This window comes from Pipistrellus hanaki (genome assembly GCF_964339955.1).
Source record: "Pipistrellus hanaki genome assembly, chromosome: 17".
Lineage (NCBI taxonomy): Eukaryota > Metazoa > Chordata > Mammalia > Chiroptera > Vespertilionidae > Pipistrellus > Pipistrellus hanaki.
In genome coordinates, this window is record NC_140519.1 from 9,834,795 (window position 1) to 10,060,148 (window position 225,354).

Sequence of the window (225,354 nt, forward strand, 5' to 3'; positions counted from 1 at the left end):
ACACCCAGCCTTGACTTTGAGCGTTGGGCCTCAGGGGTCACCCGAGGTGCTGTATTTCTGGGGAACTAAATGACACTGGCCAGTCCCCCGAGAGCTGGCGCAGAGAGGGCATGGCAGGTTAAAGTCTGCTGTCTCCTGTGTGAGGCAGCTTGAGGCCACGCCAGGAATCTGAGGCGCTGGGGGTCAGCCATGCCGCCGCGAGCCATTCGGCCACCCTTCTGTGACAGCGGAGCCCCGCTCTGCGAGGGGAAGGACAAACCAAAGCACAAGACCCGTTCCTCGTCCTTCAGAGCGGGGCCACCACACACAGCAGGGCAGGGTGGGAACAGCCCAGGGCCGTTTGGCCCACAGCGTGGGGACGGCAGTCCAGGCTGCCCTGTGGGCACAGGGGCCGGGCCCTCTGTGGGATAAAGGTGCCATGTACTAACTGGCACAAAGGTGCTCTGTAGCCTAGTGGTACCTCTCTTGAGAAGGTCATGTCTACTGACACAGAGACATAAATAAAAACCGCATTTCTAACATGAAAACAAGTCATTCCATTTTCTCATTTCAAGAGAGGTTGAGTCCAGCCAGTGTGGCTCTTTGGCTGAGCCCAGCCAGTGTGGCTCAGTGGTTGAGCATCAACCCAGGAAGCTGGAGGTCATGGTTCGATTCTCAGTCAGGACACGTGCCCGGGTTGCAGGCTCCGTCCCCAGTGGAGGTCTTGCAGGGGACAGCGGATTGATGATCACCCTAGTGCCATGGCCAGCAAACCGCGGCTCTCGAGCCACATGCGGCTCTTTGGCCCCTTGAGTGTGGCTCTTCCACAAAATACCATGGCCTGGGCGAGTCTATTTTGAAGAAGTGGCATTAGAAGACGTTTAAGTTTAAAAAAAAAAATGTGGCTCTCAAAAGAAATGTCAATCGTCGTACTGTTGATATTTGGCTCTGTGGACGAATGAGTTTGCCGACTGCTGCTCTAGTGTTGAGTTGCAAACTAGCTGTGTGCCCTTAGAGAAGTCACTTGACTGCTCTGGGCTTCATTTTGCCTGTGTGCAGGATGAATCAGTGTCGCGGGTCATTGGGACGCGTGTGGTCAGCAGGTCTAGTGAGTAAACTTCCACTCGCTCCTTCCAGGCCCAGCCTTCGCTGAGCCTGCGACCCACCATACTACCGCCGGCAGAGGATCGCCGAGCCAAAGGTGACAGGGCGGCCAGGGTGCAAGGACATGGTCCCTAACCTGAGTACAGTGACCTTACGGAGGGACTCAGCAGCAGTGGCTTTGTGCCCCTGTCCCCAAGCCTAACTGGCTGACCCCGGACATCCACCAGTTACACACACACAAGCTCACAGGCCGTTCGGCCTGGGCTGACGCTGTCCTTTGTCCTGCCTGAAAACTGGGACCAACTGGCCCTAACTGGTTTCCCCTGGGTCATGTCATTAATGTCCAAGCAAGGAAGCCCCTGGCCAGCCTGGGAATTCTCAGTCACCAGGGACAGAGCCCATAGGGTAACTGGAAGCAACGGAGAAAACAGCGTACAGAGGGCAGCAGGCTCCCTGCCTCCGCTAGCACCGTGTCTCACAGGAAGCAGAACACTTTTACAGCTGCCCACGTACATTCCCCTCTCCTGTTCCAGCCAAAGCTCCCGCCTCCCTGTCTGCAGGTTTGTCGGAAAGCCCAGTGTGGTCAACAGTGGTTGAAACAGGAACCGCAGAGGCTGGCTGGCTTGGTCTGCGACTATCAGATCTCAACCATAATGTCACTCTGGGCCCAGGCAGGGTTTCTTTGCCCTAGATTCATGATTATTTGTAAAACAAACCTTGGGGTTCTCTGATGCCACCTCTTCCGGCGGCGGGGCTGGGGGAAGGAAGGGCGCCCACCCCTCCTCCTCCGGAGTGGGATGGGCATGGGTGGAAGTGAATTGGAGCTAATGTTGAGTCAACACCTACTATGTGCTCCACTCAACAGCACATAGGAGGGACTCTTGCCCTGGATTCCCAACTGAAAAAACGAGCACCTTGGCAGATTTGTCTGAGTTGCCAAACTCACACCCCCAGTGATAAAAAGAGCCGTCACACTAACGGCCGGTGTTGCTGAGCTTGTCCCCTGACTTAGGTCTGGGTTAAGCGCTGTTACAGATGTTATTTCATTTACTAGAGGCCCGATGCACGAAATTTGTGCAAGAGCAGGCCTTCGCAGCCCCAGCTTCGTCTGGAAGGTCATCCGATGGTTGTTCTGCTGTTCCACCATTCAGTCGATTTGCATATTATGCTTTTATTATTATAGATTTGTTGTTGTTGTTAACTCTACTAGGTGGGTAATGCTGCTCTTATCCCCATGCTGCACATGAGGAAACAGGTTTATACAGATTAAGTAACTTGTCCAGGATCCTACAGCCAATGGGTTTGGAAGAGAAATTCAAACTTCAGTCATGAAAGAACAATTCAGGAGATTCTAGACTCTTTTGGCAAGCTGGCCCTGAAACACTTTGTCCTTGCTTTGTGGGGAAACACATTTAATTGTATTTTTAAAAAACCACACACACACACACACACACACACACACAGGAGTAACAACACAATAAAACACCCCTGCTGAAGGAAAGCAATCAATATACTCAGTGAATACACTTCTGCCTCATTTCAGGTCTAGTTCACAGGCAATTATTGCAGATAGGCCAGGTGGGTTACACATCAAACACTTCCTCCTCACAGACAACTGGCTCCCATGACTGGCCCAGCGGTCAGCCATGCGTTTGATTCAGAAGAGAACCCTTTGGTGTCATGAAGATCAGTGCGAGCATATTCTTTCTGGAATTCTGAATAAAAGAAAGTCAAATTATACCGCCAAGAAGAAAAAATAGAGAGAAGGCGCCTGTTTGTAAGTTATATGTTTCCCTTCGTTTGCTTCCAGTTGCCTTAATGAGCTTGTTTTTTCTAGGTTGCTGGCCCTGCTGTTAAATGGCAGTAGGCACTGACTATGGGGCTATAATGAGGAAAAGAAAAGATGCTGAATGTGGCCTCTGCCCTACTTTTCTAGTAAAGAATATAGATTTTAGACAAGCAACTCTAACAGAAGTGACACAATCGCTAACATATCAGCCAGCAAATCCTGAAAGGGCCGGAAGAAGGGATGCTGATAGGGCATGGAGAGAAGGTGGCACTAAACAGGAACAGTCGACACTGAATACTATTTTCTTGTTTTAAGGTGAGTAGTGAGCAGGCTTCCCAGTACCCATGTCCCTTCCCCAATGGGTAGCAGCTCTGAGCCTGCACGACGCTAATCCACCCCCCGGGGTCCAGCTTCAGGTCTGGGGTCAGCCCCGGGAGATCCCCCAAACCCCTCGGTCTAAGGCTGAGCACGTGCTCTGAGCTGGTCTAACCACGGTATAGCTCAGAACTTCTGTTTGCTGGTTTCCAGCTAACTCCCTTCCTCTTTCTTTCCTGGTGACACATACCCATGAGGCCTGAAACCACCGCCACGTTTTGCACCAGGGGAGCCGCCTAAAGGCAAAGCCGACAGCAGGAGGACAGCGGGGCTGAGGGAGCTGCAGGGAAATGGAGCTGGAGCCCAGGTCTAAAGCCTGCATACTCGGGGCATTTCAAGAATGAGCCATTTAGAGCTGGGCTTTCTGTCGTTTGTCACCCAAAGCATGCCATGGATACTCATAAAGCTTTGTACTCTTAGTAGAGTCAGGATCAAAGATCAGTTGGGGAAGGGGGTTTCTGGTTTCAAGGACAGAAAACTAGCCCAATCCCGCAAGCAAAGACAGAATCCATTAGCTCGGGAGCACAAACAGTTAGTGACTCAGTTGGGCCTCGGGCTTAGCTGAATACAGAATTCAGCCACAATCACAGAACCCAGTTCCTCCCCATCTGGCTGCTCAGTTCTGCCTCGGTCATCTCCTCAGACACAACCTCCCTTCCCAGCTGCGGTTTGAGCTTAGGGCCTCTCACGTTCAAGTCCAGTGGGGAATGGAAGTCCGTCTTCAGGGCTGTCCTAGCAGACCCCTGGGGCTTTCTGGCTGCGCCCGGCTCGACGCCTGTTACCCTCCTGGCATAGGCTCCGCGGCCAGGAGACTGGACTTCCCAGATGGCGTGGGCCTTGCTCCCACGATTCACCGCCAGAACCAACACAAAGGTCAGCAGAGCACGCGGCTGAAAGTGGGGGTGGGTGTTTCCCCCAAAACTCAGTCAGGCCGTGCGGAAATGGGCCCAAAACAGCAGGCGTCCTACAGCTCACTTGAAAATGCCTCGCAGTCAGCATTGCTCACGTAACACAGAGTTGCGACCAGTGGGCTTAACAGAACACGGTGTAAGTCACTGCTAAGAAGTCCTCTCCTGCGTTTGACATCTTAAAACCAGGAGTAGTTTCTGTGACATGTTTGTTTTTCTCCCATGACATGTAGTCATTCTTCCAACTAATATTTTCTTTCTTCTTTTACCCAAGACAAATCTTTTTCAACTAATATTTTCTGAGCACTAATGACAATAATGGTGGTGGCTGTCACACTTATTACTTGCAGATATGGTATAGACATGATCTCGCCCAATCCCCATGGGTTTCCAGACAGGGGTGCTTTGCCTCCTCGGGGGACCTTTGGCAATGACTGGGGTCAGTTTTGGTTGTCACCGTCCAGGGGTGCTGCTGGCATTCAGAGCGTAGAGGTCATGGACGCTGCTAAAAACCCTTCGGTGCATGGGACAGTCCCTCATAGCAAAGAATCACCCAGCCCAACATGCCAACAGCATCGCGGCTGAGGACCCTGAACTGTACCGGCTCACGATGCCATTTCCGTTGTTACAAATGAAGAAGAATAAAGCTTAGGAAAGCGGAACAGTTTGTCCAGGCTCACACAGGGCAGGAAGTGGTGGGGCAGGGGCTGTCATCCAGAGACCTTGCCTTCATCTAGTGATTGCCAAACGTGGAACTGGAACTCGGTGTCCCTCCACCCCACCCTCGCCCATTTTACCTCCTGGTTCAGTGGGCCACGGCCCCCCGGAGTAGGTAACACAGAACCACAGGGGATGCAAAGGTGAGCCACTACGTGGCGAGCTTTGGGAGGTCCCTGCCAGACACAGGCCTGGGTGCACTGAGGCAGTGCACCGCGCAGGGCACAGGAGAGGCAGAAATGCATGGTCTCTGGAGAAAACAGACCCATGGGCAACGGGGATGCAGAGTGTGATGGATGCATCTCACTCCTCCAATCTCTGCACATCTTTCCCCTCCGCTTGGTAGTCCTTTCCCTCTCTCTTTTCAAGCTTCTCATCCATAAAACGCATCCAGAAAGCCTGCCTGACCTCCATCTCTACACTCCGTTTCAGATGGTCTGCCTCTGGGGTCCCAAAGAGCCCTGAACAGAACTCTGCTCTTCCACTCATCACACTGTGTGCTAATGAGTCACTGGCTTGGCTGTCTCCCTCACTAGACTATAAGCTGCCTGAGGACAGAGCCCACATCTGTGTACCCAGTGTCTGACTGTAGCTATTTGTCCACAAGCTACTATTTGCTATTTGTCTATTTCAGGACTCAACAACATTTTTCTGTAAAGGATCAGGTAGTAAATATTTTAGGCTTTGCAGGCCATATTGCATCACAACTACTATTTATAGCACAAAAGCAGCCATGGAAAATGTGTAAATAAGTTTGGCTGGGTTCCGATGAAACTTCATTTACAAAACCAAGGGGTGGGCCAGATCTGGCTGCAGACCATAGTTTGCTGATCCCTACGTCCCCTAGTCCACCACACTATCCTTACTCCCATAGTAAATCTTCGTTTTTAGCTGTGCATGTTGCTCCTCGGCAATCCTCAAAGTACATCTGGACTTCCCAGCCACCCCTGTGGCCAGATGTGGGCACGGGAGTGGATTCTAGCCAATGAGAAGGGGGTGGAAGAATTATTTGGGATTTCTTGGGAGGCTGTTCAAAAGGAGCTGATGTGTTTGAGAAGGAACCCTCTGCTCTTCCTTCTCCTTCCATCCCGTGGAGGGCCCCACAGCCGGCTCCTACCAGGAGGTGGTTTTGAGGGAGAGGCCACCAGCCGGGAGGAAAGAGCAGAGAGAGAGGGGCCTGAGTCCCCGAAGACACCAAGGGCCGCCATGCTTGTCCTGCCGGGCCAACAGGCAGACTTTTCCATGAGGAAGAAGTAAGCTTCTGCCTTATTGAAGCCACAGAGTGTGTTTGCCTTGTGATGTGCAGCAGAACCTAATCTTAGCTCTACGCCAGCGCGTGGAAACGTCACAAATATTTGACTGGTGAGAGGAATGCCCGGCTGTCGGGGAGGAAATTAATTTCGCCGCAGGTGGGTGGGGAGCCATGGAAACAAACAAACACCGGGGCCTCCTCGGGCCTTTCTGCCACTTGGCACCCAGGGTGACTCAGGCCTGTCTTCCCCCGACGGGGGACTTTCCCCTTAGCGGGGTCCCCGTGCACCGCAAAGATTCCCTGTCGTGGAGACGTCAGTGTCCTGCACGAGGACATCCTGCCCCCGGTTGTTTGAACGGGGTTACCACTAGACAGCAAAGGGACGCGGCCAGGAGAACCCCGAGATAGCAGAACGTGGGTGGTGCAGGGGTGGCAGGTGGGGGCCCAGAGGGAAAGCCTGGCTTTGGCAGCAGGCAGCCTTGACTGTGAAGGGAGACCCCGGCCAAGTGATGCCACTCCCCTGAGTGTCCCCGTCTACAAAACAAGTCACCAGGAATGTTCTCCCTGCACACGTGTGAGAGGAACTAGTGAAAGGGCCTGGCCCTGAGGAGGAACTGAAATGACAGGTTGGAGACTCCTGGCTGCCTGCTCTAGGGCCTCAGGGCTGGGCGTGGCGGTGATCACTGAGGGTTTGGGCGGGCTGGCTGTGAAAGGGCAAAGTCTTCCAGCCTTCCAGCGGACACTTCCTTCCTCTCCTTTCTGAGCCTGTCCCCACACAATCGCACTTCCTTTTTTATCCCCCCACCCTGCTTTAAAGCGATAGCAGAACAATTCTCAGAATCAGTAAAAACAAAACAAGATACACCTTCCCTCCCGGCCCGCCAGCCTCCCCCCACCCCCCCCCCCCACATTATTTCAGCCACACCGGGGTCCTGTGTGATCATCCAGTGCCACAAGGCCGTTGCCAATGTCACACTCACTGGACAAGTGTCTTCACTTCTCTGTGAACGTGGCCTTGATACGTCTCCAGCTGAGTAAGTGGCCACAGGACACTTCGAATCTGGAGGCTCTCTGCAGAAAGGTGGCTCACGAATGCAAAATAGTCCAGGTCCCCGGAGATGTCTGAAAAAGCTATTAGCGCCAGGCCTGGGAAATGAGCAACCCAGAAAAAGCTGCCCGCAGCGAACGGGACCTCCAGGCAGGCATTTGGCGTGAGCGAATTGGGTTCACGGAGCCGCTGCAAACTCCACCCGCCTCCCTGTAAATGGTGTCAAGGAGACGTGCGTGAACTGAAGAGAGAGGGGAGGGCGGGGAGCCACAGGCCAGGGCTCTTTGGAAGCATTCACAACGGAGCCACTTACTGGGGAATAAAAAAACACCCTGCAGGGGAAAGATGCCCATTGTGGATAGAGATCTGGGTGGGAAAGAAGGAAAAGGTCTCTTTCCTAGCACCTGTTGAAACAAATGGTCCTTGTCGTCTGACAGGGAGTCCAACTGTAATAAAAGGCACGCTGCAGAGAGAGGGGAGGGATAGATGATCTGGAGTCAATGCCAACAAAAGTCCGACTGAGGCAGGTAAACAATGCCTCGTCGGGTATAGTGAGGCCTTTCTCTTTGTTAACAATAACCAGAGAGAAAATGGGATAAACTCAACCAGGAGCCCTGATCCCGGGGGTAAGGGATGCTGTGTCAGGCTCTGTGCAGATTAGATAGAGCCGCTCACTCATTCATGAAAGTGCCTAACAAGCATGTACTTTGCACGAAGCATGGAGGTAGGTGCTGGGAATTTAGTGAAAAAACTAGCAGCCGAGGCCCCTGCCCTCACACAGCTGGCATGGCAGAGGGCGGAACTGGAGCCGTGAGCAATCCAGGTGCAGGAGTCAAACTGCCTGTATGGAGTCCTGGTTCCATCACACCGGCTTCATGATCTTGGGCAAGTTACTCAATGTTCCATGCCTCAGTTTCCCCACTTGCAAAAAAGCGACGCGACTAGCATCTTCCTTGTACCGTCTGGCGAGGCTTAAATGAGACAATACAGAACACAGCCTGCCATTCAATGGCAACAGTTTTACTGCTGTTGTCATTCCTGCAGGCCAGAGGGGCGGAGGCCGGCCTGGAGCAAGGAATGACAAACGCTCTGAAAATTGGGAAGGAGAAAGCAAAGCTGCAAGTGCTGGAAGCGTTCAGCACGAGGAATTGGCCTAAGAGCTAGGTGGCAGTTGGTGGCAGCGGCTGGCCTGGGACACAACCTTCCTTTCTAGTGCCTTCCCTCTGCCCGATGGAAATTTACTGAAACACAACTACCCCGGGACTCTAGTCCTCAACCTGAGATAGAAAAGCCAGTGAGCCAACGTGAGTGTCCCCTGCAGCTCAGCCAGGCAGAGCCCGGCTTTCCAGACTCTAACAGCGGCCAGAAAAAGCCAAGCTCTCGGGTCTGGACTGGGCTTGCGCCCTGTCCACAGGTTCACTAGTGCCGTGAACTTGAGCAATCTACTCGATTTCTCCTAACCTCGGTTCCTTGCCCTCCGGGAGGTTAATGCTAGAACCCACGTTGTAGGGTTATTGCTAGGACTGAATGTTCAAACCATAGAAGCCTTCATGATTGTTGCTGTTATTGTTTCATCTCGCGCCCAATTTACTGGGAGCACTCGTTAATCCTTCGGCTCTTTATTGTATGTCTTCAGATGGGGGTCATCCTGTACATGCTGCTCCACATAGCTTGCCCAAGATCATGAAACCGTAGTATATATTCTGTGAAAGCTTGCTTTCACACTTAGCATTTTCCAAGCTAGTACCTACACAGGTGCTTTCCTCTCTTTAGTGCAGCAGCATTTCAGAGCCATGATAGACACTGCGCATTCCAAATGGATTTGTGTTTTGTACATCACAACCGCAGCTACACATGTTTGAAGAGGGTGATATGTGTCTGAATGAGCCGGGTTACAGCTCTGCTTTATACTGTAGGGATAAAGGAAGACCCAGCAAATGAGAAAGGCACAAGCTATAGCAAGGGAGACGGCACCCAAGGCCTGAGGTTTGGCAGAGACTCAAAAGTCAGGCAGAGGAGTGGGAAAGCTTTAGAATGGAAGGAAAGGAGGGCTTCTTGGGCCCTGATTGGAGGCTGTTGCTGTAAGGAAGCTGGAGGAGGGCTAACTTGAAGCAGGACATCCTATTGGCTAGGGGTACATGCTTGACTTTCTCTGATTGGTCCTTCGTGTTAGAACAGGGACAAAAATTAGGGAAGCTGTTAGTTATTAATCAGTTATTAATCCTGGCCATTTGGGGCCAGTTTTTACTGAATTATTGTGTCGCTTCCTGGATTGTCCCTAAAGATAGCAAGCTGGCTTCCTGCAAGTGTGACTGACAGCAGGCTGGCTACCTGGGTTTACTGTAGATAAGGGGTTCATTTCCTGGGCGGGTTGCAGGTCAAAGTTCTGTGGTTTAGTGTTTTGTGGGGGTTTTTTGTGTTGTTTTTTTTTTTTTTTTAACTTTTTATATGATCTGGCCATTGTCTGTTTGTATATTACTCTCTCAATACACAAGGTTTGCTGGTTCTTAATGGTGACCCTTTGCAATAAATTGCATGAAGGTCTCTCTCATCGCAGCCACAGAAAAGAACCCATGGCTTTAAAAGAGAAAATAATGCTGGCATGTATCCTGGGACTTGGACGCTTTTGGGGGATAGCATTCTTGCTTGGACATCTGTACCCCCAAAGCCCAGTTACCGCCAGGCATGGAGCAGAGTACTGAGTTCCCCTAGGTCAGAGGAACTCCACAAGGTGGTCGTAGCCATGATGCTCTGGTCAGTGTGGTGTGCTGTTGAGATCTGTTTGTAACTATATTTTTTATTGTTGATAGTATTACAGATATCTCCATCCCATCCCCCCCCCCCCCCCCCCCCCCCGTCTTCACTGCCCTATTGCCCGTGTCCATGGGCTCTGCATAAGTATATAAGTTCTTTGGTTTATCTCTTCTTGTCCCCCACCTTCCCACCCCAGGCCCCACATCGAGGTGTGTCAGTCTGTTCCATGCCTCCCTGCTTCGGGTCTTATCCTGTTGGCCAATTCATTTTGTCCGTTAGATCCCACAGATAAGTGAGATCCTGTGACATTTGTCTCTCTCAGTTTGGCTAAGAGATTCTGAATGAGCAGTCCTGGGCTCTGGTGCCACCCCCTCCGCCGCTTCCGAGCCAGTGCCCTTGGGAAGTCCGGGAGCTCCAGGCCTCTTCTGCTTCCGGGGCGCAGGCCAGCTGAGCCCTGTCGTCCACCCCTCTGGGTCCATGTGAGAGCCCTGATAACATTTGTGGAAATGCTTCATAAACTGTGGGGAGTTATGCAAATGCAAATGAGTATCCTCAGGATTACAGAAATGTTACTGCCTGCAACCACGCCTCCGGCATTCCGGAAGCCATTGATGGGAGGCGCTCAAAAACAGCTCTCCCCTCTGGCGTGGTTCTCGGCCAGGATGCCGCACCGACTCCTACTTGATCAGCTATTAGGCCACACAATTTTCAAGTGAGTTATTCAATTAATCATTTCTGTCATAACTGCATTGTCCCTTCGAATTATCTGCTTCTGGAAAGCCAGCGCAGCTGGTGGAGCAGCCTAACTCCCTGCCCACAGATCAAATGGCCTGGCGGGAGACGGGGAGGGAGGAGGGAGGAGGCCGATCAATGGCCAAATGAATTAGTAGGGAGTTGGAAAGAGAGAGAGCCAAGTGGTTCCCAACATCCAGTTTACCTTCCCTTGCACAAGGAGGGGGTCCAGTAACGCAGCTAAATGGGATTGCCGCAGATTGAATCAAAACACGGGAGATTGCTATTTAAGGGCGCCCTGGGGGGAATTACTGGGTAAAGGATCATTCCATTTCCATGAATGAGTCCCCTGGTGACATTGCTTTTACTAAATTTGAATTTTTATAATCTAGTTTTCGAGTTATTATATGTAGTATAATACATATTAGATGATAAACATAAATTACATTAATCAAATGGAATATGTACATACATGTAGGATATATAGAACATCATTTCCATAGTAATCATAAGTTACTGAGCCCCAGTGGCTGAAAAGGACGCGACTTGTGCGGTGGGTTAGATTTCTCCTCTGAAAGATGATGCTTAAGGAAACCCGGTGCTTTGACTATAAATCCTTAAGAAAATTCCCTTCGCCAAGGGGAAAAGATCTCCGCGCGGGCTAAAGAAAGTGTTTTAGGTAAATCGTTATGAACAGCAGGAAATGGGTCGCCATTTGAAGTGGTAAGCTCCCTGGCGGGAAAATTTAGATTGTGGGAAACCACTCTGTGGAACTCTGTTTTCGTTTCATGATTGGGCTTGAATTTTTCTACAAAATATGTCTGTAAGGATGTGAGATGGATAGGCCTCTTACTTCAACATGGTTAGATTAAGATAGCTTCAGAGTAAAATAAATATAAACAAGTTTTGGGGAAATGAAGTATCCAAGGTACAGTTGGGACACAAATAATGGGTAGTGTTTGCCTGGTTCTATCTAGTGATGGTGTGTGTGTGGGGAGGAGGGGGTGTCTGCTGTCTGTATTTATATGTCCTGTTGACCTTAGAACAACATGAGTTTAAACTGCGAAGCTCCACTTACACGCTGATTTTTTTTAAAACTTATGGTATCGATAAATATAGTACTTATGATTTTCTTTTTAAAAGAATATATTTTATTAATTTTTTACAGAGAGAAAGGGAGAGGGATAGAGAGTTGGAAACATCAATGAGAGAGAAACATCAACCAGCTGCCTCCTGCACACTCCCTACTGCGTATGTGCCCGCAACCAAGGTACATGCCCTTGACCAGAATCAAACCTGGGACCCTTGAGTCCTCAGGCTGACGCTCTATCCACTGAGCCAAACCGGTTAGGGCTCTTATGATAGTCTTAATAGCATTTTATTTTCTCTAACTTACCTTATTCAAAGAGAACAGAATATATCATACATATAACATACAAAATTTGTATTAATGGACTGTTTATGTAATCTGTAAGGATAGGTACTTAAGGTTTGGGGACATCAAAAGTTATACATGGATTTCTGACTGCAGGGTCAGCGCCCCTAACCCAGGGTTGTTCCATTCACTGTGTGTGCCTCCGCGAGTCACTGCCTGGTGCAAAGAACACCATTCCTTCCCTCATCTCTTTTTCCAGAAGTTTCCAACACATCACCACGCACACATGGGCAGGGGCAGATGCATGCCTCTACATACCTAAAGCCGACAGAGAATCCAGGGAGAGCCCAAAAGCAGGCCTGGGAGTCAGCCAGAGTCGCATGGAAGGAAGCCTTACCTTCACCATCACCTGGAAGGGACCAACCTCTCATGTTACAAATGAGGGCAGTGAGTGAGTCCTGGGAGGACCCGGGGCTCCCCGGGGACCCGCACAGCCACTTAAGTTCAGTGGGCAAGTCCTATTTCTTTCTTCCATCTCCCCACAGGCATCACTTAGGGAGATTACCAGGCAGCCTGGCTCCTGCGCTGGGCACCGGGAGCCGGGGGCTGAGCTCATTAGGTGGGTGGTGCGTCCCATCGCCTTGGCAGGGCGGGCAGGGCTGCAGTAAATATCATTAGTGTCCGCACAGGGCTCCCCTGCACAAAACCTGTTTTCACTTGTCGCCCGCGGCTGGTTGCCGGCCACTTGTGGCTGTAAACATCGCTACGGAGCCAGCCGCTCACACACAGCATTTGCTCACAAGCTTCCGAAAGCAGGAGGGCTGGATCTGGTTCTTCTTATTAAAGGCAAACAACCCCATTATTAAAAGTAAACAAGGCAGAACTGCTTTGAAATAATTGATTAAATGTCTCCTGGCTCAGAGGCCTACACTCACCCCCAAACAGAGCCTCCCTGACTGAAATCTCAAGAGGGCGCACCTTAAAAAGAGCCTTCGGAAGAACAGCCCCCTTCCTGGGTCAGGTCGGGCTTGGCAACCACATACCCTCTATTCCTCAGGATTTATAAGTGGGCTCTATGGTTCGCATTTTACCAGTGGTGGCACGGACAGGGCCGCTTCTGGCTTGTGGACACAGATGGAATATGGAAACACTAGGATTTGAACTTGAATCCTATGACTGCCAAGACCCACACCCATCCCACCCTAGCGCATAGCCTCCAGTACAGACAGATCTCCCCACGCCCTTGCTTTTGCTGTTGATTTCAAAGAGAAACCCAAGATCTGGGAGGAAGAAGCCCGCATCTGCTCTGGAAAAACCTGAAATTGCAGGCATTGCTTGTGGGGTTGCCGGGAAGAGGAAGCCCATTAACAAGCTAAGTCACTTAAATGTGCCAAGTAGGCAAAGACTATAGATGCTACATTTCAGTGCTCAGCATCTTGCCCCAGTGCCTGCCTGATTCGTGTGCCATACATACTCAGCTTTCCAAACAAACCAGAACGTAGCTTTGCAGGTCCAGAATCTCAGCCTTGCCAGTGAATCTAGGGCTAACTGACCCTGGGTGACAGACTCCTATTGGCCAAACATATGAGACAGATGTATAGACAGTATGTTACTTGGCCACGGTAGAATTTTGTTTTCCTGGGAGTCTTAGTGCTAGAAACAGCTAAACAATGGGATTGTTCTAAAATGAGATTTTTAAATGTCTAAAATCATGCTATTGCTAGAATCCGTAAGCAATTTGCTATGGCAGCTATGCTAGGTAACAGAAATTGACTACATGCTACACCACCAATGACTAGTTGGGGATGACAAAGCAACCAAAACTCTTATTTCTTTAAAAAATATTTTTTATTGATTTCAGAGCAGAAGGAAGTGGGGGAAAGAGAGAGATAGAAACATCAATCACTAGAGACAATCATTGATCGGTTGCCTCCTGCACACCCCACCCTGGGGATCGAGCCCGCAACCTGGGCACATGCCCTGACCAGGAATCTAACCGTGACCTCCTGGTTCATACTAGGTCAACGCTCAACCACTGAGCCATGCCAACCGGGCCAGCCACAACTCTGGATGTGGAAGGAGGGTGCCACTGTGATGAATAGATCGACAAAGACTTTGTTGGAGCTACTTCATGTTGTGACAAACCTTATGCATTATATGGAATTAAAGTAAAAACATTTACTGGAACCAGTCTGACTGTTCGTTCCTCAGGTTACAAATGGATTTCCCATATGACCCAGCAATTCCACTAAAGGGAGAATGACAACATCTGACCTTACAAAAGCTCATACACAAACGTTCACAGCACCTCTGTTTACAGCAGCCAAAGAGTGGCATCAGCTCCCATGCCCGTCAATGGATGAGTGGATAAACAAAAAAGGGGTGTATTTACACAATGAACAATTAGCCAGAGGGGAAATGATGTACAGATACGCGCTACAATACGGATGAACTTTGAAAACGTTATACTAAGAGAAAGAAGGCAGGCACCAAAGGCCACATGGTGTAGGAATCTATTTATAGAAAATGTCCAGGGTAGGCAAATCTATAGAGACGGAAAGTAAGTTAGTGGTTGCCTCGGTCTGGGGATGGCAAAGTTGGAGGAGAAATGGGAGTGCCTGCCGGTGGGCACAGAGTGGCTTTGAGGGCTGGTGTTCTAACAAGAAAACGCTCTGAAATTAGTTGTGGTGATTGTTTCACTGCTCCGTGAATTTACGAACCATCACTGAATGGCAAACTTTAAAAGGGTGCCTCTACGGTATGTGAATTACATCTCAATAAAACCGCTTTAAGAAAACCCAAAACCTCCACAGGTGTTTGTCCTGAGTAGTTTCCGTTACTCTTCCCACTCCTAATCCATTCTCCGTTCTGTGCTTTGTTCCCCAGGAAGCGATCCTATGGACTGTTTACCCACAGGCTCCCCCGTGCAAGTGATCAAGTAATTTATTGTCCAAACTGGGACACTTTCGTGAATGAACAATGGAGGTAAACAAACTGTACTGGGCAAATTAGGATCCTGGTTCTGTTGGGGTTTGGTCCCTAACCTTTGTTCTAAGGAGGGCTACAGCTCCTCTGAGGCAGACCTGTCCATGCAGCTCCACCTCCTGTCCTCGCCCTTCAGGCCAGGAGTGTGGGCGGAGAGTAGGGGTGGGGAGTGTGTGGGGGGGGGTAGGAAGGGTGGTGGTGGAGGGGGCTGATAGCTTTCCGCCTTGGCCCCCGGAACTGCACTGCCCCCTGGCTTCCCTAGACCCTGCCCTCATCCCTGTAAAGAGTTTGTGTCTTAAGTTTACTCTATTTTTGGTTGCAATGGGCCATCTATTTCCTGCCAGCACCCTCCTGACACAGAACTCCAGATAAACAGCCTGAAAGAGAAACTTGAAAAGAAAAAGTGTGGTCAGCACAGTGACTCTGCTGGAAGGATGGGGACCCTCCTTCAGTTTCGGTAGATATGTTAGTCCTGTTAGCAACGGTACTGCATGCCCCACCCATCAACACGGATGTTCCAGAAAATACAATTTTAAAAAATTATTGCAAGAGCTTTTTTTTTTTTTTTGCCAGTTTGAAGGAAATGGGTGTATAGTACAAATTATAATTTTCATTCATAACCACTAACCTAATACAGAATTTAGAATATCTGCCTAAATGTACATAGCTTTCCTGTGATTCTCCACTTCAGTGGAGCTTATCTTACCTTCAGAGTTAGCCAACATGATGTTTTATGTTCATTTATTTTATGATGGCCAGAGGTATCAAACCAATAAAATTTAAAAAACATACTTTTCATTAGGAGGATGCAGCAGGCAAACATATGTCCATTGGGCTAATCTTGCTCAGAATGTGCTGTGCTACCTCAGATCAGAGGATTTATGCATTTCATCAACTCTGGAAAATTCTCTGCCAAAATCTCTAGGAATATCTCTCCCTCCTCTCCCCCACCCCCGCCCCCAAAACCCTTTCCCGCTTTAACTATGTCCTTGTTTCATAGCCTTTTTTTTTTCTTTCTATTTTCTACTTTATTTCTATGCACTTTCTTCAGATCTTTCTTATAAAAAAAATTCTCTTTTCAGCTCTACATCTATTCATCTCCCCATATACCTGTCCATTTATAGTTCAAATATATATATATGGTACTTTCAGTGACTATATTTTTCATTGCTAGTCAGTGTATTTAATTCCCCCCCCCCCCCAGTGTTTTCCGTCCTTTCATAGTGTCTTGTGTTTTTTGTATCCTTCTTTGATATTTAAACCAGTTAAAACATATTTATCTACTAGACTGTTGGATCATCTTTAGCTCTTATGGGTTAAATCCTGATGCCAGTTGTGTCTGCTGACTCTGGAACATGATCAGTAGACTGTTCCTTGTACAATTTATAATTTTGAATTATGAGCTCATTTCAGGAGCCTTTATCTGGGGGAAGCTCATGAGGACTTGACTGAGGGTCTGTCCCCTCAGGGTCATTTCTCATTAGCTTCTGCCAGGCTACGCAGGATTATTTTAGGCCAGTGCCCAGTTTTCACATCAGTTTTCATCTTGGGCATTCGGGATCCTTCAAAGGAAGGCAAATTCAAGCTCCAAACAAAGCCGTGGCATAGGCCTCTGGTTACACATTCTCAGGGGACACGTTAGGCCCACCCAGAGCCCAGCTTCCTGTCCTGTGGGCACACTGCTTCCTGCTCCACTGCCCTCGAAGCTGGCAATCGCGGGGTCCTGATTCTGCAGGGGGCTCTCAGTTGCTCTTCCCTACTTACATGGACCCAGGCCTCTTTGTCGCGCCCCCCCCCCCCCCCCCCCGCCCGCTCCCGCTTTGGGGTTAAACACCCAGGCCCCTGAAACCAAGGGGCAGTCAAGGCATCAGCTTTCATGCATTCTCCTCTGGTTTTCAGCTTCCTCTTTGTTTCTGGCCCTTCTTTCTTGCTGGTTCTGCCATTGATTTCAAAGGATTCTGATTCCATTTACCTGGCGTGTCTCCTGTCTGTGTCTCCTGTCTCCGTGGCTGTCCCAGGAGGGGGTCTCAGGGGATAGCATCTGCCTCTTCATAAAAAACGAACAGTCCCCTTTTCATTGTGTTCACATCACCAAATGTTGGGGTTAGTGTCGTATTTTCCATTTCTAGGCAAACTCGGGCGCCTCTGATGGATTGGGAATAACTATTGATAGATGTTTTTCAACTGCTTTGCATGGCACGGGAGAGGTTTTCTAGAATTACATGCTTTTCATGCTCTTTTATTGCTACTCTAACCAGAACTCACATCTCACTTACCACATGTTCCTTTTTCCCCTTGTGCTTGTATGGAACAGAAGGAGACACGTTCCAGAAGAGGGAGAGAGTGGGTCCTGGACTGTCTTATTCTATAATGGGCGGCCGGATATCTGCTCCCCTCAGAATGCCACTCTCAATACCAAGGTCACTCAGAAGCTAAGTTGGGGTCAGCAGACAGCTGGGGAGAATACAGACAAGGAAGGAGAAATGGTCCTGGAGAACAGGATGGCTTGGCACAGAGTAGGTGCTCAAGAAACATCTCAGGAACTGAACTGAACTGTCCCTCCCCCACTACAGAGCAGACCATGTTCCTGGCGATCGAGATCCATCAGCTGGGGTCCCAGAGAAACATGCATTCTTCCAGCTTCTTTCTCCCTCTCACATCTTCCCCATGAACCAGACCCCGTACTAGACTCCCATGACCACAGGCTGTGTGCAGATTGCAGAGGAGTTTTTTAAAATTTAGAAATTAAAACGCATTTTGGTTTTGGGGAAAACTTCACAAACAGATTCAAAAGTTTCAGTCCCTCTGGAAGGATTGGGACCTGGGGCAATGAAGGGCCGACATTCCCACTTGGCCTTGGGCTAGGGAGCAGCTGGAGAACTTGCTCTCAGGTCACTACAGCTGCCCCATCTCCTGTAAACTTGGACCTGGCACTCAGGTGTGCTGTCCGATCCCCATAGGCACAGGCTGTGACCCTGCTGTTGCAGCATCACTTTAGCCTTTCTACCAATCTGTTCTAATAAAAGGGTAAAATGCTAATTAGACCGAACAACTTCCAGACAACTTTTCAGGCGTCCTTTCAGATGAAGCCATGATGATGGGTTCAAGGCAAAGACAGTTAGGCCAGTAGGGGAGAGCAGTTAGGGAGATCAGGTGCCAGGCAGATGAGCAGTTAGGAGCCAGCAGTGTCCCAGATTGCAAGAGGGATGTCCAACTGTCTAAACCAGCAGTTGGACATCCCCTAAGGGGTCCCCAATTAGAGAGGGTGCAGGCTGGGCTGAGGGGGGAACCCCACCCCAATGCACAAATTTCATGCACCGGGCCATTAGTCAGTTAATAAGGAAACACCTTATTTCATGAGTTTCCTGACCAAGGTCACATTCACACTCTGAGGCTACAGCTGGGTGTTTCCTTGGCCACCATCCACAAACACATCTAACATCTCTGACAGTGAGTCACTGTGCAGATGGTGTTTCTTGACTCTTGCTAGTTTCATGCTCAGAGGGGGATTCTGTTTCTAAACTTGTGATGCTTTATATACTGACAACTCCTCAGACTTTCTAAGAGATTGAGTGGCTCTAGGCTCATAAAGAATTTTACTTATAGAGCAAGCTTAAAGCAATTTTTTTCATAGATGAGCCATGATAATGATCAATACATATTAATAGCTATGCTTTATTGAATCCTACTGTATAATAGTAATCCCATTCAGACCTTATGTTACCACTTCTACTGTGGAGTTAGCACTTCTATAGCGCATGGAAAGATGTCTTATCTTTCCATGTGCTAGGTCTTATTTTCGGGGAAACACGGTATTATCCACTTTATGGATGAAGAAACGGAGGCACAGAAGGTTTGGAAGTGAAGAAGCCAGAAATCAAACCTAGGTAGCCTGACCCTAAGCCTACCCTCTTAAAAAAAAAACCAAAAAAACATATATATATATATATATATATATATATATATATATATATATATATATATTGGTTTTTTATATATATATTGATTTCAGGGATGAAGGGAGAGGGAGAGAGAGAAAAACATCAATGATGAGAGAGAATCATTGATCAGCTGCCCCCTGCACGCCCCACACTGGGACATGTGCCCTAAATGGGAATCGAGCGTGACTTCCTGGTTCATAGGTCAAAGCTCAACCACTGAGCCACACCGGCTGGACAGAGCCTACCCCCTTAACCACCTCCCACAGCTGCCTCCCATGCAAAGCCCCTCACTAGGCTCAGGAGTGTCACAAACAGCATCTAAGTCTCATAGCAACCCTGGGGCCTCACATTAAAGACAGCTGTGGAGTTTTAAAAGCATCCCCAAGCATGAAGCAAATATCCTAATGGGTTAACATTTGGGAGACCTAATGAAGGGTACCTGAGAAACCTCTGCCCTACTCCTGCAGTGTTTCTATACATCATGGTTGCGTCAAAATTTAAAAATTAAAAGAAGAAAAAGAATGTGTTAGGATAATATTAATGGACCTGGAGGGATTTTTTACAGAAACCATTGATAGCAAGACGTGTTAACAGGAAGTGTTAATAGCAAGATTCAAAACGTATGTGTATGTGATCCCATTTTTGTAAAACAAATAATAACAACACACACACACACACACACACACACACACACATCCTCCATCCCTCTAAGATGAGGATGGAATAAAATATATATGGTCCATTTAAAAAGTCTGGTGCCCGGTCCTCAGAGATTCCACTCTAATTGTATGTGGGTCGGATTGGTAAATTTGCTGCCTATTGGAATCATCTGGAAAGCTTTGGAAAGTCTCGATGCCCAGGGCACAGCCCAGACACCTGAATCGTCTCCCTGGGAGTGGAGCCCTGGTGGGAGTGATTTAAAATCCCCACAGGGGATTCCAATTGCTGCCACGTCTGGGGACCAGGCAGAGCCCTCGGCCAGCCTGGGCTGAGAATCACTTCTGGGAAGGAGGGGGATCATGAGGGCAGCATCGCGTAGACATGCATCTGACATCCATTTCAACCCTGGGAGCAGCCCATCAGTAGGAACCCCACAGAAACAGAAGCTGGCCGGGAGCTCAGACAGCCTGCTGGAGGTCACAGCTGGAGGAGATGGCAGGGGCGGGAGAGGGAGAGCATCCTGACCCCCTTCCCCGGGGGAGGAGGGTGAGGGGCGCTGCTTTGGGAAGGTATCATTGCCTCCCGATCTCTCCTTCCCAGGATCACTGGGGCTGAAATTCATTCTGGTAGAGATCCCTTCCTTTGGGCTCCTCCTTCTAGGATCCATTAAAAACAAAAAGCAAAAGTTTCTGGGAGGAATGATGCATTAATTGGGTCTTGAAGTCTGCACAGTGAATGCTGGGTGTTCCAAAGCCAGGAGAAAATTAGGGGGAGGCTCAACTACAGGGGAAGAAGGTAACATAGGGGTGCAAATCTGACCTTGTCAGTTTTTTGCTCAAAATCCCTCCGTTCACCAGCCTGGCCACAGACTTATTAAAAATGCCTGGTGGTGTCCCAGCTGCTAGCCTTTGCTGCCTGGTGGACCGTCCTCAGGCTCCCCCTCAAGGAGAGCCTTTCTCTTGAAAGACAGGGGCCTGCTTCTCAGTCCCGAGGCCAGTGGAGGCCTGTAGGAAAGGAGACAAGAGGGGTGTGCTAGCCTTAGCCGGTTTGGCTCAGTGGATGGTGTCAGCCTGTGGACCGAAGAGTCCCAGGTTCAATTCTGGTCAAGCACCTCATTTGCAGGCTCCTCCCTTATTAGATACTGCAGGAGGCAACAATGTGCTTCTTTCACATCATGTTTCTCTCTGTCTTTCCTTCTCTCTTCCACTCTCTCTAAAAAAATCAATGGAAAAATATCCTCTGGTGAGGATTAAAAATAGAGAGGTGTGCTTTTGAAACACTACTAAGGTTCTGTGTTGAGGGCGTTTGAATTCGGGTATGTGGCTAGAAAGACGAACTCGGTGTCCTGTGTGTGGGCTGAGCCGGAGGCTGGGTGGAAGTGAGCCCTCAGGCCTGGCATCAGAAAGCCGAGGCTGAAGTCCTGCCGGCCACTTTCCAATAGTAACATGGAGGCTAGTAGGACAGCCTCCCTAAGGCTGTGGTGAGGGTGAGATATAACTCACATACAACCCTACAACGTACACAGAAGGCCACAGCAAAGTCAGAGGAACAGCACACCAACCGTTTAGGCTTCCCAGGTGCCCTCTGGGGCCAGGGCTGGAATGAGCCTTGACTTGGTCCCTCCTCCCTTCCTTCTTCTTTTAAAACATTTATTGGATTGTGGGAAGAGCACAACATGAGATCTGCCCTCTTAACACATCTCAAAGGATGTAATACAGACTGGTTAAGTGTAAGTATGTGTTGTACAGTAGACCTCTAGAACTTGTCCTTCATAATTGAGACTTCATGCCCATGGATTAGCACCCGCTCCACCCGGCTGGCAGCCACCTCTCTTCTCTCTGATTCTCTGAGTTTGCCTATTTTATTAGATACTTCATAGAAGTGGGATCACGCAGGACTTGCCCTGTGACTGGCTTATTCCTCTTAGCACAGTGCCCCCAGGGTCCATCCGTGCTGTTGCAGACTGCAGAGTTTCCTTCCGTTTGAAGGCTAATAATAACCCATTGTATGTACACACCACACTTCATCCATTCATCCGCCATGAACATTTATGTTGTTTCCACATCTTGGCCATTGCGAATCTCTTTCTGTTGATGAAATTTATTAAGTGTGTGTTTACTATGTGCCAGGAACTGCTTTAAAAGCTTTACAGGTCCAGGTGAAACTCAGGACAGCCCTGTGACATAGATGCCATCTTCATCCCCATTTACAGATGAGGAAACTGAGGCCCCGTTAGTATGGCCCAAGCCCATTCCTTTAGATCGAACCCAGGCAACCTGGCTCTAAAATTGGTGATCTTGATCACTACAATATTTATAGTAGTAAAGTCATAATAACGATAATGATTATGAACAAACTATGTGTCAGCGCTGCTAATGGCAAGGTGAAGATGAGACCTACGCATCCAAACGAGAGCAGTTCATTCCAGAAGGGACCCTCCTTCCTATGATTTTGGGGAGAGAGGTGGACAGAGAGGGCTGTGGTTAAGAGCTGGGCAGAGTGGCCCAGGGGAGAATGATCTTCTGAGCTGTGATAGGCAGATCTATGCTTCTCTTGGACTCACCCAGTTTTTCAAAGCTAGAACTTTTCCTATCACCGTGTCTGAAATAGACCATGACATGTTGCATATGGTTTCTTTTGTAATTTCCTTTTGTGTGTTTGGTGCTGCCACTGGTCAAGGGAACAGCCCAGAGTTTGGTGCTTTTGTTTCAAGGTCTTTTAAAAGCTACCTCCTTGACCTTCCTTCCTTCCTCCTTTTCTATGTGATGCGGATCTAAATGAGATCTCTGCAGCTAGGCGGGGGAGCTGCGAAAATGAACCACCAGCTCCCCAGTCAAGTTGGGCACTTTCGCTCTCTTTCCAGGTGAAACAGGGCTCTCTGCAGATATACCCACACCATGGACCTCAGTTGGGCCCGACAAACTGTCCACACCACGGGCGGTCAGCAATAATGCTCTATTGCCACCCATTTAGCAATAGCAAATCAATCCACTTTCCCAGCCTCCAGCAACTTTATCGAACTCCGCATCCCGCTGCTGCAGGACACGCCCCGAACTCTCCTTAAATGGCATATTCGGCTGTTTGCAGTCGTGACTTGCATTGCAGTCCTGATAGCACAGACCGCGCCTATTCTGAGAAGCCCGCAGTAGTAGTAGCAGCAGCAGCAGCCGCCGCCGCAGCAGCAGAAAAAGCAGTTTTCTCGCCCTACTGAGTGCACTCCCTATTTGCTGGACACCGCGCTAAAGCTGGCCACCGTGAGTCCCCGGGGAGGGGCGGGTGCACCCTGCGTTCCGGGCGCCCGCGGCCATTGTGGGGTGGGCGTTCCCCTCGCCTCGTGCGGACACGCCCTCTCCGCGCTGCGGCCGGCGGCGGCCGGGGGAGACGAAGGTGCCCGGTGCGTGCTCGGAGCAGGAGGAGGAGGAGGCTCCCGCCGGGCTCGGATCCTCGCTGCACCGCCTGCCGGCGCCTCGCCGCCGCCCGCGCCCCCACGCGCCTCCCGGGCACGCGCGCTCCCGGCCCCGCCTGCGCGCGCACGCGCCCTGCCGTCCCCCCGCGGCGGACGCACGGCCGCGAGCGCGCGTGCGCGTGCGCGCGCCCCTCAGGACGTCCGCGGGCGCCGCGCCAGCGCGAGCGCGGGGCCGGGCGCGCGGGAGTGAAAAGGAGGCGGCGGCTGCGGCTGCGAGCAACAGATCCGGGCGCTGCGAGCTCGCCCGCTCTGCTGTTGTGCTGTTGTTGTTATTATTATTATTCTTTTTGCAAATTTCCCCCAAACCTTTTTCATTTAGAAAACCTTGCATTTTTTTTTTTTTTTAAATGGCGCTGGCCCTGGGTCAGCGGGCGGTTTTCTCTGCCTCAAGATGGGCTTTGCCGTTCCCGTCGTGGGCACCCGTGGCGGTCTGACGGTCAGCCTTCCCCGCGCGTTTTTAAGGCCGGGAGCCGGGCGCTGCTTGTAGGCACATCCCCCTTCCCGCCCCCTGCGGAGCGATTTGGCTTTTTGAAATTATTGTTGTTTATTTTTTGGGCGGAGAACAGGCGACCCCGGGCGCTTCGTCCGTCCTCTTTGCAGGAGAGGCTGCGAGGGTGAGAGTCCTCCCGCGGCGAGCCAGCCCGGCCCCGCGCCCAGCCCAGCCCAGGCGGCCCAGCGAGCGCGTCCCGGGAAGATGGAGGCTGTGATCGAGAAGGAATGCAGCGCGCTCGGAGGCCTCTTCCAGACCATCATCAGCGACATGAAGGTAGGTCGCCGGGGGCGCGGCGGCGGCGGCGCTGACCTGGCCGCGGCGCTGCGCCTGCGCCCCGGGCCGGCCGCCCGGTCGGTCCCGGTCTGTGTGCGCGGCGGCCGGCGGCCACCACCTGCGGGAGCGCCCGGCCCGGGTCACCTGCTCCGCCCGGCGCCGCTTCGGGCTCTGCTGGGCCACCGGGCGGGCGGCTTCCCCGGGGATGTTGGATGCGCCCTCCCCTCTCCTTGCTCATTGTCCCAGGGGGGCGGCCTCAATTCGTTTTCCTGGGGGGCTCAGGGCCCCCCGGCTCCAAGTTCCCCATTGTCTGTGGCTGGCCGGACGGGGCGCCTGCGACCCGCAGAGGCTGGGTGCTGGGCGGACACCTGGTTCCCCCGGGCACCTCGGGGAGGGGGCGCCTGGCGCGGGATTGGGGGCGCTGCCGCCTGAGCCTGGAGGGGAAGCCACCCTTTCCCTCCTCCTGGAGGAGGAATCTGAACAAATTAGGGATTAATTAGGCTGTTTCAGAGCCGGTGAGGGTGTGCGTGCCCTTCCCTCGGGCCCTCCCTGGGACGCGGAGCAGAAGTTCCCAGAGCAGCCCTGCAGGGGCCCCTCCTTTCCCTGGCAGAGGCTCCCCGCCTGAAGGCAAGCTGGGGCCCCACAAACAGTTGTAACTTACCCCCCCCCCCCCACACACACACACGTACCCACCACACAGACTCCGGGTTTTCTCCAGGAGGGACTGTGTGAAAATTGTGTGTGCGCGCGTGCGCGGGCACACGCGTGTGTTGGGGTGGAGAACAACACCCTGGCTTTTCCCTGCAAAGGGTGGGACTGGGGATAACCTGATCCTGGGGACGTGGGTTTTCTGTGCATGGAGATAGGCCAGGGGCCTCCGTTACTCCTCCAAAGGAAACACAATCAGCCTTTGGAGCTGGCTGGCTGGCTGGAGGTGGGCAGTGGGGGCGGTGGGGGGATCTTTCCCCCCCATGTGTATTCAGGGAGCTTCTCTTTGGCTCCAGCCCATCCTCAATTTGCCTCAACAGATCCGGGGAGGTGGTTTAATGAAAAGCTCGGCTTCCAAAAAGGAGTGGGCAGGTTTGGAAGCTGTGCGGCGAGTGGGTGTGGGCACAGCCCCCCTTCAGCCGCTGCCTGGGCCCGCCGAGGAGCTTTTGTCTGATGGAGTGTACGGTCTGGGCAGGGCTTGGCCGTGGAGATGGGCTTTGGGGAGGAATGTCCAGCTGTCACGGGCTGCGTCCCCCGTTTAGAACCAACTGGCACCTTGCAGCAGGGCGAACTTCCCCAAGGTGCCTCTGTCCCCGTCCTGTCTATTTTGGAATCCTCCTGCGGAGCCTGAGCCTTTTGTCAGAAATCGACATCCGTGCAGCATTATCTTCAAAGCTGTCCCGTGTGCCCCGGAATGCCTCTAATCCAGCCCCTCGGAATTAGATTATTCCCTGTTCAAAGACAGCCCCTTGCATTCCTTTGCCCACAGTTCGCGATTGAAGTGCTCTTTGGAGACAAAGATTGGTGCCGCCATGGGCTCCCGGAGCATTTCTGGTTAACTTAATTGTGCAGGCCTTTTCATCAAACGCGATATGGTTTGAGGCACACACCTATTCTGATCACTAGGGGAAGAGTTTGAGATGGGTTGGTAAGGCTGCTTGTGTGTTTTTTTTTTTTGTTTGTTTGTTTTTTTAAGGGAGAGAAATGGGTGTTTCCAGCCCCCCAGTAGTAGTAACAAGAGCCCAGGGACCTCATAGGCCTGCCCACTACAGTTCCAGAGTGTTCACACCTAGAGTTTTCCCTCCCTCTTTGTTCTTGAATCCAGAATCTAGCCTTGGTTCTTCCCGTTTACCGGTCTGAGCCCAAAGCCCCTGGGTAGGTAACCCTCCCCAGGGTGGGCCCTCTGCCTCCACCTGCCGCCCTCTGGCCGCCCCGCAGCCCTGTGGCTTTGTGGGTGCTACGTTGGCATGTCTTTTCCGCCAGGAGAATCCAGTTAAAAATAAAGACTCGTTTAATGCCCCTTGGGTGCAGGGTCTGTAGTTTGTGGTTCCTGAGCTCTTTCCCTTTGAATGTAGTAGCATTTGTTCAACATCCTGTGGGAAGGTATTTATTTTAAGGGTTTTTGTTGGTTTGTGTTTTAGCAGCAAAGATTTTTAAAAGCAACAACTACAACATGCCTTGGGGTCTGCAGAATTTCAGACTTTTGGGGAGTAGAGAGATAAGGAAAAAGAGGGGGGGGGGTTGGTGTTCTGATTTCCAAGCTTGTTTATTTGTAAGATAGCTGCTGAATATTTTCATGGAGTTATCTTCTTAGAAGATTTCTTCAGGAATTAGTTGACTGTGGAATTTTAGAAGGGACTTTTGAAATTTGGGCATATAGGATAAGCAATGTAGAGTATGCATATGCATGAAACTGCCAGCAGTAAGAGTCCGTTTTCATTACTGAAATCAGCTGGCTTTCTAATGCCCTGCTCATCTGCTTTTCCCCCTCTTTGAACTCCATGACGGGTTTATAATGCCTCTGGTCCCCGTTCTGTTTACTCTGAAGGACAGGCATACATGTTGGACACCCGTTCGGAATGCCACCTTGAGAAAAAATTTAGGTCATTTTCTAAGAAGTGATGTTGGACTTCTTAGTGAGGAAGGATAAGAAAAATGGCTTTTTTAGTGGCATTTGATTCTCCAAAATGAACGACAGCAGCACAGGAAGGGAGTCGATTTCCTCTTCGGAGGAAAGAAACAACACAACAACACAAACGGAGTCATGTCAAGGCCTCGCGCATCTATCTTCCAAAGCCAAGGCACCCAAGGATTCTTTCTGCTTCCTTCTGACGACCCTCCGTCTGGTTAAGTCCTCGGCTCTCAGGGGTGCGTGGCATCCTTTCCAGGGGGAGGGGTGCAGGAGAAGCCCCATCGGGATGCAGCTGTTAAATAACTTATCGATTCCTCGTGGGGAGGAAACCTTGTGTTTTTCCCCTTTCTCCCACCCTGCCGCGGCGGTGGTCAGGAATGAATGGTGGTGTGCAAAATCGCTTAGTGGCTGCCTTTCCGCCCGTCCCCATAAATCAAGTCGTCTGCTGCGAGCCGGTCCCGGAGGAAAAGGGGAAGCAGGAGACTCATGTGGCTGGGGGCACAGCCCATGGCCTGCGTGTCTCGGGGAGCAGCAGCTTGGAAGTGACTGTGTGTGTGTGGAAAGTCACTTGACTGGCTTCTGATGTTTAGCTAATGTTGACTGCATGAAGGAGGTCCTGGAATCTTTTCCGAGTTCCTATCCAAGTCCTTGGAAAATGCAGGATAACTGTTGCAAACATCATATTTGTTTAAATTGAGATATAATTAACGCAGAACGCTATATTACTTTCAGGTGTGTTCACCATACTGATTTGATAATTGTATTTCTTTATTGGTTATTTTTTTTTTTTTTTTAAACGTAAGTAATTGAACCCACATAAAATATGGTGATGTTTGGGAGCTATTAGGACAGGAGACTCTGGCCAAACTTGAGGGCAGCTCACCCTGTGGCTGTCTTTCTTCTTTTTTAATAATTAACTTAGCTCAAAAACAGTTGGATGCTAACATCAAATACTTTTCTCGGCCTTGTTGCCCAAGAATCAGCGGGTCAGGAGCTGAACGGGGCCTGATGCAGGGAGAACTTTGGACCAGGTCGGAGAGTGTGTTTGGGGTTATGTAATGGGACCGGGAGAGAAAAAAACACCCAACCACACCTTGCATTCCCCACCCAGGTCTCACTCAGACGAGGTGTCCTGTTACGGGCACCTGTGCCGGGCAGAATAGGGGCCTTGTTCAGTGCCCTGCACCGCCCCCACCGCCGTTTGCTACCAGTATCCCCTCTCCGAGCGCCGCCCGAAACGAGAACTGCCACAGGGACTTCTTGAGTTCCATGGAAACCTTTTGTGGCTCACAGGCCCGTCACGATATTTTCCCTCACTTATCACAAGACCAGGAATGTGGGTAGTGGGCCCAGCCCTGGGTGGGGATTTTAGAGTGGCCGTGGTTTCTCCCTCCTGCCTTGTTGGCTTTGGGGTTCCAGCCAGCAGAGAGGTTTACTTCCTCCCTGTTTATCGGGGGGCCTGCTCCGTAGAAGGCCTTTCACTGGGCCCCCAGGAGCCACCATCCCCGAGGCAGGCCTTGGAGAGCTGCTTATCCTGTGGCCTTTCGTAGCTGACGGCCAGTACGGTGCCGTGGCCATCCAGGGGGCGTGTGGAGTCCCTGCAGGACGCCCCCTGACTGCTGTGAGGAAGATGTCCACCCCCCAGCCAAGGCCTCTGCCAGCGGCCGCTCTGCAAATGGCGACGCACAAACTGGGGACACAAACGCAGGACAAGCAAAGGCCTTGTGAAGGGCAGATGGGCCCCTGCTGGCTTTTCTCTTCGCAAATGGCTGTGTTTGCTCAGGGTTTCACAGCTTCCTCAGCGAGGGCCTCTGGGAGAAGTTGAAGTAAAGATGTCATAAAATTGGCAGCAGGGAGCTGCCCGGGATGGGTCCTGTTCTACATAGATCTGTCTTTTTTCCCTTTTTTTCTTTTTCCCCGGTGCAAATCTTAACAGTCCAGGTTTGGAAAGAAATCTTTTTTTTTTTTTTTTTTTTTTTTTAATCTGGCTTGAGCGTTTTTGTGGGAAAATCCTGGTATATCACATTTAACCAAATAGTTTAGAACTACCCTGTTTCCCCGAAAATAAGACATCCTCCGAAAATAAGACCTAGCGCAACGTTGGGAGAAAAAAATTAATATAAGACACTGTCTTATTTTCGGGGAAAGAGGGTAGTTGCTGGATGTTCTGAGATTCAGCCTCAGATGCAGCGAGAAGGCCAGTCTTGGATTGTGGTTTGCATGGAAGGTCACCTGAGTTTGAATTGCACCTGGTTCGGTTCTTATCTGAGTAACATGTACCCCCAATTCTATAGTATTTACTAAGCATCAGCAGGGTTGCAGGAGCCAAGTTCCATGCTATGATTTCAGCTGGTAAAGACACAGAATTCCCAGGTACATTTGAATTTCAAGTGAGCACTGGACAGTTTTAGTATGTCTCCTCGGCTGCTGACCTCTTGGCTTCTGAACTCGTTATTTTGCACCTTGGGGGTAGATAAAAGGGAAAAAGCTAAAACCATACCTGTCAATTGGATCGCTTCTGTGAGGTTGTTAAAATGCTTGGAGGGTGGAAAGGTTGAAACTATTGATCTATTAGACGCTTTATCTATAATTTTCATCTGGGCTTTTTCCATCTTCCCAGAGATGGGTGAGACCTGGCAAGATTCCATCTGTAGCGAGACCTTTAGATGTTCAAAACCGGTTATGGAAAAATGAGATCATTTCAAGTTCACCATTATTTCTCGGAACTGCCTTCAGGACACTTTCCCCTAAAACCCACACCTCCACGGAAACAAAGAGATACCTTTCCCCAAACCCAAGAAAAGCCAGAGGACAGAGCTGGCTGCCCAGGACATCAGAAAGAGGCATTTGGGGCTCCTTACAGGGAACTGATGCCTGAAGCAGTTTAACTCAGATTTGCAGATTGCACTGCTGATATGGCCTTATTAAGTAGCAAAGCAGAGAGACAAATGGAGTAAATTAATTGGCCGAGCATTGAGGAAACCTATTGTATTTGATTGCCAAGGTTCTCCCCGGAATTAGCTAGAGTCTGCAGAAGGTTTCATCCGGGGTTGTGCCACACGTACACACACAAGATCCCCCAAAAGCAAAACCCAAACCCACCCAGTGTAGATTCCAGAGCAGCCCACCCATTATCAATGCTTCCCACCCCTTAGCCTAGGGGAGGACTTGGCAAGGGCTGTGCCATCTCTGTCGCTTCCCGATGTAAGATGCTCTGGCGTGCCACCTGTACAGAGCAAGTGGATGCTCCGTATTCACTGCACATGGTGAACGGGGCAGAAAGGAGCCTACTGTATGCCAGGCATTGTGCTAAGTGCTTGGCATGCATGGATTCAAGTCATTCTCACGTCAACCCCACTTTACAGATGAGAAAACTGAGGCTTGGAGAGTCAGTACCTTGTCTGATGCCGTGGTGGGGTGGACTGCTGTTTGGACCTTGACCTGTTTGATCCTAGGGCTGGAGTTCTTTAGATTCACAGCGGTCGCCAACCTTTCCGACCTCACGGACCACCAGTGGTCTGCGGACCACCGGTTGGCAGCCGCTGCTTTAGACCATACCTACGGTAGAGAGCAGGGCATGGATTTATTTCTAGACGCTGGCATTTCACTTGCCTGAGTCCCACGAGAGGCCCAGGGAAGCCTGGAGGTGTGGGCTTGAGCTGAGGGAGCTGCTGTGAGGATGGCTGTTGGGGTGGGCGGCTCCCATCCGGCTGTCACTTTTGTGGAAATGGTTTAATTCGTGACACATCAACATAGTGTGGCTTCCTTCCTTCTCCCGCTCACCAGCCTTTCCTAACAGACAGCCTGGCGTTCCCCTTTCCTCTTGTTTCCCCGGGTGTGTGGAGGGGGAAGAATTCTCTGGGCCAGGCTTCCGCGGTCACCCTTGGCTCCCGGCCTCCTCCCCAGAGCGCCTCCATGACGGGCCAGAGGGCCGCGTTTATACGTGGGTCCCCGAGGCAGGATGACTGTGCAGGCCCGACAGCTCCTCCTAATTATAGGAACGGAGCAAGTTCACCCAAAGTTCAAACGGCTCCTCAAAGAGCACGCCTTACCTCGGACTCGGTTCGCGTCCAGCCCTGGAACTCCCTCGTAAAGGAGCGTTCTGGGTTTAATTACGCCCCGCGGCCCTCCGGTCGGTCGGGGCTGAGCTGTGTTTGGAGGAGTTGATGGGATCACCAGAAATCTCCTTCCTGTGCTGCCTCCTGGCACATGTGGCCTTGGTCATGGTTCTAAGTGGTTTTTCTTTTCCTGTCTAGTTTAAGTGGGTGAAAAAAAATCAATTGAGTGCCTTTTGAGTTATGTGTCTTTTTATTTGCTTTCTTTCGCTCAAAGAATTTGGCCGGCGGTAAGCGTATCAGTGTGCGCAGTATCAGCAGCCTCCCCGGGGGCAGGCGGCGGGTTTGGCCTGGGACTCCCTCTCCTGCCCCCGCCCACACGCCGGGGTCTTCGGGGGGCTGGCAGAGTGGGTCTGGCCGGAGGAGCTGGCTCTGGGCAGGTGTGCCCCTTTCGGCAGAAAGGGCGTGGTTACAGGGACAGCAGGTGTGTTGGATTCTGGGAGCCATAAGACACGGAAGCCTGGACCCTGTTCCTGGGGTGCATCCTGAGGACTAGGCGCAGGGGTCTTCAAACTACGGCCCGCGGGCCACATGCGGCCCGCAGAGGAGTCTGATCCGGCCCGCCAGGTTTTTTGGGCAGTGAGCGCAGCCGAAGTGTTACAGTAGGAATTAGTAGTTCATATAGTCCGGCCCTCCAGCTCTCTGAGGGACCGTGATCTGGCCCCCACTTTAAAAAGTTTGAGGACCCCTGGTAGGGTTATAAGAAGCACCCCCAGGTCATTCTGATGTGCAGCCAGGCTTGAGGAACATGGAGCTGTACACAGTTTCAGCACCTTCAAAGGGTTTTCTCAACCTTACCAAAACCTGAGTAAGGTGCTGACTCTCCAAGCCTTTGGATGGTTGTACAACGATGTGGATGTGCTTAACCCTGCACGCTTAACAGTGCAGGATGGCGCATTTTATATGTGAATGCATTACGCACGCCGAGTCCGCTCCGTCTCCTGGCTACCCCAGGCCTGAGTGATGTCCTGTCCTCCCAGCATGCTCAGCTCCTGCAGACTCCTCCCGAGGGCTTCTGTCGTGGAGCCAGTCCAGCTCCTACTTGGTCCTCCTCTTTTGCTGCTGCCTTCGGTTTGCCCAGCATGACTCTTTTCCAAAGGCCCTCCCCCCTCCCTTCTCAGGGTGTGCCCAGAGCGGGACCCTTCGATTTGTCACTATTGCTTCCGGCGATGTCTCAGGGTTCATTTGCTCTAGGTCCCACTTGTTCCTCTTTCTGGCGATTCAGGGTATGTGTATTTTATCACAGATTAAACTAACAATAAATTCACTGTGAAATAGGCTGCTATTAGTTTATATGTAATAGCCCTGTCAAATACAATTTTTTTGCAAGAATGGGAATTGCCAGATATGGTAGCCTCTAGCCACATGTAACTATTGAGCACTTGAAGTGCGAGCAACGAACTGATTTTTAAATTTTTTTTCACTTTTAATTTGTTTAAATTTAACTAGCTATATGTGGCTAGCGGCCACCATATTGGGCAGTGCAGACCTTTAACACCACCTAAGTAAAAATATTGTGCTTGCTTTCTACTTCCTTCTGGCCACATTATTGCTCTTCAACTCCTCCTATAGAAATTCTAGAACTGCTGCTGACCATGGAGTCAAAGATGTGGTTTAAATGCCATGGGCAAGTTACTGAGTCTCTCTGAGCCTCATTTTCCCATTCTGCAAAATGGGTCCGGTAAAGTACCCATCTTCTAGGTTTGTTGCAAGGATTCTGAAATGGGACCATGCTTGGGAAAGGGTTCATACGGTGCCCAGCGTACAGGCACCCAAATGTTCGCCGCCCGTTTTATTCTGTTTTGTAGAACAAGGAGTGAAGAATTCTGACTTCTCAAAATCAGTGTAGTAATTATCTCCACCACTTCTTAGAGCAAACACTACCCCACCCCTCACCCAGCTGTGTTTAGAGCTTGTAATGAAGTTGCAGGAAATGGAGAAGTTGCGTTTTTTGTTTTTTTTTCTTGCTAAGTAAATTACTCCCCTGTTCATTATAACCTCATCTGGCTCAGCCAGGCTTCCTATTTGATTCTCCCGTATTTGCAACCCCAGTGTCAGTATATAAAGCACATGTGTCAAACACCAGGCCCGCGGGCCAAATCCAGCCCGCCAGGCCTTGCAATGTGGCCCGCACCGCGCTGTCATCACTGCACTCCGCTGTCAGTTTATGACATTGTCAGTTTATGACTGTTCAGTAAACCATTCGGCCCGCGATTTAGGCTGGATTTTAGATTTTGGCCCCTTCTCTGATTGAGTTTGACACCCCTAAATAAAGGGAGGGAGAGGAGGACTGGGCGCCTGGCTGAGGTCCCCAGGGTGTTTAATGGTAAAAAAGAGATGTTTACACCAGGATAAGGAGAGAGAGAGGGAGGGAGGGAGGAGTTGCTTATAAAGACCAGCGTTTTCTGTCTCCATTATTTGAATCTTCCTTTTCTGGAGTGACCACCAGGAACAGGGGCCTTGTTTGTCCCTAGTCTGCCCTGTAGCAGCAGCTTCCTCCTGAAGCTTCTGCCTTCCCAAGAGTTGGCCACATTTGGGTTCTTCCCAACTGCCAGCCGGCCTGCCTCCTGTGGCCCCTGCCTTGGCCTGGCATTTGGGGAGCCCTGGGATTCCGCCCCAGCTGAATGCCCCGTGCTCTCCAGCCTGGGTTCTCTGGCTTCCTTGATCACATCCCCTTTGCCCCAACAGAGCATGGAGCACCCTCTCTGCCCTTGTTACCCAGTGAAATCTTCCTTTCAAAGCCTCACCAGAAAGTTGCATAATTTCTGGTCCCTCTTCTTTCCACCAAGTCAGATAAGATACCCTCAGGGACTTTTCGTGTTCTATGGTGATTCTACCGTGTTTTCATGGCATTCCATGAAAAGTGGTTGCCCTTGGCCTTTGATGTCTGGATCTGCCACTTCTGTGACTCTGGGCAAGTTACTCAGCCTTGATTTTCCTATCTGTGAAATGTGGGGATAATAACGTCCCTCTTAAAGTTGTTGAGAAATAAATGAGAAAGTCTGTGTAAAGGGCTTCGCATGGAATAATTGCTAACTCCTCCGCTCCGTGTGTCTGAGCTGCCCTGGTCATTTCCAGCGGGGTACCCTGCTGGAAGCCGCACTCAGGTGTTTCCGCGGATACACGAAACCTGTGTCTCCCCTTCACAATGCAGTGGAGACTGGAGTGAAATGTTTTTTTAAGCAAATAAATCATTGGAGGGAACACATTACATGTATTCAACAAATTGATGACGTGCCTGCTGTGTGCCAGGCACCGCTGGGTGGTGTGGGTGGTGGAGGTGCAACTTTGGACAAGACAGCCATCCTTACCCTAACGTTGTTAGTCTAGGAGGGGAGCACACAAGGAATTAGCAATCGGTGTGATCAGCACCAGGGCAGATGTCAGTGTGGAGTCCTGGGGCAGGGCTCTGATTCTCTCTCTCTCTCTCTCTTTTTTTTTTTTTTTTTTGCATTTTACTTTCTTTATTGATTAAGGTATTACATATTTGTCCTCATCCCCCCTTTACCTTCCCAATTTACACCCCCCCCGCCCCTACTCATGCCTTCACCCCCCTGTTTCTGTGTCCACTGGTTAGGCTTATATGCATGCATACAGGTACTTCGGTTGATCTCTTTCTCTTACCCTCACCCAAACCTCTGAGGTTTGACAGTCAAATCTGATTCTCATTTGGATCAGGGGACAGAGTCAGAGGAGGCTTTTGGTGCAGGTGACACCCAAGCTGAGAGCTGGGTTTCATCTCCCATATCCCCAAAACATTTACATGGCACAACCAGGAGTATTCTGGTGCTTTACGAGTAAAAAACTAATCCAACAACCCAGCGAGGTAGTTACTGCTTGCTTACCATTTCACAGGTGAGGAAACAGAGGCACAGAGAGGTTAGGCCATTTGCTCACTTTATCAAACTACTAGTAAGAGGCGCAGCTGGGATTTGAACCTAGGAAGCCCGACTCCAGTCTGCGCACATATCCTCCAGGCTGCCCTGTCTCTTACAGCATCGTAGTTCAGATGCTTCTGAAATTTTCAGCTTCTGTAATGGGTGTCTTTCATGGACCTTTTGATGACCTTTCTGTCTGTACTGTTGGGAGTCAGGATGAGCCAGATAAAGCATGAAAATCTAGGCTCTTCTCTGAGCTGCTTCCAGAAGCTCCGGGGGCCTCGCTCTGCTGGAAGAGTTTGATCCAGCCAAGGACATGACATTGTTGGTCAATCGACTCACCTGGCCAGTCTCTCACCTGTCCGCAGAGGGAAGTCTGGGGGGTGGGGGGCGAGTATGAGACGTGAGGGCTTGGCTGTCCACGGTGACAACCACATGACATGTATTTGTTTTGCAGGAGAAACCCCCTCCCATCGGGGTCACCCCAGTAACGGGCTGTGCACACACACGGCTGAGTGCTCAACAGGAAGGGGGGTGTTTGCAGTGGGAGGCTGACCGGCCTTGAGATTAGTTCCCAAGGAGACATACCTCACTCAGCTGCACAAGAGAGGCCTGGCTCGCTTGAGCCTGGCTCCTGCCACCGAGCAGCGGCCACTAAGGAAGTCTTTGAGTTTGGTTTAATGGCCGCTCTTTGTTTGGAAGTGATTGTTTACGGAACCTTCAAAGCCAGCTCTCGAGCAGGATGTGATCTGCGCCTGAATAATTGGATGAGGCACCCCAATAGGAAGCAAGTAGCGGGGAGCAGAGCCAGGAGTCGCTAGCCGATGGGCCTAGCTTTTGGCATCGGAGACGGGGCCGTGCCCGGAGGGACGGAAGCCATCTTGCAGCTAGAAGTAGACCTGGGCAGGGGTCCCCTGGAACCTGTCCTCTTTGATGCCGGCCTGGCCTTAATTAGGGACACCCTAATTAAGTCACCCGGGAGGAAGCTTCTTCCTAAAAATAAATTAGCAAATGTTTTGAGAGCATTTCATGAGGGATCACTTCTCAAAGATTATGCAAGATATATAATAAAGTTAATGGAAGACAAACTGAGAAACTTCAGTGAAAAACCAGAGTCACCAGGGGCCACTGGGTCGCAAAGTGGGTTATGTGCACACATTTTAAAGGAAGGCTGGAGCGGCCTCTGCTTCACCTGAAGTTTCTCTCTTTTCTCCTAACTTCTCACTATCCCGCCTTTCTGTACGTGTCACCATGAGCCGCGGCAGTGCTGGTGGCTGCGTGGCCTTGCATTGTTGGGTGGGTCTGTAGTCCATTCATTTAGTCGACATGATTTGAGGGCCCACTGTGTGTCAGGCTTTCTGTTAAGCGCTAGGGATACCGCAATACATAAAATGGACAGAAAGCCCTGCCCTCCTGGAACTTACATTCTAGTGGAGTGGGGTCAGACACACTGAGTGAATCAGTCACTCCTCATAGACGGGGAGGATTGTGTGCAGTGGGGGGAAAATAAAGCAGGGGCAGTGTGGTTGTTTCTAAATGTGGGTGGTCAGGGAAGGCCTCACAGAGGAGGTGGCCTGTGAGCAGAGTATGTAGATATCAGAGGAAGAATGCTCCAGGCTGGGGAGGAGCATGTGCCAAGGTCCTGAGGGGGGAGCCAGTTCCATGCTGGTTTGTGTCGAGGCTGTGCCCAGGTTTCGATGAGTTATAAGCAGCTTCCATTAACTTTATATATCTGCAATGGATGTATCCTTGTTGCTACACATGGCTAGGATTTTGCTCTCCTCAATGAGCACCTCTATTTATTTTTAAGTTGTAAACTCGCCTAAGTCAGGGCAGTGTAACCAACTTGTCAGATCTACCCTGGAGAGCAGTGGCCTGAGAGCACTGGGCACAGTTGGTGTGCTCCGCCGTATTTCACTGAGCAGGCCTTCCCCTACACTCCCATAACCCAGAGAATGACACCAACAACGGCAATGACTATGTCACGCTGGCCTCAGGTAATGGCTGCAGTCAGGTATGGACGTTGCGAGGCGTCTGGAACCCACTGCCAAATGCCTTTCAGAGAGTGGGTATCAGTTCACATTCCCATGTGTGAGAGCTCGTCACCAGGGATTACACCTCAAGGAGCATTAGGACAGAGATCGCTAAGGCCACAGCTTCCTGGCCTCGAAGGACATGCATCGCACCCAGTGGGAAGACTCTCAGTCCTTGCTGTTTGTGCTGTTAGTGAGCGGAGCGCGAATGTCCCCCGGGGGACTGTGTAAAATGCAGATCCCCGGGCCCATTCCCGCAGGTTTGACCGTGTAGATTAGGGGTGTCGAACTCAATCAGAGAAGGGGCCAAAATCTAAAATCCAGCCTAAATCGCGGGCCGAATGGTTTACTGAACAGTCATAAACTGACAATGTCATAAACTGACAGCGGAGTGCAGTGATGACAGCGCGGTGCGGGCCACATTGCAAGGCCTGGTGGGCTGGATTTGGCCCGAAGGCCTTGTGTTTGACACATGTGGTGTAGATCGTGGAGCTCAGCTGTCTGTAGGTCTAGCAGGCATTCCCTGGTGAGTGTCTGGTACGTTGTGCTGAGGTTTTACCATGAGAAGGTGGTAGTGGGGTGGCTCTTGGGCCACTTGAGCCGCCAAGAGCCTCCTCTGCAGCTCATGAATTGAGTAGGAGGGATGGTCTCACTCCCCCTAGCAATAGGAGGGACCCTCTCACTCCCCCTCCAGCCCCCACACTACACCTGCCTGGAATGTGTTTCAGGTGAAAAAGTGACTAAATGTTGCGTCACCTTCTCTACTTCCTTTTCTTTGCTAATTGTGTTTCTTTTGCAGGAATGCTTCCTCCCTTCCTTCTTCCTTCCTTTTTGCCAGGAAAATTCCTTTATCCTTTGAGACCTAGGGGAGGCATCACTCCTCCCCTCTGAAACTGGCTAAGACCAGCCACACCTTCCATTACTTTATACTCGGGGCTTGGTGCCCTCTGAAGGCTTGGGGATGGGCGGCTTACACGTTCGTGTTCCCTTATCTCTGTATGTATGGCCTTCACCCTGTCGGACGCCTGAACATAGTAGGTGCTCATTAAATGTCCTTGACAGGGTGGCTGGCACAGTTGACTGATTCATTCAAACAGCCATTGCCAGCGTTTGTTGAGTGCTAGTTACTCTTCTAAGCACTTGCGTTACTTCACTTACTCTCGCTGCCATCCTTTGAGGCGGGGACTACCCTGGATCATTTACAGATTCATGAAGACGGGGCGGCACGGCAGACGAGGTGACCCCGGTCCCCCAGGGGGTAGATCTGAGGCTGGGCAGTCAGACGCCAGAGCCACGCGTTTAAGCCCCGAAGACTCTGGGACGTGACTGCCCCTTCGGCCCCTCTCTCCAGGCGAGAAGGACACCGGTGGGAAGACCAGCGCGGGGCAGCGGCGGAGACGGGACACACGCACCTGGGCGGCGTTCCCGCGGCCCCGGGGGGTTCGGGTGCGGAGGCGGCTCTGTGTGGTGGGAGGCGGCAGAGCACACCGATGTGTGCACAGGGTGGGACCGCCACTGCTCCCCAGGGTGGGACCGCCACTGCTCCCCAGGGTGGGTTTGACAAGTCCCTCTCACCACCGCTGCCTTGGCAGAGCTTCCCCTTTCAACGTGCGCAGAGGAGGGACACAGGTGCTCCCTGGGGAGAACAGAACCCCAGGCACATGCAGGCCTCCTTCAGGGTCCTGGGTGCTCTGCTTGTATATCTGCTCAGGGGGCTGGAGAGATCACCCCCAGGAAGAACCGCCCGGCCGGCGTGGCCCAGTGGTGGAGCATCGACCTATGAACCAGGAGGTCAGGGTTTGATTCCGTCAGGGCACATGCCTGGGTTGCAGTCTCGGTCCCCAGTGGGGGGCATGCAGGAGGCAGCCCATTAGTGGTTCTCTCTCATCATTGATGTTTCTCTTTTTCCCTCTCCCTTTCCCTTCCTCTCCGAAGTCAATTAAAAAAAATCAATCTATTATCTATCTACCTACCTATTTATTTTTTATTTTTTATTTTTTATTTTTTTTTTAAAGAACTGATTCCTACAAGGCAGAAGCAGTTGTGGAGATGGGTGGGGGCCAGCCAGAGCGGGTGCTTCTAGGGAGAAGGGGGTGAGTGCAGGCGTGTGAACATCGAGTGGTAATAACAACACTTGACATTTTTATGGGGCTTGCACGTCACCAAGTATTTTGCTTGGGCTCATTATCTCCGTAGACATGTATAAACAGGAATAAACAACTGAAGCAGAGGCTTTGGGCTCTGTACAGTGGGACAAAGGTTGTGGGGGGAGGGGTGGATAGGTGTTTTTTACCAGGAGGAGGCCGAATTGGACACAAACGCCCTTATGGGCTCTTGGGTAAGAGCAGCCAGCCCCCAGACTAGGGGCTTAGATTTCGAGCCCCAGGTTTCTAGCTGCGGAGGAGCACTGAGTTTTGGGGGAATCTGGGGGACAGTTTTGTATTCAGAAGAACTGGGCAGACTTAGGGAGCAGTTCATGAAGCAAATGAGGTGTGAGGGCGAACCCTTCCCTGCCCTCCGGGAAGTATGTAAGCTGCCCGGCCTTTGCTCTCCGGGGAAGAGGGGCGCGTTGAGTGCCTGCTCTGCCGCCTGCCTGCCCAGGGTGCAGGGACCGCCGTGGGCCCCGCAGGTCCGTGTAGAGTGAGACGGTGTGCTGGACCATGAAACATGTGGGACTCCTCGGTGCTCCGGACGACTGTCTGAAATAACAGAGGACATACCATGGCGGGAAACATGGAGGTAGGGGCGGGTGGGGGAAGAGGAATTCGGAGAATGGACAAGGAGAGGGATTCCATTTTTTAAGAAATGTCAACCAAGCCGAGACCGGTTTGGCTCAGTGGTAGAATATTGGCCTGCGGACTAAAGGGTCCCGGGTTCAATTCCGGTCAAGGGCATGCACGGTGGTTGCGGGCACATCCCCAGTAGGGGGTATGCAGGAGGCAGCTGATCGATGTTTCTCTCTCATCGATGTTTCTAACTCTCTATCCCTCTCCCTTCCTCTCTGCAAAAAATCAATAAAATAGCCGAAACCGGTTTGGCTCAGTGGATAGAGCGTCGGCCTGTGGACTGAGGGGTCCAGGACATGTACCTGGGTTGCGGGCACATCCCCATTGGGGTGTGTGCAAGAGGCAGCTGATCGATGTTTCTAACTCTCTGTCCCTCTCTCTTCCTCTCTGTAAAAAAATCAATAAAATATATTTTTTTAAAATAAATGAAATATATGTATTTAAAAAAAAAAAGAAATGTCGGCCGTGGCACACACCCCAGTTTTGCAAAAGTTGAAAGGTAGAACCAGAAACCTTGTTGGTGCCCCGGCGACTTTGCCGTATCAGGGCTGGCGCTGCCGACGAATGCTTCTCCGCGAGGGTGAGGATGTTCTCTATCTGCTCCCTCCAGGAGGCTGAGACACTGGCCACGTGTGGCCACTGAGCACTTGCGTGAGGTACTGAATGTTTAGTTTTGTTTCGATGTCATTAATTCCAGTTTAGATAAGTCCATGTGGCCAGCGGCTCTTTTATTGGAAGAGTAGGGGTAGACAAAGGGATTGATCCTTGGCAGAAAACTTAAAAAAAAAAAAAAAAAAACCCAAAAAACAACTACTACTTTGAAGATGCGGTTGACATAGTAGTTGCTCTTTTTTATTTTATTTGTATTGCAAGTGAAGACTACCCCTGGGGATTCTGGGCATGGGGCCTCCTAACGCAGAAGGAAGGACGTCCTTGGCTTTATGAGGGGGTGATGGTTACAAATGGGGCAGTTGGGAGGGTGGCTGGGTGGAGGGAGCACCTTTTGTGGTTCCGTCTTCTTTTCCACGGGCATGTGGCTGCTGGGCACTCGGGCCAGTGGGGAGGGTGGGCGTGCAGGGAAGCACCCATTGATTATCTCCAGGGCTGTCATCCGCTTGACGGACAGGGATGATTAGTGGATCAGGCAAGCTCCGATCAGGGGCGGTTTCTGTGATGGATGGGCTTACCCCGTGCCTTTCATCTGAGGGTCCCGGGAGTCCTTCCTCTCGCAGGGTGGGGTGGGAGAGGGTGGTTTTGGAGTGTGCACGGCCGTCCTTCATCCTGCACCCCCACTCTGGAGCCGGTGCTCCTGCCTTGCACTTAGAGCAGCGAGGGGTCCAGAGGCCCTGCTGTTTAGGTCGGAAGCTTCCTCTGGAAGCTGAGCTCTTCGTTTCCCGGAAGTCTGAGCCCACCCAGGGGTGTGCCCAGAGGAAGGAGGGGAGGGATGCTGTGGGCTGCGCTCCTCACGCTCGCCCCATGAGGTTCCCGAAGATCCACCGAGGGGCCTGGGGGCCGCAGCAGCCCATGGAGATGCTCAGACACGCTGCCCCTTCTCCTGGTGGAAGCAGGTTGGGTCCAGTGTCCACAGGAAACCCGAGGGAGTGATAAAATGACCCTTAGTCATCGCCCTGAGGACAGCAACTGTGAGCATTTCTAGTGAGTTCCTGTAAGACCTTTTTCTGCAAAGCACTTTGTTGTTGTTTTCTTTTCCACTTGGTTGAGGGTCCTAACCATTTCTAGGGTGACACTGTAGATCCTCCCTCAGGGCATTGCCACTGTAACTGGGGGTGTGTGTTTAGGGACCCCCCTACCCCTCCCCACTCACACACGCACACTCGACCCTGTCTAGGCTCCAACAGGCCTGCAGTGGGAAGCAGGGCCCGGCCTGCCTGCTGACTGGTTTCTGTGGCCCTGAGGCTGCACCCCGAGGCTGGGGCTGTTCCTCTCGCTGCCTGCGTTTCCCAGAATCGGGGTAGCACTTGGCCCACAACGTTGGTCAGATCTGCGATCAAATTTCAGATTAGACCTCTCTGGTCCTCCGTTTCCTTGGCTGTGAAATAATAGAAGTCCTTGCCTCGTGGAGCAGTCAGCCTGTAAGAAGAGTATCTGTCCGGCCGTGCGTCTCAGAGTGTGGTCTGGGGACCACAGCCTCACTCCGATTACACACGCAGCATCCGGGCCCCACCGCAGCCCCAGGAAGGAGAACCTGCGTCTTTGCAAGGTCCCCAGGTTTGAGGAGTGTCTCTGACACCTAGCAACCGTTCAGAAAATGGTGCTGCGCGGTGGTGATGGTGACGGGGATGTTTGCCAAGGGGGAGGGAGGATATTGAGAGGTGACCTGTCCAGTCGCATACCCATGACGTGAATTCTTGTCAGCCACAACTACTGGGGAGCCAGCCTTTGCCCGAACCTGTGGACGGCACAGAGGTTTTTGAGCTGGAACCCGATTCTCTATAGCCTGTGCCTGCTTATAGGCGGTGCCCGCTGGCCCCTATTTTATTCTCGGCGAGTCCCAGTCCTCCTCCTTCCTGAGAGTCTCCTCCAACTCTGACGCCTCTGAAACCGCCCCTTCTCCATCACACTCCCGGCCGTCCACGGTCCCCGTGTGGCTGTGTGGTGTCCGATTCCCTCAGCTGTCCTCGGAAGTCCCGCTATCACCGCGGGCCGGGCCGGGCTGGGAGAGGCAGTCCATGCATTATTGATGGCCCATGTTAACCAGCCCTGCCGATGAGCTAACACAGCTTATTCTTCTGCTCCGCGTGTGGGAGGCCATCCTGGGCTTCTGTGTGATACAGAACAAAGCAAAACAGAGCCCACGCCAGAACGGCCACTGGCTGCGCCCTGCGCCCTGCGCCCTGTGCCCTGCAGAAGGCCAGGGGCCTGCTCAGCCTGCAGGCGCGACAGGAGAGAGACGCAGGGCTGAGCCACAGCTCACCCTTGAGGGTGGGGAGAGGAAGCCACATCACATATTTATTTAGGTGGCCGCCACGCTCTTGGGGAGTTGAAAGTTAGCTAGGCCTTTCTCCTCTGAAGTAGAACAATGACTTCCTTCTCCCCACTGCCCAAGGCACCAGGTTGCTGTCAGGTGTGGGACCCCTCAGTCAGCTCCTCTTGTCACCAGGCTGGTTTGGGAGTTTGTCATTGGCCATTTGAATGAAGGCCCCCGCCTCGCCTTCCTCTGCGTCCAATGGGTGGTAAGCTCTGGGCCTTGCCCTTGAAGGCCGCCCCTGGTCCCCTTGTCCACCCGCCCATCTCCTGCTTCTCCCCAGCGCAGCTGCTCCACTGCAGTGTCCTTCCTGCCTCCCCGTCTCCCCTCTTCCCGGATCCTCTCTCGACTTTATTGGACCCTCTTGCTCAGGCCCTCCCTGCCTCCCTGCCGTCCATCTTACTGGAAATGCTTCCCCCCCCTCCCTGTCTCAGTCCCCGAGGCCACAGTTCGGGGGGGGGGGGGGAGACTCAGGCTCATAGATGGACGCCCGTGTGATGTGGGAGAAGCAGGTGCGTCTGAGCGCGCCCGGAAGAGGGGACATTTGAGCTGGGTGGTGACAGCTGAGCAGCAGCTCCCAGGACAGTTGAATCCCCGTGGAGGTTAGGAGACAGCACAGCCTCCGGGGGTGGTGGACGTGGCGAGGGAAGCACAGTGCCCTCCATGGCTGCAGGGTTGGGAGTTAGGGAAGCCTAACTCTGTAGGGAAGCCCACCTCTCGTTCCTTGTGGGACATGGGGCAGTGATGCAGCTCATTAAGTGAGTCCCCTCCATGCTTGTAAACAAGCCCGCCTGCTCTTCCTGTTTCTGGTGTCTGGAGGGAGGGAGAGTCTGATTGGTGTGCTTTTCCTTTCTCGCACAACCACGTGTGATCTGAGTTCTGTGTCCAGCAAACCTGCCTACTAGCCTCTGCAAAGCAACGCAGTGGTCCCCGGCAGGAGAGCCTTTCTTCCCTTTGTCTGTGACTTTGGACTTGGCAGAAGCCGGGTGCTCAGTGGGAGTCTCATTTTTTTATTATTATTATTATTATTATTATTATTATTATTATTATTTTATTTGGGTCTGTCTGGAAAGTTAGGAAACCTTTATTTTATATGTTAAATATATACAGTGTATTTTTAAAAATATATATTTCAAACAAATATGTTTATTGAAATTATTACATATGCCCCTCTCTTTCCCCACTGACCTTTCAGCCTACCCTGTTCCCCACCGCAAGCTTCACCACCCTGTTGTCTGTGTCCATCCATGGGGTATGCCTATATACACACAAGGTCTTTGGTTGATCATCATCTACCCACACACCCCCTTCCCTCTGGGATTCCGCACTCTGTTCCAGGCTTCCATGTCTGTGGATCCGCTCCGTTCATCAGTTTATTTTATTAATTAGATTCCACATATGAGTGAGATCTTGTGATACTCGTCTTTCTCTGACTGGCTTGTTTCACTTCACGTGACACTCTCAGGCCCCTCCACGCTGTCTGAAAAGTGTGGAACCTTGGTGTGTTCTGTAGTGAGCCCCGAGGTGGGGCCTGTGTCGAGGCTGCCACAGCTCGGGGACAGCCTTCCTGGAGAGCTCCTCAGACGCCATCCCAGGCAGAAACATGGCCTCGGGAGAGGACTTGCAGGATTCCTGGCGGGTGGGGTGCAGGTGGGAAGGGGCAGGACTGTCTGGGACTTGCCTCCTAAAAGGGTCCTCAGGGCATGCAGTGTCTCTACCCGCACATTCCCTCTGAAATGTGAGGGTGCTTTCTTTCCTGAGTCTGGGAGTCTAGAACAACTCCTGGCTTTGCCCTGGGACCCTTCCTCCAAGTCCCTACTCCCTCCTCTCCTCTCCCTTCCTCCACACTTCTGGGTGTTTGTAGCAGAACTACTTTCAGGTGGTAGAAACTTTGGAAGAAACTTGAAAAAACTATACGGAGCAACCCAAATCACCTTGCCTTTAAGAGTTAATCACATTTACACACTTAAAAATTTTTTTTTCTTACACAAGGAGGTTTTTGTCTTGCGTTCTTAGAAATCCATTTATTTTAGAACCCATTAAATTACAGGCTGCTTGAAAGAGGTGGGCCTGACACTTTGAGAGACTTCAAAGATCATGAAGACGGGAGAGAGCCGCTCCTGGCAGGCTTCGCGGGCTGCGTGGGTGTGCATGGGCGCGGGCGGCGGGCTGCTCCCCTCCACGAGAGGGGGGACCCTCCTTTGGTTGCTAATTCGGTGAAGACTGAAATGAGGCTCCGAGGGGGGAGCAGGTAAGGAGCTTTTGAAGTGGAGGGAGCAGTCATTTTCAGGAGCGTTCCTCTCTCACTGGAGTACTCCACCCTCCATGCACTCGGGAGGGGTAGAGCCTCTGTCTGACACTGTGCTGTGACTGTGGTGAACTCGGGGTGCCATGCAGTGTGCCCGCATACCGTTAGTTCCGTACTGAGGACGGAGCACGAGGGATTCCCGCCCGGATGGACCGTCTGACTTAGAGAGTCTATGACTTCTCTCCCGACAGCCTGAGCAATGCTTGGATCAGTCCTCTCAACTGTGCATGGAACACTCACTGAGCAGGTTAATGTCTGACCTCCATTCCTCACCCCAGCCCTGGGAAGTAGTGACCGTCCCCATGCAGGGCTCCAGCGACTGACTTGCCAAGGGTCACATTGCAAACGGAGAGTGCAGATTCAGATTGAACTCCTGCATTGGGTTCTTGATTCCTTCCCTACATTCTTCTAGTGTTCAGTGATGTCAGTGTTCAGTGATGGTGATGGAATTGTTTTTTGTTACTATTTATCATTAGAAGGAACAGGCCCTGAGAGGGTGAAGTGACTTCATCCAGTCATTTAAAAAATATATATATTTTATTGACTTTTTTACAGAGAGGAAGGTAGAGGGATAGTTAGAAACATTGATGAGAGAGAAACATCAATCAGCTGCCTCCTACATACCTGCTTCTGGGGATGTGCCCACAACCAAGGTATATGCCCTTGATCGGAATAGAACCTGGGACCTCATAGGCTGACACTCTATCCACTGAGCCACACCGGTTAGGGCCATCCAGTCATTTAATGGCAGGATCCTGGCTAGAACTCAGGGCTCGATGCTCCCTGCTCAGGCTTCTTGCCCCTGGTTCATCTCCGTGACCTTTGTCAGGGGCTCCCTGGATGGGAGTGGTTCACACAGGGGAGAGGAAGAGGTGGCTCTCATGTCCTTCTTGTGTAGATGAGAGGTGATGGTAACTTTGCTAGAAGTTGGTGGTCAGTGGGCCTAAACATGGGCTTTTCAAACAGCTTCCTATACTGCCTTGTGGGTCAGAAAGAGAGCGAATGGCTGTAATTGGTTGTTGAACTCTTGCAATCTTAGGGATGCTCACTGATGCCTGTCTGGACAGAGGTCTCTACTGGCCAGCCAGTGGAGTCTGATCTTGGCCCTCCACTCTTTCTTTATGTGGATGTAGGTGTAGAAGGGGTGTTCCTACCTGGACTGGATCAGAAAATAGTAAATATGTTAAGTGGGTCATTGGATTTTCCCACAAAGTCTGATGGACCTAGAATGGTGGTAAGCCTGAGCTCTTGCAACGTAAGCTAAAATAAAGTGATGGTCTTGGGTTGAAGAACCGGAGCACAAAGGTGGCTGCACGGTGTGGTGACAAGACCTATGCATGGGTGTTGGTGTCAGTAGCTCAGGTGTCGCTGCCTCAGGGCCTCTGCCAGGAACCAGGCGGACAGGACCCCTGACCTGGTGCAGCTTAGCATCCCATGGGAGCACATGGCAGCCTGGAGGTGCAACCCAGAGAGAGGCCTGCGGTGAGGCCACGCAGGTCTCAGATGCACCGATGCAGAATGGATGGGCGCGGTCTAGCAGCTGTGTGTGTGCAAGGGACTTCAGGATCTGCACGGGCAGGACATTCACGGTGCTGCTGTTCCAAAACCTCTAATTTGATCTTAAGCTGTTGTTTTTTTTATGTAAATGACTTTTACTATTTTCATAAAAATGATACATGAGCTTATTAACAACAACAACTAGGGACAGAGAGGAAAGTACAGACAGGAAAGCATTCCATTGGTCCAAATTTTCACTTCCAGAAACAGTCCGTTTTACTGTTTGGTGGGTAATTTTCCAGACGTGAGCCTGTACGTGTTCAGACAGACTTGATTGCTAGAGAAAGGTATATGTGGCACTTTTATAACAAGGTGCTCCATGCCCTGCATATTTTCAAAATAAAAATATATTTTACTTTTATTTAACAGAAAAATTGAAACTGAAGTAATACCAAAGAAATTGCTAACCTTCAGAGAATTGTTTCCGCACCGAAAAAAATAAGTTTCTCAAATATTATTCTTCACCAGGGATGATTTTGCCCCTAAGAGGACATCTGGCATTGTCTGGACACATTTTGGTTGGCACAGCCAGCGATATCTGTGAATGTTACTGGCATCTCGTGAGTACAGGTCCAGGATGCTGCTGCACATCCTATGATGCACAGGACAGCCCCTTAAAAAAAGAATGATTGGGCCCAAAATGTCATTAGTGGCATGGTTGAGAAACTGCTATAAGGGTAAGAAAAAGAGTATTGAAACCATTAGGAAGGTGAAATTATTAAGTTTTAGCTAAATTGCAGCTTCAGACTATTTTGATTGGGCCTTTGTATTGAAAGATGAGATGATTTACTTCATTGTATAGTTTCTCCCTCCTGCCCCTTGACAACAAAATCAAGAGGTGGCCTGTGTTGTTTTTAACATAGCATTTATATTCCATCCTGCAACCAACACCCCCAGGTGTTCAGTGTTAGTTCTATATTTAAATGATTCAATGCCAAACAACACTTCTGTAACCATGGTTTCCGCTTCTCTGGGTTTGTTTGCATCGCCTGTTGGTTTGTTTTGCATCACCTATTGGTTGGTTGGCTACTGATCTGAATGTAAATGTCATGTGCAGGTGCAGGGAGGTGTCAGACCCGCACTGGTTTCACCCTGGCAGAATTGTACCTGCAGGCTTGAGTTCATGTCTGAGTACCTTGCTTAGAAAAAGAGGAGGGAGCCCTGGCTGGTGTGGCTCACTTGGTTGGGCATCGTTCCTTGCACCAACAGGTTGCCAGTTGGATTCCTGGTCAGGACACATGCTGGGGTTCCCGGCTTGATTCCCAGTAGGAGACATGCAGGAGGCAGCTGATGGATGTTTCACTTTCACATCAATGCTTCTCTTTCTTTCCCTCTCTCTTCCTCTCTCTCTGAAGAGCAATACAAAAAAAAAAAAAAAAAAAAAAAAAAGAATAGAAGGGTGACATGATGTTTTCCCAGAATGCTGTGGGGATATGAAGCAGGTAGAGATAGAATTGAATTAGATGGGGGGTATAGGGGGTGCTGAAAGAAGGAAAGCTGTGGGTGAATGTGCTGGTTATCCTCATTCCTTTAGAAAGACTTCCATGTGGAAGCTTGTGAACAAGAGGCTTTAGGGTTTGGATGGATTGTAAATTCATGGTGCTGTCCTTGCCAGAAGCTCTAATTTGATCTTACTTTTTTTTTTATGTAATGACTTCTATTGTCTTTGTAAAAATGATACATGGCCTTATTAAAAAACGAAACAAATGAAATCCAAACTATAGCCAGAGAGGAAAGTATGACCAAGAAAGCAACTCCCTGTCTGAATCTTAGCTCCCGGAAATAGTCCATTTTAATATTGGGTAGACAAATATTAAACGTAACTGTGAAGTTGCCCAGAAGGATAGACTTAGGGCTGCGTGGATGTATGAGCCAGGGTGGGAGATACAGGCTGCCATGGGAGGGTGATGGTTGAAGTGTTCGGGGGGGAAGGGGTGTGGGGGCACCTGTTGTACTTAGATGCTAGCTTCAAGCCATCCTCAGAGCAGCTATACTGTATGTGTGTAACTTCCCAACCTTGAGATTCTGACAGTGCTTCCCAATGGGCACCTGCCCCAGGAGGAGCCCAGTCCCTCTGGTTCCCTCCTCCCTACTGTTTGGAATAAGAGGGAGAACAGCCAGGGCCAAGATCAGGTGGAGAGAAAAGGAGGCTTTCTCAGGAAGTGCATTCCCAGGATATGCAGAATATTTAAGGCAGAGCCTTGACTATCCTGCACATCTTAAAACGTGGACCCGCCATCTATCGACTCAAAGAGGGATGCATCGCCGTACGTATTAGATTCTGCCCAGCTTGTTCCGGCTGGTGTCTGCGGTGTTGACTCGATTGCAGGACTGAGTACATTCTAACCCCATTCCGGGCCAATACGTTTGTCTGTCACCTGGGTAATAGGCCAGACTGCCCAGGAAGACAGCATACACGGGAAGAGATTGTTCCTGTGGAGTCGGGATTGGGTGTTTGTGTTACTGTCTGGGTCACATGTCTGTCACGGCGTGACGTACTGATGGATGGCTTTGTTCTGTTGCAGGGGAGCTACCCGGTTTGGGAAGACTTCATAAACAAAGCAGGGAAATTGCAGTCCCAGCTTCGGTAAGTAGAAGCAGGTCTTCCTTCCCCAGGAAAATGGCAACTCCTTACACAAAGGATGGGATGGGATGGCCCCAACATGCACACATAACATCGGCTCTGCCTCCTCCACAGGAACTTTGAGAGTTGAATGGGGTTATTATACGTAAAGTAATAATGGGCAGCCTTTATAGAGCACTCACTATGTGCCGAGCATATGTTAACTTAAGTAAATCTTAAAACCCCAAGAGCTAGGCGCAGCTGTTACCCCCGTTATACTGATGAGGAAACTGAGTCATGGATAAGCTGAATGAATAACTTATCCAAAGTCACACAGCTAGTAAATGACAGGGATTTGAATTTACAGAGTTCGGCTCCAGAGTCCATTCTGCTTACTGCCTATTCGTATAAAGAGTTCAAAACTCGGTCTTGCCCATTATAGAATCCCATTTACATGAAATGTCTAGAAAAAGCAAATGTGTAGACACAGATGTAGATTGGTGGTTGCCTGGGGCCAGGAATGAAAAAGAAGACTGATGACAAATGGACATGAGGGATTTTTTTGGGGGGGGGTGATGAAAATGTTCCTAAAATTGGATTGCTTTTGGTTGTTTCATAACTCTAAATTTACTAAAAAATTATTGAGTCGTGTAGCTAAAAGGGGTGAGATATATGGTATACAAATTATGCCTCAGTAAAGCTGCTTCAAAAAAACCGTAAGATTTAGTGCTGATAATACCCCAAGGGGCTGTTCTTATTGCTCCATCCTGTGCTTGTTCATGTATCATCTGATAAGAAATAGGAAATATATCAACATCTTCTTGCTAAAACTGTATGCCCATCCACCCGTGGGAAAGGGTTATTTTTGCACTTTGCTGGTGCTCCATGAGGGGTGGGACCTTCAGAAAGCAATCAGTTTCATGGCCCTTGTTCATGGCATACGGGGATGACAGAGTTGATTTGGATGTATGAGGATGGCATGATGCTCGTGGCCTTTGCCTGTGGTCCCAGAGCTTTGGCCTCAGGGCAGGACATGGCATGGCCCCCTGGAGATCAGGAGAGAGGAACTCGGGAGAGGTGGATCTTTTCCCCCTTCATCGCTGCACCTTCCTGCCTGTGGTTTCCACCCATGAGCTTGGGGTTTCCAGAGCCGGGAGTGGACCTCCAGGCGGACATTGGGCCTGGCTTACCACTCCTTCTCTAGTTGTCAAGTGCTTTCACATTTCTTTGCTTAAGAACTTCGTTACTTTCTGCTCCTCTGCTCAGAATGCAGGGCCCTTCTAGCTGTGCATTAGTTACATCTGCAGCCCAACCCCCTCCTCAGCCACTGCTATCATTTATTTCAAATAGGTTAGCCTCCCTCCTGGAGGTGTTGTGTAGTAAAACAATAAAGCACTTATGTTAACCTCTCCCCTGCCCCCCACCCCCTATCACACGCATACTTTTTCTTATCTGGCCTCATTTAACTGTCTGGCAAGCTTTCAAGATGGACCTTGGAAAAGTTTCCCTTTCTTTTTACCGATGAGGAAGCAGAAGCTTCAAGTAATTAACTGATTCAACATATACCAAGTAAGACTTAGGAGCAATCTTATCTTACCGCCACTGGTACAAAGTACATTTTGTAGTTTTTGACAACAGTTAGGCCTCCTGAGAGTGGGGACCATTTCATGACAGGGGCCTCACGCACATGGTGCTGTTGTCTGTATTTGAGAAAGGATGAAGAGAAGGCTAGAAGAGGCAAGTAGGCCTGGAGCACTGAAACCCACAAATCACTCCTTCCTGCTGCCCGGGGCGGCATGTTTGTCCTGTCCGATCGGAGATACCGAGCTATGATTCACCGGGAGCCGTGGTTAAAGCTCTGAAAGCGTCACCCTTGACCACTTCGTTTTCCATGGAGCCCTGATGATGGGTGATGCGCCAGGCACCCGACAGCGGGCTCATTAAATTTGGATGATCGGCATGGACTTGAATGAGAATAAATCCAGCCACCGTGTCAGATATTAATTGTGTGTCAGAATGAGCTATTTATAAATCCCAGGATGTTTGAGAAAGCTAACTTTTCCAGGGTTTGCATTGAATGTCAGATCTTTTAAAAATGTGCTTCCAAGTGGGATTTTTGACATTTTGGTTTTGTTCTTGTATGTCATTAAAAAAACAAAACAAAACTTGAGCAGAGCCTCGTTGGCATGGCTCAGTGGTTGAGTATCAACCTATGAACCAGGAGGTCACAATTTGATCCCTGGTCAGGACACATGTCTGGATTGCGGGCTTGGTCTCCAATGTGGGGTGTGCTGGAGGCAGCCCTGATCAATAATTCTCTCTCATCATTGATGTTTCTAATCTTTCTCACCCTCTCCCTTTCCTCTTTTAAGTCAATGATATAAAAGTGGAGCAGAATGGAAAATATCAGGCCTGATTTTGAAGCTAGGCACTCAGGGACTGGTGCCCGGTGTTCAGAGACCACGCCGAGCACCAGGAACCTTTGTTTCAGAGCCACTGTTTCATAGCTTATATTTAAAGGCCCTTTCTTCTCTGTTTCTCCGTTTTGAACTCTTTCCTTTTTCATCTTTATTTTTATCTTCCTTCAGAACCATTGCATTCATTCACATTGCTAAGTCAAGACTGTTTTCGTGTGTAAAACACTTAGAACTACATCAGGCTAGAGCTGGATTGGAAAGTACACATCTTGGGGCTGGCGTGCTTGTTTGGGGGGGTCCCCCATCTGCTCTTCCCTGAATGACGTCTCGGATCCCAGCTCCGGGAAGCGGAAGACCGCAGAGCGCTCAGCGCATCTTGTAGTGCTCAAGGGCATGTGGCGAATAAAAAATTATTTCTAGGCCAGCAGATGAGTGTAGTGGCTTCTCCCTATTCTCAGCTGTTAGGACTTTAGAAGATGCAGTTAGGTAGCCTACGGTTGGAAAAAGATCTGTTTCACTGTGATGACGATTTAGGGGGAAGGTCACACAGCCAGGATCTTGATGTGTAGTGGGACCGGCCACCAGCCCCAGCTCTGGTCTGCACGTAGCTGGAAAGCCACCTTGTAGATGTGTTCCCCGTTTTCCCTTCTCTAGCACGAGCTACTTCCACTAGATGATCTCTGGCTAAGATTCCTACTCTAAAGTTAATTTCCACTGGAACCCTTGGCAGTTTTTAACCATGTTTCTCTTTTCGGTAGAAACACCTGTCCTTCCCTCCTTTGTGAAATGTTACCAGGTAATAATTGTATAGGACCAGGCAGGACGGGATGGGAGGAATGGCCGGCGTTTATTGACTGGCACCGGAGCAGCTGGGTGTTATTGGGGCGGAGTTGGGAATAACAGGAGGAGGAGGAGGAATGCCCCCTAAGAAAAAGGTGGGACCACCAAGCAGAAGGTCGTCCTTGGCCCTCTGGCTGGGTTGTCCTGAGGGTCACGTGCAGCCCTCCGCGGAGGCTTTCGCCCTTGAGCGGTAATGACATTCCTCATGCCTGTGTCATCTGTTTGTGTTTTAGGACGACAGTAGTAGCAGCAGCTGCCTTCTTGGACGCCTTTCAGAAAGTGGCCGACATGGCTACCAACACACGTGGTAAGCAGATGGAGGGTGGCTCCCGCCGGCGCTGCCTCCGGCTCCCAGGCTCTTTCCCTGGGGTGGCTTCCGGGAGGAGCCATCGGCGCGGACTTGGACTTAAAATGTTGTTAACGCTGTGGGGTTCCACATAGTACATGTTTCAGACACAAGAGAAGAAGGGAGAGTGGAGGGAAGGAGCCACTTTTCCTTTAAAAGAGGCCGGAGGTGTCTGGACCTGTGTCCCGTTCGCTTTACCGAAGGGCTGGATGCAGAGCCCTGAGCTGTGCATTTGGGTGTAGTTCGCTTTTCCCTTTTCCCAAGGGTTGTCCTGAGGTTTTCCTCCTTCCCTCTGGGAACAGGAAGCGGGAAGCATGAAGGGCAGACCGTTTACCTGGGTTCTATACAACAGGGAACTCTTGTGTAAGTGGTGTCCTATTGTTTTGTATTTGGGTCTCCCACATATGACTCCTTCATGTCCAAACCCGCCAAAACATAGTGCCCAGAACATGGTGTTTACAGTATGTATATTCAATCAAGGGAAAAAAGCCTTTGGAAATAGTTGAATGGTTTCAGTGACCACTGAGTCATACAGAAGACACATGAGAACATGTGAAAGTCACAAAGAAGAGAACGAATACTCCTGTATCCACCACCATTGTTAGAAACACGCCATCAGCTCCTCAGCCCACCAGAGAAACCCTGTTCAAAGTGGCTTGCCTTCTCCTTCCTCCCAGGCAGACAAGCACGCGTGTCTTTCCCGGTCTGCTCGTGCCCTGGCAGCTAACGCTTGTTCTTGACGTTGGAAAATGTGGGTGTTGCTCCCAGTTACACGAGAGTTTGGCTTCTCTAATGCACTGGGAGGTACCTCCGAAGGGATTCACCGTTTACCGTAAGGAGCTCAGTGAAATATTCGGGCGAATGTGCAGCAAGCACACTTCTCATTCATTCCAGAAACCTGGAAACGGATCCCATGTCAGACCTTGTCATGGGGCCACACACATAAATGCATTGCTTTCCTGGTCCCGGAGGAGCTTGGGATTGAAAGGGGGATATGCAGTACATGAATGGAGAATTTCAGCGTAGAAATACGTTTGCTGGAATAACAGTGGCAGAATAGCAGGTGGGAGTAGGTGGTGGGGGGAGATATGAAAAAGAGAGTAATTGCCTCAGCTCAGGGAGATGAGGGCAGTCTCCAGGGGAGGGAATATTTCTCTTCGTTTCCAAGATGTTTCAGAAGATTCCCTAGGAGAATGTGATGGCGCCCTCGGAGCAGAGGCGCCTTTGTCTGGTTTGCCGGCTCGATATGGGTCTTAACCACTGTGTTTATTAAGCCCTTTAAAAAAATGATTACATAGTTCACAGGTGTCCACGGTAGGAGCTAGAAAATGTAAATATGAAGAAGAAGAGAACATCGAAGCCAGTCTTCACCATTGTAAGTGCTGTTGGGTCTGTTTTATAGCACTTCCTTCTATCTCACTGGGATGGGAACTGGACTTGTCAGTTGTGTTGATGTCTTTCTAGAACAGCCACCAGAATGTATCTCTCTTTTTTTTTTTTTTTTAAGTTGCTTTAATGCTTTAAGAACTTAGATATATGGCATTGCATTTTCAAGGCTCTGTGATTCTTAAGTTTTTATATTTTAATATTTAATTATGGGATGGACCCTAAAGGATGAATAAGAGAGACATCCCCTGACTGCCTCTCATTTCCTGCAGTGGGAACCTGGCTGCCCCCCGGGGGGTTCTCAGTGGGAAATGGGAGGTCCTGTAAGTTCTCATGGTTGAAGGGAAAAGCAGAGCAATTATTTGTGGGAAAAGAAACCAGAATAAGCTCTCTGCAGGTGCGATGGAGGGGGAGTAGGAACTTAGAGGTGATGTATTGGACAAAAACCAAATAATGTCACAGAAAACAGACTCTGCTTTGATATCTTTTTAAAGTCTTTGATTTCTGGTCATTTTTAGCGATTCCAGAATACTCCCCATCTGGCCATGTGCACCTGGGGTGGGGGGTAATAACCTTCTGTGGTATGAGGGAAGGTGAAGACTCTCGTGTGACCTAAAAAGTATCTGGTTCAGAGAAATATATTTCATGGAGATGACAAGAGAGAAACTTGAACACAGTGCACTTCTTGTATGTTCAGTAAGCATCAGAAGTGATTTCTATGAAGTTGAAGTTTACTTAAAATTGAGAAATATAGAACATGCTCTTGAGTTAAAAAAAAAAATTATGTAACAAAATATAGACAATTAAACCCGCCCTCCCAGTACCCTTTGCTGGGACTGGGTTTAGTGTTATGTACTGACCTTTTTGCATATGTAAACACATCTGGGAGGGGAAAAAGCTAGTTGCAGGGTAATATGTAGAATGATATATAAAATAAAGTATGGCTGTATGATCTTTTTCAAAGGTAGCCCATAAGAAACATCATCCCTGTGCTTTTCCACCCCAGTCTAGGGTTGTGATCTTTTGAGTCATCAGCTGTAGTTGACCATGTTCTGGTCAGATGGAATTTCACTGTCCAGATGTAGCACAGTATAATCACTCTTCTATCGAGGGATATTTAGATTATCTCCATGTATTTGTTATTACAGGCTATGCTGCAATTAATGCCCATGTCTGCATCCTTTTGGAGATCTGTGCGTGATCTATTTTTAATGACGTATGCATCACCAAGGAAACGATGAATCTGTAGAAATGCTTCAAGCTGTTTTGGTCAGCAGTAAATACATATTTGGGCTCAAGGTCATGACAGGCTGTAACTCTACAGTTGGCAGTTTGATATCTACCCTCTACAGAAAGTCCAGTGTTTTGCTTAGAGCCTGGAACTGTCTTTTTCTCTTTATCCTCACCAAGAATATTTTTTCCATTGATTTTTTGAGAGAGAATGGAGGGGAGGGTGGAGGGGAGAGAGAGAGAGAGAGAGAGAGAGAGAGAGAGAGAGAGAACAGTGTGACAGAGACACATCGATTGGTTGCCTCTGCACCGTTCCCGACAACCAAGGTAACATGCCCTTGACTGGGAATCCAACCCATTACCCTTCGTTGTGAGTGGGCCTATGCTCTAACCACTGAGAAAACTGTCCAGGGCCATAAATGTCTTGTTTGAATCTTCCTTGCTGGAGGTGACAAGGGAATAGCAGTTATTCTTAAGTGCATCTCATGATGGGCCAATGTCTGTCCAGAATTTCAAGCTAGCAGATCTCTGGTTTCCAAACGTTAGTATTCTATATTGTTTCCCAAAGAAAACAGCTCTGAAAGGTCTTCATCCTTTTTTGCAAATATTTTACAGTAGCTGTTAATACAATTTATTTAGGAACAAATTTTAAAGCTAGTCACTGTAAGAGCAAAATCGATCTAATCTCTGTGTAACTTGTTAAGTAGGATGTGGAAATATGTCCCAACTCTGTTTGGTTCTATTAAAAAAGAAAAATAGGACAAGATGCTCTTACGATGTGTGTACTTAGATTAATAATTAAACTATAATGGGACCTGGGCATTTATTAGCTGCAGAAGACATGGCACAGTTTCACATTTTATTGATTTTGCCAACCTGTGTTTAATATGGAAGTGCACCCCTTTTTGTGTTACCGATCACGAAAGATTAGTGGCTGGGCCTTCGGTATACTTAGGACTTTTGGGGCAGCATCACCATCTCCTCATCCAGGAGGGGAGTTGAGAAATGTTTGAACGGACTGCCATGCAGTTGTTGGGTTACTTTACAAAACAGACAGTGAACTAAGGAGGGTGCCTCGGCCCTCTACAGCAGAGGTGCCCGTTTCTGGGACCAGCATCCCCACTCGGTGAGCACGTGTCCATGCACACCAGGCCGGGCTCTCCGTGTTCGCGGAAGGCAGGCGTGCTGAGCGATGGAATGCTCTGTCTTACTCAGCACTGGCCCTGCGTGGCCGTGGCGTCACTGCCGAGGTCAGGAAGGGCCGTTGAGGAGCGTGCTGCTGTGTGACTTGCAGTCTTGGCTGCCTCCTTGTGCCTCTGTCATTACTCCAAAGCTCTGATGGGCCGTGTTGGGGATATTTAGATGATGACACACCATACCCATAGGAAGGGCTTTAAGATCATAAAAGGAAGGAAATGGATCTCCAGCAGACGAGGTCATCTGTAACGTCCCAAACCCTTTACACGTCACTTTAAAAAAACGGGCGGTGGTTGGAATCTTGAGACTGATGGCGAACCTATTGGACATGCAACGCGGGCTGGGCTCTGTCCTGTGTGCTCTACGTGTACTGAGTCTTCTTATTTTAACAGCCCCAGGAGGTAGGTGCTCATGACCTTCATTTCAGGTGGTGAGATGGAGGCAAAGAGAGTTTCCATAAACTGACCACGGTCGTGTGGCAGGTAAATGGTGAAGCTGGAGTCCGGCCCAGAGCCTAGAACTGAACCACTAAATTATGACTCCTTATGTAAGCAGCTCCTGGATTTAGTACATGTTTGTTATTTGCTTAAAAGTTACTGCTCCTGATCGGATTTTAAAAAACAATCCATATTCCCCCGGGGAGTAACGTCCAGCTTGGGAGCTGGGATGCCTGCGTTTGTCTCCTGGCTGTGTGGCTCCAGGTAATTTTATTTCACTTCTCTGGGCTCTCATTCTTTCACCTGTAGCTGGGGTTTTCCCAGGACATAGGGCTCTAGGATCCTGCCATTTTAAATCTTGATTTGGCCCTATTAAATCCACAAAACGTGAAGGAATCCGGGCTGTCTGACTTTTCTAAGTTAACTTCAGAGTCTGCTCTGGAGACAAGGGGAGTGCAGGAAGCACAGTGAGGCAGAGGATAGTGGAGGGGAGGGGGCTGGTTAGGGGGGAAGAATGGGAACGACATCTGGGCATTGGGGTGACCCGAGCTCGAAAGAGGCTCCCGCTCAGCCATGTGCCTGAGGAGGGTGGTGGGAACTTGTAAGACGGCCATTGAGGTCCAGGCGTGGGCGTTAACCAGTGGGCCTGGATCGCCAAGGTTCTGTGCATCGGTGAAGAAAACCCCTGTGGCTCACGTTGGATAAAGCAGTCTTGGTCCTTAAAAACATGTTCTGTGCTTTTAGTGTAGATTTTGTTAAATGTTATGGTCTTTAGATCTGGCTGTGTGGATGAGACTTAAATTTGTTTTAAAGTACAGATTTCAGGGCCCTGCCTCGTACCTATGGAATCAGAATAATGGGGGTGTGGAGCGTCCCGGGAGGATAAGGCCACATCTTGCCACAACCCACCTGTCCAGTGACATCTCCGCCCATGGCTGGCAGTTCCACCCACAAAGAAATGCTCACTCTTCCCTGAAATCCTTAAAACCTTTCATCTCTGCCCAGTCAGCATGGCTCAGTGCTGGAGCATTGACCTATGAACCAGGAGGTCACGGTTTGATTCCCGGTCTGGGGCTCGGATGCCCATTGTGGGTCGTGCAGGAGGCTGCCAATCAGTGATTCTCTATCACTGATGTTTCTCTCCCTCCCTCCCTCCCTCCCTCCCTCCCTCCCTCCCTCCCTCCCTCCCTCCCTCCCTCCCTCCCTCCCTCTCTCTCCCTCTCTCCCTCTCTCCTTTCCTCTCTGAAACAAGAAGAACATACATTTAAAAAAAGAGAAAGCAGTTGGTCTCTTTCTGCTTGCATGTGCATTCCAGACCCGGAACGCCCTTCCCAGCCCCCCTCCCCCTCCCTCCCCCCCTTCTGCCCCCTTTAGATGCTCAGGATCTGCTGCTTGCTTTCCAAGAGCCTGGTAAGGAGTCCTATGGCCTGTGAAACGTTTGCCCCTCTTTCCCAAGGGAAGCAGTTTCCGGGCTCAGGGCCTCTGCGGCACATGCTTCCTCTCACCTCACTCCCTGTGGGGTCACTGCCTTCCCCAGAGGCTGCAGACCCTCCAGGACAGGAGCTGCCCTACTCCCCTCTGAGGGACCCGCTACCCAAATGCGAAGTCTCTGGCATTGGGCAGGATGTCGGCAGGGTGTGCACACAACACCAGGCAGGCCTGGGTGAGGAAGGCTGTCGTTTCTGGGGACAAGAGGCTGCTGGGATGGAGCCTTCTGCAAGATTCCACTTGGGATGTCAGAACTTGTATCTTGGGGGCTCTCCCTGAGACTGAGCCTCTGGTAGGATGTGTGACTTCCTACTTCATGTACCTGAAGAGGGCTCAGCATCCCATGACAAGGCCCTGGGAAGGGGGCCTGGTAAAAGGTGCTGCCTGCTGTGGCGGGTGGGGGAGGGAGGGGAGGTATGGGGAGGTGGTTTCCAAGAGGCAGCCAGACTGGTTTTGTTTGCCCCCAAGTTCTATTTTAACCAGGTGGTTTCAGGACCCACCAGTGCTCAAGTCCTGAGCTCTCTTTCATGGCATTGGAGCCATATTATTTCTACCTAAGAGGCTACTTAGCCACAAAACAGAGAGAGAGAGAGAAAATTAATTATTTAAAAACGTCTTTAAAAAGCTCCTTCTCACAGGCCTAGAACTGAATACTCGTTAAATATAACCTGAAAGGAGCACAGCCACATTCACTCATTCCATTAAAAATAAAAAGGTGTAAGCTGCTGCCTGCGAACCTATGGGTGTGGCTGTGGGTCACAGACTGACTTTGAGCTCTCTCACAGGCCAATCTGGGTTCCTTAGATAGTTTGGTTATTGTCCCGAGAATTCTTACAGGAAAAGTAAGAACTTGGGAGTAGTTTGAGAAATAAGCTCAGTTATAGCCCTAGCTGGTTTGGCTCAGGGGACAGAGCAGGGGCCCTCGACTGAAGAGTCAGGAGTTCGATTCGGGTCAAGGGCAGGTATCTCGTTTGCAGGCTAGATCCCCGCCCTGGACAGGTCTGTTTCTCTCTCTCTATCTCTCTCTCTCTCTCTCTCTCTCCCTCCCTCCCTCCCTCCCTCCCTCCCTCCCTCCCTCCCCCACCCCTCCACTCCTTTCCACTGGAAACATCAATGAGAAAATTTCGAGGTGGGGATTAACAGAAAAAACAAATGAGAAGAAATAAGCTGAGTAAGTTTTCTTTAACAGCTGAACTTTTTGTTTTGAAAGATTCGAGGGACAGTGTATTAATTTTTCTGATGAACTTAATTCCAACCAAGACTTTACAGGTAATAGGAGGAGAAGAAGGAATGGAGCGGAAAGCATCCCCTGCGGCCTGGAGAAGCTTATGGACAGTTGGCCCAGGGTGATTTCCCTCAGAGCCTGTGCATAGCTGTTGTGGGTGCTCTAAACCTCAGCTCTGGTGTCCCGGAGCCGGACGCCTCTCCAAGCCCAGGAGACAGATGCTGATTTGTGGAAAAGTGTATCAACGGAAGCACGTCCTAGCTTGCTCGCACCTGTATTCTCTAACATTGTAATACACAATACATGCATCCAGGCATGCAGTTTTTAAAAATATATATGTTTTATTGATATTTTACAGAGGAAAAGAGAGGGATAGAGAGTTAGAAACATCGATGAGAGAGAATCATCGATCAGCTGCCTCTTGCACACCCACTACTGGGGATGTGCCCATAACCAAGGTACATGCCCTTGACCGGAATCGAACCTGGGACCTTTCAGTCTGCAGGCCGACGCTCTATCCACTGAGCCAAACCGGTTTCGGCCAGGCATGCAGTTTTTTGTTTGTTTGTTTGTTTTTGTTTTTTAAAATATCCTCCAGTGAGGATTTAAAAAAAAATATATATTTTATTGATTTTTTTACAGAGAGGAAGGGAGAGAGATAGAGAGCCAGAAACGTCGATGAAAGAGAAACATCGACCAGCCGCCTCCTGCACATCCCCCACTGGGGATGTGCCCGCAGCCAACGTACATGCCCTCGGCCAGGCATGCAGTTTTGACAGTGACCTAGAATCTCTCGATTGCCTTTCATTTGGGGGACTTTGAACTTGACCTCTTGATTTGATTCGCATGAGGAAGCCCTAAGCAAATTTTGCTCTGCTGGTAATTCATTTTGAAAATTCTCATTGCTGTACTACTGTAGGTGGGTGTGAGAGTAGGAACAAAGCTGTGAGAAATAAAAACATTTGTAGTTGGTTAAAGTGGGAAATCGGCCGGCCAATGAAGTTATCTTCCTCCCATATTTCTGTTTTATCCTTATTCCCCGCCCTTCCCCTCCACCCCCGCCCTGCCCCATCCCCTCCTCTTGACTTGCAGGCCTGCTTCAGGACTTGACAGCTCCAGTGTGTGCTGTGTGAGAGACCTCAGGCCAGTCCTGACCTGGTGGGGCTTTTAGGCTGAGCCGGGCATTTTGTGTAATAGAATGGCCTGTGATATGGAAATGGTACACATTTTTTGCTATGTAACGTGGGAGCCACTAGCTCCTTGGGTTTACTGGGCCCTGGAAATGTGGCCTGTGTAGCCGAGGAACTGATTTTCTGGTTTTTAAATCTTACTCGTTTTAATTGAAACGGCCACCTGTACCTCGTAGCTACCCTGTTACCAGCATAGGCGTAGCGAGTGGAATGCTTCCATAAGGAAGGCTTGTCTGCTCTAACAGTAAGCGTGATATTCTGTGAGTCCCCTGATGTATTCTCTCCATGTCAGGGAGCTTATGGAGGGCTTCGGTGTACCGAGGGCTCTGGGGAGGCACCGGTCAGTCGGAAAGGGGCCATGTCTGAGGCTTTGGGTCCGTGGTGGCCAGGGTTTAGGCAGGCAAGTGGTGGGGGTGTCAGGCGGAGAGGAACATGTGAACAGTAATAATAATTTCAAACAGGAAGTGCATCCCTGTTCTTTTTAAAGCATGTCCCTTTCATGCATTCTCAGTGGGCGAGACAGTATTCCGAAGAGGGTCACCATTGGTTCTGAGGAGGGGAGGGGATCGTACCCTTTGTATATACCAGGCACAGATATGAATGGATACAATACATAGACAGGCACACCTATGCCTGTAGCATTAAAAGTTGTATGGCAAAAGGGGCAATTACAGGGGGAATGTCCAAAAAGGCTCTTTATGGGGATGATGGTGGGGGAAAGCTTGAGAAGATCGTTTTGTGATGAAGGCCTAGCATTTAAGACAGGTCAGCCTTTTCACTATTGCCCCATTCAACGTGCCTTTAAAGAATTCCCATGAGCATGATGAGGGTGGTTGCTGTTAAGATACTTTATAGGAATTAATGGGGTTGGCAATCCAAGGTCCATGGACTTGTCATAAGAAGTTGCCCCATGTTGACCAATAGGTGGGTCCTGAGGCACCCAAGACCGGCTTCCCTCCTCATTGCTGTCAAAATTACTCTTTAGCCACATGTGGATGTGAAGAAAGACTTGAGTCCTGCATATGTCCTAAAGCCCTTCCTTAATTGGACTTTATGGCTATATTCCTTTCAATGAGGATTTATTAGTATGTTTGTGTATATGTTTCTGTTTAATCAGTGTAACAACATATGTCACTACCTGCATATGCGTATGTGCGCGTATGCGTGTGGTGTGGCCAGGAGTTTGGAATCATGAACCTCATTGATCCTTTCTTGATGTTGAAACTGATGACGGACAGCACCGTTTACTGACCTTCGGTTGTGCAGCGATAGTTGCCAGGGACGGCTGGTCCTCTGTGGTCAGCCTGCGTCCTGCCTGCGTCGCTTTTGGCTTTTCACCGTGTCTTCCCGAAAGGACACGTTGGAGAGCCATTTGTGTGGGTTGGCCTGAAAGATGGTAACCCGAGTCCCAATATTATGTAAGCGTGTCCAGAGCAGGATGCTGCCAGAACCCTAAAGTCCTATACCAGGGAGAGCGAGGAATACCCAAATTCCACCCAAATTCCACCCAAGACCCACCGCTGGCCAGAGAGAGGAGCATTGATTCCCACTCAGCCGAGTGGCATTATCCCGGTCTGCCCTGGCGTGTTTTCCCGGGAGTGCTTGAGTCAGGATGCGTGCTGGTTTCTGTCTAACCTCGGCAGCCTTCATGGATGCAGGCGGTTCGGTGGCGGAGGTGCTGGCAGCAATGGGAGGAAGGTCGGGCGTGGTGATAGGTGACTGGTTGGCGTGTGTGCAGCTCGGCTGAGTGGTCCGTTAGGCGGTTTCCATACGAAAGCCACGCTCTCAGCCCCTCACCCTTTCCGTTTCCCAGGCTGCCCTGCATTTTGGTCGCAAGCCGTGAGGGTTCTCCCTTCCCATCCTAGTCCTTTTCTCCTCCTTGACTTTGCATTTGGCTTAATAACTAGTACTCCTCCTCCCCCTCCCACTGCCACTTGGTGCTCCCATTGGTGCTGCCGCTCACACCAATGTGTCGTAGTCATTTCTGGTAAAACACTGATTAGCATTCATGAGAGAGAGAATGCAATCATTCTAGTTTTTACTGATGAGGCAAACCTCCCCCCCCCCCCCCCCCCCAAACACACACACACACACACATTGCTTTCCTTGGAAGATCTTTGCCATGGAGTCGGGAGCTTGGTTTGGTCGCCCACCTCAGATAAAAATAGCCGCGTGGAATGTGAATGTGAACTCGAGACACTTGAAGTTGTCAAACTAGTGTATTCTAGGATGAGTCTACGCCTCATCGCGTGGCTGCCTCCTCTCTGCTCCCCCCGAGAAGGCCCCCGCCCGGAAACAGGCAGGAAACGTGAAAACTGCTTTGCGTTAACCATTTCACTGTCCCTGACCACGTGTGCCCTCCTGGCGGAAAAATGTGAAACGGGGGAGTCACTCAGGGGACAAAGAATAATTGCAAGGTCTTCTTCTATCACCAAGAAACAGATGGTGAATTCTCCTGGTACATTGTTTAAAATTTTGATTTTTTTTAAATGCTTCAAAATATATATGTTGGCTAAAGAGAGAATTACCTGGAGGTTTTTTGTTTTGCTGCATCTTGTTTTTTGCTTGCTTGTTTTTTGCTTTGTCTTTTTAACGAAGTCTGGTTTATCGGTTTATAGGAACTACAGGGTTTTTCTCTAGACCATCTAGTATCTCGTGCAGCCCTTTTGTTCTTACGGAGCGGGCTGAGTGTCAGCAAGGGGGAGGCACTCGCCAGGGCCACTCGGCTGGTCGGCGGGCAGTGGGGCTGCCCATCCCAGCCCCGGGCTGCCTGTCTCACGGCTCCCCCTGGAAACCGAACGGCAAAGCGTTGTCCCCTCACGCCCTGCCCTCTCGGTTAACCGGGGAGGGTATTGAAGTTGAAAGAACGTGTCTGTACAGACCAATCCCAGTGCTCTCGTGTGTGTAAAGTTTTGTGTTTGCTTGTTTGTTTATATGGCATCCTTGATCACGTGGCTTCCCGGAGCAGTTTTCCCCTTCAGTCCTCCTTCTATGGAAGATGGTTTTGTTTTCTCGTAGCTCCGTGGGTGGGTGGGCGGGCTGTTTTGTTTCTATTTTGGTCACGTGTTATATATGACATAAGCATATTTGTCTGTGAGAACCACTAGGCTTCTTTCATCTACATTGGCTTGGTTTTGGGAATACATCTTTACCTGCACTCACATGCACACACACACACACACACACTCACACGCACACACAGCGTGTGGATGCCCAGATGTTTAAAATTGCACGGGACTCTTACTTCTAGTAAAAGCTGCTGCTGTGGAAGTCTGCAGCATTTCCTGCTGTGTGCGCCAGGACCCAGGGACCCTGGTTACCATGGAAACGGACATCCAGCCGCTGGGTGGTACTTTCCTTTAGAGCTGCATCTGAGCACATTTCACAGTTCAGTACAAGGCTGCTGCTTCCGCTTTTAAAATAAGGAGCCGGATGGGGGAGAGCTGAGGGATTGCAGATTTTAAAAAAATACCGTTTCTGCTAAGGTAGACCGAGACCTTTAACATGCACTCTGTTACTGGGGCTGCACCATTACCCAGGGAAGGCCAGAGGCCCCTGATCAAATGCAGGAGCACCGTGGCGGGGACGGTGGGCCTGGAGCCGTGCTGCTGGCCTGTGGGCCCTGTGGGAAGAACACGGGTGCAGGGCTGACGCCGGCTTTATTCCACTGGCCCCAGGAGAACCCATTGGGGTGTCAGAAGGGCCTGACCGCAGACAAAAGACCTTCTGCTCTGAGTAGGTGCCCTCCATCCTGTACCTCCTGACCCCCTCTCTCTGACCGCGCCCAGAGAACCTGTTCTGAGAGCCTGGAGGGCTTGCCCGGGTTGTAGCCCTCAATCTGCCTAGAAACACATGATTGCCATCTGTGCCCGGTAGAAGGCAGATGCTGATTATGAGAGGGATGCTCCATTTGGATAGTTCCGATTTCCAGCGAAGTGCAAGATATGTTGTTTGTCCTGGAACCGAAGGAAAGAACGAGCCGTGTACATGTGCCCCTGACCTCAGTGGTGGTGGCCGTCCCTGCTGGGCACGGGCCACAGGCGGGCACACACTGGTGTTTGTTGTTCCACTGTGTTTGTACCAAGCCGGCGCTGGGAGCCTGTGTGATGTGCAAACAGCGAGGCAGCCTGGAGCCTTGCCTGTCGCAGGTGGCAGGACCTTCGTCCAGCCTTGGCCTTGGGTTTACAGAGGGCCTTCTGCTGGTGGGGGCACTCAGCTGCTCTGTCTCATGGAGCCTGGTGGTAGGAACCTTGCAAACCAGGGAAGCCAGCTTGGCATCTTGAAGTGACTTTGTTAAAATGTCACACAGGCAGCAAAGCCTGGAGTGTGTGTGCCTGACCCTTCAGCCCACATTCACTCTGCTTCTAGATCAGTTGTATGTCTAGAACCACGTAGGAACTTAGACCAGGGCTTCTCAATTGTGGCATGATTGCCATTTTGGGCCGAATAATTCTTTGTCGGGAGGGGCTGTCCTATGCATTGTAGGGTGTTGAGCGACACCCCTGTTATCTACCACACCCCCATTGTGCAAGCAAGAAATGTCTCTAGATGTTGCCAAACGAGGGGCAAACATGGCCCTGGCTGAGAGCCTCTGAGCTCCATTGTTTAGGTGTTGTTACCTGACAGTTCGAGGCCACTGTGCTGTGCCTTTTGGAGGCGATTACACACAGCTGGCTCCGTGAAGCTAGGTTTTAAATCATTCAGAGATAAGTTATGATTTTTAGAAATGTCACAGTGCATGCTTTGTTTTACCTGATAGGTGGTATAAAACTTTCTGCAGAGTCTACACCTTACCAAGAACAACTACTTGGTCAGTGTAGGATCCTCAAAGGGGTCTATGGGACATCTTTGTATTTTCTCCTAAATTCTGCCGTGGACCTTAAACTGCTCTTAAATTTTTTTTTTTTAATTTTTTTTAATTTAAAAAGTGGTGGTGGTGGTAAACTCTATGTTAGGTATAGTTTATCATGAAATCAAAAAAGCCCGTACTCAGTAAGCAGCTGTTCCCCGTCTTCCTCCCCCGCCAGCCTGTGGCACCCACCCTGGCTGTATTTCGTGTTTTACTCGTCATTGAACCCCTGACCCCTAACGTGGTACGTAGTTGCTAAGTAAAACTGTTTCATTAATGAAATGAGCCTTTTCTCTCACACTGATTTGTCTCTGTAGATCTCTTCAGTAGCTTTCTAATGAGAAAAGTCAGCTCTAAGGACGTTTCTGTGAAATTTTTCACCACTTCTCTACCGAAATGTATATAGAAATGCCTCTTAAACCAAAACCAATATTCTGGTCCCGTGGTCGGCAAACTGTGGCTTATGAACCACAGGCGGCTTTTTGGCCCCTTGAGTGTGGCTCTTCCACAAAATACCACGGCCTGGGCGAGTCTATTTTGAAGAAGTGGCGTTAGAAGAAGTTTAAGTTTAAAAAATGTGGCTCTCAAAATAAATTTCAGTCTTTGTACTGTTGATATTTGGCTCTGTTGACTAATGAGTTTGCCGACCACCACTCTAGTCTATCTGCTTATCTTGTTTATTTTTTAATCCTCCCCCAAGGACATGCTTAGAGAGAGAGTGAGATAGATAGGGAGAGAGATGTGGGGAGAGAGAGAGAGAGAGAGAGAGAGGAGAGAGAGAGAGAGAGAGACAGACATCAATTGGTTGCCTTTTGTATGGGCCCCAATCTGGGATTGAACCTGCAACCCAGGTATGTGCCCTGACCGGGAATTGAACCGGCAACCTTTCCGTGAACAGGGCAATACTCATCCTACTGAGCCCCGCCGGCTGGCTATCTTGGTTATTTTTAGTTGACATTTTGAGCCAGTAATGGTGGTTGGGAAAAGTTAATGTTTTTGACCCGATTTCTTCCTGGAAATATGGCTGCCCTGTTTGTCTTTTCTTTTATGCTCACAACTCACAAAATCTTGTTTTCCCCCGTTACTCTATAATTTATAAAAGTTGTATTGCAGTTGGCTTGGGGAGAATTTACTTAAGCATAGCTGAGCCTTTATATTTTCCTTCTGGCATGGACAAAAGCATCATTAATTATGAATATGAATTCCTTTTGCAAAATGACAAGATTGAACATTTCCTCATGCCAGCATCCCAGCTGTCTCATTCGGATGCTCAGCAGACTTCTTAGAGATTGTTTTTAATGGCCACGGTATCAGATGCTAAAGCAAAATGAAAACGAGGAGCTAAAAAAGAATGCAAAGTGGCTCACAGTTCATTATTCTGGAAGAAAAGCAATGAGAGGTTTTTGTTTTACCGAGGCCACTTCCATTACTCTGCGATGCATGTTGGCCGAGGCTGCAAGCCGGAGCGTCATTTCTCCTCTTGAAAGTTTCTGCTGTTGACAGGAACAAAATCCCATTTGCTCGGATGATTATTCTTGCCAGTCCTAAAGCTTAGGTCAGCTCTTTGCTCTCTAGGGAACCAGAGCTCAATCTTGGTGATGGAGGTGGGAGTGGTGTCAGTAGCCACTGAGCCCTCACTGGGTGCAGTGGCTGATTCCTGGTGGCCTCACCGTGTCTTGGGGGCTTTCCTGTTACTGTCACAGCAGGAGGTGCACGGGGTCTGATTCCTGTCCTTGAGGCTTTCATTTATTTATTTTAAATATATTTTATTGATTTTTTTTACAGAGAGTAAGGGAGATGGATAAGAGTTAGAAACATCAATGAGAGAGAGACCTTCATCAGCTGCCTCCTGCACACCCTCTACTGGGATGTGCCTGCAAACAAGGCACATGTCCTTGAGTAGAATCCAACCTGGGACCTTTCACTCCACAGGCCGACACTCTATCCACTGAGCCAAAACCAGTGAGGGCAGTGGTCGGCAAATTTATTAGTCCACAGAGCCAAATATCAACAGTACGATGATTGAAATTTCTTTCGAGAGCCAAATTTTTTAAACTTAAAATTCTTCTAATGCCACTTCTTCAAAATAAACTCGCCCAGGCTGTGGTATCTTGTGGAAGAGCCACACTCAAGGGGCCAAAGAGCCCCATGTGGCTCATCAGGCGCAGTTTGCCAACCATGAGGTGAGGGGTCCTCGAGGCTTTTACCCACCATGTGCTGTTGCCTTCGCCCCGGGTGCTACTGCTCAGCCCTCAGTTGGCCATCCCAGGAAGGCCATTCCCGGTGTTCTCGCTTGCCCTGTGTCGAAGTTGACCCAGACATGGCAGTCAGTTCCTTTGTGTGGGACCCTGCGGAGAGGTGGTCCTTTCTGGAAATGGACCTGTGTTTGGTTCCTTTCCAGGCTGTCAGGGAGGCCAGCCTCCTTGGGGATTCACTCCTAAGTTTAGAGCCGAAGGCCGTGTGTGTGTGTGTGTGTGTGTGTGTGTGTGTGTGTGTGTGAACCCTCACTCAAGGATATTTTTCCATTGATTTTTAGAGGGAGCGGAAGAGAGAGGGCAAGAAAGAGAGGAACATCAATGTGAGAGAAACACATCAGTTGGTTGCCTCCTTCAGGAGCCCTGATCAGGGTCCGGGCTGGGGAGGAGCCTGCAACCAATGTATGTGTCCTTGACCGGAATCAAACCCTGGACCCTTTGATCCGCAGGCCAGTGCTCTATCCACTGAGCCAAACCAGCTAGGGCTGTTCCCTTTCTATTTTTAAATTCAATTTGTTTATTATTTTGAGTTTTGGACCACTTGCTTCTTAAACCAAAGGCATTTGTTGTGCAAGTAAGTTTATCTTTTTGCTTACTCTAAATGGCAGTTCTGCTAAACACGAACATATCAGGCTCAAACCACATGGAGATCAAATGGGACTAGACAGTTCGATGTACTGTTGACTTACTACTTCCAAGACATCAGGAGAGGAACTCAGATGGTGTGAGAAGGTCCCCGGTTGGAGAAGAAAGGGCTGGAACGACCACTTGTCCGTGTTAAAAAGGCAAGACCAAGCACTGATCCGCATTTCAAAGCCTATCCACTTCGTTTTCTTCGAGAACATGTGATTTGGCTTCAGAACCCCTGTGTTTTCTTTGTGTTCAGTCTAAATTCTGCCGTGATGCTATTTCTCGGGCCTGGATCTGGTCACGTGCTGTGTGCGTGCCCTGAGGAAGGCGCCCCTCCTGTGTGCTGGCCCCTCCCTGCTTTGTTCCCTTCCCTGGCTCTCTGAAGGAAGCACTGCTGTGGCCGTCAGCTGCCTGTGCCGGCCTTGCAGTGAGCCACAGGCCCAGGCGGCTGGCCGGCCCAGCCTTTGCCTCCCTCCAGCAGCCTGGCCTCCCCCTTCCTGACCCTGGCCTCCTGCTGCCTCACCAGACCCAGACTGACTGCTCCAGCCTCCTCTCTGCTGTATTCTTACCCCCAGGAATGGAGGGACAGCCAGAGCCTTCCTGTTCTCTGAGCCTCAGAAGCAAATGCTTGTCCTGGAAGGGGCCTCTCCCCTGCCTTTGGGCTGCTCCTGGTACAGGCTGAGGGAGCGTTTGCCCCGAGGGAAGAGGCGGTGTTGAAGGGTTGCCATGTTAGTTAGTGGGCACACAGGCTGGTAAACAGCTTCCCACCCTGCTCTTCTACATAATGACCACAACAATCATTACGGGTTGAGCATCATCCCATGTGCCAGAAGGTCGCCAGTTCCATTCCTGGTCAGGGCATATGCCCCAGTTTTGGGCTTGATCCCCAGTGGGGTGCATGCAGGAGACAGCTGATTGATGTTTCTCTCTCACATCAATGTTTCTCTCTCTCCTTCTCTTTTCCTCTCTCCGTAAAAAAATTTAAGGAAATTAAAAAAGTCATTTCAGTGTGATCTGCAAACCAGGGTAAATAATTCTGGTGCGAATGTTTTCCTATCATTAGAGCTAAGAAATTGCGTACGTGCCAGTTCAGAACCTTCGGTTTGGATGGAATCCCAGCCTGCACTTGACCTTTGGCAAGTTGCTCTAACCTCTTTGTACCTCAGTTTTCTCGTCTGTAAATTGGACTTAATAAGAGCACCTGTGTAGGATTGCAGGAAGAGCCTTTGAGAACGTATGCTGAGGGCATAGTTCTGAGCCCGATCCATAGCAGCTTTCAGATGTTGGCCATTATAATGAACTAGAGGCCTGATGCACGAAGATTCATGCAAGAATGGGCCTTCCTTCCCCTGGCTGCCAGCACCACCGTTGCTCTGGCCAGAGCCACCTTCCCGCCTTCCCCGGCTGCCCAGAGGCCTGGAGTGGCTGGGGCAGTGCGGAATGCCTGTGTCCTGCCCTGTCCCCGGCTGCTTGGCGCCTGCATGTGCAAATTAACCTGCCAGCTTTGTTGGGTTAATTTGCATACTCACTCCTGATTGGCTAGTGGGCATCATGAAGGTACAGTCAATTTGCATCTTATTCTTTTATTAGTGTAGATAAGGGAAGCTACCACTTACCCATCCAGTGAGTGTGCCAGGCACTCTGCTGCATTGTTGGTATAGATTATAGTAACTGATCTTTATAGAAAGCCGTTCCGAGAGAGGTGGTGGTGCTTTAAACTAAACAGTGGGCAGGTTCTTTCTGGCATGGAAACAGTTTTAGACATTTTGGGGACAAGTACATTTTCATTGCAGATATTTTAAAAATTTACAAGAATACACACACACACACACACACACACACACACACAACACACACCCAAAACTGAGAATGATGTGAAAGCAAAAGCTTTCCTGCTCAGAATAGCTTCTTTGATGTAAACCATGTGCAGGAGTCGATTTCTCTGCTGGGGGATGATGGGGGGGTGCTGCCTGGGAGATTAGTTACTTGAGTTCACCTCTGGGCAGTGGTGCCACAGCTCCCCAGGGTTGGATGGGACGCGACAGGCCCTTTGTGTAAGGCTGCTGAAGTCTGGCTTCTCGCCCGGGCGGAGGCTGAGCACACAGCACTCTGGTTTGCTTCTAACACTGACGGTGGAATCCCCTCCGTGTGGGGGAAATCTTTCTACTCCATGCTCTGCCCCTCAGTCCCCAGGGGGCCTTGAATCGATGATGAGCTTGCTGACATGTGATTAAGGAGCTCCTTGCCTGTGGTCTAAAGAAACCACCACTCTGGCCAGGAGGGAGGGTCTTTGTGGCCTGGCCCAGCCTTCCTCCCTGGCAGTAAAGACGGGGGTAAAGCGAACGCAGGACCCCCAGGGCCTGGAGGCAGCGTGGGTGGGTGTGAGCGCTCCTTGCAGCCTCATCTGTTGAGCTGAGGGGATGCGCCCTTCGTTCAGCCTGTGGAAACACTGTGCCTGGCACCGGGAATGTCCTCCAACAGAGGTAACAGGCTGCTGAGTGTCCTCACGAAGAGCACGTTGGCCGTCGGTCCTGAGTGTTTCTTTCAGAGAGATGAATAAAATGGAAAATGGTGGTAACATTCTATTCGTGAATAGGCATATTCTATCCTGTTAGTACAACAGAAGTGCTGTCTGGGATTCTGGAAGCTAAGAGCCCTAATTGTGGCATCTAAGTCACCTATGTTTTTTGTTACGATCTTCCTCTCCACCCTGACCTTGGCTCGACTTCTGGGGGCCTCCTTCTTCACTTCTCTCTGGGAGAGGAGGCAGCAGCTGACTGGCAGGGGCGCCTGGAGTTTGATGTCTGGGGAAATGAGGCCTTCCTCCCGCCCCAGAGCAGAAGGGCAGGTACGAAACAGGCGCTCTGTGTTGACTGGGTTTCTTAAAATGCCGAAGCGGGTACCAGGTTGAAGTGGCATTAAAACGTAGAGGAAGCTGCCCATCTGGTTGAGTGTTGACGTATGAACTAGGAGTTCACAGTTTGCTTCCCGGTCAGGGCACACGCCTGGGGTGCAGGCTTGATCCCTAGTAGGGGGCGTACAGGAGGCTGCCAGTCAGTGATTCTCTCTCATTGATGAGTCTATCTCTTCCTTTCCCTTTCTCTCATATTAGAAAAAAAGTAGAGAAAGCGAAAGCAGATGGACGTTTTATAGGTTAAGGTGTGTGTGTGTGTGTGTGTGTGTGTGTGTGTGTGTGTAGAGGAAACAAGCAAGCCAACAAGTTGCTATTGGTCTGTAAGGTCCGTGACGGTGACTGGGTCTACCATGCTCATGGCGTTTCTGGGACCGCGTACTTGGGGCTCATTAAGCCTTTGTTGAATGAGAGGATGAGTTAGTGCCCATCCGGAAGTGTCAGGATTACTTGAGAAAGATGTTTTTCTGCCCTGTTCTTAGAGGACTTGAGAGGTGACTTTTCCCGGGGGTCAGAGAACTAAATGGCAGAATTAAGGTTTTGAAGTCTGGAATTGCTCCTACGAGGCCACGCTACTTGGCTGGATTGTCATAAATATGTATGCTGACCCCTAGCTAAAATCATCTCTGAAATGAATGCCGTGGATCAGAGGGGGATCAGAGGAGACTATGGTGTGGGAGGGATCCGCGCCAATCCATCTTTCGGGGAAAGGGTACGTCTGGTCTGCGTTCTGTCCAGCAGCGTGACCAAAGCTGAAGGCACGAGGCATCCAGTGAGTACCCACCAATCCGATTCCGAAAATTTAAATTAAAAAAAAAGAGAAAAGAAGATATACATTACTCTTCTTGCATTTCTCTTTTGAAGAGGAGGGAGCGGAGCATTTAACTTAGAGGTAAGCAGGCACGTTTTAAAGTCTGTAGTCCTCTGCCAAGACGTGATGAAAGGAGTTTTCAAACTTTCTTGGAATTCATTTAACGGAGGTAGGTGCTGTCTTTCTGAAATACACGATTGTAACGGTGCCCTTGCCTGGTTTTGTTCTTGTTTATACAATCTGGAAACCTCCCTCCTGTAGCCTGCGTGCCACATCCAGCCGGCAGGCGGCCGGCCCGGGAGCTGAGGATCCGTTTTTAACTAGCTGAAACAAATGAAGAGTAGTATTTCATGACGTGTAAGTTAATGTGAAATGCAACCTTGAGTCCATCCGTAAAGTTTTATTGGCACACAGCCAGCCCGTGGTGAAGGTTTGGTCAGTGGCTGGTTTTGTGCTGCAGAGACAGAGTGAGTAGCTGTAACAGACCAAATGGCCCATGGTGCCTGGACTATTTACCAATGGGCCCTTTACCACGGTGGCTGACCCCTGATTTAAGTGAAGTAGCTTGGGAGGAGGGCGTAGGGATACAGGGAAGGTGGAAAATACATTTTCCCTTAAATTAAAAAAAATTAAATGTTTAAATGAATCTTTCTTGTAAAAAGTTGTTGTGTATCTTCACCTCCTCCCCCCTCCCCGAGTTGTCTATCCCTTAATTGAGAGTCTTGATTGGGGAAGACTCAAGAAAACACTAACAGTTGTTGACTATGGAGACAGCCGTGAGAAGGCTGTTTCTCTGGTTCTCACTCCCTTCCCGTCTGTCTCCCACCTTGAGCGTTTTGAAGTCAGGTTTTTCCTTCGCATCTCATGCAGGGTACAGTGTGAGGGTGTATTGTCTTGTTTGTGGGCACTTGGAATTACAGGAAATTCTCCCTTGTTTGCATGACTTCTTTGATCTGTTTCCTTCCCACTAACATGTCATCTCCCTGGGGCAGACCTCTGTGTACCTCTGTGTCCGCAGTACCTGGCACTCAGAACAGATGCATTGAATGAACGAATAAGACTTTTAAATGAATGAATTTAAAAATAGCCCACGCTACAGACACATCCTTCTGTGGCGATATTCGGATTCTTTTAGTAGAACAAGAGTGAGATGTTCGTACCATCTGCCTTCATTTAGTGTTCTAACTATCCACTTTCTTTTACCAGGACTAAACCAAGAAGAGCAGCTATTCACTTTGCTTAGTCAAGTGCAACCAACAGATTTTATTTAGCACATAAGCTAAAAAGGTCATTGTCTTGTATTCCTGAACATGTGAAGGGAGAAATGCCGAGCATGAATGAAATCACACAAAAACATGTGGCTCGGTGTCTTTGACTCACTTAGGACTGGGCCCTTGTGCAGTGCTGTGGCTGCCTATGAAACAAACAAAAAGCAAATAAAGCTGCCTTGAATAGATTCCCTAGCCAACTCTTTTTTTCTCCCCAGGCCAAGGAATCTGGGTTTGATCTAAAGGCACTGTTTTTCCATGTAGGATGTTGAGCATTAGACGTGTGTATTTCACGTTTGGAGCAAACGCTGTATGGGAAACGCCGGCCTGTGTTGTTAGCTCAGCTTCTGCAAACATTGGGAGCCAAACACACTGTATTCACCCCTTGGTTAGCGCCATTTGTCACCGCGTCTCAGTGTAGTGGGATGCCGACACCTACGCGAATTCTCAGGCTGTGCTTTCTACTAATTGTTTGTTTAATTAGAAAATGAGTAAGTATTTCGAGGGAAAACAGAATCTAACACTGCGAGGATGAAGCCCTTCTCCGCGGTGCCATGAGAGATTCATTCCTAGTGGAACAAAATGGAATCCAGAGGCGGTAAACGTACTTTGTGGAAAGGGCTTAAAAGTCAGACACAGTAGGAATGTCTGTCTACCCAGGAGGCTTGTGCTCATTCAGCAACTTCGATTGGGAACAGTCAAGGCATCGTTGCAGGTTCGTGGCTCTATGGGAAAGGGCCCACGTGTGTTTCTTCTGTGTCACAGAAGCAAAGAGAGCCAGACCTTGGTACGTTATGTAGAATTTGCTAGATGAGAGCTTGTGTCAGTAAGATCCTATAGATACAGCCTAGAGTGGAATTTGAGTGTTGGGTGTAGGAGTTATTTTCAAAACGGTGATTGGTAATCAGCTGGCAAGGCGTGGCATGCGGCACCGATTGTGCCCGTGAGAAAAGAAAGACGCAGGGAGGAGAACGCCCTCGGACCAGAGGCTGTGCATTCACCCGACTTTCCACGTGACTTCAAGGGGCCGTGGACCCTGGGTCTGAGCCCTCCCCGAGGCCGGGCTAGACGCTGTGCTAGACCAGATGTGGGAAGACCCTGCGCTTCTCGCCTCTGCCTCTGTGCCCGTCACTTCCTCACAGCCACCTCTTCCTTCGCTTCCTCGATACTTTCCTCCGCTGCGCCTTCCTGCCAGGATTACGTTTTCCTCCTATGGCACTTGCCCGTTACCAGGACACTAACCAGGACACCTGTTCAGCACTGGTATTGGAGTTGATAGTCTGCATGGCTCTCTCGCCCATGTGTTCCAAAGCATAGTGCCTTGTGTGTGTTGTACATGCAGGCATTCATCATTCATTCACTCAACACACGTTTTCTTGTGAGTAGGCCACAGGGCTGGGCCCTGGGAATGTGTTACAGAATATATGGTCCAGTGTCTGTCTGGTGAGGTCAGTTACTAGGAAATGTGTACAGATAAATAGGTTGTTATCATGCAGTGGGGCTGTAGTCATAGCTAATGTTTATTGAGCATTTCCTGTGTGTTGCGTGCTAAAGAGCAATGAGTTATACATGCTATCTTGGAATGTTCACAACAGCTCTCTGAGGTAGGTACTAATATTTTACAGATGAGCGAACTGGAGCACAGATAGGTGAAGTAACTGAGCCCTAAATCACGAGGCCATCAGTAGTGAGGGTGGGACTTCAACTCTGCTATCTGTCTCCAGGGGCCGGTGTGTGTGTGTTTGTTGTTGTTGTTTTTTATTGTTTCTAAGCTCAGGTTGGCCAAGCCAAGACCCTACAGCTGGGGGGAAAGGAGAGGAGAGAAACCAGGAGGAAATCACTGAAGGCTTCCTGGAGGGGGTGCAGAATGGGGACGGAGACAAAGTAAGCCAAAGCCCGAAGGTGAGATTGAGTGAGTGAGTGAATGAACTTACTTTGGATGGAATTTTATGAACTGGAGTCCGTAGCGATAGGAAGAGGGAGGAATAAGTGGACAGGAAAAGTCGAATTAGCCATTGAGCAGATTGTTGAATCGAGCAAAGGAATCTTTAAAGACTCCCCAGATAAATGTCCGGGGCGCAGTGGGACTCACTTTGGGTTTCAGGGTTGTAAGGCAGCACTGTCTCTCAGAAGTGCTGCTAACAGCCACCCAGCGGGTTACCTGGCACCCACATCTGCATGAGGACGAGTTCTCTGTTCTCTCCACACGTCGTGTCCACATTAGTGAATAAAAATAGGTCATTTCCCCAAACGCAAGATACTGCCCCTTAAGCTGCAACTTTAATTTTTTTATAGCACTAGGGAAAAAAAGTCCCGGCGGTGGAACTATGACACGCTCTTCAGAGATGTCAGAATGTGGGAGGGAAAAGATGGGCTTTAGAATTGAGTCCGGGATTGGTTCACAAATCAATGGAGTACGGCCAGCCGTCTGCTACCTGTGCTTATGGCGGCTGTGCTGGGCACGCAGTAATTACTCGGTACGTGTTAATGAGACTGCTGGCGGCGGCCGCGTGTTTATAGAGAGAAGGAGACGGCCCGGAGGCTGAAATGACTAATGGCCCGGTGTGAGCAGACGCAACAGGAAAGTGCGCGCTCTGCAGATTCTGTAGATCTCAGACGGGCCGGCTCTCCTGATGAGCCAGCGAGACCCCTTGTTGCCTGTGATTCCGTGTTACTTCGGTTGGTGCGTGTGTGTGTGTGTGTGTGTGTGTGTGCGCTTTTAGGCATGACACATCCCAGTGGTCACCGCCCTTCCCACCCCCCCGGGGGTGCACAGGCTCCGTTTTACAGCCTGGTCTGTAATCTTGCATCCCACCGAGTTCTGACCCCCACTCTCCCGCCACGAGAGAGCCGTCTGTAGCTATAAATGGCCGGGCTCAGCTAGAATGCCTGGGCGCTGCCAAATTAAAGGCCGGGCAGCTTCCCCGGGGACCCGGCCTCTGGCGCTTGCGGTGGAGCAGCCTTTATCTGCAGGCCGGCCCTGCCGGGAGGTGGCGGCCACGCCTGTGTCTCAGGGGCGGTAATGAGGGCCTCGGCTTGGTTGCCCCATGATGACAGGCTAAGACGAGGCCTGCGGTTCTGCCGTGAATCCGGCCCTGGGAAAAGCCTAGCGAAGCCGTGGGTGGCACCCCGAGGACTCCGGAGGGCGTGGCCCTGCAGGTGCGGGCCCCTGCCTGCCCGTCCCTCGCTGCGGGCGCTTCCCCTGCTCGCCACACCCTGGTGTCTGCAGTTTCTCCCCACTGACCCCGGTGAGCAGTTACTTCTGTGCTTGGCTCTCGGTCCCTTCTTTGCACACACCACTTGGCCATCATCGCCACCTTCTCCTCCTCGGTTCCTCCGAAGGCCGTGCGTGTTCCTTGCGCATCCTTTGTCCCCTTGATGTCCTGGCTTCCCTCTTTCGTTGTGGTTTCTATGACAATTTTCTGTTTGGTGCATCTTTGCCCTCCTTGAAGAATGAGACTGCAACTCATTTATCTTTTATCTACTGTGCTCTGCACACAGCAGGCCATTTACAAAAGGGCACTAGAATGGACGAAGGCAAAATAGCAAAAGGTGATACTTGGAGGGTCCTTGGAGGAGGAGGAGGAGGAGGAGGAGGAGGAGGAAGAGGAGAAGGAGGAGGAGGAGGAAGACAGCCTTCGTTTGGAGACAAATATGGGGCACCCGGGCAGGGCAACCAGGAAAGGGAATTCACAACCCGCTGCATCAAGGAGTGTGAGGGAGAGAAGAAGGTGGGGCAGTCCTATTCTTGACTGAGGAGGGCATGGATCGGGCAGGTGGGTGGTTTGGGGCTGGTGGTGGTCATGTGAGTTTCCTCGGGCCTGCTGACTCCCTCGGCCTGCGCTGTGAGGCTTTGGCGAGGAGGGGCCTGTGGCTGCACAAGCCAGCAATGGATGAGGGGGTTTCCCCTCCCTCCGAGGGACAAGTGTCCTTGGCTTCGCTTGCAGCTCTTTGCCCAGGCCTTTGTGGGAAGCCTCCTTCAGCGAAGGGCACCTGAGGCTGTGACTTCCACTTAGTGTGAAATGTCACCAAGTGGCCTCAGGAAAAGCTCACAGCTCAAGGGCTCGCTCCCAGAAGGGCGTTTCTGGCTGTGCTGCAGGTGCCTCTTGTCTGAAGAGCCACGTTCGCAGGTCGGCATAAGCGATTTGTGTGTTTTTATTCCTGAAACTCTTTCCTCCTACGATGAGGGTTCTGAGAGATAAACTTTCTAACCATCAGACTCACTGGCCGTGCTCTGGCATCTAGCCTGGATGCTGGGTATCTCTGGGCTTTTTTCTGCCCCCATTGTTTTCTCCCTGTGTGCCTTTGCCTCTGTGGATTGAAACGGCCTCAAGGTCCAGAGGTGAGCACATTCAGAGAGCAGAGTGTGATCCAGATTAAATGTGTGTGCGCGTGCACCTGTGCGTGAGCTCCTTAAGGCCTCCGTATGCCCTGGGGGGGAGGAGAACTCTGCAACAAGTTCCTTCATGAGATGGAACTGGAATATCACTGAGGGGTGGACCCAGGAGGAAGAGCCACACGGAAGAGGATCTGGTACTGAACGAGCACGGAGCGGCAGCACGCCCAGAAATTCCCACCCATTCGCGTCAGGTGCACTTGGTCCGTACTTCACAGAAATGCCGCTGCTGCTTGGATTTCCCCCCTAAGCCGGAGCCTCATTTTTAGTGTGCAGTGGGAGGCAGCTCCGCCCGGGAAGGGGGTTGGGGGTAGGTGGTAGACCAGCCCAGGAAGTGCTTTTCCTCTGGATTTGGGGGAGTGGGGTAGGGAGTGACGGGGCTGTTATGGAGGAGGCTTTGTGGATTTAGTGCCTTGATCTTGCCCCTCCTTTTGAGGATGTGTGTGTACTTCTTTCTAAACACCAAAATATACCTCCTAATTATACACTTGTGCCGTGGGTTCCTCGGCCCCTCCCTCCTCGGATGGCTTTCTTTTGGTTAAAGTGCTGCTCTGTCCTAGGGCTCGTGTTTCTGGGCACAGCCTATCCCAAATCGCTCAAATGATTGTTTGTGCTTTTTTTGAAACTTAATTCCAGTCTGGCATGTGCCTTTTCACCCACAATGGAACTCAAGAGCCGGAGCAGGGCTTTCCAGAGTTCCTTTCTGAAATGGACACGTGTAGCCCGTGTTGAAGTCCAAGCATGCCATGGGGACAATTGTGTGGTTTGGAGGTCCTCCCGGTTAGAATGGCCACCCCACCTACCACATTCGGGGCGGGGGTGGTACCTTGGGCTATTTGAGAACAGAGACTGTTTCTAACTCTGTGGCCTTTGCTATTCACGTCCCACGGTACATGGATCCCAAGGCCTGGTTTTAGCAGCCAGAGTCAGAGTCAGGAGGGCGGTATAGATCCATTTCGTTTTATTTTCTGTGGATCCTGGTTTAATTCCATGTTATGGGTAGCTCTCACTGCCTGAAGTTGATTGAGTTGTCCCTCACATAAATATCCGTTCCTTAATGTCTCCACAGTGCTTATTAGGTTGGTACATCTGTTTCTTCTGTGTGTTTTACTAATTCCTCAGGATTATGGGTTCTCCACTACCCGCCCGTCCACCTCCCGCTTACTCAGCAGGCATTTGAGGGCCAGCCATTGCCAGGTGCTGTGCTAGATGCTGCTGACTGGAAGGTGTGTGAGTCACGGTCCTTTCCTTCGGGGACTTGGTCTAATGCACGTATTCCTGGGAAACCAGTCCCAGGGGGACATGGTCCAGGGCTTGGGAGAGGCGTCTGTAAAGAGGGCAGAGAGGCCCCGGGTGGGAGTGCAGTGGCCGGGAGTGTGCTTGGGGAGAGGATCCAGAGATGGCCAGGTGCTTTTCCACGGTCCCCTCTGACTTGTCTGTTTCCCCCCAAGAATTTCTGTGAACTTGATAATTTAAGCAATAGGAGCAGCATGGTTTAAGTGTTTTGGCTCCTTGCTTCTGGAGTCAAATCATAATCCTCAGCCTTTAATCTCCTGAGAAGTGAGCTGAGCAGCCCCATGTGATTTTCAGGAAGCTTTTCTGGAATAAACCCCGAGTGGTGACCCTTTCTGTTTGGCTTATGTAAAGAGAACCTTTGCTGGTCTTGTCAGATACAGGCACACCGTGCAGATGGTCATTCTTGGGAGCCACTGAGATGATCGAGAGTCATGGGGGACTTCCCTAGCTGGTTTGGCTCAGTGGATAGAGCATTGGCCTGCAAACTGAAAGGTCCCAGGTTCGATTCCGGTCAAGGGCACATGCCTGGGTTGTGGGCTCGATCCCCAGTGGGGGACTTGCAGGAGGCAGCCGATCCATGATTCTCTCATCATAGATATTTCTTTCTCTCCCTCTTCCTTCCTCTCTGAAATCAATAAAAATATGTTTTAAAAAAAGAGTCATGGGGGAGATGTCATAACTGAAGTTCTCAGAGACACAGACTCTGAGCTCAAGAGCTCTCTCTCTCTCTCTCTGTCTCTCTCTCTCTCTCTCTCTCTTTTTTAAAGTTTTGTGTGCATATGATTTCCCAAAGCTCGGACTCTGAGCTCTCAAATCAGTGTGGTAGTTGATACCACTTGACTGTTATTTATTCCAAGTTAGTACTCTAATATCAGAAATAACTGCCCTGAGCAGGGCAGAAAGGTAATGTTCAGGGTGGATGGCCTGTTTCATCTCTGGTCATGTACTTAACTAGTGTCAGGTTCTTATAAAGGAATGATTTATTATTGTTATTAAGTCATTTATTTATTAAATTGGTAGATTATTAATATATAACAAGCGATTTATTCGAAATAATGCAGAAATGGTGTCTTAGTTTTGGCTGTTGTGTCAAAAATACCATAAGAATGGGTGGCTGACGCAGTAGAAGTTTCTCACAGTTCTGGAGGCCGGGAAGTCCAAGGTCAAGGTGCTGGTCAGGTTGGTTCCTGGTGAAGTTTCTCTTCCTGATTTGCGGACGGCTCCCTTCTGGCTGTGTCCTCGTGTTCTGAGAGAGAGAAATCTCTGAGTGTAGAAATACTCAGAGGGCACTAATGGGGCACTAATCATGTTCACCAGGGCTCCACCCTCAGGACCTAATAACCTACCAAATACCATCATGTGGAGATTAGGGCTTCAATATCTGACTTGGGGGAAACACAGTTCATAGCAGGTAGAAAAGAACTTTATTTCATAATACTTGCAATTTGACAATTCGAAATGGGTCAATAGTGAGATTACCAGATGGGAATAGGAGCTGAGGGTCTCCTGCTTTGAGTGGGGAGAGGTCTCTGGGGGTCCTGTGTGTCCTCAGAAGGCGCTCATCTCCTGGGGAGATAAGCTTGGCCATGCTGCGTGTGCAGAGGGCTGGGGCTGGCCCTGGGACCCGCATTGGCAGGCTGCTGCTGAGCTTTCGTGTCTCCGAGCTCTGTTTGCTCAGCACAGACGGAACTAGCCTTGCTTCATCCCCGGCCCATCTGCGACTGTGTTCATTCTTTTATTGTTAAGCTAACTCTGCCTTTAATGGCACATGTGCTGAGAATAAGAAAAAACATCTTTCTGTTCTGATTTTTGTAGCTTTTGTTTTTTAAACTTTTTTAGTTTGGAAAAGTTTAAACACACATAAAAGGAGACAGAATATTGCAATAAACCCCATTTGCCCATTACTATCAACTTTCTGCTATTCTTCTTTTCAGACATGCATGTCCCTCCTTTCTTGTGCTCTGGTATCGTCAAGCAAAATGCAGGCATTATATTATTTTACCCACCTGCATTTGTGCAGAAACCACTCACTAGGCCTTTAAAAAAAAAAAAGCTGCCATAACCACAATACTGTTATCACTTCTAATACAGTTAACAATAATTTCTTAACATCATTAGTTCGAGTTCATTTTCCCTCAGTTGACTCAAATGCCTTTTACATTGGTTTGTAGGAATCAAAATACAAAATGCTATCATTGTGTTTGGTTGGTACGTGCTTGTCTCTTTCAGTCTAACCGAGAGCAGCCCCTTCTCCTTTGTTGCTCAAGAAGTGGCTACTTCCGTCACCCTTGCCTGTGCCCACGTTCGCCCCGTCTTTGACTGCTGTTCCCTCTGATGTCTTTCTCAAGCTTCACAACCCAGCAGGGCTGCTCCCCTTTCTCCAGAGCCCTCCTGCCCTCCCTTCTTCTCCGTCAGTAGTCTCTCCCGTGGGTATTATGGGTCTCTTCATGTTCTATGGGTGCCACTGGCATTGCTCATGCCACTCTTCAAACGGATGCTGGGTGGTGGTAGGAGTTTCCGGTGGTAAGTTCTAGGAAGGCGAAAGCTTTAATCTTCATCTTCGACTTTTTGCACAGCACGGCCATGCTCCCGCCCATGGTATAAGATGAACATTTGTGGAATTTCATGGACTCTGATGGCTCTTCCCTGTGTTGAGACCCCTTCTGTCCCCTCCCTGCTCTGCTGAGATGAGGAAGGAGATACCTGACTGTACCCTTGAGAATCCCACGGACCCCCGGCCCCGCTAGGACACCCAGACATGCTCTTCTTTCTGTCCAGTTGGCTGTTGTAGCGGAGTTGACATCTCACGTTGCCTTTCGGGGTCATTTGCAGGGACGCTGGGAGCACACGCTTCCCCAGAAGGGGTCAGGGGGCTTGGTGTGATGCGGGCAGGGCTGCACAGACCCTCCGGCAGATCCCCAGCCTGGGCCGAGCCTGTCGGCGGTGAGAGCCTCTCCGATCACATCGCTTCCTAGTCCCCATTCTGCTCTGATGTCAGAGCACCGGCCGCTGTGCCGAGCAGAAGGGGAGGCTGCCAAACGCGGCGCCCGGGCCGTGGTTTTATGACTGAGTCTTAAGGTCGAGTGCCCCTTGGTCGTTCAGCTTTATTAGCAGTTTTAGCATCAGAAAACTCGGGCCCAGCACCCCGTTCTGTCACTTTCTTTGTGGCCCTGAGCAAGTTTTTAAAGTAATTTGAGCCTCAGGTTGTTTTTGTCTAAAATAGGCAGAAGATACTTCATAGGGTTGGTGGGAGGAGGTGGTCTCACGTTTGCTGATAGATACCACGGAACCGTCGTGTGGACTTTCCCTCCCTCTGTCAGTAAGGCAACCAAGACCGAGGAAGGTGCCAGCTGGCGAAGGCCGCCTTGCTAGCAGTAATTGAGCTGGTAAAGGCTCTGGACTTCTGGGGAACTTATCATAAAAGACTATACTTCATATGGTTTAATATGAACTTTAAAAATATTTACCTATGAAATTGATTTTTTAAAATATACTTTTATTGATTTCAGAGAGGAAGGGGGAGAGAGAGAGAGAAACATCAATGATGAGAATCATTGATCAGCTGCCTCCTGCATGCCCCCCACTGGAGATCAAGCCTGAAACCCGGGCATGTGCTCTGACAGGGAATTGAAGTGTGACCTCCAGGTTCATAGGTCAATGCTCAGCCACTGAGCCACACCGGCCAGGCTTAATGTGAAACTTTGAGTGTTTCTACTTTATGAAATGCCCGTGTTTCATAAAATCCTCCAGAATTTAAAAAAAAATTATATATTTTATTGATTTTTTACAGAGAGGGATAGAGAGTTAGAAACATCAATGAGAGAGAAATATCGACAGCTGCCTCTTGCACACCCCCTACTGGGGATGTGCCTGCAACCAAGGTACATGCCCTTGACCGGAATCGAACCTGGGACCCTTGAGTCCGCAGGCTCTATCCACTGAGCCAAACCGGTTTCGGCAATCCTCCAGAATTCTGATTTGTCGTTTCCTCTGGTCTGTGGGGCGGGATGAAGAACTGCTCTGCTGTGTAATTCATTCACACGCCTTCCGCTTACACACACGGCCATTCCCGCAGGGGGAAGGGGCAGAGACGGGGGAGAGAGTGGGCGGGAGCGTTTGCCTGCCCCCTTCTCAAAACAGTGAATTCCTTCTTTGGCAATGACGCGTTCCTTTCAAATGAAAGCTGGATGGAGAAGAGGGTCAGACATTTACAAACAGGTTAATAATTCACCTGCAGAGAATCTCCTCCTCGGGACTTGATTGGCAGCTGACTGCCTTGGGGTGCCCTTCCTTCCCTGGAGTGGAGGCTCCCATTAGCTGGTAGGTCATTGCCAAGGATCCGCCTCATTACCCTTGCGTGGGTCTCTGTGGACCTTTCCGGAAGCACCCCCAGCTGCGGGGGAGCTCTGGAATGTAACTAACCCCAGGAGATGCCTCTCTGCCTGCCAGCCTGTGGTGGGAAAGGCATGGTTTCCGGCTGCCAGCTCATCCGCCACTTGGGGCCAGCAAGAGTTAAGGTTTTCTAAGTTTGCAGCATTGAGTGCAGGTACCTGCCAGGGGGCCTGGTGACTGCAGACCGTCCCGACATCCTTCCAGAAAGCCACCCGTGTCGTAGCATCTCCTAAAGGGGGTCCGCTGGGACGAGGCGACCCCGGAGACTGAGTCCCCGAGCAGTGGGAATAGCTGTGTTTCTTGTGAAAGCCTCCACATCGCTCTGTACCCGGTCTGTGGTTCCAGGGAAGGGCCCTCTGCCGCCGGGAATGGCCAGCAGCCTCATTCAGAGGGCAGGACCCCAGAGAGATGCTCTCACTCTATAGTGCTTCCAGTGCAGCCATCGACGACACCCGGTGGCCTGGGGACCGTGTTGGTGACTAGAGGCAGCTAGAGCAGTTCAGTATAATATTTGCTGTAGAGACTACATGTCAGCGAGACATGTGCTAAAGAAATGCCCTTTGAGGGGGTGTGGCAAGCCCCAGTTCCCACTGGAGACGCCCACGGGTGGCTGACCGGTGCTATCCGCTTACTCGGAGGCACGTTATCAGCGTCAGGCAGGCGTCCCTTTGAAAAAGGCTCTTGTTGCCTAGCGCTCCCGTACGGACATCCTAGGAGGTGGCCTGTCTCAGGTTATAATTTTTAAAAAAAACTGCTGTGAACGTGTTTGGGGAATGACCATGCAAATGAGAAGCAAAGAGTGGTCCAAAGGTTTGGCCTTAAGTCAGGCAGCTTCGACTCAGCAGCACTGTCCTAAGGGCGTGACCCGTGTTCACTCACTGAGGCCTCACCGCAGCCCTGTGTGGGTAGGTGACTGCTACTCCCTGTCACCGATGGATGGACGTGGGCAACGGAGGGTAAAGGAGCATCTCCACGGACAATGGCTAGTGAACGGAGGAGTTGGGTCTTGCATGCAAGCCCTAAACAATAGTTAACAGAGCACCTGCATTACCTGCCCAGTGCCTGCTGGGCCCAGGGGGTGGTGTGGGGTGGCCGGGCGGGTCAGTCAGATAGTTGGGGCCTTGCTCCCAGGCCACACCTCCTTTCTGAGCCTTGGTTTCCCCAACTGTGAAACTGACACCCAACCCTGACCTCCCCACCTCGAAGGATTGGTTTTGCAGGATCAGCTGCCTTGGGGTGATGGGAGGCTGTGTGTGGCTTCGGTTTGCAAATGTCAGGGAAGAGGGGGTGGAAGGGGGGCAGTACAGAAGGCTGAGGAGACGCGGCCACTCCTGGCCTAGGACATTGCCGTGATCTGATCACGCCCGGCATCTGCCCTGCACGGCATTCGATGGCCTGGTTCCTGGTCGTTGCTGCGTGCTCTGGCTGGAGTCACCCCTCCTATCCACACAAAGCCACAGGAGCGTCGTTTCACAGGCCTTTATACATAATCTCTTCACGGCCGTGGCTGGTTCGTGGCGTGGCTCGGTCCCTTGCTGTCTGTTCACAAGGTTAAACACGCAGGGTTCGGAGTCAGACTCTGGGTGGCTGAGTGCTGGGTCTTCTCCGTACCCAGGAGGTGGCCTGCTATTTGATATCGAAGGATTCCATCCTGAAATGCTCCTCAGTATTTTTCCCAGGCTCAGCATAAAATCCCGAGCCTTCGCTCTCCGGGACTCAGCACAGAACAGGGCCTGGCACCTTTCGTTCAGCTGACGGTGCTGGGATCCTCTGAGGGCATGGTGACAGGTGCCTTCCTGGCTGGAGATCTCCGTGACACACATGTAGCACGGGATGCTGAATCGGTAACTGTGCTCGGTGGAGGACAGGGGGCGGACTGCTAGCAGGAACAGGACGCCTGCAGGAATACCGGGCTTGGTGGTGGAGGGTTGAGTCCTCATGCCCGCCTCGTGAAGGGGGTAGGGATGCCCTAAGTGTGTAGGTGGAGGAGCTGAGCTGCCGGGTCATGTGGTCACTAACACCGGTAGGAAGCACAGCCCCCTCTCAGAGCCCCCGTCCCCTCTGCCATTGTACCGCATGAAAGCATTGTTTAGGGTAAGGGCTGCTTCCTGCTGATAATGTTATGTACCTCCTAGGGGTCCAAATGCTTTGTGCCATTTAGGACCATGGAGTAAATATTTGAGACTTTGAGAGCCATGGTTTCTTTGTTGCAGCCGCTCATCTCTGCCATTGTGGAGCAAAAGCAGCCATAGAAAATAGGTTAAATGGATGGGCCTTCTGTGTTTCAATAAAACTTTATTTACAGTGGATTTCAGTGTACATGACCTTAAGCCTTGATCCTGTCTTCTGTTACCAAATATCTGTCTATTTACTCCTGTTTCAGAAAACTTGTGGGATTGCCTCATTTTCACAGCTGGCCAGCTGAAGAGCAGGAAGAATTGAGAAATTGTTTCTATCTCTTAGTACTTTTGAAATCAGCTGATCATGATAATGGGGATAGAAGGAATGGTATCACTTCAACACCCACCCTCTCCCCTGTGCACACACCTTTCTTTGTATAGTAGAACGTGCTTTCTTGAGGTTAAAAACTGGTAAACACAGAAACTAGGATGTCTAATAAAGGCCAAAACAACCCTAGTACACACAAGACCCAAATGTAGATGTAGTCAAACATGAATTACATAGCACAGAACATAAACAGTATGCAAATGCAGTTTGAATTTGAAGTAGTTCTTGAAAATGTACATAAATTCCTCCTGTTTAAAGAAGGTGTGTGTCATGGTGCAGATGCTTTTTAAACCACGTAGAAAATAGCTATTAGCTGTAACCCAGTAGGTTGTAAAATCTGTAGAGTCTTATTAACGCTGGGTGTTACCGATGGTTTTCTCACTCTGCCAATTTTACTGCTCAAAGATTCTTCCTCTGCCCCCTCCTTTTTTCCTTTTGGTAATTATATAGAGAAGGAGAATGATCGCAGCGCCCTTGGATTGAGGAGTTACTGTACAAGATACACCGAGTCTGCTGTGTATCTTTAGTTCTCACAACAGCTGACTGAAATGGAGCCCACTGTGTCCCCATTTCACAGATGAGGAAACTGAGGCTTAGAGAAACAGGCCTTCGACTGTTCTCGTGTGGTCTTGAAAGGACACAGAAGGAAAGTGAGCCGCTCTTAATGGACCCGTATTTCCACATTGGTTGGGTTAATGCTTATGTTACACGCCGAGGATATGTTTTAAAGCTTAGGTGGGCCCACCGGAGGCAGCGCTGTGGAAGGAAGAAGGGAATCGGCTTGAACTGTTTGAGAAACGTGTTGGCTTTGGGTTCTGCTTTCACCTGGAGATGTTTTTCTTCCCCGAGTCCGGGGTCCCCTCCCGAGGTTTCCCATGTGTCTCAGCACTTGGAGCTTTTGTAAAGAAAAAGTCAACAGTGAGGGAAAGCTTTATCTGCAGTGTGATTGATTCATTTAAAAAAAAACACACGGATCTTCAGATGCGCTGAGCTTAGGGCTTTTCATGGCTGCCTGCTTCCCATTCCTGTCACTTCACCATGGAAAGCATGGCTTCTCGCACCTGCTTCACGTTCAGAGTGTAAACGCCTTTCCCGTTAACTAACTGTGCGCTTTACGAAAGGCTAAGGAATTGAAATCAAACCACGTGGTTACCCTTCCTAACTTTGTAAGACTTGCTATTGATTAGAAACTAAATGCAAATAACGTACCCTTTTCCCGGGGTTTAGCTGGCTGTCCGTTTCTCTGCGCCTTGGAGGTGAGTCGCACTCAGGCTAATATATCCTCGTTGTCAGGAACTGCAATTGGAGGGAAGAAAGAAGATGGGCCCACCAGTGGCCCAGAGCTTTTGTTTAACACGCGGGCGCAGTACTTTCTTAATTCTCTCCCGCTGATTTTTTTCTTTTTATCCTGGCTCTGTTTTCTCCATGCTCGTGGGTAAAACCACTCCGTGTCCTCGTCTGTAAGATGGGTTGAACAGCTCCTGTCCAGCTGGGGAGAGTCCAGCTAGTAAACAGTTACATGTTTCACATAGTAGGTGCTCATTAAATGTCACCTGCATGTGATAGGCTCGTTATGTTGGTCTGTTTTTAGTATGTTTATCTGGTTTACTATTATGATTATTAGTTATGGGGGCAAGAAGTTTAGCAAAACTCTTGATTAGATTAGGCTTTCCAGATCCCAGGTTTATGAACATCTAAACAATAACTGTCCTAACACTATATAGAAAAGAAACCTACAGTTTAATACTATCAGAAAGGCTGAAACCGGTTTGGCTCAATGGATAGAGCATCAGCCTGCGGACTGAAGGGTCCCAGGTTCGATTACGGTCAAGGGCATGTACCTTGGTTGCGGGCACATCCCCAGTAGGGCTGTGCAAGAGGCAGCTGATCGATGATTCTCTCTCATCGATGTTTCTAACTCTCTATCCCTCTCTCTTCCTCTCTGTAAAAAATCAATAAAATATATTTAAAAAAATACTATCAGGAAGGTTGTCCTGTATGTGCTTTTACAGCAATTTAAAGGAGCCATTTAGCCCTAGCTGGTGTGGCTCAGTGGCTAGAGCATCGGCCTGCTGACTGAAGGGCCCCACGTTTGATTCCAGTCAAGGGCACATGCCTGGGTTGCAGGCTCAATTCTCAGTGGGGGATGTGCAGGAGGCAGCCGATCAATGATTCTTATCATTCATGTTTCTCTCTCTCCCTCTTCCCTCCTCTCTGAAATCAATAAAAATATATTTTGTAAAACAAAGAAGCCATTTATACACTTCTGTTGTGAGAATTTTATATTGTTGTTAAAGCAGGTATCCCAGGACTCAGCACCTTCTAACCTCGCTCATTACTATTCCTGCACTGGAAAACTGAGCATCTTTGTGTTGTTGCTACAGTGCCTGGGTAATACCTGCCAGTGGAGCCTTTTGATGAATTCAAGCTGGCCTTCCACAGTTAATACGAATCCTGTACTTCATAGGGACTGTTTCTGTATTTCCAAACGATCTTTATCATTTGTTTGCCTGTGACATTATAGCAATCAGTACTAGTGATTAAGAAAAGTGTCCTCCGCTGCTACCCATTCTTCTGTGGCCTCAAGGTCCTTGTCACCCTCCTGGGCCCTGACCAGAGTGGGAGGAGAGAGGAATGTGTGTGATGGGTGTTGACTTAAAAACTCGCAGGTCATTAAAAGGGAAGCATTCAGGGGCGTACGGGTGTCATGCTTGAGCGGTGGTAATGAGCTCGGTGCCTGCCTGTGCTCCGGGAGCTCGGGAGGCACAGCTGCCTGGGGATGTGAGGGAGCAGGTGCCTGCTGATCCCACCACGGACCCGCAGTCTCCTGACCGTGCCCGCGGGCCGGGCCTCTGCCAGGAAGGAACTTGTGAGCTGGAATGTCCGAGTGAGATCCTCTTTCCTGTATCTGATGGGATTCTTCTCCCTCCACGCCTATTTTGGGAGGCTTTGGGCTTCCTGTGAAGCCCCACTCAGCAGCGTTACTGACCCTGAAGGCGGGGTCGTTGGGGCAGTGGGTTTAATCACAGACATTTGTGTGTCATCTCGTTTTACCTTTATCTTCCCTGGCTAAAGAGAAAGACCCTTACGATTGGGATGCTCCATACCGTTTGTAGTCATCAAAATTGAAATTTCCTGGCATCTTTCTGATAAGATAAAAGAATTATGATTAACATCTGTACTAGATTTATTGTTAAAGGCTACCTTCTTCCAGCTTAAAGGGTAAAACCATTCAGGAAGTCAGCTAAAGGCATCGTGGAGTTTTATGAGAGGAAAGAGACCCCGCAGGAAAAGGTTCTCGGGCGGTTCTTTCTATGTACAGTGACATTTGGGCCACTCCATCCTATTCCCAACTGGAGTGAGCCTGCCTCCGGTAAGCCCCCGAACCTCCTTCGTTTGCCTGGTAGTGCATGTGTCTTCTGTGAGAGGCTTTGAGGGCAAGTTCAGGCTGATTGGGTTTTATGTTCTCATCGAAACATAACTTTGTATGAAACCAACCAACAGGCAGGTGCCTGCATCCTGCCTGCAGCTTTGAAACCAGCCCTTTTCCTGTTGGGGGCAGAGCCGCCCTTCGCTTAAAAGACCCCTCAGAGGAACGTGACACGGAAGTTCCATTCCTGCCCGGATGCAAATGGGAATGACCACGTGTTCCCAGCACCAAATAGTGGGGGGCCAAGGAGTCAGTGGGTACCAAGCCCCCCAGCAGCCCCTCCACATCCAGGGGCCTTCTTCCCTTCCAGTGGGAGAAGCCCCCGGGCTCGTATCCTTGCCCCCGCCTACTCATGAGCCTCGCCTGGCATATCCCCCCTCAGGACTGGCTGAGCAAATAAATTCATTAACAATCTGGCCATCTTAACCTGAACGGAGGGAGCAGGACAGCTCTGTAGAAAAGCACAGACACGGGCACCAGCTTCAGGGACCTCAGCAGGGCCTCGGTTTCCTGACCTTTTGGGGTAAATGTCTAACGTGCCCGGTGAGTGTGATAGGAGAGTGAGGGATCCTAGAAGATACGGGCACACACAGCAGGAGATTTAAAGAATCATCCCTTCTTTAGCCTAGATTTATTGTCATGGCTTCTGGAGGAGAGGCTGGTCTTCGTTCAGAGTTCCATAACTTCTGAATTTTAAATGATGTGAGCAGGGAAGGCCTGAGAGATGATGAAGTTGGGGCAGTTTCCTATAGCAAATGCTGATGGTTGGTTCCACTGAAGAAGCTCTGAGGTCACTGTGCAAGGTCATGTCAGGGCAGAGAGCCCCGTGTGCCACCACGTGAAGTGGCCCTTTCCAGGGCCCCCTCCCCAGGACCCCTCCCCAGAAACCCTCCCCAGGGTGCTGGCGCTCTCTGTGCATTGTGCAGGAATGCTCGGAGACCTGGATCTGCGAGAGCTGAGGCTCAGCGTGGACAGCGGGTGCATCTCCTCGGCGAGGACCAGGAGGCCTCAGTGATCATGGCTAAATGAACAGGGAGGGTTCTCAGGCAAATGAAGCCGAATTTGTCATGGCTGTCAGATTGATCATGTCACATGGGCTGCCCTTTGCCAAACTGTTTGAATGTAAGCTGCCTAAGTTAACCTTTGTTACATTTCCCTAGTATTTGGAGCCTCCAATCATGTTTAGTTAGAGAGAGAGAGAGAGAGAGAGAGAGAGAGAGAGAGAGCGAGCGCGAGCGCGAGTGCGCGCGCGCACACACACACACACACACACACACACAAAATCTGGCAGTAGCTGTAATTAAACCCAGGACCCTGTGTCTGAGGCTGCTTTGGACTCTGCTCCTAGTCCCAGGAGTCTGGCAAAGAGATCTTCTCACCTGTGTGCTTTCACCTCAGAGTGTTCGTTACCTTCCTCAGAAACTCATTCAGGTTCTTGGTGAGTGTAACAGGGCATTTGGGGCCGGACGCTAGGTGAGAATATTGAGAAAACATAACCTTTCTTACTATTTTACTAGAGGCCCAGTGCACGGATTCATGCACATTGAAAGGAAATTAATTAGAAATTAATTCATGCACATTGAAAGGAATTAATAAATTAATTCATGCACATTGAAAGGTGGACAGGGCAGGACTGGGCGAGATGGGCTGGACACACCCTGGAGCCAATCTCCCGTGGTCCTTCCCCCGCTGTCCGTACCTGGGGTGGCACTGGGGACATAGGGTTCGGGTGCTGTTAGGTTTGCTTGGAGACAAGCGCCGTGGTCGTGACCCTCAGGGTGAGGACGGAGACAGCTACTAAGTGAGCAGCGGGTGGGGCGCGTCTGCAGTGTGGACGTGCTGGGCACAGGGACGATGCAGAATCTGACGGGGGTGGCTTTGGGAACAAAGTGGACAGTATGGGGCCAGAGACGTCATAGGACAGAGGGTAAACCTGGGATCAGTGTGTTGACCGGGACTCGAGGCCTGGTGCTTGGCGAGGCACAGAGGGACAGCAGGGTCACAAGAAAAACAGTGGCAGGCTGGCCGGGACCAGATCCGACCTCTGCGGAGGCGCCGGGCCCTGGCACGCAGACCTGCCTCTGCCTCGCAGGTGTACGTGCCCTCTGCACCTGCTCACCGTGGTGAAATCCGCGTGCTGTTTGCTCACTGTGGGCGTACCATCCATTTCACATCCCCGGGAGGTGCTTGGGTCAAGGTGGCAACCTTCGGTCTGTGTGTTCTCAGGGGCCTTCCGCCCAGGAAGCTGCCTGGACAGAGTCCAGAGGAGCCGGCCCGTCCCTGCTTCCCTGTCTCTGTTCGCGGCACCTGGGGTGTGTGCGGTGCCTCGGGCTCCAGGGCGGAGCCGAGGGGTGCTGGCTGGCGAGATGTTTAAGCCCACCATCAGTCTTCATTCTCCTTTCCTTATCCCTGTGAGTCTCTGGCTCTGTCTTGGTGAGAATGCTGTCACATTGTTTGTCTAAGAGCCCAGAGGCAGGCAGTGAGCATTGCAACATGCCAAGCAGGTTCTGAGTGCCGCGGCCAAATGTTTCCAGAAAGATGCAAGCCACGAGAGGCGCACCTGCGGCTCGGGTCCTAGCTGTGGACGTTGACCATAGCGGAGCCACCTGGCGATTTTTTATTTTTTATTTTTTGCTACCAGAGTTTATGCTAAATGCTTTATGCAGGTCATTTTGGGTCCTTTTTACAATTATTAGTACCTCGTACGTAAGGACCACTTTACAGATGAGTGTTCAGCTCGGGTCACATGGCACATGAGACCCAGATTTTTCTGACTCCAAACTTATGCCCTAGACCAGAGCTTGCCCATCTCTAAAGAGCCCCTGACTCACCGGGGTCATTGAGACGTGGGCTGTGAGGCTGCGACGCAGGAGGCCTGTGTGGCCTCCCAGGCCCTGCTGCTGGTCTGTGGGCCCCCCTGGGGCAGGCGCCTGCACCCCCTGGCAATGGCTGGGTTCCTCTGAGTCTCACTTCCAATGTGTGTGAACCAGGGACACCAGTCATTGGGGTCCTCCCTCCCGTAGAATCGCTGTGAGAACCGAGATCGTCTGTGTGAGATCTCCGTACATCGAAATAATGAAAAGTATCAGTGGCCTGGCTCCCAGACCTTCCTCCTCCTCTTTACTTCTCTCCCTCTGTTCCTGCTCCAGCCCCATGTCGCCTGTGCTCCTGTATGGATAACAGCCGCCTGTGAACCCTGGCCCACGTGTCTGTTGATGGCTTTGCTGACGGGTGACTTGCTAAGAGGAGTGTCACTTTCCATTGAACCCAACAGCCTCGGGTGGAGCTAGATGGGACCTTCAGGTCCGTGGGTCCCCGTGGTGCTACTCAGCCTCTGACCCCAGCCTTCTCTCCTAATGAATTTTCACTGGTGTGCTCCTGTTCTCCTGGTCCCATGTCCCCTCTCCTCCTTGGCTGTGGCCCCGTGTTATGGAGGAGGAGTTGGGAATGGGGGTTTGGAATCTGATTGTCCTGCTTTGAATCCTGCCCTCCATCCCCCATATTCTCATTGTGCGACCTCCGTGAGCCTCAGGTCCTCCTGTATAAAGCCGGGGGCTGTGGAGAAGGGGGTGTTACATGTCTGATGCATGCAGTGGCACTCAGTAAGTGTCAGCAGATGGAGTGATTAAGTCTGATGCCTCCCTAGTAGCCACTCCTCATCCCTCGAGTGCCAACTCGAGAACTTCCTTGAGGCAGTTGCAGGTTCGGTAAGATGCCTCCAGGCCTTCAGCCAGCCCGGAGGCACCATGAAGACACCAGAGTCGGAGGCCCCGGGCGTGGGAGAGGTAAGCACAGCCTCCCTTTCTCTTCTGAGACCCCAGTGTCGGTGGCCTTTTGAGGCCCTGGAAGGTTGTCTGTGCGCACGTTGGCGTGGCCGCTGCCGCTGCTTCCTGGTGGCTGGGACTGTGCAGAGCACTCCAGGGGGAAGCCACCTCCTGCGCAAGCTCACGTCCGGCCCGTGGGGGGCGAGGGAGGGGCGGCAGGGACGGAGCCAACGGCTGGCTCAGCAGCTGCAATGCCCGGAAGATGCCTCCGGAGACCTTTCTCAGTGCCAGGGTGGCGTACATCTGTCCCTGCGACCTGTCACCATGGAGATGCGCCCCGTCTCCCGGAGCAGTGGCTGGGCCTCGCCCAGAGGAAGAAACTTGCAACCAGGTGTCCCGGCCAGAGCTTGCGGTGCCTCTGATCTATCCTTGCTGCGTTTGGGTCCTTTCTAACCGCATCCCATGACCAGGTTCATCTTGTCGTCGACTCAGAGGGAGCACCTTCCAGCAAACGGCCTTAGGAAACAGAACCTCAGGGTCCCGCACGCTGAGATGGCTCATTTCTGGGTTTGATGCTTCTTGATGCTCCTTCAGACGGGGCCACCTAGACTTAGATCGTTTCTTCAGCTTAATTGTCCTGGCAGAAAGGCGCCTGAGAAGCTGCCAGTGGGTGGAGCAACCCAGCCCTGTGCAAGCCTGTGTTCCCAAGAGGCCAGCCCAGCCCTGTGCATTCCCGTGTTCCCAAGAGGCCAGCCCAGCCCTGTGCATGTCCGTGTTCCCAAGAGGCCAGCCCAGCCCTGTGCATTCCCGTGTTCCCAAGAGGCCAGCCAGCCCTGTGCAAGCCCGTGTTCCCAAGAGGTCAGCCAGCCCTGTGCAAGCCCGTGTTCCTAAGAGGCCAGCCAGCCCTGTGCAAGCCCGTGTTCCCAAGAGGCCAGCCCAGCACTGTGCAAGCCCGTGTTCCCAAGAGGCCAGCCAGCCCTGTGCAAGCCCGTGTTCCCAAGAGGCCAGCCCAGCACTGTGCAAGCCCGTGTTCCCAAGAGGCCAGCCCAGCCCTGTGCAAGCCCGTGTTCCCAAGAGAAGGCCAGCACCAGAATGGCTCTGTGTGAGAGAAATAACCCTGCTCCTGGAAGATCCACACAAACACAACATCCTCTCCCATCGCCCCTCAGATGCGCTGTGGTCTTGCTTTTCTCGGGTCCCTTCAGCCATTGTCATCAGCACCCTGGCCAGTGTGGTGCCAGGCTTCAGAGACCTGGCCCTGGAGCCATACTTTGGTTTGAACCCCAGCCCCTCCCTGCCTGTCGTTACCATGCTCTGCACATAGTAGGTGCCTATGATGTTTAAGCGAGAGTCACAGGCTGTGGAGAGTTGACCCTGTGAGCCAACTGGGAGGTGCAGGGAGACAGTGGGGACGTTGCCCGGATAGAATCCTGCCATCTGGATTTCTTGGATGGACGCATTGCTGCAGTTTTTATGTGGTAGGTGCCTTAACCGGCTGTCTCTGCCAGGACCAGACTGGGCAGCCTCGGGGGGGTACAGTGGCCTCACCAGCCATGAGAGCCTGTGTCTGAAAGTGCTGGCCCGTCTAAAGTTTCAGTTTTTGTTATCCTTAATTCCTCGACCACACTCTTATTTCTCTGGATGGTAAGAATGAGTCAGAATTGTTGTGACAGGTTCAATGCAAAGATTAGAAGGATTCCGCGACTTGCCAAGAAATCCTTTACCCTCCATAGGGAGTTGTCCCGGGATTTATCTCTGAGGCCAGAAGAGAGGCCCACGTTAAAGATGAGCACACTGAGGCTCAGAAAAATCCTTTCCAGGATCACAAAACGAGCAGGAGGCAGAGGCAGGACATGAGTCTGGTTCTGCCCACCAAAGATGACAGCTGTTGCCCAGCCCGTGTGGCTCAGTGGTTGAACATCCAGCCTATGAACCAGGAGCTCACAGTTAGATTCCCCATCAGGGCACATGCCCGGGTTTTGGGCTTGATCCCTAGAAGGGGGGCGTGCAGAGGCAGATGATCAGCAATTCTCTTTCATCATAGATGTTTCTATCTCTGCCTTGTTCCTTCCTCTCTGAAATCAATAAAAAATACATTTTTTTTTTTTTTTTTTAAAAAGACAACGATTCACACAGTATCTTCTCATTCATTCTTCTTTCCGGCTCCCATGCCCAAAGCCCAGCCCAGAAAACCATTTCCCTGCTCGGGGATGATTTGCATATTTGGATCTGAACTCCACACGCCCAGGCCCTGACAGATTGGGGGCCACGTGCTGCTGAGAGCTGTAGCCGGGAAGATGTGGGCATGTTGTTTATAGCATCTGTCTATGAAACAACTACAATGGCCTGAGCACCAGGAAATTTCCAGGCGTTTGCCAGACATCTGCCATGGGCGATGAAGGGTAGGAAAGAGCTCTGTGTACAGGCCTCGCTCATTCCCGTGCCCACACCTCCCTGCCCTGGGCAAACACCTCTTTGGGTCAGCTCCCAGTGTCCTCCTCCTGCTGTCCGCTGGTTGGTCTCCAGTCACCTGAGGAGACATTCATTTCAGCACCGTCAGCAGTCCTGGCGCAGTGCAGGGATATTCGGTCCTCCCTGTGGCACCTGAGACTCGGCCAAAGCAAACGGCCGCCTCTTCATTCCCTGTTTGTTTGTGAAGCTCCCACTGAGGTCACCTGGACCTCAGATGTCAGACTGCCCTTTGGTGCCTCGTCCTGCCTCACGGACCATGCCCAGCTCTCGAGCTGAATAGATGCTGCTCCCTGCTGTTCTCCTCTACCCATTCTTTCCTTCTCTTTCTCCGTCACGCCACCGCCTGAATCTGGACTGCTTGGGGTCACCTTCTCTCTGAACTTGGGTCCACGCCCTCACCATTCCTCCTTTGAAAACCTGGGCGGAGCATCCCCCAGTAATGGCCCAGCCCTGCTCAGAAAGATGGCGCTCGCTCTCTCGCCACCTGCACACAGTGCGGTGGGAGCCCTTGTGCAGCTCCTGGTACAGAGTTGCACACACTCCTTTCTCCTCCACGCTGTGACCCAGTCCCGAGAGCAGGGCCTGGCTTGCCCTTCTTTTGTTTTGTCCTGTGCAGGTCTTTGCACGGTGACAGGCCTTCTTGAATGTGTGCTTGAGTGCTGACTAGCACGTTGGAATGGGGATTGTGAGGAAATCTTCCTTCTTTCTTTTAAGCTGGTTTAACCAGCACTTCTCAGTTCACCCTGAGGAAGCCACGGTTGATGGCTCTCATGACTGACAAGGAGGGAGGAACCGATTTTCCTAGTTCCCAGGGAAGAGTCACATAGCAACTCATTTTAGAAGATGCTTCCGAGTTTTAGGTCCTTTAAAAAAAAAAAAAAATCTCACTTCAATATATGTTTCTATTAATTTGAGAGAGTGGGGAGTGGGGGGGGGGGAGAGAAAGAAACATATGTTAGTTACCTGACATGCGTGCCCCGACTTGGCATCAAAACGGTAACCTAGGTGTGTGCCCTGACTGGGGATCAAGCCCACAGACTTTTGTTTATTCTTTATATATATTTTATTGATTTTTTACAGAGAGGAAGGGAGAGAGATAGAGAGCTAGAAACGTCGATGAGAGAGAAACATCGACCAGCTGCCTCTTGCACACTCCCTACTGGGGATGTGCCCGCAACCGATGTACATGCCCTTGACCGGAATCGAACCTGGGACCTTTCAGTCCGCAGACCGATGCTCTACCACTGAGCCAAACCGGCTTCGGCAAGCCCACAGCCTTTTGGTGTGTGGGCATGACACTCCAACCACCGGGACAGGGCTGTTCTTGTTTTGTTTTCAGCCACATGCTTCCTTTGGGTGGTTAATTTGGTAAGTTTCACTCTTTGGGGCCAAAGTTTTGGCAAAGGGTCGGGGCACCCAACTATTCTGGGAGCCAAACTTACTTATATTTGGTCAAAAGAAAATGTGGTGTCCACGAAATTGAGCCGAATCGCATTTCGTAATAATTTTAGCCTTTCAATATCGCTAACAGAGGTGATGGATCAGTACCTTGATGGGAAATATCTGGGGAGTATGACAAGTGAAATGTAGACATAGGAACACGAAGGCGAATACCATAGTCTCCTGTGGTCTTTGTGAGAAAGATGAACATTTGTGGGAGTTCAGAAGCCAGCAAAGGGCGCTGCAGTTAAACACACTCCCTACTGGGGATGTGCCCGCAACCAATGTACATGCCCTTGACCGGAATCGAATGGGTAGCCATACCCTGAAACGGCTAAATCGAGGAGCTTGGGAAATCTTTTATTGTTGGAATCCTTCAAATGAAACTGTTCTTCGGATTAGCTGTCACCCCAATGCTTCCTCTAATCCCCAAGACTTCAGCTCCTGGAAGGACCGATAACAGCAAGTAGGTTGAATTGTTAGTCTTCTACAGGGTGGGAGGGTCTGAACTCTGACCTTGCCTTAGGAGGCTCTTCCCCTTATTTTCTTGGTGAGGGACTTCTTCTCTTCCCCTTCCCCTTCCTCCTCCTCCTCATCCTCCTCCTCCTTCTCCTTCTCTTCCTCTTCTTCATCCTCCTCCTTCTCGTCCTTCATAGAAACATCAGTGATGAGAGAGAATCATTGATCTGCTACCTCCTGCACACCCCCTACTGGGGACCGAGCCCGCAACCCAGGCACGTGCCCTGACCGGGAATTGAACCGTGACCTCCACTTTCATACGTCTACCTCAGCCACTGAGCCACACGGGTGAGGAGGGCCTTCTTAGCTAAGACAGTAAAGCCAGCTCCTGGTAGCACATCACCCAGAAAAACAAAACCCAACCCAAACCTGAAACATGCCCTTTGGTACCAAGAACCCACTGGAGGACCTTGGTGACTCCGCGGGTTACAGAGGGTTTCTCTGGGGGAGCGGTAAGGCACGGTCTGCGAGGGGTCCGGGCCTCTGCCTGTGCGGGGCCAGGCCAGTGTCAGCGTGCCCAAGCATCGTCTTCCTGCCCCCGGGCCTGGCTTTCCGGCTCCAGCCGCCTGCCCTGCCTCCCCGAGCCCCCTTCCTGCTGGGGGCCTGCTCCCTTCTCCGCTCAGGAGACCACGCTGTGCCCCCTCGGCCCGGTGTACACAGGGCCTCAGACTAACCGAAGGCCATTAAATATTTAATTGAATTATTTTTCTGTGGGGATATTGTGACTCACGTTGAAAACTAATCACCTGCCTATTTATCTGGCCTTTAAAGAATAGATCCCTGGTTAAACATTAAAAGGTCAGAGTCATGGTGATGACAGAGCGGCATCATTGTCTTCTCTCCTCGTGGGTTTGGGTGGGGAGTGGGCAGGAAGGGACGTGCGTGCGGGAGGATCGTTGGTAGACGTGTCCTTTATGGGCACCGGGACGCCAGGTGGCTGGGAGGGGCAGGCCTGCCTCTCTCTCTTTTTGGCTGCTGGGAAGGGCCTGGACTGTGGACAAGGCCGCCTTTGAACTGGACAGCCGTGCTCAATAGGAGAAACCATATTCCCTGTCCAGGGGTTCAAAATAGAGTTTCGTTTGCACTGTCACAGCAAGGGGAGGCATTGCCATGCCATTGCTCGGCCCGGGGATTCTTTATGCAGGAGGAAGAAGAGACGGCTCAGAATTCTCACGGTGGTTTTCCTCCGTCACCGTGGGGATGCTGTAAGCACAGGGCTGGCATTCTTGCCCCTGTATGACTGTCCTCCCACGGCGGTCAGACCTTTGCTTTATGACTCTAGTAGTAAAATTGGTTGACGCCATTTGTTTTTCGGTGGCTTCTAAAACGAACACACCCACCCGGCCAGCATGGCTCTTTGGTTGAGTGTCGACCTATGAACCAGGAGGTCACGGTTTGATTCCCGGTCAGGGCACATGCCCAGGTTGCATGCTTGATCCCCCACCTAGGGGGTGTGCAGGAGGCAACCAGTCAAGGATTCTCTCTCATCATGGATGTTTCTCTCAGCCTCTCCCTTTTTCTCTGAAATCAATAAAAATCTATTTAAAAAAAAAAATAAATTAAAAAAAATAGCCGGCACCGGTTTGGCTCAGTGGATAGAGCGTCGGCCTGCAGACTGAAAGGTCCCAGGTTCGATTCCGGTCAAGGGCATGTACCTTGGTTGCGGGCACATCCCCAGTAGGGGGTGTGCAAGAAGCAGCTGGTCGATGATTCTCTCTCATCGACGTTTCTAACTCTCTATCCCTCTCTCTTCCTCTCTGTGAAAAATCAATAAAATATATTTAAAAATAAATAAATAAGTAAATAAATAAATTTAAAAAATAGAAAGCTCATTTACCCTGTTCCATCTGACGGGAGTTTCAGGGGGAAGGAGGTGAGGCCTGGGAAGTGAAGGCGTGCGGCGGATACTGGGTTTGTGTTGGTCAGAGACCAGTTATGAAATATGTGGCCGAAACCGGTTTGGCTCAGTGGTAGAGCGTCGGTCTGTGGACTGAAAGGTCCCGGGTTCGATTCCGGTCAGGGGCATGTACGTTGGTTACGGGCACATCCCCGGTAGGGGTTGTGCAAGAGGCAGCTGGTCAATGTTTCTCTCTCATCGACGTTTCTAGCTCTCTATATCTCTCCCTTCCTCTCTGTAAAAAATTAATAAAATATATTAAAAATATATATATATATGTGTGGAGCGTCCATGCGTGCCAAGACTTGCTAGGCCCCCGAGGGAGTTCGTTAGTAGGATGCCCTCCACAAGGGCCATGCCCTTCCCCGAGGGCGGAAGCGCCCGCGCCGGGTCTGAAGCCCCCGCTCCAGGTGTCCTCGCATCGGGGGGATGACGAGTGGAGGAAGCTGCAGCAGCGGGAAGAAGGTCTCTGCTGTAAGCTGTGTGCTGTTCCTCTCCGCAGAAGGCAGGCGTGCAGTTTATGGCTCTCGAGGGAGAAAGGTCTGCCAGGGTAACGGAGCTTCAGCGACGTGTCTGACTTGGTGCAAAGCAGACACGTGTTTCCTGCCGGAGTGGTCATGGGGCCACGTGACCGAGGATCCTTTCCAGTGTCAGGAGTCTGAGTTCTCCATCCTTGTATATGTAGCCAGCGAGCGATTCCAAAAACCGTTACAGTGCCTGGCTGGCGGGGCTCAGTGGTTGAGCGTCGACCTGTGAACCAGGAGCTCCCGGTCTGATTCCGGGTCAGGGCACCTGTCCAGGTTGCGGGCTTGATCCCCAGTTGGGGGGTGTGCAGGAGGCAGCTGATCAATAATTCTCTCTCATTGTTGATGTTTCTCTCTCTTCTATTTCCTCTCCCTTCCTCTAAGAAATCAATGGAAATATATTTAAAAAACAAAACCTTTTATTCACAAGTCTGAAAAGATAAATTGTCTGTTTTGTGTGACTTGGTTTGCATTCCCATTGGTGTTAGAGACACACACCCCTTTCCCCCCCCCAGCACCCCGCCATGTATTTCTTCCTCCCAGTGTTCCATCATCCAGCATATGGATTGATCACTGCCCATGCCAGGAACGTGGGACAGCAGATAGGGGCCACTGCAGGGCGCTCCCTTAGCCTGGGCGCAGGAGACAGAGGGTAAACACTGGCAGGACAGTGTGACGGTGGGACCAAGGCTTTGGGGGTCTGCCTCTACAGAGAGGAGGCCCCTCGGAGGCAGAGCAGGGTCGCCAGGGTTCAGGAAGGAGGCCAGCAGGAAGGGCAGCGACCCGACGGAGGGAACAGCTCGTGCAGAAGCCAGGAGACAACTGCAAGGGAGGATGAGGGTTGGGCGCGGCCGGGACGCCTGTCTTCTGGAGCGCATGTGTTGGCTGTGGGTGTGGAGTTTGTTTCCATAAACGCTCAGGTGCCAGTTTGAAGTGCATTCGCGGCTCTGCCTTTTTGTCTGCTCCTGGTAGTAGATGTGAGCCGTCTGAGGTGCTGGTGGAACTCTCCTCCTGTGATTGCCTCCCGTGAGCCGGGCACAAGAAAACCCGAAATAAACAAGCTCAGTCCACGTCTGTCCGCATCGTTGGGAGCAAGGCGCTGCCTCCGTCCTTACACTTTCCAGCCGTCACACCCCCAGACGGTAGAATTCCGCTGCCATCTCGTGGTCTCGGGGTGTGCGGACGGCTTTGTTTAGTCTGAAACTGGATCGCGTGTGTCCCCTTGACTGAGCTCCTCGGTCCGTATTTCGGCCTGCTTCCTAGTTGATGCTTTTCACGTTTGCTTCCTCCTCTCCTTCCCCCTGTGTCTGGGGAAGCTCCGCTCCTTGTCCCGTGTGTGGCTCTGCGGACGAGGGGACGCCTGGTGGGCAGCAGGGGCATCGCAGAGCCAGTGTGGGGGAGGCGTGTGCAGGAAAGCCTGGCCGTGGTGTTTCGTGGGCGCAGAAGGGGTGGCCTTGGGCTCCTCTCCCCTTTGCCATCCTTCATCCTAAGCACAACGGGTAAAAAGCAAGTGTCGTCTTAGTAGCAGGGTCACCAAGTCTGCTGCGCTTGCTGTCCACACATTCCTTTTGTCCGCGGCGGGTCAGAGATGAAAGAAGTTGGCTCACAGACTCTGCCCCGTTGACATCATCGCTGGGAATCTGTTAGCGATGATGCGGAGTGATGTAACGGCTGCTTACTGTTTGCACGGACGGAGCTCAGAAACGTTGTGAAACGGCGGACTGTGTGCCGGGCACTTGCCCGGGTACTGTGGAAAATTGGTGCGTGGGGGGTGCTAACCAGGTCTCCCCAGCATCCCCTGAGGCCTGGGCAGCAGCCTGAGGACTCGGGTGAGAGCAGAGTGAGGTTGGATGGAAGGTGCATGGGCACTGGAGGCACAGAGCCCAGTCTGAAGCCCAACTCCCTTGCACGGTAGCTGTGTGACCCATGGCAGGTTGCTCACCTTCTCTGTTCACGGGCAGCTTGAGAATATTGTTATAAGAAGTGGGGAGGTCGCACTCTGGAAGGGGTGCTTTTATATACTTCTTTACACAAGACTGAGCAAACATGCATAGCCCCCATGGAGAACCCCTTTCCAAAAAGGATCGGGGCGGGATGGGGCCACAGTGGCAGGTCACCTGTAGGAATTAACAACAGTTTCTCTGCCTCGTTTTCCTCATCCGTGATGGGAATATTAACACACACGGCCTAGAGATTGAACAGAATTAGAAACAGGGTATATCCTGTGCCAGGTACAGGAATGCTGCCCCTGCATGTGTTACATATGGTGGGAATTGTGCCGGCTGCCTTCTTTGGATCTCGGAGGTCCCTGAAAGTAGGGTGTGCTCTGATCTTGAGTGGCATGGTCAGGCGGGTGAGCCTGGGGTGGAGAACGGTCTGTGCAGAGCCCCTCACTCCCCCCTCCCCTCCGGCCACAGCTGGACCTTCTTGTGAAGCATCTCAAGTCAAAATAGGGTTCGTGACCTAAAAAATTATTCTTTTGCAAATCTCTGACTTAGATGAGGTCCCTTCTGAAGTACCACATGATTTTTCTTAAAGACCTTCCCAGCTGCCCTGGTTCTCTTATTCATAAAGAATGGAAAATTGGATTTCAGGCCTTTTATAGTTGACTAGAGGCCTGGTGCACAGATTCATGCTCCAGTGGTGTCCCTGGGCTTGGCCTGCGCCCTCTCACAATCCGGGACCCCTCCGGGGATGTTGGACTTCTGGTTTTGGCCCGATCCCCGCAGGCCAGGCCTAGGGACCCCACTGGTGCACTAATCTGTGCACTGGGCTGTAGTTAGTATGCACATAAGATCTTTGGTTAATCTCTTCCTCCCTCCCCCCACCCCTTCCCTCAGAGATTCATCAGTCTATTCCATGTTTCCATGCCTGTGCATTGAGCATCTGCCCCCTGGTGGTCAGTGTGCGTCATAGCTACCGGTTGAACTGTCAAACGGTCACTTAGGCTTTTACATATATAGATTGGCCTGGAAATTTAAGGCAAATGAGCTGATGGCCTTTGGGCCTACATGTCTGCTCCCGTCCTGAATGGGGACTGATTGGACCTGCTGGCCCTTGGCGAGGGTTCGTTCTGGAAATGGGAGAGGGAGGCCTGGGCAGTGTGAGGCAGCTGCTGGTTTTCTGATGACCCCGGCTGCCTGGTGCCACATCACCACCTCCTCCAGCTGGGAGCGCCCCGCCCGCCTGAGAGGCATCCCACCACCCGTGCCCTGGAGCGAGTGCTGGGAAGAACATTAGGCACAGACGTCCGTCTGACCCGCTCCGGGGGCTGGAGAGTTGGCCGCCGGGCTCTGAGCTGAGCGCTTTTCCAGCTGTGTGCTTCCTGCTTACACAACCCTGATTGGAAAAACACGGGGGTTGTTGCAGGCTGGAGGGCAGAGGAGCTGCTGGTCCTTAGTGTGTGTGTTTCTGCTGGTTAATCTGATTGCTTATTAACCAATCCCTGCTTTCCCAAAGGAGCTGGGAACTTGAAAAAGCAGCCGAGATCTCAGCCGCTAAGCGCCTCATGGCTAGAGGGCGAGTTAAGAAGGGCTCCGTTCTTGCTGATACTGTCAGTCAAGGGTCCGCTTTGTGGCTGAAGAAACCACTTCGGACTCGGAGAGGGGATTTGTTAGAGGATTTGGGGTGGGGGACTCACAGATCTGGCCCCCCCCTCCCCTTTCTTCCCTTTGTATTCCCTGATTCTGCCACCACGTGCGGCTCCCAGATACTTACATATCCAACTCCCTCCCTGATTTGTTGTCTCTCCCGTGCCCGGCCTGGCCCTGGAGGGTTGAGTCACATCATCGAGCATATGCCAGGCATAGGGGGGCCAGTGTCACTCACAGAGCGTGTGTCGGGGTGTCTTACTGCCTGCAGCCAGCACCCCCGCAGCAGCCGCACCATCATGGAGGAGGTGGCCACGCCAGTGTTTCACCCTCCCCGGCTCCCCATCCGCCCCGGTGCAAAGGAGCCTCCCTCTGTTTTGCAGTTCGTGGCCGTTTGCCGCACCTTCGGCCTGGGATGCAAGCACGTCAAACGCACGGCCGGCGGGCCGCCCGCCTCGATCCAACACGGCATGTGAGCCCCGGCCGTGCGATTGGCGGCGTGCTCGGCCTGTGGAGCAGAGTTTTCGCAGGCTCCTGTGCGTGCTTCTGCTGCGTGTCCTCCCAGCTGGTCTGGGTTGCCTGTGCCCCCTGCCCTTGGACGCGTGAAGCTGCCCCTGCACTCTGGCGGGAGGCAGAGGTGGCCCGGAGCTGGGAGGACGGAGCTGGGAGGATCCTGGCACTGTCACCTGGGATGCTGGCAGCGGGGAGAGTGATGTTGGGGAGGAGCAGGAAGGCCCTGAAACCGAAAGCCCTTGGGCCCAGGTCGCCCTGTCCCGGGAGCGGAGCAGGAGGAGGGCGGTGCTCAGGGCCCGTCTGGGTGTGGTGGGAGCGACCTGTCCGAGGGCCTCCAGGCTGAGCGGGTCAGGGGAGGAGTCACATTTCTGTTCTCGCGATGCTATCTGAAGAATGAAACAGGAGGGCTGTTCCGAGGGGCACTCGAGGGCTGGGTGGTAGCTGTGTGGGTTTGTTTACTCTGCTCGGTGGGTCTCAGTCTTTTGAGCTCAAAAATAATAAGAAAACTGGGTTTACAGTTTCCAACAGTTATTAACCTGCTCTGAGTGCTTGGCTGTGGGCTGAATACAATTCAGTGGTCATCCAGTGGCCCAGTACTGCTGGCAGTCTGTCTCTGCCTGTCCGTCTGTCTGTCTTTCACCTCACACACATGCACACTTTCTCTCTCCCCCCCCCCCCCCCTCCTCTCAGGCAGCTCAGGATGACCACCTCGCAGGCTTGGGATCAGATGATCCCCGATGCCAAGATTTCTGCCTGAAAGCTCAGTTTCAGCTCCGTAATAACTGGGTAATTGTCTCCCAAAATAAACCAGCCTCTCCCGGGCTGTGAGATTGGCTTCGTAGCTATCTGGACGCTGAGCCATTCTCTCCTAATGGCCTCGCTGGGCCATTTCCTCTGGCCGTGTGCAGTCCCTCCGCGGGGGAGGGTGGCCGCTCTCCTGTTCTGTAATGCAGTGTTTTTCAACCTTTTTTGGGCAAAGGCACACTTGTTTCATGAAAAAAATCACGAGGCACACCACCATTAGAAAATGTTAAAAAATTTAACTCTGTGCCTACATTGACTATATATAAAGTAATTCTCTTGAATAGGAATAAAATAAACACAAAGAAAGTATTTTATAATTACTTTATTATGAAATATTAAGTAAACAAAATAGTGAAAAATTATAAAATTCTTGTCTTGTCTGCACCTACGGCACACCAGGCAACATCTCGCGGCACACTAGTGTGCCGCGGAACAGCGGTTGAAAAACGCTGCTGTAATGGTTCTGTGCCTCCTCGGGCCGGTGCCCCCCGCCCCGGCCTCTGCCTTCTTGTTTGCAGCTCTCTGAGCTGCTGTCCTCCCTCCCTCGATTGTCACCGCTGGTTTGGGGCAATACAATGTCACCTGGACAGGATGGTCACCAAGTCAACACCCATTCTTGCAGGAGCTCGTTCCTGCCTCTAACTGGAGCACATTTGCTGGTGGAGTATGATTAGGATGGTTTGCTGGCGCCTCCCCTAGTGAGTGCTGGCGGGGAATGTAGGTGGAAACCCCGGAGGGCTGCACTTTGGTGTTCTGGGGAGACGCCTGCTCACGGGCACCCTCTTCCCAGCAGTTCTGTTTTTGTGAACGTAACCCTGCTTGTGTCTGAGGCCAGTGAGAGCCCCGAAGGTCATGCACACCGTCCCCATCTTTCCCAGTTCTCCTTTGGGCTGGTAGGAGTCATAAGGCACCAAGTAAACCGGAGTCCCCAAGACAACACTGTTCTGACTCTCATTAGAAATGAGCCTGTAAGCTTGCCTCTGATGGCGGTCCCATCAGCACTGGGGTGACTATCAGGAGATGCCGGGGGTGTCCGGGGGCCGTCCGGGAAGTGGTGAGCGGAGGGGTGTGGTGAATTGCAGATCCAAGGGCCCTGGGCCGTCCCGTCATGGACAGGATGGACGTTGAAATGCAGGAGAGCATCTGGCACCTGTTGTCCGGGGACCTCCCCAGCATGGGGTGGTGTCGGGAGACAGTGGGGGCACGCCTGATGGGGTGGGTCGCTCCCCTCAGCAGCACACATGGCTGACGTGGGGCTCCCCGTCAGCATGGCCTGCATGCACTTACCCAGCAGTGCCCCAGCTCCCCCTCCTCCCAGCCCTGGTCTCTGCAGCCGTGTCCCCTGGAGCCACCTGGGACCCCACATGCTTCCATCTCCATGTCCTTTGGTGACCAGGACTCTGGGAGGCCGGCCTCGGTGCTCCTGTGCTCTGCGGAGGTGACGGACAGGCCCGTCCTGGGGCCGCTCCTGTGGTTTGTGTGTGTGTGTATTTGTGCACATGTGTGTTGTTTATACCACGTATGGATGCAAGGTGTGTGGCTGTTTTTTCCACATGCGGCCCGCCGAGTGGTTCACCGAATGCCACCGGGGGCCTGGGGGCCGTGTCTGTTTAGGGTACCGGTGAGCAATGACCGTGGTGAGTTTCCGGAGCGTTTAATGGCTGGACCTAGAAATCAGCTCCGCATGGAAGGCCTGGGAGGAGCTGCATCCCGGGGCTGTTTCTGTCACGTTCAGTCTCCCCCGGAGCTCGCAGCAGGCATTGCCAAAGAGGTCAGAATGCTCTGCCCTGACCTTCTTCCTGGAAAGAGAGGTCCTTCAAGTGAGAACCCCCGCCTTCCCTAAGCCAATACTCCCTTCACTCCAGGGATTTCCCAGGAATACTTCCGCCTCTCCCTCGGAGCACAGAGCGGGGTACCCGCCCTGGCCCTGGAGATGTTTTGCCTGAGTCTGGGGGACGGCTTGGCAGGGGGAGGAGAAAGAAAAAATTCCGATCACATCCTACACTGGTTACCCAGAAGGTCTCATTCAGCCCGTAGGTTCGGCATCTCGTAGGTGCTAAAGGTTCTTTAGGAAAAGTGGCTTTCAGAAATCCCAGGGCTCACTGTCAAGAATACCGTTTGGTAGGCCCCTCATCCTTCTTCCTAACTCAGCCGGATGATTGTCGTCATGGCAACGGAGCTGCGCCTGCAAAGGCTTTTCTAATAGCATACAGGGGACCTGACGCTTCCCGAGCTTGCTAGTAATTATCTCCTAAAAAGATACGTTCTGAATATTGCGAACATTCTAATGGGCCCTATTCCACCCTCATGGGGACTTTCCAGGTCCACATCAGCCGCTTCTCTTAAAATAGGAGGACTGCTTTGTTTTGCCTACACTTTCTTTTCTTTTGAGCGTGTTCACCCACGGAAGAAGAATCGCCGTCCTGTGGTTACACAAAGCCTTGCACACAGTAGGTGCTCAGATTTGTAACCGGATTTGGCAGGCGCTGCTCTAACCGTTCTATCAGGTTAGCATTTAGGTATGTTCTTTTCCTACATGATCGTGACCCTCAAACCCGGCAGGCCTCCCAGCGCTCACGGCTTTGGCCCTTTTGTTCTCACACCACGGAGCAGGGGGCCCCGGTGAGCCTAATACTGATAAAAGCCACTCATCGCCCTCCTCAGGGAGCCCAGTTTCTCTCCGCTGTTAAAATGTTAGGAGTGTCTGCTCTTCAGACTAGGAGACTGTCTGATTTTTTATTTTTTTGTTTGTTTCTGTTTTCTGCAACTACCTAGCCAACCTTTCTCCTGGCTCAGGCACCTGGGAACTCAGGGATGACTCGGACTGGCCGCTGTGGGTCTGAGGAGGACCCAGGCCCAGGAGGCAGTAAGCCCAGGAGAAGGTTACAAATACGGGGAATGCCTGCCTGTCTGTGCATGGGAAGAGCAGGTGTGAGCTGGCGACCGGTCCCCGTAATCTCTCCTTCCCTCCTCCCTCCATGACCTCATCTTTAGTTGCAAGTGCTGGAGGCTTCTGTGCTGCAAATCCTCGAGAGGCAGAAGAGCAAGCTCCCGCCATGCCCACCTTTTCATACCCTGCCAGGCTGAGGGCCTGGGAGAGATGGAGGCCACTGGGAACCAGGGCCACTTGGTGACTGGAGCTGAGCTTTTGTGGGGCCACTGTGTCCCGACGTGTCATCTGATGCTCCCAGGTCTTCTCTGGTGTCCAGACCCAAGTTGTTTCACCCGTTGACTTGTTGCTAGGAAACATCTGGCGAGGGGTGGGGAAGCTTTGCCAGCAGGGTTCGTTGTGGCAGCGGACCCTAGTGTTTTATGGGGGTGTGACCCCGTAATGAGTCACCCTCCCCATGTGTCTCCTCCAAGTCCAGGCCATGGGCCCCCCTGAAATGCAGGTTCTCAGGGAACTGGGGACGGGTGTGCTGGCTGTTGAAATGCTCTGGCCCTTCTGCTCGGCGTTTAATGGCTGGACCTAGAAATCAGCTCCGCATTTCTGTTAGAAATGCAGAGCCCCGGGCCTGCCCTCGGACCATCTGCACCGGGGTCTGCATGTTAGCGCAGTGCCCTGACGTGTGCTGTGCTGGTTCTTTGGAAACCGCGGGGCCATGGCAGCAAGTACAAGGCAGGTGCCCTCGCCACCCATCCTGCATGGCAGCTACTGCTCGCTGTGCTGGCCTGGGCACTGCTTTCCCTCGAGTCTGGATCCAGCCTGAGGATTCTCCTCAACTCAGTGCTCGGGGCACCTGCTACCCCGTCAGAACAAGCCCCGGAGGTAAAACCCACCTGCCACCCTGCCCTCGTCCGGGAAGACCTCCTCAGACAGACCCACAGGCAAGGACGCAGCTTATTGCCTAGCCCAGTGGTCGGCAAACTCATTAGTCCACAGAGCCAAATGTCAACAGTACAACGATGGAAATTTCTTTTGAGAGCCACACTTTTTAAAACTTAAACTTCTTCTAACGCTGCCACTTCTTCAAAATAGACTCGCCCAGGCCGTGGTCTTTTGTGGAAGAGCCACCCTCAAGGGGCCAAAGAGCCACATGTGGTTCTCGAGCCGCAGTTTGCCGACCACGGCACTAGGGTGATCAATCCGCTGCCCCTTGCAAGACCTCCACTGGGGACGGAGCCTGCAACCCGGGCATGTGTCCTGACTGGGAATTGAACCATGACCTAGAGCGCGAGGGTTGAGAATCACGCCCCTGATCATCTTCTGAGGAGGAAGGAACACGAGGATCCACGGAACGAGCAGCTGGCGGCCGCCGGAACTGACACAGCACAGTGGGGCCACGCAGGCCCGGCTGGCCCTCCGCGGGCGGAGCAGGGGAGGCGGTCCCTCCCCACCACAGCCTGGGCCACTTCCCTGTGGGTCGGTTTGATGACCGAGCAGTGGTTAGGTTTAAGCCACACATGGGTGGTTCCTTTCCTGAGAGAAAGTATTTGCGATCTGTTAGCAGTGTTTCCCAAACTTTTGACATATGTGTACCCTTCTATAATTTTTGTAACGCTGAGTACCCCTCATACTCATGAGAACGTAGAATTAGGCGCAGCTAAGCACGGTGCAGTGCATATCCCCACCAAACTCCGGTGCAACGTGTACCCCCACCAAACTCTTCCCGCACCCCCGGGGGTACGCGTACCGCACTTTGGGAAACACTGTGTTAAAGGAACATGGTTGCTAAAGGGATTCGGGGCCAAGAAGAAAGGGGAGCAGGAGGAGGGACCAGAGCCGCTCTGATGATGACGTAAAGTTCGAATCACAGCTCTCAGGGCCCAAGAGGCCAGCGTGGCTTCAGAAGGCTCAGGAGGCTGCTCGAATCGTGCCCCGTTTTTGAAGAAATTGGGCAGGACTGGGGTTCGCAATGGCACCTTCTGTCCCTGGAGCGCTGCTGGTCTTTTCCCAACCTCTGTGGACCCACCACAAACTTTCCACATCTTACTGAGCAGGTGACGGTCTTAAGTCACATTGAAGTCCCTCCTCCCTCCCCCTTCTCTTTGGAGAAATGTAATGCCTGTTCACCTGGGATCATGTCCCCCAGATTTAATATAATTCCTGCACGAAGGGTGGTTGAGTTCTCCTGAGCAGGGAGGAGACGTCAGAGATATTGAGTGGTTTGGGGATGCGTATTACTGCTGCTTGACCCTGGGACAGAATGAGCCGTAAAAATGTTGAGTGCAGTGTGCTTGCCTGTGCCTGGTAGATTGCAAGCACTCGACAAATGGTGGCCGTTCTCAATAATTCAGAAAGCAGTAAGATTGCTTCCTGGCGGATGCTGGAGTCAGCACATTCTGGCACAGTTCCGGGATCTACGGAAGTCCCTTAAAGGAGCAGCGTGGTCCTTAGGCCGGCGATACAGGGTGACCTGATCCAGATACTCGGTGTAACAAGGAGGTCTGATCACCGGCAGAAGCAGAGCCGGAGGGCTCCCTCTCTGGGGTCTCATCCCTGTGGCCGAGAGGGGTGCACCCCGCTCTGACCCTCATCCCTAAAACTCGGACGGCCCTGCTCTGCTGTCGTGTTCGTCGGGCACCTTCTGCTCCGTCTGACCTTCCCTGAGGGCAGCCTGGGAGACAGTGCCCGGGCCTGTGGCTGGGGGCATTTTATCTGCCGACAGCTCCGTTTCCTGTGCTGGGAAGACAGGAGGCTTAGCACATCAGCCCGCATCTGCTTTGCTGGCACAGGCTGGCGTCCTGGAGTCTGGCTCCGGCGGGAGCATCTCTGAGCCCAGGTGGCAGGGCAGACGCGGGCGAGGTCGGGGAGCAGATGTCGGGAGCCAGCGGCATGTGCCCGGTGGGATCCTCAGGGTGCTTTTCAGCCAGGCGCCAACCATCGGAAACGGAGGTGGGGAGGAGCCGCTGTTGGCAGGCCCTTGCTCCCGCCACGGTTTTCCCCGCGTGTGGGCGTGTCCGGTGTTTGTGTTCCCACATCACCTTCCTTGCTTCGCTCTTAAAACTGCAACAAAGAGAGAGGACGATCCGTCTGTGTGGATGCCAGGACCCTGATGCCAGAACCTCATGCTTGCTGGTCTGAGCCGCCAGATGGTGGTGGGACTGTGTGTCTGTGTGTGTGTGTGTGTGTGTGTGTTTAATTTTGTTTCCCCTGCTTTTTTTTTTTTTTTTAATGTAGTCTTTAAATTTTTTTTTTTTAAACAATTTCAGAGAGGAAGCAAGAGGGAGAGAGAGAGATCAAAACATCTATGATGAAAGAGAATCATTGATCGGCTGCTTCCTGCACGCCCCTCCCACTGGGGATGGAGCCCACAGCCCAAGCATGTGCCTTTGACCGGAATCGAACCCAGGTTTCCTCCCAGTCTGCAGGCCGATGCTCTATCCACTGAGACACACCAGCGAGGGCTTTCCTCTGCTTTTCGGGAAGCCGTGGAGGGGGAGAGGCTGGGGCGTGGAGGCGGGCCGAAGGACTGTCGGCTGATCACGGTTTGCGGTATCTTCCACCCATGGGTGGGCACAGGGTGTCTCCCCAACACGCATCGCTGGCCTTTCCAGCGCTTGCTGAGCTGGCAGTATTGGCTGCCCCGCCCGCCTCGGCCTCACCCCGGAGCACGGCTTTGTGGACAGGAAACTGCACGTGCTTCTCTCTTCCTGCGACACTGGGGCGGGCTGCGGGGACGGCACTGCAGCCGGAGGGAAGTTGCACTTCCTTCGTTGGAAGCTCTGAGGGGTTATTTTTGAAACTGTTTCAAGTTTTTTTTCATTTTGTCCAGTGAAACCCCATGAGGATGAAGAGACAGATCCTTCCACTGTTTAATATATGTCTCCTGATCCCCACCCTGTCAGCTTCCGTGAAGCTAAATCGCGTCTTTGTTGCAAGAACACGTGGGTGATCTGAATAGCTCGTCCAAGCGTGTTTGGGTAGTTAGAAGCCATTGTCGAGGCTAACATAAGGCATTTGGATGCTGTTCACTGATTTTAGTGGGACCAGGGTCTCCACCGAGTGCCGAGAGGTTTTGTGGCTGGTGTGAATGGTAGGTGATCTCTGTCTGGTAACTCGTAATACTAGGAGCCCTTCTCTCTCTCTCTCTCTCTCTCTCTCTCTCTCTCTTTCTTTCTTTCTCTCTTTCTCTCAATCACTTCCTCCCTCCTTCCCTCCCTCCCTCCATCTCTCTCTTCCCTCCATGTTGTTAAACAAATGTAGGGCATCCTATGATGCCGCCTTCTCCCAGTTGTCCATCTCCCCGTGCCCAAGGATAAAAATAAAATGCCAATTAAGCCAGAATAAACACACATGTTCATGTGATGTTCTTAATATCCCGAGCGCCTTCTCTGACCTTTAATGAGACGACAGTGCCCTGATGGGAGCCAGCTGCCTCGGGGACGGGGACGCGGCGGAGAGAAGGCTGCCCCTCCCTGAGCGGGAGAAGTGACAGGAGCGCGGGCGGAGAGAGGTCATCCCACGCAGCAAGGACCTGCTGGGCGGTGGCCTGAGAGTTCCGAGCTCCTTCCAGCTGGGCGGTCACCCCGGGAGTCCACTGCCTCCCGGTTCAGACTAGATGTCCCTTCCGCGAGCACGGGGACAGTCTCCTCCATCCACAGCATGGCAACGGCCCCGTCGTCACGTTTCTTCCGTGTTTGCTGAGTAAGGAAGTCTCCGTCTCCTCCGGCATCTCGGTGCCGTGAGACCCCTTTTCTTACAGGAGGAAGGAAGGAGGTGGTTTCATCCAGCCTGCGGTCAGCTGGAGGAGCCACATCATTGCGCCCCCTGCAGGCGCGCCCCTCCGGCTGAGGCCCAGCTGGTGCCCTGCTGGTGCGCCAGGCGGTCCTCACGGGCCCCCTCCCCTGTAGGGCTGGCTCGGGTGGTCCCCTCGGGGCCTTAGGACCCGGCCCCTCGGAACAGGTCTTTGTTGCGGGGGCATCACAGCTCGGCGTTCTGAGGGATAAGAACGGAGCTCCCTCCTTCCTCGTTGGAACGCAGGCTGCCCCCCTGAGACACGTCCACGCTCCCGTCTGACACCCCGTACCTTAAAGCTGTAAAATAAGAGCATCCTGCCCGGCCGACGGGACTCAGTGCTGGAGCGTTTACCTGTGAACCAGGAAGCCATGGTTCCGTTCCCGGTCAGGGCACCTGCCTGGGTTGTGGGCTCAGTCTCCAGTGTGGGGCATGCGGGGGGAAGGAGGGGATCAGCTAATCAACCGTTCTCTCTCATCATTGACGTTTCTGTCTCTCCCTCTCCCTTTCTCTCTGAAGTCAATAAAAACATATTAAAAATAAATAAATGAAAGCTTCCTGAAACACGCCAGTGAGATTGCGGGAGGAGGGCGCGGGCTCCCTGCTCAGGCGTGACGCTGGCATGTGCTAGCCGTGTGGCGCGCCGGCTGCAGGCGTCCCCGGGCGGCAGATGGCCCGGCCGGGGTGGCGGCTGATGCACGCTGAGGCGGGTTCTGTGCGGCCGCACGCGGGCCGCCCTCCAGCCGGCCTCAAGGTGAAAAGACCCTGATGTGTCAGGACTCCTGGCTCTCCCAGGGCAGGGCTGGGGAGGGAGGAGGGACGCTCCCACGGCAGGGCCTGCGTGTCCGCGATGCCGCCCCACGCCGGGCGCCATAGGAGCCTGCGGGTCTTTGCTCGGAGGAGGCTGGTGGCACGAGGTTCCGACATATCACAGTTGATATGATCAGTAGTCACATGCCCGGGGACCGCACACGGGCTCCTCTCAGACCTTTTAAGCGTGTGACCGAGCCGGGCCGGTAGCTGTTTTGTGCCTCCGTGTGCAGCGAGGAGCGAGCACCTCTGGGCTTAGGTTTGTGTGGCTCTTGGTTCGTGCCCACGTCCCAGTCTCCAAAGCCACGTTGGGGGCTGCCAGGGCATTGCTGGCTGGTGGCCGGAGTGAAGTCGCCAGCTGCTTCTTGCACACTTCTACTGGGGATGTGCCCGCAACCAAGGTACATGCCCTTGACCAGAATCGAACCTGGGACTTTTCAGTCCTCAGGCCAACGCTCTACCACTGAGCCAAACCGGTTTTGGCTGTCCTGCCCCTTCGGACCGGCTCCTCCAGGGGCTGCAGAGAGCACGCTCCTGGCCCGCTCCTGGCTGACTCCTAAAGAGCCTTCCCACAATATCAGCCCACCCAGGGCCTGCAGGGACTGACGGTGGCCATGTGCTTCCGCCCAGGCACTTCCTCCAGCCCCCTCACCCCCGCGCAGACGCTGGGCCAGACACATCGGCTTCCCTGTCCCTACTCGCCACCTGTATGTTGCGGACCACGAGGGCCTGTCCATTAGTCCCCGCCATGTGGGAGATGGAGCCTCCTGCACCTGAGGCACGTGGAGGGAGGGGACAGTGCCACCTGCTGGATGCCACTGCCCCCCCTTCCTCCCTCTGCAAAGCGCTGTGGCCCGTGGCAGTCTGTGCAGGGTGTAGCCATGTCAGACTTGGGGGGGCTCTGCTCTTCTGATGCCCCTCCCACCACTTGCTCAATGGTCTGTATTTTGTCTGCCAAGTTCACGGCCTCTCTGTCCTTGGTCGGTAACGTCTCCAGCTTGTCACGGAGGAAGAGAGCCTTTTGGTGTCTGTAAAGTCAGGCCTGGGGCCTTAGCTCTCCCCCTCCGGGCCCTGTGGCCCTCCGCAGGTTTTTCCGTGTGCAACGTGAGGACCGTAAGGCCTTCCTCCTGGGGCTGCTGCAAAGCCTGTGGTCCCTGCACCGTTACTAGGCACCCCGCCAGGCCCTTGTCCTCATCACCTTCAGAACCACCCTAACCTTTGCTACATAATAGATGGATGCTTTTTGGGGGGTACATTGTGTTCCCCAAAAAGGATGTTTAAAATTCTAACCCCTGGTACCTGTGAATGTGACCTCACCTGGACGTAAGGTCTTTGTAGAAGTAATCACTTGAAGACGAGGTCATTGGGGGGGGGGGGGGGGGGCTAATCAGTGCGGCTGTGTCTGTGTTGTTACAAGGGGAGAGGAATGTGGACTCGGACACCTCTCCTGGGAAGACAGACATGGGAGGGCTCCCTCCCTGTGGAGGCGGAGCCCTGTGTCTGAGCCCAGGAGTGCCGGTCACCAGTCATCGTGGAGTGAGGGAGGGAGAGGCAGGAGGACTTTTCTTGTGCGTCTGAGGCGCTCGGCCCTGCTGACACCTTGACTTCAGAGTGTGTGCCCCTCTCCTGCCCGGGGCTGAGAGACCATCGGCTGGTGGTTGTCAGCCATCTGGTTTGGAGGACGTGTCACAGCCCTGGGAACCTAACACACTTAGGAAACGTGTGTTCATGTACAGAGTCCCTGCCCGGCAGCCACACTTCCATCGGCTGGCTGGCCTCTGGGCTTTTACTTCTTTCTCTCCCCCGACTGTCTGTCTCCTCTGCACCTCGTCCTGTTCAGAGCTCAGACTCTGGTTTTGTACTTTTTTTTTTAAATAAAACTTTTGCTTGTTATGGGATAAAGTCGGAGAGGTTTGCTGTAAAGTGTCTGTGCATCCCTCAGCAGCCGGGCTGTGCTTACATTGCTTTTAGTGACGGCGTGACCCCTGGTGCCAGGAGGAAGCCTGGCGGTCATTGCACCCTCCCTGCTTCCTCTCTGAACTGGCGAGAAACAGAACCAAGGCAAAGTGGCTTTGGAAAGAAGGGAATGTCCATTCTTGCAAAACAGGAGCCCAGGCCAGGGGGGAGAGCAAGCTCTGGGGAGTTAATCTGGCAGCTCACAAGGTCCCCGGGACCCCGGCTCTTTCTGTCTCCTGTCCCGTCCGTAGGCGGAGCCTCACCCCAAAGCAGGCGTCCCATGGCCGTAGGATGGCCGACCGCAGCATCTGGGCAGCCTGCTTCCTGTTCACACCCTCTGGGGGCTCTCTTAAGACCAGGGAAATGTTCCCCCAGAGGCCTCCCCTAAAACTGTCTCCCTCTTTGTCCTGTCCCTGACCACGGGGTGGGAAAGGGAATGGAATTAAAGCACTGTCCGAGGATGCATGGACACTGGAGTTTCCACCACAGTGCCTCCTGGACTCTCCAAGTGAGCAACTTTCCCTCGTCTTTGGTAGGCCAAAAAATGGTCTCCAACGATGTCCACGTCCCCATCCCCGAGACCTGTGAGTATGTTGCCTCACACGGCGAAGGAACTTGGCAGATGCGGGTCAGTGAAGGATCTTGCGTTGGGGAGATTATCCTGATGGGTCCCGTGCAATCACAAGGGTTCTCCTAAGAAGGAGAAGGAGGACCGGAGTCAGAGGGAGAAGACGTGAGGGCAGAAGCAGAGGCTAAGAGAAGGGAAAAGATGCTGCACCCTGGCGTTGAAGGTGGAGGAAGGGGCCACTAGCCAAGGAATGTGGGCGGCCTCCAGCCGCGGGAGGAGGCCAGGACACGGACTCGCCCTGGAGCCTCCGGGCGGAAGGAGCCTGTCCAGCAGCGTGATGTTGGCCTGGTGAGCGGGAGAGCGGGATTTGGCCAGCACCGTCAGATAATGACTGTGTGCTTCTGTGAGCCACGGAGGTGGTGGTCATTTCCTACAGCAGCACGAGAAACGGATGCACCCTTATTTCTCCAGGCCAGTGTCCATCAACGATGGAAATTTCTTTTGAGAGCCACATTTTTTAAACTTAAAACTTCTTCTAACGCCACTTCTTCAAAATAGACTCGCCCAGGGCATGTTATTTTGTGGAAGAGCCACACTCAAGGGGCCAAAGAGCCACATGTGGCTCTCGAGCTGCGGTTTGCCGACCACGGCTCTACGCTGACTTTGAATCAGTACAGGCCTCGTCTAACATAATAAGAATCCCATATTTCTTTTTATTGATTTGGAGTCTTCTAGAGCGTGCCCAGAGAAGGCATACAAACATTTATGGATTAGACAAAAGGCACCTGGAGCTTTGCTCTTAGCGTGACACACGCTGGTTCCTCCGCTCCGCGTGCTCGGTGCAGCGTGAGCAGAACAGTGCGGCCGTGTCCTCACCCGCCGTGCGGGGCGCCTCTCCGCCTGCCCTTGGGTTTCCATAAATACTCTCCCCGGCAAAGCGGCCTCTCCCAGATGGCCCTCTGCCTTTGTCGCTGCCGCCGGTTCTCTCCGCAGCCTTTCAAACCTGCTGATTTGTGTTTTAGGTTTCAGCGAGGGTCAGGGAGAACGTGGGACGTGGCTCGGCACAGCCGCCGAGGGAGCTATTTTTAGGGTGCCCCATGCTGCCCGGATCAGCAGTCGTGCGAAGGGATGGGTCTCGGGGTCCGTGGAGGATGCCATCTGCCGTGGCCTGCCCTTCGCCCAGCTGGACGCTGGACCGAGGCACAGCTGCTCGGGCGTTTTCCTGGTGGTTCTTCATCTACTCCTCCCTCTCCTCCCTCGGGGCGGCCGGGGCGGCAGGGGCACGGAGGTGGGGCGCACACAGCTGTTTGGAAACGGCCGGTTCTGAGAAGCCGTGGGCTTTCCTGGGGATGGTCAATAGCCGGCGGCCATCTATGGGAAACATCTGGGACGGGAACAGAAATCATGGAGCGGAGACCTGGGAGGAGGGAGCGGCTTCCGGGGGATCTTTTCCAACAGTGGAATTCTGCCCTGGGGAAACGGAAGCGGTTTCCATGACTTACCTTGTGTTAGCTCAGCAAGGATGGGAGCTCAAGTCCCTTGGTGCCATTGGACAGTTTTAGGCTCAAGAACCACAATTTGAGCCTTGCCGGTATGACTCCATGGTTGAGTGTCAGGTTATGGTTCGATCCCTGATTAGGGCACATGTCCAGGTTGCAGGCTCAATTCCCAGTAGGGGGCGTGCAGGAGGCAGCTGATAATGATTCTTATCATTGATATATCTCTCTCTCCCTTTCCCTTCCTTTTGGAAATCAATAAAAATATATAGTTTTGAAAAAGAACCACAATTTGAGAGCCTGGCTGAAGTGTGTAGGTACTTAAGTTAGCAGCGTCCTCTAGGCTCTCGGCTCTGCCCCTTCCCATCGCCCTTGTCTGTGTGTAACAAGTGTGGGAATGCTGAGTGGTTCCGTGCACGGACTCTGCTGGCCAGCCTGCGTCAGGACCCACTCTCTAGCAGTGCGAGCGTAAACAAATTACACAGGGCCTTTTCCTGCCTGTGCAGTGGGAAAGGTGACAATCCCTGTACAACTGGGAGATTGCAAGGACTGCACAGTTCGAGTGTCCCAGGGCCCTGCACGGACTGCGCTCTGCAGATGACTCACCTTCCCGGGCCCTCGCACTTTGCTCTGCAGCATGCAGACCCGGCGCGGAGGTGTTGTACGGTCTACTTAACCCGCTGCCTGTAATGGGACTTTGTTTTCACTTCTTACTGATGTAAACAGCATTTTGGTGACTCGTCTCATGAGTAAGGATTTGCTCTCATCCTTAATTATCTCCCCAGGTCCAATTTCTCAGGCTAGAATTGCTGGGCCCGGGAGGGAGGGGTGAGTGTGTTTTTAAGGCTTTTCTTGATAGATGTTGCCAAATTTCTCCCGGAAAAGTACTAGTTCACCAGCAGCGAGCGAGTGAGCCAATTTCCTTGCATCGCCAGGTTATTAACTTTTAATCAAATGAAGGCCCACGAAACATAGGAGATATTTCCCTGGGGATGAAGTGTTCCTTGCTTTTGAGCAATAAAAGCTTAAGAGAACCTCAAGGCAAGCTGCTGGGCGTGAAAACAGCGCCCTCTGCTGGTGTCTGCGGATGGAGAGGCCTGAGCTGCCTTAGAAGGTGCCACTGAGGCGGCGGTAACTTAATGCCTGAGCGTGGCTGCAGGTGCCTGGAGCCAGAGGGCAGCATTGCCAGACTTCTAGCCGTTTGAACAGCCTCTGGTGGCATTTATTTATTTATTTACTTATTTATTTATTTAAATATATTTTATTGATTTTTTTTTTACAGAGAGGAAGGGAGAGGGATAGAAAGTCAGAAACATCGATGAGAGAGAAACATCGATCGGCCGCCTCCTGCACACCCCCCACCGGGGATGTGCCCGCAACAAAGTACATGCATGCCCTTGACCGGACTCGAACCCGGGACCCTTGGCTCTGTCCACTGAGCCAAACCAGTTTCGGCCTCTGGTGGCATTTAGTTCTCGGTCTGGTTGATTTACAGCTGTGCGCCTCAACTTGCCGGGATGTTCTTATTCCCCGAGGAACACATTTCCGGGTGCCCCCGATTGGGGGGTTGCTGCTGACCTTTGTAGACAGAGGCCAGGGCTTCTGCTGAACACGCTTCCATGCCCAGGACTGCCCCCGGCCCATTCGCCCGTGGTCAGGTGGGGAAACCCTGTGTTAGAGAATTGCTTAGAAGGTTTCTCTTTCCATGTATAGGAATATTAATATATACTACCACTGTTATGACTCACATATTTTTTTCTTCTGGAAACCTGTTTGTTTGGCCAGATAAGATGGAAAATAGTTGGCATGGGAGCAGCAAGGAGGTATTTCTAGAGGTGGGAGGGGACAGACAACCTGTAACCATGTGAGGAGCACTAATAAGGGGGGGCGTTTTCCCCCGATGATGTGACTTGGCTGAACCTGCCTCGGATTCCTGCGGCTTCCCCTGGACAGCCTCGTCCGCTAAAAATAGCGCTTTATTTGACATTCCCCCCCGGATCTCCCGGGCCCCAGTGTTTTCGTGCCGTTTATAATTAATTGTGCTTTTCCGTGCCGGTGCAGAATTACCATCTGCGGCTGCCGTTTGCGCCTCCCTCCCCCACGCCCAGGCGGGTGCTGATTCAGGCCCTGTTTCCGAGACGGGGAGGCAGGGGCCCGCGGGGGCAGTCTCAGAGAAGGGTGCGCCGAAGGGGGAGCATGACAGGAATTTCGGGAAAATCCAGCTCTCCACATGTGCCTCGCGGGAGGGCCTCCTGCACGGGTGTCACCCACACCCATTAAAAGCGCTCTGTCGCTTCATTGTGTTTAGCCTCGCTGCTCTCTGAAATCCTCGCGTGTGTCTTGAAACAATTATCCTGCGTGGCCTCAGGAGCCGTCCTAAAGAATGCTCGCAGGGTTATTTTTGCCAGAAGAGGGAAAAGGAACTGCAGCTTTCCCCTACCTATCGGATGCTATTTTGGTCATCTTCCTGGGGAAGTGTTTTTTCAAACTGCAGGTCATTGATGTATTAGTGGGCGGTTAAAATCAATTTCTGGATCACACTCACCATTTTAAAAAGCCAGAATAGAAGACATTCGAGGGTATCGGATACAGGAAAGCTAACTTCTGTTTGGTGATTGGGTAAACGAGGTCACCGTACATACATGTGTACAGGTGTGCGTGAGCGTGGGCACACACCTGCAGGGCGAGAGGTCGGAACGGCGGCGGCGTGGCTTTCACGACGCGATGGGCACTCGCTGGTTTGTAAATCCTTCCCTTGGACCACCTCCGTGCTCAGCGCTGCCTCTTCTCTTCCAGGCGGGACCCGGGAGATCGGCTCCGCCCTCACCCGGATGTGCATGCGGCACCGGAGCATCGAGGCCAAGCTGAGGCAGTTTTCGAGGTGAGGAGCCCAGTCCCCCTCTTCCGGTCCCCCCAGCTGCGAGTCGGGGTTCAGGAGGTGGTGTGACGTGGCAGGACTGGCCGTCAGCAGCGCTGGTTTCCCCGTGGCATGTCAGCCTCCCCAGCCCGTCGCCCATCACAGCCCATCACGGCCCATCACAGCCCAGCACTCTGCTCGCTGCTCGAACACGGGCTCGCTGGGCATCTGCTGAGCCAGGCCCTGGTCGGCCAGAGGCCCAGGTCCCTGTCGGGTCGGCTCTGTTCCCGTGTGTCTCCCCTCACCCCCTCTGTCGGGGAGGAGCCCCGACCCGCTCCCCAGGAGTGTTTTGAAGAGGAGCTGGCGCTGGGGAGGGAGGCTGCCTGCCGTGCGCTGCGTACTGCCTCCTGACGCCCCGCTGAGCGGAGCGGGAGCTCCGAGCCCCTCACGCCATCCGCCTCTGTCTGTCTGCGGCCTCCCGAGCGGCAGGAATGGCAGCACTGGCATGGGGACGTGGGCCCACCGGTGTTCCGATGGGAACGGACACTCTCCCGGGCACAGCAGCAGGACTCCGCGGGTCTGCCCGGGTCCGCTCTGTGCGGCGCACCCTTCTCAGAGGGGCCGCTGAGGCGGGATGGCCCTGGCCCGTGGCAGGGCCCCCCGGAGGCCACAGGACACAGCGGGAAGCACTGCGGCCACGTGCTCGGGGGCGCGGCCGGCTGTGACCTCCGCTAGGACCTCAGCCCCTGTGCGGTGGGGATGGCCTTTCTGAGGTTCCCGCGTGCACAGCAGGGAGCCGAGGGGCAGCAGGTGATGAGGCCCAGCTTCTCTCCCTCCGGCCCCGCCCCTAGAGAGAGCTCCCCACACCGCACGGTGCCTCCTCTCATGACAGTCGTTTTAGTCTGGGCCGGTGCTGGGGTGCCTCGCCCTGTTTTAGAGATGAGGAGATGCCGCTTCCACTGCCACTGTGTACTGAGCAGCTGCTGTGTACTGAGCAGCTGCTGCGTGCTGGGCACCGCCTCCGGGGCATGGGGCCCTGTGGTGAATAGTCCTGCCGTGACGTCAGGCGGTGGCCATTGGCACGGGGAGGAGTACACGGTGGGGGAGTGGCCGCTGCTGGTGCCGGTGCTTAGTTAGGGGGCGCCCCGTTCAGAAGGAAGGTTTGAGCAGAGACCTGGGAAAAGAAGGGCGTGAGCTGCGCTGCCGGCTGGAGGTGACGAGGGAGCAGCTCCTGAGCCGTGCCCACCAAGGCGGTTCCAGCAGCTGATGGGCATCGTCTGCTTTTTCTACAGCAGCTCCGTCGTGTGGGGGTGGGCGGTTTTCCTTCCATTGCACAGATAATATGCTTGACTCGTGTGATTCCTCTGTGTGGGGAGCTGCTCTCCACGGGTGCCCACGGGCTAATGTCCCTGGAGATACCTGCACCCCCGTCCTCGAGGCTCCCACCCTCAGCCCACATTCATGACTCGAAATCCTGCATGTGCATCAGAATCACATGGGTATCATACACACACACACACACACACACACACACACACACACACACACTAGAGGCCCAGAGCATGGATTTGTGCACCAGTGGGGTCCCTCGGCTTGGCCTGCAGGGATTGGGCTGAAACCAGCTCTCTGATATCCCCCATGGGGTCCCAGATTCGAGAGGGTGCAGGCCAGGCCCGAGAGACCCCACTGGTGCACAATCGGGGCCGGGAGGGGCTGTGGGAGGGCTCCAGGGCATGTCCAGCCCATCTCAACCAGTCCCGATCAGTTGGACCCCAGCAGCAAACTAACCTACTGGTCAGAGCATCTGCCACCTGGTGGTCAGTTTGCATCATAGCCACTGATCAAATGGTCCAATGAACAGTAGAACACTTAGCATAGTAGGTGTTTATTATATAGGATATACATACATATATATGTATATATATTTCAGAGAGGGAGGGAGAAGGAGAGAACCATTGATTGGCTGCCTCCTGCATGCCCCCTACTGGGGATCAAGCCCACAACCTGGGCATGTGCCTTTGGGCAGAACCCGGAATCTTTCAGTCTGCAGGCTGACGCTCTGTCCATTGAGCCAAACCAGTTAGGGCCACATGGGTCTTTTTAAAAATAGTCATGGAGGGGCCTCACCGTCAAAGTTCCATGAGCTGGGCGGGGAGGCCCAGGGATCATCACCTTTGACAGCAGCCAGAGGGAGACCCACTGCACACAACGCTGCTTGTTATAAACATAAACATACACAGAATGGGGGGAGAGGTCGTTTCTGTCAGTCACACGTGCACTGCTTCACACGTGCGAAGCATCCCGAAAACAAGTTTGCTGCACGGCAGGGATTTGAATGTGAGCTTGGGTGTAGGATGCCGCCTTGTCTTGCTTCAGCTAATGGTGGTTTGGGTGTTTTTTGACAACCAAGGGTTCAGTCTTGACAACAGAAATATAGCTGTTTAATTTCTCCCTTTCTTTCCCTTTTGGTAAAAGTGCTTTGATCGATTGTCTGATAAACCCACTCCAAGAGCAGATGGAAGAATGGAAGAAAGTGGCCAACCAGCTGGATAAAGACCACGCGAAAGGTACGGGCGCGCTGTCCGCTGTGGAGTAGCATCCCCGGAGAGCTGGTGACGCTGCTGGGTTTCCGCGTGTCCCCAAGGGCCCCTCTGCCCCTGTGTGTCAGGGTTGGAAGATGAGGAGTCGAAAGTGATCCGGCAGCAGGGCCCGGTGCTCGAGTTTTGGCACAAACCGTCTCCAGCAGCCGCCAGCCTGGTCACTCTGTGGCGTGAATTGTGATCCCCTGAATTAAGAGTGAATGGAAGCCCAGCTGGTGTGGCTCGTGGCTGAGCTGTTGACCTATGAACCAGGAGGTCACTGTTGTATTCCAGGTCGGGGCATATGCCCAGGTTTAGGGCTTGATCCCCAGTAGGGGGCATGCAGGAGGCAGCCAATCAATGATTCTCATCATTGATGCTTCTGTCTCCTTGTTCCTTCCTCTCTCTGAAATCAACTCTTCAAAAAGAAAAGTGAATTGTAATGCCAGGCTTAACAGCCAGTGGTTCATGCTTACGACATGGCAGCTCATTTAAAAACCACACCTTTACTGGCGTGAGCTAATGGGGTCTCCTGCCCAGAAATGGCCAACTCAGCACCTTCTGTGCTCGCCTTTGGGGTCAGAGTGGTCCAGACAGAGCCACCCTGCCCTGTCAGGTCTTCCAGAGCCAGAGGACGGGTGCTGGCCGGGTGGAAGGGGCAGGAGACAGTCTCCAAGGGGCACAGCCTGAGGGAGGCACGTGGGCAGCTCCGAGGGCACACTCCTGGGGAAGGGCTGCTGACAGGCTGTTGTGAGAGCGTTCAAAGGTGGGCTCAGTGGGCTTCGGGCGGGGAAGGGGCGCATGGGGAATGAGGGAGGAAACCGGTCCTTGGCGCTGGGTTGAATACGGGGGCAGTGGAGGAGAGAAGTGCCGAGGGGACTCTCTTACTTAGTTACAGTAGGTCCTCAGGTTCCATTCCTACGGCGATGTAACGCGATTTTCGCCCCGAGTCGGAATCCACCTCCATAAGCACCTACCTCACTCACATGGAGCACACACACAGCAGCAATGAAGGGAGACAGTAAAAAGCATTTAAAAGAAAGATAACGATTTCTGACCTTTACTTGTGGTAAATAAATAATAAAAAACATAAAGCACATATGTACATACGTTGAAATGACGGAACTTTTTTTTAAATAAATAAATTGGAGATGGCGACATAACCACGAAGTGATAAGTCGAATCCAACGTAACCCGAGGACTGCCTGTATTTATTTGTTTATTTATTTTAAATATATTTTTATTGATTTAAGAGAGGAAGGGAAAGGGAGAGAGAGAGAGAGAGAAATATCAATAATGAGAGAGAATCATGGATCGGCTGCCTCCTGCATGCCCCACACAGGGAATCGAGCCTGCAACCTGGCATGTGCCCTGACCAGGAATTGAACTGTTACCTCCTGGTTCATAGATCAACACTCACCCACTGAGCCACGCTGGCCGGGCAGGAGGTGACTTATTTTAGATGTCCAGGCCTGGTGGAGGTCAGCAGCAGAAATGGGGCATCCAGGAGAGGGCGTGGACCGAGGGCAGAGCAGGTGGTTGGTGGGGGCCAGAGGGACGTGGTGGGCTGCCCTCTGGGTGTCTGCAGAGTCTGGCCTCTGTGTTGGTGTGAGAGAGGCAGCTGGGCCTCTGCCGGTTTCCCCGTGGGCTTGGTTCTGCTGCTGTGCGAGCTTCTCTTGCCTGCGCTGTAACATCTGGCCGGCGTCTTGCCATGTGGGTCCTTTTTAAGGAGGTTTAGGCCTTAGGAAAGTGGATAACATTGAAAATATTTCCTGATCCTTGAGCTGAGAAAACGCAAATTTTTTATTTTTATATTATTATTTTTTAAAGTTTACTTTTTATTGGTTTCAGAGAAGGAGGGAGGGAGGGGGGGAGGGAGGGAGGGGGAGAGAGAGAGAGAGAGAGATAGGAACATCAATGATGAGAGAGAACCATTGATTGGCTGCCTCCTGCACACCCCAGTTATGTGCTCTGACCAGAATCAAACCTTTTGATGAGCTTTTGGTTCATAAGTCGAGGCTCAACCGAGGAGTCATGCCTGGCAAGGCTGAATTTCCCATTTTCAGTAAAAATTTCCCAAATGCCGTCTCTCTGAGCAGCTGATATGAATGAATACTTTTGGGAAAGACCTCGGTGTGTCTTGTCATGTTAATAACATCCCCTGCTCTGAAACATCATCCCGAGGTTCTTATCACACGGGATTCCGGTGAAGCTGTTTATTATGCGCCATAGTTTACGCTCCCTGTGATGAAAGTAGCAGCTGTTCAAAAATATTTTCTGTTGAGCAAAGTGGTAAAGTGATTCAATTATTCTGCTTCCTCTTAGAATATAAAAAAGCTCGTCAAGAGATAAAGAAGAAGTCCTCAGATACACTGAAACTGCAGAAGAAAGCAAAGAAAGGTAACTGCGAATTCTGTAGTTAATCGTGTCACTTCGGGGGAAGGTGCATGCACTTGATTTGTCTTTGAAGCGGAGCGTTCGATGCAGACCCCCCTCGGTGGGACAGCCCGGAGAGCAGGCGGGGCGGATAGGCTGCACTGAGTTCAGTTCTCGGGCAGACTCTCCGTTCACTCCCGGCCCCTGCAAAGCTGTCCTTGACTTTCCCCTCTCCACACCTTAGTCTCCAAAATCTGGCAGTTGCCATGCCTACCGTACTTTAGCATGAAGCCTATACGTTTCTTGGGATCATGCACAAAAGCCTTTATGCAGATGTTCTATTCTAACTATTACAGAAACGACGTCATCTTCTCCTGCCTGTAAACTCCGAAACCCTTTATTAAGCCTCGTGAGTGTTAGAAATGGCTGTCCCGGGAGCCAGGAGGCATTGCTGAAGGGGAGCTTTTTCATGGGGTTCGTGAGGGTGGGGGCTTCGGAAGGAAACGCAGAGTGTCACAGTGCCCTCCTGCCGCCTCCCTGCCCCTCGCCGTCCACACACCAGTCGCTGTGGGAGCCGGGGCCCAGCTCTGCTCTTGGGCCCAGAACTGGGAGTCTGAGGAGCCAGCTCCCGCTGCATCCACTTTGTCTTGTGGTACCAAGACCTGAAGTGCAGGCTCTCTCCTGAACTTGAGAAGGTGACGTTCCGTCCAGACTGTTCTTGGCACCGTGCCTTTTAATGTGCTGCCTCAGCCCATACAGCGCGCTCTCCCCTCAGGCTGCTCTGTGGCTCACAATTATCGCTTATTTGGGACAAGGATCTTTTGAGGTAGAAAGCCCAAAGTTCCTCTTTCCTAAACAGTTTGTTTTTTTAATTAAAAGAAAATGCACTTGGAGAGGTGGAATGGTTTGTGGAAGAGAGGTGAGGACAGAACAAGGTTTTGACATTTCTAAGAAATGCACTCCGAGGTGCTGGCACGTCCAGTGAGCACAGTCGGACCTTCAGGGAAGCCTGACAGGCTGACGGCCGTGCCGCACGAAGAGACGTTCCTGGCGTTGGACTCGCCGGGCGCGGGCTCAGGCTGCCCTGGGAGGCGGGGGCGCTTCCCGGCCAGGCGCCCGGCAGAAAGACGCGGGGGCCTCGGGGCTGGCCTGTGGGACGCGGAGGGACGCTCTGGTCCCGGCACTTGGGAATAACTGGCACTCAGTGTGCGGTCTCTCAGGGCCTGTGGGCCTGAAGGTTGAGAGGATGGAGGCTGTGACCTGAAGCAGCCGACGTTCCATCCATCCCTGCCACGTAGCTGGGGTCTCAGGCCCCATGTCCTCTCCACATTAGGTGGCCGAGGTGACGTCTACAGGCAAGGCAGATCAGTAGCTTGGGATGTTCTGGATGACTTTCTAGTTACTTCAGAAAAGAGCTTTTTACGTCTTTCCTTTGTAAACATCTGTTTTTTTCTAATATGTGTGTGCGTTATTTTTACCGAGTGTTGATACTTGTGTGTGTCCGGGGTGAATAGAGCCTTGGGTGAGGGACCAGACTCGTCATTCTGGGTGCACTTGTGATGGGGTGCTCCTGCGGCCCCAGAACGGACTAGGAACGCTGTGCGTTTCGGGCCGGGAGAAATCCGGTGATCCGCGGCTCCCAGTGCGTTTGGTCTGGCTAGCTGAGGTTCCCCATCCATTAAATCTCCTTCAGGGGCAGCTGCCTGGACTCTTGGCTTACGATGTGCTGTGGTGCCTCTGAGAGTCACACCGGGTGCTAGGACGGACTTCCTGTGAGAGACCCGGAATGTGTTAATACCCTCACCCTCGAGCCTGACATTTAAATAGTCACATCTGTCATTTATCAGCAGCAGCTGCAAAATTAATAGTATATACGGACTCACAGAGTTCCAGACTAGCATATTACTTGTCTTTATACTACAATGTTTAATTCTTTCTTTCTTTCTTTCTTTTTCTTTCTTTCTTTCTCTTTCCTCTCTTTCTTTCCTTTCTTTCTTTCTTTCTTTCTTTCTTTCTTTCTTTCTTTCTTTCTTTCTTTCTTTCTTTCTTTCTTTCTTTCTTTCTCTTTCTTCCTTCCTTCCTTCCTTCCTTCCTTCCTTCCTTCCTTCCTTTCCTTCCTTCCTTCCTTTCTTTCTTTCTTTTTTTCTTCCTTCCTTCCTTCCTTCCTTCCTTCCTTCCTTCCTTCCTTCCTTCCTTCCTTCCTCTCTCCACCCCAGCTCAAACTTTGTGTCATAGGTTTTTCCTAGTGACTCTTCACGTTACGACATGTTACACTTGAAAGGGTTTCTTGGTCAAGCGTCTTCATTGGCTTCTTTGGGAATGTAGCTTTCATCTCTCCTCTGCAGAGCCTTGCTGTGTTGCTGGGCTGATGATTCCTGGCTGGGAGGGCTTCTGTGGGGAGGAAAGGGAAGAACATCAGAGGGTCAGGGCTTGTGGCCGTGCGGTCTTGGGGGTGGGGGGTGAATCGGGGGCTTCCTCCTGCGGTAAAATCCGGTGGCTGCCTCGGCCTGTTGAACACGCAAAAGGGAGGTAAGTCTGCTGCTCAAACACCCGTTTGACGGTATTATTTTCCTTTTTGTGTCAATTGTGTATCCTGCACTTTCTCCCGTGTCCCCCGCCAGTGGAAGTTCTCGGTAAGTCTACCATCCAACCTCCGGTGGCCGGTCACGGTGTGGTCCTTGCTGTGGGCTTGTCCAGGCCTATGCCAGTGGCCCACGCTCTCCTACCAGCTCAGAACAATCAGCGGTGCCTACTTAATTCTCCATAACTTCAAGGAAATCGTGTGTGCCTGTGTTTCGATCACTTTCTTCCTTCCATGTTTGGCACTTGAATGGATTAGCACGACATTCAAAGAGCTTTTGAATCAACATAATCTAATTTAGACTCATGGAAAGAAGAAATACAGAGTGATTTAAACCCTCCTTTCCCCAGGAAATAAACATCTTTATACATACATATGTATCTAAGAATACATACGTGTGTGTGCGTGTGTGTGTTTATACCACAAACGAAACCTGTAGAGCCACATTCAGTAACTCCCCTATAGTAATTTCCAAAGCAGATTTGGTTGTATTAATATGGCAAAGTATCTTTTACTTTGTCTCATTTTGTCTCCCCAGAACTAGAAAGTTCTGTCCCAAAACTTAGAATTCATTTTTAAAAAAGAATCAAAACCAAAGTATTTCTTATTCCAGCAGAGTTTGTGGAATGGCTCACTTCAAAGGTATCGGATGCTCAAATCCAATAATCAGAATGATTCTTCTTAATTGAATGTCGGGTGATTTTGCTACTAAACCTTCAAATTGTTCTTGGGCGTCTCGGGGCTGTCCGTCTGTCTCGGAAGGCCGGTCTGCGAGGTGTCCGTGTGTCTGAGCACTCGCACCGGGCAGCTCCTAAGGGGTTTGGGTGGAATTCTGTCACCAACGATGACAAACCCGCACCACACGGGTCTCCCCTGACAGGTGGGGGCACAGCTCTGCCTCGACTTCCCCTCATGGTGACGGGGGACTGCTGCTTCCCCAGCTTTATGACTGAGGATCCTCCCCAGGCCCCACGCTGTGCTGGGAATCAGCGGCCAGGGCTGAGGGTCCCCGGAGGGCGGTGAGGCGGTGCTCCGTGCTCGGGACAAATGTCATGACCGTAGCCTTGACCGTTGGACGGGTACGTGCTGGCGCTTCGTGGGTTCACAGCGCTGTGCAGCCGTCCCCACCACCTCATCGCAGAGCCTTGCATCACCCCAAAGCCTCCCCAGCCGTCGCCCCATTCCCTGAGCCCCAGCCTGGGGCTGAGGGGAGCTGGGAGGTCAGGCTGTGGTCGGAGACCTGGCCCAGGGGTGAATGGCTTCGTCTCCTCAGGTGCAGGGCTGGGCGGAGGTGAGCGGGACCCCATCGGGAAAGACTTGACTTCGGGGACAGTGTGGAAGCCCTAGGAGACTTCTTGGTTTCTGGAAAGTCCCGCTGTGATGGTGTCCATTTGGATCCGACAGGCCGTGTCTGTCTGGATCAGTGGCCCAGCTGGCATGCTAGCGAGTGGCTTTTGTTCAGGGGAGAGGGGCCCGTGGCCCAGGGATGGGCGGTGATCGGGTTCGAGAGCTGTCTGGGAGAAAGTCAGTGAAGAGAGTGAAACCCTCTCCGGCGACTGGGTGGAGGGTGGGAGGGTTCTCCACCACAGAGGAGGGGCCTTCGGTGACAGGAGGTGACAGGAGGTGACCGTGGGAGCCACGGGTCACCGCGGGGTGGTGTCTGTGGCTCTCTGAGCTGTCTCCTCTCAATCTTCGCTTTGATGGACAGCTGCCTGCTCAGCACCAGCGAATCTCAATGACAAAATGCCTACCTTTAGGGGAAGGGTTATGGGGCCTCGAACTGAATGCTTGTTATTTAAAAACCCACCATGCTCTGCGGTGCCAGGAACACCGTGTGGCCCGATGGCTCTGACGCTCACCCAGCGCCCCCCCGCGTGCTGAGTGCGTCATAGGAGTGAGGCTGTTCGGCCTCAGGAGCCGGGTGAGCTGTAGGAACTCAGTACTGTCCACAGCGCACAGAGGAGGAGAACAGGCCCAGCCTGTTGGCAGAATGACAAATTGAGTTTGAAAATGTTTAAGTCAAAAGCCTCCAGTCTGTCTTTCTGTTCACGTTGGGGAATCGGCCCAGTACCGTTGTTGCCGGCCTTTGGAGAGACCTATGGATGGATAATAGGAGCCGCCTTCCACTGGAAAAGGGGATTTTTCATTCCAGAACCGAATCCCCAGCTCACCCTGCATGCCCGTGTCTGTGCTTACATCCCATTTGTCACCGGCTTGAAGATGCCATCCGCTGTCAGACGCACCATTATTTTCTGAACCACGAAAAAGAAGCCCCTGCTGGTTAAACTGTGGGGACGCGCCATTACTGTAGGACACAGCTTGATTTGTGAGGTGCGAAGCTGTGGGGAGGGGCCTGTTAGAGTGAAATACGGTGACAGTTGTGTCAGGGCAGATGGAAGTCATTTTGTGGGGTTCTAGCGGCTTCCTCAGACACCCGTCCTCGGAAAACAAATGGCTTTGGATGCTTCCTGACAGCGATCGTGGCCGGTGCGGCCTGGGTTCTTTCTCCGCGGGGAAGCCCTCCCCCTGAGCCTGGCGTCTGCCTGGTCCAGCGGGAGGTTCAGGTGAGGGCTGCAGGGTGTGTGGGGAGAGGCTGGAGGTCCCACCTCCCGCTGATGCTCCGACTGGCTTTTTAGTTGGGCTGTCATGGACGGACGTGGGCCACTCAGCTCCGGGCATGTTTGCTGTGAGCGTGAAGGGGCCTCTGAACAAGAAAGACACCCCCAGCTTGGAGGCAGCCACGTTGCCTCCCTCAGCTCAGTTTCCCCCTTTGTTCAAAGAGCGCATTAATTTCTGCCTTGAACATTTTGTAAAAACTAGAGGCCCAGTGCATGAAATTCCTGCACTCGGGAAGGGCCCTCAGCTATCCTGTGCCCTCTCCCAGTCTGGGAGTCCTCGGGGGATGTCCGACTGACGGCTTAGGCCTGTTCCCCACAGGCAGTTAGACATCCTTAGCGCCGCTGTGGAGGCGGGAGAGGCTCCCACCACCACCGCTGAGCTCGCCAGCCATGAGCCCGGCTTCTGGCTGAGCAGTGCTCCCCCTGCAGGAGCACACTGACCACCAGGGAGCAGCTTCTGCGTTGAGCATCTGCCCCCAGGTGGTCAGTGCGTGTCATAGCAACCGGTTGTTCCACCATTTAGTAAGATTTGCATATTAGCCTTTTATTATATAGGATTAAAGAAAATACAGAGTAAATGATGGGAAGATATGGAACCTTTATGTTACCCCAGGAAGGTCTGTGAACTCTCCCTACTTAGTTAACAGACAGCCGCCAAACCCCCTTCCTCTCAGGGAGCCATGCCTAGCACCTGCCCATTCCTAGGGCATTGCCCCAGGAGCATTTCTTGGGAAAAGAAGAGTCATGTGACTTCCCCTGGGGAGCAGAGGGCTCCTGGCTTTTGTGCCAGCAGCACCGAGACCTGGAAACTGGCAGAAGTAAAACATTCCCAAGACCCAGGTGGCTGAGACTGGACAGGCCGGGTCACGAGCAGGAGTTCGATCTGCAGAGCCCACGGGAGACGCCCCTCCCTCCTTTCGGAGCTCGGCTGGCCTGGAATTCGCTGGTTTTATGGTCTTAGGCCATTTAAGGCCGAAGCCATGGAGGATGGTGAGCGAACACAGGGGGAGCTGTTCTCTCCCCGCCTCCTTCCCCTGCAGGCAGGTGTGCTGGGCCAGAAGGTCCGGCGGGATCTGTGGAGAGACTGATGTCACTCAGAGAACCAGAGAGAGGAAGGTGGACTGACTAGTAGTCCTGGGGAGTGTCGTGAACGTTGCATGAAGGGACCTTCTGAGCTCTCGTGGCCGAATCCTAATCTCGGGAGAGGGTTTGAGGAGGGTTTTTCTGAGGATGGAGCAGGGTGAGCGGCCAGGCGGGTGGGGAGGAGGGAGAGCGGCTGTGAAGGTGGATGAAGGGGAGGGAAGGGAGGGGGTGAGGGGCTCGAGGCCCTGAGTGGACCGGCTGACCCGTGCATGCCTGGTAGGCTGGCCGGGTTAAGGACATGGAACTTTTCTTGAACGAAACGGGAGCTGTTGACAAGAAGTTTAATGCTCACATTTTTATTTATTTATTTATTTTTTATTTATTTTTTTAATATATTTTATTGATTTTGTACAGAGAGGAAGGGAGAGAAATAGAGAGTTAGAAACATTGATGAGAGAGAGTCATCGACCAGCTGCCTCTTGCACACCCCCTACTGGGGATATGCCCACAACCAAGGTACATGCCCTTGACCAGAATCGAACCTGGGACCCATTGAGCCAAACCGGTCCCGGCTAATGCTCACATTTTTAAAGGCATCGGGGCTGCGATCTAAACGCAGTCAGGGTGACAGAGGAGGGCCTTGCAGCTGTCCAGTGAGGATGGTGACAGGCGAAAGGGGTGGGTAGAGAGAGCCCGTGTGGGCGGGAGCTGGCGCGGCCGGGATGCATGCGGAGGTGTTGGGGGGGAGGGCGGGAACAAACAGGACATCCACGGGCCCTGACCTGTGGGCCTGCAAAGACCGCGGCGTCTGAGGCCCGTGGTCCGCCCTGGGCCTGGCATCACCGCCTCCGCGGCTGCTTTTCACAAACACGGTTGCACGCTGTGTCGGTTAGGTTAAGAAGTAAACGTTGTGTTCAGGTTCCGACACATCCCGGGTAGAAATGTGCTCGCTGCAGCTGTAATTACAACAATCCCGACAGATCACACCTGGTCTAGAGCACCGCAGCTTGGATGTCCTGTAATCATAGCCGTGCCTGTTCAGAGTGAGTCTTCTGTAATTACAGAGTCCTGTAGCCTTCTGTGCGTGAGATTAGATCACTCTTGGTTCTGGTCCCTTTGCTTTTCGCTGTAAGTATACTTTTAAAGCTCAGTCCTATTCGTTACACAGAGACCTGTGCCTTCTAACTCCGGAAGCGGGGAAGCTCACGCACTGGCCTCCCAGGGGGTGACCTCGTCCCCTCTGCTGGTCGGGTTCACAGTAGCCGCTCCCCTGCCCCAGGGCCCCGTCCCTGTGTGTCACCTAGGGCGGCAGACTTGCCCCCAGGGCCCGATGTGAAGCCTGTCATGGAGGTGCTGCCCTGCAGTTGCAGCAGGAGTGGGCCTCGTCGCTGTGTAAATGACGGGGCGTGGCTGTATTCTGATAAAACTTTATTTATAAAGACAGTGTGCCGAGCGCATTCTAGAATTGTTTCAAAGGTTTTAACACCCTGTTTTGAACTCGAGAAGTGGTTGCCTCCGCAGTGGGGTCTGTGGACCCGGCTGGACACGGACCAGCTCAGCATCGACTCCACTTTCAGTCTCTCGTGGGTGGACGGGCTGAGACCCCTGGGTTACGGGCTTGTTTCACGGGAAAGGCATCGAGAGCTCCCCCTGGGGGTCCCGCTGACAGCCAGGGCGTTGGGCTGGAGCGGGGCTGACGCCGGCCACCCCTGCTTCCGGGCAAACTCCTGTGCAGACAGAGGCTCTTCGCTGGAGGTCGGCCCAGCAGAGCCAGCTCTGCCCATTTTGGGGACATCCACAGGCCCTCGCCTTGTTCACCCCTTGGGCTGTTCGGACTGTGCCCAGAGGAGGGAGTTCGTCTGGCTGCCACGTCCTGGGGTTTTGTTGGCTCTGAGGGGCTGCCCGAGGCAAGAGGGCAGGTCAGGAGTCGCCACCCGGGAGCCCTCCTCGCAGGGACGAGCCGGGGTCACCGGGACTTGGGAGTGGCCGGTCAGACAGCAGCCACCTAAGTCCGCTCTGGGTATCACTACGTCACTGTGGAGTCCGGGGAGTGTGGCGTCCACCCCAGCTCCCGGGAAGAGGGCGGCTCCTGGAGCCATCTCAGCACCGCCCGGCCTGTCGTTCGCAGGGAGGGGCGACATCCAGCCGCAGCTGGACAGCGCGCTCCAGGATGTCAACGACAAGTACCTGCTGCTGGAGGAGACGGAGAAGCAGGCCGTCCGCCGGGCGCTGATTGAGGAGCGCGGCCGCTTCTGCACCTTCATCTCCATGCTGCGGCCGGTGATCGTAAGTCCGGGGGGCAGGGTGGGGGCTGCAGGAGGCTGGGCGCCCCGGGGAGGAGACGCCCTCCTCCTCACTGAGCCGCCACGCTGCGGCGCCGGGAATCACATGGGAGGGACCAGGGCTTCTGTGCACGATGCTGCTGCCCGCGGCCCACGCCCACAGCTCTGCTGTTCGGAGCACCAGGTGCTGCGCTTACTTTTTCTCCCCGAGTCAAGAGAGTGGTTCTCAAAGTGTGTTCCCCAGGCCAGCAGCGTCACCTGGGAATTGGTTAGAAATGCACATTCTCAGGCCCAGCTCTGGGGGGTGGGGCCCAGTCACCTGTGCTTCAAACAAGCTCCCGGGGATTGGGTGACCCCCTGGCCAAGCCGCATACCAAGGAGTGGCCGTGAGGTTAATACGGGCAGAGCCTCCACAAGTCAAACAGGCCTGTTTTTTCTTTCTATAAAATATATTTTTATTGACTAGAGAGGAAAAGGAAGGGGGAGGGAGAGAAACATTGATGTGAGCAGCATCAATCAGCTGCTTCCTATACGCCCCCTCTTGGAGATTGAGCCCACAGCCGGCATGTACTGGGTATCGAACAGGTGACCTTTGGGTGCATAGGGTATCCCAGCCCACTGGGACCACTGGCCAGGGAACACAGGCTCATGTTTAAAGGAAATGAGGGCCGGGGGCTGACCTGTGAGAAGACACCGGCAGCCCATCCAGAAGCTGCGGCCCACACCCTGCGAGGCAGACCTGTGGGCTCACTGTGGCCTCGGTGCATCCCTGTTCGCGGCACACAGGCCATCCGATGGTGGCAGACCTCCTTTTCCCAAAAGAAAGGCTGGGGTGCCTTCAGCAGAGATGGCCCAGTCCCGGGGGCCTGTCAGCCAGGGGCCCAATGAAGGCGGTCGGGCCAGGTCGATGACCGGACCCCCTGCTAATGACAGGCTGTGCCCCCCCCCCCCCACGCCCCCCACAGGAGGAAGAGATCTCCATGCTGGGGGAGATTACGCACCTGCAGACCATCTCTGAAGACCTGAAGAGCCTGACCATGGACCCCCACAAGCTGCCCTCCTCCAGTGAGCAGGTAGGCCGGCGGCAGGCGCTCGGCGCTCCCGGTCCTGAGGGTCCCGTGAGGCAGGATCCCTCCCTCCGAGTCCCAGTCACGCCTCACAGTGAGGTCACAGCCCCTCTGCCGGCCGTGCAGAGCGGCCTTCCTTGGCTCACCTTCCCCAATGGCCCCTCTGACAGGACACTTGGCGCTGGGAGCTGTCCCTGAGCCAGGCTCACCCAGCCAGCTGGTGGCAGGACTGGGATTTGAACCAAGCAGTCTGTTTCCAGAGCCTGTGCTCGTTAAAAAACACATTTCTATTGACTGCAGAGAGGAAGGGAGAGGGAGAGAGATGGAAACATCAGTGAGAGGGAGAATCATTGATTGGCTGCTTCCTGCACCCCCACACTGGGGATGGAGCCCACAACCCGGGCATGGGCCCTGACTGGGAATTGAACCCAGACCTCCTGGTTCACAGGTCGACCCTCCATCACTGAGCCACACCAGCTGGGCCAGAGCCTGTGCTCTTGGCCTCTGTGTCCATCCACCCTCTAGACCACATGTATCAAACACAAGGCCCGCGGGCCAAATCTGGCCGGCCAGGCCTTGCAATGTGGCCCGCACCGCGCTGTCATCACTGCACTCCGCTGTCAGTTTATGACATTGTCAGTTTATGACTGTTCAGTAAACCATTCGGCCCGCGATTTAGGCTGGATTTTAGATTTTGGCCCCTTCTCTGATTGAGTTCGACACCCCTACTCTAGACGTAGGTTCATGGCAGGGGTGGGTCTTGGCCGTCATGTGAGCCACTATAATTAAGTAATGCGTGAGGGTCTCTCTTGGTTTTGGTTCCTGTGACAGTCACACTGGATCAAGCGCCCAGCTCTGGGGGTGGGGTCCCGTCACCTGTGCTTCAAACCAGCTCCCGGGGGACTGGGTGACCCCCTGGCCAAGCTGCATACCAAGGAGAGGCCATGAGATTAATAGTCAGATAGGCTTGTTTTTCCTTTTTATAGAATATATTTTTATTGATCAGAGAGTTGTGGGGAGGAAGAAAGAGAGAAACATAGTTGTGAGCAGCATCCATCGGCTGCTTCCTGTACGCCCCCTCCTGGGGACTTATTTAGCCACCATGGTGGGGCCTGGTGTCTGTGGCCTGAGACCAGGTGGGAAGAGACGTGTCTGGGAAATAGCGGATGAATCACATCGTGGCTTTTGGCCTTTGTATCAGATTCTTGTCCCCTTGGAGAGCCAGCTCAGAGGCAAATTGGGGAGCTGCTATTTTCCATCCTATGAAATTTCTCTTTGAGACCTCAGCATGCATTCCCTCTCAGTGACAGACATTACAGAGCACCTATCGTGCGAACCAAAGGCAGACCTTCCACTCCCGTAGCTCGCAAGTTGGGGGGACAGACGTAGAGGTAGCTGTGAAAGAAAAGAACCGGGTTGCTCTTGAGTCTGGCACGTTCTATAGCGAATCCTGGGCAGATAGGCACGAGGGGCCGCTGAGCTCTGATGGCCTAAACGCAGGACCAGCAAACCCTGCGACCCCTGTGGTCTGTGGTGCTTTAGGACGAAAACCCCGCCAGTTCTCGCCATGGGCGCAGACGGCTCTTGTAACGCGTTGATCGGTCACCGTGCGTCTCCCCCCGCTCCTTACTGACATTTCAGCCCCTACCGTTAGTTATACGGCCGCTCGCCTCAGAAAGGATGGTGACGCCCATGGGGTGGGAGTGTGATCCCCACCCTCGGCGGCGGCGGCAGCGCTGGGGTGTGACGGGTTTAAGAGGTGGCGGGTAAGGCCTCCCTCCTCGGCACCGCGCTCACCGCCGGGCTGTCCCCGCAGGTGATCCTGGACCTGAAGGGCTCGGACTACGGCTGGTCCTACCAGACGCCGCCCTCGTCCCCCAGCACCACCGTGTCCCGCAAGTCCAGTGTCTGCAGGTGAGAGGGGCCGGCTCCGCCTGGCGCTGGGGGCAGTGCTGCTTTTTCTTACTCTTTTAAACATTTTTTAAAATACGTTTTTATTGACGTCAGAGAGGAAGGGAGAAGGAGAGAGAGAAACGTCAATGATGAGAGAGAATCATTGATGGGCTGCTTCCTGCACGCCCCACACCAGGGCCTGAGCCCACAACCCCAGCATGTGCCCTGACCAAGAACCTCACTGTGACCTCCTGGTTCAAAGACTGATGCTCAGCCCCTGAGGCCCGCCGGCTGGCTTACCGTGTTGGGTTCAGGAGACAGCCGTGACACACTGATGTCCAAGGTGCCTGGCTTCCCCGTCAGCCCCCAGTGCCCCTGCAGCAGCGACATCTCCCAGCATGCCCCAGTGCACCTGTCAGGGCTGTCACACAGAGCCATCGCAGCGTGGAACAGTCGCGTGTGGAACAGTCGCAGTGCCTGACTCAGCATCACAGTTAGGCAGGGGTCTTTCTGGGTCAGGAGCAGGCACCGCGCTCTCGAACCCCAGGCTGGGCTGTTCATTCCATCCTTCGGCTGCTCCTGGGGCTGCCCGCGGTGGCAGCTCTGCTTGCTTGGGCCGGGGACCGTTCCGCCCTCTGGTTTCCACTCCCTGAGTCCGTGTAGACGGCAGAGCACATTTCTTTTGACTGGAAATGGAATGCGGACAGAACGCCCAGAGGGCGTGTGTAATTTCTCGACATCCTGTTCGCTGTTTATTCTCAGAAGCAAGCGGCTTAGCTTGGATTGCCTTCAGTCGCTGAAAGCTGCCTATGTCTCGCCAGAGGGACGGTAAACGCCAGGCCCACAGATATTTTAACCGAGACGCCCAGGATCAGGGTAGAGCCATTCGTTAAAGCACCAGCTTTGTTCCCGCAACACTGACATCACACACTGAGGACAGAGCCCCCGGACAGGCCCGTGGCCGCCTGCCCCGCCAGAGCAGCGGTCGGCTGGATGACCTTGGTCTCTCGGACCCGGACGGCCCAGCCAAGGGCGACCCTTGCACATCCCACCCAGGGCACACTGACCTTCCTGGGTCAGCCACGGGGCCTGCTTTCTGCTGGCGGACGGCAGATACGATCAGCCCCGTCTCCTCCTGCCACAGACACAGGTCCCCTCGCCTGCTGGTCGAGGACGGCAGAACTGGGCAGGACCTGGCTCTGTATAGAGTCACAGGCCGCCAGGTCCCGGACGCCTGGCCACACCGCCCATCAGAGCACCCGGTCTCCTGGGCAGGCGCTCTGCCCCTGGGCTCAGGGAAGAGGGGCCTGTTCGAGAGCCTAGTGAAGTGGCTTTGGAAACATCTGGCTGCTGGTGCTGCTGCTCCGAGGCAGAGCCCGTGGCATTATGTGCCCCCCCGCCCCGGCCCTCCTCACCCCGCCCTCTGCTCCCCCGCAGCAGCCTGAACAGCGTGAACAGCAGCGACTCGCGCTCCAGCGGCTCGCACTCGCACTCGCCCAGCTCCCACTACCGCTGCCGCAGCTCCAACCTGGCCCAGCAGGCGCCCGTGCGGCTGTCCAGTGTGTCCTCGCACGACTCGGGCTTCATATCCCAGGACGCCTTCCAGTCCAAGTCACCGTCCCCCATGCCGCCCGAGGCCCCCACCCAGGTAAGGCACCCCCTGCCGCCCGAGGCCCCCACCCAGGTAAGGGCGCCCCCTGCCGCCCGAGGCCCCCACCCAGGTAAGGCGCCCCCTGCCGCCCAAGGCCCCCACCCAGGTAAGGGCGCCCATGCCGCCCGAGGCCCCCACCCAGGTAAGGGCGCCCATGCCGCCCGAGGCCCCCACCCAGGTAAGGGCGCCCATGCTGCCCGAGGCCCCCACCCAGGTAAGGTGCCCCCTGCTGCCCGAGGCCCCCACCCAGGTAAGGGCGCCCCCTGCCGCCCGAGGCCCCCACCCAGGTAAGGGCGCCCATGCCGCCCGAGGCCCCCACCCAGGTAAGGGGCCCCCTGCTGCCCGAGGCCCCCCCCCCCAGGTAAGGGCGCCCCCTGCTGCCCAAGGCCCCCACCCAGGTAAGGGGCCCCCTGCTGCCCGAGGCCCCCCCCCCAGGTAAGGGGCCCCGGGCTCCGGGAGCGGCCGCCACGCCTGGCGCCCAGGCCACCATGGAGGGCCGGAGCCCCTGGCTCGGCCAGGCCTCTGTCCCGGTTTAACGCCTCACCTTTCCACGAGTGGTTCCCAAAGGGAGGGAGACTGGGTGGTGGGCTGGCAGCCATGTCCCTGGTGGGGCTGCGGGTCACAGGGTGGTTGGGGCGTTCCCGCGCCTGAGCACTTAGCCTTCAGAGAGGCTTGGCTGCCCGGCCCTGAGAGTGCCCGCTGAGTGGGTGCGCCGATGGGCATGGCACCGTGGGGCCCTCCCCCTCTCCGTTCTCTGAGATGCTGCCGGGGCGGGGGTGTGGGAGCAGCGCCGGAACCCTGTCACTCAGGCTCTGTGTATGGCTTTATGTTGAGAGTGAGAATCGCTCAGCACAGCCCTCGCAGCACATCCTGCCGGCACTTTGCTTCTGGGGGAAGCGGAGGTGTCCGATCTCTCCCGCCTCAGCGGCTGCGCAGGCCAGCCCGGCCCGGCCCGGCCAGGGTCTCGCGGAGCAGCACCTCCTCTCAGCCCCGGTGCCGGTGTCCGGCCGCGCTGAGGAAGCAGCGGGACAGAGACCGGAGTGGGAAGGCCCAGGGTGCCCCCGTGCCCCGGCCGGGCATGGTGGGTCCGGCCCGTCCTGTCCGTGTTGAGCTGAGGCTTACGCGGCCTCTGGTCCAGGACGCTGTTGTCTTGTTTGCCCACGTTCCCGTTTGCCCGCAGGCGCTGCTGTCTCCGGTTTGCTGCCTGGTCCTTCCGGCAACCACGTAGGCTGCCGTGGCCCGTTTGTGGACACGGAGGCTCGGGGTGTGGGTGGCCCGCCCGCATGCACTTACTGGCCTGAGACCTGGGAAAGGCTTTCTAAGGCCCGGGGCGCCCCTGGGGGAGTGCGTGGGGGACCCTTTGTGCAGAGGAAGCCGCTGCGGGGCGTGGGGACTGCCTGGCGTGTCTGACCTGGTGCCCGCAGCCCCTGGCTCCCCGGGGCAGGTCGTCTCCGCTGTCCAGGAGACTCGGGCCGGTCTTCCTGGGAGAGAGACTCCATGTCAAGCAGACGCTCCGGGGAGAGCCGCGGCCCTGAGTTCTCAGGTGCTTGTCCGACTGGGCGGCGGCCTGGTCTCCGAGGTGTCTGTCCGCCCGTCCGCCCGCCCCCACCACGTGTCTCCCACGCTGAGCTGCATGACGGGAAGGAGAGCAGGATTGTGCAGCTCCTCAAAGGCTATTCGTTGTGCAGCATAATTCTTTGTGTTTTTAATCGGCTGACAAACTAACCCGGTCTTGCGCACTGACACCCGTTTCTAAAGAAAGGGGGCCGTGGGCTTCAGCCTCCCTGTGTGAGGCCGCGTGTGGGGCGCTCGGGGAGGCAGGGGTGGCCTGTGGGACTCACTTCACCCGCAGAGCCGGTGCCCGAGATATGGGGGCCAGCAGCTTTAGCGCCTGTCCTCAGCGGCTGCAGAATTCACTAGAAAAATCTATTTTTTTAAAAAAGGCACTACTGCTACTGATAACGATAAGGTCGAGGGGAAATGCACAGATCACAGGCCCCAGGATGCACTGTCCTGAGGGCAGTGATGTGTCTTCATGGGGGCGGGAGTGAGGGAGGAGCCACCGAAGGGGTTAGAGCCCTTCGCTTCTCCGCTCCGCCCCTCCCCACCCCCTCGCCCCGCAGACACAGAGCCCAGTGAGAGAGAATGTTCCCCCACTTTCCTCAGCTCTGCTCTGCTTACGTGTGCCTTCACCGGTGTGCCCGGAGGGGGCCCCTGCTGTGGCGAGGGTCTGGTCCTAAGGCCGCTGAGGCTACCAAAGCAAGGGGTGCTTAGAAAAAACGAGAAGTCACAGCGGCAGGACCTGTTCAGGCCGCACTCGCTTGAACCGGGGAACCTGGAGGAGCAGTGCTGGTGCCTCCGCGCTCACTGGCTCTCACGCCGGGGAAGGTGTGGCAGAGGCACGGCGCACAGAGAGCCTCGCTCTGTCTCCTTCCGTCCGTTAGCTACTTACTACTGACCCCCCTTCTGAAGACGGAAACAGGTTAGAGAGATTGAGCCCAGGATTCCTGACTGACAAGTGGCAGAAACGTCACATCAATCCAAACCTGCAGACTCTGGTCCCCAGGCTAACCAGACACGGAACGCGGGAGCGGCTGTGGCTGCACGGAGCCCCCCCTGCGGGGTGTCTTCTGGGTCCTGCCCTCGCAGGATGGGGACGCTCGTGCTCTGTGCCTCTCAGGAACCTTTCTTTGCCGGTGGGAGGGGTGACAATCGTGAGGCCTGCCTCCGAGACGGAATACAGGAGTGCTTCTGGGAAAGTAATAGTAGACCCCATGGGGCTGGGCTGGCTTGTTTATTTATTTATTAAAGGTGTTTTTATTGACTTTTTCTAAATATATATATTTATTGATTTCAGAGAGGAAGGAAGAGGGGAGAGAACAAAACACACATCAATAATGAGAATCATCTATTGGCTGCCTCCTGCACGCCCCCTACTAGGGATGGAGCCTGAAACCCAGGCCTAAGTGCCCTGGATGGGAAATCGAACCCTGACCTCCTGGTTCATAGCTCGACATTTAACCACTGAGCCACCCTGGCCGGGCAGGGCTGGGCTGATTTCAGCACATGGTATGAGCCAGAGATGGCAGCTCACAATGAAAAAACGAAAGCAGATTCCCGGAAGGGCCCAGGGCACTCCCAGGGGGACCCAGTGCACGTGGAGGAGATGGTCGTTGTCACTCACCCACTCAGTGGTTCGAGCACCTGCTGTGTGCGGTTCAGGATAACGTGCAGTCAGGGTCCTGGGTGCTTCGCCTGTGGTCCTCACGCTTCTTTTCAAGGGCTCGAGGGCCTGCATGTGGGTGCAGCTGGGAAAGAATAACCCTAACGCTCTGCTTCTCTCACCTTCCTTTCCCATGTGTCTGTCTCTCTCTCTCTCTCTCTCTCTCTCTCTCTCTCTCTCTCTCTCTGCGTGCTCTTTCCCACCCCCGTCTTTTTATTTCTCACTCACCGTTCCTTTCTGGTGGCGTGTGGCCCGGACTCCCTGGGTCCCCGCGTGTGGCCCCTCCCCGGCTGCAGAACTCGTCCAGCTCGGCCTCCTCGGAAGCCTCCGAAACCTGCCAGTCAGTGAGCGAGTGCAGCTCGCCCACCTCGGTCAGCTCAGGCTCCACCATGGGCGCCTGGGCCTCCACAGAGAAGGTGACCGGCCGGGCCCGCCCCCACGGCCCCCTCCGCCCCCCTCCCCGCCCGCCGCTCCTGCCGCAGGCACCGGGACCTGGAAACGCAGAGTCCACTCAGAAGCCACAGACAGCCTGGGGTCCGGGCGAGGCTGAGGGCTTTTCCCGGAGGGTGTCTGGCTCCTAAACAATGACCGCGAGACCGTCCAGGGGGAGTCGGGCTATGGGGAACTCAGAGGTGTGAAGGCTCACCCCTCTCCCCTCCCCAGCACCCCCCTCCCCCCGCCTGTCCGCCCTCCTGCCGCCGCGCCGCAGGCCCTGACATCTCACTGCGTCAGGCCATGCGCTTCTCCGCCTTTCATTCCGCAAACCACCCCCTGGTCACCCCGACCCGGAACCCGCTTCTGAACAAGCAGTGTGATGGTTTCCGAAACCTACAACCAACAGGTTCAGGGGAAGGCACTTAGGGTTTTTAAGGTTGCCACAGGAGAGGAGCACTGAGAAAGGATGTTGTGTGGGTTAAATACACACCATAGAGCGCCCCCGGTGGAGGAGACGGCTTCCCGCTGTCTCAGATGGAGGGGCGGAATGCCCTCCACTGGACACGGGCTCGGGTTCGAGGACATGGACGTGTGCTCTGCCCCCGCTCCTGCCTGCGTCCTGGCTGTCCCTGAGCTCCAGGCCGTGCTTGTTCACAGAAGTCCAGGGCTTCCTCTCATTGAATGTCAATGCCATCTTGTATCTCCACTCGTCCTGTTATATTAATTTTTTTTCCTTTTTCCCTCCTTTTTTGTTTCGTTTCCAGTTGTCTAACGGGTTTACTCACTGTAGTTTATCAAGTGAGTCCCAGGTGGGGCCCGTGGGGGCAAGCCTTTTCCCTCATTGCCTGCCTGCCTCCCGCCTGCTCCCTCGGGTCACCTCTGTCCACCTTCCAGACTACGCTCATTATTACACCATTGGGCCCGGCATGTTCCCGTCATCTCAGATCCCTAGCTGGAAGGTTTGTGTCTCTCCTCCCTCCGCCCTCCTCTCCTCTCTCTCATGGCCTCTGTGCTCACCTCCTCCTGTCCCACCAACCTCACCCTGATTACCCCCCCCCCTCCTTCCACACTCTGCCTTCTTCCCCATAACACCTCTCCCCCAGTGAATGCCCACCAGGAGAGCCAGAGAGGCAGGCAGCTTTTGAGACAGACAAGCCCATCAGGAGCTGAGATTGCAGAGGCTCCCGTTACTAAACACGAGTTAACCCCATTGGGTAGAAGACACAGATGTGACCTGCAGAGGCGTCAGTTCCAAGTCCCAGTTTGGCCCTACGGGGCCTCCTGAGCGCCCGTTATCAGGGCTGGGAGGGTCTGTCCCCCATGGCCACGTTCCTTACTGGGACATGGTAATAACAGCATAACCCAAAATACGTTTTGGCTTATCCAAGTACACATAGACTTGGTTTTCAGTCTCCATTGTCTTATATTAAAACGTGTGTGCTTCAGTATAAAAGCAGAAGTCCAGCGGATGCCCGAGGACATTCTGCTTTATTTTGAGAGGAGGTCCCTAATTCTGAGCAGGTCTTAACTTCATCCCTCACACGTGGTGTGGACCCCTCAGGCCCTCCCAAACCTCCCAGCCCACCCTGGGCCTTCCTTCCACTGTGAGGGCCTCAGGACACATCCTGAGGTGCCTTTAGGGGCCCAGCTCTCCTAGTGGAGGGTCAGCCTCTGGGGGAGTGGCTGCAGGTCCCTCAGTGCCCCCTGGTGGCCACTCCACTCAAGTGAAGTCACTGGAGACTGGACCCATCCCTGGCTGGTGCCTTCAGACACCGAGACAGCTGGTAGCTGGTAGTGGAGTCTCCCCCAGGCCACTCGTCTGGTTGTTGAGGATTTGTAGTCTCTGAGCAGACGTGAGGAAACGGGAGGTGACCACGGGGTCCCCACAGGGTGTCCTGCTCCCCTTAGAGCCAGGGGAGGGCATAGAAGGGGCCTGCTGACCTGTCCCAGCCTGAGCTTCCCCCAAGGGGACCAGCTGCCCGTCTGGAAGGCCCGCAGCCCTCACGGGAGGCAGAGCCCCGGTTCCTGACCGCACTGTTCTACGTAGGACTGGGCCAAGCCAGGGCCTTATGACCAGCCTCTGGTGAACACCCTACAGCGCCGCAAGGAGAAGCGGGAGCAGGACCCCGGCGGAGGAGGCCCCGCCGCCGCGGGCGGCCCGTCGGCTGCCGCCGAGGAGGCGCAGAGGCCGCGGAGCATGACCGTGTCCGCTGCCACCAGGGTGATGCTTTGTTCTCTGCCGGCGGGTGGGCCCCCCGGGACCCGGCTGGTGGCCAGATGCTGGTCAGCATCGGGGACCTCGCAGCTGCGGGAGCTCATCCCCCTCACCCCCCTCTCCAGTTTCCATAAGGCTCCCAGGGAAAAGCCTGTGTGGGAATCAGACTTGTAGAACTCTCTGGAGCACATGTGTCAAACACAAGGCCCGAGGGCCAAATCCAGCCCGCCAGGCCTTGCAATGTGGCCCGCACCGCGCTGTCATCACTGCACTCCGCTGTCAGTTTATGACATTGTCAGTTTATGACTGTTCAGTAAACCATTCGGCCCGCGATTTAGGCTGGATTTTAGATTTTGGCCCCTTCTCTGATTGAGTTCGACACCCCTAGAGTCTAGAGCCTGGGTAGGGCCCAAGCAAGTTAGTTCCCATAGACCCTGTGTTCCCAGGAGCAGATGAGGACTAATACCTGGTCCCCACTCGGAGAGGGTGAAGGGCCCTGGGGATGTGAGACGGGGGAGTCACAGCCCTGTGGCTTGTCTCTCTCCTCCACCCTGCAGCCCGGCGAGGAGATGGAGGCTTGCGAGGAGCTGGCCCTGGCCCTGTCGCGGGGCCTCCAGCTGGACACCCAGAGGAGCAGCCGGGACTCGCTGCAGTGCTCCAGTGGCTACAGCACCCAGACCACCACCCCGTGCTGCTCCGAGGACACCATCCCCTCCCAAGGTACCGGCAGTGGGCCCCGCGGGGCCCGCGAGGAGGAGGGAGGCCTCCCGGGACACAGGGGCGGGCCGTCCTGTGGGACACACGTCATCCTGGGAGGGAGGGCTGGGAGAGCTGGCCTGCCCTGGCCGTGGGGGCCGCTGCCGGTGACGGGCTGCTGCAGCTCATGGTCACTTTCGGGGTGCAGGGCTGTTCTCAAGGGGAACTCAGACGGACGCCGCTAACGAGAACATCACCTGTGTTTCAGCACTTTATCTTCCCCCGTAATGTTCTCAATCGCTTATATCATACGTCTTTTTATCCCATTCTACACACATGGAAACTGAGCCTGCGTAATTTGCCCAAATTCACACGATAAGCAGCAGAGCTAGAGTTTGAACCTAAGGTCCGTTAGAGTCTGAAGCCCAAACTCTGAACCTGTTCCAGCCTAATCCTCTCTCCACCACGCCTCCCTCGCCCCTTCCCCACCACACTCCCGAGCCTGAGCACGGCAGTCTGACAGCTAGGACGGGTCAGTGACAGCGGACCCTGCTTGCAGTCCATCAAAGGGATTTGCTGCCCACGGGACACTTGGCGATGTCTGTGACACCTGTGGCTCTCACACGGGAGGGGGTGCTGTAAACGCCTGTAACACACAGCACAGCTGGCTCCCACGGTCCACAATGGCAGTGGTGTTGCCGTTCAGCAATCTGGAAGCTTCCTGTCCCCTCTGATACCATTTTTTAGGAGGTGAGCACCCTTTGTTGATGGAACCCACTGTGTACCTTGCCCTCAGGGACTCGTTGCCAGTTCCTCCATCTACTGTATAGTCTCGCATATTGAGTGAATTGTGAGAGAGTCGTAGGGCTGAGGTGGTCCGTTTGGGGCTGTGGCTCAGGTTGCAATCCGGACGGGAGCGCGTGGGGATCTCCCTCCTCCGCCTCGCTCCCTAGATGCTCGGGGAGCGTTGCCGCAGCCCCACCGTTTCCCATTCGTCACCTCTCCACCGTGCGTGCTGCGTGCCTCCATGCCCAGCACCGTTCTAGGCGCCGGGGTACGTCAGGGACCAGGAGGAAGGTCCCTGCCAAGGGCCTAAGGACGGCAGAAGCCGGGGGGGAGGCCTGGGGAGAGACTGTGGCTAAGCACCTGCCTCTTGTGCCTTTTGTTCTCCCAACACAGAAGACTCAGAAAGCAGAGCCGCTGCCTTGGAGGTTTCTAATCGAATCCTATCATCAGTTTCAGATTACGATTATTTCTCGGTAAGTGGTGACCAGGAGGCAGACCAGCAGCAGGAGTTTGACAAGTCCTCCACCATCCCGAGGAACAGCGACATCAGCCAGTCCTACCGACGCATGTTCCAGGCCAAGCGCCCGGCCTCCACGGCTGGCCTCCCCACCACCCTGGGACCGGCCATGGTCACCCCAGGGGTTGCAACCATCCGACGGACCCCTTCCACCAAGCCTTCTGTCCGCCGGGGCACCATCGGAGCCGGTCCCATCCCCATCAAGACGCCCGTGATCCCTGTGAAGACCCCAACCGTCCCCGACCTCCCTGGGGTGCTGCCAGCGCCCCCGGACGGGCCGGAGGAGCGGGGCGAGCGCAGCCCCGAGTCGCCCTCGGTGGGCGAGGGCCCCCCGGGGGTCGCCAGCATGCCGTCCTCCCTGTGGAGCGGTCAAGCCTCCGTCAACCCGCCCCTCCCCGGCCCGAAGCCAAGCATCCCCGAGGAGCACAGACAGGCGATCCCCGAGAGCGAGGCCGAAGAGCAGGAGAGGGAAGGCTCGGGGGCCGCTGCCTCCCCGGGCCGGGCTCCGGAGCGGGAGCCCGCAGACCTGAGCCCCAGGGACGCCCCCCAGGGAGAAGACATGCTGAACGCCATCCGCAGGGGCGTGAAGCTGAAGAAGACCACGACCAACGACCGCTCGGCCCCTCGCTTCTCGTAGGCTCGCCAGATGCTGCCAGCGGGGAACGGACTGTTTAATTAATAAACCCTAATCTGTCTTATCCATTCCGATCTATAACCAAACGAAAGATTTTGTAGGCAACTCAAAATACAGCTCTTTTGAAAGTGCTCGACACCTTTAGATAAGAATTAAAAGCGACATATGTTAACTGACATAATCTTGATCTTTTAATTTGTAAATATTGACAGTTTTCTTTCTGCACATTTAAAATTGGTTTCTCTTTTGATTTTTCTGAAGGTGCCAAATTCCCACTTAACTTTTTTATAAGTCTTTGTAAAATTTTCAATGCATAAGGGGGGAGGGCTCAGGGCAGGGGAACCACCTAGTGGGGTATCTTTTTCTTCTTTTTTTCCTGCAAGCTTTTGTAGATGCATTGTAGAAGTCTGGCTTAGAAGCAAATTCAAGTTATTTTAATGTACAAACAGAAAGGTAAGAGGTGAACTCTTCACTTAAACACACGACGTTCCGAACGAGCAAAGCGGAGGAGCACCATTCGGAGTGAAGTGAACCTGGAGGGTGGACTGTGGGATTGGGGGGAGGGCCAGGGAGGGGCACTGCCAACATAGCCGGCTGTCACATTTAAGAGTAGCCTCGTAGGTGGAATTTCTAGTAGCTTCATGGTTAATGCATCCAAATAAGCCATACTGGATTGCAGTGTTTGTTTCTGTAAGGTGTTTAAGACTTCTTTTCTCCCATGATTCCTCTTGACTGCACACAGCACCCACCTCCAACCCCGAGCATGCTGCCACCACCAGGTAGACATAGAATTTATCCCCCACTTAGTTCCTCGTCTGTTATACCCACTTTCATCCAATCCAGATGCATCCAAAAGGGTAAGGCAGTTTCAAAAATGTGAAAACATTTAAACACGATAGCAGGGAATTCTTAGATAAAGCAAATACCTTTTACTTAACTGTGCCCAGCAGGCTGGGTGCACTGAAAAGCCCAAATATTTTGAAAAAAAACTTGAGCGGATTTAACAAGAGTAACCAGCGTAGCGTCCAGCAACTTGCCAATGTGTTTACCAATCCGGGGGCTTGTTTTTCTAAATTGGCTTCATGCTAAACAACGAAGAAAGGAGGATTTATTTATTGTCACTCGGAATCTGACCACTAGACTGTCGCTCTTTCTGTATTTTAGGTCATGTTTTTTGGAATGGATTTGTCTTTTCTTCTTTAAGTGAATGTTAAATTTACTACAATCCCCGTCCCCTAAAGCCAGCAGGGATCTGTAGATTTGGAGGGTTCATGTTTGGAGAATATAAACATGAAAAAGAAAGCAATTCCTAGCAGCTGGGCCAGCTGACAGTGCCCCCCTGTGGCCGGACCTGTCAAGGAATGATCGGAGCTTGGTGGGTCCCCCAGACCCAGCAGGTTCCTGTTGGCTCCCCTCTTCAGTCATAATCTTATGCTTTAACACATGACTGCATCGGATGTGAGAGTAACGTACCTGTATAGTCATTACTTCTATATATTAACATTTAACACTGCTGTGATTGCTCAAGGACATTTTATGTTATGGCTTTAAAGCAAAGGCATGATTATTAGAAACTATTTAAGCTTTTTTTTTCTTTGAAAAACAAGCTCCTTTTACAGACTATAAGCAACAGTAGTGCCTGTGGTTTAGCCCACCAATCTCAATGACGAAAAAGTAGCTGATGCATTGTGCATATGATGCTTGAGATGGTTTTTGCAAAAGCAGAAATCACTGCAAGGTAATCACAATAGGTAAGAGTGGTATTTTAAATCTTTGAAATAAATGGATGTAACTGTACCTCGGTACAGCTTTTCACTTGTTTAGTTTTTAAACGTTAGTATAATCTGAAGAAATGTAATATAAAATGTTGCCAAATTCACTGTAGAAAGAATGTGACGAAACACCCTGGGTAGTCCTGTTTGTGTTTTTGCATATTGTAAAAGCAGTGTCACAGCTACAAATAAAGAAATCGTTTCTAAAGGTAAATTATTGTGGTTTAGTTGCTAGTTTGTACTGAGAGTTGACCTCTCGCTGTGCAGTTTTTTGTTCTAAACTTGTATAAATAACAATTGTGTAATGTGTTTCCCTTCTATCTTGTAACAATTGCTTCAGCCTACATTATAAATAAAGAACCACTAGAAAAAAAAAGTTGTTTCAAATATTATAAAATTCAGTTGTTCTTCGTCAAATGTTAGAAGATGCACTGAGACTCAGACTTTGCTTACTTAGAAAACTGACAAAAACATGATTTCTGTGATGATTTGAGCCCTAAGGACAGAAGTTGCCTGAATGCAGTTCCAATGAGTTGTTAAGAAGGAAAGGTAGTTGGGTTCAGTTGATTGTTTTTAGAATGCATTTATATTCTATTTTGTGAATCCTCACCTAAGGATATTTTTTCCATTGCTTTTTCAGTGTGTGTGTGTGGGGGGGTGGGGGGTGGGGGTGGGGGTGGGGGGAGACAGACACGTCGCCTGGTTGCCTCCTTTATGCACCCCGACTGGAGATGGGGTAGGGGACCAAACCTGAAATCTAGGTACCTGCTCTTGACTGGGGACCAAACCCTTGACCCTTCAGTGCACAGACCCATGGTCTAACCAGTGAGCCCCACTGGCCATGGCTGGCTTTACTGTTTAAAGAAACCTCTTCAAATGGTTGGAGTTTTGCTTTACCCCTAACTTGGAGTCTGCAGGCAATCCAAGCTACAGTAGAGGAAGCAAAGCTGGAAAACTGCCTCCAAAACAAGTGGGTTTCACCCCCAACTGGAGTCTAACCCTACCCATCAAACTTCCACTCCGAGAGCCCAGGTCTATTTGTTGAATGTGAACTTCTTAGAGTTGTTTAATCAAAACAAACTGCATCAGTAGAATGTTTAGAAAACCAAGACGGTAGCTAAGTCCTCAATATTTGTATACCTTCTCTCAGCCTCCATTCCTTCCAGACACGAGTGCTAATTCAAGCTTCAACTAGAGTCTCGTCAGCTCCATCTTCAGAGTAAGTCTTGTGCCCGGTTCTGCTGCAGTTGTCCCTTATTGACAACCTGTGTGGTCACTGTGACTTATGGGGAAGAAAGAACGCGTCTGACTGCGACATGTCACAGACTTTTCTGTCTCTGCACAACGGCTACGGAGCCTGGGAGGCAGCGGCCGGCCCTGCATCCCGTTACTCCTCACACAGACGACACAGCAGTCATACCTTGTTACTTTTATTAGGGCAAGTGTATATATTTTCTGCAACTTATTTCACTTGCAAGCAGGACGGTGGTATGTCTTCCTCTGTCTATGTGGGCCGCTCCCGGGGCCTGGTCACAATGTGCCACCACAGTGGGGGCAGGTCCCCTTCCTTCCGGGCAGGGGGCAGAGCTTCGGTGAAGGGACCACCAGCTGGGGTTTCCGCCTGCAGCTGCTTCACCTGGAAGGGGGCAAGGAAGGACCAGTGAGCAAAGGAGCGGCTGCACAGTCAGTGTCGCCTTTGTCCTGCTGTCACATCACAGCTCTCTGACGCTCGCTCCTGAGTGGTGTTCGTTCACACCTGCGTTATTTGAGAGCCACACTTTAACTCGGAAAAGGTGTCCTCAAAGCTTTTCCCATTCTTCAAACAGCAAAGTGAGAAAAACTCTCCCACCCACCTTATTCATTAACCCAAACCATGACGACCACTACTTCAGTTCCCCTGATTACGGTCTCCCCACCTAAACTCTACTCCCTCCCCCAACAAAAACTGATTATTGTTCTCAGCTAAGTGTTCCCCAAAATCACCATTAAGAAATCTCAAAAAAAAAAATTAAAAAAAAAAAAAAAGAAATCGCAATTCATATATATTAGGGACGTTAATGTTAAAGCCCCTCTCCCCCAATAGCAACCAGGACAAGCAACAAGATCACATGGAAAATATGCTCGCTATGCCTGATACTGACCATCTCCCCCAGGTCCGGGATCCCTGAGACTATCAAGGCCCTAACGGAGGAAAAACCCAGAGACCGGCTTTCCAGATCAGTGGCTTAGGAAGCCCCTCCAGAAACCGCCATTCTGGAACGCAGTTACCTGAGCCCCAGCACAGGAGCTGTCTGATAGCGCGGCAGAGACGGCAGTAACAGGAGTGAGGTTTGTGAGGAGGTTACAGCGGCCACTGCAGCGTGGGCTCCTGCTCTCCAAGTCACCACACCCCGTTCCCAAATGCAGAGACAGGCCTCCTGCACGCTCGGGATCCCACGCCTCTTCCCGAAACTCCCTCCACCTTTCCATCCTCATCACCATTATCGACCGCTCCCTCCTTCCAAATCACACACCATTATTTTTAAAAAATATATATTTTATTGATTTTCCAGAGAGGAAGGGAGAGGGATAGAGAGCTAGAAACATCGATGAGAAACATCGACCAGTTGCCTCCTGCACACCCCCGACCAGGGATGTGCCCGCAACCAAGGTACATGCCCTTGATCGGAATCGAACCTGGGACCTTTCAGTCTGCAGGCCGACGCTCTATCCACTGAGCCAAACCGGTTTTGGCTCACGCCCCATTATTTCTCCTCTTAGAAACAATCATGTGGTCTCATTATTATTCTCAGCAAACCTTCTCAAGAATCCTCACTCCAGCCGAAACTGGTTTGGCTCAGTGGTAGAGCGTCGGCCTGTGGTCCTGGGTTCGATTCCGGTCAAGGGCATGTACCTTGGTTGCGGGCACATCCCCAGTAGGGAGTGTGCAAGAGGCAGCTGGTCGATGATTCTCATCAATGTTTCTAACTATCCCTCTCCCTTCCTCTCTGGAAAATATCAATAATATATATATATAAAAGAATCCTCACTCCCTCCTGTCTTCTCTTCCTCACTCTGCTCACTGCTGTCAGGGTGACTAAACCTTCCAGAAAAGGCTCCGGTCACGCCCACTAATGCCCTCCCTGCAGCCAAACTCTTGGCACATTATTTCCAGTCCTCACTGTTTCACCTTTTACCAACTGTCAGCAGAGCTGCGTGGCCTGGCCCTTCCCGAAACACCTCCTCCGGGATCTGCCTTGTGGGCGCTCCTCGGTCTCCTCTCCTGACCTCTACGAGTGGAGCGCCTGCGACTTTTCTTTTCCCTAGTCTGCCGTAGAGACTCACCCACTTCCCTGACGTGGAAAGCAACTGTTAGCTCACAAGTTTCTTTCAAGCTCCTTTGACATCCAGATTCCTACATCAGTCTGACATCTGCACGTAATGTCTTAGGATTCTTAAATTTAACACACTTCAATCTGAGCAGTAGAATGGCCCCTAACACATGCTTTCCCCTCACGCCCCACCTTTCCCACCTCAATAAATACCATCAGCAAACTCCAGATGTTGAAGTTTATAACCTGGAAACTATTCTTGATCCTCACTGTCCCTCAGTGCCCACCCCCCACATCCAGTCTACCTCTATATCCCTCCAACTATCTCCTGAATCTGCTTCCCTCATAGTCATTGCATGCACCTTAGTGCTGGCTGCCATAATGTTTTGAATAAACTGCAATAACCTCAAAGTGGTCTCTCCACTCGTCACCTTACCCTCTCCAATATATCTTTCACACGACAGCAAGATTAAGCTTTGAAAAACGTGAAGCAGACATGGAAAGTGTCTAAGGCACTGCTGGGAAGTAAGGTTAAGAGATAACGGGGCATAGCAAGAAGGAAAGGCAAAGGGTGAAGGAGAAGGAGAAGGGAAAAGCAAAATTAGGGACCAGAAAACCCGAAAGGGAACACAGTGTAACCGATGTGGAAGATGTGTGTGCCACATTGAGCTGAGAAATGTGTATCTCAGCTGAAGCGAGGGCCCAGGGTAACTGTCAGGGCTGGACTCCAGACCTCCTCAGCGGGCCAAAACCTGAGCTCCTTCCCGGTGTTGACCACGTGAGCCACGCCACATGGTAAAATGCACCACGTGGCGTGGCCCACGTGCACGACTCACCTCTCGCTCCCAGCTTTCCCTCCGCAGTTTCTTCCATTGCTCTCTCTTGGCAAAGTAATCAGGATACATCGCCTTCTCAGAAGGATGCCAGTCATCTAAGCACCACTCAGGAACCTGTCAAGAGAGGAAATCATGGCGTCATCACACAAGATACATTCACACGCCCCTGAAAGGTCCTGCACAACAGACAAAACTCAAGGTGGATTTTATCCCACTGCCAGCGTCAGACGGTTTGACACCACGCACCGGGCAGCAGAAGAGAAGCAGGGAGGATGCCTTTGAGTAAAAAAAAAAAGCCTGGGGTTGAAAAGTAGCACGGTCTGTTCAGACAGAACTGGCATCATTCCTGCCCATGTGTCTCCTAAATATCCAGTGGGTTTATGTTCTCTGGAAGTATTATCTAGACTTTCTCAGAAATTCTAACCACCAATCCTGAACGGTTTACCTTAAGGTCCAAAAATGAGTTATTTACCAAGTATTCTGCTTTGCCAAAAAGATACCACGGGCTGAATTTGGAAAGAAAAGTCTTGGTGTCACCTGGAAGGAAATCCAGCTGCCTCCGTAAGGGTAACTCTGGACCTGGAGGAGCCAAGGCCCCCTCTCAGGGGCAGTCAGCCACGTGCTGTCCTCACCCACCTTGTAACACTCGTATCTCTCGTAGGAGGTGCCCCCGGGAGAGTCGGGGAAGATGTACGGCTGAGGGTGCTGATTGTGCCAGAATTCTTCCTCCGCCTCCCTCAGCAGCTGGGTGGCCCTCACCATATCCTTTTCATCCTTATGTTCCTCGAACCGAGCTCTCATCAAACAAGCGAAGTACCGGTACTTGTCCCTTAAACCAAAAGGATTTGGGGAGATTAGACATGGTATCTATCGTCCAGGCCTTTCCCAAAGTTCTGAGGTTTTCCCCAGAAGCTCTTCTCCTGGGGTGAGGTTTTAGGATTCTGATAAGGGAGTGGAGGCACATTCGGGTGGTCACCTCACCTTGTACTGCACCCGAGCCACGAAAACAATCTACGTTTCAAGACTATGTTCTAAGACCAGTCTCGGATGGATAGAGGAAAGAAACTGTGTGGGAGGGGAAGAAGTATATGGGGTGTGGAGGCAGTAAAGGGATGGATGAAGCTAAAAGGAAGAAAGCTCATGGGAAGCCGGGAGAATGAGATGCATCGGGTGTAGACACCTGAGTTTTAATCCTGGCCGGGCCACTTCCCAGCTGTAATACTTGGAGCAAGTTGCCCTCTCTGTCTTTAGTTCCTCATCTGCAAAATGAGGCTAAACAGTCCCTAACTCTCAGCGTTGTTGTGAAGGCCCAAGAAAATACTGCACACAGTATCATTAATAATGCGCATATTAGTATTAGGAACGAGGTTATACAGACAGCTATTATCCAGCGAGCGCTGGAGGCGGTGACACCTGCGGCTTTAGACACTTTCCTTTATTTCACCGAGCCGTCTGCAACCCTCCATGCGGAAGGCTGCGTTCTTAACAGAAAACTGAGGCCCAGGGGCCTCGAACCCGGGTCAGTGGGCTGAGGGGCCGCCTTCCCCCTGTGTCCCCGAAGTCCTTGAGACGCCCGGCTCCGGGGGATCCCGGGCTCCGCAGGCCCCCGGAGCCAGCCCCCGGCCCCGGCCTCTCCCACCTGTGGACGCAGAAGGACTCCAGGTGGCGCAGCGCCCGCTTGTACAGCCGCAGCACCTTCTGCTGGTGCGTCAGGTAGGCCCCCGGCGCCGAGAACGCCATGACGGCCGCTCACCTTCAGCGGCCGCGGCGCCCCCCGGAAACGGAAGCCCGGCGGCCAGGGGGGCGGGGCATAGGCAGGAAGGGCGGGGCGACCACAGCCACTTCCGCTTCCGCCCAGGAGAGCCCGGCGCCGCAGCCATGAGTCGCTACAAGTTCGTGGGTAAGACCCTGGTTTTCCTCGCCGCGGCCGCCGGGCCGGGGGGAGCTCCGGCTTTTCCGAAGGCTCACCGGGCGCCCGCGGCCCCTGGGCGCCGGGCCTGCCCGCCTCTCCGTGCGGCGCCGGCTTCGCGCGGGGCGGTTAGATCGTGTGCCCCTAATGCGTGCGGAGTCAATAAAGAGAGAAAAAACACAATTACTGAAACACAGAGCAGGCGGTCACTGCGGTCTCCTCTTTCCCGCGTGCGCCGGCCCCCACTGCCCTCTCCTTGGGAAGGAATAGTTACCACCAGGCCCCTAGGATAAGGTGACCAGACGTCCCGATGTTTGACAGTTTGTCCCGCGGTGTTTAAAAAAAAAAAAAAAAAAGTCCCGATTTTTGGAAAGAATCTTTTAAATATTTTGGACTTTTTTTTAAAAAAAAACAAAAAAAAAAACGACGCGAGACAAATTGTTAAACATTGGGACGTCTGGTCACCTTAGCCCCTGCGGGACAGGGACTGCAGTGTCCGGAGCTGAGTTTTCCCGCGTGCAGACCGGAGCTTCCTGGCTAATCGCCTTGTTTGGTATGTGGTGGTGTCTAGCTTGTTCTCTAATGTTCTGTATTTCCTGTGAGCGTGAAGGTATATCTAGAGGCAAAGCAAGTCTCAAACAGTTCTAAAATGCCCCGTTTGCTGCCCCGTTGCATGCCTAGATGACAGGGGACAGTGATAAGACATGATTCGCCTACACAGTGAGGAAATGTGGTTTTCTTTGGGTTTTTTGTTTTTGAGAAGTAAAACTCATCAATACTGGGGGTCATTTTTCACAGTAAAGCCGGTACTGCTTTTAAAGCTAGCGAAAGAAAGAGAAATGGAAAAGAAACATTGAGCCGGATTAGGTGACATGCTACTAAACATGAGTCCCTCAAATTGTCCTCCCTCCTCAAATCAGAAGTAGTCATTTTTTTTGCCTTTATTAAATTCCGGTCATTCTATCTCACTCCTCTCTCACTTTCTTAGTTTTTCAAGATGTTTATTATCTTCGGCTGGAGCTGGATAGAAATTGATTCTCATACAGTATTTCTTTACTTTTTTTTTTTTTTTTTTTTTTTTTTTAGTTTATCAATACCAGACATACTTCTGATAGAAACTTTTCGATTTACAAGATTTTGATCAAGCTAAATAGCATTTTGACTTTTTAATTTTTTTTTACTTTTCTGTGGTTGCACATGAGTCTGAGTATAAACAGATTAATTTACACCTGGCAACTTAAGGACGCAGTCTTGGATTGGGAGGTTAATCACCTAAGGTGGTGTGACAGCACGGGCAAAGCCCTAGCAGGGGTCTTCAAACTACGGCCCGCGGGCCACATGCGGCCCGCAGAGGAGTCTGATCCGGCCCGCCAGGTTTTTTGGGCAGTGAGCGCAGCCGAGGTGTTACAGTAGGAATTAGTAGTTCATATAGTCCGGCCCTCCAGCTCTCTGAGGGACCGTGATCTGGCCCCCACTTTAAAAAGTTTGAGGACCCCTGGCCTAGAGGATATTGTGGGTTCAGTTCCAGACCACCACAGTCATTTTCCGGTGGAGGGTCTTGCCTTCCATTTGTAAAACACACAGCATCTGTGGAGCTCAATCAAATGAGGTGTGCCTGACTAGGTAATGGTGACTGAAATTCCATTTGTTATTGGCATGCTACAGAATTTATACTGTGCTCAGTAATAATAATAACAGTTACATTTTATATTCACATTCATTTCCCAAATTTAGCCACATTTCATCCTTGAAAGGAGAAATTTTATGCTTACCTTACTAGTGCGGAAACAGGCTCAGAGGGCCTACTGATTTACCCACAGTCGTTCCGCTCATTAGTCCTAATGCCAGATTTCCGACTCCAAAGCCCATTCTTTCCTTAACTGCAGTTTCTGCTAGTATCCTATTTCTTGGAACTTTCTTGGACATTGAATACTTTCAGATGACAATTTTGAACATTCTGTGGTTCCCTTTATATTGACTTGTTAATTATTATTATTTTTTTTAAATTTTTTTTGAGGGTGAAAGACATTTATTTTCCTTCCCATCCACTCACGTCCCACACACACAGCCCGGGCCTGGTTCTGCTTGGTGCCCGGAGCTGCTTTGTCCTTTTTGGTGCTTGGGCTGCAGGGGCGAGGACCGCAACGGGCGGGCGGGCGGGGCCGTGGTCCTGCCTACACTGTGTCCACCTCGCGCAGCCTGTAGTCCAGGATGGTGTCGTGGCCCTGGAACTTGAAGTAGCCCTGGAACTTCCTCTTCTGGAGCAGGAGGGGGAACCAGTAGCTGTCGTCCGGCCACATGTGGGCGAAGGGGATCTGGTCCAGGGGGAACCACTGAGGCCGCATCTCTTCGCTCTCCGTGGGCGTCCCCTGCACGCTGTCCGTGCAGAAGATGTGCACGTCCATCAGCTCGGGCTCCCCCACGAACTCGAACGTGATGTGGCCCGCCTTGTGCAGCGCGTCCACGGTGACCCCGCACTCCTCCTGCAGCTCCCTCTTGGCCCCGGCCTCGATGGTCTCTCCCTCGTGCACTTTGCCCCCGAAGCCGTTCCAGCGGCCAGCCCCGAAGCCCTGCTTCTTCACGCCCAGCAGCACACGCTGAGGCTGCAGCACCAGCACCAAGGTGTAGAGCTGGGAGGCGCCCATGGTCCCTGGGCCCTGCCCAGGCTCCTCGCGCTCGACTTGTTAATTATTTTTAATTTTAATTTATTGGTTCTATTGTTTTAAATAATTTTTATTGCCCTGCCAGTATGGCTCAGTGGTTGGGTGTCGACCTATATTCGATTCCTGGTCAGAGCACATGCCCAGTAGGGGGTGTGTGGGAGACAGCCAGCCAGTGGTACTCTTCTTCTCCCGTACTCTCTGAAATCATTAAAAATATCTTTAAAACAGTTAAAATTGATTTTTAGAAAGAGAGAAAAGGAGAGGGGGCGAGAGGAACGTCACTGTAAGAGCCAGATATCGATCAGCTGCTTCCTGCATGCCCGAAACCCGAGCATGTGCCCTGACTGGGAATCGAACTAGCAACCAACTTAGCCACACTGGCCAGGGCTGTAGGTACTGTATTGATGTTTAGATACAAAGAGGAAGGGGAAGAGAGAGAGGTAGGGAAGGTATGAATTCGTTGCTTCACTTATTTACGCTCTCATTGGTTGATTCTTGTATGTGCCCTGACCTGGGGTCAAACCCACAACCTTGGTGAATTGGGAGGGTGCTCTGACCACCTGAGCTACCTGGCCAGGGCGACTTGTTAATTCTCTTAGTCACCCTGCAGGTGCTTGTGTGCTGGTGAATAGGGTGAGTAGGTGGGTGGAGAGAGGGAGGCACAGAGGCCATCCCATATCAAGGAGAACTTATAGGAAACAAGTGAATCAGGAAAAGAAGATACTTGCCTCTGTAGGGGAGGAAATACCTCCTCCTACCCTCCTAGGCTCGGTGGCTGGGCCTACGAATTAAACACACACAAGACAGATTAATAGGAGAAAAGCATACAAATTTTATTTGTTCATATATATGGGAGTCTTCAAATGGAAAATGAAGACCCAAAGAAGCTGTTAGGCCCAAAAGCGTAAGAGAGGATGTGGTGAGACAGAGGGACTTAAATTGTGGAACAGTGACCAGGAAATATGCAGGGAAGGGAAGAGAAGATAAGGGTTATTTTGGGTTTGTTTGAATAGTTACACTATGACTTTGACTTGCAGTCTCTGGTGTTAAGAATGTCCTCTTCCTGGTATAGGAAGGGCACCTTTCTTATGGGAAACTGTGACCTTCTTTTAGCTGGAAAGGGGGAAATGAGAAAAACTTTTCCGCACCTGCTATTTCTCAGGAGCCTTCAGCTCAAAAAACCCCATATGCCAAAACTGCGTATTTTGGGGTGGCATGTTTTGAATGCATTCGTCAAACTTAACTAAGGTAATGGAGCCTACTCATCAAAGCATAGAAAGCAGCTCTAATTACAGGCTGAGGAATACACCTCAGACAAACCATATGTCAGAAAGAAAAAAGCAAGGGAGAGGTAGAGATAGAATGATGAGAGACTCACCGGCTGCCTCCTGCACACCCCCAACTGGGGACTGAGCCCGCAACCCGGGCACGTACTCATTACCGGAATTGAACCAGGGACCATTCAGTCCGCAGGCTGACGCTCTATCCACTGAGCCAAAACAGGTAGGGCTCACAGGAGATTCTTGCAGAAAAGGGAAGAAACTGGTGGCTGTGCAGTATATCCCTACAGCCCATTGCTCGCTTGGGTCCAAAGCTGAATGTAGATCTTTGAAGTCTGCTGAGACTTGGGGCCCGGGAGACTCCCATTGGGAAGAGGTGGGCTGTAGGGGAATGGGGTCGCCTGGAATTGGCCTCAGTGTAAGCATTGGAAAAGGATTTAGCAGCTATGCTCTTAGGGTTGAGATAAGGACTTGGAAATTGGAAATGCTTCATAATTGAGCCTCCAAGCTAATCTTTAATTCACTTTTAAAATTACAGTAGTATCAGAAAGTATACTTGCTTGGTTTGGGTTTCATTTGTTTTTCACTTCTTTTCTAGGGGAAGATTGCTTTGGACAAATTCTAATTTCTCTGCTGTACAAAGGGGAAATGCCTAAAGATGCAGGAGGGCTCCGTGCTCTTACTGAGCATCTGGTGGATGCTCCTTCCAGGGCTTCCTTTCCCACTCTGCCCCTTCCCTGTCTTATTCCTGTCCTCATGGAAAGAAAGTAGGCGCTGATTTCTGTGATCTGGGCATCCTCAATGAATCTGTGTTTTATAATCATCAGTATTTGTGTGTTAACAGTCTTTTAATAGTACTTGTTGTGAATTCATCTCCCACCCTCCACTGACATACTTGCACATCTTTGAAGTTTTCTGCATTGTGCTTTTCTCTTGTTGTGGAATACTCTCTCCATGTCTCTTGCAAAGTCTGTTTTAATGTTGAAGCAGCAGAGCACAGTGAGGGTCAGCTTGGCAGAAGCAGAGTGAGAATATACGAGAGAAGCTGGAACTCGGCAAAAATGAGTAGGGTCTATTGATGGGCAGCTGTCTCTCCACAAACTAGGAGATTGTCCTCGTGCTAAAAGCCCAAGGGTATGTATTGTAAATAAGGTGACATTGGTATTGTCCACGCCGTCACAGTCTGACTTCATGTCCTGTTCTTCCCGGTGCGCTCTTGTGCTCTGCAGCAGGATTTATCAGGAGGAGCACTTAATGGTTTGGATCGGATGAGGATTTGTTGTGAGAGGCTATCCTGTCTGCCTTGTAGCTTATTTAGCAGCATCCCTGGCCAGAAGCCTAGATGCTACCCTGTTTCCCCGAAAAGAAGACAATGTCTTATATTAATTTTTTCCTCCCGAAGTTGCGCTTGGTCTTATTTTCAGGGGATGTCTTATCTTTCCATGTGCTAGGTCTTATTTTCGGAGGATGTCTTATTTTCGGGGAAACATGGTAGCAGCACTCTCCTGTTTGTGACAGCTAGAAATGAATACAGACATTGCTAAATGCTGTGGGCTGGGGAGTTCGGAGAAGAGAGATGCTACAAAATCGCTCTCCCTTGACACTACAGGCTCAGTCAATTCCTTGCAGGCTTATACCTGCACACATCTGCGTGCAGAATGCCCTTTCCATTAGTTTTAGCTTCAAGAGTACCGACCTCTTCTGTGAAGCTTTCTCACCACACCGCCGGAGCTGTTACTGCCTCCCTTTCGTGCTCCCATGCTAACAGCGTGCTGTTAGAGTGAAAAGCCACCATGAAAAGAAAGGACAAAAAGCCAAGATTGGAGGCAACAAGCACTTACTTGAGTTAAAAAAGAATTGCACTTCTGGGAAACACTGATTCAGGCAGAAACCTAAATAGCTTTACAATTATGGGGTGAAGGCAAGGGATAATTGTGAGAAAGGTAAGGGGATAGAAGAAAGGAATTTCTGTTGGTGTTAATGAGCTAAGGAGGGAATTTCTATAGGTGTAAGTTATACTTCAGCTACACATGGTGGTACTAATTCTAAAGAATTATCAGGATTTCTGCTTTCCTGTTAACTTTGTAATCAGTTAGTAGTTGGAATATACCATTGTTTGGCCGAGCCCAAAAGTTATTTTGTCCAGTTTAAACATTCCAAAGTTTGAGGACTAAAATGTGCGAGGCAGTTGCTCTGAGTGGCTGCTCTGCCTCCATTTTGAAGTGGCTCCATTTATGTTGTTTTCACCCAGCCATTGTGCTAGGTTCTAGGGACAGCAGTGAAGATAAGCATTTCTTGCCTTCTGTTGCTTCCAGTGTAGTTTATTATATCACAATTATATTTATAGTTCCATATAAATTTCTGGAGGGTGGGACTGGTATTGGGCTTTACTCATTTCTGTGTTCCCTAACCCCTTACCATGCTATTTGGCACAGAGTTGGTCTTCATAAATATTGATGAGTAAACAATAAGGAAATAATTTGTTCTTCTCTCTGCATCTGTGCTTGCATTGCCCTAATCCAGGTCCTCTTTATGGTAAATGTGAGCTCTTTCCTATTTCAAGTAGCTGTCCTGACTCCTTGCTCCCTTCAAACCCTTCCCTCCACAAAGACTCCAGAATGAGATGTCCAGAATGCAAATCTTACTCCTTTGCTTAAAGCCATCAGTGCTTCTTGCTGCATCTGATACTTTAAAGACAAGTGTCTGTAGTAGCTGAGTCTGACCTTTTCTGGCCACTCCTTCCCTACACTTTTTTCCTGCAGCTAGAATGGCCTGTTGTTCTAGCTTACAGGAAATAATATGAAACCCTTATTATTCCGTAATCATTGTGCTATTTCACACCCCAGAAGCTCTGCTCCTGTGATCTGGGCATCCTCAATGAATTTGCTTCCTCTTGTCTGCAGTTTCCCCTCTTCTACTGGGTAACTAACAGCCTCCAGATTGGGTTCAGGAACCCCTCTGGAAGCCTCTGGGCCAGCTCCCAGGCTAGGCCAGGGGCTCCTCTTCTGTGTCCCACAATACCGCCGTCTACCTGCAGTGTTCTTATTGCCTGCCGCTGGGTCTGCTTCCCAAGTCCCAGCTTCTTGACAGCAGGCATTCTCTCTCACTCATCTTTGTAGCCCAGGTGTCCAGCACGGTGACACAGTGACTGACAAGCTGCAGACACTCAGGTTTTGTTGAAGTGAATGAATGTGAGGATGAAAAGTATGAGCTTTTATTTAAAGAAAAGGTTTCACATAGAGGCTCTTCATGATTAATCATTTGTTTTTATTTTGCTTTCCACAGATATTGGTATCAACTTGACAGATCCTGTATTCAGAGGAATTTATAGGGGGATTCAAAAGCATCAAGGTAAATGTTTTATTGAAATAAACAGTTTCTCTATGAAGATATGCCTCAAGGAGACCTAGAAAAGCATAATACACTCTTACAACTGAAATCAGACTTACTATGCATCTTGGATAAACTGTAAACAAAGTGAAACATCTATAAGCTAAACTGACAAACTGTGATAGTGAACACTTATAATGCACCTGTTATAACAATGAATCAAGCCCTTATCTGAAGAAGTTTATAATTTCAAATATGGAACTTTTCAAAAGCCAAACAGTAATTGTTTAGTCTTCAGGCAATCGAACAGTAAGAGCACATAATTTAAAAATAATGTCCAGTTGAACATCAGTATCATGTCTGGTTTTTATAACAGTGTTTTTCAACCTTTTTTGGGCAAAGGCACACTTGTTTCATGAAAAAAATCACGAGGCACACCACCATTAGAAAATGTTAAAAAATTTAACTCTGTGCCTACATTGACTATATATAAAGTAATTCTCTTGAATAGGAATCAAACACAAAGAAAGTATTTTATAATTACTTTATTATGAAATATTAAGTAAACAAAATAGTGAAAAATTATAAAATTCTTGTCTTGTCTGCACCTACGGCACACCAGGCAACATCTCGCGGCACACTAGCGTGCCGTGGAACAGCGGTTGAAAAACGCTGTTTTATAAGACATTCCAGTGGGGTGACTAAGTGGGAATGTGGTTTAGGGAACTCAGTCCTCCTCCTGCCTTGCCCCTCCCCCTTCCCAGCCCAGTCCTGCTAGATCCTACACATCTGCAGTACAGGTGGGAAGAATAGTACCTCCAAGACTAATGGAAAGCTTTAGCCAACAACAAAATAGCTTCTATTTATCACATCAATTTCATTTTTAAAAAGCTTATTATGTCAGCTACATGACTAAGCAGGAAACAATGGTGACAAGTTTTTTAATTTTTCCAATAAATTAGCCTGTGTGTATTGCCTCAGAAAATTACTATATTTGTCATTATGTAAGTACAAATAGGAAAATTTGGTTTTGTGGGTCTGGATGGTATGGAATTGCACATTTCACCTGCTCAGAAGTTAATCTCACTTGATACTAAGGGAAATATTTAAATATAGGAAACGTAGATGTCCCTTGAACAAAGAAAGGCAAATGTTAGCTTTCCTTAATCTTACCTCAAAACTTAATTTTCCTACTTCATTTAGAAGTTTAGATGATGTTACTTACATGGTATAGTTATACTATTCACTAAAACTGAATAAATTACATTCTGCTTTCTTTGCCTCCTAGCACTTAGAGTTCATGCTTTGTGACTGGGTGTGTATGTTTGTATATGTGTATCTATGAAATAAGTGTATAGTGATCAATATCAGTATTATTCTAGTCAGCACTAATATAGAAGATGCAAATTGACCATACCTTCGTGATGCCCACCACCCAATCAGGAGTGAGTGTGCAAATTAACCCAACTAAGATGACAGGTAAATTTGCATATACAAGCGCCCAGGGACCAGGGGCAAGATGCGTCATTGCACTGCCCCAGCCCTCCAGGCCCTGGGCAGCATGGGAAGGTGGAAAGGCAGCTCCAGGCGGAGCTGAGGCAGAAAGGCGGCTCTGGGCTGGAGCAAAGGCTATGTTGGCAGCTAGGGTAAGGAAGGCCCATTCTGTACAGATCTTCGTGCATCAGGTGTCTAGTGTATAACAATTAGCAAAACTGACTGTCCTACTTATATATGTTCACTAAGTTGATAATTATTTGTCTAAATTAAATTTTTTAGCTATTCTAGAAGTAATAGTAATTGAATTCCAATCACATTTACTCTGATGCTTAAATATAAAATTAGGAAATAAGTTTTTATGACATAATTGTTTAAGTTTGCTACAGCCCTCTCGGAGTTTATTAATTACTATTGATCTCCCCCAAAAGTTTGTTGTTATACAATAAATTTTAGGAAAAAAGCAAAAAGTAACTGTCAGAAAATAAAAAAAATTAATCTTCCTCAATGGGGATAGTAATTATAGAAATACAGCATTAACTAAAATTTTAAAATAGATGCTATATTTTGGGGGGCATTACAGGTGTACTCTAAAAAGCCATAGTAAAAATAATCTTAATGATTTCTATTTTTAAAAATCTACCAACAAGTTTGAAATTCAAAGCAAATGGTTTTAAATTATAGTCAGTAAATTCATCTTCAGTTTGAACCTCTGAATTTTGTCACTTTTGACTCTTGGCCAACAGAATAAAAATACAAATAAATAAATAACTTCATCTAGTTTGCCTTATATGTATTCCTTTTTCTAAGATTATCATATTCTATTCTTATAGATTAAGTACTTGTTAAATAGTATTAATTTGATTTTGATTTAGTAAATGTGACTTATAGATAAATGGAGTTTTATTTACCAGGCCCTCTTACTTTGGGGTTCATCTTTTACAGATGACTTACAGGATGTAATACAGAGAGCTGTCCAAATTGGTGTTAAAAAGGTAACATCTAGTTTATATTGTTGAGTTATTTAAAAAAATTAAATTTTGGGGTGGGGACATGTGTGGGGAGGGGTTTGGGATGGGAATGGGGGGATTAGGACAAATATGTGATACCTTAATAAATAAATAAAAAATTAAACAAAAAAATATTAAATTTGGTTAAAATACTGCTGAATAGAAGGGAAAACACCAGTATCACACTTGGCTCTTTTGAGTATATACTGTTAATATGTAATATTATCAAGTTAATGAAATGAAGTATGTCAGCATGTTCTGTTCACGGCAGTTTAAATGACACAAGCCTCGTGGGTAGTTAATTCTTCCATGTGACCAGAAATAGCAAAATCTCTCTGAAATTTTTTTCAAAGCCTGTCTGAAATACCAGGCATCTGAAGAGGTAACCTTAAATACATTTTATGACATACTTTATATTTATTGAGGTAAGCAATCATAAAAAAGACATGTATCTTTTTTTATATAATATGTGAGTATACAATTTCAAGTAACTGAGGGGACATTTTCATTTTTTAGCAATAATTTGATTAGGAAAATGCCTACTATTTTAGAGAGTTCTATAGTAGTGTGGTATCAGCACACTTGGTGGCCACTGCTTCTACATTGAGTAGTTTCCATTTTAAAAAGCGACACTGCTGACTGAGTTCGGCAGTCTCCAGCTCTAAAACTATGTTATTTGTCATAAGTAATAAGAAAGGATGAAAGTTACAACACTACCTTCTCCTTGTGTGGTCATTTCACTTTATGAAATGCTTTTCTGCACACTTTGAAATATCAAGCCCCTAAATTTTCATGTGTCGGCCATGAATAGTCTAATCTTAACATTCTAGTCACACACACACACACACACACAGATTTAGGAACAACAGGACATCACAAACCTGGCTTCCAACCTCAACTTTATTCTTTATAGCTTTGTAACCTGGGAGCTTCATCTCTTTAGACCTGTTTTCTCATCCATACATGGAGAATCATATAGTGCCTACTTGAGTTGTTGTGAAGGTTAAATAAAATATGGAATGCAAAGTACTTGTTATTGTGTCAGACATAACCTTTATAATGTTTGCTGGAGGCCTAGTGCAGGAAATTCATGCATGGGTAGGGTCTCTAGCTGCTGCCAGTTGCTGGCCAGGGCCTGCCTTTGTTCCACACCACCCTCTGGTGGTCAGTGCATGTCACAGCTAGTGGTCAAACTCCTGGTTGGTCGAACTCCAAGGGGACACTTTGCATGTTAGTCTTTTACACACACACACACACACACACACACACACACTAGAGGCCCAATGCACGATATTCGTGTACTGGGCAGGGGGTGTCCCCTCAGCCTGGCTTACACCCTCTCACAGTCTGAGACCTTTTGGGGGATGTCTACCTGCCCGCTTAGGCCTGCTCCCTGGCTTAAATGCTCAACATAGGAGCTTTCCCTTGTGGTCAGTGTGCGTCATAGCAACCAGTCGTTCTGCTTCTCAGTCGATTTGCATTATTAGGGTTTTATTATATAGGCTAAATGATGGAAACCACCATTTTATCATCATCATATTGTAAACTGATAAAGAATACTATGTCTTATAGTCTTGCCCTAATTTTTTCATCTATTTGGGAAAGTTAGAGATAAAATAAAAAGTAGATTTGATTAGAAGCTATTTTATATAATTGAAATTCTGAATGTGGACACCTGGTCTTGCATTAAATAATTAGGTAGTGTTACTAAAGCCTCGCAGTATTTTTTAATATCTTATATCCTATGTTTGAGAAGCAGTTGAGGACTTAATTATGGCTCTGAATTCCCAATGTTTATCATATTAAAAGTTTAATTTGCTATATGAAAATGTTAATATATCATTTGTACTTCCTCTCATTTTTTAAAAAATATATTTTTATTAATTACAGAGAGGAAGGGAGAGGAAGGGAGAAACATCGATGATGAGGTAGAATCATTGATTGGTTGCCTCCTACACACCCACATTAGAGATTGAGCCCACATGTGCCCCAACTGGAAATCAAACTGTGACCTCCTGGTTCATAGGTCAGTGCTCAACCACTGAGCCATGCTAGCTGGGCTTTCCTCTGATGTTTTGTCTTTTTTCCTCTTTAGGTGTGTTTCTGCAATGAATTCTTCATCTAAGCTCAGTGAAACTCTTAAAGTATGCTTTTAAGAATAATATGTCTTTGTACTTGACATCTTTACAAGAATGTCACTTAAACAGCACTGCCTCAGCAGTCACCATCAACACATACTAGTAGCTCTTTAGTGGCATTTTCCTTTAATCAAATTAGCAGAGATGGTGTTCTAAGTAGTGGCTATCTCTGTAGAAGTATGTTTCTTTGCCAAGAGCCATAAATTTCCCTACAAAGAATTCATCATTACAACAAACCCAGTGATTTTTAAGCTTTTGGTATCAGATTCCCTTCATGTTCTCTAATACTATTGTGGACCCCAAAGAGCTTTTTATTTATGTGGATTTATCTGTTGCTATATACTGTATTAGAAATTAAAACTGGTAAAAACTTAAATATCGATTTATTAATTAATTTAAAAATAATGCCATTATATAACAAACTAGAGGCCCAGCATACTAATTCCTGTGTGGGTGGGGTCCCTTTGGGTGGCCTGCAGGGATTGGGCTGAAACCCGCAGTCCAACGCTGCCTGCAGCTCCTACCTGCAGCTCCCACTCATCCTGGCCCCACTGTGCCTGCCTCGGGCTCACGCCCGATCAGTCCAAATTGAGAGAGATTCACGCTGCCACTGCAGTGCTTGCCAGCCATGAGCCCTGCATCTGGTGCCTTTCCAAGGGAAGTGGCCTGCAGGATCAGGCTGAATCTCGCTCTCTGATATCCCCTGAGAGATCCCAGATTTTGAGAGGGCACAGGCCAGACTGAAGGACCCCACCAGTGCGTGATCGGGTCGGGGAGGGACTGCAGGAGGGCTCCAGGGCGTGTCTGGCCCATATCACTCAGTCCCAATCCGCCGGACCCCAGCAGCAAGCTAACCTACTGGTCAGAGCATCTGCCCCCTGGTAGTCAGTGCACATCATAGCGACTGGTCAGCTGTCTGCCCCCTGGTGGTCAGTGCCTGTCATAGCGAGCAGATGAGCAGCCTTAGCACATTACACTTTGGCTGTTCGATTGTTCTGCAGTTCACTCTATTTGCATATTACCCTTTTATTAGATAAGATAGTAAATTTTTATGAAAAACATTTTCAAAACAAATAATTTAGTAACATGAATGGAATTGTTCTGCATTTAACCCTTTGCTCTCCGAACCATTCTGGACATTGGCTACCAGCTACTCGACGCTACTTTGCGGCGGAAACGGGCGTTGAATTAACTCAATTCCCCGTAATCACTAATAAACTGCAATGTCCCCCCTGAGAGGGGACATCCGAGTGATATGCTAGAATTCCGATGTCCACTGAGAGGGGACAGTGGAGTGCAAAGGGTTAATATATATATATATTTTGACTTTTTTACAGAGAGGAAGGGAGAGGGAAGAGTTAGAAACATTGATCAGCTGCCCTCCTACACATTCCCCACTGGGGATATTCCCACACCCAAGGTACATGCCCTTGAGCAGAATCGAACCTGAGACCTTTCAGTCCACGGTCTATGCTTTATCCACTGGGCCAAACCTACTAGGGCTGTTCTGCATTTTTTTTTACATCTCTTTAATGTCTGGCTTAATAGAAGATATCTGTGTCTGCAATCTGTCATGATACTACACATTCTGTATCCTCTGGAATACCTCAGTGCACACTGACAATGAGAGTGTGAAAGGAAGCAGCATCACAGTATTATGAAAATGATTTGACCTCATATATCCCCTGGGGTTCTGCGCTGACACTTGGGAGAACTGCTGAATTACTCAGCCCTCTGAAATCACTGCTTTAGATGAACAGAATTCTAAAATTGGAGGTCTTTAGTTATTTAGTCTTTTGTAATGTTTCACAATCTGATCTGTGCCTTCAAGGAACTCATGGTATAATAGGACAGACAGACGTGAATGCATTTCAATAGGTGGGAGTGATGAATTCTGTGTATTGTGTGTCTGCGTGGAGAGGAGTAGACGGACCACTCTACATATAGGAGATGATCCTTCAGTTGAACTTTAAAGGAATGGGAGGTGTGTGACAGATAAAAGCATTCTGGAAAAAAGCAGAAAGGAGGAGGTATGTTTGTGGAACAATTGCTGATAGCTTGTTCAAGTGGGCTTATTTTATTTCTATTTCAGTTTATGATTACAGGTGGAAATCTACAAGACAGTAAAGATGCACTCCATTTGGCACAAACAAATGGTATCCTCATATTACTTTTTCCAAAAGCAAATATGAATTAATTTATTTTGAAGAAATCTTTCTGAGAACTGCTTCAGGTACAATACAATGGATCATGACTGTAGAAACAACAGGAGAATAGACTGATTTCAATGGAATATGATTATGATGAAAAATTCTAAGTGCCCATTGGCATAGAACTTAATAAGGATTAAGATTTCAGTTAATCAGAATTAAGGTCACCAGGTATATAATTTAACCTCAGATGTTCCTGATACAGAACTTTTGTGTATATGTTGTAATGTGTCTAAGGTGAATTGCTTATTTGCTCTTTTTTAACCTAAGCTGTGAAAAATAATTTATTAAATATTATGCAGACCAGACATTGTAAGGCCCAGGAATGCAAGTAATACTATACTACATAATCCATCCTGTATTTTATGTTCATATATTCTGCAGTTATTTAAAATCTATAAAATTTTGGAATTGGTTCCTAAAGAAATCCTAATTATATAAAACTAGAGGCCCAGTGCACAAAATTCATGCACGAGGGAGGGTGGGTGTTGGTGTCCCTCAGCCCAGCCTACACCCTCTCCAATCTGGGACACCTTGAGGGATGTCCGACTGCCTGTTTAGGTCTGATCCCCGTGGATCAAGCCTAAGCGGGCAGTCAGACATCCCTCTCACAATCCAGGATTGCTGGTTCCCAACTGCTCACCTGCCTGCCTTCCTGCTTGCCCCAGACCACTTCTGCCTGCCAGCCTGATCACCCCCTAACCACTCCCCTGCCAGCCTGATTGATGCATAACTGCTCCCCTGCCGGCCTGATTGCCTTTAACTGCTCTCCCCTGCCAGCCTGGTCACCCCTAACTGTCCTCCCCTGCAGACCTGGCAGGTCTCCCTCCCTACCCCCCCCTCCCCCAACTGCTTTTACCTGCAGGCCCGGTTGCCCCCAACTTCCCTCCTCTGTCAGCCTGGTCTCCCCTAACTGCCATCCCCTGCAGGTTTGATCACCCACAACTGCCCTCCCTTGCAGGCCTGGTCCCTCCCAGCTGCCAGCCCCTGCTGGCCTGGCCTGATTACCCACAACTGCCCTCTCCTGCTGGCCATCTTGTGGCCATCTTGTGTCCACATGGGGACAGTCACCTTGTGTGTTAGAGTGATGGTCAATTTGCATATTACTCTTATTAGCTAGGATACCGCCTTTATCTGGCATTCATTTACTTGAAAATTCATTACTTTTTGGGGGGGGTGAGGTTTGCTTTATCTACTGGACACTGAAAAATTAGGCATTCTATGTTATTTTTCAAAATAACTGACTTATTAAAAGCTATTGTTTATGGAAATCGCTTCAGGATCCACTTCTACTTTTTCATAGTGATTAAGGTCATAAAAGTAGTCATCTTGCCAGAGCTTTTAGGTGATGAGAATATTGTCTTCCATACTTTTTATCTCCAAACAGATATTTAAAAAAAAATAAAATGTATTTTATTGATTTTTTACAGAGAGGAAGGGAGAGAGAGAGAGGGCTAGAAACGTCAATGAGAGAGAAACATCGACCAGCTGCCTCTTTGCACACCCCCTACCAGGGATGTGCCCGCAACCAATGTACATGCCCTTGACTGGAATCGAACCTGGGACCTTCCAGTCTGTAGACCGACGCTCTACCACTGAGCCAAACCGGCTTCGGCAAACAGATACATTTTAAAAAGTTCTCAGATCTCCAATGATAGCCCTCTCCACTCCTCTCCGTCTACCTGTGTTCTCACCACTTTCAAAGCTCTGCCTCCCTTTTTATGTAAACATCTGCATCAGTCCCAGGAAGGCTCCACTTTCCCATGGGCTCAGCTGCACCGTAAGCCACTCAAAAACCCTTTGGCTTCATCTTTGTATTCTATATAGTTAGAGCTGTCAAAAAGTATGGCCTCCAGATAAGTGAGCTTTACTTTTATTTATTGACAGTTAATTCTATAGTAAATTGTTTCATTTTCCATTCTTCGGGTCTCAGTATATACCAGGCTTTGCTTCTGTTGTTAATCCTCACCTGAGGATATTTTTCCATTAATTTTTAGGGAGAGTGGAAAAGAGAGGGAAAGACAGAAACATTGATGTGAGAAAAATACATCGATTGGTTGCCTCCTCATGAGCCGATCAGGGCCTGGACTGGGGAGGAGCCTGCAACCAGGGTATGTGCTCTTGACCGGAATTGAACCCAGGACCCTTTGGTCTGCAGGCCAGTGCTCTATCCATTGAGCCATACTGGCTAGGGCTATGCTCTGGGAAGAGTTGCATTATTTTTATCAATATGTTAAGGCAATTTTCATCTTAAGGTATTCCAAAAAGTTTTATATGATTAATGCAAATCTGATAGTTTGAATAGTTTTTGGCTATTAAAAATTAACCAGTTGAAATTTATAGTCTCATTTATGCATATTAAATATTTTGAAAATAATCCTAGGACATTATTTTGTGCTAGATATGTTTTTCAGTACAGTTGGATGTCATCCTACAAGATGTGATGAATTTGAAAAGAATGACCCCGATATTTACTTAATGGAGTTGCTAAATCTTGCTGAAAACAACAAGGGAAAAGTTGTAGCAATAGGGGAATGTGGACTTGGTAAGTGCCAACCCAGCTCTGTGAGTGACCTTGAAAATACATTCTGTATAAGTCATGAGTAATTATTCTTTTTTGTCTTGAAGATTTTGACCGACTACAGTTTTGTCCCAAAGATACTCAGCTCAAGTAAGGAAATTTGTTGACTTTAGAAATTATTGTAAAAATCTTAATTTTTTAAATAGCTTTTAATCATTCTGAATATGTATCTTTTAAGCATTAGGGTCTCTTTTTCTCCATTGTATATCAATAGTTAAATGAAACAAATGTCATGCATACTTGCGTGTGTTCCTAAAGGATCGAAGGTTAGATCCCTGATTGATTAGCCATCTAATCTTATTTTAATGGTAGAAATAAGTGATGAGTTTTATATAGAGGAGACTTTGTATTGCTTTTAGTTGACTTAATGCATTCATACGTGAACCATTCCAATGAAATGAACCATATTGGTGGGGGATAGGATTTAAGAGAAAGGATATGAAAAAGAGGACCAAAGCCAGAACATTTATTTTCCTCTTGCTGGGCATTGGATAGTGTCTCTTTGGAGCAGGGGAATCTTTAACCTCAGTTGAGTGGTGTCTTCTTATTAAACAACAAAGCTTACAAGCCCTGGGGACTTCCTATACCCGTTGCCTATAGCTTTTAGTTGGAGCTCCTGTCATACTAGTGGGTAGTGTTATAGGCTGAATAGAAAATTTAGGTCATAGGCTTAATTGAAGATGTGCATTTTGTTGAATTTCAAAAACAATGTCTTGTCTAGATCAGGGGTCCTCAAACTTTAAAGTGGGGGCCAGATCACGGTCCCTCAGAGAGCTGGAGGGCCGGACTATACTGTAACACCTTGGCTGCGCTCACTGCCCAAAAAACCTGGCGGGCAGGATCAGACTCCCCTGGGGGCCACATGGGGGCCGCATGTGGCCCGCGGGCCGTAGTTTGAAGACCCCTGGTCTAGATGGTAAAATATTAGAATGAGCTTCTAAAGAAGGTTAATTTAGTTATTCTACCATTCAGCAAATGTTTAGAGAGTTATATGTGCCAGAAACTGCTAGGAACTCAATAGTAAAAAATGTGAATAAAGTATAATATCTGTCCCTACGGCCATTTAAGAATAAACAACTCTTTACTTAGTTACTTACATATGAGCAAGGAATCTGGATCAAATTCTTTAAGATACCATCTAGCTCTATCATAATATTTTTTCTCATAATACTTAACCATTTTGTCATATGATCTTGATTAAGCCAATGGCTTGAAGGGATTTTTCAAGTTATGCCAAAAGTATACTGTACTTTCTCCCCCTCCCTTTCCTGCCACAAACAGCCCCATATGTCCAGCCCAGTTGAAAATGCCTGTAGCAAGAATCCAATTGAGTAGCGATTCTGTCACACCCTAAACTTCAAGCTCCAGAATTCCTGGAGCATGAAAGTTCATAACCAACTGACATGGGATGGATTACATTAATGTTCTGCAAAGTCTTTCTTTCAGTTCTCTAATCTTTGTAACTGTGTCAGAACTGTTTAGTTAGTGACATAATTATTTGCTGTGTTTCTCAAGGATGCTCATGTGATTACCCACAGGATCACTAATCCCTTTCTCTCTCTTAAATATTATGTAGGTCAGCTCTCACTTAATCCTAAGTTTACGTATTCACATTTAAGTAGAAAAAAATTTGTAGTGGTTTCTTAAGCCCACAGATCATAATTCATTCACGTTCGTGTCTGTTTTCAGCCAAGATAAGCCTCCATGAGGCAAAGACTGTGGTGTGAGAAGAGTAAGGCTTTAGAACTATTTGGAACTGTGAATTGCATGTGCTCTTTGAATGAAAGAAGTAGCAATTCTAAAGTTCAGAAGCTGACAGAGAGGAATGAGTAACAGCTCCTTGTATTTAGTTTATAAGGGAATCCTTTTGGTACAATGGCAGTAATTATACAACAGCACATAGAAAATACTGAGTGTATAAATAAAGCTCTGCCTGGCTTCTCACGAGTCAACTGACTCCTGCTGATGGTGCTCAGCCAGCTCAGAGCAAGGGCCCAGTTGTGTATTTTCCACGACCGAACACATTCTGCAGGGCAAGGGTCCCACACAGATTATAGGATGGTGTCTGCTTCATTTGCTGAGATTTGGTTGGACAGCTAGTTAACAGTAATTATTTAGGGAAATACCATACACCTCTAAATTTAAACTCTATAGCTCTTTACTTCCGGTGATCAATAGTAAAGCACTACTTAATTAGGGTAAATTTCTGAAAGTTTTATAATCCCAGAAAATGAAGTACCCCTTTCCAGAAGATGGGTGTTGTGAAAGCCTTTGGCTAAGCCTGGCATATTTTAAATGTCTCAATTTAGTATCTTTGCCCTAAATTTCTAGGAAAATTCCTTTAAGAAAGATCATTAACAATTATTTTTCTCGTGCTAAAATAAAATTTTTAACAAAAACTTTTGATTATGCAGATATTTTGAAAAACAGTTTGAACTTTCAGATCAGACAAAACTACCCATGTTTCTTCACTGCCGAAACTCACATGCTGAATTTTTGGGTGAGTTAAAGCTATAATATTTAGAATTTAACTTTTGCAGAAATCTAGCTATTTGCTAAAAGTTCTCTGTTTTTAATTCACAGACATAATGAAAAGAAATAGAGATCGGTGTGTAGGGGGAGTAGTAAGTATAAGAGTTGTTTTTACTAGATGCTGCAAAAAAGCTTCTTGGTTATTAAGATTGATCTCTAAATTCAGATGTCAGTTATAAACTTACTAAGATTCCTCTCTCATTTTCTGAAGGACATGTAAATTTACTTTCTTCAAAGTACAAAAATGAGTATAGAAAAGCCCTAATTGTACTCATTTTAACAATGATATTTTTCTCTGCCTTTTCTATTTTGAGCAAAATAAATTTTAATAATACTTAAAAATAACATTCACTTAGGCTTGCCTTCTTAGTTTCTTGTCAGCTGTATTCACTATTATCACTCTGACTTAGATACTCATTCTCCTTTCTGTAACCTGCTTCTATTCTAAGTACTTCTTTATGGTCATTTTAGCCATTAATCTTGAGACATTTTCCCAAAATATTATCTACCCACCACTTAACACGAGTATCCATGTGATTTTTAATCTTTTGGGGATCATGGACTCCGTTGAAAATCTGCCTCAGAAAAATGTTCAGATATGTAAATTTTCTTACATAACAGAAGGAGAGACTCGCTGGGTTCCAATAAAAAAAACACCTGTTATCTAGGCAGAGGAAATAGCACTTTGCACTAATTGTATGCCCATGTTGCACTGCTTTGACAATTTCGTATTTATGCTCTTAAACTCTTGACCTCGTATTTTATGCATACTAGAGATATGCATGCTTTTTGCATTGCTGTGGTATTAAACATTGCAGTGCACATTTTTATTTGTAACTTACCGGCCCTGTAATATATCCGTTAGGAATAGTACGTGGAAGTTGAGAGACACTTTCTTTAATGCTCTTGGTATTACTGGTGGCACTTAAACCTTCAGGCTCTACCTCTCAGCCCATTTACTTTATTTCTAAATAAGAATTTACTTGGATGATTCTATAATAGTTTTTAAAAAGAGTAACAGCAAATCCAACTTAACTTTTATTTAAAAATTTCAAATAAAGAATAATTCTCTGAAATGGTTTATATGGAGTTACGTTTAAAACTATTTGAAACTGTTGGAGGCTGTGTTTTCTAGTCAGAGGAAAATGCTGAGGATAAAAATAAACCCTTTGGGGCATCTGTGTAAATAGTTCCGTTGTTCAGAAACTTGTTACCTAGTGTATTCTGACTCGAAGCTCAGTATTAATTTGATATCATTGGCTAAGTGTGTTTAAAGGAGTGGTGTTGTTACTGGTTTTGATTACATAAATACTATGAAAATTATACCTTATCTCCTATATCTTTGAAGGAGAAAAAACATTTTTTTTTTTTTTTTTGCCTTTTGAGCTAATATTGACTTTTAGCAACATTTTTACCTCTTTGTCTTAAAAGTTGCCTCTTAAAAGGAATTTCTAACTGAAAATTGAACGTTTAAAAATATTTAATAGTTTTATAGTATTTTATAGCATTTCTAATTTTTTCCTCATGCTTTTGCCAAAGAATGTGGTTCCCTAGTCCGATCCTCCTTCCTGGAGATGCATGCTGTAATGTACACATGCCCTAATGCCAGTGAAGACAGCCACAGGGGCCACAAAGGCAGAAATGTACTTCCTTCTCCTCTCATGATAACGGGTTACAATTGAAAATAAAAATTGTAGAGGCCACATTTGAAATCTTGTGGTTCAAAATCCTTAATGCACCTATATTTTTGCTTAGAAAATCTTATTAATCTTGTTTAGAATTTTAAAGGAAGAGTGATTAATTATAATAGAATTATGTCTGTATGTTTTTAGGTGCATTCATTTGATGGTACCAAGGAAACAGCAGCTGCTTTGGTTGACTTGGATCTCTATATAGGATTTAATGGTTGGTAGGTTCTGTTTTGTTTTTTAACATATTACGCAGATTCCTTAAATTGTTACAGTGAATTGCTGATACGAATTTTTTAATTTAGTTTGTATTTTGCATTGACCCTGGCCTGAAAATTTCAGTAGTTATGTAGAAAATGAAATAGTATTATTACAAGTTAAAGCTGGAACATTAAAAACTGCTACCATGTATTCCAATAATGGAAAATAATTTTGAGCTCAGCAGCTAGTTTTCTGTAGCAGTGCAGTTTATTTTTAGGTTATTTTGTCGCTTTAAAACATACCTGTTACTCATTGTGTGTGTGTGTGTGATGACTGACAATGGGGAAAAGGTTGTACTATGACATAATTATATTTCTGTAAGTCAATTAACTGGGGCTTAAAGAAGTTAAAAAACAGGTATAAAGTAACTTTATATATTTATAAAACACAGGTATAAAGTGTGAGGACCAGTGTCTTCTGGCTCTTCACTCAGTGACCTTTCTGCTCTTAGGCCAAACTAAACCTCACACCCAGTACAGGCTCATTTCTTCCACACTTGGTGAGCCTCCACCAGTGTCTCTTTATAGGATGTCAGTGTAGGTCATTAAATAAATTGCAAAATAGTATAAGATTACTTTCCGTCATTAGTGTTTAATTTCCTTAAAATTATTTTTGATTTTTTTACTACAATCTTAGGAAATAGAATCATGAAATTTACTTGTTTGCTATGGAGTTCTGACTTAAATGTTCTAGTATTTTAAGTTATGTGGTTAATTTATTACTATTCGAAGGACTATATGCCTATGGAAGCAAAAGTCTAGTAGTACTAAGAGGCTTTAAACAAACTACAGAGTCATTTTTTCCAGAGGCAATCACATCACTGTTTTTGTCATCTTCTAATTAATATGCATTGTTATTCATTCATTCCCTTTACCTGTTCTCATGAAGGTATATGAGAATTTAAGTCCATATTCCATACTGTTCCCCCACCTACAATACCTTCCATAGTCCCCTTAGTTATTCAGGATTTTTGGTTCTATGCATAGTGTTTTAATTATATCTGTATATTGTTGACTGCTAAACCATGTGGCGTACCGCTTTTTTTTTTTTTTTTTAATTTTCCTAGAGTATCTTTCCTCATATTTTTGTTTACTTGGCTTTCTTCAAAACTAAGCTTCTTATGCTTTGCAACATCTCTAAAAAGCCTTTATGTTTTTTCACTACGAGGAAACCTGCCTAGATGATGATTGTTCCATTCCTTCCAGACCCTTCCTCCTTGCTGCTTGTTGGATTAGTATTTCTTCTGTGATAGGACTAATTTTAGATCTCATGTATTCGTTTTGTGTTGATGGAATACATTTGAAAGTGGCTTTATTCTACTTTTCCCTCTTGAAAGTTTGCCTCGATAGTGGATTAAAAAAAACACAACTCTGAACGCTTCCATTTGATATTTTTTCTGCAGCATCTTCTCAACTCTCTGAAGAATTAGTTTTTTAAAGTTATGTTTGCCAAAAAATGCTCCAAATTCCTTTCCCCCTTTTGTTGTTTTAATCTGTATCATAATGGAGGCTTTCTTCAAATGTCAGGCTGTTCTGACCAGTATACTGTAAAAGTTAAAAGAAGAAAAAAGCTGACTGGAAGCTCCTTGGTGAGATAGCCTATCAATTGGCAGCCAGCCAGGTGGCCAGCCGACATTCTCAGCAAGGGCTCCTAAATGCCAGCTTGTGGAGCTCTTCCCGTGGGCCCAGGGTCTCCAGAGAGGATCCTCTGCTCCCTGCTGGAATAGTGGAGTGGAGAGTCATAAACCTGCCTGTTCTGAAGCAGGGGAGGGTTGGTTGGAGAGAGGATTTCAGTCTCCATTTTCAGTCCATGCATGCCCTGCACTCCTCTGCTTGCTCTCCAGTCTGGAATCTGATTTAAATTCTTGAGACTGTACACATCTCTCCCTCTCCTATCTCCTCCTCCCGGGGTGGGGGCAGAAGTAATAATCTCTGCACTAGTTCATGGGAAAGTAATCTGGGAGTCCCATCTGCTCTTTACCCTGACTTTTCAAACAGTCCCCCCTTTGTCTCCTGCCTTATCCTGGTTCTTCCAGTTCTTAGAACTTTCTTGGGTGAATTAGTTTGTCTTCAGTATTTCTCTCTATAGGCATATAGCACTTAAGTTGCTTAGCAGGTAAATATAGGTTATTTATCAATTCTCCATCAACTATGTATTTTGATTAGGTGTTAGAAATGCTTCCTAGTTTCATTTTAAAAAAATGCTGTTTTTGCCGAAACCGGTTTGGCTCAGTGGATAGAGCGTCGGCCTGCGGACTGAAAGGTCACAGGTTCGATTCCGGTCAAGGGCATGTACCTTGGTTGCGGGCACATCCCCAGTGGGGGGTGTGCAAGAGGCAGCTGATTGATGTCTCTCTCTCATCGATGTTTCTAACTCTCTATCCCTCTCTCTTCCTCTCTGAAAAATCAATAAAATATATATTTTTTTAAAAATGCTGGGTTTTTTTTCCTTTTGTTATTTTGGGATGGCTTTCCAGAGACAGGGGTAGAAGGCTTTTATTCTACCCATTTGAACTAGAAGTCTGTTTCAAATATTTCTAAATTATCTCAAGTTTGTAAAGACTTAAGCGTTTTTCCTCCCTGTGTTAACTGAATTAATCATTTAGTCACTCTGTATTTTTTTGTCTTGTTTTGAAATTTAATTATTTTAGTCTTAATCTGAGCTTCTGCAGTATGGTAATTTATACTATCTATAACAAAGTTTGGTTTCTAATGATTAAATTATATGCACCTCCCTACCTCCCCGAAAATGGGCCAGTTTTAAACTTGACCACATCTGTTGTTCTTCCTTAGACACCATCATCCACCCTCCTCCCCAGGCCTTCTCCCTCACTATATTGTCTACCAATGGGCTATGCATATAAGTTCATTAGTTAATCTCTCCCTCATTTCTTTGTCTTGATCAATTTTTACAAACATGGAGAACATGTTGGGAAAGTCTTAAGTCAGACATGATTTCATGAGATCAAAATATGCAAATTGTTAATTTGATGACAAGTTTTAAATTTAGTATCCAAACGGTGGGAGCAGAAAATTTAATTTTCCTTCTACCCTTTAAGTTATTCTGCCTGGATTCTAAATCAAATTAACATGAGACAAATTAATAAGAGAAAATATTCAAACTTATTATGTAGGTATATATGGGAGTTCCTTGAGAATGAGGACAGAGGAAGCTGATACAGCCATCTTGAGCTAAGAAGGGAGGAGCAGCTCACATGGAGAGGAAAAGCAAATGTTTGGTAAACAAATATTTGCTGGGCCTTGGGCCTTCTTTAACAATGGGACAGACAGGACTTTGGTCAGATGGGCCTTGCTGATAGGTTCCTATGTTATACTTAGTTCATATCAAACTTGTTATGATGATAGCTCCCTCACTGGAGCAGATCCTCTTTCTAAATTCTCTTAGTTAGGGAGAAACATCAAAGGTTTTTCTTTAAAAATAACCAGCTTCAAATAATATCGCAGAGGCATATTTGCAGTGGCAAACTCTGCTTCCCCTCAATACTGAGCATGTCAATATATTTTAGAAAATATTTGCATTGACCAAGTACTAAGATGGCTGAAAATAATTGTTTTCTTCTAGAGAACACTAATTAAAAGGCTGGTACTTATGGTAAACTAGACAAACATTTCAATCCCACCCTCCTAAATCCTACTAAAATAAAATTATATTAAAAAAGGGAAACCTATAAAAACCAAAGTGAGTTTTGCTAATGTAGATTTCTGGAAAACAGTGGAAAGAGAAAGCTTAGACAAATCACTCTAAGTTATGTCAATTTCTCAAAAAAGTGAAATATTTTTTTAAAAAAATTGTTTTACTTATTCATAGGAAGTTACTGTATCCTCCCCAAAGGCAGGATCTGGTTGGAATAGATCTTACTCTGGATTCAGTAAGACTAGTTAAGTGACAAGGAGAAAATTCTGATATTTCCTAAATTGAATCACAAAAGACCAGAAGGTTGAAGGAAGAACAGGAAGGGGTTAATCACTAAACAACTGCAAAGCCAGATAACAAGACTGCTCACATTCCTGTGTGTTGTCTGGTAGAATTTTGGGTTAACTGCCTTGTGGCTATTTCCATAATTATCTAAAAAGAGAGACTAGCCAGGTGCCATCCACTTGAACTTGCCGCCTATTGCCTACAGCCAGTCCCAGAACAGGCACCTTCCTGGAAGACCAGAGCCTATCCCAGAGCTGACCTTGATTCACCTCCTCATCTATATACACTAAATTCTTTCAGAACTACTCAGATCCCCACCAAGATTATAAGAATGCTCAACTCTAGGATGGCTGACAAGTTGCCTTTTCCATCTGGCATATTACTGGTTGTTTAAACTTCATACCCCAGGACTTGGTGTCTTTTTCTTTTTTTTAAAGTATATTTTATTGATTTTTTACAGAGAGGAAGAGAGAGGGGTAGAGAGTTAGAAACATCGATGAGAATCATCGATCAGCTGCCTCTTGCACACCCCCTACTGGGGATGTGCCCACAACCAACGTATATGCCCTTGACTGGAATCGAACCCGGGACCTTTCAGTCCCCAGACAGACGCTCTATCCACTGAGCCAAACTGGTTTCAGCGGTGTCTTTTTCTTGCTGGCAATGCCCTACTAATCCTTTACAAAAACTTTCAGCCCGATGTGCAGATACAATGATATACTGCCTGTGTAACCAACCAAAGTTTGTTTTGGGATTTTGAGTTAGTTTTGTGATCTGTTTAGATACGTTTATAGTACGAAAAAGTCATTAAATGCACTTTTATAAATTAATATCTTTTAAGCTCACTGAAAACTGAGGCTAATTTGGAAGTTTTGAAGTCAATACCTAGTGAAAAATTAATGATTGAGACTGGTAAGTTTGTTTTTTAGAACTTTTTCATATTAACCCATTCCAAAAAAAGAACTAAAGAAAATTAACAAATGTTTTGTTTTAAAACAATACACACAGCCTTAACAGTTACACTTTTATCAATTGATGGAAAAGTGTTTATGCAAGTGATCTTTTCAATTTTAGAAATTTTAGAACTTAAAAGGGGATGATGGTAACTAGGGTGGTAGTTATGAATATTTCATTAAATAAGAAATCTTTAGCTCAGGGTTTAAAAAACTATTCATAACTTTTTATACAATGTCTTCTTTGCAGTGGCTTAATTCTACAATACTTTTTAAGTGCAGAAATTAAGCTATTACAATTTTTTATTTAAGGAAATAGGTTATTGAATAACCCCAGTATTCAAAGCTACTGTTTTATATTCAGTTGAGGCAATACAGAAATTTGTTTAACCTAAATGTTTTCATGTTACAGTTGTATTTCTCTTAGCTTTAGATCTTTTTTAAAAGCATATCATATATCAACAATAGGGGAGGGGGGTGGGTTCTTATAAAAACATTTAAGAATTTGTACAGTTTAAGATTTTTGTCTTGTGTGTTTCTTAGAACTTTTCTGTTGCTTTTTGCCATGTTTGAAGCTTATCTTTTAGAGGTTATATATTAGTTTGGTAATGTTCATTTCAAAAAAATAATTCAAAATTTGAACTTTTGAAGAGACTTTTATTCGCTAATTCTAGATGCACCTTGGTGTGGAGTCAAAAGTACACATGCTGGTTCAAAATATGTAAAAACGTCATTTCCTACCAAAAAGAAATGGGAAAATGGGCACTGTTTGAAAGACAGAAATGAACCTTGCCATATAATGTAAGTATTTTGTTTTCATGGCCTTCAAAACTATTACACCCACCAAATGCCACTTAACAAAATGAACTCAAGGGACATAAAGTTGGGTGAAGTCCAAATTAAGTTCAGATCAAATACAACCATTTTAATGCAGGTTTTAGGAATTTGCACTTGACTTGCTCTATTTCAGCTCCTCTTTTCCTATCCTCTCTACCCTAGTGGTTTTATTGCTGTAGTGAGAACATGTGATTTTGGTCACTTGTCATTTTGTAGAGAGGAAAAGATCTTAATGCTTTTCATATATAGAAACACTTTACCTGCTTTAAGTTCTCTTCTCATGCAGCTTCCTGTTGATGGTTATAAAAATGCAATCTTAGACCATTTTAATGGTATCTGTATTTAACAACCTGAATAAATCTAAGAAATAACATATGAGAATTTCCTTTTTCCAAACATAAAGAGGGGTAGAACTTTATAGATTTTTACTTCCTTAACAATGTTTTTTATTATAATGTATAGGCACATGTGAAAAAGATGGGCTGTATTGCTCATCTAACTATCAAGGAGCTAGAGATGATATTTTAACTTACAGGAAAAGTTTGTTATATCATTTTAATGGAGACATCATCTGATTTCTTTTGTTTGCACAAGCACATAATTTAAATCTAGACTGTATCAATCTAGTGTGGTTTACCAATTTAGGCACCTGGACACATAACATTCACAAAAATATTGAGTTGTTACTTTTAAACTATAATATTTCCTCCCATATGCACCTTCCCCCCCCCCCCGCCCCCCCAAGTAGTTTTTAACAGATAAGAGTATTAAGCCAGAGCTAAATTCAGAAAAGTGAATTATTCTATCAAAACATATTGGAAAGATTTTTTTCTTTATTAAATGTGCTAGTGTTGGCAAAGAATTCAGAAATTAACTGTTTAAAAACCCCTGGGTGAGGAATATATATAAATTCTGTTTAGTAAGGAATCACTTGTAATTTTCCTGAATTGTACATTCTTGCAGATTCAGTCAGAATACAACACACCTTACTTGGTTTAAGTTCTGTTCTCATGAAGCTTCCTGTTGATGGTTATAAAAATGCAATCTATACTCCATTTCCTATACTACCTACTGCTAAGTATACCTGTTGACTTTATAAGACAATATCGTAACCTGTTTCTAAATGCAGACAGTTAAGAACTGAAAGTGCTTAATTAACAACTACAGTCATGAATACCAGTTCTGAATATGCAGAGCTTGGGAAATCAACATTTGCAAACTGAAAAACTTAAGCTACACTTCAGAAACACATGCCACAGTATAATTACTAATTAGTAAGTTAAAATTTCTACTTACAGAGTCATTTTAATCAAATTTCATCTATTAACAGTTCTTTGTTTTATTTGTATAGAGACCTCCCTTCTAAATAAATTCCTTGAAACATTTTGGAGGTCTTGCCCTATGCCATTTTACTGAGGCTATGCAGAAGAATGCGGGCAGTCCCTTCCCTCATCTATCCACCAGTGCGTGGATACATTGTGCCAGGCACTTTGGATAAGGCACTAATCAAGTCAGATGAGGAGTCCTTCCCTCTGGAACAAACAAGCACATAAAAAGTTTAATTCTAGATGGTAGTGGTGTTAAAGAGGTATGAATATGTGACTGAGACCATAGGACATAGCAACTGCCTGCCTTGAGGGGAAATAAGAGAACTAAGGTGACATTTCCACTGTTTACTAACTGGGAAATATGCCAGACCAAGAGAAACACACTGAGCAGAGGCAGAATGTAAGAGGACTTAGCTGCTCCAGGGGAACAGTGAGTTAGTGTGGCAGAAAGTAGGATGCACGAGTAAATGATCAGTCTGGGAAGGTAGAGTGAGGCCAGATTGTGAGGACTCTTCTATGCCAATTTTAGTCTAGATTTTATCGGGACCAAAAGTATTTTAAATAGAAAAATAGCAGCTTTTTTCTTAAGCTGTAAAGTATCAGGGTGGAGAAAGGACTGGAAGGGGGAAGGATATCAGGAATCTGTTCTGCACAGTATTATGCAAGTTCCTATTCCAAATAGTTTAATAGAGGAAAATTCTGCAGTTTATGAAAAAAAAAATTGGATCTGTAATGTCAATTTAAATATTAACAGATTTACTTTCAGTATATTTTTGACTGTCAGATAACAAAATTTTAGTATAGTTATTTAGTATACAAATTAAGCAAGCATTTTATGCTACTTTTACAGAATAAAAAAGTTCCAATTAATCTTTAATCTCCATCCCTAATACCATTAGGTGTTTTATATTTAAGAAACTGATAAAAGAGGAACAAAAAGCTTAAGACAAAGACTATTTAAATGTTTAATTTTTACTTTAAAACTTTATAATTCACGTATAAAAATATTCTATCAATATATAAGAATGCTAGAAAACATTACTGATCATTGTAGAGAAACTGAAAGAATAACAGCTGGGCTAGTCTTTCTATGGCTACCCAAACACATTATTCTGAGTAAATAATTTATAACTTCCTTTGCTTTCATTGTGCTAGTGATCATGCCATAATTTTTCTTGCTATCCTTTAGTACTAGTTTTCTAAGCAGTGGTTTTCAAACTTTGATGGCTGTCCCAATGGCTTACATTGATGCATCACACATGTACATACATAAATGAAATAGTACTTGTCTACATGTATTGTACTTTTGTAAATTGCAATTTTTTAAAAGCTTACTGTGACCCACAGTTTAAAAGGACTCATTTCTACCAGGTTAATTCCCTAATTGAGGTACACATAATAGAGGACACCTTTATAATTTATTTGAAACTAGATTTTTGGCTCTAGTTATATACAAAACTACCACAGAAATCTCTACTCTATTTTAAATATCCTAGCAGTTAAACTTTCTGATAGTGCTGAAAACTTGAATACCCGCTTAAGCTTATTAAAAGTGCTAGTATCATCCTTTATGTGGAAAAAGATAAATTTAAAACATGAATATGTACTTGGAAATTTAAACCATCTATTTTTGTTTTGTTTTAGTCAAATACTGGAGATAATGGCAGCAGTAAGAGATGAGGATCCACTGGAATTAGCCAATGAGCTATATAACAATACCATTAAAGTATTTTTTTCCTGATATGTAATTGGTATGTGTTTTCCATCATGTATGTGAAATTTCATGGTAAAACTTAGTTTCAATAAAGGAATTATCTGGAACTTGTCTAAAGAGATATTATGCATCACTGCACAACCATCTCCCTTATTTTTATCCATAAAGCCAGGGATTTTTTTTAATGTCACTTAAAAGAATGGAGATCACCAAGTATTTAATTTTGTAACCTCTTCAAAAGTCCAAAAGGACAATTTTATGTCAATGCTGCAAACACAGAATGGCTAACAAATATACTAATTTTTACATCAAAATTAAACATATTCTGGTTCATACCAGATATATACATACCTGATATATTTCTCAACTCACAATATCCAAATCTTGACTTTTGAACTCAGCTCAACTACAGTGCTACTCTCAAATTTCAAAAAAAGTCTCAATCACTTCTGGCAGCCTACTATTTCCTTAGTTCATAAAATATCTCTTATCCTCTGGTCCAAATTATTTTATTTCCTTGATTTAATGTGGTTTCCTCTGATTTTGCACTTTCATTCTCCCGCCTATCTTAAAGAAACACTAGGGGCCAGAATTAGATGCATTATACACTTTCATTTAGGAATCTTTGGCACAGTTGGCGCACCGTATTATTGTTACATCTATTAAAAAGCTATTTGTTCAAATTTTGTTATAAAAACGTGAAAACATTTTATTCTATGTACAATAATGTACACAAATTTAAATAGGTCACCAAAGAGACCAGAAGTAATTAAAGAGGTATATTTACAGTAGCACATCACAGTAAACGGAAAACCATTCACAGATTCAACATTGACTGTTATTGTGCTTGGTTACACAATGAAGTGAAGCATATTAACTCCATTTTGGATGAACTGAATTTTGAACAAATAACCTCAATGATTAGTAAATGCTGTTTAATCAGTCAGTGTCCTCATTAAATTCTTCAGCTGCTGTACCTGTATTCTGAATCACTCCATTTCTTTCTGTTTGAACATCATCATCAAAATCTGTACTGTCATCTTCATTCAAGTCCCTGTCAGATTCGGCAGCAGCAGCCTCTCTTACAGCTTCCTCTGCATTTTCATTAGGTGCAATAAATCCGCTGTTGTTAGGTATATTTGAATTATCCTTGATATCATCTTCAATGTATACTTTTTGATGGCACATTGGACAAGTATCTTGAATGTACAGCCATTTCCGAAGGCAAAGTGCATGGAAATAATGATTACATGGTGTGAGACGAGCAGATGTAGTAAACTCATGATAGCAGATTGCACAGACATCATCTATTTCTTGTAAGCGGCTCCCTTTTATTTCAGGAAGTGAATTAATTTTCTTAACAGCAGTCCTACGATTCATGAATGTCTTCCAGCCATTTTTTGCTTGTAAGTAGATGTTAAAATACGCATGTAGACACATCATACAAGCCCGAATTTTACTTCCTGACTCAAACATCATAGTATAGGCCCCATTTCCAAACATTACTACTCCAAATATAAATTCAATAATATTGCCTGTTGAACGAACATAGTAGACATAATCATCAAGCTTTTCCCAGAGGACATTATAGTAGCCATCAATCATGAATAACGTATAAACAGTGAGAGAAACAATTACTTTTAAGCAGAGTTCCACACAGAAGGCTGTAACGGCAAACAGCCATGTGTTTAGTGCATAGTGATGCCAAAGAACATAACTGAGTAAAACAGGAAGAATAAACAGGCAAGCAGAGACAAAGAGCACAGGAAAATGTCTACGAAAAGATGACACGTGAGAGGCACTGAGAGACATTAATACGGGGTCTGTCATTCCATGGATGAAATGCAGGACTGCAGTTAATAAAAGGCACATGTTTCTACTTAAGCGAATAAGTCTCTCTTCTGGTCTTAGCCCGCTTAAACCAGTCTGAAGAGCCAAAATAAAAAATAAAACAGGTGCTACAAAGCCAAGTCTCCTGTCGTCTTCTTCAGTTGATCCAATAAAGGCCAATATTCCAAGGCCCAAATAATGGGCTATTGAAGAAATTACAGCACTCATGCCCAGCACAGTTAGTGTAGAATCACATCCACTAATTATAAGATTGCAAATGAGGTCCCAGAAGTCATCCCAAGAAATAAAGAAGGAATCAGTTTCATTTGCCATCCTTAAAATGTACATTAACACTGTAGCCTGAGCTGTAATTCTTGTTAGCCAAAAGACTCTCAGTATATCTGGGAAACGAATCCTCTTCCATGTGTCCTCCATTAATAACTGTAATCCATAGATTCGATACATGTGCCTCACTAAGAGATAAACATACCGTGTGGAATAATAAAACCACCTAAGTTTCACTGCCAAGACGAACAGTGTGTTTAATATGAGAATCAAGGAAGAGGTAAAAACTAAAGTCTCCCGGATGTGTAATGGCAGCTCTGTGATTAAGCCTATTACAGGTACCAACAGATCCAAAATAATTAATTGTGAATAGATGGAATGAATCTGGAGTAGTGTAATGTATCCAATTCCAAACGTCAGCTGTAGAACAATGAGTGCCATCCATTGTGAGGGCCCTTTCCGAGGGAGGAGTTCAATTCCAAAAGCTGAGGTGTTGTAGGCACCATACAAGTCAATGTGCAAAGCAGCATAGTAATTTACCAACACTGAAGTTGCAGCTAAAAGAAAGGCTGCGCTGTACATGTAAAACTTGAAAAGTGATCGCTGTGACAATATCAGAACAATACTGGAAACAAATATACCTGAAAAGAAGAAGAAAAAAGTCATTTGAAACATTTTTAAAGAATATTTTCCCACTAAAAGTTATAGTCTTCCTTTGGGAAATTCGAGCATTTTAAAAATTATGAACATTAAGCCTCAAGGCAATTTAGGTTTAAAGGCCAAAGGAGTTTTGTAAAGTCAGTTCAATAGGACAGACAAAACATTTTAAAAAATCTTATTAGAATTATAATTTCCAAAGTAATTTTAGTAGTACAATATACCCAGGCACTAAATTACCTTCAAGATGAGTTTGTAATGACACATTTTAATAAGTTTTAAAATCTTTAAAGAACATATCCTTTTAAGTTTTATAATCATTAAAAATAATTAAAATAATTTCATGACAAAAACATTAGAATTAAAAAAAAACCAAAGTGGAATGCCGAGACCGGTTTGGCTCAATGGATAGAGCGTCGGCTTGGGGACTGAAGGGTCCCGGGTTCGATTCCGGTCAGGGGCATGTACCTTGGTTGCGGGCATATCCCCAGTAGAGGTTGTGCAAGAGGCAGCTGACCGATGACTCTCTCTCATCGATGTTTCTAACTATCTCTCTCCCTTCCTCTCTGTACAAAATCAATAAAAATATATTTAAAAAAAAAAACCAAAGTGGAAAACATTTGTTCCTATTAAATAATCTTAGAATTCTCTTTCTTTAGGAAATTGAGTTTAAGTTTTATACTTACATCTAATTCCTCCTTTTCCTCAAGCTGAACTCCAGCTGGCTCTTATTTTTTCCTGCTCCTTAAATTGAGCATTCTCCCCTGCATCCAAATTCAGTTGCTCCCCCCACCCCCCAATTACTTGCAAATTTCAGAAATGTCTTTCAAGTTCCCTTTTTCTTATACATTACTGAATCTTTTTCTTCAAATAGTCAAACTCCCCCCCCCCTCTTTTTTTTATTGATTCTTTATAGAGAGGAAAGGAGAGGGACAGAGAGCTAGAAACATTGATGAGAGAGGAAACATTGACCAGCTTCCTCTTGCACACCCTCCGCCGGAGATGTGCCTGCAACCAATGTACATGCCCTTGACAGGAATCGAATCTGGTATCTTTCAGTCCGCAGGCCAACGCTCTATTCACTGAGCCAAAACCGGTTTCAGCAGTCAACCCTTTTTATTGTTCTTCAAATTACTAAAGTAGCATTATGAAAATCAAAACATTTAGAAAACAGTAATTAATCCTCCCCACTCCATACTCAACCAATGTATGGTCTGAAGTGTATTTAGAAGCATCTTTCTTTGTACTCTGACAAATTTTTAAGTTAGATTACAATAAACATTATTATCCAAGGTTTCAACTCTGGAAGCGATATCCAAGTAGCCACCAAATACCCTAGCCGGTTTGGCTCAGTAAATAGAGCATTGGCCCATGGACTAAAGAAGGGTCATAGCTGGTTCAAAACAGGTCAAAGGCACGTACTTCATTGCAAGGCTTGATCCCTGGCCCTGCTTGGGGCATGTGTGGGAGGCAACCAGTCCATGTCTGTCTGTCTGTCTCTCTCCCTCTCTCTCCCTCCCTTCCACTTTCTCTAAAAAATTAAACCAACAGAAAAATATCCTTGGATGAGGATTAACAAAAAAAATAATAAATAGCCACCTACTAGCACTTCTATCAATACATTACAACTGTAACATTCAAAAATTTTAAAACTTAACTTACCTCAAATGGCTCTTGTGATTTCCAATTTCAATGAAAAATACCATTATTAATCTCGTAATGGTGCCTTCTAGCCCTGTACCCTCGAACTTTACATTTAGTCTCCCAATTCTACTAACAACTATTACTACCTATTATTATCTCTTCTTTTCACCAACCTACTTATTAGTTTGTCTCTAACTAAAAACTCATTTTGTCCAAATCCACCTACAAGCATCATCAACATGCCTTTCTTCATTTCTTCAAAATACTGGGGCAGCTCTGAAATAGTAATAACTAAAATCTGTATTTCTCATCCTAGAAACCACGGACCCAGCTGGCCTTAAAATAATGCTCCTCTCAAAGCACACGCCAAACCTCCAGACTTCTTTCCAAAAACACCCTTTCAGTGCCATAACTGCAACTGCATTTGCATTTTTCTCTGCTTGTCATGATCGTCCCACCCTGACTGCTCAAATCCTATCCATCTTCTAGACCCACTTTCTCTGACAGTGAGTGTTCCTCTCCAGCATATCTACAGAATCTGGTGAAACACCTAATACTCATGTATTACCCGATATTGTAGTTTGTAGGTATCATCTACCGTTAGATAATGTCTTTGATAGTAAGCAAGAATACTACCTTATACATCTATGGACCCCAAAATATTTTGTAGAAAATAAATACAATTACTATTCATTGAGGAACTAAATGATTCTGTTTAATTCTGGATTATGTTTTTAAAGGAAACTACAAAACAAAGCCCACTTAGAAATTGAAATATATGAACAGGTCAGACAAAACTAAGAAACAAGAGCTTGGGAGTATAGGAAAAGTGACACACCATCCACCTTATTTCAGCATGTAATGAAGAAAGACTGCATATTACAAAGAAGTGGAGGCATTTCATAATCCATTGCATGCAAAAGTAAGGGCTAGTTCCTCTAAATTAGCGGTAGCCATCCAGACCACTGGTGGTCTGTGAAGTCCAAAAGGTTGGCGACTGCTGCTCTAAATGACTTTGCCCAGGAACTTAAAATTTATCCTATGCCAATGTGTCAGGTCATTTGTGAAAAAGAGAACAAAGGACACAATCACCTAGAAGATACAAAAATTTCTGCATAAAAGCCATCTGAGTAATTTCCAGAGCAAGTGGGCCACTAGTATTCTCCCAGAGCGCTAATTTCTGGGGTTAGGCCCTTTCAATATAAAATGAACTGCCCTGGTCGGTGTGGCCCAGGGTTGGAAAGTGCATTGTCCCATGTATGGAAAGACTGCAGGTTTGATTCCAGGTCAGGGCACATGTCTGGGTTGCAGGCTTGATCCCCAGTGGGGGGCCTGCAGGAGGCAACAGATTGATGTTTGGTTCTCACATTGGTTTCTCTCTCTCCCCCTCGGCTTCTCTCAAAAAATATCGTGTTTTTTTTTTTTAAGGACTTGCTAAAAAGCTGGATTAGGAATATTTTCCATGGAAGATGAAAAGAGATGGAATTAACTTAGCCACTATGTATATGTAATATTACATTCTCTACATAGAAAAAGTCATTAATTTTCCTGAGACAAAACAAACTAATCTCCTAAGATGAATCAACTTCAATTATAGTTTATACTAATTAAAAGAAAGAAAGGCAAGCAGGGACTATAAATTACTTTGGTCAACTTGCTATTCACAAAGTTGTAAATTAATCTTTGCTTGTGAATATTCATGAACTTTGTTGTAATTTATAATCAGTCCCTTTTACTTGAATAGCTTTTCCTCGAAACTTATTTTTACAAACAAATGAATGATTTGGGTTTTAGAAATATGTCTGGAGAATAAGTGCCATTTTGCTTTATGCAAATACTAGAGTTCCGGTGCATGGTGGGGTCTTTCAGCCAGGCCTGCGCCCTCACAATCATGGGGGGATGTCGGACTGCCGAATTTGGCCCCATTCCTGCGGCCAGGCCTCTAGTATGCATGTAAGATCTTTGGTTAATCTCTTCCTGCCTTCCCCCTTCCCCTCTGAAATTCATCAATCTGTTCCATGTTTCTATGCCTGTGTGTTGAACGTCTGCCCCCCTGGTGGTCAGTGCATGCCATAGGTACCAGTCGAATGGTCACTTAGACTTTTATATATACTAGAGGCCTGGTGCACAAAATTCTTGCATGGGTTGGAAGGGGGGGTCCCTCAGCCTGGCCTGCACTCTCTCACAATCTGAGAACTTTTGAGGGATGTTCAACTGCCAGGTTAAGCTGGCGGTTGAACATCCCTCTTGCAATCTAGGACTGCTGACTCCTAAATGCTCGCCTGCCTGCCTAATTGCCCCTAACCACTAGCCTGCATGATCGCCTCTAACTGCTGGCTAGGGGGTTGGACTGGCCAGGCCAGGAGACATGGTGATTCTGGTCTCTGATCGTTTTGCCGATTTGGTCACTGGGCTTTTATTATATAGGACAGATATCAAGGGAAAAGGGGGGAGGATAGACATATAATGTAGTGAGACTACAAATCACCAAGTTCAGATGTGTCCTAGCAAGTAACAATCTAATATTACTCTTCCTTTAAAAAAAAAAATCCTCACCCAAGTATATTTTTCCACTGATTTTAAGGAGAGTGGAAGAAAGAGGGAAAGACAGAGAAAAATACATCGACTGGTTGCCTCCTGCACTCACACCAACCACAGCCTGAGCCAGGGAGGAGCCTGCAACCAAGATACGTGCCCTTGACTGGAACTGAACCCAGGATCTTTCAGTCTGTGGGCCGATGCTCTATCCACTGAGCCAAATTGGCTAGGGCTGATACTACCTTTTCTTGACTAAAATCATACCCTCAAGATGTAATAACAACCAAATATTTCAATAGCATAAAATTGTTTAATTCTTACCCAAAGTTTGCATGTAATGGGGTTCTTAAATTTTTCTTTTATACTCAAGGTCCTATGTATGTAACATGGGAGGAATCAACACTCATTTTACAGAAGGAAAAAGTCAAATTCCCAAATAACATTCCATTGTTCCAGTCCTGGCCTTTTGTGCCTGTTACCAATAATATTGAAGTTTTGTTGTATTTTCACAACTTCAGATATAAAACTCTTATTACCCTGTACACCTAAGAAAATTAGGCCCAGGGATAGTGTTTCTTGTTAGCATGTAAGGGTCACCTACATAAATAATCAAGCTATATATAAATGATACTTTATAAAGAAAAACCATCTTGGGACACTGGATAATAGAATTAACTGAAATCACAACTCAGGGATCCAATTTTCAGTGATTAGAGTTTCATCAAAGTTCTGGAGGTAGGAAAAAAAAGCAGATATCTAAATCAATTCAGGGTCTTTGAGGCTATATGTGAACTCAATTCATGACAAGTTCAGGGCCTTTACAATTTGGATTACCCAAAATAAGCAAGCAGAAACAAACCATCGCACGTTATACAACAATGTGTTTAGCTCTTTTATGTGGAAAGTCCATTCATACCATAACCTTTTCTGGAAACTTAGGACTAAAAATTAGAAAGAAACAGGACATAATATTTACTACTCTCCAGCTACCTTAAAACTTGAAAACATAACCTATAGCAAGCTGTGGAAAAACATTTCAATGCCAGATAGAATAAAGATGGAGCCCAGAAATAAATGTTTTGACTACCTTATTCCCAAGGGAGCCCTAACAAATGAAATACTAGGTAAATAAAATATCTTGAAATAGCAATCAGTTGGCATACTTGATAAAAATATAGCATAAAGAAAAATTTTCTATCAAACTCATTTTAGGTTAAAAAAGGGTATTTTAAGTTTTTTAATAAGATAAAACTAGCCGAAACCGGTTTGGCTCAGTGGAAAGAGCGTTGGTCTGTGGACTGAAGGGTCCCAGGTTCAATTCCGGTCAAGGGCATGTACCTTGGTTGTGGGCACATCCCCAGTAGAGGGTGTGCAGGAGGCAGCTGATCGATGTCTCTCTCATGATCGTTTCTAACTCTCTATCCCTCTCCCTTTCTCTCTGTGAAAAATCAATAAAATATATATATTTTTTTAAATAATAAAACTAAAATCTTGCTTTCAAACTAAGATTTCTATTAGACATGTTTTTATTATCATATTTTTAAATGTGAACATGATTTTTAAAGAATCAAACCCCACTGGTATTAAGTGAATATACCAAGCTTTGCATAAAACAAGCACATATTTATAAACACACATACTCTTCTTGCTTCTTACTCAGTGGATCTTACTAAATAATAGTGAGTTTTCTTGTTGCTTTTTTTATCCTCTTAAAATTTACATTTCTAGCTGAAACCGGTTTGGCTCAGTGGATAGAGCATCGGCCTGCGGACTGAAAGGTCCCAAGTTGGATTCCGGTCAAGGGCATGTACCTTGGTTGCAAGCACATCAGGGATGTGCAAGAGGCAGCTGATCGATGATTCTCTCTCATCGATGTTTCTAACTCTCTGTCCCTCTCTCTTCCTCTCTGTAAAAAATCAATAAAATATATTTTTTTAAAAATTTACATTTCTGATTATTTATCAAATAGAACATTTACTGATCATCATGTATGTCATTTGTGAAATGCCAATTTATTTTTGCTCATTTATCTATGGAGTTTGTTTTCCTTAATGAATCACAGACATTTAAAAAAATATTCTGACTACAAATTCTTTGTCAGTTATCTGTAATGCAAACATCTTCTCCAGGTATGTGGCGATTCTTCTTCACTTTTCTGATGCTTCCTTTTGGTTAATAGAGGTTTTAAATTTTAATATTGTTGAATTTATCAATATTTTACACATCTGTTTTTGTATATTTTAAAATAATTTTTCCTTCTCTAAGATTTTTAAAAAAAAAACACGTTCTTTATTTTCTTTAAAGTTTGCTTTTCACATCTAAGCATTAATCCATTAGAACTATTTATATATTGATATGAGGTAGTGATCCAGTATAATTTTTCCCATATGGATAACTAAATGACCAAAAATGAATAGCCTATATTTACCTCTACATACCTCAATGTACTTCTTGAAACACATCAAGTTTCTATATACCTGGGTAGTCTATTTCTGGGCTTTCTATTCTGCGCTATTGGTCTATTTGTTTATCCCAGTGGTCTATTTGTTCTCCCTCAGGAGTCATCTGACAATATCTAGAGACATGTTTTGGCAATCTCAAATGGGGTGCTACTGGTATCTAATGGGCAGTGAGCACTGATGCTGTTAAAAATCCTACAAATTCCTGAACAGCTCCACCCACCCCCCAACAAAGAATTGTCTTGTCTCAAATGTCAGTCCTGTCACAGCTTAGAATACCTAATCTATCCTTATGCCGTCCTGATTACTTACTATTTTTTTGTTTTTCACATCACAAGTTTTCTGAGTTCTTTCTATAGCACCAAAAGTAACTATATCTAATTCTTTTTTTTAAAATATATATATTTTATTGATTTTGTACAGAGAGAAAGGGAGAGAGATAGAGAGTTAGAAACATCGATGAGAGAGAGTCATCGATCAGCTGCCTCTTGCACACCCCCTACTGGGGATATGCCCGCAACCAAGGTACATGCCCTTGACCGGAATCGAACCCGGGACCCTTCAGTCCCCAAGCCGATGCTCTATCCATTGAGCCAAACCGGTTTCGGCTATATCAAATTCTTTTCATCAATTTTATTGTATGGCTGAACTTAATACAATGAACAGATTCCCTTTTAATAGACATTTAGTGAACAATTTGTTGTTTTGTCATTACCAAGAATGCTGCAATGAATACCCTTGCATAGTCTTTGTACAATACAACTATTTTTAGGTCAAATTCTTAGAAATAAAATTGTGTGTCAAAAGGAATATGATGACTGTCAGCTGATAGTGCCAAATGGCTTTACACAGAAGTGACAGCCTACAAAAATTGTATAACTCTACCTATTTTACAGAAAGGGAAAAAAGTTTTACCTTACCAGTTTTTATTCAAACTTTGAACTCTTCACTAATGTAATAAGTGAAGTTTTGTTTTAACTATTTAATTATAAATGAGGCTGAGTAATTTTTCTTTTGCTTATTGACCATCTGCATTTCATTTATTGTGAACTGCTTATTTTAGGCCCATTGTTCTCTAGAAGTAGTTTTTCTTACTGACAAAACCTTTAGGACTTCAATCTCACATGATAAGACATTTTTCCCTCAATGTGCCATTTTTAAGAAATTAAAAGTTTTGTCATAAAAGCTTTTCATTTAAATTTCCCTTGTAATTTCTGGATTGCTTTTCCACTTCAGTGAGTTATCATTATATGAGTAATACTATTAATACAAAGTCCTATGCTTTCATTTTCTGCCTTGGATTTAGATATGCCAATTCAGCATTATGCTGCACTGGGTTGCATTTCATTTAGCATTTAACACCTCCTAAGAATAGCTAAACATTCTATATATTGTGATAAGATTTTATTTGGATCTCCAAAATTAGATGCTCTATTTTCTAATCCCCTGAAACTCTCAGTTGTAGTACTTTATTGTAGGGAAAGAAAGTAAATTCTTCAGATGCTATATATAAAATTGGTACTACAGCGATTGTTTGCCTCCTGCAGGCACGTACACAAATCAGGGCCCAGACCAGGGAGAAGCTGGTTTGCTCAGTGGCGAGTGCATCGGCCTTTTGATAGAAGGGTCCCAGTTCCGATTCCACTCAGGACACATACCAGGGTTTTGAGCTCAATTCTCAGTGGGATGTGTGCAGGAGGCAGCCAATCAATGATTCTCTCTCATCACTGATGTTTCTATCTCTTTCCTTTCCCTTCCTCTCTGAAATCAATAAAAATATATCTTAAAAAAATAAAATAAAATTGGTACTGCTTTTTTTTATTTAGCAAATAGATTTCCACTTTTACAATTTTATTTTAAAGAAAAAGATCAGACTGCCAAGTTTTATGGTTTATATACAACAGTGTATAAATTATTTTTAAAAAGGGCTATAATTACTAAAACAAAACAAAACAAAAACAGGTAGAACAATTAATTTAACTATCCTTTGGTATCTTTCACACACAAACCTGCCACTCTCAAAAAACTCGGGAAGATGCCTCACTCATTGAATAGGCCTTAAATACTTAACACACTTGCTTTATTCAGGATGTTTGTTTAGTTTTTTAGCACCAAAGCCACTTTTTAAAATAAAGTTATCACTTACAAATGTGAAAAATTAGCATAATTACATTGGCAAAATTTAAGGAACAGCCAGGTGATGGATCTGAAAAATATTTTGTATTTCTCATAAAGTCTGACTCAGAGAATATTTTGATAAAATTTTTCAAATAAACTGTCAACATTTCTCTGAAGCCTTTAAAAGACCAAAATATCTGTAACACAGTATGGTTGTTAAAAAAATATATATATGTTCCTATTGATTTTCAGATAGGAAGAGAGAGGTAGAGAGAGGAAAAACAAAAACAAAAACAAAAATGCCAATGAGAGAGACACATCATTGGCTGCCTCTTGCATGCCTCCTCCTGGGGATGGAGCCTGCAACCAGGGCATGTACTCTGACCCGGGATCCAACCCGGCACCTCTAGTCCTTGGGACGAGGTGGACGAGGTTCAATTCACTAAGCAACACCAGCTGAGCAACATAGTATGGTTTTAATTGAAGTATTTAAAAAAAAATTAACTATCAAGCTTACTATTAGCTAACCCTTACTAGGTCCCAAGGGTTTATTTATTGTCCTTAACACCCTATGAGAGAAATACCATTACTGTACATCTTTAAAAAGATATAGATAAGAACAAGGAGGCATCACACAACTAAGTAACCTGCCTGACATCTTATTCTTATGATTTATCAAATACAAACTTCCATGATTTACTACAAAAATAAGCAGGATATGTTACAAAAAAATACTATTACTTTTGTTCAATGTTCTTAAACCATGAATTATTCAATTAAGGAGAATACACCTTTTCCTTAAATTTCCCTAGCTCAACTCTGAGAGCACTGCATTTAAAATTCTCAGCACCTGGTCCCAAAAGGGTTTTCAGAGAATCTGCAGTCACCTGCTGTAAGAACAAGGCAGCAGCTACACTATTTGGGCAATAAACATGTGAATCCTTTCAAACAAAGTTCCCCCCCCCCCCTTTTTTTCCCCTCCTCCACCATGGACTCTTCTCAAATCAGAAATGAGAACAGCCATCCTCCTAACCTCAAGTCCTGTTATATGTGATTACTTAGTTCCCAAAGCTGCACTTGGTTATCCCATTTACCCCAAATCTGATAAGGTGCCCTAGAAGTCTGTTATCTTCTGCTCTCTTCTGGGGAGGGTGAAGGCAGGGTTGCAAGCAGACTCGGCTGGGATCACCTTACTATACTAAGTAACTGCATGTTAATTTATGGTATGATGAGTGGCTTCTTATTGGCAGGAATAAAATGCCTTCCCAACAGCCTCACTTCTTATTAATTTCATTTTAACATTAACTTCACCCATAACTGTCAGAATTAAATAAAATATGTTAAGTATGAAACATCAAAGCTAGTGAATGTTTTTTAAATTTAACTATAATTGACATAGTATTACATTAGTTTCAAGTGCATAACGGATTAGTTTCAGGTGTTTGATATTTGTATACATTACAAAATCGCACAGCTCCATTTTTGCCACAGATAATGAGGGCACTACACTTTTGCAGTAGGACTAGCTGGTGTCAGCAGCTGGTGGGTTACTGATAAGTCTTGTGCTCTTCAACAGCATGTTCACATCGGTTAGTTTTAAGATCTAGCATGGGATCATTACCATACCATTCTGTATCTAGATTGAGCTGAACTGAGTGAGAAAAGTCAACCACTATTGATGTCAGAAGATTTTTAGCCTAGGCTCTGGCAACCACTTATTTGCTGAGTACCTAAAGCAAAACACAACCTCTGACCCTGTTTTCTCATTTGTAAAATGAGAATACCACCTCCCACCTCTGAGGGATTTTTGAAGGTTAGACATTAGGTTAGACCAGTGAAAAGTAAAACATTGATACTTATTGCTAAGAACAGAACTCAACATTATCACTCTCCTTTTGTCAGAATAAAGAAGCAACAGATGGCTCATAATTCAGAGAGGTTTGGTAAGGATCTATCAGCAACACTTCAAAGCACTAGCCTACCAAGAGCTCATCACAAGAATTACCTCATCAACAAAATTTGCCCAGTTGCAATTACCTAAATTCTTTTACACATAAGTGCTTTTCCCTTTGATGGTGCAAGTGATGATGGGGAGTCAAACACGTGAGGCTTTTCAACACTTCATGCAAATGTCAGCAAAACTGATTTCCAGAAGTCTCTCTTGGAAAAGTCTCATTGCTTTCTAGCCACATTTTTTTCCTTTAAACACCTCTATACTTTATTCATGGAAAATTTTAGAACTCCTTAAAAACATCGCCTTCTCCATAAGGGGTTTTGGTCAGGGTTTCAAGGTCTGACATTCAACACCCCGTCCCTTTCGTTTGGATGTCATTTACCGCGGACACTTCGCCTTCGCGTTAAAACCCCGTCGATACAAGAAGTGACAACAGACGAGCACTCCGCATTTTGGAAAGAAGGAAACAGGCCCAAAGCACAAGTCCAAGGTTACCCACGGCGGGGCAGGGACAGGGGCGAGCAGAGGTGCTGTCGCCCAGGAAGCGGCAGTCAGCGCTCATTCCCCACGAGACACGGCGGGCGGGCAGAGCGCCCTCCCTCCGCCGCGCTCCGGGGCCAGAGGAGCGGTGACTCTGGGAGCAGCGCCCTCCGCGGCCGCGCGGGCCCCAGGCCACCCCTCCCGGTCCCGGCCGCGAGGACGCCCGTGGGGACGAACCCGGTGCTCTGTCCCCCTCACACGCAGTCTCACACACTTCCTCACGGACTCACAGTCTCACACTGACTGTCACACACACAGTCTCTCTCACACTCACGCACACACGACCCTCGGCCTGCACGCGGCTGCCCGCCCCCGGCGGCGCGTCCGGTCCCGGGAGGCAGGCCGCCCCTCCCCTTACCGAGGAGCCGGAGGACGATCTGGAGCCCGATGCAGAGCCGGCTTTGGCTGGAATCGTAGTAAGAGTTGAAGATGGCGTCGATGATGTAGAGGCAGGGCACCCGGAGCGCCACTTCGAGCGCTGCCCAGGCCTGCTGATGGGCCATCCGCACCTGCTGCTGCGGGGGCCCCACCGCTGCCATGAGCCGCTGCCGCACCGGGGCTGGGCGGGCCGGGCAGGGCCGCGCGGGGCAGGCCCGGGACGGCGGCCAGGGGCGGGGGCTGAGGCGGCGGCTCCGCCCCCTCCTCCCCGGTCTCTCACGACCCGCCCGCCGCCCGCTCGCGTCTCTCGAGCAGGAGCAGGCGGCGGCGGCTCCCGGGAGGCCTCTGGGTGTCGGTGTTCTCGGCTAGCTAAGGCCTGGCTCCTCCTCCCTCCACCGCCACCCCCGCCCGCGGAGCCACCATCTTGACCTCGCCCGCGGGCCTCTGCCGTTGGGGCTGTTGGGAAACTGTGGCGGCGCCCCAGGTCACGCGAGACCGGGGAGACCGCGCCGCTGTCGCGTCACTATCGGGGCGCTCCAATGTCGTCATCACGTACGGCGTGGCGTAGCCAACGTCTCAAAGCGTTTCCATGGTTCCCGCTCACCACCGGGACCCTCGCGGCCTCGGCTGTTTGGGAGCCTTGCCGGGGCGCAGGCGCTCCGCGGCAGCCGCGCCCTCCATCCTCGGAGCGGCCGCCCCACTCCGGCGGCCTGGGCGCAGGGAGGGATCCCCCTGCTTCCGCGGTCGGGAGTTCTTTGTTGTTTTATTAGAGCCCATTAAATGCCCCATAAACGTGGTTCAAAGGTGCCAGGGAGGAGGAAAGTCAAAGGGCGCCGCCCGCCCCACCTACTCACCCGACCCTGCGGCTCGGAGATGGGGCCAGTCGGCCGACTTTCTGGGGAAAGACCTCCTGGAGGCGTGTCTGCGAGCCCTTTACAGAGCCGCCGCGGGTGGCGGCTCCGGGCTAGGTGTTGTAGGCGCTACCGAGAAAAACATCCCTCATCCCTTTGCACATCACCCTAACCACCTCCTCCCAAGCTGGACAGAACTGAGGACACTTATCGGCCACGTTGTACAGATGTCAAGGGTCACTGTGAACTATGGGTTGGAACCCCAGGTCTAGTTTTCTAGCTGCCCAGGCAGTCCCTTCTTTCCTCCCAGGCAGAAGAGGTCACAGTTTTCTTGTTTTGTGGGGATCAGAACGTGCCACCCCGAAGTATGCCCCTTTGACATAGGATTTCTTTTAGCTAAAAACAAGAAAGGGCTGAAGCACCCCCCTCTCCTAAGTGAAGTTCTCTGCCTCCACGCCCCCAAAACACATTTGCTTAGAAATCCGGACATCAATGTCCATTTGTAAAGGTGTCTCCCTCTCTCCGACTCTGAATCACCCACTAACTTTACTAATCATCTTCCACTAGTTTCCCCCACATATTTACCTTCCCAGTTACTACCCCTAGAAAGAAGCCTATACTAACCTGGTCATACTTATTTTTCTCTTCACCAGAAAATAGGAATGTAAATTAGCTATTAACCAATGTCATCCCAATAAGTTTAATTGTAAAACTAATAATAAAAAAAGAATATAAGAATGTAAGTCAGGTCAGAGTCTGCACTGTAGACCCAGCCATCTCAAATTAAGGAGGGTAAAATGGCAAGAATCTGGTTTCCTAGGGTCCTAGCCCAAACTGCACTCTGCAATTCACTTTATATCAGGGCTCTAAACGGGTGATGAATAAAGCTCCAAGACCCCTTTCTCTAGGTGGAGGTAGGTGTGGTAGAACGATTGAACCCACACCCAAACTCCTTACTACAGTCTCACGTTTTTAACCGTCATGTCATTATTAGACTGCCATCTGTGTTTCCCATATAGTGGGCACCGAGCTAAAGGTGTTACTTTTTCATCACATCTTTGTGTCAGCATTACTTGGATAGGTATCATTTTAGAGAGGAGGGAAACTGAGCCTTAGATACGTTAACAAAAGTTAAGTGGCCAGTATGTCCCAGAGCTACTGAAAAGTCAAACCCAGGATTCAAACCCAAGGCTACCTGGATCTTAAACTTCAGGTGTCTTTGACTCCTTCCTCTTTCCACCCACAGCCAATCTGCAACCAAATCTTACTCATTTTTTCTAGACAGTCTCTTGTATCTGTTTCCTTACTGTTGTCACTGTCAGTATTCTAACCCAAGATCCTACTGTAGCTTGCCTATTTACTGAATATCATTTTGATCACCATTTTTCTAATCCAATCTGTTTACTTCTGCTGAGTTAATTTTCCTAAACTGCACACCTGGGGAATATCTTGTGGTTTTGACAGAATTCCCAAAGGAAAGCAAACTTGGTAAGAGGAGACAACTATGAAGGCTTATATGGAAACTTAAAGACGTAAATTATAATAGCTACTCAGCCCATCTGTTATTCTGTCCTAATTGCAATTTAAAGGAAAAAGAGAAAGGCTATTATGGAGAAAAAGGCCCACAAGGATTAATCTAAAAGAGTAGTGTGGTAAGGAGACAGGAGGTAAGTACCATTATATTATGATCATGCAAAATGGAAAATAAAATAGTTCATGAGTTTCCTCCAATTTTTATTTTAAAAGTGTAGTAAATATTAAATAAAAAGGTTTTTAAAATGAGCAAATGCCCTTCAGTTCATGTTAATGTTTTAAGTTTCCAATCTTAATTTTATAAGAATTTTTAATTTGCCCAGCCAGAGAGGCTCAGAAGTCACAGTAGTCACAGGAGGGCGCATGCCTGGGTTGCAGATGCAATCCCCCTGTAGGAGCATGCAGAGGCAGCCAATAATGATTCTTATAATTTATCTTTCTCTCTCTCCCCCTCTCCCTTCCTCTCTGAAATCAATATATATATATATATATATATATATATATATATTTATATTTATATTTATATTTATATTTATTTATTTATTTATTTATTTAAAGAAATTCTAATTCAAACTAAATTCCATCTTAGGCCAAGTACATTCAGGACTGGTGGCATAGTCATTCTTATCTTTCTCACATATAATTTCAAGCCAAGTTTCTTTAAACCCTCTAAGTCGCACTTTCTTCACCCATAAAATGAAGGTTTGATTTAAGATCCTGACAAATACTTTAAAATACTACTTTAAAACTAAATTTATATCAATGAGGTAGAATGTAGATGCTTAGGAATCTTTTAAATAAAAGCAAAGCTTTCAACAAAATAGCTATAATTCACTGAATTTAATCTTTGTTTGGTTTCTACATTGATTTGAATGTTGCACAACTCAGGTATATATTTATATTGAGTACCCAGAACATTGTACATACATACACACACACACACACACACACACACACACACACACACATCCCTTATATACCTTACATAAATTACCCGTGGTCAAAAATAATCTGTTCATTCAGGTTTAATGATTCAAATGCCTCTGAGATAATATGATGTGTAAAAACTAGTTTGACTTTTCTGTGGACATTTTCATCAGCCAAGTCTTTGCTCCAAACAACAGAAACTGATTCTGGGCTATCATTATTCCTTAAGATTTCAAGTTCCAAGAATGACGGTGCAATTGGTGGAGCTGTGCCTCGGACAAGTACTAGCAGTTTCCTTAGGGCGGGAGGAAGCAGTAGGAAACAGGCACTTACTCTCCCCACCAATGTACTGAGTGTTTCCTTTAAATGGAATATAAGGAAGCTGGTAGGAAAGATAGGGAGTAATAGCCCCAAAAGGGACAAATACATAACTTTATCTCAGACTTCAGGAAGTATTTAAAAAATAATCTCTGGTCCTAAATTACCTGCAGTGTTTCCCAAAGTGTGATACGCGTACCCCCAGGGGTACGGGAAGAGTTCGGTGGGGGTGCGCGTTGCACCGGAGTTCGGTGGGGATATGCACTGCACCGTGCTTAGCTGCGCCTAATTCTACGTTCTCATGAGTACGAGGGGTACTCAGCGTTACGAAAGTTATAGAAGGGTACACACATGTCAAAAGTTTGGGAAACATTGCCTTAGGGGAACTTCAGTTTTTCTCTCTCATCGTTAAATTTCAGATATGCACATCAAAATTTAGCTATTTGAATTTTCTGGTTTTGTAAGTGCCAAATTAACAGGAACAGTTTATTGTTGTTTAGTTAACAAAGGAAATAACAAAGAATATAATGGTGTATGGAATCAATGTTGGGTTTACATTACCTGACTTTTGGTTCATTCATTCATTCAACAGACGTTTACTGAGCACTATAAGCTTGGCAGCATGGCTGCCCACTTTCGCCTCTAACTATTGCCTTTAAGTACTGAAACTCTCTAGTCATCAGTATCTTCATCTTGTAAAAAGAAATAAAGTTTAATATAAAACAAAATAAATGACATGCATTATCCAATCAATCTTCAACAAACTTGTCCAAGGACACAGACAGTGACAGTGGCAGAGTCAGGTTTCTAACCCTTATTTTTCTGATTCTGGAGCTCAAGTTCTAATCCTCTGCAAGGAATTTCTCATGCTTGTTACACAAATTATAACAATATAGTTTAATACTTAGTATGGTATATAGTAAACAAATGTTAAGAGAAATACTCAGTGGAAGCTTTATATAACACTTAGCAATGACTCCATTTATGGCTCAGTAGTAGTACTGTGAAGATATTATTACTTTGGGTTATTATATGTGATAATTATTCAGTGGTAATTTAATTTATATTAGAATATAAATAGATGACAGGTTCAAATATGTTAATTTTCTAGGGTTATGGTCAAGAATAATGGTCAAGAAGAGGTGCTGCTGAAAGGAAGAGTAAATTAAAAACATCTATAAAGGCAGAGAGCCCAAAGAAGATGGATATAGTATCCCATTGACATGGGATACTATACATGGGAAGTATAGGACCCTTCACCTTAGATGGTATACTGTAGTCCCAGCTTCTGATAACACCTTTCATTTTTTAAAAAATCATTTCTCATTTCATAGCTACACCCAAATGAGTAGAACAAAAGCTTCAAAATGGAAGATTCAATATTTTAACAATGCCAATTTTACCCTATAAGTCCAATGTAATCCCAACAAAACTCAACAGATTCTTTTTCCCAAAAATTGACAAACCGATTTTAACATCATAAGAAAATGCAAAAGATCAAGAATAAATAATGCAATCTTGAACAAAGTTACCAGGACTTGTTTGAAAGCTATAATAATTCAGACAAGATGGTTTTGGTGCGTGAATAGAAAAACGTACCCATGGAACAGAAGAGAAAGTGTAGAAACAGCCCCACACCTCTGCGTTTATGATAAAAGTAACAGTACAGAGGAAAAAGGAAGATAAAACACACACAGAATATAATGGGACTCTATGGATATGCCTAACGAAGGAAGGATATCACTTAATGGTGGAGGCATTCTCTCTGAAAGTGGGAACAATTTAACACTGTGGGAACAGAGCAAGTTAGACTGCCTGACGCTTCCCTTTCCAATAAAGAATTAGCTGTTTTGAACTTCTTTTCCTCACCTTAGCACTCCTACAACATGCTATCACTCATATGGCACTTACTCAAAATTCTTTTGAGTATTTGTGTATCAGCTGCTAGGGTGTCAGCTCCTCAGAGACAGGAACTGTGTCTATGTCTAGTGAATATATTTCCTGTGGCCCATGTGTATAGTACTCACTTAATATTTACAGAATAACACAAACAGCACCGATCCTGTTTGGTTTCCAGCCACTGTTGCAAAAAGGACAAGCAGCCCAGCCCAACCCCAGCTAACCAAATGCCAGGTACAACCATAATCCTGATAAAGCCACGTGCTGCTATCTATTTCCTCTATCAGATAAACAAGTCCAGGCTTCAAAGTGCACCAAAATAAGGCTCTGAGAAGTGATTCTCCACAATTAGTCATTCTAAAGGTAAACAGAGTGATTCCCTACAATTAGTCATCCAAAGGGTAAACAGTGGTGATGACATAAAATAAAAAACTGCAGAACACCTCACTTTCCCTATAGCTCCTTCCGCTGGTGCTGATGTTCTTGATTAGGGAAGGAAGAGGAAAAGAGAGTCTGAGCCCTTTAAAAATTTAAGGTTTTAATTCGAACTTTTAAACTAACTAGCAAGCCCTGGCTGGAATGGCTCAGTTGGTTGGCACGCCATCCACATACGAGTTTTCAGGTTTGATTCCAGTTAAGGGCACATAGGGTGCTGGTTCGATCACTGGTCAAGGGACACATGGAAGGCAGCCAATCAATGTTCTCTCTTGCATACAAGTTTCTCTCATGCTCTCTTCCTTCCCCTCTCTCTCATCAAAAGGCATATCCTCGAGTGAGGTTTAAAAAGCAAAAAACAAAAAATGCTCGTAATTGGCAGCTATTGCACAGCTTAAGACTGAAAATCTAGTTTCCCTATGATTTAAAGCAGTCATTTTATCCACTTTCTACCACAATAAGCCCAATATTGAAGACATCACCCTCCTCCCAACACTCATTAGGAATGCCTAAATAGAGGAATAGAATTAATACACTAAAGTAATTTTTGTCCTCTTCCCTCCCTATTTTCTCGGTATTAATAATAAAGCAGCACCATTTTAATATAGACTCCATTGTTTAGTCACATTGATTTTATTTCTCAAATGCATCCACCTCCCACTGCCACCAACTAGAAGCCACCATCACCTCATGCCTGGACAGCTACAGAAACCTCCCACTGGTCTGCTTCCATCCTGGGCACCTTCAGCTCATTTTCCATATTGTAACCGGAGTGACTTTGGAAACAGCACTGCCTTTCACTCTGATAGCCAACATCCTGTGCACAACTGCTCATTAAATAAAAGCTGTGTAAGATGATTCAAAGAAACCCATATTTTGTAAATAAGGAAATCCAATGCCAAAAGAATACTGAAACCATGTTCCCGCGGTCAGACAGAACAGAGGTCACGATTCGGAACTCATGACTGCACAGATGGGCCTCATTTCAGTGAGACATGCTGCTTCTCCCAGATGGACCTATAACCTGCCTGCAGGGCCGCAAAATACTGTATTAAAATAGATTACCGGAAACAAAGGGGTGAGAACCTGGCCTGCGCTGATGCATTAAGGTTCGCTCACAAGTAGATGCTCATGTCTCTGGCTCCACCTTCTCTAGCCAACCGGAGGACAGGGCCGGCATTCTAGATCCAGGACTATGTGATCCACGTGGGGTGCGTAGGATTTCACTGGCTGGATGCGCAAGATCTGTGTCTTCCACGGTTTCCCGTGCACCTCCTGAAGAAGAGTGACAATTCGAGTTTCTGCAGACTCCGCCCACCTGTGCCATTCTGGCTTGATGGCTGCTGACAGCACTTTTCGCCCAGAATCCCCACTAGCTCCGTTTTCCCACTGGTTACTGATCATTTGCTGAGGACAAAGCCAAGGCTCCTTCTCCGTTTCACCGTTTCCTGAAGGCTGGAGATGCCTCCCTGGGAAAGATTCCACGTTTTGGTGGATATGCAGAATGCCCCCAGCATCCTTCCGCAGCACCCGGCAGGCAGTCCGCCAGCCTTCTTCAGAGCTTGGAATCAGCCCCAGGTTCACCCGGTCTGCAATGTCTGAGAGGTTCAACTTTCTGTTGTCTCCAAAGTGTATTTGGCACCGATCTGCTACTCCATTGATCTCAAGGTTACGTTTCAGAGCAACTACAGCATGGGGGTTCCACTCGCAGGCATGGACGAAGGCAGCGCCAGCGTGAACTAGGAACGGCAATGTGAAATAACCAATCCCTGCGTAGAGATCCACCAGCACCTGTCCCGCACAGGGCAGCGACGCCACTCGAAGCTTCTCAGTGATGTTCCCGAAAGAGAACATGCATCGGGTTATGTCAAACGTGTATCGGATCCCGTTATCCACATGCTCAACCCAGCCATCGCCGCCCAGCAGCAGGGTCACCGCAGGCGTTCGAGTGCCACCTGGTGACACCCGCCCTCGTCTGGCCAAACGCTGGGCGCCGAGTGCCGAGGCCACAATCTCCCAGAGTTCTGGTTCCAGATCTCTCCACTGCTTAGCCTGGAAACAGTTCTCACTCAGCAACAAGAGGTCGCCGTGTCGTTGCCAAGATCGGGGTAAATCGGCCTCCAACTCAGACGACCAGGTCACTCCCCGGGCCTCCACCCAGCGACTCACCTCCAGACACAGGCGTCGGGCAGGGGAACCACCCTGGGCCTTCCGGGAAGGAGCAGGAGCAGGGAGCCGCGTCAGCGCACAGGGGTTGCCCGGGGCCACACGGTTCCTCAGCTGCCACAGGTGCCGCTCGGGGAGCGCCTCCCCCAGCACCGGGAGCGCCACAGTGCCGTCCGGCATCTTCGCCGCGCGGTGCTGCCTGTCCAGGAGCTTCTCCTTCTCCAGGTACTCCCGGCACCGCTGGGCAAACCGCGGCTCCGTGACCACGGCGACCACGGCCGCCGCGGGCTCCCCGCCTTCCCGTTCCATGGTGCCGACCTCACATTCTCCCGGATCCCCTCCGCCTCGGCGCCGGGCCGCCTCGGCGCCGGGCCCCCTCGGGCGCAGCAGGAAGAGAGGCGTGCGCGCCGCGGCGCTGGGGGCGGAAGTGACGTCACCAGCGAGCCGGAACTAAAGGGTTTTGGAACGCCTCCCGGCGATTGGCGTCGGCGTTGCCATGGTGAATCCGCTCCTGCCGTCTTTATCGTGATCCATGGCTACTTGCTTCATTCGCCCCAACTGGAAATGAATAACAAGGAACGGTGCGGGCTTAAACACTTCAAATTAGTGTAAGGTGACCAGATCGTCCCGCTTTTGAACAATTTTCCCCGTGTCCCGCGGCGTTTAAAAAAAAAAAAAAGTCCCGATTTTTGGAAAGAATCTTTCCAATCTTTCCAAAAATCGGGACTTTTTGAAAACGCCGCGGGACGCGGGAAAAATTGTTGGGAATTGGACTGTCCCGCCAAAAGCGGGACGATCTGGTCACCTTAAATTAGTGGGTACCCTCCAGAACTCTCATGCACCCGCGTCAGCGCTGCCCAGGAACCCAGAGAGGGAAGTGAGCCTGGAATGATGGGCCGGCTTTGGAGAAAGGCTTCCCACAGCCTCATGCTGCTCTCTCGGGTCAGCACCAGCAGCCGCCTTATCTCTCAGGTCAGCACCAGCAGCCGCCTTAACTGCTAGTGAAGAATCCGACATAGATTCCTCATTCCTTTTCCTGGCAAAGACTGCCGTCACCATCTCACTGTCCTGCAGTATAAGAAACGAATGTCTGGAAGTCAGAAGGATCTAAGTTTGGGTAAATCCTTGTCACCCCTTGGAACCAGAATCTTCACCTGTAAAATGGAATAATGTTAACATCCTCAGATGACTGCTATAGTGGTTGGAGATAGGTACAATGCTTTGAACCGTGACCAGTAAAGAGTACTCAAAAGAGATGGAACGTAACACGTTGGATTGGCTAAATGGCAGATGTATACCACTTGAAATGCTTTCATATATCTAATGAAGACAAAGGGGAATTATCCTACCAATAAAAGAACTGAAAATAAGAATTGCAAAAAGAAGCCCTATCCTTTTTACTTACCTCCCACCATTCTACAGATTAGGTAACTGAGATCCAAAGAGATTAACAACTCAAGTCCCCAGCTCAGATGTGTCTGGATTGGAAGGCACAAACTATGGCTAAAACACTTTCTTGTCTCTTCACACCTATTCATTATCATTCAGAATTGTTTTTGTTTTCGTTTTTTTCTCTATGTTAGAAACTCAGAAATGAAGAAAACATCGACCCAGACAGATGCTCTTGGTGCCCCATATACCCTGGGGACTTACCATTCCTGCACATGCCAACTCAATGGCTTCTAGCTGCAGGCATTTGGGAGTCTTTGCCCGATGGCTTTCTCTGCTCACCAGAATTACTTTAGCCCAGGCCCAGGGTGACTAGAAATGCTGGGGAATTCGTGCCCTCCCAGCATCCCACACCAGTGAGTGATGTGAGTTGGTAAATAAATTTCCCAACTTCCACACACCTAATTGCAATACATCTGAGGCATATTCTCTACTGTCTCCCAGGACTTTAGTTTTTTAGTATCCCCTCTATGAACTGTGCTTCCATTTTTTCTTTCTCCCCCTCTCCTGGATTATTCCTATCAGTATATAATCATGCTACCATTTGCCAATCCTATATAATAAAGAGGTAATATGCAAATTGACCATTACTGAAATACACAAGATGGCCACTCCCATGTAGCCACCACAAGATGGCCACCACAAGATGGCCAGCAAGGGATGGCAGTTGTGGGTGATCAGTCCAGCAGGGGAGGGCAGTTGGGGAGGGGGGGGGACCCAGGCCTGCAGGGGAGGGCAATAGTGGGCCACCAGGCCAGCAGGGGAAAGTAGTTAAGGGTGACCAGGCTTGCAGGGGAGGGCAATTAAAGGCATTGGGCCAGCAGGGAAGCAGTTAGGTGTCAATCAGGCTGGCAGGGGAGTGGTTAGGGTGTGATCAGGATGGCAGGCAAAAGCGTTAGGGGCAATCAGGCAGGCAGGCAGACAGTTGGGAGCCAGCAGTCCTAGATTGTGAGAGGTATGTATCCCACCAGGCCTAAACGGGCAGTTGGACATCCCTTGAGGTGTCCCAGATTGGAGAGGGTGCAGGCTGGGCTGAGGGACCCACACCCCTATGCATGAATTTCGTGCACCGGGCCTCTAGTACTGTATAACCACCTCTCCTGTGACTCTTCATTCCTACTGAAAGAGCAGCACGAAAAACAGCTCTTGGCCAGTGTCTTAGTTATAAAGCATTGCCACTAGATGGCAGCAATTACCAACAGCAGAGTAGTGCAAGCTTTGGAGGAGTTACTGGGTTTGGATGTCGGGGCAAATTAAGGGGCCTTCTGCTTCCCATTGGCCTTTCTTCTTTCACCACTATTAGACAGCCCTTACTGACAAAACTAATTCAGACATGTGAATGTGTTTGGCAGCAAGTAATAGGAACTCCAACAAACAACAGCTCAACAATGGGTTGGGAGGTATATATTTTTAGTAAAAATCCAGAGGTGGCATAGCCTTTCAGGGAAATCTTCAGTAAACCAGGCCTCTTCTCAGCCTCCGAACCACTTTCACCCTTGTGGTTGCAAGGTGGCCACTGACTATCGCTCTAGGCTCTGTGAACATGTCGAAGCAGGAAGACTAGGGCAGAGCAAAGAAGCAAGAAGGGCCTGCCCCAAGGACTTCTGCCTGTTCCTGCTGGCCCGGTGGCCCACAATTGCCCTCCCCTGCAGGCCTGGGTCTCCCCCCCTCCCCAACTGCCCTCCCCTGCTGGACTAAATCACCCACAACTGCCATCCCTTGCTGGCCATCTTGTGGTGGCCATCTTGTGTATTTCAGTGTACAGTGTACAGAACTTGTACACTGTGTTCTAGTAAAAAGCCTGCTCAGATTGGCCAGAGTGAGAGAGGCGGTCTATTAAAAAGAGAACTGGTGTTGCCTCGGAAGTGGAGGGTAGTCTTATACAGCGAATATAGGCCTAAACCTATGTTTTAACTGTAAAAATTAGGGGTCGTCTTATACACCGGAAAATACAGTAAGTAAAATTTTAAAAAATGACAGAAAACAAACAATAGCCATCCAGTATAAATGACTCAAAATTATACCTTTTTTTGGTCAGATCATTTGGCAAAAATATATATTTTTGATGTGCTGCTGAATTTTAGTAATTAATGTATGTGTGCCATGAGATTAAAATAAAAAAGTTGAAAAATCACTGCTCTAGATAAGAGATAGAAAAGCCCCTGGAGTTAATATAGAAACTCTGGAAAGGAGTTAGATGAAGACAGAAAAGAGAAATAAGAGCAAAGAGCAGCATCTATGAAAAAGTTTTACTAGTTTAAGAAAAGGCAAAGCCAATTCATTGCTATGACCTTCACCCAGCAAACTCGTATGCATTGCAGGGAAATGTGAAGTCAGATTGGGGGTCATCTTTTTTAGGACATCCCTCCAGGCTTTTCTTTCCTTTCCCTCCCATCTGGTGTTTTCGTTTTGTCTTGTGTGTATGTGTATTTTACATTATTTTTAACAGTGGCACTGAGGAAAATAATAACATTTATCAAGTTAATTGATAAATGCCATTTATTTCAATGTTTTATATTAACCTTTCTAAGAACATGTGAGATGTGCACTCTTACTATTCATGTCATTTTTTATTTATTTTAGAGAATCTCTAGCTTAAGTTTTTTTTTTAAACTTTTTTTTTTTTAATTGATTTCAGAGGAAGGGAGAGGGAGAGAGAGATAAAAACATCAATGATGAGAGAGAATCATTGATCAGCTGCCCCTGCATGCCCCCAACTGGGGATCGAGTCCATAACCCAGAGATGTACCTTTGACTGAAATTGAACCTGGGACCCTTTAGTCCACAGGCTGATGCTCTACCCACTGGGCAAAACCATCTAGGGCATATTCATGTTTTAAAGAAAATGATATTGAGGTTGTCATCCAGCTAGGAGGTGATGGAGCCAGGGTTCATATCCAAGCCAGCTGATTCCTGAGTCTACCTTTTAACTACTACCTCACACTGCTTTCAAGCATAATTTGATAGCATTGGTTTTCAGAGGTCTTCAAAATGATGCAATGCACCCCAAAAATGGCCCCAGGGGTACAAAAAGAAAATACTAAAACTGTCTTCTTTTGATTCATTTTTATATCTCATATCTTTAATTTCTATATCTATATATATGTAATAAAGTACATAATATATTAGTATTGTAACTCTTTTATTAAAAAATTATAAACACACAAATATATAGTTTAGAGCTCTCTGGGTCATGCTAATGCCGCATTGTCCTAGAACCAGCCCTGGGTAGGCATCTCCTGCTCCATTCTACTAACTGGTATAGGTTTGGATAGGCTGGCCCATTGAGGGATGCAGCCCATGAGAGGGGGAACTCAGAAGGAATCCAAAGACACAACCTGATGCACCAGAGATTTACCTTACAAAACTTCTTGAAGAGGCTGTTGATGTCAGGTAGGAGAATTGCATTCCAGACAACATGGGGAGTCAGCACTCTACAGCCCCTAGCAGGAGAATGAATCTTGGGGGAGGGAAGAGAGCCACAAGCTCCCTACAAATAAATACACTACCAGTTGCATCGTCCACTGATCAAGGAACTGCAGTGTCTGGCACCTAGAGAAGAGTGGTCAGGTGGACAGCACTGGTTTGCTGGGCTAGCCTGGGGAAATAAGTGGAGGTGGCAAGGCGTGGCCCAGGACAGTGTGGTTGCCACAGAAGCACATACAATATTCTGTAGCCCAGAACTTCTAATGGAAATGCTTTCCATATTTACTTCTTTTTTTTTTTTTTTTTTTTTTTTTTAATATATTTTTATTGATTTTGTACAGAGAGGAAGGGAGAGAGATAGAGAGTCAGAAACATCGATGAGAGAGAGTCATCGATCAGCTGCCTCTTGCACACCCCCTACTGGGGATATGCCCGCAACCAAGGTACATGCCCTTGACCGGAATCGAACCCGGGACCCTTCAGTCCCCAAGCCGACGCTCTATCCATTGAGCCAAACCGGTCCCGGCCATATTTACTTCTTATGTTAAAGGCAGCTGGGGCCTAGAAGGACCAAGGGACCTAGCTCAGCAACTGCAGAGTAGGAAAAGGTCTACCAGCCTCCAGTTTTACTACCCAATGTTAACTATGATTCTCCTTATCACTTAGCCAACACTCTCGTCTTTCTTTTCACAGGGATGCATTTAAAAACCTTAAATCTACGCGCATACAGTCACCTAACTCTCAACAAACGCACCAAAAATACACAATGGGGAAAGGATAGTTCCTTCAATAATTGGTATTGGGGGAACTGGATATCCATATTCAAAAGAATAAAATTGGACCTTTATCTTATACCATACACAAAATCAACTCAAATGGATTAAAGTCTTAAATATAAGACTTAAAACCATAAAAATCCTAGAAAAGCTCCTGGACATTGGTTGCATAATGATCTTTTGGATTCAGCACTAAGAGCACAGGCAACAAAAGTGAGACTACAACAAACTAAAAAGCTTCTACAAAGCAAACATTCAGCAAAATGAAAAGGCAACCTATGGAATGAGATAAAATATTTGCAAACTATATATTTTTATATTTATATCAAAACATAAATTCTTACATACAACTCAATAATAAAAAAAGGGGGAAAAAGACCTGAAGAAACATTTTCCCAAAGACATCCAAATGGCCAATAGATGTACGAAAGATGCTCACCCTTACTAGTTATCAGGGAAATGCAAATCAAAACCACAACCTAACACCGCACACTGTTAGGGTGTCTATTATAAAAAAGATATGAGAGAAAATCTGGCACAGATGTGGAGAAAAGGGAACACGTGTGTATTGTTGTTGGGAATTTAAATTGATGCAGTCATTATAGAAAACAGTATGGAGGCTCCTTAATAAATTTAAAAAAAGAACTACCACATAATCCAGCAATCCCAATTCTGGGTATATAATAGAAGGAAATGAAGTCACTATCTCAAAGAGATATCTGCACTCCCATGTTCATTGCAGCATTATCACAATAGTCAAGATATAAAAATAACCAAGTGTCCATCACCACTGAAGGAATAAAGAAAATGCCACACACACATACACAGACACACACACACACACACACACACACGAATGTTATTTAGCCACAAAAAGAAGAAGATCATGTCATTTTCTACAACAATGGTGAGTGAACCTAGAGAGCATTATGCTAACTAAAATAGGCCAACTAGAGAAAGACAAATACTTTATGTTAAGAAAAGCGAGCTGAAACCGGTTTGGCTCAGTGGACAGAGCATCGGCCTGCGGACTGAAAGGTCCCAGGTTCGATTCTAGTCAAGGGCATGTACGTTGGTTGCTGGCACATCCCCAGTAGAAGGTGTGCAAGAGGCAGCTGATTGATGATTCTCCCTCATCAGTGTTTCTAACTCTCTATCCCTCTCCCCTCTCTTCCTCTCTGTATAAAAACACAAACCAATAAAACATATTTTAAAAAAGAAAGAAAAGTGAAACCTTTGTAAACTAACCAGTCTGTAATTTGGGGTTTTCTTACCTGCTTTTAAATTTTTGAAGACATGCTACTGAAATTTATGCATTCTAGGAAGTCCATGATTAACAAATGGGAGGAATGGAAATACATAATCCCTGCCTTCAAGAAATTGATAGAAGAGTAGGAATTTGATAAGTAGAGTTATAAAGCATTGACCTTTGAGACCTGGATCCCTTGCCTAACCAATATCCTATAGATGCCTAAAGGTAATGGTTTCAAAGGTACCTAATTAATAACAAAAGACTACTTCAAATGCTAGTGGAATATGGGGTTCATTAAATAATTAAATAATTAAATAATTAAATAATTTAATAATTAAAACAACAATATTTTTGTGCATGCTTTCTAGAAAAAATATCTTATGACTTTATTCTTGACTTATTCACCTTCTCTATTATAAATTATATTTGAACTTATGCTCTAAAAGTTACTAAAAAGGAAGGGAGCAATGTTATAAACAGAAACAATAAATTACTTCCCCAAAGCTATTCAGAAAATACTAGTCAAAACTGGAATGAGGTTTCCAAACACACTGTCAGTATTTAAATATTTCAAGGTCAAAGTCACATTAAGCAACTGGTTTTAGATATTTTTAGCAATAGCTACAAGTAAGATTTAACAACACTGTTCAGTTATAGAAAATGTCATGTTATACACTGATTATTATCTTGAAATTCATTGAGAAATCCATAATCGTAAGGGCTTTTAAGCCACCCTAATAAATTCAGTAATAATACTATCTAATAAAGAGGAAATATGCTAATTGACTGTCACACCCTCACAAAGAAGGTAGCACCCACAGCCACAAGATGACTGTGCCCAGTTCCCTCAGCTCTGCCTCATCCAGCCAAAAAGTCTCCCAGTCCCCTCAGCCCCACAGGGGAAGGCAGTTGGGGTCTATCATGCCAGCAGGGGAGCACTTAGGTGTCAATCAGGCCAGCAGGGAAGCGATTAAAGGGCTATCAGGCTGGCAGGCAGTGATTAGGGGCAATCAGGTAGGCAGGAAGATGAGTGGTTAGGAGCCAGCAGTCCCGGATTGTGAGAGGGATGTCCAACATCCCCCAAGGGGTCCCAGATTGGAGAAGGTGCAGGCTGGGCTGAGGGGCACCCCCCCATGCACAAATTTCATGCACCAGGCCTCTAGTAATTGTAATAACAACAATAATAATAAAGGAGCCAACAATATAAAGACATTGGGGCAGAATATCCCTGCTAGTGGGAATAATATGTGCTCCATCCTGGTACAGCAACATGCCTGGACAGCCAAAGAACAGGGAGTGGCTGAGAGCAGGTGAAGAAGCTGGCAGGAACCAGATCACACAAGAGATTTCTACTAGGATAAGAAGTCTGGATTTTCTGGATTTTCTGTTGAGCACATAGGAAAGCAGTATGAATTTTACAGGGAATAATATGTGAATGTTCATAAGCTTTTACAGTTTCTTAGAATCATGAATCTTCAGAACTTGAAAAGATTTCATTTCTTATTTACATATTATTATGTGTTTTAATTTTAGAGAGAGAGGAAGGGAAAGGGAGGGGGTGGGGAAGAGAGAGAGAGAAACATCCATGCAAGAGAGAAACATCAATAGGTTGCCGATCAGGGATTGGACCCAAAATCTGGCCTGGTGTCCTAACTGGGAATCAAACCAGTGACCCTTCCATGCATGGGGTGACACTCAACCAACTGATCCATACGGGCTAGGGCAGAACTTGAAGAGATTTTAGCGTTTACCTGCTATAGTTTTACTTACATATGAAAAACAATGAAATCTCAAAGATAGCAGGAGATGTATTTAAGGCCATACATAGTGCAAATAGAGCTGGGACTTGACCCAATTCAGAGACAAGAACCAGAGTTCTTTCTATTCCAGTGCTCGGCCTTGCCACTGCAAGCTGGTACTGATGAGGAAGAATATAGAGCCTTCTTTTGAGTCTCTTTGAAAAACTGTTCCTAAGCTACAAGACAATCTATTAATAGGAATGTGTTGTCATCAAACTTGAAAACCAAGTAGTGCAAAGTCCTTGCTAATGCTCTGGGGAAAGTTAATACTAAATTGGGGTGTCAACTGCACCAGTGTCCCATGAACCCAATTACTTGTCAGTGAGCTTGTGCACTTACTATTGTACAATAAATGCCTCACATATAATCCTGGAATCAGAATTGTATAACTTACTAGGACCTGGTGCATGGATTCCTGCACATTGAAAGAAAATTAATTAGAAGGTGGCTGGGGGGGCAGGACTAGGCGAGATGGGTCAGACACGCCCTGGATCCAACCTCCTGTGGTCTGCGGAGTGAGCAGGATCCCCCAGCAGGTAGGGTCCCTCAGCCTGAACTGTGGGGATTGGGCCGAAACCTGCTCTCAGACATCCTCCAAGGGTTCTCGGAGTGCGAGAAGGCACTCTGCAAAGTTGCTGTCCTACAGGGTGTGGAACGCAAACACAAGTGTGCAGTGAACCAGATTTGGGGCGACAGTGCTCTAGTGACATAACCCATGGCCCAAGGTGGAATCGCACGGCCCCACGAGGAATCGGGCTCCTCCTCTCTGGTTTCGGGGTGTGTCGCCCGAGAACTGCCGCTGCCAAGTCACTGCAGCTCAGCAGCTCCTGTGTTGAGCATCTGTCCTTTGGTGGTCAGTGCATGTCATAGCATCTAGTTGGATGGTCAGACATTTAGCATGTTAGCTTTTTATATATATTGATAGGACCTCTAAGTTCATTAAATCTAATCTTTTTTTTTAATATGTATTTTATTGATTTTACACAGAGAGGAATTGAGAGGGATAGAGAGTTAGAAACATCGATGAGAGAGAAACATTGACCAGATGCCTCTTGCACACCCCCCACTGGGGATGTGCCTGCAACCAAGGTACGTGCCCTTGACCGGAATCGAACCCGGGACCCTTCAGTCCGCAGGCCGACGCTCTATCCAATGAGCCAAACCAGTTTTGGTTAAATCTAATCTTTTAACAACAAGGAAGTTAATGTATCTGTGTTCCTCTTTGAGGACTCCTACATATGTACTTTATCAATAATTGTGGTGGCGGAGAATAGATCCAGTAGTTGGAGACAGGTTAGGATACTGTTCTATTCTAGGTGGGAGATGATTGTCTGGATCAAAATAATGTCAGTGAAATGGAAAGTGAACCTGAGTGAGGATTATTTTGGCTTTGGAGCAGGAGGAAGTAGGTCTGGAGAAATTGAAAGAAGGCCCTCCAGGTTTCTGGCTTGAGTGCTAGGTGAGTGATAATATGCTGTCCAATAAAATAGAGAACACTGAAAAAGGAGTGAGAAAGAGGTGTAAAAAAAGGGGGGTTGGGGGAGAACTTTTCCTTATTTATCATCTCAAGTACCCTGAGAGGTAGATATTGCTTTCTAAGTTTTAAAAGAAAGTCTAAAAAATAATACAAACAGAGGCACTTGAAAATGGAGTCAGAATTGCTATCCCAGAGGAACTGCTTTGCATGCCTTATTCCTCAAACCTTTAGAATGCTAAAAGAAGGCGAAATAACCTTTGGACTGGGCCTAAAGCAGCATTGCATTCAAACAGCTATTTGCAAATATAACAGGAAAACAGACATAACTAGGACTTAAAAATAAAGACTTTCTTTAAATTTAGCATCACTATGTTAGCTTATCTATAACTACAGAAATTCCTTTCTTAGCTTATTAACAACCCATATAAATTCCTTCCTTCTACTGGATTATACACCTTCTAAGATGGTGTCCTTGAAGATGAAGAGAAACCTTAAAACTCATACAAAGACCAGGTCACAGTAACTCACTGTCTCTTCACTCTAAGGTCAGCATGTCTGTGCCTGAGCTTGGCTGGACCTCAGAGATAAAAAATAGCTTGAACCCTGGAGTCACAGAGACCAGAGGATGGAATCCTGCCCATCATTTCTTAGCTGTGTAATCTTGGACAATGCACCTAACCTGCCTGCACTGTTTCGTTAGTTTTCATTTAAAAAATTGAGGGTTAAAAATAGTTCCTACCTGATAAGGTTATTAATGAAAATAAAGAGAGCTTATCTATATTAAAGATATAACCCAGTACCTGCACCATGGTAAGCACTCAAAAATGGTGAGCTATAATCAGCATCCTTATTATTCTTATCTATAAGCTGGAGATAACAAAAGCTACTTTGGAAGCCTAAGAGGATTAAAGGAGATGAAGTATGAAAAGTACTTAGCACAGTATCTTCCATGTAGTGAATACTAAATGATTAGCTATTGCTATGAAATTGATCAGCAGACCTAAGCATTTAACTTTATAGCAACCTAGAAGTGATGGAGGAATAAATAAATTGTTTTCCTCACATTTATGAAATAAGATAGATTAAATTCCATTTTATTTTGTTTTAATAATATATCACATTTTCTTTTCCCATTCATCTTAGGTTATTTCCATATCTCGCTGTTGTGAATAATGCTGCAGGGAATATTGGAGTGCAGATAGTTCTTTGAGATGCCAAAAATATGGTAGTTTTATTTTTTAACTTTTTGAGGAATCTCCATACCATTTTCCATAATGGTTATAACAATTCACATCAGTGTACAACCATACCCTTGTCAACATTTCTTAGCTCTTATCATTTTGGTACTTGCCATCCTAACAGGTATGAGGTGATATCTTCGTATGGCTTTGATTTGCATTTCCTTGTTGATTAGTGCCACTGAGTGCCTTTTCACACACCTGTTGGTCATCTGAGTGTCTTCTTTGGGAAAATGTCTCTTCAGGCCTTCTGTTCATTTTAAATCCAGTTATTTGTTTTTCCACTATTGAGCTGTAAGAGTTCCTTACATATGTAGTTTGCATATACTTTCTCTCATTCCAAAGGCTGCTTTTTCATTCTGTTGATGGTTTCTTTTGCCATGCAGAAGCTCTTTAGTTTGATAGAGTCCAGCTGGTTTATTTTTGCTTTTGTTGCCTGTGCTTTTGGTGTCAAATCATTACTAAGACCAATGTAAAAAAGCTTGCCCCTTAGTTTTCTTCTAAGGATTTTATGAATTCAGGTCTTACATTTAAGTCTCTAATCAATTTTGAGTTGATTTTTGTGTGTGGTATAAGGTAAGGGCCCAATTCCATTCTTTTGAATGTGGTCATCCAGTTTTCCCACCATTTATTGAAAATACTATCCTTTCCCCATTGTGTAGTCTCAGCATGCTTGCCATTTATTGGCTGTACATGCATGGGCTTTTTTTTTTTTTTCCCCCTGGGCTCTTTATTCTGTTCAAATGTTTTAGGCTAGCATCATACAATTTTGATTACTATATAGCTATGTAATATATTTTAAAATCAGAACATGTGATGACTCCAATTTTGCTCTTAACTTCTCTTCTCAACCCACTATAATCTGACCTCTGCTCCCAGCATTTAACTGAAATTGCATGTCAAAAGATTATAAATGACTTTCTCATTGCAAATCCAAAGAGTACTTTAAAATTATTTCTATCAACATTGTATGCTATATAATAAAAGCCTAATATGCAAATCAACTGAATAGTGGAACAACTGGTGGAATAACCAGTTGCTATGACACGCACTCACCATCAGGGGCAGACACTCAATGCAGGATCTTCCCCCAGCTGCCCTGCAGAGGGAGGCAACCAGCAGCGGTGGCAGGGGATGGGGCCAGCAAGCAGGCAATGCCAGGCTGACGAAGGTGGGTGCCAGCAGGGCTCCCCAATTGCCCCACTGGTTGCCCCACAGATTGGCCCTGACTGTTGGCCAGGGCTAGGGACTCTACCCGTGCATGAATTTTGTGCACCAGGCCTCTAGTTTTGTTATAAAAGTCAAAGTTCTCCAAAACAAATAAAATAAAATAAAAAAGCAGTTCCCAACAATGTCTCCCTATTCCCAATTGTTAGTTCAGAGCAGCAATTACTTTCAACTCTTTTTTTTCTTTCTTTCAATTCTTTTAGAAGCTTCTTCTGAGTACATAACAGGATTATGCCTATTGTTTCTTCATTTTTGTGTGTGTGTGTTCTTATTGTGTTTGATCTTCTCTCTATTTTCTCTATTCAGAGAAACTCACCTGTATGAACAACATCAATGAGTTTATGAATGGTCCTTTTGGCTTTCAATTGAGTTGTTCTCTAGTTGGGAAAACCTCCCCAAACCTTCTGTCACCTTGCTCCCATTTGGACTGGCCACTCTCTAATTGTCCTGTGACTTCCCATTTCCTGGTTTAATCCTTCGATTTAATGGAATACGTCTTACAGTTACTTCCTGATATGACATATGAAATGTAAGTATTTTGAGACTTCAATATCTGAGGTTATAATCCACCTCACACCAGATTGCTAGCTATAGAATTCTAGATGGAATAGTTCTCAGAATTTTAATGCTGTTTCTCCATTGTCTTCTGGTTTCCAGTGTTGCTGTTGAGATGTCTGAAGCCACTGTGAAATGGGATTCTTTTTATTGAATGTCCTTTGAGAACCACTGACTTTGCTGCTGGAACAAATGACCTTCTCTTTGGGAACTTTCCTTTGGACATTTCTTTGACAATTTTCTCCCTTATATTTTCAAAACTATTATAGCTTCTTTAACTCTCTTGTACCTCCTGATCTGAATCTTTAATTTTGTCATTTATCTTCTATTTTATATTTGTTATATTATCTACCATCTACTTTTAAAGAATTTTTTTTAATGTTATCTTCTGATTCTTTTGGAACATTTTTTTTACTTAGTCATATTTTTAATTTTCAAGTAATATTTTTTGTTTGTTTTCTGCATGTTCTTTCTTTTGCAAATTCCTATTATTCCATAGATGTAGTATCTTTCTTATTTTGCAGATATTTATGCTACACATTTTCAAACATTTACTTTGCTCCTTATATCCTCAGAGATCCCTCCATTAAAGAAATGCTAGCTATTTTGGTTCTGTCTTTCCATCTTGAAGGCTTTCTTCAACTTACTAGTGATTTGGGGCTCCTGGCTCATACTTTGTATTTAAGGGTGAAAAACAAAAGCGTCTGGAAATGGTGAGGGACAGAGCTAGTTAACCGATGACTTCATTGTAGGTGGTCTAGCTGAGCTCTTTTAGTAATTGCTCAGAGAGAAATCCCCCAATAGTATGGTTACCAGTGTTTTTGGGCACAGCAGAAGCGTGGCAGGGATCCTTGAGTCAGAATGTGGCACGACCTCAATCTCCTTGTTTTCAGTGTACCTCCCCTGCCTCAGGCGTTTCTCCTGCCTCCAAATCTAGTGTCTCCACTAGTAAGCTTCTAGACTTCTGCTGGGACGAGGAAGTGGGAATCTCCCAGCTGCTTCAGATGTACAAGGAAATTTGGCTTTATAATAGCTCCCTTAAAATTTTTCACCTAGGTCTTTTATATATATATATATATATATATATATATATATATATATATATATATATATATATATATAGCTCAATTATATTTCTACCTTCAGAAGTACTTGCTGTGTCCAATTCCTGTACTTTTTGGGGGCTGTTGTTCAAATTTACCTTCTTCTAGGTGGTTCCATTCTAGCTGATTTAATAAGTCTCTCTGAAAAGGTGTTCAGAAAGTCGGAATGGACTCCTTATTTTTCTTCCAAAACAAATAGGAACATTCAAAATCCTTCTACTGACCTTTCTGCTGGGCTCAAAGATAGAGTCTTTTCCCCCCCAAAAAAATATATATTTTATTGATTTTTTTACAGAGAGGAATGGAGAAGGAGAGGAATAGAGAGTTAGAAACATCAATGAGAGAGAAACAATCAGCTGCCTCCTACACACTCCCCACTGGGGATATGCCCGAAGCCAAGGTACATGCCCCTGACCGGAATCGAGCCTGGGACCCTTCAGTCCACAGGCCGATGCTCTATCCACTGAGCCAAAAAGGTTAGGGTGATTGAATCATTTTTTAAAAGTAGATGTATGATTTGGAGGCCTCACTAAAAATATGAGTTTAAAGTTCGAACAGAAGGCATTTCATAGCCCTATTATTTATATTTAGCTTGATCAATCTCCCTCTCCAGCCTCAAATATGATGGGAAGCCTGGAAGGGGAAAAAAAGTACAAAATATTACCCTGAGAAAGTCATAATAGGTGTGTGTTCATGCAGGCACGTGTCTGGGTATTACATGTGTATGAGCACTTTTTATGTTGATTGTGGACAGTCAGTCTTCTTGCCTGTGGGTATGTTTATGGACAGATAAATATGAGCCCATGGAGTAGGAAATTGAGCAGCTTTAAAACATGTCCCCAATTCATTGGGGAGAGATGAAGGCTCTACATTCCCTTCTTTTGAATCTGAGATGGCTTTCGTGGCTTGCTGGCAGCTAGTAGAATAAAGTGCAAGTGATGCAGCACGACTTCTTAGGATAAGTCTGAAAAGGCCATGAGTCTGGTCCTTTCAGACACTCACTCTGAGGGAGGCCAGATGCCGTGTGCAAAGTCTGCCATGCTGGAGGGACTGGGAGGCTCTGGGTCAGTTTCAGCTGAGCTTCCAGACAGCCACCAGCCAGCATCAACCGTCAGCCACAGAGGGTGCCATCTGGGATGTCCAGCCTAAATAAGCCTTCAAATGACAGCAGCTGCAGTTGACATCTGATAAGAGACTCAAACAATAAACTGGCCAAGCAAGCCCTTCCCAATTTCTGAGCCACAAAATCAATAGCAAAATAAACTGGATATCCAAGTCTGGCTTAGCGCATTCACTCAAAGAGCAGCAACAGTTAGCTAGTTTATCAGCCAGTTTAGAACAGAGGGTGAAGCAACAGGAAAGAGATGTGGTAGATGAACGTGCCTAGATAGGGTACAAGCAGAGTGGAAGGACCATAGTACCTACATTTTGTTTTATGCAATGTTCAGATATCCTAACCCTCTCTGCTGGGCCAGCCTTCTCTGCAGAAGCACCAGAGTGAAGAGTGTGTGAGGGGCGTTTAGCAGATTAAAGGAGCCAGGAACCAACCTGCATCTCTTGTCAGAGAGATGTGAGGACACGTATGTCTGGTCATTACTGTGTCTGGTCATTAGCTGGCTGAGTAGCTAGGGGTTTATCTAGTACAGAGACTGCATGAGGCCATAATGAGGCTATAATGGGTGTCACTAGTAGGTGGCCGATTTAAGGATGACATTGTTGTCAGTCTGGAAGTAGTACAATTCATGCCTTATTAGTATTACATGTGTATGCGTACTTTTTATGTTGGTTGTGGGCAGTCACAGTCTTGTTGCCTGTGGGTATGTTATGGACAGATAAATATGAGCCCATGGAGTAGGAAATTGAGCAGCTTTAAAGCATGTCCCCAATTCATTGGGGAGAGATGAAGGTCTACCTCTTTCTATCTAAAAATAGCACTTTCATTTTTTCCATCCTTTTATATTATGTGTAACATGTCTCATAAGCAAATTGTGTGAACATTTTATTTTCTCCTATCTTCTATAGCAGAATGAAATATCCATAAATCATACAGCAAACACATTACAGCAGACACATTATAGCAAGTCCCAACGAGCAAGCACTTATCAGATCAGGTTGGTGATGACCCACTAATTAATTGGCTAATAGCAAGTCATATGGCGAAGCCCACAGTCAATGTGGGACAGGTCTGCACAAGGGAGTGGATACCATAAGGCATGATTCATTGGGACCACTACTATAATAGCCTACTACTAACACCCAGCCAGGCCTGGTTTTCAGCAATCTGTTGGGAATGGGTTCTTTTTATTTTTTTATTTTATTTTTTTAAAGGTATATTTTATTGAATTTTTTACAGAGAGGAAATGAGAGGGATAGAGATGTATAAACATCGATGAGAGAGAAACATCGATCAGCTGCCTCCTGCACACCCCCCACTGGGGATGTGCCTGCAAACAAGGTACACACCCTTGACCAGAATCGAACCTGGGACCCTTCAGTCCACAGGCCAACGCTCTATCCACTGAGCCAAACCAGTTACAGCGGGAATGGGTTCTTCGTGAGTAGTTTTTCCAAATCTCACTTCCCAGGACCCCACCCCAAGCCCAGTGAGTCAGAATTTCTTGGGGGTAAGAGATACAGAGGAAGGTGGTGCTAATACCAAGAATTCGAGACTGAAATAACTCTGCAGAGAATTCCAACACACGTGGGGAAATACAGGGTTTCAAATACAAGAAAGACAGTCTGTGCACTCAAAAAACTTAGTTTCCACAGAGTACATTTTAAAAAACAAAACAAAACACCAAAAAAAAAAAAATTTCCATTGATATCAGAGAAGGAGAGGGAGAGATAGAAACATCAATGTTATGAGAGAATCAATGATCATTGATTGGCTGCATCCTGCATGCCCCCCCTCCCCCCCAATCAGGGATGGAGCCCATAACCTGGGCATGTGCAATGACTGGGAATGGAATCATGACCTCTTGGTTTAGAGGTCTACGTTCAACCATTGAGCCACACCGGTCAGGCCAGAGTACATTAATTGTCATTACTATACCAGAGACCTTGAGAATTAAAAGAAAAATTGCTTTCCATGTTTCTTGAAGTCAGAGCAGTGGGTCTCAAACTTATGTGTGCATCAGTATTAAGTAGAGGGCCTGTTAAAACACCCACGACTGAGCCCAATTTCCAGTTTCTGGTTCAGGAGGTCTGGGTGGAGCACGTGAATTTGCAGGTCAAACAAGCTCTGCTGTCCAGGGACCATACGTTGAGAACCACTAGGCAGGGAGAATTAGTGACTATATTGCACTTACATGTTTACAGCACATCTACTACAACCCAGGGCTTGGTCTGGCTGCAGCAGCAGCAGGATATAATAAGGATAGGATTTAGATCTTGATTATACTTGAGCAGATTTAGTCTCTAAGTGGATCTAATTCCCTTAATAAGGGAATCCTAGGTGACATTAAGACAGGTTGAGATGAAGAGAGAAAGGAAAGCGTGGAGGAGGCGAGTCTGAGCTGGGTCTTGAAAGATGCCTTAGAACCTGGACATTTGGAAATAGTGGGGAATCGCGGAATTCTTCGTTTGGGTAGAGAGAAATCACACAAACCTTGAGAAAACCCCAGGGAAAGGTCTGTGACACTCGCCTCCAGCGCTCCAGCATCAGCCACCTGCAAGCTGCTGGCCTCAGAAGGAGGAAGGGAGTTCTCAGTGTCAAGAAGTCAGTCTCAAACCCTCCTCGGGAAGGGGTGGAGCTGGCCTCGCCCCCGCTTTGGAGCTCCCAGAGCGGGTGGGTGCCTTGGAGACCAAAGCGTCTGTCCGAGGCCACGGTGGGCGCCGACTTGGCAAAGAGCACAGCTTGGGCGCTTCCATCTCCAAACCCCTCAGTGGGGCGCCGTGACCCCGCGAGGCTCGGAGCGGTAGCGGGGCTGTCGGGGCGGCCTGGCGGGTACCCTCCTGGCCTCTCCACGTCCGGAGAGGGGGGCGCAGGCTAGGGCACCGTTCGGAAGGAGC

General features: G+C 48.7%; 6 protein-coding genes across 30 annotated transcripts; 2 read left to right on the plus strand and 4 right to left on the minus strand.

Moving 5' to 3' along the window:
* The first annotated feature begins 23,197 nt into the window (after positions 1 to 23,197).
* On the plus strand, positions 23,198 to 148,871 carry MTSS1 (MTSS I-BAR domain containing 1). 21 transcript variants are annotated; one of them, XM_084864841.1, is made up of 16 exons: positions 23,198 to 23,851; positions 48,660 to 48,721; positions 52,188 to 52,261; positions 120,027 to 120,111; positions 122,563 to 122,654; positions 124,992 to 125,066; positions 127,664 to 127,675; positions 133,453 to 133,610; positions 134,572 to 134,679; positions 136,490 to 136,587; positions 138,004 to 138,214; positions 141,737 to 141,856; positions 142,640 to 142,834; positions 143,923 to 144,096; positions 144,648 to 144,810; positions 145,966 to 148,871. In XM_084864841.1, the coding sequence occupies exons 1-16, from the start codon at positions 23,780 to 23,782 to the stop codon at positions 146,724 to 146,726; spliced, it is 2,460 nt and encodes an 819-aa protein (XP_084720967.1). In that variant the 5' UTR covers positions 23,198 to 23,779; the 3' UTR covers positions 146,727 to 148,871. The 21 variants fall into 21 exon arrangements, with proteins under 21 accessions (XP_084720967.1, XP_084720982.1, XP_084720981.1 ...); XM_084864856.1 differs by having other exon boundaries at positions 146,023 to 148,871; XM_084864855.1 differs by having other exon boundaries at positions 143,974 to 144,096.
* Positions 148,872 to 149,912: 1,041 nt separating this feature from the next.
* NDUFB9 (NADH:ubiquinone oxidoreductase subunit B9) lies at positions 149,913 to 154,440 on the minus strand. The gene is made up of 4 exons (XM_084864884.1): positions 154,282 to 154,440; positions 153,279 to 153,471; positions 152,643 to 152,756; positions 149,913 to 150,131 (listed from the first exon to the last, which is right to left on the minus strand). Exons 1-4 carry the CDS (start codon positions 154,380 to 154,382, stop codon positions 150,000 to 150,002), a joined length of 540 nt encoding a protein of 179 aa, XP_084721010.1. The 5' UTR covers positions 154,383 to 154,440; the 3' UTR covers positions 149,913 to 149,999.
* Positions 154,441 to 154,445: 5 nt separating this feature from the next.
* TATDN1 (TatD DNase domain containing 1) lies at positions 154,446 to 184,538 on the plus strand. Of its 4 annotated transcripts, none has more exons than XM_084864878.1 (12): positions 154,446 to 154,542; positions 161,780 to 161,845; positions 164,264 to 164,313; positions 168,559 to 168,699; positions 171,078 to 171,221; positions 171,305 to 171,347; positions 173,672 to 173,757; positions 173,841 to 173,881; positions 175,622 to 175,698; positions 180,519 to 180,589; positions 181,305 to 181,431; positions 184,440 to 184,538. In XM_084864878.1, exons 5-12 carry the CDS (start codon positions 171,080 to 171,082, stop codon positions 184,534 to 184,536), a joined length of 684 nt encoding a protein of 227 aa, XP_084721004.1. In that variant the 5' UTR covers positions 154,446 to 154,542; positions 161,780 to 161,845; positions 164,264 to 164,313; positions 168,559 to 168,699; positions 171,078 to 171,079; the 3' UTR covers positions 184,537 to 184,538. The 4 variants fall into 4 exon arrangements, with proteins under 4 accessions (XP_084721004.1, XP_084721007.1, XP_084721006.1 ...); XM_084864881.1 differs by having other exon boundaries at positions 154,470 to 154,542; positions 168,559 to 168,622; XM_084864880.1 differs by lacking the exon at positions 168,559 to 168,699 and having other exon boundaries at positions 154,494 to 154,542.
* LOC311612112 (oxidized purine nucleoside triphosphate hydrolase-like) lies at positions 156,547 to 157,238 on the minus strand. Its single transcript, XM_084864885.1, has one exon. The coding sequence runs from the start codon at positions 157,194 to 157,196 to the stop codon at positions 156,726 to 156,728; it is 471 nt and encodes a 156-aa protein (XP_084721011.1). The 5' UTR covers positions 157,197 to 157,238; the 3' UTR covers positions 156,547 to 156,725.
* Positions 184,539 to 185,192: 654 nt separating the features above from the next.
* RNF139 (ring finger protein 139) lies at positions 185,193 to 199,438 on the minus strand. The gene is made up of 2 exons (XM_084864862.1): positions 198,893 to 199,438; positions 185,193 to 187,265 (listed from the first exon to the last, which is right to left on the minus strand). The coding sequence occupies exons 1-2, from the start codon at positions 199,071 to 199,073 to the stop codon at positions 185,449 to 185,451; spliced, it is 1,998 nt and encodes a 665-aa protein (XP_084720988.1). The 5' UTR covers positions 199,074 to 199,438; the 3' UTR covers positions 185,193 to 185,448.
* TRMT12 (tRNA methyltransferase 12 homolog) lies at positions 187,137 to 207,499 on the minus strand. 2 transcript variants are annotated; one of them, XR_014793225.1, is made up of 2 exons: positions 205,941 to 207,499; positions 187,137 to 187,265 (listed from the first exon to the last, which is right to left on the minus strand). XR_014793225.1 is itself a non-coding variant. In XM_084864865.1 (1 exon), exon 1 carries the CDS (start codon positions 207,348 to 207,350, stop codon positions 206,028 to 206,030), a length of 1,323 nt encoding a protein of 440 aa, XP_084720991.1. In that variant the 5' UTR covers positions 207,351 to 207,497; the 3' UTR covers positions 202,122 to 206,027. The 2 variants fall into 2 exon arrangements, 1 of the variants encoding a protein (XP_084720991.1); XM_084864865.1 differs by lacking the exon at positions 187,137 to 187,265 and having other exon boundaries at positions 202,122 to 207,497.
* Between the last annotated feature and the right edge of the window lie 17,855 nt (positions 207,500 to 225,354).

Bases quoted from the DNA above. Each gene is read 5' to 3' on its own strand.
- MTSS1 (XM_084864841.1), top strand. From the start codon at position 23,780: ATGGAGGCTGTGATCGAGAAGGAATGCAGCGCGCTCGGAGGCCTCTTC. The intron at 23,852-48,659 runs GTAGGTCGCCGG...GTTCTGTTGCAG, and splicing joins CCATCATCAGCGACATGAAG to GGGAGCTACCCGGTTTGGGA. The intron at 142,835-143,922 runs GTTTGTGTCTCT...TGTTCTACGTAG, and splicing joins CTCAGATCCCTAGCTGGAAG to GACTGGGCCAAGCCAGGGCC.
- NDUFB9 (XM_084864884.1), bottom strand. From the start codon at position 154,382: ATGGCGTTCTCGGCGCCGGGGGCCTACCTGACGCACCAGCAGAAGGTG. The intron at 152,757-153,278 runs GTGGGTGAGGAC...CTCTCTTGACAG, and splicing joins AGAGATACGAGTGTTACAAG to GTTCCTGAGTGGTGCTTAGA. The intron at 150,132-152,642 runs GTGAGTCGTGCA...GCCCCCTTCCAG, and splicing joins GGGAAAGCTGGGAGCGAGAG to GTGAAGCAGCTGCAGGCGGA.
- TATDN1 (XM_084864881.1), top strand. From the start codon at position 154,521: ATGAGTCGCTACAAGTTCGTGG. The intron at 154,543-161,779 runs GTAAGACCCTGG...TGCTTTCCACAG, and splicing joins GAGTCGCTACAAGTTCGTGG to ATATTGGTATCAACTTGACA. The intron at 173,758-173,840 runs GTGAGTTAAAGC...TTTAATTCACAG, and splicing joins CTCACATGCTGAATTTTTGG to ACATAATGAAAAGAAATAGA.
- LOC311612112 (XM_084864885.1), bottom strand. From the start codon at position 157,196: ATGGGCGCCTCCCAGCTCTACACCTTGGTGCTGGTGCTGCAGCCTCAG.
- RNF139 (XM_084864862.1), bottom strand. From the start codon at position 199,073: ATGGCAGCGGTGGGGCCCCCGCAGCAGCAGGTGCGGATGGCCCATCAG. The intron at 187,266-198,892 runs GTAAGGGGAGGG...TCTTCTTTTCAG, and splicing joins GATCGTCCTCCGGCTCCTCG to GTATATTTGTTTCCAGTATT.
- TRMT12 (XM_084864865.1), bottom strand. From the start codon at position 207,350: ATGGAACGGGAAGGCGGGGAGCCCGCGGCGGCCGTGGTCGCCGTGGTC.